Source organism: Talpa occidentalis, unplaced genomic scaffold, assembly GCF_014898055.3.
Source record: "Talpa occidentalis isolate TD23 unplaced genomic scaffold, MPIMG_talOcc4v2.1 talOcc4.2, whole genome shotgun sequence".
In the NCBI taxonomy this organism is placed as follows: Eukaryota; Metazoa; Chordata; class Mammalia; order Eulipotyphla; family Talpidae; genus Talpa; species Talpa occidentalis.
Genome location: NW_023602073.1, coordinates 47187246 through 47391237, shown reverse-complemented (window position 1 = coordinate 47391237; position 203992 = coordinate 47187246). Strand labels below are relative to the sequence as shown.

The 203992-nt window shown below is 46.2% G+C and overlaps 2 protein-coding genes and 4 pseudogenes across 10 annotated transcripts; 5 read left to right on the top strand and 1 right to left on the bottom strand.

Annotated features, from left to right (window-relative positions):
- The first annotated feature begins 18033 nt into the window (after positions 1 to 18033).
- Positions 18034 to 137966, top strand: LOC119252189 (uncharacterized). Of its 9 annotated transcripts, none has more exons than XM_054698641.1 (19): positions 18034 to 18515; positions 25689 to 26485; positions 32028 to 32137; positions 36466 to 36678; positions 38753 to 38898; positions 39208 to 39522; positions 39761 to 40036; positions 40573 to 40848; positions 40965 to 41102; positions 41506 to 41538; positions 46450 to 46554; positions 127180 to 127329; positions 127640 to 127945; positions 128177 to 128452; positions 129018 to 129293; positions 129407 to 129517; positions 129920 to 129952; positions 130088 to 130221; positions 134861 to 135607. In XM_054698641.1, the coding sequence occupies exons 4-19, from the start codon at positions 36575 to 36577 to the stop codon at positions 134978 to 134980; spliced, it is 2799 nt and encodes a 932-aa protein (XP_054554616.1). In that variant the 5' UTR covers positions 18034 to 18515; positions 25689 to 26485; positions 32028 to 32137; positions 36466 to 36574; the 3' UTR covers positions 134981 to 135607. The 9 variants fall into 9 exon arrangements, with proteins under 9 accessions (XP_054554616.1, XP_054554615.1, XP_054554620.1 ...); XM_054698640.1 differs by lacking the exon at positions 134861 to 135607 and having other exon boundaries at positions 25689 to 25860; positions 26389 to 26485; positions 130088 to 131345; XM_054698645.1 differs by lacking the exons at positions 130088 to 130221; positions 134861 to 135607 and adding an exon at positions 135626 to 137966.
- A 564-nt stretch (positions 137967 to 138530) lies between these two features.
- Positions 138531 to 140431, top strand: LOC129144636 (lathosterol oxidase-like; annotated as a pseudogene).
- Positions 140432 to 168063: 27632 nt separating this feature from the next.
- Positions 168064 to 172455, top strand: LOC119251334 (popy Class I histocompatibility antigen, A-1 alpha chain-like; annotated as a pseudogene).
- A 130-nt stretch (positions 172456 to 172585) lies between these two features.
- Positions 172586 to 173219, top strand: LOC119251333 (lathosterol oxidase-like; annotated as a pseudogene).
- Positions 173220 to 175026: 1807 nt separating this feature from the next.
- Positions 175027 to 176640, bottom strand: LOC119253226 (transmembrane 9 superfamily member 3-like). The gene has a single exon (XM_037520827.2). It carries the CDS (start codon positions 176508 to 176510, stop codon positions 175311 to 175313), a length of 1200 nt encoding a protein of 399 aa, XP_037376724.1. The 5' UTR covers positions 176511 to 176640; the 3' UTR covers positions 175027 to 175310.
- Positions 176641 to 195575: 18935 nt separating this feature from the next.
- LOC119253225 (ATPase inhibitor, mitochondrial-like) lies at positions 195576 to 195909 on the top strand (annotated as a pseudogene).
- The last annotated feature ends 8083 nt before the right edge of the window (positions 195910 to 203992 follow it).

Below are 203992 nucleotides of genomic sequence, written 5' to 3'. Positions count from 1 at the left end.
CTGCTGGCGTCCCTGTGACACCACCTTTAAAAGTCCAGTCGTAGCCCAGGTGAATCCCATCTACCTATGCCCACACCCCACTCCAGGTGCCTGCCATCAGGCATGCATTCAGGACCACAGAATTCCGTCATCTATCCTAATGGTGGGAGGGCAGAAAAGCCTGATACCTTTTTCCTTACCCTACAGTAGCACTCATGTAAAGGAATTGATGTGATTTGGGTGACTGCATACAGGTTAATTATAAGTGAAATCATTTCCTTGTCTTTCTTTTTTATTAAAGATGTATTTTTATTTATTTATACATACAAGAACTGGGGTGTAGGTCAGAGGTGTGGGGGGTGACAAGATTCACCAGAGGCAGAGTGAGGAGCAGAAGAGGTGCATCTATTGAAATACACTGCTGAGGGGAGCAGCAGGAGAGGTCTGCTGTGCCTTGTGGGTTTGCTCCCTGGCTGTGGATCCAATTCATGCCGCAGTGGCTGGTGATAGCTTGATAGTGCTGAGACTTTAACCCCTGGGCCACCAGAGGTGCCCTATTTCCTTGTCTTTCATCTAACTTCAGACATTCGTTATCTAGAAGAAATGACCATCTCTTGCTCTGATGAGCTGATGCTACAGGCACCATTAAACTTGTAAACACAAGTTTGTCTAATAAAACTGATAATACAAATATTTATCATAACTGTATATGGTTTACTACAGTGATATATGTTAATATTTTGCTGTGAAGATATGAAAACAGTTAAACTGTCTTATGATTGACTAAGTCTTTTGGATGAAAGGAAAAAGGAGAAATAGATTAACTTATTTGCTGAAAGATTAAAGATGAATAACATATCATGTATTGATATATCATATTTATATGGGGTGATAACATATATTTTGGAGAAAAGAATAATATATCATAATGTTCTTGACAAGGGTCAAAACTCCTCTAAAAGTATACTTAAGATTTGCGCATTTCTCCAAATAAAGTTTTATCTCAAAGAAAAATCTTAATCCAATTGAACTCTAATTAGAATGCTCAGTTGTTGAGAAATGAAAGGTGCTGACATGTGCAACCAACTTTGAAATGCATCAGAAAAATAAGATGGATGAACAGAGAGACGGATCCGTGGATAAAGATAAGTGATAAAGCAAATGTGGCAAATGCTAATGCTGGGATCTAGAGGGTATGTTCTGCACTGTTATTTCAACTCTTTTGTATGCTTGAAAATATTCATAAAATACCTGTAAAGCAACCAACCCATTCCGAGCAGGTTTATGAACGGTCCTAGCAGCCACATGCTCTTCGCCGTTGTTTGTAGTTGCTGCACTCCTCCGTACACTCCACTCCTCCACCCTTAACACCGCACTACCACCACACCACACTCTGCTGCACCACCCTTATAAATCAGTCTCTTAGCTCAGGTGGACCCACTTCAGGTGCCCGCCATCAGGCATGCACCCAGGATCACAGGGCTCCCTCATCTATCCTGATGGTGGGAGGGCAGAAAAGCTTGATACCTTTTACCTTACCCTACAGTCCACCCCCTCAGGGTTTTCTGCCATATAGTCTACATATATACAATTTTTTAAGCAAACATAAACAGTGCAGCCATGGACCACAAAAGCAAATACATCACAAAATGACTAAACTCAATTTTCCTAGGGGCGGAAAGACAGAGAAGTTACCGGTACCAGCAATGGGAGATCCCTCCCATCGGGCAATATACATGCCAATTTGGCATCTGAGGACAATATTGTCGCTGGCATCAGTGGCCTCTCAGGTCTTGAGTACCACACTCGCTTTGCCGGTGAAGAGGCATCAGTGGGTTCTACATGCAGCAGGAGTGGAGAGCTCATAATGGGCCACAGAGTTCTTACAAATGTCCCCTTGAGGATTGCCCGCTGATCTGCCACTCTAGGGTGGGTAACACGCACCTGTGGCGGCCACTGCTCAGTCACCCATGGTTTAATCTGTAAATCGGCCTCCAGGCCACGACCCCAAGGGGCTATCAGAGCCACCCACCGCATGTGGGGAGCCTTCACTGTCCAGGGCCATTCCCAGTCCACAGTCTGCCCTGGGTCCACTCCAGTTGGGGCTGGCAATAGGATGTTGCCCTGCTGTCCAAGTCCCAGTTTTAGTAAGACGTCTGAAGTCTTTATTTGTAATTGGATGGGAGCAGCGGCATGATGCAGCAATGCCTCCACTGGAGCCAGGCCTCCTCTCCTGCTCCTCTCATTCAATGTCTGCAACACCTCCAATAGACGTCGGCTCCACCCGGCCAGCGTCTGAGTGGGGGCAGTGGCTCTTAGTCCTTGCTTCAGTAGGCCATTATACCTCTCTATAATCCCTGCAGCTTTGGGATTATAGGGAGTGTGAAACTTCATTCAACACCCATGTTCTTGGCCCACTGCTGCACCTGGGCTCCTGTAAAATGAGTCCCTTGATCGCTCTCCACTACCAGCAGATGTCCATATGCAGCACATAGGCGTGCCAGTGCTGCCAACACTGCCTTTTGGTCCGCATGTGGAGCAGGGTAAGCTGCCAATAACCTGGTAGCAGTGTCCACACAGGTGACAGCATATTGTTGTCCATCAGAGCGAGGTAGTGGTCCAATGATGTCAATCTGCCAGCGTTTCAGGGGTACCTGCCCCCGCAACACCTGGCCTGTAGATGCAAAAGGTCTCCGGGGGTAAGTCCTGGAACATACTACACATGTTTCACATGCAGTCTGAATTTCTTTTAAAGTTACAGGTAGACCCCAGGCACGCACAGTGGCCCACATTGTCTTCTGCCCTGCGTGGAGCAAGCGTCTGTGTAGCCACTGTGCAACATCCCGCCCTGGAGCAGTTTCAAGCCATCGAACCCAATGATGAGGGTATCCGCCTCATCATTGCCTGGTGAGGCTAATGGGGGATGTCCTGTGACATGATAAACAGTCACCTGCTTCTGATGCCCCAGATCCCATAGATCTTTCCATAGGGCCTGGCCCCACAATAGCCGATGCATAACTGTCCAGTCATTTAGATTCCACGTGGAAATCCACAGTGTCAGACCCCTGTACACAGCCCAACTGTCAGTACAGATTACTAGAGGGGAAGGCTCATGGGCCACCACCATCCATACTGCTTGCAGTTCAGCCCATTGGCTGCTCTGTCCCGTCCCGGTTTCAAACCAAATAGTGTCTGTTTCTGGGTGTACAGCCACCGCTGTCCAAGAGGCTGGCTGGCCCCAGCTGGAGCCGTCTGTATACCAGGCCTCTGCTGGAATCGGTGCTCGACCCTCCTTGTAGGGACTAGCTTCAGGTTCGGCTTCTATACAGGCTTCTGAAGTTGGTTCCATACTAATATATGTCACAGGACCAAGAACCTCCTGCAACTCCACCCTTAAGGGGCTAGTTGACAGGGTGCAGCGCTGTTCTAAGTATGCCCCCCACTTCGCCAAAGTGGGCATTTGAGCAGTGCCACTATGGGGCTTTGTTGTCCAGTCCTGTACCCATCCAGCTATTGGGTAAGTGGTTCTCACTGAGACAGGGGCTGTGGCAGTTACACTTTCTGTGGCTAGTAAGGCTGCATATACCGCAGCTAACTGTTGTTCAATTAAGGAATACCTAACCTCAGCCCCCTTCCAGAGTTGGGACCAGAACCCAATAGGCTGTCGTAGCCTCTCTGATTTCTGCCAGAGTCCCCACCCGAACCCTTCCTGAGTCACATGCACATCGAGCTCACAGGGTCGGGCTGGGTCAAAAACCTGCAAGGCCTGAGCAGTCTTTATAGTTCGTTTGGCCGTGGCAAATGCTGTGTCTGCCTCAGCTGACCAATCCCACCTGGCTCCCTTACGTATTAACATGTACAAGGGTCGTAAGAGCTGGGCCATGTGAGGTATAAATGCCCTCCAGTAACCCAGCAGACCCAGAAAGGCTTGCAGCTGCTTCAGTGTGGTTGGAGTGGGGTAAGCTTGAACTTTATCTATCACAGCTTCAGGGATAACCTTTGTCTTACCCGACCAAACAACTGCCAGGAACTTAACTGACAGTCCAGGCCCCTGCAGTTTGCTTTCGTTGATTGCCCAGCCGCGTATTTTCAGGTGTGTTAATAAGAGAGGTAATGCCTTTTCCAGATCTGTAAGAGAGTCACTTGTCAATAAAATATCATCAATATAATGGTATAAACGCACTGAAGATGGCCTTTCCCACCGGGCCAAATCTGCTGCCACCAGCCCATGATAGAGTAGGGCTGTGCAGGTATCCCTGTGGCAGCACAGTGAATGTCCACTGCTGGCCTTCCCAGGTGAAGGCGAACTGGTCTTGACTTCCTGGGGCTATATCTATCGGAAAAAAAACATTTTCCAGATCGGCTACAAAATGGTACATTCCCAGCTCGTGGCTCAGACGATCCATCAAGTCTGCCACTGAAGGCACTGCAGCATGCAAGGGGGGAACTACCTTATTCAACTCACAATAATCTACTGTCATGAGCCAAGAGCCATCGGGCTTCTTCACTGGCCACACTGGCGAATTGTAGGGCCTGTGGGCAGTATGCACAATGCCCACTTTCTCCAGCTCTGATATTGTGCCTGTAATTTCTTTGTAGCCTCCGGGAAACCGATATTGCTTGGTATTAGTCACTCGCCTAGGGACTGGCAGTTGTAGGGGCGGATGCTTAGCGTGTCCTCTCACCACTGCCTTTACCACTCGCACCCTAAGGCGAAACTCTCCGACTGTGGTTTCTAGCCATAAGCCACGTAGTACATCCACCCCCAGGATGTACTCCGGGATGGGCGATACATATACTTTATACTCTTTCGGGGTAATCGCCCAATCCCCAGAGACAGTCTTACTGCTGTCACCTTGACACTCTGGCCTCCATAGGCATCAATATAACAAGAAGACCCATGAAATCTTCCTGGATTTCCATAGAGCAGAGTACATTCTGCTCCTGTGTCTACTAGAGCTAAAACCCTTTGTACGTTAGTCGGGGACCAGGGGATGGCAAGCTCCACATGTGGCCTCCGGTCCCCGCCCATCCCCTGTGGACGGGTTCCTTGGCCCTCACCCTATTCAAAGGATATCAGGCCATCACCCGAGGACGGGGCTGGCAGCAAGTGGTCTTCCAGGCGCAGGGCGTGCGCCTGAGGCCTGGGGCTTCCAGGCTCCCCTTGAGCAGCAGTCCTTCTCATGGGTGTGAACCTCTGGGCTTCTCGCAGCTGCTGCCATAATTCCAATAAATATGCATTGGGCTGCGCGTCTATTTTAGTGCCATCTACCCCTGCTCTTATTAAATCCATCCACATTTGTTTATGGGTGACTTTTATAGGTTCTGTGATGCCAAGAGGCCTCCTTGCCCTCCTTGGCATTCCTTTTGACCTTTCAGAAACTACCCGTATTCCTTTCTGAGAGCGCCGGCTCTCAACTTCTCCCAAGCTGGCTATCATTGTGGTGACGTCATGTATCTGATGTCCCACATAGGGTGCTAGAACTGCCATGAGAGATACAAAAGTAGATGAGGGGGCACTCTTTAATACCAAGTCTCTCATTCCTGCTGTGAAAAGCTCATCGTCAGGACCACGCGTATTCACATTAAACATGGCCTGCCGCATCCCCGATTCCCGAAGTACCTGTACCAGCTCGGCGTACGTCTGCCATCTGCTTACTGTCTCCGGCACGTCTCCTGCATCAGCCCATACTGTCCGTACGGCAGCCATTATCCACTCCAGGAAGGTGTGGTCGCTCTGGCCATATCGCCGGCTGTTCTGCAGCCTCTGTCTCAAGGATGGGTGTGAAGTCACAGAAGCCAGTCTCTCCATCTCTTGAGCCGTGCAAATAATCCCATCCACCCCCAGGTCCCATAAGCGTAGCAGCCAGGTTGCCAAGGGTTCCCCTGGTTTCTGGTGGAACTGTTTGCCCAAGTCCACCAGTTCCGCCTGGGTGTATGGTCGATAGGTAGTAAATTCCGTCATCTGTGGTGGTCCCGCAGCCAGACCCCCTGGGGCCATGGGTCGCTGCCGCTTCATTTTCTGAGTCACCACCAGGCGGGCCCGGAGCACGGGACCAGCCTCCTCCTCCTCTCCAGAGGAGTCCGGCATCTCCGGGGTGGCAGGCTGGTTTGCCACCACCGGCTGCGATTCGGGCAAAGGGCCAGCCTCCCTCTCCTTCCTTCCTGAGACGGAGTCTGGCATCTCCGGAAGGGTGGGCCAGTTTCTCCGAACTTCTTCCTCCAGAATCCTCAAATGTTGTTGCTGTATCCGCATCTCTTCTCACATCTCTTTTTGCATCTCTTCTCGCATCTCACCCAGTACTTGCTGGATCCTAGATTGCTCTTTCTGCCTGGACTCTCGCAGAGCTGTGAGAAACACCCATCCCATGGCTCCTTCTGCTTCATGGGCACTGCATCCATTCAGGGTTTCTTCTATTTCATACAGGGCCTGTTCCAACTGCCCCGGGGATCCATCTACCTCTGGCCATTCCTGGGGAGGTGCCCACTGGGCGAGGAGGACGGCCACCGGGTACCATCTGCTCGTGGTCGGCCATCCGGGGATCCCTCTCCAGATTTCAAAGGGTTTCGTCTGCGTAGAGCTGTCCTGCCTCGAACCGTCCTGCCGTCTACGCCAGTTGTAAAGCAACCAACCCATTCCGAGCAGGTTTATGAACGGTTCTAGCAGCCACATGCTCTTTGCCATGGTTTGTAGTCGCCCCAACACTCCTTCGTACACTCCACTCCTCCACCCTTAACACCGCACTACCACCACACCACACTCTGCTGCACCACCCTTATAAATCAGTCTCTTAGCTCAGGTGGACCCACTTCAGGTGCCCGCCATCAGGCATGCACCCAGGATCACAGGGCTCCCTCATCTATCCTGAGGAGGGGAGGGCAGAAAAGCCTGATACCTTTTACCTTACCCTACAAATACCACAGACTGAGCAGTGAATGCTGCCATGTGGCGGCGGGATGAAAAAGGATTACTCAGAGTCCATGTGCAGAACAATGAGAAGCCTAGAGGGACCACACCATGAAGGTGCAGCCCATCTCCAAGGGCAGTCTCGTTTTTATTTAAAATCAAAGAGAAAAATAAAAAATATCAAAGAAGCAAGTAGGCAAATGGGGAATGCCCAAGTGTGTGGGGGACTGGTAACCAGCTGGCCCAGCCAAGGCTGGGAAATCAGGAGAGTCAGTGGTTTGCTACTCTAGGCATAAATCTATTGCTGTTTTCAGCACATGCTGAGACAGGACTCTCAGCACTTTTGCCCTGAGAGGTTCCTTATCTCAAACTCTCCCTGTTCATACTCTGAGAGGCACAAAATAGTCAAGGCAAAGAATAATCCAAGTTCCCATTTTTCCTCCTTTTTTGTTTTATGGCGGGTCAGAATCAGGAGAGGAGTCAGCAGGAGGCACAAGAAAGGGTTGATATTGTGATGGTTGTAGAAAGGCCAGCATGGCCTTGGCTTGTCCGGTTCCCGGAACAAAGAACAGTGGGCTTTGAGCACTAAAAGAAAAAACGAAATACATAATATACTCAATCTGGTCATAACCCATATTCTGATATTGAGACCTGAAAACCAATTTGTTGGATTTAGCCAGTGGGCTAGATCATTTAGATGGCTGAAGGTGGCATTTTTTGCCTCTTGTTGGAGTTGAGCCATTTGTTAGTAACATTTATTTCTGAGATCTAGAATATCTTGTCTCAGATGATTGTGGAAGGCACTGTGAAGGTGCCATTGGACGTCTTCCCAAGAGGAAGTGGTGGTAAAATGAATGGGAGTAACGCACATTGAGTGGTACTCAGCATCACCACTAAGTCTGGTGCGTGTCCTGAGAGCTTGTTGATGTTCTCCAAGCCAGGACACTGTGGCCTCGAGGGCATGTAACTGCTGTAAGATTTCCTGATCAGTGATGGTTTGAGTCAGGAGTTCAGAAGTAATGTTTTGAAAATATCGATTCATTTGCTGTGCAGTGTGACTGGAGTGAGGTAGGGTGACTGTAGCAGTAGCAGCAGTCGCGGCCATAGCAGTGGCAGCAATAACAGCAGCTATGAGGACACCCGAAAAGAGTATGTTCTAAAGCATTGGTAATTTGTTCAAGAGCAGATTCTCCAGTCCACTCAGGGTAAGATTAGCTGGCAGCCAGACCTTAGCTCTTTGTTTCAGAATGAGCACATGAGTAATGTTAAGGCTAGTGATGTCATGGTGAGTGATGGGAGGGGTTAACCCTGTGGCATTGGCATGAAAGGTGGTGTTAACACCTTTAACCTTTTGCTGGCTAGAAGCAGAATAAATAGTCACAGTAATGTTAGGTGTCTGGAGGTCATAATAAAAATCTAGGGTCTAGAAGTATAGCTCATGACCTGAGCTGTAGTGTCATTACTGGTCCACACAACGCGTCTAGCCTTAATAAGATCCTTAATGAATCACTCGGGGAAAAATGTTAAGGTGATGCACCAAAAATGCTTTTTTAAGGGACACTTTGGAGAGTGATGTCTGATTCTTAATAAGGGCCCAGCTAAACCTGGATTCCAGTGTCCAGGATAGCCATAAGAATTTTAAGGAAGGGCCCAGTTCCAGGTTGTGTTAGTTTCCTGGACCAATAAATTTCGAGGTCACCAGTTTCTAGGGACTGGTTAGCAAACAAAGAATTTACTGTAAAATTAGTTGATCTACAGATGACCCAAGTTAGGTCCAGCCCTTCTCCAAGCAGTACCCAGGGATGAGAACAGATGGGGTGTAATGAACGCATAAAGCTTACAAGCAATATAAAGGGACCAGTTAGCAAACAAAGAATTTATTGTAAGATTAGTTGATTTACAGATGACCCAAATTAGGTACAGCCCTTCTCCAAGCGGTATCCAGGGATGAGAACAGATGGGGTGTAATGAATACATAAAGCTTACAAGCAATATAAAGGGACCAGTTAGCAAACAAAGAATTTATTTTAAGATTAGTTGATCTACAGATGACCCAAGTTAGGTCCAGCCCTTCTCCAAGCGGTACCCAAGGATGAGAACAGATGGGGTGTAATGAACATATAAAGCTTACAAGCAATATAAATACATTGGCTAAAAGTGAAATTAAAAATATATTAAGGTGCCTGCAATTGCCGTGAGTGAAAGTGGCTGCATCCACATCTTGAGTGGTAAAGGCTAATAAAAACAGATGGTGCCTGAGCCTAAGCCTGATAAGGATGTGTAAAAGGAGCAGACTCATGAAGCAGACTCGGAGCAGTCCCCAAACTGGCTTTGAGCAAAGGACTTGCCTGAGGCTACTCTTCTGGAGTCCAACTCACTGTCCCCCTTTGGACTCAGACTGCTCTCCAGCCAGCACCTCTCCTGGCTCCTTGGTGAGGCACCCCGCCAACAGAGTCCCACTCCTGGGTTCTTCCTCCCATGAACCGGCGGCTGCTCTCTGACAGCAGTTGCAGACTGGCTCAACATCCTGTGTGACCATCCTGACTGCGGGACCTCAAGCCTAGAGACTCCCACGGCCAGAGGACTCCACCTGGGGGCAGGCCCAGCTAAGACAGGTCGCAGCTGCTGTCTCCAGGCAGAGTGTAGGGTAAATAAACTGCCAGGCTTTTCTGCCCTCCTGCCATTAGGACTGATGATGGATGCCTGATGATGGCACCTGGAGTAGGGTGTGGGCATACGTAAGTGGGTATACCTGGGCTGAGATTCGTTGCTCATAAGGGTGGCATCACGAGGATGCTGGCAGAGCAAAGAACAGAACAGCAGAGTGAAAGAACAACAAGAAGAGGAGAGTGCTGGAGAGCCCAGAAAGAGTGAAGACTCGCCGGGGGCTGGAAGGCCTGCCAGCCTCCTGGCCCATCGGCACCCCTGCCTGCCGTGTACTTGGTAAACTCAATAAAAGGCTGAAAAAGCCACTGAGCATCCAGGACTCCTCCTTCACCTAGAAATCCTGCCCTGTGCCCCTCCTGCCACTACACAGGGGTTCTCTGGGAATTTGGGGTTGGCTGCCTACATGAACGTGTGTGTGTGTGTGTGTGTGTATAAGGTCAGGAATGGCCACTGAGCATGTTTTCTAGGATCCAGCAGACCGGGTGAAGGAGGAATCAGAGTCCTTAGTGGCTTTTTGCAGGTCATTTTATTGGGATTTACCCTGTACACAGCAGGCAGGGGTGCTGGGGGGCCGGGAGGCTGGTAGGCCTCCCAGCCCCCAGCAAGTTCTCCGACCTTCTCTCAGCTTCTGCTACTTCTTTCTCAGCTTCTCTTTGGGCTTCTGCTGGCGTCCCTGTGACACCGTCCTTAAAAAACCCAGTCTCGGCCCAGGTGAATCCCATCTACCTATGCCCACACCCTATTCCAGGTGTCCGCCATCAGGCATGCATTCAGGACCGCAAGGATCCATCATCTATCCTGATGGCAGGAGGGCAGAAAAGCCTGACATTTTTTCCTTACCCTACAGTGTGTAAGGGCAGGAAGGCCACTGAGCAGGTTTTCTGATCCAGCAGACCAGGTAAAGGAGGAGAGCCCTGGAGTCCTTGGTGGCTTTTGCAGGCTTTTATTGGGATTCACCAGGTACACGGCAGGCAGGGGTGCCAGCAAGTCTTCTATCTCGGCTCTCTGGCGTTCTCTCTTCTTCTCTCTGCTTCATCTGCCTCTCTCTCAGCTTCTCGTTCTACTCTCTTGGCTTCTACTGGCGTCCCCGTGATGCCTCCCTTAAAAGCCCACTCTTAGCCCAGGTGAGTCCCATCTACATATGCCCACACCCTACGCCAGGTGCCTGCCATCAGGCCTGCATTCAGGACCACAGGGCTCCCTCATCTATCCTAATGGCAGGAGGGCAGAAAAGCCTGATACCCTTTATCTACCCTACATGGATGTACCTCTTTCTCCTGTGTTTGAAAGAAAATTTGATGTTTCATTATTTTATTGTGATTTTCGCCATCCATACCTAGTGTAAGGGCAGGAAAGGACACAGTGCAGGTTTTCTAGGATCCAGCAGACCAGGTAAAGGAGGAGTCAGAGTCCTCAGGGGTTTTGCAGGTCTTTTATTGGGGTTCACCAGGCATATGGCAGGCAGAGGTGCTGGGGGGCCGGGAGGCTGGCAGGCCTTCCAGCCCCCAGCAAATCTTCACTCTATCTGGGCAATCCGGCATTCTCTACTTCTGCTTCGGGCTTCTTCTCTTTCAGCTTCTCCTGGCGTCCCCGTGACACCGCCCATAAAAGCACAGTCTTAGCACAGGTGTACCCACTCCAGGGGTACCTGCCATCAGGCATGCATTCAGGATCACAGGGTTCCCTCATCTATCCTGATGGCGGGAGGGCAGAAAAGCCTGATATTTTTTCCTTACCCTACAGTGGTGTTACAATGAAGCGAAAATATATTATTGGGTGAATGAATGTAATAAAGATTCCAGCCCACGTGCAATGAACACTCCAATGCAGCATAATTAACAAGTTTGCTTACTCACAGCTCTTTCCCTTTCAAGATTCATGGCTGGGGCCTCAGCACTCTTATCTACAAGGTCAGGCAGCCAACCAGCTAATCTCTCTCTCCAAGGTCATCCCCGAATGCCTGCATCTTTCCCCCCTTGCCTTGCCCCCCTTGTCTGGGGACTTTGCCGCAAATGGCTGTGCCTGCTGAAAAACGATGCTATCGATGTAACAGATATGGAGACAGTTGTATATAAAAGGAGCCCTTGGTCTTCATTTATTTTTAATTCTTTTTTTTAAAGATTTTTTTTTTTAAATTTATACAAGAACCGGGGTACAGGCCAGATGTGCAGGAGGTAAGAGGAGTCACCAAAGACAGTGCGGGGAACAGAACAGGCAGACTGATGAAAGACACTGTTGATCTTTGCCTTCACTACTGCTTTGGGTGATGTGTCTGTAAAGATGTCTTTGATGTGCATATCAAGTAGTGTTTCACCTATTTTTCCTTCTATGTATTTTATGGTTTCAGGTCTTATGTCTAGTTCTTTAATCCATTTTGAGTTGATTTTTGTGTATGGTGTGAGGTAGTGGTCAAGCTTCATTCTTTTGCATGTAGCGACCCAGTTTTCCCAGCACCATTTATTGAACAAACTTTCTTTGCTCCAATGCATAGTCTTTGCTCCTTTGTCAAAGATTAGTTGACCATAAATCTGTGAGTTTATTTCTGGATTTTCTATTCAGTTCCATTGGTCTGTGTGTCTGTTCTTGTTCCAATACCATGCAGTTTTGATGATTATGGCTTTGTAGTATACTTTGAAGTCTGGGAGTGTGATGCCTCCATTCCCTTCTTTTTTTTTCAGGAGAGCTTTGGCTGTTAGGGGTTTTGGTGATACCATATGAATTTCATCAATAATTGTTCTATTTCTTTGAAGAATAACATTGAAATTTTGATTGGAATAGCATTGAATCTGTATATTGCTTTTGGTAGGATGGCCATTTTGATAATGTTAATTCTTTCAATCCATGAGCAGGGGATGTCTTTCCATCTCTTTGTGTCTTCTTCTATTTCTTTTAACAATGTTTTATAGTTTTCTTTTATAGGTCCTTTATCTCTTTTGTTAGATTTATTCCCAAGTATTTGATTTTTTTTTTGTTTCGATAATAAAAGGGATTTTTTTTATTTCTTTTTATTCAGATTTATTGTTTGTGTATAGGAAGACTACTGATTTTTGTGTGGTGATTTTGTATCCTGCCACTTTACTGAACTGATTGATGAGTTGAATGAGTTTTTCTGTGGAGTTTTTGGGGTTCTCTATGCATGTTATCATATCATCTGCAAATAGTGATAGTTTGACTTCTTCTTTTCCTATTTGGATTCCTTGTATGTCTTTCTCTTGTCTTATTGCTCTGGCTAGGACTTCCAGTATTATATTGAAAAGCAGTGGTGAGAGTGGACATCCTTGTCTTGTTCCAGATCTTAATGGCAATGCTTTCAGCTATTTACCATTGAGAATGATACTGGCTGTTGGCTTGTCATATATGGCCTTTATGATGTTGAGGTATGTTCCTTGTATCCTGAGAATATCAAGGGCTTTTATCATGAATGGGTGTTGCACTTTGTCGAAAGTTTTCTCAGCATCTATTGATATTATCATATGGTTTTTATATTTCTTTTTGTTGATGTGTTGGATAACATTGATTGATTTTAGGTTGTTGAACCATCCTTGTGTCCCTGGAATGAATCCTACTTGGTTGTGGTGAATTATCTTATGGATACATTGTTGGATTCTGATAGCTAAAATTTTATTGAGGATTTTTGCATCAGTGTTCATTAGTGAGATTGGCCTGTTGTTTTCTTTTTTTGTGTTGTCCTTGTTCGGTTTTGGTATTAGTGTAATGTTGGCTTCATAGAACATGTTTGGTATTGTCCCTTCCTTCTCAATTTTTTGGAAGAGTTTGTGAAGGATAGGCACTAATTCGTCTCTGAATGTTTGGTAGAATTCATTTGTAAATCCATCAGGTCCTGGGTTTTTTTTTTTGCGGAGGTTTTTGATTACCATTTCAATTTCACTGCTTGTAATTGGTTTGTTTATGTGTTCTGTTTCTTCTTTATCTCGCTTTGGGTAATTGTAGAGTTGTAGGAATTTGTCCATCTCCTCTATATTGTTGAACTTGTTTCCATATAACTGTTCATAGTAGTTTCTGGTTGTTCTTTTGATTTCTGCTGTGTCTGTTGTGGTTTCTCCTCTTTCATTCGTAATCCTGTTTATTTGTGCTTTCTCCATTTTTCCTTTGTGAGTCTGGCTAGGGCTTTGTCTATTTTATTTATTTTTTCGAACAACCAGCTCTTGGTTTCGTTGATTTTTTGGACTGTTTTTTTAGTTTTGATTTCATTTATTTCTGCTTTGGTTTTTATTATTTCTTTTCTTCTACTGGTTTTGGGGTTTTTTTTGTTGTTCTTTTTCTAGATCTCTGAGCTTCGAGATTAGGTTGGTTCTTTGAGTTCTTTCTTGTTTCTTGATGTGAGCCTCTATTGCTATGTATTTTCCTCCTATTACTGCTTTTGCTGCATCCCATACATTTAGGAAATTGGCGTCCTCTTTGTCATTCAATCCAAAGAATTCTTTAATTTCTTCTTTGATCTCCTCATTAGTCCAGTGATCTCCAGTAGTGTGGGTCTCAATCTCCATGAGGTAGGAGAGTTCCTTGCCTTCTTTTTGTGGTTTATTTCTAGTTTGAAGCCTTCATGATCAGAAAAGATGGTTGGTATGATTTCAATCTTGTTGAATCTGTTGATGTTTGTCTTGGGTCGCAGTATGTGATCAAATCTGGAGAATGATCCGTGTGCACTTGAGAAAAATATGTGCTCAGATTTTTTTGGGTTTAGTGTTCTATAGATGTCTGTTAAGCCCAAGTGCTCTAGATCCTTATTTAGAGCTTTAGTGTCTTTACTTATTTTTTGTCTCGTTGATCTATCCTTTGTTGATAGTGGTGTGCTGAAGTCTCTTACTTAGTATGTGTTTTCTCTGATGTCTGTTTTCAAATATGACAATAGTTGATATATTTTGGTGCTCCTTTGTTTGATGAGTATATGTTAATGAGTGTTATTTCTTCTTGAAGTATTGTCTCCTTGATCATAATGTAGTGACTGTTGGGGTCTCTTTTTACCTTTTTGAGTTTGAAATCTGTTTTATCTTATATAAGTATAGCTGTTCCTACTTTCTTTTTTGGTCATTTGCTTGTAGGATTGTTTTCCATCCTTTAACTTTGAGTCTATTTTTATCCTTTGTAGCTAAATGTGTTTCCTGGAGACAGCAAAAGGTTGGGTTTTGTTTCTTAATCCAGCCTGTGACTCTGTGTCTTTTTATTGAAGAGTTTAGTCCATTTACATTCAGAGTTAATATTGATTTGTTAGCATCTGTATTTGCCATTGTGTTTGTCTTTCCTTTGATTTTATTTATTTATTCTTTTAATAGCTTTTTTTTTTTTTGGCCTTCTTTCTTTGTTATTTGTCCCCCTGAGGTTCTGGCTTTAGGACTCCTTGTAGTATTTTTTGGAGTGGTGGTTTAGTCATAATGAAATTCCAGAGTTTCTGTTTGTATGGGAAGGTCCTTCTTCTTTCTCATAGAGGAAGGAGAGCTTTGCGGGATAGAGTATTCTTGGCTGGCATCTGTTTTCTTGGAGTCTGTTGACTATGTCCCCCCACTCTCTCCTTGCCTGTAGTGTTTCTTTGGAGAAGTCTGATGTCAGTCTGACTGGTTTTCCTTTGTACGTTACCTGTTTCTTCTCTCCTGTCAGCTTCATTATTTTTTCCTTGTCTTGGATTCTTGGGAGCTTTAGTATTATGTGTTTTGCTGTATTTTTCCTTTCATCATGGAAGTTTGGTGTTCTTCTTGCTTCTTGTATGTCAATTTTCAGCTCCTTCTTCACGTTTGGGAAGTTCTCTTCAATTATTTCCTTGAATATTTTCTCTGTTCCTAGGTCTCTCTCCTCTCCTTCTGGGATTCCTATAACTCTTATATTTCCTTTCCTCATGGAGTCAGATATTTCCCAAAGTCTTTCTTCAGTCTTTTTCCTTCATACTTTTCTTTTCTGTTTTGGTTCTTTTTATTTCTGTGTCTTTGAGAGTGCTTATTCATTCTTCCATTTCCTCTATTCTGTTATCACTGCTTTTCCCGGCATCCTTTAGCTCTTCTGTTAATCCTTTGATCTCCTGCATTTCCTTCATTTCCCTCTTTAGGGACTCAATTTCATTCTTCTGAGCATTGTTTTCCTTAATGACTTCCATCAGTTTTTTCATCACGGCAATTTTAAATTATTTTTCTGGAAGGCTCAGAAGTTCTTCCAAGTCACCGTTGTTGCAAGCTCGTGGGTGGTTTTCTTTTTGTGGTGTGTCTTTTTCCTGAGGAGTTGCTACGTTGCTTATAGTTTTTCTTTTCCCTGCTGCCTGTCTTCTAATTTGCCTTATGTGTTGGGACACTGTGCTGCTGGTACTGGCCGGCCTCTTTTTGTTGTGTTCTTTCGGGAGTTTCAGAAACTGGCAATCGAAACAAGTCAAATACTGTTATGCCAGAAGTCTAGTGAGGCAGTGGTACTTTGATTATGTTAATGGTCACTGTCACAGAATATCTCCTCCTTCTGTGCTTAATTCCAAAGGTGTGTCTTGAAGCCCCACAGACTTCCCTGGAGATGGGGCAGCTGGATTGCACTCTGGATTCCAAATCTCTAGATCCCCCTCTGGGCTATGATTTCCTGCCAGGTGGGAACGGGCTTGTTGGGGCCTTCAGCTCACCTCTGACTACGCAGGGAACCTTCTCCCTCTGGCTCCATGGGGAGCCTTCTGCCAGTTTCAAGCAGTCTTTATTGGAGAAAGTTCCCTGTTCTAAAATGGCGCTTTGGAGACAGATGCACTCTACGGCATGCCTGGTCTGCCCTGGCCGTGGTTGCCCGCTCCCCCTCTGGGTTCAGACTGCTGGCCAGGAGAGGCCTGGTGTGGATGAACTTCCCACCTCACCTCTGGGTCCTCTGGGAGCCTTCTGCAGCTTTCAAGCAGTCTTTACTGAAGAAAGGTCCCTATTCTAAAATGGTGATTCGGAGACAGGCACACTCTCTAGCACTCTGGGTCTGCCCCGGCCCTGGATGCCAGTTCCCACTCTGGGCTGGGACTGTTGGCCAGAAGGGGCCTGTCATGGGCGAACTTCCCCACTCACCTTCGACTCCTCCAGGAGCCTTCTGCAGCTTTCAAGCAGTCTTAGTGAAGAAAGGTCCCTATTCTCGACGTCTGATTCTTAATGAAGGCCCAGCTAAACCTGGATTCCAGCGTCCAGGATAGCCATAATAATTAAATGGAAGAACCCAGTTCCAGGTTGTTAGTTTTCTGGACCAATACATTTCAAGGTCCCCAATTTCTAGGGACCAGCTAGAAAACATAATTTACTGTCGATGAGTTGATCTGCAGATGACCCAATTTGGGTCCAGGCCTTCTCCAAGTGGTACCCGGGGATGAGAACAGATGGGGACATTAGGTTTAGGCAAGTTTTTACTCAATATTGTTATACCACATACTCCTGGTATTTGAATGAAAATTTGATGTTTCATTATTTTACTGTGATTTTTGACATCTGTACCTAGATAAATGTGATTCATATACCATTGAGTTTGAAAAGGGATGCAATAATGACCAAAGCTGTGGGTAGCAAGGGCACACATGGGCAGATCTTCTGTGACGAAAAACGAATCATGAACAAGGAAATGCCATCCACCCTGATAACCTTGGTTACATTTAGTACTACAATTTCTTAGTGGACCTGAAGGGGGAAGCCCATTTCCTCCAGTAAATTAATGAATGCAGAATAGGTGCCATTACTTCTCTCAGACCTTCAACATGGGAGTAAATTAAATACAGGTGGGTTTACTATAGGTGTACAATAGGTGATATTGTTGCACAGCAACTCCAATATAAATGGGTTGCCTGACGGTGGGTCCTCACCCGGGCACCTAAAGGGGACTTATTAATGCTAAACTGCAGACATACACAAGAAGGTTGATGAAAGGTTTATTTACAAGGGAAGGAGAAATGAATAACTCAGGGAGATAAAGAGGGAGCTAAGTTTGTAAATGTGTCCTACCCGTTCCACTGACCTGGAATCCCAATGACCTGCTGAGCTGGTGAAAAACTGAGTGCATCATGTGGCCAAAAGAGTGACCCCTGGCCACTTGGCCAGTTAAATACTCAAACAGAGAACATAGTTGTTTAACTCTGCCCTCAGGTCCTCATAACCCTCCCTTTGGTGATCATGGGATTTGTAGTTTCCAGTGTCTTGATGGAGTGGGGGTGGAGGCCACAAAGCCTGTATGGAGTTTGCTCATGACATTCTTTCCCGTAATAGTATTACTTACAATAATAATGGAATGGAACCTAATAGTACTAAGAGCAAGAGCATCAATGTTACGTGTGCTAGCATTGAGAGGAACAGCTTTTCTGGGGTCTCAGGCGTCCCGTGACCTTTAAAGTCTTTCCTGCTTCACGCCTTAACTTTTTTGGATCAGCCCAGGTTGGTGGAGCTGATGCTCCATTGAACCACAGGATCCATGTCCTCCTTTTCTGTCCCTCCCGGGAGGCTGGTGTGACGCAAGCATTCCAGTCTCGGGAAGTCAGCTGATCCTCAGGGCCGAGAGGAAAGGCAAGGAGTGAGCTCTCCCATCAAAACAATTAATAAGGAAAAAAAGCGGCAGGTCCCTGCGAGAACCGGGACAGGTAAGATAAACCGGTGAAGCGGGAAACTGCCCGGAGAGGGAAGTTGCGGTAACAGAGGAGAAGCGGAAGCAGCAGAACCTGCGCCCCTGCCCCACCCACGAAGCCGGGAAACCCCGCCCTGCGGAGGGGAAATAAACAAGAGCAAACCAGAGACCAGCCGACAGTGAGCACAAGTGACCCGCAGGCTCCGCAGTCCTCAGCCAGGAACTGGGAAAACGTGCGGGCTCCTGTGGGAACCGCCAAGGCCGTGAGCGAATGGCGGGGACCCCGCGGAGACCCGCCAACAGCCAAGGGCAGCCGGGAGCGCGGGAAGCACCGGCGGGTGCGGCTGCCCAGGTCCCCGCCCGCGACCCGGGGCTGTGGGAAGACGCGGGAGCCGGCGCTGGGGTGAGTCTCCGAGCGGGGTTCACCCCTGTTGGACGCTGTAAGGGGCAGGAATGGGCATGGAGCAGGTTCTCTGTGACCCGAGCAGACGGGGTAAGGGAGGAGAGAGAGTCCTGGAGCCCTGGGTGGCTTTTGCGGGCTTTTATTGGGATTTACCAGGCATAAGGCAGGCAGAGGTGCTGGGAGGCCGGGAGGCTGGCAGGTCTCCCAGCTACTCTTCATTCTTTCTGGGCTCTCTGGCGTTCTCTGGTGGTCTCCGCCTCTGTGCTCTCTCGTGGTTCTGCTTCTGCTTCTTTTCTTCTGTTTGTTCTGCTTCTCTCTGCTGGCATTGCGGTGACGCCGCCCTTAAAAGCCCAGTCTTAGCCCAGGTGAATACCATCTACCTATGCCCACAACCTACTCCTGGTGCCTGCCATCAGGCATGCATTCAGGAAGGCAGAAAAGCCCGATACTTTTACCTTACCCTACAGACGCCAACTCCTGGTCAGGGAGCACAGCCTGTGTCTTGGGGGGGACAGACAGAAGTCCCCCCTCTCCCAGGTCATTGATGGGACAGACCCGGGCCAGTCTGGTCATGGCAGCGGGGTCAGTACAAACCGCAGGTCTTGTGCAGAGTCAGGAGGAGTGAGATGCCCTCAACAGCTGTTAGGGCGGAGAAATTGCAATTTCGGAAGTTTAAGCAAATAGGGCTTTATATATTTATACCCATGGGGCAACTTGCTCTCTAGAGTCCCCTTTTTTGTATTATAAGTTGTTTTAAGGATCCTGTTTGCTCTTTTAACTGTAGTTTGTTCTGTAGGGCTATAAGGGCGCCAGGTGCATGTTGAAAGAGTTAAAGGCTTTGGAGCAGGTCCATGATTAGTTGGTGTGTTGTTGTTGTAAGATTTATTTATTTTTGCATACAAGAATTGGGTCCAGGCCAGAGGACTCACCAGAGACAGAGTGGGGAAATGAACAGGCAGAATGACTTGAAATATACTGCTGAGGGGAGAAGCGGGCGAGACAGGAGAGGTCTGCTGCACCCTGTGGGTAGCACCCTGGCCAGGGATTGAACTCACACTGCAGTGGCTGCAGACAGCTTCATAGGTTGTGTCTTAACCCCTTGTGCCACCAGGGAGGCGCTCCATTACCACTTAAAAAATACCTTTTATCTGCCATTGCAGCGATGGGAATCCCATCACAAATGAAAACTGATAATGGATCATGTTTTTTTGGACATGTTTACCAGTTTACCCTGTTTGGGCTGAGGCTTGAATTAATGCAGAATAGGTGTCTTTAGAGACATGAATGTAAAGTCTATTTGTCAAATATCATTAAATTTGAGACCTGAGTCTTCTGTTTTATTTCTACCTTTTGTAGCAGTGGCTAGAAGAGCCAATGGACTGTTAGTTTGGAATTTGGTTATGATGTTCTGTCCCCATAGAGGAAATACTCGGGAAGACTAAAAAAAATTTTTTTTAATTAGTTATTCTATTTTTTTAAAAAGATTTATTTATTTATTTATGCAAGCACTGGGTACAGTCAGAAGCATGTGAAGGTGAGAGAATTCACCAGAGCCAGAGCAGGGAACAGAATAGGCAGACCGACAAAATACATTGCTGAGGGGAGCAGCGGTTGCGGCAGGAGAGGTCTGGCTCGCCACGTGGGATTCTCGCCCACTGGCCGGGGATTAAACCCGTGCTGCAGAGGCTGTGGGCAGCTTCGCAGCCACAGCGCTCAACCACTGTGCCACCAGAGGAGACCCAAAGACTAAAATTTAATGTGTTATGTATTTTTATCAATATACCCAGATTGACCCAATTTGTTTTTACAAGTAAAACACTTTTATTGGCTGTCTTAGTGTTATAGGGCAACCCTGATATAAAACAGGTTGCCTGACTGGGTCCTCACCCACGTGCTTAAAAGTGACTTATTAAGGGCCTCCCCTGGTGGCCCAGGTGGTTGAGCGCTGCGCTGTGAAGCTGTCCACAGTCGCTGCAGCATGGGTTCGATCACCGGCCACCGGCGAGGGTCCAACATGGCGCGACAGACCTCTCCTGTCTCACCTGCTGCTCTCCTCAGCAGTGTATTTTGCCAGTCTGCCTGTTCTGTTCCCTGCTCTGTCTCTGGTGAATCCTCTCACCCTCCAGTGCATCTGGCCTGTACCCTGGTTCTTGTATAAATAAATAAATCTTTTTTAAAAAGTGACTTATTAATATTTAACTGCAGGCACATACAAAAGGTTAATAAAGGGTTTATTTGCAAAGGAACGGAAAATGAAGAAATGAATAACTCAGGGAGAAAAAGAGGGAGATAAACTCATGAATGTGTCCTACCCATTCGGCTGACCTGGAATCCCAATGGAATCCCAGTGGCACACTGAGAGCTGGCGAAGAGCCAAGAGCCCTGAAGCCAAGAGAGAGCCCCAAGGCCCACATGTCTGGTTTTATACCAAACCTGGCAGCTTAACTCCGCCCTCAGGTCCCAGCAACCCTCCCTTTGGTGATGATGAGATTTGTCTTTCCCAATGTCCTGGTGACTTTGGTTTGGAGTGGGGGTGGAGTCCACAAAGCCTGTATGGAATTTATTCAGGACATGCTTTCGCCCTAACATTAGGAGTCTTTTTAGGACAAAGACTTTAATATTTTTTTATTGAATATATTTTTAAAATTTTTTCATATATATATATATATTATTTTTTACATCATTGTTCATTTTTAAACAATGTTTGCTTTCCCTCCACCCCAAGTGTAGTCCCCATAGAGTTTCCTTCACCAATGCACCTGTGCACCATCACCTCAGTCTCCTGTGCTCCTCCCTCCCTCCCTCTGATCCTTCTCCCCCCCTGCAGGATGTCTAAAGACTTTAATATTTTAGAATTTTTGGTCTCAAGGAAGTTGTCATAGGATTAACAAGCTTACAGATTTTTATAAAATAGTTAATTACTCAGAGTGATAAGGATTTTAAAGAATAGAGCTATTTCTTTGATGAGGCTCAGCAATGCTGATGGGAAGATTTTGAGCACCTAACATTTTTTCAGATACCTCTCTCAGACCTTCAACACTTTCTTTTGCTTTCCTATTTTTATACCATTTCTTTTTAAAGAACCATTTTATTTTAACACTCAATGTTTCCCAATACCTTCGCCATATCCATTTCAAATACATTCCTTAGCACAACTCACTTTATTTACATTTAGAGTTCTGACATCCCAGTTTTTAATTTTTAGATTGGAAGACATTGTAAGAGCTGTTATACTATTATTCCTTTGTACTGGTGTTACAGTGCAGGGAAAGGGACCCCCAGAACCTCCAAACCTGCTTGCACTATATAGGTTCTGCCATCCATTGCATCAGGGCAAAACATAGAAACCTTTAATGGAAGGAACTTTAATACAATTAGAGAAAAATACAGAAAAGACAAAGAATATAGTTTCTAAGTCAAGCACCCAGAGTTACCCATCACCTCGTGGTAAAAGTCTATCCAAACAGGATTGGCCCAAAGCAAGGCCCGGAAGCTGCCACAAGTCTAAAGCAACTTCCAGTGGGGATCTGCAGAAAAAGGTCAGAAACAACCAGACAAGTCTGGGAGGAAAAGAGCAAAATCAAAACCAAGGTAAAAGCTGCCATTGTCACCTCCCCCCGGGCCTCTCACCCATATCTTTGTCACCCAGTCCATGACCAAAAGGCAAGCGCAGTTTGTTCATGTTTCTCTTGGCTCCATGTGCCTCCTCCAGGTCTCCTTCTGGCTCCATCCTGCTTCCTTCCTTCCTCAGTCTCTTCTGCAGCTGCTTCTCTCCTGCTCAGCTCCACCCTCCCTTGAGTGGGGGCAGGGAAACTGGAACCTCCCCTTTTCCTGGGGACCACCCTGTTACCCTTGATAACTCATACATAAACACATTTTAATTGTTTTAATTTTTTTTATGTGAGATGACATTAAATTTTAGTTTTCTTATAATTTGCAAAAAGCAACCTGAAAGCTCAATGGTTTTAGAGAAAGTGATTTTAATTATTTAACAAATTCTCATTGTTAAACTTAGGAAAACCTTAGTTTTATATGAAATTTGGCCAACATTTAAATAAAGAGAAAAGAAGAAATTTAAAAGAGACATACAAATTGTAGCTGCTAGTTTTTCTTAGGACTGGAATTTTAAATTAATTCCAGAGTTGATAATTATAATAATCCCATAAACCAAGTTTCTTTCTTAGGCAAGCACTAGATAGATTGATGAAAAACAAAAAAATCAGAGAGACTTAATATCATGTACATTTCCTACATACCTGTGAGGAACTAAGTACTGCTAAGTAACTTGCCCATGAGGCTATAGATGTCATCTTGAAATTTTTGCTAGGACGAGGGGAGAGAAGTCAATTGGGGCTTTTTCTGGAAAATAATTATATTAAGAGAAGTTTAGGTATAATCATCAAAATGCAAACTTATCTTCTTTGATGTAGACTAGATCAATTACTCTTTTTTTCTGAATACTGTGAGCTTCCTGTTTAAAATAAAGACATTGAAACATAAAATATTAATACCCAATATTAAAACCATAAGGTGCATGCTTCAAATTCAACCATTAAGTTTTGAACTAGTTTTTGATTTGCCAAAATTTTAGATTGTGATCTCAAAATTGGGGACTTTTTATTAGAATTTATATAGATGCTATTTATAGTTAACCCTCTGGAGGCATAAGACAGTGATAGAGATTTTTCGATTCTCATGTTATTGTATTATTTTTAAAAAAGATTTATTTATGCACACGAGAACTGGGGTACAGGCCAGAAGTGTGTGGGGGCGGTGAGAGGATACACCAGCGACAGAGTGGAGAGCAGAACAGGCAGACTGACTGAAATACACTGCTGGGGGGAGTAGTGGGCAAGTCAAGGTCTGCTGTGCCATGTGGGTAGCTCCCTGGATGGGTATTGAACTCGTGCTGCAGTGGCTGTGGTTAGCCTCTTAGTGCTGAGTCTTAACCCCTTGCGCCACCAGGGAGGAACCTAACTACTGCTTTTTAAAGTAAACTGAGGCACCGCAGTTTTGAGCTGTTTCGAAGTTACAAATCTATAACTGTCTATGAAGGGAGACAATGGCCAAATGTTTCCCCTGTCACTGAAGATTAGCTTTGACATTGTCATCTTCCCCTCACTTTTCCCACCACCTCTGCCAAAAATTTAATAAATACTTCCATATGTTTTAACAAATATGTATTGGAAAAACATGGTTTGCAAAGGCAAACTATTAGCTATTCATGTGAAACCAATAAAAGTTGATCATGACTGTTAACAACACACGCTCACACAGACTGACCCTTGGAGTCTGCATGCAGGGCGGGGGCTGGCAGAGGGGCAGGGGGAGGGTGACCCCAGAGCGGAGGCCCGTGGGCTCGGGGATGGGTGTGCTGCAGTGACCACACCGGGGACCTGCCCTTCTACAGTGTAAGCAGTGATGTAACCAGTGCCCCCTCAGTAAGAACCTTTGGTTCCTCTGTCTGCAAAGTGTGTCCTCATGTGTCTGGGGTCACATTAGCATAACGTGAGGAGGTGGGGAGACTGGCCCAACCCTGCCCATCAGGGCCCTCCCCACACTGACCTGTGTCTCTCCCTGATGACTTTCCTGCTCCAGTAGAGGTGGGGCTGACTCCATCCCTGCCTGGACTTTGTGTTTTCCTGAGGAATGATGTCCACTTCCCTACTGAAAATAGACACCCAGACATGAAACTGTTTTTTTTCTGGGTGTTTTTTTTTGATGTGTTAATTGAAAAGATTCCTAATATTTTACTGGAAATAAGGAGGAGCCCTGAGGACCAGCCAGAACTGCAGCTTGCCGTGCTGAGTCTGTGCAGGTGGGGGCGGGAGAGGCTGTGAGGAGCTGAGGGGACAGGGCCTGTGTCCAGTCGGTGCTCATTGTATCGTGGGCTTTGATGTGGTCACTCCTCAGGGGTCATCTCTCTCTCTGCTCCTTTGTCCTTGTCCTTCAGGAGCACCTGTCCCAGCAGGGCCTGTGGTCACAGGGACTCAGACCCCACATGGGCCTCTCCTGTCTCCAGGATGTGGGTGGAGACTAAGTGTGGCTGGATCAGGCTATGCTCAGACAGGGCTGGGTCCTCAGGCCTCAGTGTGTTTATATTTTGCTTCTTTGGGTTTTTTGGGGCACACCTGTTCTTTTTCATGTTCAGGGATCAGGCTTAGGCACTGCTATTGTCCCCACAAGGCCCAGGGCTGCCCCTGCTCACGGACATCTGGTGTTAGAGATGAATTTTCAGACGCATCCTGGTGTGGGTAAGAATTGTGGGGAAGGTGACCCAGAGAAATTGTGTGAGGGCAAGGAAGAGGCTCCTCTCCTAGCATGGACAGGTGGGCCTCACCAGGACAGCGCCTTTGAGAGAAGACCTAATGGACACTCTATGCTCACAGGGTGTCTGGGAAGCTCTGTCCAGGCACGGCGACCTCAGCCCAGATGCCCCAGGACGGGGATGTCTGTGTGTCAGAGGCTGCGGCTGGGGTAGGGGTCACTGAGACGGGGTCTGTGCACCCTCATCATGCAGACATTGAGGATGTTGGAAGGGTTTTGCCTTTTCTCTGAATAAGACGTGGGGTCACACGACCTCTCTGGACAGAGACCCCCTGTGTCAGGGCCCTTTAGGAGCATCCACCGTGAGACACAGGCGTGTGGGGGAGAGAGCACCTGGAGAGAGACGCGGGGACGACACAGGAGAGGGATGTGTGGAGAAGCCCCCTTTGCTTCTCAGCGCTGGGCTCGCCCCAGGGACAGGAGGACGTGGGAGGAGACACTTGGGAGAGGCCCGTGGGGACACTGGCCTTGACCGTGGTTTGTGCTTTTATTTTGCTCCTTTTGCCCCAGACTGTCCTGACCCCTTTCATTGGCTTCTGTGGGTCCCTGCCAGAAGGTGCCTGAGACTTGTGGCAAGATTTCAGGCTGCAGTGGCCCCACTTTGGGCAACCTGGTTTGGTTGGGCGTTTACCCACAAAGGGACAGTAACTGGGTGTTTTGTTGGGAAACTCTTCTCCCTTCCCTTCCTCTCTGTGCACACCACTCTCCTGTGTTGGTTCCCACTCAGAGTGTGCTCTGCCTTTGTGCGGCAGATGGCAGAAGCCATTTAGAGTATTCAGGTTATGGGGGTCCTGGGGTGCCCCTCATTCTGCATGTTAACAGACTGGGGGTGTTTTCTCTCCTCAGGACTCATTTCACTTCTCTGCTGCTCTGTCCCACTGGGCCCCTCACCCCGAGGCAGGTCAGAGAGGACGAGGACGAAGCCCTCAGTGGGGATCTGACCAACTCCTGCTGTGTTTGGGGCAGGACCTTGTCCTTGGCCCTGGCCGGTCAAGACTAGGGAGGGACTGACCTTCAGGTGAGCTGAACAAGCAGACAGAGCAGGACAGGGGCCTGTGGGGGGACCCTGACTCCTTGGGGACAGTGTTGTGTGCCCTGAGGCTTTTCAGGGACACCTGAGGGGGGTAGAACCACAAGTCGGCGCCTTTTCTCTGGCCTGTCCTTCACAGGGTACCTGGGTCTGGGCCTCTGTTCTAGGGAGTCACTGGGTGATGATGGGGAGGGGAGGGCAGTTTGCACTCTGTGGCCCAGTTGCTGGGCCCAAGTTTTCTGAGCAGAAAAGGTCTGTGGTTTGGGTTCAATGGTGTGGGAGGGGAAGGGAGGATGTTTTTCTCCAATAAACCTCATGGTCTAGCAGCACAGAGGCTCAGATGCCCTGAGAGGAGCCAGGTCTATCCTCCTTGGTCTCAGGGCCTAAGGGCTCACATGGAAAGGTCCTGCTCCTGCTGTTGGGGGTCCCTGAGCCCTGCTCCCCCTGAACCCAGAGCTCCTGGCTGCCCTGCTCCTCTGTGTGGGCCTGGCTGCCTCCTGCCCTGTCTCTCCCCAGCCCTGAGGAGATGGCACCTGCTCCTGCCCCAGCTCTGTGCTCTGCCTCCTCCCCTCCCTGCTGTTCCTCCTCCAGCTGCCCCCCTGGGGGTCCCCAGGTGAGTGTGTCCCTCTCTGTTCCTGTGTCTCCCTTGGGTGGGTGGGGCCCAGGGGTTCTGGGAGCTCTTCCTTCAGGAAGGATGGCTGTGTGGGGGCCCTGGCTCTAGAAAGATGGGGGTGCTCCCCAACCACTCATGTGATTGCAGTTAAGAGCAGCAGTCACTGAGTGGGAGGGATGACGATTGCTCAGTCAGGGGTTTATGGATTTTAAAAAGTCAACTGTCCAAAATGAAAACACCTTTCTCCTCATTTTTGGCTTTTGATTTATCTGTATCAGAAACACTTGTCAGCTGTTAATTCATTTCACTCCACTAATATTTATATATTATATGCTATGTGCTGTGTACAAAAAAGAGAGATTCCCCATCCTCAGAGAGCTGCTTTCATGCAGGAGACAGTGACTAATAAAGACAAGAAACTCGGGACTCCCTGGTGGCGCAGCGGTTGAGCGCTGCGCTATGAAGCTGTCCGAAGCCTCTGCCATGCTGATTCAATCATCGGCTCCTGGGGAGGGTCCCACCAAAAAAAAAAAAAAAAAAAAAAAAGACAAGAAACCCACCCACCTCCACCTGCAGAGGGGCTGAGAGGAGGGACAGGCAGGGAGCAGGTCGGGCAGCAGGGGATGGAGGGTTGTGTTGGGGCAGCTGCGTCCATCAAGGGGTCAGTGTAGATGATGGCATGGGAGCAAAGCCCTGGGGTGGGGGTTGGGGGTGAGGGCCCCATGGAGGGAACAGCCTCTAGGGGGCTGGCTGGTGCCTATGTGCATGGACAGAGGGGGTGAAGATCAACTGGAGCAGAGGGAGAGGGAGGGACACAGGAGTGGGAGTCAGAGGCCTGGGAAGGGGTCACCCTGTGGGGCTGGGGATGACTGTGGGGCTGGGAAGCCCCTGCCAGGCTGTGAGCAGAGCAGGACCTGGTTCAGCTCCCAGGTGAAAGGGGCCCAGACTGGGGGTGGCAGGAGAGACTAGTCTGTGTGTGTCCAGGTGAGAGGGGAGGGGCTCAGGCCAAGCTGGGGCAGCACAGGTGAGAAGTGGCTCTTTGGAGGTGCAGGGGGCTCCTGAGGACAGCACAGTCCTGTCCTGTCCTTCCCAGGCCTCCTCAGGTCAAGGGCGCTGACTGAGGAGCAGACTGGGGGAAACTTTTTGTTCTTTTTTTAAATTGAAGTAACAATTCACACACGGCATAGATGTTAGGTGTACAGCTTCTCCCCTGATAACTGTAAATTTCTCACACACCCACTACTAAAATTCCAGTCATAATCCTCCACCAAGCTATTCTCTCCACCCATTTCTCCTCTGGTGACTGCCATTTTGTTCCTTTTTGATTGCTTTTTTCCCCCTTCATATTCCACAAATGAGTACAATTCTTTGGTATCTGTCTTTCTCAGTTTGACTTAGCATAGTTCCCTCAAATTCTATCCATAGTGTTGAAAATGGCAGAATTTAATCTTTTAAATATCTGAATAGTATTCCATTGTATGTATCATATATATCTCTATCTATCTATCTATCTATCTATCTATCTATCTATCTATCTATCTATCTATCTAATCTATCTCACATTTTGTTAATCCATTCATCTGTTCCAGACTTGGGTTGTTTCAATTGTTGACTATTGTAAATAGTCCTGCAGTGAAAACAGGGGCCATGTCTTGTTTTGAATAAGTGTTTTCATATTCTTCAGGTAAATATCCAGAAGTGGAAATACTGGATCATTTTGTAATTCTATTTGATATTTTTTGCAAACCCACCATATTGTTTTCCAAATGGCCCCACCAGTTACTCAATACGTTGCACAAGGGTTCTATATTCCCTATTCCTCACCAAAATTTATTATTTCTTGACTTTTTGATAATAGACACTCTAATTGGTGTGAGCTGAAATCTCGCTCATTGATTTTCAAATGTTGAACCATCCTTGTGTAGCTGAGATAAATCCCACTCAGTCATGATGTGTGATCCTTTTTTTTTAAAGATTATTTATACATACAATAATTGGGATACAAGCCAGAGGTGTGGGGGAAGAGTGGATTTACCAGAGACAGAGCAGGAAGCAGAACAGGCAGATGACCTGAAACACACAGCTGAGGGGAGCAGCAGGTAAGGCAGGAGAGGTCTGTTGCGCCACGTGTGTCACCTCCCTGGCCGAGCATGGAACTCATGTTGCGGTGTCTGCAGATTGCTTCATAGTGCTGCGCTTTAACACCAGGGAGGCACCTTTGTGATCCTTTTTAATGTATATTTGATTTTGGTTTGCTAAGGTCTTGTTGAGGATTTTTGCATCTATGTTCATCAGGGATGTTGGTCTTTCGCTTTCTTTTTTTGTGTGATGTCCTCTGCTTTTGGTATCAAGGGAATGTTGGCCTCATGAGATGTATTTGGCATCGTTCCCTCTTCCTCTGTTTTTCTGAAGCATTGAGAAGTCAGGTATTAGTTCATCTTTAACGATGTTGTAGAAGTCACTGAAAATGTCTGTTCCTTGGCTTTGTTTTTTGGGAAACTTTTGATTCGTGTTTCAATGTCTTTGCTTGTAGTTGTTTTGTTCTGAATTTTCCTGATTCAGTCTCGGAAGGTTGTACTTCTAAGCATGTGTCAGTTTCTTCTGGGTTGTTTGAGGTTTTTCAGTTTATTAACATATATTTAGTGTTCTTATGATCTCTCTATTCCCGAAATGTCTCTTGTGACGTCTACCCTTCATTTCTAATTCTATTTATTACAGTTATTTTTTCCTTTTTTCCTCCTTGAAAGCCTAGGAAAAGATTTGTCTATTTTTTTTCAAGAACCAGTTTTTGGTTTCATTGATTTTTCAGTCTGTCCTTTTTCTGTGTCTTTGATTTCTGCTTTCATTTTATTCCTTCTCTGTCTCTTGGTTTCATTTGTTCTTTTTAGCTGTTTTAAGTGTAAGGTTAGATTCTTTACTTGAACTCTGTATTGCTCTATAATCCCTTCTTAGTGCTGCGTGTGCTGTGCCCCACTGATAGGTTGTCATTGTCTCAAGGTATTTTTAATTTTTTTCTTTGATTTCCCGCTTAACCCAATAGTCATTTGGTATTGTGTTCAGTCATTATGAATTTATTGACACTTGTTCTGTGACCCAACAAGTGGTTTATTCTGGAGACTCTTCCAAGTGCCCTTGAGAAGACTGTGGAGTGCAGTGCCCTGTAGGTGTCTATTTAGCCCTTGTGGTCTAATACCTCACTTAGAGCAACAGTTTCCTTGTTGATTTTCTGTCAGGTGATGTGTCCTTGATGAAAGTTGGGTGTTGAATTCCTTTACCACTATTATGTTGCTGCCAGTATCTTTTTTTTTTATATTTGTTAATAGTTGTCTTATATATTTTGATGCTCCTGTGTTTGGTGCATATATTGATGAGTGCTGTGTCTTCCTGATGTAGGATTCCTTAATCATATGATGTTCATCCCTGTCTTTTGTTGCTTTTTTTAGCTGGAAATTTATTTTATCTTTTATGGCATTTGGGGGTGCCCCACTTTCTTGTGTTTTTCCCCAAGAACTTTTATGATCCTGTCTCCTGGAGACAACATAAAATTGGGTTTTGTTTTTTGGTACAACCAGTCACTTTGTGTCTTCTTCTTTGGTGAGTTCAATTCATTTACATAAAGGGTGATTATGTGATGATTTATTACTGTCCTTTTGTCTTTAGTTAAATCCAGCCAAGAAATGTGTGGCATCTGGGGAGGTTGTTGACGTCTCCAGGGTCAAAGCCTCACAGGTCTCCTGGTCACTTTGCAGGATGGTGTAAGGCAGGAGGCCCAGACATTAGCCAGGTGGTTGGAGTTCAGACCTAAGCACTGCTATAACCACCCAGTCTCCATGTCCTTGTTTCTGAAGGGGAATGTGAGGGTGGGCATATCAGGACAGTATCCATATCCAATTCTCAGAGTCACTGGGAGGCATCTCCGAGGTCACACAGAGAAAGTAACTGAAGTCACATAGTCGGCCTGCCATCAGCTCCCTGAGCCAATTCTGTTCCTCTGCCCTAATCTGGCTTTCAAGACCCAGCTCTCATGTCCCCTTCCTGCTGATGGAGGAACCTCCCAGCTCTGCGTTAGCCCCCTTTAAGGCAGACTACTGCAGCCCTTCTCTCCTCACACACCCCAGGCTGCAGGTCCTCCTGGGTCAGGTGGTTCTCTGTGACCTTAGCACCCTGTGGAGTATGTTTCTGGGCAACAGCATGTGTCAGGCTAGGGAACCCAAAATGCCCACTGCAGGTCTGTGTTAGCAGAGTTATCTGGAATGTTTTAGAGAGAAGTTCCCTGGCGTGTCCCGAGATGCAGAGAGTGGACTCCAGCTGCCCAGGGATGGGGAGGGGAAGGTGGGGGTGGTGCCCATGGGCCCAGGCCCAGGAAATAAGGTTATTGTGGTGATGGAGATGTTCTCAAGTTACATTACGGCATGGTTGCCCTGCTCTGTACTTACCAAAAGGACATGAGAGGTGAGCCTTCAACAAGTGAATTAATGGTCATAAGTTATATCTCAATAAATACGCTTTAAAAATACATTAAAAATTGGGTCTACAAGTTGCCCTGTGTCTGTCCTCCACTGTATCCACATGAAGGGCTTGTGGGGCAGGAAACTGCCCCAGCCCATGAGGAGCTGAGCACAGATGGCTTCACTCCACAGATGCTCTCAAGGCGCCTCCTCTGTGTGGTCCTGAATTAAGGGACCTTGGGTGGGAGGCAATTTAATTTTCATGTGGACAGAATGGGAATTATTAGTGTCCACACGGTCTTCTGTGTTGGTTTTCAATTTTCCACCAATTGAGGGGATACACAGGAGGGGACACAATTCCCCCCGTGAGTGTGTCTGACTCTCTGGCTCTTCCTTGTGAGGAGAATGAAGCAGAAGGGACGCGCCACGTCACAGAGTCAGGCTCACAGGGGCTGAGACTTCCCGCCCGGGCTATCCCCTGGTCACTCTCTGGGGTGACTCCCTGCACACAGTGGACACTCAGCTAAGAGGACGCCCACAGGACAAGGAACTGAGGGCTTTCTCCAGGAGCCACATGCATGAGCTCTGAGGCAGGTCCTTCCACACTGATCACAGCCATTCGGATCCGTCAACATCTCGTCCCCATCGCAGCCATGTGGGACCCAGAGCTGAAGCCTCTGAGTGAGGCCCCTCCTGCTGCCCCCCGCCCCCAGAGACTGTGCCAGATGCCAGATCTTTGTGGTTTAGCTGCTAAGTTTAGAATGATTTGTTACAAACCGTTACTGGAACCAGCATCTCAGCGGTGGGAGCAGCAGGACAGTGATGTTTCCACCTGCTGCTCCACCACAGGCAGTTGTGGCAGTTGCTCCTCAGAGCCCAGTAACTGCCATTTGTAATGGACCAATCTACTGTCACCTGATTGGTGCCAAATGGTACCCTCAGCTCATTTCCTCTATGTTAATGTGGAGATTCTCCCCCCTCTCCCCACCGGACAATTCTTCATGTGTATTTCAGTCACAAAAAAAACAGATACCTACTTAGACCACAGTGTCAGTGGGAATCATTCATGCATTTTAATATTGTCCTCTGCTTAGCTCAAGGAGGCAAATTGCCCCAAAACAAGCTGGACACAATCTGAGCACTTTTGAAGGTCATTTCAGCTGAAACCTGGGAAATAATTTGACTGTCCCACCACTTTACAAAGGTATGGAATTTTCATGCTGTTATATGAAATGATTTTTATTTTTATGTCTTCAAAAATTAAGAAAAGTTGATGGTTGATGTGATGTTTAAGACTAAGTTTCTGGCTTGTGTATTTTCTGTGAATAACTTGTTATATAATGTTAAGACAGTACTCATATAAAGGAATTGATGTGATTTGGGTGACTGCATCCAGGATAATTATAAAGTGAAATCATTATTTCCTTGTTTTTCTTTTTTTATTGAAGATTTATTTTTATTTACTTATGCATACAAAAACTGGGGTATAGGCCAGAAGTGTGGGGGTGACAAGAATCACTGGATGCAGAGTGGAGGAGCAGAACAGGCATATCTACTGAAATGCACTGCTGAGGGGAGCAGCAGGCGAAACAGGAGAGGTCTGCTGTGCCTTGTGGACCAGTTCCCTCATTGGGGATCCAATTCATGCCATTGTGGCTTGTGATAGCTTGATAGTGCTGCGACTTAAACCCTGTGCTACCAGGTGTGCCCTATTTCCTTGTCTTTCATCTAACTTCAGACATTTGTTTTTCTAGAAGAAATGCTCATCTATTGCTTTAATGAAATTTTGCTTCAGACATTGCCTGTAAATACAAGTTTGTCTAATAAAACTGATAATTGAAATATTTACCATAGTTATAAATGGTAATATGTGGCTGTGAAGGTATGAAAACAGCTAAGCTGCTCCTTATGATTGACTAATAGTCTTGTGGATGAAAGGAAAAGGGTGAGTTCTTTTCAACTTATTTGTTGAAAGGTTAAAGATGAAAAACATATTATATATTGATATATCACATTTACATGGGACAATAAGATATATTTTGGAGTTTTGCACCTATAACCCCTCCAAGAAATATGGTTGAAATATCAAAGTTATCCAAATAAATATAATAAATATAAATAACTATCAAGACGACTCAGGCCTGGGCTCTGTTCCAAGGAGAGTGTGGTCACAGGAATGCGCTGAGAATGGAGGGGCCAGGGAGGCTTCAGATTGGACTGTGGTAGTTACTCGAAAGGAGGGAGGGTGTATAAATTGTATTGTTAAGTGAGACACATCATTAAATTATTTAAATGTTCATTGTTTCCAAGAGAAAAAAAGCACAATATACATAATGTTCTTGACAAGGGTCATAACTCCTCTGGTAGTATACTCAAGATTTGTGCATTTCTCCAGATAGAGTTTTATCTCAAAAAAATATTCTTTTTTTTTTTTTTAAGATTTATTTATACAAGAACTGGGGTACAGGTCAGAGGTGGGGAGGGTGAGAGAATTCACCAGAAACAGAGCAGGGAGCAGAACAGGCAGACGGACCTAAGACACTACTGAGGGGAGCAGCGGGCAAGGCAGGAGAGGTCTACCACACCATTGGGTTTCTCACTGGCTGGCTGGGAATTGAGGCTGCGGACAGTTTCACAGCTCGGTGCTCAAACCGCTATGCCACCGGGGAGGCCCTCAAAAAAATATTCTTATCCCAAGTGTTGAAAATTAAATGTGGGAGTCTTTAGTGACATAAGGGGTTAAGTCTCAGCACTGTGAAGCTATTGGCAGCCATTGCGATGAGTTTTAACCCAGGCCAGGGAGCTGACCCACATGGCACAGCAGACCTCTCCTGTTTCGCCCGCTGCTCCCCTCAACAGTGTATTTTGGTAGAACCACTTGCTCTGCTCCCTACTCTGCCTCTGCTGAATCCTCTCACCCCCACACCTCTGGCCTGCACCCCAGCTCTTGTATACATAAATAAATAAATCTTTAAAAAAAATAAAAAGATGGGTACTGACATTTGCAACTAGCTTTGAAATTCATCAGAAAAATAAGATGGATGAACAGAGAGACGGATCCATGAATAGATGAGTGATAAAGCAAATGTGGCAAATGCTAATGCTGGGATCGAGGTGGTGTGCTCTGCACTATTATTTCAATTATTCTGTGTGCTTGAAAATGTTCATAAAATACCACAGACTGAGTGGTTAATGAGGCCACACTCTGGGGGCAGGGCAAGGCCTCCAGCCTGTCCTTCAAAACTTTGAATTGCACCCATTTTTCTGAATTGACTGAAGGATGGATGAGCACTACTAATCTGTTTAGCGAGGCTGTCAGCCCGGCAGAAATCTTGGCTCTGTCTGAGTTTTCTATGTCTCCTCAGTGTCAGCTCCCAACATGCTCACGTGTCTGCTTCTAGGAGGTTCTGCAGCAGCTGCTCTCTGGACTTGGCCTGGTCCATCTCTACTGACACCTGCATCGATTGAGATGTGTCCTGTTAGAAATTTTTAATGTCCTCCTTGATCAGAATCATGTTTTCTTTCAGAAAAGTTGTCTCCTGTGTCAGGGCTTGGGCACCACAGAGCATGGGGGCATGTTCTGAAGGGTCTGGTGACTTGCTTCCTCCTTTGTGCTTTAGCTCTTGGGTGAACAGATGCAGCCTCTTCCCCAGGGAGGCTTGTCACTGCCTTCCCTGCAGCCTTTCTAGGGCCCCTGATGTTTCTCTGCTCTCTGCTCCTTCACATTGAAGTTTTCAGCAAGCATCTTGGGAAGCCCACAGCACTGAGCCCTCTTGCCCAGGCTGTGAGAACTGGCTCTGAGTGGCAAGGAGGCCTCAAGGTGATCCCTGAGATCCACAGCACAGGCATTTGCCCCTGGCGGCCCCTCTGGCAGGTTGTTGAGATACACCCCAGGATCCAGAGTTTGTATCATTATGACCTGGTGAGAGCCAGTAACAGCTGAGCATTGAGTAGACCAGGATGCTTTTCTTTCTTGGAATGATCTTTTTTCATTGGCCCTGGAGTTATAATTATCTTGTTCCCTCACTAGCTTAGTTCCTGTTGTGCTCATTCCTAATCACCCCCAAGACCACCCAGAGTCAGAATCTCCAGGGACATCTCACACACACCAGCTATTCTGCCTGCTTCATCCTGGGCAGACCCCTGCCCCCCAGCCTCAGTCCTGCCTCCCAGGCCTGGGTCCTGCTCACCTGGGCAGGGCTGAAGACCCGGATCCCTCACCTCACCCTTGGCCTCTCTCCTGTCCCCGCTCCCCTGTGGTTAATTTTCCCGCGTCCTGTTTTCTGTGTCCATCATCTTTGTCTCCCCTTTGCCCACTAGTGTCCTTTGCCCTCTAGAGGAGGGACGTGGACAGTAAACCCTGAGACCACGCACAGCTGTAGTGAATGTCTGTGCCCCCAGGGCCTCCCTTCACCTGGGCCTGACGTGGGGTCTGGGCTGTATTCCCCTGAGGATTGGGCAGGCCTGGCTCCAGGGTCTTCTGGCCTCCAGGCCTGAGTTGTGTCTTGAGGCCCCATGGTCTGTCCTTCTCCAGCCTCTTGTTGAAAGCCCCTGGGGCGGGTCATGGTGTGGGGCTGCTCATCCTCTGTAGGAGGAACCCGGTAGGACACTCAGCGTGCACATTTTATCTGTGAATGCTCAGGGATTTTATTCAAATTTTTTTCATCATTTTCACTCTCCATTCTTTTTTATTTTTATTTTTTTAACTATATTTTTATTTTCCCCATACAATTGCAACCCCATTATTTTGACCCCAATCCCTGCTTTCCTTGCCCTCCCCCCCATATTGTGTCTCCAGTTCATAGTTGTTTTTTGATTTTGATTTTTTCTTTCTTACAATTATTATTTTTCCTGGTCCCTTATTTAGGTTTTCTAGATTCCTGCTATGAGTGAGACCATCCGATATTTTCCTTTTTCTTTTTGGCTTATTTCGCTGAGCATGATACCTTCCAGCGCCATCCATGTTGCTGCAAATTGCATGTGTTTATCTTTTTTGAATGCTGAGTAATATTCCATGGTGTATATGTACCACATCTTCTTGATCCAGTCATCTATTTTTGGGCATTTGGGTTGTTTCCAAAGATTAGCTATTGTAAACAGTGCTGCTATAAACATAGGGGTGCAGGTGCTCTTTGGAATTGCTGTTTCTGTGTCCTTTGGGTAAATACCTAGGAGTGGAATTGCTGGATCATATGGAAGCTCTATGTTTAGTAGATCAAGAAATCTCCACACAGCTTTCCATAGTGGTTGGACCAGTTTGCATTCCCACCAGCAGTGCAGGAGAATTCTTTTAGACACTTGTGTTATTAACTTGTTGGAATCTCCTGGTCGATAGACTCAGTTTCTTGTAGGTCTTCTCTCTGCTTGTCATTTCTAGTCCATTCACATTATTAGTGGGAGTGAGACTTTAATATTCCAGTTCATCTACTGATTTATTCATTTCTGTGATTAAATCTCTAATTTTCAAGACCTCTTATTCTTAGCACATGAAATTTTATAACATCTTTTTTTTCTTTTTCCTTTTTTTTTCAGTACTAAAGTATAACCAACTTTTCCTATATATGCATAGGGAATCTACATCTCAATGAATGTCTGGAATCTGTGCGGGAAATGAGGGTGTGTCTCCTGAGCTAAGAGTGAGATGGGGCCTGGGACCCCAGGAGAGAGGAGGGGTCACATGGCAAGGACAGGGTGGCTCATGACAAAGACCAGATGTTCTACAATGATGTTTGCCCTGACATATAGGTAGGTTTCTTGGATACAAATCTCATTTCTGGTAATAACCCTAATTTTTGGTAAGACCACCCATTTTCATACCAGGTAGTTATAGAAGTGGTAAACGTTTCTTAAGATGAACCCCTGATGAGCCTCAGATGGAAATAATTCAAAGGCCAGAGTGGCCTCTCTTGGGCCTTGTGTCTTTGTCATCTTTACTCAGTAACCATCTCCTGACAGTGCAAACTCCACATCTCCAAGGTCTTCTCTCTGCTCCCCATTATATTTGCAAGGGAGGCAGCTTGGGGAGGCAGGAGCCAGCCAGGGAGAGGGATTCTGGGAAGTGAAGAGGAGGCAAAGGCAGAGAACACTTGGGAGATGCTCCCTGGTTCACTGAGAAAAGCATTTCTCAAAGTGTGGTCTGTGGAGCCCTTGAAGTCACCCAGAGCCTTTCATGGGGTCATGAGGTAAAACTCTTTTCAAAACATCACTTAGACACCATTTGTCTTTTCACTATTTGGCATTTGCTGGTAAAATTTAGTAAGAGCGGAGCTTATAGTACCACTGCAGAGGTAGTGATTCTTCACTAGCACTCACCTGCAGGAACAAACACTAAAGCCAGTTTTGCTTGAAAATGTCCTGGGAAAAGCATTAAAAGTTATCTTCATTATTGCGTCATCCTCAACTCCACATTTTAAAATATCTGGTGTGCTGACCTGGAAGGATACACAGAGCACTTCTGTGGCATCCCCAAGCCCTGTGTCCTGAGGGAAATATTTGTATGAGATGAAATAGACTCTTTTTATTTGTGGGCAACACCATCTTACCTGAGGGATGAATGACAAAAACTAAGGTCATTTAAATTTGGTAAATTAGCAGACTCTTTCCTCAAAAGGATTGTTTCTTTTTTTTTTTTTAAGATATTTAAAAATCATTTATACAATAGCTGGGGTACAGGGCAGAGGCACAGGAGGGTGAGAGGCTTCACCAGAGACAGAGTGGGGAGCAGAACATACAGTCAGACTGAAAGCACTGCTGAGGGGAGCAGCCGGCATGACAGGAGAGGTCTGCAGCGCCATGTTGGAATCTCCCTGGCCCAATAACCGGCGCTGCAGAGGCTGGGGACGGCTTCAGAGCTGTGCTCAACCTACTGTGCCACTGGAGAGGCTGAATGTCTGTTTCTTGTGAAACTCAACAATTGGCAACTGAGAGTAATTTTGCCTCATAAAATATAAGCTCTCAGATAAAACCAGAATTATGAAAAAATGAGTGCATCACTACTTGACAATTTACAGTACAAATTTTTCTTTTGGGGTTTGTGATTAAAAAATAAAACATTTTTTTAATCATTAGATTCCAGTGTAATTAACACTAAAAATCTGTGTAACTTGGGGCCTCCCCGGTGGCACAGTGGTTGAGCGCTGGGCTGCGAAGCTTCCCACAGCCTCTGCAGCGCTGGTTCGATCCCTGGCCACAGGTGAGGGTCCCACATGGTGCACAGACCTCTCTTGTGGCACCCGCTGCTTCCCTCAGCAGTGTACCTCGGTCCTTCTGCCTGTTCTGTTCCTCGCTCTGACTCTGGTGAATTCTCTCACCATCCTGCGCTTCTGACTGTACCCAGTGCTTGTATAAATAAATAAATAAAAATATTTAAAAAAAAAAGAATAGTTTTTTTAAAAAGAAATCTATGTAACTTAGTGAAAAAATATATCACCTTTAAAAATCATACATTAACACAAGTTTCAACCAATATGCAAGAGAGGCCTATGGAAAATTAACAGAATAGGAAATATTCCTTGATATTATTTCAGGTTTCACTTAACAAATAACCGAGAAACTAGCACCTGTACAGTTTTAATTTAGCATCAATATTCACAATTATCTGAAAATACTACTAGTTTCTTCATTCCTCCAGGCTGCTGCTTCTCCCAGCCCAAATCCACTCCTCCCTAAGGTGGGGAAGGGAATTTGGAGCCTCCCCTTTCTGTGGATGTCACCCTGTTAGAGCATCATGTCTCCCTCTCACAGGCTCTGTGGGGTGGTGCAGCCTTGATGACCCCACACTCACCCCCATTCTCTCTCCCCATTTCCTGGGGGTGTCCAGGGAAGACAATCAGCATCATCCTGCTCCAGTTACAAAGTCTCCAAGGACCTGGACTCCTTCTCCCCAGACCCCTGGACGGGGTGTGATGCCCCTCACCCTCCTGCTGCTGCTCTGGGGGCCCCTGGCCCTGATGGAGACCCGGGCAGGTGAGTGCGTGTCCAGCTGGACACTGTTGCTCCAGGAGGGAGGAGCAAGAAGCCCCCTGCGGGTGCAGGACCTCAGGAAAGCTCATCTCCCCCCAACCTCTTGTACCCCTTCAGGCCCGTTGTGTTCTGGCCCCTTCTGTCCCTCCCGCCTCCCTGAGTGCTCTGGTCCCCTGAGTCTGGGCCCTTCTTGGCCCACCCCCCTTTTCACTCTCCCGGCCCCGCCCCTTTCTCCCCTCCAGGCCCATCTCCCTGGGACCTGGGCCAGCGCTGAGAGGAGGGTCAGCCCGGGTCTCCCCCTCCCGCCTCCAGGTTCCCACTCCCTGAGGCTATTGCACACCGCTATGTTCAATGGCAACAACAACGGCAACAACGGCAACAAAGGCAGCAACGGCAACTGCAACGTCAATGAGACCTGCTACATCGCCGTGGGCTACGTGGACGACACGCAGTTCCTGTGGTTCGACATCAGCTCTCCGAACCGGAGTGTGGAGCCGCGGGCGCCCTGGGCGGGGCAGGTGGGGCAGGAGGAGCGGGACGAGGAGACGAGGAAGCAACTGGAGAACGTTCAGTGGTTCGAAGCGCTCCTGAGGGACCTGCGCAGCCGCTACAACCACAGCGAGGACGGTGAGCTTCGCGGAGCGGGGCCAGGGTCAGGTCACACCCCATTCCCACCCTAAGGCCGGGGTGTCCCGAGTCTCAGGGTCCACTGACCCCTCGAGGCTGGTGGGTCTGCCAGGCCCCTCCCCCGGGAAGGGACTGTCCTGCCGGCCCTTTCATTTCAGTTTAGGTTTATTCAGGGTGCGGGCGGGGGGGGGGGGTGAATTGCGGGTGACCTCCAGACTGACCGCTGGGCGGGGTGCAGTGTTTCACACCCTCCAGAGCATGTGTGGCTGTGAAGTGGGGCCAGACCTGAGTCTCCTCGGCGGGTATGAAAAGTTCGCCTACGAGGGCGCGGATTTCATCTCCCTGAGCGAGGACCTGCGCTCCTGGACCCCCGCGGACCCGGTGGCTCAGATCACCCAGAGCGAGTGGGAGGCGCAGGGGAGGGCCGAGCGCGTCAGGAACAGTATACAGGGCAGGTGCTTCCAGTGGCTCCTCAGATTCCTGGAGTTGGGGAAGGAGGTGCTGCAGCGCACAGGTAAGAGGGGCCACAAGGCCTCGGGCCTCCCCTCACCTGGTGCCCCACAGGGAAAATGGAATAATGGGCAGAACAGCACCTGCTTTCTGGGCAGAGGGAGGAGCCCCCTGGGTTTCACGGTCTGTGCTAGAGAGAGACTCGCCCAGAAGACACCACTTTTCTGGACAGTTAAGGAATCCAGTCTCTCCTGAGGGAGGGGAGGCCATCCTGAAATAACTCTTCCCTGGATCCATGAGTTTCTCTTTCAAGGTCTTGTTTTTGGTCTGAGAACAGTTTTGGATCTGACTCCTGCCTTTCTGTGTCATTCACCCTCCACCCAGTCAGGAGCAAAAGTCTTTGTTCTCCTTAGAGACCTGCGTCCTCCTACCCTGGGCTCTCACCTGATTATCCCATATTCTCCAGAGTAGGCTGGTTTCTGGGGTTTGTGCTTCCTCCCTCCAAACCAATTGTCATGTCCATTCTGAGGATGGTCAGTGAGGCTGCTTCAGTATCCACAGAGGAAACCCAAAGTGTGAATTTTTGACCATTCTGTTCAGATCCCCCCAAAACACAAGTGACCCACCACACCACCTCTGACCAGAAGGTTACCCTGAGGTGCTGGGCCCTGGACTTCTACCCTGCGAACATTTTCCTGATCTGGCAGCGAGATGGGAAGAACCTGACCCAGGACACAGAGCTGGTGGAGACCAGGCCTGGGGGGAATGGAACCTTCCAGAAGTGGGCGGCTGTGGTGGTGCCTTCTGGAGAGGAGCAGAGATACACGTGCCATGTGCAGCATGAGGGGCTGCTGGAGCCCCAAGTCCTGAGATGGGGTGAGGAGGGAACGTGGGCACAGAGCTTCTCAGAGGCATCATGAGCCCTTCTGGAGCCCTTCAGAGGGTCAGGATGAGGCCTGGGGCTCATGATCTCCCATTCCCATCCCTTCCAGTGCACCCTCCTCAGCCCACCATCCCTACCAACTCCACCGCCTCCTCCGTGGGCCTCATTGTTGGCCTGGTTCTCCTTGGAGCTGTGCTCGCTGGAGCTGTGGTGGCTGCAGCTGTAATGTGGAGGAAGAAGCGCTCAGGTAGGGAAGGGAGTGGGGGATCTTGTCCATTGGGGACTTTAATGTCCCAGGGAGAACTTGCCCTTCCTGGTTAGTAGGGAGTCTGATCCACACACATGTGTTGCCCAGTCTGGAGCTGATTGAGAACACTCATTCTTTTGTAAAGCACTTAAGAAAATGAATCACCAATTGTTCACCTTATAGCTGTGGTGATGGGGATCTATCTCCCAGTAAATGTCATAGGGGAAGGACCCTGCTAAGAAAAGACTCCAATTTCCTTTCATATCCATTCTTCATATATCCCAGTCCTGACCTGGGTCTTCAGTCACAGTTCTAGAAACTTCCCTGTGACCCAGACTTGGGGATTCCTTTAGGACTTGTCACCTGACTCCTCCCTTGTCTCACATGATGTTTCTTTCCACAGGGGGACAAGCAATCAGCTACAGTCAGGCTGCAGGTAAGCGTGGATCAGGGGTTGGATCCTGAGCCCCTGAGGACAGCATAGAGGGAACTCTAGGGAGAGTCACCCTCATCAGTTCCTCTGAGGGTCTCATCTCTGGGCTCTGACCAGGTCTCTTTTGTGCTTCCTCAGGCAGCAACAGTCCCCAGGACTCTGGGATGTCTCTCACCCCCTGGGACACCCCAGACGACGGGGCCAGGTTGTGGGGAGCTGTGCATGGGACAGTCTTAGGATGCAGTGGACTATTGAGAATGTTATCACTTAATGTAACTCTCCCGAATTTCTTCAATATTATTTTCCTTCATAGAATGAGCGCTCTACCTTGTGTGGGACTAAATGTTATTGGATTTTTCCCCCCCCCCCATTTTGTAACTTCAAGATCCTCTGCTTTATTTAATTTGTTTGTTTTCTAGCTAACAGTGATTGATATAAAAATTTTTATTAAATCCATTTATTCTCTTACATCATTATTAATTTTTGTATAATATTTGATTTCTCTCTCAGGTGTAGTCCTTGTCATTCTCTCATCACCATAGCACCCATGATCCATCACTACAGTCCCTTGTGCTCTTCCCTCTCCTGCTGTGTGCCTCAGATCTATGATCAGGCTGCAAGTTTTGTCTTTATTCTGATCCCTTGTTTGATTTCTGTATATCCCATATATAAGGGAAACCATCTGATATTTATTTTTTCCTTCTTACTTATCAAGCTTATTATCCCTTCCTACCCCATCCATATTTCCTAAATGGCATGAGTTTTTGTTTTTGATCACTGTGTAATATTCCACTGCATATGTGGACCACACCTTCTCGATCCATTGAAGACCCCCTGATTTAAAACACAATGATAAACTGAAGCATGACGTTTCCCAAGCCTGTTGCTTGGGGGAGTCTGATGCTTAGTTTCTGTTGCCTTCCCAAATCTGCTGCTCGGGGGAGTCTACCACTTTGATTCTGCTGCTTGCTGAAGCAAAGAACTTGCTGGGTGTACCGCACGGCTTGTCCGTGGTGGTAGCCATGACTCCCTTGAACCGCCTTCCTAACAATAAAGAATGCTTATGCTATGATGGATGGTATAGCAAGTTTCTCTTACAAACTGTAGAAAGCCTTGCCATTCTTGTTCAGGGTGCTCAGCCCTTTGGGGAGCGATCCCACTGAGCCCACTGGTGTGACAATTAAATATCTCTCTTTCCACCTCTCTGAGTGCCATGTAATTTCTCTGGGAAGCTGCCATAACATTGTTGGTTCCCTGGTTCTAGTTCAGCCCATCCTAAGGGACTGAAGGAGAGCCTGGTCAACTCTTACTCCCCCTCGCGGGGCCAGGCAGAGTTGTCTGGTGGGTGGAATGCATAACCAGATGCCAGATCTTTGTTTTAGGTACAAAGTAGGAAAGTGATTTTGTACAAGCCATTAAGAAATTAAGGCAATAAATTCATCAGTGGCTGTTTTCTCACAATAAACAGGTGCGCCAGTGTAACTCCGTGACAGTCAAGAGCGTGATAACAATGAGCTGTCAGACAAGGATTCCATGTCCCTTGAAGTGTCTGTAAAAATAAACATGATTTTAAAATTTTTTCTATCTTTTTTAGATTCCACTTAATTTTGCTGTTCATTTCTTTTTCTTCATGCTATCCTGAGTGGTGTCTGCAGGGTCATGGCACAGAGGTGCTGTCAGCAGCCTGGAGATGTGAGGGGGGCCGACTCTGACCTGCCTGCAGGGATTGGGGCCATGGAGCCCCAGAATCAGCCCCCGGGGCTGGTCCTGCAGGGTGGCTCAGTCCTTGCTCTGCCCTCCTCTTGGCCCCCTGAATCTCCTTGACATCCCAGCATTGGGGAAATGAGGGGGATGTCCTGGTAAGGAGGGGTTAAGGACTCCCCTTAACCATCTAACTCTCCCATACTCTGCCATCTGCTGCACCAAGACAAAACATGTAAGACCTTTAATGGAAAGGAATTTTATTTTATTTTTTTATTTAAATTTTATTTTTATATTCCCCATACAATTACAACCCCCCCATTTTGACCCCCAAGCCCTACTTTCCCTACACCCCAACTCCCATAGAATGTCTCTGGTTCATAGTTGTTTGTTGATTTGCATATTTTCTTTCTTATACTTATTCTTTTTCCTGGTCCCTTAAGTTTTCTCGATTCCTGCTATGAGTGAGACCATCTGGTATTTTTCTTTTTCTTTCTGGCTTATTTCGCTGAGCATGATCCCTTCCAGCTCCATCCATGTTGCTGCAAATTGCATGTGTTTATCTTTTTTGAATGTTGAGTAATATTCAATGGCGTTTATGTACCACATCTTCTTGATCCAGTCATCTATTTTTGGCATTTGGGTTGTTTCCAAAGCTTAGCTATTGTAAATAGTGCTGCTATAAACATAGGGGTGCAGGTGCTCTTTGGAATTGATGTTTCTGTGTCATTTGGTAAATACCTAGGAGTGGAATTGCTGGATCATATGGAAGCTCTATGTTTAGTAGGTCCAGAAATCTCCATACAGCTCTCCATAGTGGTTGGACCAGTTTGCACTCCCACCAGCAGTGCAGGACAGTTCCTTTTTCTCCACAACTTTGCTAACATTTGTTGTTGCTAGTTTTTTTAATATGTGCCATTCTCTATGGTGTAAGATGGTATCTCATTGCACTTTTGATCTACATTTCCCTGATTACAAGTTATGTTGAACATTTTTTCATATGCTTGTTGGCCATTTGCATTTCCTCTTCAGAGAATTTTCTTTTTAGCTCTTCTGTCCATTTTTTGACAGGATTATTTTCTTTGTTGTTGTTGAGTCTCATCAGCTCTTTGCATATTTTTGTGATCAGTCCTTTATCATTAGTGTTGTGTGCAAAAATGTTCTCCCAGTCGGTGGGGTTTCTCTTTGTTTTTGTTATTGTGTCTTTTGCTGTGAAGAAGCTCTTTAATTTGATGTAGTCCCAGCTGTTTATCTCTGCCTTCACTATCACTGCTTTGGGTGATGTGTCTGTAAAGATGTCTTTGATGTGCATATCACGTAGTGTTTCGCCTACATTTCCTTCTATGTAGTTTATGGTTTCAGGTCTTATGTCCAGTTCTTTAATCCATTTTGAGTTGATTTTTGTGCATGGTGTGAGGTAGTAGTTGAGCTTCATTCTTTTGCATGTAGCAACCCAGTTTTCCCAGCACCATTTATTGAACAAACTTTCTTTGCTCCAATGCATAGTCTTTGCTCCATTGTCAAAGATTAGTTGACCATAAATCTGTGGGTTTATTTCTGGATTTTCTATTCGATTCCATTGGTCTGTGTGTCTGTTCTTGGTCCAATACCATGCAGTTTTGATGATTATGGCTTTGTAGTATAGTGTGAAGTCTGGAAGTGTGATGCCTCCATTCCCTTCTTTTTTTTTCAGGAGAGCTTTGGCTATTCGGGGGTTTTGGTGATTCCATATGAATTTCATCAATAATTGTTCTATTTCTTTGAAGAATGACATTGAAATTTTGATTGGAATAGCATTGAATCTGTATATTGCTTTTGGTAGGATGGCCATTTTAATAATGTTTATTCTTCCAATCCATGAGCAGGGGATGTCTTTCCATCTCTTTGTGTCTTCTTCTATTTCTTTTAACAGTGTTTTATAGTTTTCTTTGTATAGGTCCTTTACCTCTTTTGTTAGATTTATTCCCAAGTATTTGATTTATTTTTTGTTTTGATAATAAAAGAGATGGTTTTTTTGATTTCTTCTTCTTCAGATTTATTATTGGTGTATACAGGAAGGCTGCTGATTTTTGCATGTTGATTTTGTATCCTGCCACTTTACTGAACTGATTGATGAGTTGAATTAGTTTTTCTGTGGAGTTTTTGGGGTTCTCTATGTATATTATCATATCGTCTGCAAATAGTGAGAGTTTGACTTCTTCTTTTCCTATTTGGATTCCTTGTATGTCTTTCTCTTGTCTAATTGCTCTGCCTAGGACTTCCATTATTATATTGAAAAGCAATGGTGAGAGTGGACATCCTTGTCTTGTTCTAGATCTTAATGGGAATGCTTTCAGCTTTTCACCATTGAGAATGATACTGGCTGTTGGCTTGTCATATATGGCCTTTATGATGTTGAGGTATGTTCCTTGTATCCCAAGAATTTCAAGGGCTTTTATCATGAATGGGTGTTGCACTTTGTCGAAAGCTTTGTCAGCATCTATTGATATTATCATATGGTTTTTATATTTCTTTTTGTTGATGTGTTGGATAACGTTGATTGATTTTTGGATGTTGAACCATCCTTGTGTCCCTGGAATGAATCCTACTTGGTCGTGATGAATTATCTTATGAATACATTGTTGGATTCTGATAGCTAAAATTTTATTGAGATTTTTTGCATCAGTGTTCATTAGGGACATTGGCCTGTAGTTTTCCTTTTTTGTGTTGTCCTTGTTTTTTCCTCCTTTCTGTTGGTCAGAGAGTGCCGACTTTGTGGATGGGGGAGGGTAGCAGGGTTCTGAGCTTTCCTCCCTTCTAGTCCTCTTTTATGGCAACTTTCTTCTTCGGGTAGTTTGCTGGAGTCGTCAGTTTATCTTCCATGTCTCAGTTCTCACTGGGACCTGCCGCTTTTCCTCCCTATTAACTTTTTTTTAATGGGAGATCTTACTCACAGCGTTTCCTTGCTGCCATGTTGATCCGCCTCTAGATTGTCCAACAACTAATTTCTAAACAGACAATTCTCCTTGCCATTACTTACAGTATGCTGATACATATAATTTATTGCCGAATATACTTTCTGATAAATTTTTCTCTATGTCCAAGAACAAAAAGCAAAGGGATGCCAGATATTCAGCCCCACGGTGTGAGGCCCTTTCTCTTTGCTGCTTGTCAGTATCCTATCTGGCTGGGGCAACAAGACCCCCTGCAGCATCTCCCCCTTTTTTGTTTTAGGCCATCATTTCCATGGTGATGAAGATCGAATATATGGATGTTGGAATGCAGTCTCAGATGAAAATTTTACCAGGTTTCAGTGTGAAAGAAAACCAGTCACTCCAGGTATTGTCCGTTGTGGAAAGCAAAAGTCCTCCATTTCTGGAAAAACAGTTCATCAGTCCAAGTCAAAAAAAATCTGGAGGCATTAGCCAAAACAAGACAGCACATATGTCAAAATCTCAGAAAAAAAAAAAACCTTAAAAGGGTTTAATTTATGTAAAACACAAGTTCTCCCAACCTTGATCCCAAACTTTAACAGCATAGCAAAAGTTTGTAAACTAAATTAACTTTTAAACCATACTACCTATTTTGCATACAATCACAGGACAGAATAACTAAACAGCAATTTTAGCTGGCTTTGTTGGAATACTCCATATAGGATCCGAGTGAACCGTTGGCATTGGTCTATGTAGGCTTCAGGAACAAAGTTGGTATCATCAGACTCCACCTGGGCTTTCTTCTTCTTGAGGGTACCAGGACTTTTTTGTTGGCCAGTTTGTCCAGTCCTGCCAATAGAGGCAGCTTCCTCACCTTTTTTGGAGGTTTCTGGAACCCTACAAACAAAGCAAACAGGTTCTCCTCTTCTTGGTTTAGCTCTGTTATAACTTTTTGGAAGAACTCCACACAAAGCCACACAATTAAACTCATGTCCAAATTTGTTTGTTTAAACAGACAAAATCCTGATGGAAGTTATGTAAAAACAGACTCTGAGCTAAGTAGTAAAAGATTACTACCACTATTTTTATGCTGTGTTGGTATCAAGGGGAGAGAAAATGCAAACACAAGTTAGCTTTTCTGGGAAAAAATTGCAATCTTGCTGCAGATCCTGGTCACCAAAACAAGAAAGCTTTGTGGATTCAGAACAAAATACAAAAAAAAAAAATTACCAGTATTATGTCAAAAAAAACTTAGAAAATATCAGGTGTATTCAGTCTTATGTAGGAAATTTGTACTCTCAACAGTTTCATCAAAAGGAATCTGTTGAGGTCTTTTTTTCCCCCCTATTTTTTCAGAAACAATGTCTGGAATAACAATTAATAAACAATAAACAATAAACAATTGAAGTATACAATATCACAAGGTGACGATTACCAATGACAATTTACATACATACCATGTACTGAGAGGTTTTATACACATTTTAGAAAACCAGTGTTAACATTTCTGTACATGCCAAAGTTTTACCATTTTCCCAAGTGACAATGCTTCCCTTCCAGTTTTACTTCACTGGGTAAGCCAAAGCCAAATAGAACAAATTCATCTAACGCCTTTCCCCAGAGGAAAGGGAGAAACTTTGTGGAGTGTCTCAGGAGCTCTACTGAGGTTCCACAAAATTTCCTTGCATCAGCCAAATGACAGGCTAACAAATTTGTACTTGAATTTAGATTTCTGGGAAGCTTTGCCATAAATATCAGAAAAACAACAGAAACAACAATATTAAATCTCTATGAAGGTACTGGCTTAGTTCAGCATTACAATGTTGACAATTTTACTGAAATGGCCTATGTGGCCACATGAAAGCAAGCTTTAATATTAATTAGTCTTTTTTCCATCAAATGAATAAATTAATCAATGCAATACAGTCAAATTTCCAACATATTATTTTTTAAACCCATTATTTGCAGGTTTTATAAACCAAGGCAAATAAAATTCACTTTCCCTCAAACCTACAACTTACTACATACCCTCAATTTTAGCTTTTTTTCTATTCTTCCACATTTTTGCACAACCAGACATTTTAATTTTTAGACAAAACTACTCTCCCTTTTCTTCTTTTTTTAATTTACCATCAGTCATCAATTGCTCTTCCTCTTTTTTTCAGACATTACTGAAACTTTCAACAAATCATAATGGTGTTTTTCTTTCAGTAGTCCAGAACATAAGGAGGTGCTTTGTGTGTTCACCACCCCAAAATGCTACTTTAAATATTGCAGATTTTTAAAATTGCCTTAAAAACAGTATAGCTTAGTTGCACTTGGTAAAGTTAATATGACAAAAAAATTTACATATATAAGTATATTTACGTTTTTAGTTAAGGAAAGAAAAATACTTTAAAGATACATTTACACAGAGTAGATTATTAATATTTAGCACTATAACTTTAAGGCATATATGCTTTGAATTATATCATAAAATTTGAACTAGTTTTTGTATATTAAAAATTTTGGATCATGATATCAAAATTTTTTTTTATGAGAACTTATATAGGGGCCGTTTATGATTAGTCCTCCAGAGGTATAAAACAAAACAAAACAAAAACACAAAGACAGACACAAACAGAGACAGAGATCTCTTGATGTACGTTTAAAATTTTGGCCATGTATGTATATTTTGAGAGATAGTTATTTTATCAATATGCGTGAATATACTGAAGTTTAGAATTTAGCTCAAAAATGTCTGTATTACCACTTTATATTTTACCAGGTTAGTTAGTTTTAACAAGAAACTTAACCTTTTACAGGTCCAATAAGTAAATTTAAAAGCTTTTATTGAACCAATAAGTATTCTGTATAGCTTGTTAGCAAGTCAAAAGTAACTCAACAGTTTTGCCTAAGACAATTTAGACTTTAAAATCAGAGAAACACAGGGAAATAGAACTTTTTTTGTAGAATGAACCAAAATAGTTTTTTAAGGTGGACAATAGAAAAGTTCAGTCCCCCACAGCAGGAAGGCAGTAGAGACCTGCCAGTGATCCCAACACTGGAGAAAAAGTCCAGGCAGCTGCTTGTTGAGACCAAGGGCAGTGCCCACCCGCCCACTGCAGTGGGTTTATACTATTTTTTTTTTTTTTAAGATTTATTTATTTATTTATACATGCACTGGGTACAGTCAGAAGCGCGGGAGGGTGAGAGAATTCACCAGAGTCAGAGCGGGGAGCAGAGCAGGCAGAGGGACCGAAGTACACTGCTGAGGGGAGCAGCGGGCGGCAGGAGAGGTCTGCGTGCCATGTGGGACCCTCCTCTGGTGGCTGGGGAGCAGCCGGGGATCGAACCGGCACTGCAGAGGCTGCAGGCAGCTTCGCAACCTAGCGCTCAATCACTGCGCCACTGGGGAGGCCCGGTTTATACTATTTTAATAAAAACTTTTTAGTCATATTATAGTCATATAGTCTCATATAGTCACATTTAACCACTTTTTATCACTTTACCAATTGTGAATGAATTTTGAATACTATTATTTAGAAATACCTTATTTATTTATTTATTTTAAAAGAAACAAATGGCAAAACTCCACTGGGGGGAACCTAGCCTCCTCCCCAAATAATTAACAGGAAAAGATTGGAGCATTTTTTTTTTTTTTTCATTTAGGATCATGACACATTATCTCTTACTTGTTTTTGAGTTTTTATTTTTATCTCTTAACAATTTTAGCCAAGTCTGGGCTGGAAATTTGGGCTGGATTTTGGAATGGTCTCATAATTGGTTGCCGATGCCTCTGCAAAGAGGTCAGTATTGGCTCTAGAATCAACTTTTGGCTTTTGAAAAATAATTTCATTATCCCAAGAATCCTGATGACTTTCTCTAATACTGCAGGCTATTTTTTCTTTTACCTTTTGTTTTGCATCTTTTATTTTGCCTCCAGCCAGGCAAAAACAACCTATCTGTTCAGGCAATTGTTTTATTAATACAGGGCTGTCAGCTGAGTCCTCTTTGAAGTTCTTTAGGAATACAGACAGCCATAATTTTTTGAGTTTTTTATTTATTTTCTTTAATTCAGACCCTTGATCTAGCATATCCTGTAGCAGACCCCATAGTGAAAAGGCATCTATGGGGACCTTTTCGGGTCCATGGAGAGTATAATAGGTTGTCATTTCCTCTCCTACTCTGGCCCACGTTTTTACATCCAGAGTACTGTCCCTTGGAAACCAAGGACAACACATTTCAACAAAATTTAGGAAGCTAGCTAATTGTGTATGAGAGGTCTTAAGGCGTCTTTTTGCAAATATATACTTAACTATATCAATAAAGGGTCCTCTTTTCCTAGACTCAATATGACCTATAACATCTCAATACTAATAAGACACCCACTCGCCTTATTAGGTTCTGAATTACTGCTTTTCTTAACCCTGCTTAGTCTCTCCAGGGGGGTATGCGAATTACCCAGGAGCAGATCCTAGCCATTCCAGAAAAGGAAAGAAGGATTACCTTTCAAGTCCCTGTTCAGGCGTCACTTGCCGGGGACCAGCCCCCAGCAAAATGTCGTGTCAGGGGTTCCTGAAAGGATGAGACGGCCTCGGTGACCTGTAAGGGGCTGAAGCTTAAGGGCTGAGGGGAATGGGATGAGGTAGTGAGGAGACACTGACCCTGGATGAGGTGCAAGTATCTTCTACTGAGGGGCTCAGCAGGTTCTTTATTTATACATTTTTAGCAAGCAGTGAGATGACATTATCATGTGCATAGAAACAAAGCAGAAACAATCAGTGCATCCCTCTTTCCATAGACTTTTGGCCTCTACGTGCTCTCAGCAAGAAGGCAACCTTCAAGGTTAATAAAAAAAAACTAAGTCTTACACTAAAACTCATTGTTTCAGTTAATAACCTAAGACAGTAGAGAGCCGCCAGTACATGCCTATCAGCCAAAGCCTAAGCATGAAAAGACTTTTCTTTTTTTTTTTTTTAATTTTTTTAAAAAGATTTATTTATTTATTTATACAAGCAATGGGTACAGTCAGAAGCACGGGAGGGTGAGAGAATTCACCAGAGCCAGAGCGGGGAGCAGAGCAGGCAGAAGGACCGAAGCACACTGCTGAGGGGAGCAACGGGCGGCAGGAGAGGTCTGCGCGCCATGTGGGACCCTCCTCCTGTGGCCAGGGAGCAGCCGGGGATCGAACCGGTGCTGCAGAGGCTGCGGGCAGCTTCGCAACCCAGTGCTCAACCGCTGCTCCACCAGGGAGGCCCATGAAAAGACTTTTCTTATTTGCATGGCCTTCAGCCGGGGACCGGCTGCTACTCAGCTATCAGAACTTTTTCTACCTAGAAACTTCTAACTCAAATAGCTTCATTTAAAAACTTTCCCAAGAAACTTCAAAAGAAGGCAAAAGAAGGACCCACTAAAACTGTTGTGCTGGATTGCTTGTCAGGCATGCACAACAAACCGCCACCCATTGTCAAGTGGGCCAAACTGCCCAACAACTAATTTCTAAACAGACAATTCTCCTTGCCATTTACTTACAGTATGCTGATACATATAATTTATTGCCGAATATACGTCCTGATAAATTTTTCTCTCTCTATGTCCAAGAACAAAAAGTAAAGGGATGCCAGATCTTCAGCCCCACGGTGTGAGGCCCTTTCTCTTTGCTGCTTGTCAGTATCCTATCTGGCTGGGGCAACAAGACCCCCTACAGCACAAAAGGTTGGGTTTTGTTTCTTAATCCAGCCTGTGACTCTGTGTCTTTTTATTGAAGAGTTTAGTCCATTTACATTTAGAGTTAATATTGATATGTTAGCATCTGTATTTGCCATTGTGTTTGTCTTTCGTTTGATTTTATTTACTTATTCTTTTAATAGCTTTTTTTTTTTTGGCCTTCTTTCTTTGTTATTCGTCCCCCTGAGGTTCTGGCTTTAGGACTCCTTGTAGTATTTTTTGGAGTGGTGGTTTAGTCATAATGAAATTCCAGAGTTTCTCTTTGGGAAGGTCCTTATTCTTTCTTCATAGAGGAAGGAGAGCTTTGTGGGATAGAGTATTCTTGGCTGGCATCTGTTTTCTTGGAGTCCATTGACTATGTCCCCCTACTCTTTCCTTGCCCATAGTGTTTCTTCGGAGAAGTCTGATGTCAGTCTGATTGGTTTTCCTTTGAATGTTATCTTTTTCTTTCCTCTTGTCAGCTTCATTATTTTTTGCTTGTCTTGGATTCTTGGGAGCTTTAGTATTATGTCTCTTGCTGTATTTTTCCTTTCGTCATGGAATTTTGGTGTTCTTCTTGCTTCTTGTATATCAATTTTCAGCTCCTTCTTCACATTTGGGAAGTTCTCTTTAATTATTTCCTTGAATCTTTTCTCTGTTTCTACATATCTCTCCTCTCCTTCTGGGATTCCTATAACTCTTATATTTCCTTTCCTCATGGAGTCAGATAGTTCCCGACGTCTTTCTTCAGGCTTTTTCCTTCGTACTTCTCTTTCCTTTTCTGTTTTTGTTCTTTTTATTTCTGTGTCTTTGAGAGTACTTATTCATTCTTCCATTTCATCTATTCTGCTTTTATTGCTTTTCCCAGAGTTCTTTAGCACCTCCATTAATTCTGTGATCTCCTGCATTTCTTTTACTTCCCTTTTCAGGGACTCAATTTCATTCTTCTGAGCATTGTTTTCCTTAATGACTTCCATCAGTTTTTTCATCATGGCAATTTTAAGTTCTTTTTCTAGGAAGGCTCAGAATTTCTTCCAAGTCACTGTTGTTGCAAGCTGGTGGGTGTTTTATTTATTTATTTATTTTTTTGTGATGTGTCTTTTTTCTGAGGCATTGCTACTTTGCTTGTAGTTTTTCTTTTCCCTGCTGCCTGTCTTCTAATTTGCCTTATGCATTGGGACACTGTGCCGCCGGTACTGGCTGGCATCTTTTTGATGTGTTCATTCGGGAGTTTCAGAAACTGGCAATCCAAACGAGCCAAAAACTGTTATGCCAGAAGTCTAGTGAGGCAGTGGTACTTTGATTATGTTAATGGTCACTGTCACAGAATATCTCCTCCTTCTGTGTTTAATTCCAAAGGTGTGTCTTGAAGCCCCACAGACTTCCCTGGAGGTAGAGCATCTGTATTGCACTCTGGGTTCCAAATATCTGGATCCTCCTCTGGGCTCCGACTTCCTGCCTGGTGGGAATGGGCTTCTGGGGGCCTTCAGCTAACCTCTGACTGCGCAGGGAATCTTCTCCCTCTGGCTCCACGGGGAGCCTTCTGCCGGATTCAAGCAGTCTTTATTGAAGAAAGGTCCCTGTTCTAAAATGGCTCTTTGGAGACAGGCACACTCTAATGGAAAGGAACTTTAATACAATTAGTGTGCAACAAAGAAAAAGGAAAGAATAAAGTTTCCAAATCAAACATTCAAAGTCACCCATCCCCTTTTGGGTAAATGTTCAACCAAATAGGATTGGCCCAAGTAGGGGCTGAATACCTGCCACCTAACGCACTTCCTGGCAGGGACCCATGGAAAAGGGATGGACGGGGCTGACAAGTCTAGAAGGAAAAGAGCAAAATCAAGATAGAAGCTGCCATTGTAACCTCCCCATGGGTCTCTCACCCACATCTGTGCCACCCAGCCCAAGGCCAAGAAGTAAGTGCAAGTTCTTTACATGTCTCTTGGCTCCATGTGCCTCCTCCAGGTCTCCTGGATCATCCTGCTTCCTTCCTTCTCCAGTCTCCTCTCCAGCTGCTTCTTCCTGCTCAGCTCCACTCTCCTTGGGTGGGACAGGGAACCTAGATCCTCCCCTTGGGACCACCCTGTTACTTGTCCTCTCCTTCAGGCCCCAATATATGTAGTTCCCTGGGCAGTTACAGACCAACCCTGCTGCATCCCACCAGGTGAGACAGAGACATTCCCAGCCTCCCAGTGAAAGCCCCATGTCACCCACACAGACCTTCCCCCCACAGTGTCCCCTATGCTGTCCCTTCCCTTCCTGGTCCTCTCTGGCTCCCCTCTGCACCCCTTTCCACCTCTGTCCCCTGAAGTCCCCATTTCCATCCTCTGATTTCTTTATCAGGAGTCTCCCCATTTTCCTAGCCTGTGCCCTGGGGCTCTCCTAGGCCCCTCCCCTCCTCCAAAGGATGGAGAATGTAAGTTGATTCCCAGAAGGAGGGGCTTTCCTCCTTGGAAGCAGAAGCAGAAACAAATTACAGGGACCCTGGGATCTCAGTTTCCATCCCAATAGATTGAGGCAATCTATATATTTGTGGATTTGCCCAGAACCTAGAAACCAGTTGTTTTGTCCTGGAGACCACTGGAGACTAAAAATAAGGATAAACTGACACATACTTGAGCAACCCCTTGTGTGCAAACCCCTGTCCTGCCGCTGGGAGCCCAGGGAGCCTGGGGAGGGCCTGGCTGAGCAGGAGAACAGGCAGCTCTGGTCTCCTGTGCTCAGCCCTGTGGCCACATGGGGGCGCTGCCACACTGTTCTGGAGTCTGGAAAAGACCTAATGCACACAAAGAATTCTAAAGAATTCTCAGAGTTGGGGGCCTCCTGGTGGTGCAGGGGCTAAGACACACCTATGAAGTAGTCTGCAGCCACTGCAGCACAAGTTCGATCCCCAGCCAGGGAGCTACCCACATGGCGCAGCAGACCTCCCTTGACTCACCTGCTGCTCCCCTCAGCAGTGTACTTCAGTCAGTCTGCCTGTTTTGCTCCCTACAGTGTCTCTGGTGAATCTTCTCACCCCCCCACACCCTTCTGGTCTGTACCCTGGTTCTTGTATGCATAAATAAATAAATATTTTTAAAAAGTAACTTTTAAAGACTACTGTGAGACTGACAGAAAAGTGGCAAAGGTAGTACAGGTCTTCTTTATCCCACAGCATTTCTATTTTGTTAACATCCGACATGAGTAAAGTTTTTTTTTTTTTTACAACTAATGAAGCAACGTTGACATAATTACTAAACGCCATACTTTCATTAGTTTTTGCTAATGTCCATTTTATGCTCCATAATCCCATCAAGTTTGCCTGGGTGACAGTTTCTCAGACTTTCGCCATTTTTGAAACATTGACTTTGGTGAGGAGTGATGTTTTGGGGAGGTCGTGGGTTCACAGATGGGTGTTCTTGGGTCACCTCTTAGAAGAAAAGTTTCACCAAAGTCCTCCTTTCAGTGGTGTGCGTGTCTGCACCCCACACTCTGCCCCCAACCCCCACACACAAAAGGAAAGAAGGAGATGCTTGTGCAGACACCAGCAGGCAGGAGGAGATGCCCCTGGAGAGGGCAGGTGTGTTAGGAGAAGCCTGCAGGCCCAGGCGGCAGCCTTGGGAGCAGAGCTGTCTCTTCCCAGGGCAGAAAGGGCACAGAGGTTGTGTTCTTGTTGGGAGGGCTCATTCCTTTGTGCAATTGTTATCTGTCCTTAAATGAATGACTTCTATAGTGTGACTAGGCTGATTTGTCAGGACCAGTGATTCTCTGCAGTGACTCCATCTGTGTACCCCAGCTCTGGTCTGTATATGTCCTGTAGCTTCTGATACTTGCTATAGCAGTTGTCCCAAAGCATTTTTCATTTCTATAGTTAGTTTAATAACTATGTTAATCACTTCTACCCCCACCTCCAGTTTCTGGTCATGTGACCCCTCCACCCTAATTTTTCTACTCTTTTTTTTTTTTAAAGATTTATTTATTTATGCATATTAGAACTGGGGCACAGACTAGAGGTGTGTGTGGGGGAGAGAGGATCCACCAGAGACAGAGTGGGGTGCAGAACACGCAGATTAACTGAAATACACTGCTGAGGGGAGCAGCAGGGAGTCAGGAGAGGTCTGCTGTGCCATGTGGGTAGCTCTCTGGCCAGGGATCGAACTTGTGCTGCAGAGGCTGAGTATAGCTTCATAGGTGGCGTCTTAACCCCTGGAGTCACCAGGGAACCTAATTTTTTATTCTTAGCCTCCATCAAGGAGCACTGCTCAGGAACATAGTACCTCAATTTAGGTTTTTTGTTTTGTTTTGTTTTTGTTTTTTTGAGTGGGACTGTGGGTTTGGGGAGGCAGACCCCAGGGGTGCAGGGCCATTGTCCATTCAATACGTCAGTGCTCATCATATCCACCTGACTGATCACTGATGGTGTTAACCTTTAACACCAGGCTAGGCAGTGTTTCCCAGATTTCTTCCTGCCAAACTTCTTTTTGTTCCATTTATTTAAATGCTGTTGTCTTTGGAAGGAAGCACTATGTGCAGCTCACACTTACGGGTGTTCTGCTGTAAACATTTGCATGCATGCAGAGTTGGTAACTAGCTGGGGCAGTGATCACTGGGCTGTATGTCAGGTTTTCTGGTTTTCAAAGAAAACCAGATCTTCCACAGTGACCGCGCCATTTCACACTCTTGCTGGCAGTGATGAGGCCCCTGTGTCCACATCCTGGGCAGCACCTATGCAGGGTTTGCATTTTTCAGCCTCTCCTAGGTGTGATGGCGTCACTGTTGTTCTTTTTGTCTTTCCCTAATGCCCTGTGATGCTGAGCATCTGTTCATGTTCTTCCTTGTTATCTGTGTCTCTTCTTGGTGACGTGTCTGTTAAAGTCTCTTGTAAAGTTTTCAAATGAAGCACCATTCATTTGCAACACTGTTTTTGTCCTTTTTAAAATTTGGTTGTTTCTTTTTTGCTCATTGAGTTTTAAGCATTATTTTGTAAATTCTAGATACAGTCCTTTATCGGATTCATGATATGCAAATGTTTCTCCCACTCTGTGTCCTGTACTGACAGGAAAACAAACACTAGTGTCCACACAGAAGCACAGATGTACATTTTTTTTTAAGATTTATTTATTCATTTATACAGGAAACGGGGTACAGGTGAGATTCTCAGGAGGGTGAGAGGATTCACCAGAGACAGAGTGGGAAACAGAACAGGCAGACTGACGAAATGCACTGCTGAGGGGAGCATCAGGTGCAACAGGAGAAGTCTGCCTGCTATGTGGGACCCTCTCCGGCCGGCCAGGATCGAACTGGTGCTGCAGAGGCTGTGGACAAATCCACAGTGCAGCGCTCAACCGCCTGCACCGCCAGGGGAGGCCCAGCATAGATACACATTTTTTTGGAAAAGAGAAATGATAAATCACTAACTGGTTTTGAGCAGATACTGGCTGCCTGGGGTGTTGGGGGATGCAGAGGAAAGTCTGACTTAACTTATGTGTATCCTTGAGTGTGATGTAAATGTCCTGGTATGTGCATGAAATATGCTTTGAAAAGTCAGTTATACTACACTGCTCAACTTATAAAACTCTTCATACGTCACGTCCAAATCACGTGTTAAGACCAGACTGGCACGTGCATTACCGGTGATGGACCCTCCCATCATGGGTGTTGGACAAATGTATATTGACCTGTGTCCATCATGAGAATATCATGCAGAGTATTTTCACTGCCCATAATGTCTTCTGTGCTCCAATGAAACAAAAGCAAAAAGAAACCAATGGAATTGCATCAGACTAAAAAGCTTCTACATAGTAAAGGAAAATATCATTAAAATGAAAAGACAATATCGAGTCGGAGAAAATATTTGCACATCATATATCCAACAAGGAGTTAATAGTTAAAGAACTCCAAAACAAGAAAACAACCAAATCACAACAGGGGCAGAGGAGCTAAATAGGCACTTTTCTAAAGAAGACACACATGTGGCCAAAAGGTACATGGATAAAAGTTTATCATCATGTGCTGTCAGGAAAATGCCAATTAAAACCACAATGAGTTACCACCTTAGATCTGTGACAATGACCCATTGAAGGGTGAGGAGGAAAAGGAACTCTGGTACATGCTGGGTGGGAATGGAGACTGGTCCTGTTAGCGGGCAGAAGGAGAGGTTCACTGGACCCCCAAACCTGCACACTCTACATAGTTTCTGTCATCAGCTGCATAAAGACAAAACATACTCTAATGTGTAAGACATTCAATAGAAAAGAACTTTAATACAATTAGTGTGCAATAGAGAATTAGTGTGCAATAGCAAAAGAGAAGAGAAAGAGTATAGTTAAAATAGTCCCCACATGAATCAATTAAAGTTACCCGTGCCGATGACCAGCCTCTGCAAAATGTTGTGTCAGGTGTCCCTGAAAGGATAAGATGGCGTCAGCGAAAACTTAAGGGCTGAGGGGAAGGGGATGAGGTAGTGAGGAGACACTGACACTGGATGAGGCGCAAGTATCTTCTACTGAGGGGCTCAGCAGGTCTTTATTCATTTTTTGCAAGAAGTGAGGTGACATCATCATGTGCATGGAAGCAAAGCAGAAACAATCAGTGCATTCTTTTCCCATAGACTTTTGGCTGCTAGGTGCTCTCAGCACATAGCAACTAAGCCTTAGGGCCTCTCCGGTGGCACAGCTGTTGAGTGCTGTGTTGGAAAGCTGCCTGCAGCCTCTGCAGCGCCGGCTCCATCCCCCACCACCCGGTGAGGGTCCCACATGGTGCACAGACCTCTCCTGCCACCCGCTGCTCCCCTCAGCAGTGTACTTCGTCAGTCTGCCTGCTCTGCTCTCCGCTCTGACTCTGGTGAATTCTCTCACCCTCCCGAGCTTCTGACTGTACCCAGTGCTTGTATAAATAAATAAATCTTAAAAACAAACAAACAAACTAAGCATTACACTAAAACTCATAATTTCAGCTAGACAATTACCTAAGACAGTGGATAGCCACCACTACACCCCTGTCAGCTAAAGCGTAAGCATCCAAAGACTATTCATATGGCCTATTCATATGGCCTTCAGCTGGAGACCAGCTGCTTTTTGGTTATCAGCTAACAGGGATTTTTACCTCGAAACGTCTTAACACAATTAACTTCATTTAAAAACTTTCCTAAGAAACTTTTCAAAAAAGGCAAAAGAAGGACTTACTATAACTGTTGTCCTTCATTGCTTGTCAGGCATGTTTATGTATAACAAACTCTTTCCCATTGTCAGGCAGGCCAAATTTAGTGTTTAATAGGTAATTGTCCGTGCCATGTGCTTATAATATTCTTATACATATACTTTATTGCCCAATGTATTTTCTGAGAGGTTTTGCTCTTTTTATGACCAAGAACAAAAAACAAAGGGATGCTTATAGGTTATAGATTAATCTTCAGCCCCACGGTGTGAGGCCCTTTATCTTCAGCCCCACGGTGTGAGGCCATTTTTCTTAGCTGCTTGCCAGTGTCTTCCCTGGCTGGGGCAGCAAGGCCCCCTGCAGCAACCTGCCCCCTAATGGATAAATTCCCAGCCAAACAGGCTTGGCCCAAAGCAGGCCCACTGAGGCCCGAAAGCCTGCCACAAGGGTAAGGCACCTACTGGTAGAGAACCATGGGGAAGGGGCAGGAGGGGCCAGGCAAGTCTGGAAGGACAAGAGCAAAATCAAAATCCACATCAATATAACAGCTGCCATTGTCAGCCTCCCCATGGGTCCCTCGCCCAGGTCTTTGTCTCTTTCAAATGTCTCTTTCCATGTCCCCAACTCCCTGGCACAAGGCCAAGCCTGAGGAGCAAGCCTGGCTTCTTCGTCACGTCTTTCTGTTCCCTGAGCCTCCTCAAGTCTTCTTTCCCCATCTTGCTCCATGTCTTCCTCTCCTCTTCCTCAGCTTCTCACCCCTGCTCAGCCCTACCTTTCCTTGGGTGGGGCAGCACACCTGAAACTTCCCTTTTCTATGAATATCACATGGGTACAGTCCTGCCCCTGTGGAGAACAAATGAAGGTTCCTCAAAGTATCAAAATAGACCTGTCCCATGGTCAAGCATTCCGTTCCTTGGTATTTATCCAAAGAAGATAAAACACTAATTCTGAGGAATAGGCACCTCCTATGGTCACTGCAGCACTGTCTACCATAACCAAGCGATGGAGACAACCTAAGTGCCCAACAGCAGATGAGGGGATAAAGGACACAAGTGCAATACTACTTATGGAATATAAGTATATTCCACCTTGGAATATACACAGTGGAATACTACTGAGCTGTGAAAAAGACGAAATATTGAATTTGCAACAACATGGATAGATATGGATGGGATGATGCTAAGTGAAATAAATTTGAAGGAGAATGTTAAATACTGGATGATTTCATTCATATGTGGAATATAAGGAAACACAGCAGGGACAGATGAAACTAAACCAAAACAATCTAGAAATATGACTGCAGAATTGAAGCTATGGGGTGGGGGTGAGAGCAGGAAACAAGGTAGGAAGAGGACCCAATGGGCTATGGTGAAGGACTATGGGCACCCTTACGTGGGTGGGAAGTGATAATGAACATCTGAAGAGGTGTGACCCTGTGCCTCTAACACATACAGTGTGTAAACCAGTGTTGCCTCAACTGAATAATACAATGAGGGGAAAAAAAAAAGTTCTTAAGCAAAAGGAAAAAAGTAAATTATCTTTTCCATCAATCACTGACCTCAGGACTTTGCCTTCGCCTCCTCACTGTCATGCAGGGTGAGGGGCTGGTTTCCCACAAGGGCAGAGGCAGGAGGTGCAGGGACTCCTGGGGCTGCTCAGACACCGCTGATTAGAGACACTGCAGAGAGGGCGGCTCTGAGGGGACCAGAGACAGGGTCAGAGTGACCCCCAGTGCTGAGTGAGGGTCTGCTTCCCAAGGAGAGCGGAGTGTGTGTGTGTGTGTGTGTGTGTGTGTGTGTGTGTAACAGGAGAGACGGGATACACAACATAAGATGATGGGAAGTCAATTAACATCAAGCCCCAGAATAAATGAAATCAAATTGCACAGAGAGTAAAGAGAGTCAGAACAATACCTCAGGAAATACAGTTCCACGGAGAAGCAGTTTTTGAGCAGGACTGAAAAAACATTGGACCTGAAGAAGAGGAGGAGGTTTAGAAATACCTCATGGTTGGCTTGAGGTGTTAAGGAGTTGGCAGGATGACCCCTCCAGGGCCCTGCTAGGATGTGGTGGCACTTTCACCCCTGACAGCTCCCTCCCCCAACCCCAACGTTCTTCTCCTTTGGAGTCACTGTAGAAAACCCACAGGCCTCAGGATCAGGGAGCACCATGGGCTGCAACTTCTTTCTCTCTAAAGCAGAGCTGGAGGGAGTCCCACAGGGGAGGGAGGAGTGTGTGCCCTGCTAGTCTGGCCCAGGGGCAGGATTAGCCCAGGTCACACCAGTTACTGGGTGAGCTTTTGTCTAAGGTTTAGGAAGGGAGCGGGACATGGAGCAGGTTCCACCTCAGCTCCTGGAGGAAGGTGTAACATTCGAGGGGGTGAATTGTTTCTCATTCTGGGGCTCTCCCATCTCCCAAGGGTAACCCTCCATGTGCAGCAGGGAGAGGATCTCAGGTCAAACACAGCTTGGTTCCCCCAAGTCTCTCCCCACTATAGTGTTCAGGATGAATCTCCTTGTAGTCATGGCCACACTGAGGAGAGCACAGAAAGGTAAGTATCATTACGGTATTTGCTACTGGGATTGGAGGTAAGATTTTTACTTATAAAAGTTATTTTATTTTTGTTGTTGCTGTAACAATGCTGTGCAATCACACACACATACCAAAAAAAAAAAAAAACTGGGAGAGAGAGAAATTGAGATTTAATGATGTAAACAAACAAAAAAAAAAAAATGGAGAAAAAGCCAACAATGAAAATAAGACAAACATTTGCATGGATTTTTCAGTTTAACCCATGACACCCTGTGAGTTGTTGGATACCATGATCCCAGAGTAACTAATGACTGTGGGAGTGAGACTCAGAAACACAGCCCAGTTCACAGTTCGGGGACCCAGGGCTCTGACCTGTCCAGGGTCCCCCTGCTGTGGCAGCTTCAGTGAGGAAGGGTCTCTGAGCTGAGGAGGCTGAGGTCTCAATGTGGTCAAATCCACTGGAAACGTCCAGAATGGGTCTTCTTAGTGACGGGCACCTCACTATCTGCCCAGGCCATCTTAATATTGATAAGTTGAATTTTAAAAATTCCTCCTGATGTTGCTCTGGTGATAGAGGCAGGTGACGTGGGAGAGAAAGTGGAGGTGATGCCAGGCCCTGTGAGCCTTCCCTGCCTGGTGTGGGGAGCAGAGAAGGCAGGTGAAGGTCCGTGTTGAGAAAGGCCTGGGGCGCTGTGGGGAGCAGAGACTGGAGAGGGTGAGAGTGTGCGGGGCAGGGAGGAGGCTCCTGCAGCCTGACCAGGGCAGGTGTGGTCACCTCCTTCCTGACTGTCTTTTCTGCCCTCCATTTGTTCCCCTTCCTCACCCACCTTGAGGGACAGTCGTGACCTCGGGGCCACGACTTGACCCTCCTGGCAGAGGGGACCTGCAGCGTCTGCCTGGAGACAGGGGCCCAGGGAGCACCTCCTGTGGCCACAGCTTCTTTCAGGCCTGTCAAAGCTGAGTCACTCTCAGACCCATCAAGAGGCCACGTGCTGTCCACACTGCCAGGAGCCATCCAAGAGGGAACAGCAGCCCCAGTGGGCTTGTCCTCTGGTGACAGATTGTCCTCTGGGGGTAGAATTGTCCAGTGGTCATTTTCCAGTAGCTACATTAAATGAGGATCCCTGCAACCTGGTGCAATCAGTGGGGTGTGACGGGCTTTGCTGAGGCCCACTCGGCAGCAAGGTTTGACACAAGCCATGAGGAGAGAGGCCCATGATGTTCCAGGCCCAAACTCAGCATGCAGCCTGTGGGCATCCCCGAGCCCTGGCAGCATTGACCTGGGCTGTGCTGTGGCAGGTGGGAGACCGGCCTGGTGGGCTGTGATAGAGGGGTGCCTGAGTGCTCAGGAGAGTATCTGGTCCTGCTGAAGCCCACTCCCACTGTGATCCATGATGCTGTGGGGAGAGGGGACCTTACTGTGTGCAGCCTGTGGACCCACCTAATGTGCTCTGAGTGACAGCAGCCTGCACTCCAGGGTGAGACTACCTGACCTCAGGCATCTGGACACACTGGAGGTGTTTCATTTATGGACACAGTGCCAGAATTTTAAATGGACCAATCAGATTCAAGCTCTCACAGATACCATTAAAGGTTTATGAGACCATTCAGGGCTCTAAATGGACCAATCTGAGTGGAGCTCAACTGACACCAACCAAGCAGCTGAAATTATAAAGGGACCGATCAAGCTTGAAGAGTTTATAAACCAGAGCAGCAGCCAGCTTGAGCCACGTGACAGATGGCTGCAGGTCAGATTTGTAAGTACTCCTAGAAAGATCTTTGTAAAGACCTCCGCAGACTTCGAGGCCTCAACATACCTTTGAGACCTTTCCGGAGACCTGATCACTACAACTCCCTCTGGCCCTGCCTCTAACACCGCCTGCAGAGAGCACCGTCAGGCTGTCCCTGGTGTTTTTAAAGGTGCTGTTTGCTGGTGGCTTATGCCCAGCCTCTCGAAGGCTGCTTGCTGTTGGTACAAATGGCATCTCCACGAGCTGTGACACTGGCATCTCTGGCATCATTGTCTGCTGACCATCACTGCTGACTTGTATCCGGCCTCCTCTGAGAGCTGTGCACCACGTCTGATCCTCCGGCACCATCTCCTGGCGCTGTTGCGTCTGGCACAAGCTTTGTTGAAGCAGCGAGCTCTCCCTTCAGCTCTGGTGCTAGACCCAAAGCCCCGTCTGCACCCGCATGTGTGAGCCTGTGCACAGGGCAGGCTTCTGCAGCGTGTCCTGCAGGGGCTGGAGTGCACTATCACACCGTTGCGGGCAGGGGTGGTGCAGAGGGGGTGGGGGGCTCCAGCTTTGATGGTCAGGGGAAAGGGGGTCATCAGAAAAGCGGGCCTCAGAAGGCAGGATTGCTGGGGCGGGGCAGCTGCTAACCAGCTGGCTGCCTGGGACACGTGCTACAGAATGGGAAGATGGCTCCTGCCATGGGGGGTGTGTGGGGAGGGGGATCCAGGAACTCAGAGGGTGACCCTCCTGGAGGTCAGTCAGTGCTTCTGTAACTGGGGGAGGGGGCTGTTTGAAGCTTGTTGAGGTGAGGCCAAGACCTTGTGTTCTCCCACTACCTCATAGGTTCCTACTTTGCAGAGGAAAAATAAGACCCTGTAACATTTTTTTAAAATGTTTCTTTTCTTTTTCAAGATTTATTTTATTTATACAATAGCTATGGTATAGGCCAGAGTTGCGGGAGGGTGAGAGGATTCACCAGAGACACAGCAGGGAGCAGAACAGGCCGACAGACTAAAAGCACTGCTGAGGGGAGCAGTGGGTGAGACAGGAGATATCTGCAGTGCCATGTGGGAATCTCTCTGGCAGGCCGGGAATCGAACCTGCACTTCAGAGGCTGCAGACAGCTTCAGAGTGCTGCGCTCAACCCACTGTGCCACTGGGAGGCCCTAACATTTTTTAAAATTTTATTTATTTTGTAGAAGAACTGGAGTATAGGCCAGAGGTGCTGGGCTTGGTGGGTGAGAGGACCCACGAGAGACAGAGTGGGGAGCAGAACAGGAAGATCCACTGCTGAGGGGAGAAGCAGGGGAGACAGGAAAGGTCTGTTGTGCCATGTGGGTAGCTCCCTGGCTGGGGATTAAACTCGTGCTGCCATGGCAGCCCATAGCTTCACAGTGCTGAGACTTAAACCTTGCGCCACCAGGGAGGCCCTCATTTCACTTTTTGAAGTTTTTTTTTTTTAATTTTTTTTTTTATAGAGAGGCATGTTTTTTATTTGTTTGTTTGTTTGTTTTGTTTATACATGCACTGGGTACAGTCAGAAGCGCGGGAGGGTGAGAGAATTCACCAGAGCCAGAGCGGGGAGCAGAGCAGGCAGAAGGACCGAAGTACACTGCTGAGGGGAGCAGCGGGCGGCAGGAGAGGTCTGTGCGCCATGTGGGACCCTCCTCTGGTGGCTGGGGAGCAGCCGGGGATCGAACATGCACCGCAGAGGCCGCGGGCAGCTTCGCAACCCAGCGCTCAACCGCTGCGCCACTGGGGAGGCCCTTGAAGTTTTTTTTTAATCACATTTGATTTACAGGAATTTGCTGTGAAGCTAGCACAGAGGTCACTTACACCTTTCACCCAGTTCCTCTTCATGTTAATATCTAACAAAGCTATGCTAAGACCGAGAAGCTGACATGTATAACACCATTAGCTGAACTACAGACCTGTTTTGGATTTCACCTGTTTTTCTTCTCATGCCCTTTTTCCATTCCAGGATCCAGTCCAGCCACCTCCAGTTGTGTCCCTCTTGTCTCTGTCTCTATGGAAACCAGTCTTCTGAGTTTCTAAGTTCTTACCTGTTTCCATGACCTTGAAAGTTGTGAAGAGTACTGGGCAGATACTTTGTACGTCACTCTTTCCAGTGTGTCTGAAATCTTCTCATGATTAGATGGTGGTTGTGAGGTGTGGAGGAGACAACCAGAGGGAAAGCTCCCTCATCCCATGCCCAACCCCCTGCAGCATGACAGCCCCAGGGTCCTCATGGCAGTCACCACCACCCTGGCCACTTGAGAGATAACTGGAGACTGAGGGAGCTGCCCACCGCAGCTCTCTTCCCCTCCCCCTCATCTTCCTCCCACAGCAATGGCTTCTCCTCCCCACCTCAGGGCTTCTGAGGGCCAGAGCAGGAAGGGGGTCCCCACAGCTCCCTGCAGGAGTCTGGCTAACTGAGCCCCTCCATTCCCACTGCAGGCTTAGTGCCTGCCCCGCCCAGCCTTGTACACGCAGAGGCAACCCAGGAAGGCGTCCCTGCAAGCCCCTGTGCCTCAGTCTCTCCTGCCTCAATTTCCCTCAACTGTCACCCACTGAGGCCCGCCCTGACCACCCTATTTGCAAGTGCGTCTCCCATTGCTTGCCTTGGGCGTCCACCCTGCAGGAGTTTTCCTCTATCTCCTGTCACTTTCTGACACACTGTACAGGGGCCTTTTCCTAAGACCGGCTCAACAATACCCACCCCACATCCCCTTCCGCAGTGTGATGTCGCCACCGCCTACCTAGGGGTGTGACCACCTCCCTCCCCTTGATCTTTGAAGAGCTTTGGGACAGTGACACTTCTTGAATTCTGAGGTTCTGACACCAGGTCCCCTGTGGGGTCTGACCTGTCCATAGGAGACACCCCCTCCTGGAGACCAGGAGCCAAGCTGGGAACAGCCGAACCACGCAGTTAGCCCCAGTGAGCCCCAGCCCACAGCCTGCACCCCCTGTCATCCTGGGAGGCACCCTCCTGGGTGTTCTGGGGCACTGCACCCCCAGCCCGTGTATATGGAGCAGAGAAGCTGCCCATTGACCCCATCACCCCGCAGAAGGGGGAGAATGAAAGATACGGTTTGGGGGGGGGGCATTGTTTGTTACCCAGTGATGGACAAGAACACATATCACACACTTTACTCCTCTTGCGATGCTCTCATTGGTTGTCTGTCTTCCTGTCAGATGGAATCATCAGGAAAGAATTTTTTTCTCTGATTTCATGAAATGATCACCAGGCCCAGAACCATGCCTGGCACAGAACAGTCACTGAACATCATGGATGAGAACATAAATATACGCTGTGACCAGCCCCGTAAAGCTGGTACGTCTGAGACCGAAAGGGAGAGTTGCCTGGATTTTGGTTTGGAAGTTGCCTTGGTTTGCCCGGGCTGCCGTCACCAAATCCCACACACCAGGGGGTTGAACAGAAATATATTTTCTAACAGTTGGAGGCCAGAAGTCCAAGATCAAAATGCTAGGAAGTTGGTTTCTGATGAGGGTTCTCTTTCTGACTTGTGGCTGGGACTTTACAACATGGTGGTGTTACCTGTGTGTGTGTGTGTGTGTGTGCATGCACACAAGTTGGGGGGAAAGAGATTTCTGATAATTCTCCTCATTACCAGTCCTGTCAGATTAGGGCCCCAGTCTTATGACCTCATTTAACCTTAATTCTCTTTTCAAAGGCTGTATCTCTAAGTACAATCATATTGAGGGATTCAATATATGAATTTTGGGGGACACAACTGTTCAACATAGGCATTTCCTGCGATTTGTGTGTGTTTGCTACAATCATTCCCTCTCAATTTCCTTAGCCTCTCACCGCATAGCAGGGAAGACAGGTGGTGCCAGCCACCAACTGCCTCTGATGTCTCTTGGGCCAGGAAGTATGTCCATCAGGTTGGGGGTCGCTGTCACTCACCCAGATGGCAGCTTAGGGGACCCCGCAGCACATGGGACTCGGGAAAAATCTCCTGGCTTTCGAACACCTTGTCCGTTTGGGCTATGATAACAGAATGTCATAAACTGACATATGCACAACAGAAATATATTTCTCTCAGTCCTAGAGTCTGAGAAGTCCAATATCAATGTGTCAGCAAATTTCAGAGCTCTCTTCCCTATTCATAGCCGGCTGCCCTCCCACTGCACCTTCACATGGTGGATGTGGTGAGGAGCTCTCTGGAGTGTCTCACAGGGACATAATCCCTACCTCATCACCTAATTATCCCCAAGGACCCAAATACCATCACATTGGGGGCTAGAATTCAGCATGTGGATTTGATGGAACACATTTACTCTCTAGCACCCCAAGTCCTGGGTCATTCATCAAGGTAGAAAAGACATTGAGGTGGGGCAGTGGAGCTCCTAAGCTCAGGGGTTGGGTGTGGCAAAGAGTCGGGCCTGAGCCACCCAGCCTGCGGGTCTGGGTGCAGGCCCACAGTGGAGAGGGAACCCTTTGAGCCACAGCTGTGGAGGATGTCGGAGCTGCTGCTGGGAAGCGGCTGTGGGGCGCCTGCCGGCATCTGTCGCTGATGCCTATAGCCTCAGTGGGGTCAGCGGCTGCTGCAGGTCAGCACAGGCCCTCGGGTCCCTGGCCTGGTTTTCACAAGGGAGGAAGGGACAACTGAGACTATGACAACTAGTTACTGCGGAGGTCGTCCACAGGGTGTGGGAGCCTGGAGACCCCAGGAATTTGGGGCTAGAGCTGGTCCCCACAGGGGTGGCACAGCCTCTCCCCTTTGCTCTCTAGGGCCCAGAACCTGAAGACCCTCTCCAGTCTGCCCACAGCTCTCTCCCAGGCCGGGCAGTTCTCTTCCCTGGCTCCTCCTCTCCCCTCCTGTGACCTCTGCTCCTTTCAAGTCCTTATCTCTGTTCTATCCTTACTTTCCCAGAGTGTCCCCAGGTCACCCCAGGACCTAACACCCCAGGCAGCTCCTCCCCTCCCCATCCCATGTTTAGAGACACACTAGACTGAGTCCAACTCCAAAGGAACAGCAGGAACAAGGAACAGGGACTCAGGTGTCTCATGTTCCATCCCGGGTGACTGACGGCACCCCGTTTGCTTGTGGGGTTCTCCACCTGGACCCAGCTGTAATGACAGGAGATCTTACTGCTCTGAGGCAGTCCATCGTGACTCAGCAGGGAGGAAACACTGATGTAAGTGTGGGGTTTTGGGAAACACTTTCTACTTGATACCTGCCATGGAGTGGGGGCTCCTCTTGTGTTCAAGCCCTTTTTGTGCTGTTGGGAGCCCAGGGAGCCTGGGGAGGGCCTGGCTGAGCAGGAGAAAGGGCAGCTCTGGTCTCCTGTGCTCAGCCCTGTGGCCACACGGGGGCGCTGCTGCACTGCTCTGGGATTCTGGTTGAGCAGGTGGGAGGGTCTGGGCTGTGCTTGGTGGGAGGGGGCTGACCTGGAGGATGGGCACTAAATGGGGGCAGATGAGGGTCTTGGGGAGTCTTGCTGCTTGTGTCAAGGTGAGGGCTGGGACAGAGACTGCAGGAGAAGAGTGCCAGAAGCCCTTGTGCCATCTCTGCGGGTTCCATGTGCTCCCAGCCCCACTTCTCTCTAGTTCTTTAATGGCAACACCCCAGAAAATTAAAAACATTTCTTCTACTTCCTATTTGTTTTTTGAAACTCAGTTTTTGAATAAAATCACCTGAAGATGGAAAGAACATCTCACTGTTTACACAGTACTCCAAGGTGTGGATCTGCACACAGACTACTGGGACTAAGAGCACAGGTCCCCCCAGGCCCACCCCAGGCTTTTCTGTTCCCTCAGCAGGGAGAAAGAGGGCCCCCTGTACCAGGGCTCACTCCTGGTGCCCCAAGGAACCTCTAACAGCAGGGGCAGGCTGACCTGAGAGCAGGTGTGAGCGTCTCCCCGTCCCCAGGGCTGGAGTGGACTCATGCCCGTCTCTGAGACCTTGTCCTCTGTCAGGCACTCTGCCCACGATTGGGATCAAGAAAGGGTCCACACCTTAGACCTGACACCTGGTCACCCCAAACCTCCTCATCTCCATTAATAGAGACTCCCAGTCTCTTTCCTCTGACCTTCATCTCTCAGACTCACCGCCATCACCTGCCTGACTAATCTCACCATGTCCTTTTCTGTGTTTGTGTCTGTCACCAAGTAGCCTTCACTCTTATCTCCACAAGGGATGAGTGTGTCTGCACACCTCTATTCTTTCTCCTCTTACTCACTTCCTGGAACCCTGAAGCCTTCCCACCGTGATCCCTGGTGTTCTCAGCCCAGGATCAGCAAAACTACCAAAGTCCTCCCTCAGGATGTCCCTTCACTTCCAGCAAAGCTCAGACAGAATCCTGGTCTCCTGAGGACACGGCTCCCAGCGAGGTCCTATCCCCCAGGGTGCTTCCACCCCCACCAACCTTGTACCTGGGGGCTGGCAGGTGGGTGGGGTCTTTGCTCATCACTGTCTTCAGACCTTTCTTCCTCACACCCCTAAGGTGTCCTCAGATCAGGCCCTGGCGCCCTGGCTGCTGCTGTTCTCTGGACCCCCAGCCATTCCCTGCTTTCCCCCACATTTCCAGCTTGTGGTGCACCTCACTGATCCCAGCATGAGTTGGATCCCAGGCCAGGGACCTACCCACATAGTGTAGACCTCTCCTGTCTCGCCTGCTGCTCAACACTTTATTTCAGTGGATCTGCCTGTTTTCCTCCCAACTCTATTTCTGGTGAACCCTCTCACCCTCAACACCTCTGGCCTACACCACAATTCTTGTATGCATAAATAAAATAAACCTTAAAAAAAGCAAAACATGTCATTTGGTTTTAAGATATAAGAAGAATTTCCAAGGCTAATAGGCAGGACACACTTTCTTGACACTCACAATAATACTTGAACTTCAATTTCCAGCTGTGACTGAATCAAACACAAAGGACCAACTGGACCATTGTAGGCTGATTCAGCAATGGTCCATGATATCACCCAGTTATTACCTTCCTCCCATTTATTTAATTAAACACCAATGTGGACGCTGTGAGGGGATTTTTGCAGTATAAACAGATCCCCCTGCCCCAGGATTCAGGTATTTATTTATTTATTTTTTAAAGATTTATTTATTGATCCATACAAGCACTGGGGTACAGTCAGAAGTGTGGGAGAGTGAGAGAATTCACCAGAGCCAGAGCGGAGAGCAGAACAGGCAGACTGATGAAATACACTGCTGAGGGGAGCAGTGGGCGGCAGGAGAGAGGTCTGCGCGCCATGTGGGACCCTCGCGCGGCAGCCGGGGGATCGAACCGACACTGCAGAGGCTGCGGGCAGCTTCGCAACCCAGCGCTCAACCGCTGCGCCACCGGAGAGGCCCAGATTCAGGTATTTATTAAGCAATAGAAAATACCAGCATGATTTTGTTCACTGCAAGGGAAGTATCTCCTGGTTAAGTGAAAAATTGTGCAGCTGGCTTCTGGACAATCTTCCTCTTACGTAGAAAACCTTTCTCTTAAGTAGCTTTACAGTGAAATATTCATTTAGAAGTCTGGGCCTTCTTTCTTCAGGGTGCTGTCATCTATGCTCTTGGGTAGAACTTGTGTGGATCACTGGAACTCCACTTGTTCCAGGGTCTAGGTTATTTTTTTCTGACCTACCTGAGGTCTGGATTGACCAAAGGCAGACACATGGCACGCAGCACTGCTCCAGCACCTCCGGCCCCAGTAAACACAGACAGTGGGTTTAAGCCAGGATGCTTCCTGGCCAGACTGACGGTCTGATAGAGCGTGGTTTCGGGAGCGGCCTTGGGCAGGAAGATGAGAACAAACCGGCAAGGCCCTGGACGAAGTCACTATCAAAGATTTTTGTTGTTGCAGAATTTTATAGACAGTAACAGGGGATTAACCTGGGTTGGACTGTCCTAGTCAGGCTGTAACTGGGGGTTGAAGCCAAAAGACTGCTTTTTTCTTTTAAAAATTTTTTATTATTATATGTATTTATATTGTGACATATATTTTACATCATTCCTCCTTTTTTGTACAATGCATGATTTCTCCTCTCAGGTGTAGTCCTCATAAAATTCTAATTCACCCATGCACGATCACCCTAGTCCCTTGTTTTCTTCCCTCCTATTTTGATCCCTTCCCCCACTTCCCTGCAGAGTATCTTTGATTAATAGTTGCCTATTAATTTTGTTTTTTAATTTATTGTAATTTTTTCCTGATCCTTTATTTGGTTCCCCTACATTCCTCTTATAAGTAAAACCATGAAATATTTTTCTTTTTTTACTTTAATTTTTATAACATTATTCATTTTATTTATTTATTTTTTAAAAAGATTTATTTACTTATGCATACAAGAACTGGGGTATAAGCCAGAGGTGCAGGGGGTGAGAGGATTTACCAGAGACAGAGTGGGGAGCAGAACAGGAACATTATTCATTTTTAAACAATATTTGCTTCCCCTCCGCCCAACCTATGTAGTCCCCATACAATTTCCTCCACCAATGCACCCGTGCACCATCACCTCAGTCCCCTGTGCTCCTCCCTCCCTCCTTCTGATCTCTCTCCCTCCTCCTCCCCTGAGCATGTCTCTGATTTATAATTGCCTGTTTTTGTTTTGCTGTGAAAAATAATCTTTTTTTAAAGATTTATTTATTTATGCATACAAGAGCTGGAGTGCAGGCCAGAGATGTGGGGGGTGAGAGAATTCACCAGAGACAGAGTGGGGAGCAGAACAGGCAGACCTACTGATATACACTGTATTTCAGTGTGTTTCCTTGTATATTTTCAGTGTATTTCCCAGTGTATTTGCATACAGTGATATACCCTGTATTCAGCGTATTCCCCTCTGCTGAGAGGGGCAGCAGGCAAGATGGGAGAGGTCTGCTGCACCATGTGGGTAGCTCCCTGGCCGGGGATAGAACTCATGCTGCAGTGGCTGCAGTGGCTGTGGATTGCTTCGTAGTGCTGATGCTTAACCCCTTGCGCCACCAGAGGTCCTATTTAACCTTCTTTATAAAGGGGTTCACTTTACAATATGTCCATCAAAATCCAGCATCCAGAGTCCAACGACCCGTCCATCAGCAGGTGCATCACGAGGCCTGAGTCTGAGCTCTGTCAGGGTCAGTGTGTGCTCCAGGCCCAGCCCTGCTCCCCTGCCAGCGCCGTCTCAGCACCACAGGCTGTGGGCAGGTTCCCGTCAGGTCAGGGGGGCTGCCGTGCCCCTTGGATGTGCCAGGAAGGAGCCAGTGAGCTGTCCCAACATAACTCAGCAGCATTATTAGGTGGCACATCTGTCTTCAGGCTGAGAGCAAATATGGTTTGAGAAAGAGCAGACGAACACACCTTACGGCACCGTCTCTTCCTGCAGTTGCGAGGCCCTGACCTGGCCCTCAAGCGCAAGCGCCATTTCCATTTCAGGTGGGAGGGTTTTTGCACTTTCCCCCTATCAGATTTTGACTCACAGAGACCCCTATGGTATGAGAACTCACATCTTTTTCTTTGGCATGATGTTGGTTTTGTCGGGTAAATGGGAGTGCTCAGGTTTTTCCACCCTCCCGCCATTAGCATCCATGATCCACAACTGTGGGTTTACACGTGTGCCTGATGGTGGCACTTGAAGCGTGGTGTGGGCGTGTGTGAGCAGGCGCACCTGAGCCAGAGACGGAGCATGTAAGGGCAACGGTAGAGGACGGGGCTGCAGAGGATCCCCTGTAGCGCATGCAGTAGGGACTGGCGAGAAGACCACAAGGGAACACCAGAGAGCCCACAGAGAGCAAAGACTGGGGATGCCTGCCAGCCTCCTGGCCCCCGGGCCTCCCTGCCTGCTCTGCACCTGGTTGCCTCACTACAAATGGTGTAGAAAGATCATTAAAAGCTTGCAAAAGCCACCGAGGGCTCCAGGACTCCCCCTTTTCTTCCTGTCTGCCTGGATCCTAGAAAACCTGCTCTGTAACTTGCTGGCGCTACAATGGTGTAGTCAGCAGGATGATTAGATACAGACAGGTATGCCGCCCTCTGAAGACCTTGGAGGGACTGAGGGGTGCATACGTGAGCCTGTGACAACACTGGAGGCGCCGGTGCAGCACAGGTGGTGACCAAAGTGCAGGAGCTGCAGGAAGAGCTAAAGATACTACAGGAGCACAGGAGGTGCAGGACAAGACCTCGAGTGGAGGAGAAGATGGCCAACCCACAAGGAACAGCCCACGATCCCTGAGGCAGCAGCCTTGTCAGGGAAGAAAGAGAACCAGGATTAGTCATCCGGAGCTCGCCCTGTGCTGAAGCAAGGAAAAAAAAAAAACCCGATGGACTTGGATAACAACCCCTGCCAGATGGCTGGGGGACACTGGCAGGTGGATGTTATGGTTATGGGCCCTGGGGTGGGTGGGGTTATGTGAACATCCCAGGAGATGAAAATCAAGGCATGGTATAGGGTAAGGAAAAATGTCAGACTTTTCTGCCCTCCCGCCATCAGGATAGATGATGGATCCCTGCAGTCCTGAATGCATGCCTGATGGCGGGCACCTGGAGTAGGGTGTGGGCATAGGTACATAGGAATCATCTGGGATAAGACTCTGCTTTTAAGGGTGGCATCATGGAGACACCAGTAGAAGCCAAGAACGAACAGAAGCTGAAAGAGAAGCAGAAAGAGAAGCCGAAAAAGAAGTAGCAGAAGCCGAGAGAGAAGCAGAGAATGCCGGAGAGCTCAGACAGAGTGAAGACTTGCCGGGGGCTGGGAGGCCTGCCAGCCTCCCGGCCCCCCCAGCACCCCTGCCTGCCGTGTACCTGGTGAACCCCAATAAAAGACCTGCAAAAAACCACTGAGGACTCTGACTCCTCCTTTACCGGGTCTGCTGGATCTTAGAAAACCTGCTGTGTGGTCCCTTCCTGCCCCTTACACATGGCCAGTGGGCCTTGGTGGCCCAAAGCAGCCTTGTGTGAGGTTCTCTGCAGCCAGGCAGAGGAGATGGATCCAAAAGCCAACTTGCACAAGGCAAAAGCTGATGCTAAGGTTGGGAAGCCCTGAACGGTTGTTAAGCAGCTGAAAGGACGCTAAAGAAGGCAGGGGAGCCTCTTAAAATCACCTGTGGGTGATGTCCTGTTCACTTTGAAAGGGAGAGGAGCTGAGGACCTGTCCTTGTGGGGTGGGCCGGGAATGTGGCTGTGGTGGAGCTCACGGTTGAGAACTGTGGCTCTAAGTGAGCCCGCATGTAGAGCTTGTGTCCATAGATCCCCGACCCATGTGCATGTGCCAAGGGCTGGCCTGAGTGCAGGGTCTGCATGTCACACTGGTGGGTGTGAAGGCAGAGTGTTGGGGTGACAACAGTGAGTACCCTGGGGATTGGGGGGTTACCCCCAAAAGAGTATAGATTGTTTCACCAGTCTCAGAATGAGCGCGTTCTGGGGTGGATGCGGTGTGTGGGCTTGTGGCTGAGACCTGCAATGAACACATAAAGCTTACAAGCAATATAAATACATTGACTAAAAGTGTAACTGAAAATATATTAAGATGCCTGCAAGCGCTGTGAGTGAAAGTGGCCGCGTCTACATCCTGAGTGTTAAAGTCTGATAAAAAATGATGGTGCCTGAGCCTAAACCTGATAAGGATGGATAAAAGGAGCAGGTTCATGAAGTAGACTCGGAGCAGTCCCCAAACTGGCTCTGAGGAAGGCCTTGCCGGAGGCTACTCTACTGGAGTCCGACTCGCTGGCTCCTTTTGCACTCGACTGCTCTCCAGCCAGCACCTCTCCTCGCCGCACACCGCCAACCAAGCCCCACTCCCCAGTTCTTCCTCCCGCAAACCGGCGGCTGCTCTCTGACAGCAGCACATGCTGCAGACCGGCTCAGCATCCTGTGTGACCATCCGGACTTCAGGCCCTCATTCCTAGAGACTCCCATGGCCAGAGGACTCCACCTGGGGCAGGCCCGGCTAAGACACATCACGGCTGCTGTCTTCAGGCAGAGGTCCTCTGGGAACTTGGGGTTGGCTGCCTACATGAATGTAAGTGTGAGTAACTAATACCATAATAAAATTCTCTTTGAGAGCCAACTTCTGACTGAAGCTAATTAATCACGCCTGCCACAAGACCATAGCTGGAGAAGGCCAGGAAGCCTGGCTATTACATCCACCTGCCAGCGTCCCCCAACCTTCTGGCAGGATTGTTAGTCCAAGTCCATTGGTTTTTTTTCCCTTGCTTTGGCACAGGATGAGCTCCGGATGACTAATCCTGGTTCTCTTTCTTCCCCGGCAAGTCTGCTGCCTGAAGTTGCCTTGAGTGAAGAGCTTATGCCCTTGCATAAGCAGAGCCTTTGGGAGCAGAATTGGTGGATCATCTGCTGGCAACAATAATCTGGTCTTTTTACCCCTAGGTTGGTGCCCTCCCTGGCCTTAGTTGCATTCTGTTGTATTTTGGTGCATTGCTATATTCAGTTGTACTGTTTACTTTTGTGGGTCATGGCTGCAGGGTGCATGTATTTGCCAAGGGAAACTATTGTGTAGATTTTATGGCCAAAAACCCTGAGGGGGTGGATTGTAGGGTGAATGTAAGTGATCAGGTTTTTCTGCCCTCTGGCCTTTAGCATCCATGATCAACACTTGTGGGCTTACACAGGTGCCTGAGCCACGACTGGGCATATAAGGGTGGTGTCACAGAGGTCCATATAGCAGAGACCAGTAGAGAGACCATGAGAGGACACCAGAGAGCCCAGAAAGAGTAATGATTAACCAGAGGCTGGGACGCCTGCCAGCCTCCTGACCCCTGGGATCTCTTGCATGCCCTGCACCTGGTCACCTCACTACAAGTGGTGTAGAAAGATGAGTAAAAGCCTGAGAAAGGCACTGAGGGCTCCAGACTCCAGCTCTATCCGTCTGCCTAGGTCATAGAAAAACTGCTCGTACCTTCCTGGTGCTACAGTATTCATTAGGATCCTGACCCATGTGACTATGCCAGAGAGCCCAGAAAGAGTGAAGACTTGAAGGCCCCCTGGCCCCCCAGCCCCCCTGCCTGCCATGTACCTGGTAACGCACAATAAATTCCTGAAAAAGCCACTGAGGACTCCAGGACTCTCCTTTACCCGTCTGCTAGGATCATAGAGATCCTGCTCCATCCCTTCCTGTCACTACACTGGGTCTTTCTTCCTCTTCTCTTTAAGTCTGGCTGGTCTCCCTGTCACTGTTGACCCTGAAGGTCATACCCAAAAGTGTGAGAAAGGGGTTTGAGGCTCTTGATCCAGGGCAAGGCTGGCTAATGAAGGGGCTGCTAGAAGGGCTTCATTTTTTACAGTCCCTGGGTCCAGATTAGTATATACTTTTTATGGCCTCAGCAAGTCTAGCCTGAAATAATGCAGGATTTTTATCAGGCGCCTGAGTAACCGTCCAGTGTGTTATAGTTGAAGGGCTTAACAATTGTTTTTGTGAGCCCTGAAGGAGGCAGGTGATCACATGGGCGCTGCTGTAAGGCCAGTTCTAGGGTCCACCTACCAGAATATATGACATTGTAAGAACTCGTAAATTTGAGAACACTCCTATTAGTTTATTTTTATGCTGAAAAGGTGTAACCATTTTTTTAATGGCAAAAAAAAATGTTTCTTGACTGGTTTTAATACACTCAAATTGACCCAACTTGCTTTTCACAAGAAAAACAACTAACTTTATCAGATGTCTTAGGATTCCTTTCAAGACTTTCAAAGTAAAATCTTTACTATTGTAGAATATTTGGTGTCATGGAAGTTTGCATAAGATTAAGAAATGTACAGATTTTTGGGGCCTCCCTGGTGGCGCAAAGGGTTAAGACGCAGCACTATGAAGGTATCCACAGCCTCTGAAGCATGAGTTCGATCCCTGGACAGGGAGGTGACCCACTTGGTGCAGCAGACCTCTCCTGTCTTGCCCGCTGCTCCCCTCAGCAGTGTATTTCAGTCAGTCTGCCTGTTCTGCTCCCCACTCTGTCTCTGGTGAATCCTCTTACCGCCTGCATCTCTGGCCCGGACCCCAGCTCTTGCATGCATGCATAAATAAATGTTTACAAAAAAAAAAAAAAGAAATGTACAGATTTTAATAAAATAATTAATTACCCAGAGTGACAAAGATTTTTCAGAGCAGATCTTATTTTTCTGGCAAGGCTTAGCAATGCTGACAGGATTATTAAAAATTAGTAAAGATAGTTCAAGAATACTTTAGTTCTTCTTGAAAATCAAAAATTTAAGTTTGGTATCATATAAGCACACTAGAAATACTAAAGTTTAATTTAAATGCTGTTATAATCAGTTAGAAGACCACATAAAATTTTTCTTTCTTTTAAATGTTCTGGATTCTTTTTTTTTTTTTTTTTAAGATTTTATTTATCCAAGAATTGGGGTACAGGTCAGAGGCGCGGGAGGGTGAGAGACTTCACTAGAGACAGAGCGGGGAGCAGAACAGGCAGACAGACTGAAGACCCTGCTGAGGGGAACAGTGGACGAGACAGGAGAGGTCTGCCTCAACATGTGGGATTCTTCCTCGCCGGCCAGGAATCAAACCCCCTCTGCAGAGGCTGCGGACAGCTTCACAGCGCAGCGCTCAACCTGCTGCGCCACCAGGGAGGCCCCACGTAAAATTATTTTAAGATGCCCTTAACTTTAAATATTTTATTTTGCTTTTCTGTTTTATTGCACTTTATTCCAAAGATAACCAGCTTTATTTTGATATTAAACCCTTTTTTAAAAAAACGCATTTTACTTTACCTTTATTCAGATTTATAACACCCGAGTTTTTTTTTTTCTAGACTGTAAAACATTGAGGCAATTATTGTACTATCATCTCTTTGGACTGAAGTCTTACACTTAAACACATGTTTTAAATTTTTCCTTTCAGTTACATGACATCAAAACTTCAGCTTCCTTAAAATAAGGAGCAAAAAGTAAACATGAATGTTCACTAATTTTAAATAAAATAATTTTAGATATTTAACAAATTTTTATAATTAAACTCAATAAAACTAAGGAATGGTAAGTGGATTTGTGTTTTGGAATATAATTTCATACAGGGAAGTTTTGGTATTAACATCAAGAAGCAAATTTATCTTTGTTGACATAGAGCAGGTTAATTACTCTTTTTGCAGAATACCATGAGCTTTTATTTTGTTTTAAGTAATCACATTTAAACACAAATCAAGTACTAATTCTCAACAGCATAATTTTAAGGCAAATATGTTTTAAATTAAACTACTAAATTTTGAATTGGTTTTTACTTGTGAAGACATGGAGAACTTTTATTAAACTATAAGCAGTTTTTACTGACTTGAGGACTTTTCTTAGGTCTAGGATACGGGCTGGCCTCCAGATGATGAGTGAGGTCAGGAGTAGTAGAGCCCTGGGCCTATGGTTGAGATGAACAGTCAGTGTAAATAGGAAGTGGTTCAAGAGAGGACAACTTCCCTTCCTCAAAAGAGAACGGGGAGTCTCTACTCTACACCACACAGCCTACCCTGAGGCTTTTCTGCCGACAGTCACCGTAGTGGGTTATTTTTTAAAAAATTTTATTCATGCATAACATACAAGAACTGGGGTATAGGCTAGAGGTGTGGGGGGTGAGTGGGGAGCAGAACAGGTGGATCTACTGAAATACACTGCTGAGGGACGCAGCGGGCGAGACAGGAGAGGTCTGCTGTGCCATGTGGGTAGCTCCCTGGCTGGGGATTGAACTCATGCCACAGTGGCTTGTGATAGATTGATAGTGCTGAGACTTTAACCCTTTTGCCACCAGGTCAGCCCCCACCCTACTGTTTTTTAAATAATTTATTTATATATATTTTACATCATTGTTCATTTTTGTACAATGTTTACTTTCTTCTCAGGTGTGGTCCCATAGAATTCCCACTACCAATTCACCTGTGCAACATCATCATAGGCCCTTGTGCCCTTCCCACCCTAGTTTTGATCCCTCTCGCTCCCCCTCCCCCTCCCCTGCAGAATGTTTGATTTATAGTTGCCTGTTTTTTGTTTTGTTTTTTATCTTTACAATTTTTTCCCCGATCCCTTATTTGGTTCCCCAATATTCTTTCTATAAGTGAAACCATGCGATATTTTTCTTCTTTTTTTGACTTATTTCTTTGAGCGTAACCCTTTCTAGTTCCATCCATGTTACTGCAAATGGCATGAGTTTATCTTTTTTGATTGCTGAATAGTATTCTATTGTGTATATATTCCACATCTTCTTGATCGAGTCATCTATTTTTGGGCATTTGGGTTGTTTCCAAATCTTACCTATTGTAAATAGTGCAGTAATAAACATAGGGGTGTGGATATACTCACCAAATGAAGGCGCACCAACTTATTGTAGGGTAAAGAAAATATCAGGCTTTTCTGCCCTTCCGCCATTAGGATAGATGATGGATCCTTGTCCTGAATGCATGCCTGATGGCGGGCACCTGGAATAGGGTGTGGGCATAGGTAGATGGGATTCAGCTGAGCTAAGACTGTGCTTTTAAGGGCGGCGTCACGGGGGGACGCCAGCAGCACCAGCACCAGCAGCAGCAGCAGCAGCCGCAGCCGAAGCCGAGAAGCAGCAGAACGAACGCTAGAGAGCCCAGATAGAGTGAGGACTTGCTGGGGGCTGGGAGGCTGGCAGCCTCCCAGCCCCCCAGCCAGCACCCCTGCCTGCCATATGCCTGGTGAACCCCAAATAAAAAACCTGCAAAACTACTGAGGACTCTGACTCCTCCTTTACCCGATCTGCATGGGATCAGAAAACCTGCCTTGTGCCCTGTCCTGCCCCTTACAATTGGCGTATGTCGGCAAGATCCATGCAGACGGGTATTGGAGCCCTCCGAAGACCTGGAGGGACTAAGGAGAACAGACTTTGCCTGTGACGACGCTGGAGGCACCATGGCGGTATAGAAGATGGATACGTCCACGAGCTACAGGATGAGACCTGGCGTGAAGGAGACGCCCGAAAGGACCAGCCAACGACACCGGAAAGGACCAGCCAACGACACCGGATAGGACCAGCCAACGACACCGGAAAGGACCAGCCAATGACCCCTGAGGCAGCAGGCCATTGCTGAAGCAGGGAGAGGCCAATGGACTGATAGACTGATGAACTGATGATTTTGGACTGACAATCCCGCCAGAAGGCGGAGGACCTTAGCAGGTTATGTTTATTTTTTGAGAATCTGGGGGTGGCCAGTGGGCCTAGATGGCCAAAAGCAGCCTGTGTATGCCCAGTGGCCAGGTGGAGGAGAAAAGCCAACTAAGGTGGCAAAAGCTGGTACTGATGCTAAGTTGAGAAGCCCTAAAGCGGCTGTTAAGCAGCCTGGGTATGCTGAAGAACTGTGAGTCTCGTAAAATCACCTGTGGGTGATGCCCTGCTCATTCTTGAGTGAGGGTGAGGAGCTGAGGAGCCCGTCCTTGGGGGACGGGTGGGGAATGTGGCTTGGGGTGGAGCCCAAGCCAAATGCAAAGTTTGGATCCCCAACCCATGTGCTTGTGCAGTGGGTTGGCTTGAGAGCAGGGGTCTGTGAGTCGCATGGGTGGCCATGAAGGCCGAGTGTTGGAGCGACTGCAGACAGAAACCCTGAGGGTTGGCGATTACCCCCAACAGAATAAAATTGCCAATCCCAGAGCTAGTGCATCCTGGGGGTGGATGCTGTGTGTGCCTTGTAGCCGAGACTACAGCCAGAGAAGGCCAGGAAGCCTGACGGCTCCTGGTATGTTATAGTAGATGCCGTGAGTGATTCCCCTCCCTCGTATGAGCAGTGCCTTCAGCAGCAGATTTGGGGGCTCATCTGCTGGTACCAATAATTGTCTTTTGCACTTGGTTGGTGCCCTGCCTGGACTTATTTGTGTTCTGTTGTATTTTGTTGTATTTTGTTATATTTGATGTATTTGCTTTTGTGGGCCATGGCTGCATTGTTTGTTTGCTTAGAAAATTGTGTATATATATGTATAGACTGTATGGCAGAAAACCCTGAGGGGGTGGACTGTAGGGTAAAGAAAATATCAGGCTTTTCTGCCCTTCCGCCATTAGGATAGATGATGGATCCTTGTCCTGAATGCATGCCTGATGGCGGGCACCTGGAATAGGGTGTGGGCATAGGTAGATGGGATTCAGCTGAGCTAAGACTGTGCTTTTAAGGGCGGCGTCACGGGGGGACGCCAGCAGCACCAGCACCAGCAGCAGCAGCAGCAGCCGCAGCCGAAGCCGAGAAGCAGCAGAACGAACGCTAGAGAGCCCAGATAGAGTGAGGACTTGCTGGGGGCTGGGAGGCTGGCAGCCTCCCAGCCCCCCAGCCAGCACCCCTGCCTGCCATATGCCTGGTGAACCCCAAATAAAAAACCTGCAAAACTACTGAGGACTCTGACTCCTCCTTTACCCGATCTGCATGGGATCAGAAAACCTGCCTTGTGCCCTGTCCTGCCCCTTACACTTATATAAGACAATTATCAACTCTGAAAACAGACATTAGAGAAAATGCATATATAGTAGGAGACTTCAACACCCCACTCTCACCAATGGACAGATCAACAGGACCAAAAATGAGCAAGGACACTAGAGACCTAAATAAAGACCTAGACCCCATGGGTTTAATAGACATCTATGGGACAGTGCACCCCCAAAAATCCAAGTACACATTTTTCTCAAGTGTGCACAAATCATTCTCCAGAATCAATCACATATTGGGTCACAAGACAAAGATCAACAGATACGTTAAGATCAAAATCATTCCAACTATCTTCTCTGATCACAAAGGCATCAAGCTAGAAATAAACCATGAAAAGAAAGCAAGGAAACTCCCATTTCATGGAGATTGAAATCCACACTATGGGAAGACCATTGGATTAAAGAGGAAATGAAAGAAGAAATTAAAAAATACTTTGAGTTGAACGACAATAAGCACACAACTTTCCAGAATACATGGGACACACTAATGGTTTTTAACTGGCCCACAGAGCCTGGTAATTTTGGGGTCCTGATAAATTTATTTAATAAGAAAACATTTGTTTCAAATTTGCATTTATAAGAAATAATTGTTTTGGGGCTTTAAACAGAAACAGAAGGTTTACATTAGTTACCCAAAGTCCTTGTGTTTCACTTGGTCTCATGAGAGCAAAGGCAGCTTCCCCATCAGCTGCTGTGAGTCTCTCACTTGAGTCTCCAGTATTTTCCCTCCTGTCTCAGTTGTGGCATAAGAACTAAAATTTCTATTCCCAACTTCCCCCAGGATTTCTTTGTTCTCTAGTTTAGGAGCTGGCCAGGCAGTTCAGAAGAAGATCTGAGGACACAATCCAGGGATAAGCAGGCAGTGGAGGCCTCATTACCCACCTGGATGAGAATGACAGGAAAAGCACCCCCTTTTTTGTCATCTCTGACCTGCAGCCAAAAGACACCCCTTTTGGGTCTTGGAATTATGAGGGGAAAGTGCCCTGCGACCACAAGTTGGTGGGGAGAGATCCCGGGGCCTAGTCACTGTAGTGGCTGGAAGGTATGGTGCAAGATTTCTATGACCTGAGCAGACGGGGAAAGGAGGAGTCCTGGAGCCCTCGGTGGCTTTTTCAGGCTTTTATTGTGATTTACCAGGTTCACGGCAGGCAGGAGTGCCAGGGAGTCTGAAGGCTGGCAGGCCTCCCGGCCCCTGGTAATCTTCACTCTTCCTGGGCTCTCCAGTGTTCTCTCGTGGCCTTTGCTTCCCTTTTGTTCTTTCACTCTGCTGGTCTGCTGGCATCCCTGTGATGCCGCTTTTATAAGCCTGGTCTCTCAGCCCAGGTGTGCCCACTTACGTAGGCCCACACACTACTCCAGGTGCCCGCCATCAGGCAAGCATTCAGGACTGCAGGGATCCATCATCTATCCTGATGGCGGGAGGGCAGAAAAGCCTGATAATTATTTACCCTACGGTCACCCTCACTGTAAGGTCAGGAACTGGTCACGGTGCAGGTTCTCTGATCCCATGCAGACCGGGTAAAGGAGGAGTCAGAGTCCTCAGTGGTTTTGCAGGTTTTTTATTGGGGTTCACCAGGCATATGGCAGGCAGGGGTGCTGGCTAGGGGGCTGGGAGGCTGGCAGGCCTCCCAGCCCCCAGCAAGTCTTCACTCTATCTGGGCTCTCTAGCATTCGTTCTGCTGCTTCTCGGCTTCTCTTTCGGCTTCTGCTTCGGCTTCGGCTTCTACTGCTGCTTCTACTGCTGCTCCTGGCGTCCCCGTGACGCCGCCCTTAAAAGCACAGTCTTAGCTCAGCTGAATCCCATCTCCCTATGCCCACACCCTATTCCAGGTGCCCGCCATCAGGCATGCATTCAGGACAAGGATCCATCATCTATCCTGATGGCGGAAGGGCAGAAAAGCCTGACATTTTCTTTACCCTACACTCACCTATGCCCAGTAGTCTCTCGTCCTGTCCCTACAGTCGGGCGCCTGCCTGGAGGGCGGGTCTCAGGGACTGGTGAGATGCCAGGACACGGACGAGGAGCCTTTCCCAGCTTCCAGGACAATATCTGTGGTGACAGAATGGAGGAGCAGGGAAACCAAGGAGGGGATCCAGGGGCCAGTCCAGATGGGGAACAGGACAGGTTTTCTGTGATCCAGCAGACCGGGTAAAGGAGGAGTCAGAGTCCTAAGTGGCTCTTGCAGGTTTTTTATTGGGATTACCAGGTACACAGCAGGCAGGGGTGTGTGCTGGGGGGCCAGGAGGCTGGCAGGCCTCCCAGCCCCCAGGAAGTCTTCACTCTTTCTGGGCTCTCTGGCGTTCTCTCGGCTTCTCTGCTCTCTCTTGGCTTCTCTGCTTCTACTTCTCTGCTTCTTTCTCGGCTTCTGCTGGTGTCCCTGTGACACCGCCTTTAAAAGTCCAGTCTTAACTCAGGTGAATCCCATCTACTTATGCCTACACCCCACTCCAGGAGCCTGCCATTGGGCATGCATTCAGGACCACAGAATTCTGTCATCTATCCTAATGGCAGGAGGGCAGAAAAGCCTGATACCTTTTTCCTTACCCTACAGTAGCACTCATGTAAAGGAATTTGGGTGACTGCATACAGGTTAATTATAAGTGAAATCATTTCCTTGTCTTTCTTTTTTATTAAAGATGTATTTTTATTTATTTATACATACAAGTACTGGGGTGTAGGCCAGAGGTGTGGGGGGTGACAAAATTCACCAGAGGCAGAGTGAGGAGCAGAAGAGGTGCATCTATTGAAATACACTGCTGAGGGGAGCAGCAGGAGAGGTCTGCTGTGCCTTGTGGGTTTGCTCCCTGGCTGTGGATCCAATTCATGCTGCAGTGGCTGGTGATAGCTTGATAGTGCTGAGACTTTAACCCCTGGGCCACCAGAGGTGCCCTATTTCCTTGTCTTTCATCTAACTTCAGACATTCGTTATCTAGAAGAAATGACCATCTCTTGCTCTGATGAGCTGATGCTACAGGCATCATTAAACTTGTAAACACAAGTTTGTCTAATAAAACTGATAATACAAATATTTATCATAACTGTATATGGTTTACTACAGTGATATATGGTAATATTTTGCTGTGAAGATATGAAAACAGTTAAACTGTCTTATGATTGACTAAGTCTTTTGGATGAAAGGAAAAAGGAGAAATAGATTAACTTATTTGCTGAAAGATTAAAGATGAATAACATATCATGTATTGATATATCATATTTATATGGGGTGATAACATATATTTTGGAGAAAAGAATAATATATCATAATGTTCTTGACAAGGGTCAAAACTCCTCTAAAAGTATACTTAAGATTTGTGCATTTCTCCAAATAAAGTTTTATCTCAAAGAAAAATCTTAATCCAGTTGAACTCTAGTTGCTAATTGGAATGCTCAGTTGTTGAGAAATGAAAGGTGCTGACATGTGCAACTAACTTTGAAATGCATCAGAAAAATAAGATGGATGAACAGAGAGCGGATCCGTGGATAAAGATAAGTGATAAAGCAAATGTGGCAAATGCTAATGCTGGGATCGAGGTGGTGTGTTGTGCACTGTTATTTCAACTCTTTTGTATGCTTGAAAATATTCATAAAATACCAGACTGAGCAGTGAATGATGCCATGTGGCGGCGGGATGAAAAAGTATTACTCAGAGTCCATGTGCAGAACAATGAGAAGCCTAGAGGGACCACACCACGAAGGTGCAGCCCATCTCCAAGGGCAGTCTCGTTTTTATTTAAAATCAAAGAGAAAAATAAAAAAATATCAAAGCAGCAGCAGGCAAATGGGGAATGCCCAAGTGTATGGGGGACTGGTAACCAGCTGGCCCAGCCAAGACTGGGAAATCAGGGAGAGTCAGTGGTTTGCTACTCTAGGCATAAATCTATTGCTGTTTTCAACACGTGCTGAGACAGGACTCTCAGCACTTTTGCCCTGAGAGGTTCCTTATCTCAAACTCTCCCTGTTCATACTCTGAGAGGCACAAAATAGTCAAGGCAAAGAATAATCCAAGTTCCCATTTTTCCTCCTTTTTTGTTTTATGGCGGGTCAGAATCAGGAGAGGAGTCAGCAGGAGGCACAAGAAAGGGTTGATATTGTGATGGTTGTAGAAAGGCCAGCCTGGCCTCGGCTTGTCCGGTTCCCGGAACAAAGAACAGTGGGCTTTGAGCACTAAAAGAAAAAACGAAATACATAATATACTCAATCTGGTCATAACCCATATTCTGATAGTGAGACCTGAAAAACAATTTGTTGGATTTAGCCAGTGGGCTAGATCATTTAGATGGCTGAAGGTGGCATTTTTTGCCTCTTGTTGGAGTTGAGCCATTTGTTGGTAACATTTATTTCTGAGATCTAGAATATCTCGTCTCAGATGATTGTGGAAGGCACTGTGAAGGTGCCATTGGACGTCTTCCCAGGAGGAAGTGGTGGTAAAAGGAATGGGAGTACGGCACATTGAGTGGTACTCAGCATCACCACTAAGTCTGGTGCGTGTCCTGAGAGCTTGTTGATGTTCTCCAAGCCAGGACACTGTGGCCTCGAGGGCATGTAACTGCTGTAAGATTTCCTGATCAGTGATGGTTTGAGTCAGGAGTTCAGAAGTAACATTTTGAAAATACCGATTCATTTGCTGGGCAGTGTGACTGCAGTGAGGTAGGGTGACTGTAGCAGTAGCAGCAGTCGTGGCCATAGCAGTGGAAGCAATAATAGCAGCTATGAGGACACCCAAAAAGAACATGTTCTAAAGCATTGGTAATTTGTTCAAGAGCAGATTCTCCAGTCCACTCAGGGTAAGATTAGCTGGCAGCCAGACATCAGCTCTTTGTTTCAGAATGAGCACATGAGTAATGTTAAGGCTAGTGATGTCATGGTGAGTGATGGGAGGGGTTAACCCTGTGGCACTGGCATGAAAGGTGGTGTTAACACCTTTAACCTTTAGCTGGCTAGAAGCAGAATAAATAGTCACAGTATGTTTGGTGTCTGGAGGTCATAATAAAAATCTAGGGTCTGGAAGTATAGCTCATGACCTGAGCTGTAGTGTCATTACAGGTCCACACAACACGTCTAGCCTTAATGAGATCCTTAAAGGATCACTGGGGAGGAAATGTTAAGGCATGCACCAAAAATGATATTTTAAGGGAGCCATTTGAGAGTGACATCTGATTCTTTTTTATAATTTTATTTTTATATTCCCCATACAATTGCAACCCCCTTATTTTGACCCCAATCCCTCCTTTCCCCGCCCCCACCCCCCATAGAGTGTCTGTGGTTCGTAGTTGTTTGTTGATTTTGATATTTTCTTTCTTATAGTTATTCTTTTTCCTGCTCCCTTATTTAAGTTTTCTAGATTCCTGCTATGAGTGAGACCATCCGGTATTTTTCTTTTTCTTTCTGACTTATTTCGCTGAGCATGATCCCTTCCAGCGCCATCTATGTTGCTGCAAATTGCATGTGTTTATCTTTTTTGAATGCTGAGTAATATTCCATGGTGTATATGTACCACATCTTCTTGATCCAGTCATCTATTTTTGGGCATTTGGGTTGTTTCCAAAGCTTAGCTATTGTAAACAGTGCTGCTATAAACATAGGGGTGCAGGTGCACTTTGGAATTGATATTTCTGTGTCCTTTGGGTAAATACCTAGGAATGCAATTGCTGGATCATGTGGAAGCTCTATGTTTAGTAGGTCCAGAAATCTCCACACAGCTCTCCATAGTGGTTGGACCAGTTTGCACTCCCACCAACAGTGCAGGAGAGTTCCTTTTTCACCACACCCTCGCCAACATTTGTTGTTGCTAGTTTTTTTAATATGTGCCATTCTCACTGGTGTAAGATGGTATCTCATGGTAGTTTTGATTTGCATTTCCCTGATTGCAAGTGACATTGAACATTTTTTCATATGCCTGTTGGCCATTTGCATTTCCTCTTCAGAGAAGTTTGTTTTTAGCTCTTCTGCCCATTTTTGACTGGATGATTTTCTTTGTTTTTCTTGAGTCTCATCAGCTCTTTGTAGATTTTTGTGATCAGTCCTTTATCATTAGTGTTGTGTGACAAAATGTTCTCCCAGTCGGTGGGGTTTCTTTTTATTTTTGTTATTGTCTCTTTTGCTGTGCAGAAGCTCTTTAATTTGATGTAGTCCCAGCTGTTGATCTTTGCCTTCACTATAACTGCTTTGGGTGATATGTCTGTAAAGATGTGTTTGAGGTGCATGTCTTGTAGTGTTTCACCTATATTTCCTTCTATATATTTTATGGTTTCAGGTATTTTGTCTAGTTCTTTAATCCATTTTGAGTTGGTTTTTGTGCATGGTGTGAGGTAGTAGTCAAGCTTCATTCTTTTGCATGTAGTGACCCAGTTTTCCCAGGACCATTTATTGAACAAACTCTTTGCTCCAGTCATATTCTTTGCTCCTTTGTCAAAGATTACTTGACCATAAAACTGTGGGTTTATTTCTGGATTTTCTATTTGATTCCATTGGTCTGTGTGTCTGTTCTTGTTCCAATACCAGGCAGTTTTGATGTTTATGGCTTTGTAGTATAGTTTGAGGTCTGGGAGTGTGATGCCTCCATTCTCTTTTTTTTTCAGGAGAGTTTTGGCTATTCAAAAGGGCTTTTGGTGATTCCATATGAATTTCACCAATAATTATTCTATTTCTTTGAAGAGTGACATTGAAATTTTTATTGGACTAGCATTGAATCTGTATATTGCTTTTGGTAGGATGGCCATTTTAATAATGTTTATTCTTCCAATCCATGAGCAGGGGATGTCTTTCCATTTCTTTGTGTCTTCTATTTCTTTTAACAGTGTTTTGTAGTTTTCTTTGTATAGGTCCTTTACCTCTTTTGTTAGATTTATTCCCAAGTATTTGATTTTTTTTTTTTGTTTGGATAATAAAAGGGATGGTTTTTTTATTTCTTCTTCAGATTTATTGTTTGTGTATAGGAAGGCTACTGACTTTTGTGTGTTGATTTTGTATCCTGCCACTTTACTGAACTGATTGATGAGTTGAATTAGTTTTTCTGTGGAGTTTTTGGGGTTCTCTATGTATATTATCGTATCATCTGCAAATAGTGATAGTTTGACTTCTTCTTTTCCTATTTGGATTCCTTGTATGTCTTTCTCTTGTCTTATTGCTCTGGCTAGGACTTCCAGTATTATATTGAAAAGCAGTGGTGAGAGTGGACATCCTTGTCTTGTTCCAGATCTCAGTGGAAATGCTTTCAGCTTTTCGCCATTGAGAATGATACTGGTTGTTAGCTTGTCATATATGGCCTTTGTGATGTTGGGGTATGTTCCTTGTAGCCCAAGAATTTCAAGGGCTTTTATCATGAATGGGTGTTGTACTTTGTCGAAAGCTTTCTTGGCATCTATTGATATTATCATATGGTTTTTATATTTCTTTTTGTTGATGTGTTGGATAATGTTGATTGATTTTCAGATGTTGAACCATCCTTGTGTCCCTGGAATGAATCCTACTTGGTTGTGGTGAATTATCTTATGGATACATTGTTGGATTCTGATAGCTAAAATTTTATTGAGGATTTTTGCATCAGTGTTCATTAGCGAGATTGGCCTGTTGTTTTCTTTTTTTGTGTTGTCCTTGTTTGGTTTTGGTGTTAGTGTAATGTTGGCTTCATAGAACATGTTTGGTATTATCCCTTCCTTCTCAATTTTTGGGAAGAATTTGTGAAGGATAGGCACCAATTCATTTCTGAATGTTTGGTAGAATTCATATGTAAATCCATCAGGTCCCGGGCTTTTGTTTTTGGGGAGGTTTTTGGTTACCATTTCAATTTCGCTGCTTGTAATTGGTCTGTTTAGGTGTTCTATTTCTTCTTTATCTAGCTTTGGGTGATTGTAGAGTTGTAGGAATTTGTCCATCTCCTCTAGATTGTTGAACTTGTTTCCATGTAAGTCTTCATAGTAGGTTCTGGTTGTTCTTTTGATTTCTGCTGTGTCCATTGTGATTTCTCCTCTTTCATTTGTGATCCTGTTTATTTGTGCTTTCTCCCTTTTTTCCTTTGTGAGCCTGGCTAGGGGTTTGTCTATTTTATTGATTTTTTCAAAGAACCAGCTCTTGGTTTCATTGATCTTTTGGATTGTTTTTTTTAGTTTCAATTTCATTTATTTCTGCTTTGGTTTTTATTATTTCTTTTCTCCTACTGGTTTTGGGTTTTTTTTTTTTGTTGTTGTTCTTTTTCTAGTTCTTTGAGCTTTGAGATTAGATTGTTTCTTTGAGTTATTTCTTGCTTCTTGATGTGAGCCTCTATTGCTATATATTTTCCTCTTATTACTGCTTTTGCTGAATCCCATACATTTATGAAATTGGTGTCCTCCTTGTCATTCAATTCAAAGAATTTTTTAATTTCTTCTTTGATTGCCTCATTAGTCCAGTGGTCTTCCAGTAGTGTGGGTTTCAATCTCCATCAGGTAGGAGAGTTCCTTGCCTTCTTTTTGTGGTTTATTTCTAGTTTGATGCCTTCATGGTCAGAAAAGATGGTTGGTATGATTTCAATCTTGGTGTATCTGTTGATGTTTGTGTTGTGTCCCAGTATGTGATCAATCCTGGAGAGTGATCCGTGTGTGCTTGAGAAAAATGTGTACTCAGATGTTTTGGGGTTTAGTGTTCTATAGATGTCTGTTAAGCCCAAGCACTCCTGATCCTTATTTAGAGCTTTAGTGTCTTTTCTTTACTTATTTTTTGTCTTGTTGATCTATCCATTGTTGATAGTGGTGTGTTGAAGTCTCCTACTACATATGTGTTTTCTCTGATATCTTTTTTCAGAGATGACAATAGTTGTCTGATATTTTTTGGTGCTCCTTCGTTTGATATGTATATGTTAATGAGTGTTATTTCTTCTTGAAGTATTGTCCACTTGATCATAATGTAGTGACCGTTGGGGTCTCTTTTTACGTTTTTGAGTTTGAAATATGTATTATCTGATATAAGTATGCTGTTCCTGCTTTCTTTTTTGGTCCATTTGCTTGTAGGATTGTTTTCCATCCTTTATCTTTGAGTCTATTTTTATCTTTTGTAGCTAAATGTGTTTCCTGGAGACAGCAAAAGGTTGGGCTTTGTTTCTTAATCCAGGCTGCTACTCTGTGTCTTTTTATTGAAGAGTTTAGTCCATTTACATTTAGAGTTAATATTGATATGTTAGCACCTGTATTTGCCATTGTGTTTGTCTTTCCTTTGATTTTATTTATTTATTCTTTTAATAACTTTTTTTTTTCCTTCTTTTGTTGTTATTCGTCCTTCTGAGGTTCTGGCTTTTGGACTCCTTGTAGTATTTTTTGGAGTGGGGGTTTAGTCATAATGAAATTCCAGAGTTTCTGTTTGTCTCAGAAGGTCCTTATTCTTTCTTCCTAGAGGAAGGAAAGCTTTGCAGGATAGAGTATTCTTGGTTGGCATCTGTTGTATTGAAGTCTGTTGACTATGTCCCTCTACTGTCTCCTTGCCCGTAGTGTTTCTTCGGAGAAGTCTGATGTCAGTCTGATTGGTTTTCCTTTGAATGTTATCTGTTTCTTCTCTCTTGTCAGCTTCATTATTTTTTCCTTGTCTTGGATTCTTGGGAGCTTTACTGTTACGTGTCTTACTGTATTTTTCCTTTCGTCATGGAAGTTTGGTGTTTTTCTTGCTTCTTGTATCAATTTTCATCTCCTTCTTCACTTTTGGGAAGTTCTCTTCAATTATTTCCTTGAATATTTTCTCTGTTACTAGGTCTCTCTCCTCTCCTTCTGGTATTCCTATAGCTCTTATATTTCCTTTCCTCATGGGGTCCGATAGTACCTGAAGTCTTTCTTCAGTCTTTTTCCTTCATACTTCTCTTTCCTTTTCTGTTTTGGTTCTTTTTATTTCTGTGTCTTTGAGAGCGCTTATTCGTTCTTCCATTTCCTCTATTCTGTTATCACTGCTTTTCCCAGCATTCGTTAGCTCTTCTGTTAATCCTTTGATCTCCTGCATTTCCTTCACTTCCCTCTTTAGGAACTCAATTTCATTCTTCTGAGAGTTGTTTTCCTTAATGACTTCCATCAGTTTTTTCATCATGGCAATTTTAAATTCTTTTTCTGGAAGGCTCAGAAGTTCTTCCAAGTCACCATTGTTGCAAGCTGGTGGGTGGCTTTCTTTTTGTGGTGTGTCTTTTTCCTGAGGAGTTGCTACATTGCTTGTAGTTTTTCTTTTCCCTGCTGCTTGTCTTCTAATTTGCCTTATGTGTTGGGACACTGTGCCGCTGGTACTGGCCGGCCACCTTTTGGTGTGTTCTTTCGGGAGTTTCAGAAACTGGCAATCCAAATGAGTCAAATACTATTATGCCAGAAGTCTAGTGAGGCAGTGGTAATTTGAGGATGTTAATGGTCGCTGTCACAGAATATCTCCTCCTTCTGTATTTAATTCCAAAGGTGTGTCTTGAAGTCCCACAGACTTCCCTGGAGGTGGGGCAGCTGGATTGCACTCTGGGTTCCAAATCTCTGGATCCCCTTCTGGGCTCCAACTTCTTGCCAGGTGGGACTAGGCTTGTGGGGGCCTTCAGCTCACTTCTGACTGTGAAGGGAACCTTCTTCCTCTGGCTCCACGGAGAGCCTTCTGCCAGTTTCAAGCAGTCTTTATTGTTGAAAGGTCCCTGCTCTAAAATGGCGCTTTGGAGACAGATGCACTCTCCAGCATGCCTGGTCTGCCCTGGCCTTGGGTGCCCGCTCCCACTCTGGGCTTGGACTGCTGCCAGAAGGGACCTGGCATGGGCGAACTAATCCACTCACCTCTGACTCCTCCGGGAGCCTTCTGTAGGTTTCAAGCAGTCTTTACTGAAGAAAGGTCCCTATTCTCGACGTCTGATTCTTAATGAAGGCCCAGCTACACCTGGATTCCAATGTCCAGGATAGCCATAATAATTAAATGGAAGAACCCAGTTCCAGGTTGTGTTAGTTTTCTGGACCAATACATTTCAAGGTCCCCAATTTCTAGGGACCAGTTAGAAAACAGAATTTACTGTAAGATTAGTTGATCTACGGATGACCCAATTTAGGTCCAGGCCTTCTCCAAGCAGTACCTGGGGATGAGAACAGATGGGGACATTAGGTTTAGGCAAGTTTTTACTCAATATTGTTTTACCATCTACTAGTGTTTGAATGAAAATTTAATGTTTCATTATTTTACTGTGATTTTTGCCATCCGTACCTAGATAAATGTGATTCATATTCATTGAGGTTGAAAGGAATGCAATAATGACCAGAGCTGTGGGCAGCAAGGGCACACATGGGCAGATCTTCTGTGAGGAAAAACGAATCATGAGCAAGGAAATGCCATCCTCCCTGATAACCTTGGTTACATTTAGTACTACAATTTCTTAGTGGACCTGAAGGAGGAAGCCCATTTCCTCCAGTAAACTAACGAATGCAGAATAGGTGCCATTACCTCTCTCAGACCTTCAACATGGGAGTAAATTAAACACACGTGGGTTTACTGTATGTGTACAATAGGTGATATTGTTGACAGCAACCCCAATATAAATGGGTTGCCTGACTGTGGGTCCTCACCCATATGCTTAAAGGGGACTTATTAATGCTAAACTGAAGATATACACAAGAGGTTGATAAAATGTTTATTTACAAGGGAAGGGGAAATGAATAACTCAGGGAGAAAAAGAGGGAGATAAGTTCGTAAATGTGTCCTACCCGTTCCACTGACCTGGAATCCCAATGACCTGCTGAGCTGGTGAAAAACTGAGCACATCATGTGGTCAAGAGAGTGACCCCTGGCCACTTGGCCAGTTAAATACTCAAACAGAGAACATAGTTGCTTAACTCTGCCCTCGGGTCCTCATAACCCTCCCTTTGGTGACCATGGGATTTGTAGTTTCCAGTGTCTTGATGGAGTGGGGGTGGAGTCCTCAAAGCCTGCATGGAGTTTGCTCAGGACATCTTTTCCCCCTAACAGTATTACTTACAATAGATGGAATGGAACCTAATGGTACTAAGAGCAAGAGCAGCCTTGTTACTGAGTCCCAGGGCAAGTTAGGGATAATTAGGCAGCCTCAAGGACAGTGCAGGGACTTCAGGAGGGTTAAGGAAGGTTCCAGAGATAAGGGCAATAGCTTCCAAAGGGCATCATCAAACATCCCAGGACTAAGGGCAACAGGACATTCCTGGACAAAAACAATAAAGAAAAAAGACAAGGGCTGGGACACAGACACATTCAGGCAGTGAGTGAGACATCAAGAACTAACTAATCACAAAAAGACTGGTGGGGCTTTAGAGTAATCAGGACAAGGAGGTCTCTATTCCCTGAGGCAAGACCCACTGGGCTCCCTTGTCCCTCCCTGGCCTGGTTTCACAGCCTGGGGGTCCCACTTTATTTCTCTTCCTTTTCTCAATAAACTTTTTCTTTCTCTGAAAAAATCTGCCTCTTCTTGTTTGCTTGCCTGAGCGTCTGTGAAGTTCCTGCTGCGGCTTCCGGAGACCCCAGCCAGTGGGGGTCTAGTGGCTGGGGCTCAGCACTGCCCCTGCAGCCTGGGATCATTCCTGGTGGGAGACGGGGCCTGAGAACCTGAGATTTCAGTATCATTACCTTAAGGCCTTTAGATTTTATGGGGACATGAGCTAACATTGAGAGGAATAGATTTTCTGGGGTCTCAGGCGTCCCGTGACCTTTAAAGTCTTTTCTGCTTCTCTCCTTAACTTTTTTAGATGAGCCCAGGTCGGTGTAGCTGATGTTCCATTGAACCACAGGATCCATGTCCTCCTTTTCTGTCCCTCCAGAGAGGCTAGTGTGACTCAAGCATTCCAGTCTCGGGAACAATCAGCTGATCATCGTGGCCGAGAAGAAGGCTAGGAATGAGCTCGCGCATAAAAACAATTAATACGGGAAAAAAAGCGGCAGGTCCCTGTGAGAACTGGGACAGGTAAGATAAACTGGTGATCTAGCAAACTGCCGGGAGAGGGAAGTTGCAGTAACAGGGGAATCGGGAAGCAGCAGATCCCTGCGGCTCTGCCCCGCCCACAAAGCCTCCTCACCCCGCCCTGCAGAGGGGAAATAAACAAGAGCAAACACAAGGGAGCACAAGGGACCCGCAGGCACCCCAATCCGCGCCCAGGGACCGGGGAACGTGCGGGTTCGTGCGGGGACCGCCAAGGCCCTGAGCCAAGGGCGCCGGGAATCCCAGACTCGGCGCCCCGGGAGCAAGGCGGGGACCCCGCGGAGACCCGCCAACAGCCAAGGGCAGCCGGGAGCGCGGGAAGCACCGGCGGGTGCGGCTGCCCAGGTCCCCGCCCGCGCCCTGGGGCTGTGGGGAGAAGCGGGTGCCGGCGCTGGGGTGAGTCTCCGAGCGGGGTTCACTCTTGTTGGACGCTGTAAGGGGCAGGAATGGGCATGGAGCAGGTTCTCTGTGACCCGAGCAGACGGGGTAAAGGAGGAGAGAGTCCTGCCCTCGGTGGGTTTTGCAGGCTTTTATTGGGATTTACCAGGCATACTGCAGGCAGAGGTGCTGGGAGGTTGGCAGGCCTCCCGCAAGCCTTCACTCTTTCTGGGCTCTCTGGCGTTCTCTGGTGGTCTCTACTGCTCTGCTCTCTCGTGGTTCTGCTTCTGCTTCTCTGCTTCTTTTCTTCTGTTTGTTCTGCTTCTCTCTGCTGGCGTCCTGGTGATGCGGCCCTTAAAAGCCCAGTCTTAGCCCACGTGAATCCCATCTACGCATGCCCACACCCTATTCCTCTTGCCTGCTGTCAGGCATGCATTCAGGCCCTCAGGGTTCCATCATCTATCCTGATGGCGAGAGGGCAGAAAAGCCTGATAACTTTTACCTCACCCTACAGACGCCAACTCCTGGTCAGGGAGCACAGCCTGTGTCTGGGGGGGCAGACAGAAGTCTCCCCTCTCCCACGTCAGTGATGGGACAGACCCCCCGGCCAGTCTGGTCCTGGCAGTGGGGGTCAGTACAAGCCGCAGGCTTTGTGCACACTCAGCAGGAGTGAGATGCCCTCCACAGCTGTTAGGGCAGAGGAATTGCAGTTTAGGAAGTTCAAGCAAATAGGGCTTTATATATATGTACCTGTGGGGCAACCTGCTCTCTAGAGTCCCCTTTTTTTGTATTATAAGTTGTGTTTTAAGGAGCCTGTTGGCTCTTTTAACTGTAGTTTGTTCTGTAGGGCTACAAAGGTGCCAGGTGCATGTTGAAAGAGTTAAAGGCTTTCGAGCAGGTCCATTATTAGTTGGTGTGGTTTTTTTTAATGATTTATTTATTTATGCATACATGAACTGGGTCGAGGCCAGAGGACTCACTAGAGACAGAGTGGGGAAATGAACAGGCAGAATGACTTGAAATACACTGCTGAGGGGAGAAGCGGGGAGACAGGAGAGGTCTGCTGCACCCTGTGGGTAGCACCTGGCCAGGGATCGAACTCACACTGCAGTGGCTGCAGACAGCTTCATAGGTTGTGTCTTAACCCCTTGTGCCACCAGGGAGGCCCTCCATTATCATTTAAAAAATACCTTTTATCTGCCATTGCAGCAATGGGAATCCCATCACAAATGAAAACTGATAATGGATCATGTTCTTTTGACATGTTTAACAGTTTACCCTGTTTGGGCCAAGGCTTGAATTAATGCAGAATAGGTGTCTTTAGAGACATGAATGTAAGGTCTATTTGTCAAATATCATTAAATTTGAGACCTGAGGCTTCTGTTTTATTTCTACCTTTTGTAGCAGTGGCTAGAAGAGCCAATGGACTGTTAGTTTGGAATTTGGTTATGATGTCCTGTCCCCATAGAGGAAATACTCAGGAAGACTAAATTTTTTTTTTAATTAGGTATTCTATTTTTTAAAAAAGATTTATTTATTTATTTATGCAAGCACTGGGTGCAGTCAGAAGTATGTGAGGGTGAGAGAATTCACCAGAGCCAGAGCAGGGAACAGAATAGGCAGACCGATGAAATACACTGCTGAGGGGAGCAGCGGTTGCGGCAGGAGAGGTCTGGCTCGCCACGTGGGTTTCTCGCCCACTGGCCGGGGATCGAACCGGCGCTGCAGAGGCTGTGGGCAGCTTCCCAGACCAGCACTCAACCACTGTGCCACCAGGGGAGGCCTGAAGACTAAAATTTAATGTGTTATGTATTTTTGTCAATATACCCATATTGACCCAGTTTGTTTTTACAAGTAAAACACTTTTATTGGCTGTCTTAGTGTTATAGGGCAATCCTGATATAAAACAGGTTGCCTGACTGGGTCCTCACCCACGTGCTTAAAAGTAACTTATTAAGGGCCTCCCATGGTGGCCTAGGCGGTTGAGTGCTGCTCTGTGAAGCTGTCCACAGTCTCTGCAGCGCAGGTTCGATCACTGGCCACCGGCGAGGGTCCCACATGGCGTGACAGACCTCTCCTGTCTCGCCCGCTGCTCTCCTCAGCAGTGTATTTTGTCAGTCTGCCTGTTCTGTTCCCTGCTCTGTCTCTAGTGAATCCTCTCAACCTCCCGCACATCTGGCCTGTACCCCGGTTCTTGTATAAATAAATGAATAAATCTTTAAAAAAAAAGTGACTTATTAATACTCAACTTCAGGCACATACAAAAGGTTAATAAAAGGTTTATTTATAAAAGAAAGGGAAAATGAAGAATAATTCAGGGAGAAAAAGAGGGAGATAAACTCATGAATGTGTCCTGCCCATTCCACTGACCTGGAATCCCAATGGAATCCCAGTGGCACGCTGAGAGCTGGCAAAGAGCCAAGAGCCCTGAAGCCAAGAGAGAGCCCCAAGGCCCACATGTCTGATTTTATACCAAACCTGGCTGCTTAACTCCACCCTCAGGTCCCAGCAACCCTCCCTTTGGTGATGATGGGATTTGTCTTTCCCAATGTCTTGATGGCTTTGGTCTGGAGTGGGGGTGGGGTCCACAAAGCCTGTATGGAATTTATTCAGGACATACTTTCTTCCCCCTAACATTAGGAGTCCTTTTAGGACAAAGACTTCAATATTTGTTTTATTGAATTTATTTTTAAATTTTTTTTATATATATATTTTATTTTTTACATCATTGTTCATTTTTAAACAATGTTTGCTTTCCCTCCACCCCAGGTGTAGTCCCTATACAGTTTCCTTCCCCAGTGCACCCGTGCACCATCACCTCAGTCCCCTGTACTCCTGCCTCTCTCCCTCTGATCCCTCTCCCTCCTCCTCCCTGCAGGATGTCTAAAGACTTTAATATTTTAGAATTTTTGGTCTCAAGGAAGTTGTCATAGGTGTAACAAGCTTAACAGATTTTTATAAAATAGTTAATTATTCAGAGTGATAAGGATTTTTAAGAATAGAGCTATTTCTTTTTTTTTTTTATATATAGAGGCATGTTTTCTTTCTTTCTTTCTTTATTTGTTTGTTTTTGTTTATACATGCACTGGGTACAGTCAGAAGCGCGGGAGGGTGAGAGAATTCACCAGAGCCAGAGCGGGGAGCAGAGCAGGCAGAAGGACCGAAGTACACTGCTGAGGGGAGCAGCGGGCGGCAGGAGAGGTCTGTGCGCCATGTGGGACCCTCCTCTGGTGGCCGGGGAGCAGCCGGGGATCGAACCGGCGCCGCAGAGGCCGCGGGCACCTTCGCAACCCAGCGCTCAACCGCTGCGCCACCGGGGAGGCCCAAATAGAGCTATTTCTTTGATGAGGCTCAGCAATGCTGATGGGAAAAGATTTTGAGCACCTAACATTTTTTCAGATACCTCTCTCAGACCTTCAACACTTTCTTTTACCTTCCTATTTTTATAACATTTCTTTTTAAAGAACCATTTTATTTTAACACTCAATGTTTCCCAATACCTTCACCATATCCATTTCAAATACATTCCTCAACACAACTCACTTTATTTACATTTAGAGTTATGACATCCCAGTTTTTAATTTTTAGATTGAGACATTGTAAGAGCTGTTATACTATCATTCCTTTGTATTGGTGTTAGAGGGCAGGGAGAGGGGCCCACAGAACCTCCAAACATGCCACCAAATAGGTTCTGCCATCCATTACATCAGGGGAAAACATAGAAACCTTTAATGGAAGGAACTTTAATACAATTAGAGAAAAATACAGAAAAGACAAAGAGTATAGTTTCTAAATCAAGCACCCAGAGTTACCCATCCCCTCGTGGGTAAAAGTCCACCCAAATGGGATTGGCTCAGAACAAGGCCTGGAAGTTGCCGCAAGTCTAAATCAACTTCCAGTGGGGCCCACAGAAAAGGGTCAGAAACAACCAGACAAGTCTGGGAGGAAAAGAGCAAAATCAAAACCAAGGTAAAAGCTGCCATTGTCACCTCCCCACAGGCCTCTCACCCACATCTGTGTCACCCAGTCCACGACCAAAAGGCAAGCACAGTTTCTCTACGTGTCTCTCTGCTCCATGTGCTTCCTCCAGGTCTCCTTCTGGCTCCATCCTGTTGCCTTCCTTCTTCAGTCTCCTCTGCAGCTTCTTCTCTCCTGCTCAGCTCTACCCTCCCTTGAGTGGGGTCAGGGAACCTGGAACCTCCCCTTTTTCTGGGGACTATCTGTTATACTGGATAACTCATACATAAACACATGTTTTAATTGGTTTAATTTTTTTATGTGAGATGACATTAAATTTTAGTTTTCTTATAATGTGGAAAAAGCAACCTGAAAGCTCAATGGTTTTAGAGAAAGTGATTTTAATTATTTAACAAATTCTCATTGTTAAACTTAGGAAAACCTTAGTTTTATATGAAATTTGGCCACCATTTAAATAATGAGAAAGAAGAAATTTAAGAGAGACATACCAATTGTAGCTGCTAGTTTTTCTTATGACTGGAATTTTAAATTAATTCCAGAGTTGATAATTGTAATAATCACATAAACCAAGTTTCTTTCTTAGGCATGCACTAGATAGATTGATGAAAAACAAGAAAAATCAGAGAGACTTAATATCATGTTCATTTCCTACATACCTGTGAGGAACTAAGTACTGCTAAGTAACTTGCCCATGAGGCTATAGACGTCATCTTGAAATTTTTGCTAGGATGAGGGGAGAGAAGTCATTTGGGGCTTTTTCTGGAAAAGAAGTGTGTTGAGAGAAGTTTAGGTATAATCATCAAAATGCAAACTTACCTTCTTTGATGTAGACTAGGTCAATTACTCTTTTTTTTCCTGAATACTGTGAGCTTCCTTTTGAAATAAAGACATTGAAACATAAAGTATTGATACCCAATATTAAAACCATAAGGTGCATGCTTCAAATTCAACCATTAAGTTTTGAACTAGTTTTTGATTGCCAAAATTTTAGATTGTGATCTCAAAATTGGGGACTTTTTTATTAAAATTTATATAGATGCTATTTATAGTTAACCCTCTGAAGGCATAAGACAGTGATAGAGATTTTTTGATTCTCATGTTATTGTATTATTTTTTAAAAAGATTTATTTATGCACACAAGAACTGGGGTACAGGCCAGAGGTGTGTGGGGGATGAGAGGATTCACCAGAGACAGAGTGGGGAGCAGAACAGGCAGACTGACTGAGATACACTGCTGAGGGGAGCAGCGGGCGAGTCAGGAGAGGTCTGCTGCGCCATGTGGGTAGCTCCCTGGCTGGGGATTGAACTCATGCTGCAGTGGCTGTGGTTAGCCTCTTAGTGCTGAGTCTTAACCCCTTGTGCCACCAGGGAGGAACCTCACTACTGCTTTTTAAAGTAAACTGAGGCACCGCAGTTTTGAGCTGTTTTGAAGTTATAAATCTGTAACTGTCTATGAAGGGAGATGACGGCCAAGTGTTTCCCCTGTCACTGAAGATTAGCTTTGACATTGTCATCTTCCCCTCACTTTTTACCACCACCTCTGCCAAAAATTTAATAAATACTTCCATATGTTTTAACAAATATGCATTAGAAAAACAGGGTTTGCAAAGGCAAACTATTAGCTATTCATGTGAAACCAATAAAAGTTGATCATGACTGTTAACAACACACGCTCACACACACTGACCCTTGGAATCTGCATGCAGGGCGGGGGCTGGCAGAGGGGCAGGGGGAGGGTGACCCCAGAGCGGGGGGCACAGTGGACTCTGCTGGAGGCCTGTGGGCTCGGGGGTGGGTGTGCTTCAGTGACCACACTGGGAACCTGCTCTTCTACAGTGTAAGCAGTGATGTGACCAGCGCCCCCTCATTAAGACCCCTTGGTTCCTCTGGCTGCAAAGTGTGTCCTCATGTATCTGGGGTCACATTAGCATAACGTGAAGAAGTGGGGAGACTGGCCCAGCCCTGCCAGTGTCTCTCCCTGATGACTTTTCTGCTCCAGCAGAGGCGGGGCTGACTCCATCCCTGCCTGGACTTTGTGTTTTCCTGAGGAATGAAGTCCACTTCCCTACTGAAAATAGATACCCTGACATGAAACTGTTTTTTTTTTCTGGGTGTTTTTTTTGATGTGTTAATTGAAAAGATTCCTAAAATTTGACTGGAAATAAGTAGGAGCCCTGAGGACCAGCCAGAACTGCAGCTTGCTATACTGAGTCTGTGCAGGTGGGGGCTGGAGAGGCTGTGAGGAGCCGAGGGGGCAGGGCCTGTGTCCAGTCGGTGCTCAGTGTGTCGTGGGTTTTCATATGGTCACTCCTCAGGGGTCATCTCTCTCTCTGCTCCTTTGTCCTTGTGATTCAGGAGCACCTGTCCCAGCAGGGCCTGTGGTCACAGGGACTCAGACCCCACATGGGCCTGTCCTGTCTCCAGGATGTGGGTGGAGACTAAGTGTGGCTGGATCAGGCTTTGCTTAGACAGGGCTGGGCCCTCAGGCCTCAGTGTGTTTATATTTTGCTTCTTTGGGTTTTTTGGAGCACACCTGTTCTTTTTCATGTTCAGGGATCAGGCTTAGGCACCGCTATTGTCCCCACAAGGCCCAGGGCTGCCCCTGCTCACAGGCATCTGGTATTAGAGATGAATTTTCAGACGCATCCTGGTGTGGGTAAGAATTGTGACCCAGAAGGTGACCCAGAAGTGTGTGGGGACAAGGAAGAGGCTACTCTCCTAGCATGGACAGGTGGGCCTCACCAGGACAGCGCCTTTGAGAGAAGACCTGATGGACACTCTGTGCCCACAGGGTGTCTGCGGGAGCTATGTCCAGGCAGGGCAACCTCCAGTCCAGACGTCCCAGGACGGGGATGTCTGTGTGTCAGAAGCTGCAGCTGGAGGAGGGGTCACTGAGATGGGGTCTGGGCACCCACATCATGCAGACGTTGAGGATGTTGGAAGGGTTTTGCCTTTTCTCTGAGTAAGACGTGGGGTCACACGGCCTCTCTGGACAGAGACCCCCTATGTCAGGGACCTTTGGGAGCATCCGCCGTGAGACACAGGCGTGTGGGGGAGAGAGCACCTGGAGAGAGATGCGGGGATGAAACAGGAGAGAGGTGTGTGGAGAAGCCCCCTTGCTTCTCAGCGCTGGACTCGCCCCAGGGACAGGAGGACGTGGAAGGAGACACTTGGGAGAGGCCCGTGGGGACACCGGCCTTGACCATGGTTTGTGCTTTCATTTTGCTCCTTTTGCCCCAGACTGGCCTGGCCCCTTCATCGGCTTCTGTGGGTCCCCACTAGAAGGTGCCAGAGACTTGTGGCAAGATTTCAGGTTGCAGTGGCCCCACTTCGGGGCAACCCTGTGTGGTTGGGCGTTTACCCACGAGGGGACGGGAAACTGTGTGTTTTGTTGGGAAACTCTTCTCCTCCCTTCCCTTCCTCTCTGTGCGCGCAGCTCTCCTGTGTTGGTTCCCACTCAGAGTGTGCTCTGCCTTTGTGGGGCAGATGGGCAGAAGCCATTTAGAGTATTCAGGTTTTGGGGGTTTTGTGGTGCCCCTCATTCTGGGTGCCCCTCATTCTGTTAACAGACTGAGGGTGTTTTCTCTGATCAGGACTCATTTCACTTCTCCGCTGCTCTGTCCCAATGGGCCCCTCACCCCAAGGCAGGTCAGAGAGGACGAGGATGAAGCCCTTAGTGGGGATCTGACCCGACTCCTGCTATGTTTGGGGCAGAATCTTGTCCTTGGCCCTGGCAGGTCAGGGCTGGGGAGGGACTGAACTTCAGATGAGCTGAAAAAACAGACAGAGCAGGACAGGGGCCTTTGGGGGGACCCTGACTCCTTGCGGACAGTGTTGTGTGTCCTGAGGCGTCTCAGGGACACCTGAGGGGGGTAAACCACAAGTAGGCGCCTTTTCTCTGGCCTGTCCTTCATGGAGTACCTGGGTCTGGGCCTCTGTTCTGGGGAGTCACTGGGTGATGATGGGGAGGGGAGGGCAATTTGCTCTCTGGGCCCAGATGCTGGGCCCAAGTTCTCTGAGCAGAAAAGTTCTGGGATTTGGGTTCCATGGGGTGGGAGCGAAGGGAGGATGTTTTTCTCCAAGAAACCTCATGGTCTAGCAGCACAGAGGCTCAGAAGCCCTGAGAGGAGCCAGGTCTGTCCTTGGTCTCAGGGCCTAAGGGGTCATCAGAAAGGGCCCTGCTCCTGCTGGTGGGAGGTACCTGGGCCCTGCTTCCTTCTGAGCCCAGAGCTCCTGGCTGCCCTGCTCCTCTGTGTGGGCCTGGCTGCCTCCTGCCCTGTCTCTCCCCAGCCCTGAGGAGATGGCGCCCTGCTCCTGCCCCAGCTCTGTGCTCCGCCTCCTCCCCTCCCTGCTGCTCCTCCTCCAGCTGCCCCCTGGGGGTCCCCAAGTGAGTATGTCCCTCTCTGTCCCTGTGTCTCCCTCGGGTGAGTGGGGCCCAGGAGTTCTGGGAGATCTTCCTTCAGGAAGGATGGTTGTGTGTGTGCCCTGGCTCTAGAAAGATGGGGGTGTTCTCCAACCACTCATGTGATGACACAGTTAAGAGCAGTCACTGAGGGGGAGGGATGACAATTGCTCAATCAGGGGCTTATGGATTTTAAAAAGTCAACTGTCCAAAATGTGAAAACACCTTTCTCCTCATTTTTGGCTTTTGATTTATTTGTATCAGAAACACTTGTCAGTAATTAATTCATTTCACTCCACTAATGTTTTTGTATTATGTGCTACGTGCTGTGTACAAAAAAGAGAGATTCCCCATCCTCAGAGAGTTGCTTTCATGCAGGAGACAGTGACTAATAAAGAGACAAGAAACCTGGGCCTCCCCTGGTGGTGCAGTGGTTGAGTGCTGCGCTGTGAAGCTGTCCGAAGCCTCTGCCGCACTGGTTTGATCCATGGCCGCTGGGGAGGGTCCCATAAAAAAAAAAAAAAGAAAAGAAAAAAGACAAGAAACCTACCCACCCCCACCTGCAGAGGGGCTGAGAGGAGGGACAGGCAGGGAGCATGTTGGGCAGTAAGGGAGGGGTGTGTCCGGGCAGCTGCGTCTATCAAGGGATCAGTGTAGATGGTGGCATGGGAGCAAAGCCCTGGGGAGGGGATGTTTGGGGTGAGGACCCCATGGAGGGAACAGCCTGTGGGGGGCTGGCTGGTACCGATGTGCATGGACAGAGGGGGTGAAGATCAGCTGGAGCAGAGGGAGATGGAGGGACACAGGAATGGGTGTCAGAGGTCTGGGAAGGGTCACCCTGTGGGGCTGAGGGTGACTATGGGGCTGCGGAGCCCCTCTCAGGCTGTGAGCAGAGCAGGACCTGGTTCAGCTCCCAGGTGAAAGGGGCCCAGACTGGGGGTGGCAGGAGAGACTAGTCTGTGTGTGTCCAGGTGAGAGGGGAGGGGCCTCAGGCCAAGCAGGGGCAGCACAGGTGAGAAGTGGCTCTTTGGAGGTGCAGGGGGCTCCTGAGGACAGCATAGTCCTGTCCTGTCCTTCCCAGGCCTCATCAGGTCAAGGGCGCTGACTGAGAGCAGACTGGGGGAACCTTTTTATTCTTTTTTTTTTTTTAAATTGAAGTAACAATTTATACACTGCATGGATGTTGGGTGTACAGGTTCTCCCCTGATAACTGTAAATTTCTCACACATCCACTACTAGAAGTCCAATCATAATCCTCCACCAAGCTATTCTCTCCACCCATTTTCCCCCTGGTGACTGCCATTTTGTTCCTTTTTGATTGCGTTTTTTTCCCCTTCATATTCCACAAATGAGTACAATTCTTTGGTATCTGTCTTTCTCAGTTTGACTTAGCATAATCCCCTCAAATTCTATCCATAGTGTTGAAAATGGCAGAATTTCATCTTTTTAAATATCTGAATAGTATTCCATTGTGTGTATCTCATATATATATATATATATATATATATATATACCTATATCTGTCTATCTATCTATCTATCTATCTATCTATCTATCTATCTATCTATCTAATCTATCTATCTAATCTATCTCACATTTTGTTAATCCATTCATCTGTTCCAGACTTGGGTTTTTTCAAATAGTAAATAGTCCTGCAGTGAAAACAGGGGCCATGTCTTGTTTTGAAGAAGTGTTTTCATATTCTTCAGGTAAATATCCAGAAGTGGAAATACTGGATCATTTTGTAAGTCTATTTGATATTTTTTGCAAACCCACCATATTGTTTTCCAAAATGGCCCCACCAGTTATTCAATACACTGCACAAGGGTTCTATATTCCCTATTCCTCACCAAAATTTATTATTTCTGGACTTTTTGATAATAGACATTCTAATGGGTGTGAGCTGAAATCTCACTCATTGATTTTCAAATGTTGAACCATCCTTGTGTTGCTGAGATAAATCCCACTCAGTCATGATGTGTGATCCTTTTTTTTGTTTTTAAGATTTATTATTGATACATACAAGAATTGGGGTATAAGTCAGAGGTGTTGGGAGTGAGAGGATTTACCAGAGACAAAGTGGGAAGCAGAACAGCAGATGGCCTGAAGCACACAACTGAGGGGAGCAGCAGGCAAGGCAGGAGAGGTCTGCTGTGCCATATGGGTGACCTCCCTGGCCGAGCATGGAACTCGTGTTGCAGTGTCTGCAGATTGCTTCATAGTGCTGCGCTTTAACACCAGGGAGGCACCTGTGTGATCCTTTTTAATGTATATTCGATTTTGGTTTGCTAAGGTCTTGTTGAGGATTTTTGCATCTATGTTCATCAGGGATGTTGGACTGTAGCTTTCTTTTTTTGTGCGATGTCCTCTGTTTTTGGTATCAAGGGAATGTTGGCCTCATGAGATGTGTTTGACAGCATTCCCTCTTCTTCTGTTTTTCTGAAGCATTGAGAAGTCAGGTATTAGTTCATCTTTAAAGATGTTGTAGAAGTCACTGAAAATGTCTGTTCCTTGGCTTTGTTTTTTGGGAAACTTTTGATTCGTGTTTCAATGTCTTTGCTTGTAGTTGTTTTGTTCTGAATCTTCCTGATTCAGTCTTGGAAGGTTGTACTTCTAAGCATGTGTCAGTTTCTTCTAGGTTATTTGAGGTTTTTCAGTTTATTGACATATATTTAGTGTTGTCTTATGATCCTCTCTATTCCCGAAATGCCTCTTGTGACGTCTACCCTTCATTTCTTATTCTATTTATTAGAGTTATTTTTTCCTTTTTTTCCTCCTTGAATGCCTAGGAAAAGATTTGTCTATTTTTTTTTTCAAGAACCAGTTTTTGGTTTCATTGATTTTTCAGTCTGTCTTTGATTTCTGTATCTTTTATTTCTGCTTTCGTTTTATTCCTTCTCTGTCTCTTGGTTTCATTTGTTCTTTTTAGCTGTTTTAAGTGTAAGGTTAGATTCTTTACTTGAACTCTGTATTGCTCTTAGTGCTGCTTATCTGTGCCCACTGATAGGTTGTCATTGTCTCAAGATATTTTTAACTTTTTCTTTGATTTCCTACTTAACCCAATAGTCATTCAGTCATTATGAATTTATTGACACTTGTTCTGTGACCCAACAAGTGGTTTATTCTGGAGACTCTTCCAAGTGCACTTGAGAAGACTGTGGAGTGCAGTGCCCTGTAGCTATCTAGCCCTTGTGGTCTAATGCCTCACTTAGAGCAACAGTTTCCTTGTCGATTTTCTGTCAGGTGATGTGTCTTTGATGAAAGTAGGGTGTTGAATTCCTTTACCACTATTATGTTGTTGCCAGCATCTGTTTTCAGATTTGTTAATAGTTGTCTTATATATTTTGATACTCCTTTGTTTGGTGCATGTGTATTGATGAGTGCTATGTCTTCCTGATGTAGGATTCCTTAATCATATGATGTTCATCCCTGTCTTTTGTTGCCTTTTTTAGCTGAAAGTTTATTTTATCTTTTATGGCATTTGGGGGTGCCCCATTTTCTTGTGTTTTTTCCCAAGAACTTTTATGACCTGTCTCCTGGAGACAGCATAAAGTTGGGTTTTGTTTTGTGGTACAACCAGTCACTCTGTGTCTTCTTCTTTGTTGAACCAATTCATTTACATAAAGGGTGATTATGTGATGATTTATTACTGTCCTTTTGTCTTTAGTTAAATCCAGCCAAGAAATGTGTGGCATCTGGGGAGGGTGGTGACGTCTCCAGGGTCAAAGCCTCATAAGTCCCTTGGTCATTTTGCAGGATGGTGTAAGGCAGGAGGCCCAGACATTAGCCAGGTGGTTGGGGTTCAGACCTGAGCACTGCTATAACCACCCGGTCTCCATGTCCTTGTTTCTGAAGGGGAATGTGAGGGTGGACGTATCAGGACGGTATCCATACCCAATTCTCAGAATAATGGGAAGGCATCTCCAAGGTCACACAGAGAAAGTAACTGCTGAAGTCATGTAGTTGGCCTTCCATCAGCTCCCTAAGCCAATTCTGTTCCTGTGCCCTAATCTGGCTTTCAAGACCCAGCTCCCATGTCCCCTTCCTGCTGATGGAGGAACCTCCCAGCTCTGTGTTGGCCCCCTTTAAGGCAGGCTTCTGTAGCCCTTCTCTCCTCACACACCCCAGGCTGCAGGTCCTCCTGGGTGGGGTCAGGTGGTTGTCTGTGACCTTAGCACCCTGTGGAGTATGTTTCTGGGCAACAGCATGCAATAGGCTAGGGAACCCAAAATGCCCACTGTAGGTCTGTTTTAGCAGAGTCACCTGGAATGTGTTTAGAGAGAAGTTCCCTGGCCTGTCCCCAGATGCAGACAGTGGACTCTAGCTGCCCAGGCTGGGGAAGCTGGTGGTGGTGACCATGGGCCCAGGCCCAGGAAATAAGGTTGTGGTGGTGATGGAGGCGTTCTCAAGTTAGATCATGGGATGGTTGCCCTGCTCTGTGCTTACCAAAAGGACATGAGAGGTAAGCCTTCAACAAGTGACCTAATGGTCATAAGTTATATCTCAATAAATATGCTTTAAAAACATTTAAAAATGAGTCTACGAGTTACCCTGTGTCTGTCCTCCACTGTATCCAAATGAAGGACTTGTCTGGCAGGAAACTGCCTCAGCCTAGGAGGAGCCGAGTACAGACGGCTTCACTACACAGATGCTCTGAAGGAGCCTCCTCTGTGTGGTCCTGAGTTAAGGGGCCTTGGGTGGGAGACAATTTACTTTTCATGTGGACAGAATGGGAATAATTAGTGTCCACACGGTCATCTGTGTTGGTTTTCAATTTTCCACCAATTCTGTGATACACAGAAGGGGAGACAGTGCCCGTGAGTGTGTCTGACTTACTGGCTCTTCCTCATGAAGAAAATAAAGCAGAAGGGATGCGCCACATCACAGAGTTAGGCTCTGAGGGGCTGAGACTTCCCTTCCAGGCTCCCCCTGGTCACTCTCTGGGGTGACACTCAGCTAAGGGAACATCCATAGGACAAGGAACTGAGGGTGTTCTCCTGGAGCCACATGCATGAGCTCTGAGGCAGGTCCTTCCACGCTGATCATGGCCCTTCAGATCCGCCAACATCTTGTCCTCATCTCAGCCTTGTGGGACCCAGAGCTGGAGCCTCTGAGTGAGGCCCCTCCTACTGCCTCCCCCCAGAGACTGTGCCAGATGGCAGATCTTTGTGGTTTAGCTGCTAAGTTTAGAGTAATTTTTTACAAACTGTTACTGAATGCAGCCATCTCAGCAGTCAGAGCGGCAGGACAGTGGTGTTTTCCACCTGCTGCTCCACCACAAGGCAGTTGTGGCAGTTGCTCCTCAGAGCTCAGTCACTGCCATTTGTAATGGGCCATCAGGTGTCACCTGATTGGTGCTAAATGGTCCCATCAGACTTGTGGGTAAAAGAGGATTAAAACCAGGGTTGGAGGAGCTGAGGAGCCCTCCGAAAGAAAGGAGAACACGACCCCATCCTGACCGAAGCTCCCAGAGAAGGAGAGACAACACCAATCCCTGGAGAAAAGACGGTTTCAGCTTCTGAAGAAAGAAGAAAAGAAGCACCAGCAGCCGTCCTCCGAGGAGGGAGAGATGCCGAAGGACTCTGTCACGGGCTGGGCCTCGGTCCTGTCCCTGACATCGCCTGAGAGGAGCCCAAAGGCCCTGGGCCTGGCGTCTCAAAGAGCTGTGTGTTGCTGGTGTAACCCAACCACTCACAAAGAGCCTTTAACACTGGGCGTCTCTGACACCGCCTCTGTGGGACCTGTCGTGGCCGTCACTAGTGGCCGGTGCTGTCCAGCACCCCTGGTGACCGGTGGCGACCATCACTGATGCGCCCTGGGTGAGGGAGCAGCCACTTGTGGGTACAGTGAGTGCTTTGTTTCCCCTGTTTGTAAATAAACCCCACGGTGGTTGATCCTGGACCCTAAGGTCTCCAGCAATTGTGTGCGTGGGTGAGACCCACAGACAGTGGCCTGTCCTCTCACCGGGCACTGTCCTTTGTTGGTCTGAAGCTCTTGGTTTTTTTTTTTTGGCCTTTTAGTGGATCTCTGGTCTCAGATCCTGGGCAGGGGGTGGCCCTTCATTCCATCCGGCCTCCTGCCCTGTGGCCTCTTTCGTGGCCCTCACCGCCCCTGCTTCAAACCACTAGAAAATTCAGGCAATAAAGTAGTCAGTGGCTGTTTTCTCAAAAGAAACAGTGGAGGCCAGAGCAGCTGGAGTGACTGTCAAGGTCCTGATAGAAATAAGGTGTCAGCTAGAATTTTATGTCTCCTGGAATTTTCCTTCAAAATAAAGTTGATTTAAAAAATTATTTTTACAGTTTTTAGAATTCCATTTAATGTTGCTGTTCATTTCTTTTTCTTCACATGATCTCCAGAGCAGTGTCTGCAGGGTCACGACACAGAGGGACTGTCAGCAGCCTGGAGCTGTGAGCAGGGCTGGCTCTGGCCTGCCTGCAGGGAATGGGGCCCTGGAGCCCCAGAATCAACACACAGGGCTGGTCCTCCAGGGCAGCCCAGGCTTTGCTCTGCCCTCCTCTTGGCTCCCTGAATCTCCCTGTCACCCCAGCATTGGGGAGCTGAGGGGGGATGTTCTGTAACAGGAGGGGGACTCCCCTTAACCATGTGTTCCCTCCTGCCTCCCGCCGCATCAAGACCTTTAATGGAAAGGAACTTTAATACAATTAGTGTGCAAAAAAGAAAAGGGAAAAAATAAATTTCCAAACCAAGCACCCAAAGTTACTCATCCCCTCGTGGGTAAATGTTCAGCCAAACAGGGTTTTCCCAAAGCAGGGCCCGAAAGCCTGTCACAGTTTAGAATACCTTCCCGTGGGGACTCATAGAAAAGGGTCAGAGACAGGCAGGTCTGGAAGGAAAAGAGAAAAACCAAGATAAAAGTGAAGCCATCCATTATTTTTCTTTTTCCTTCTGGCTTATTTCACTGAGCATAATCCCTTCTAGCTCTATCCAGGTTGCTGCAAATGGCATGAGTTTATCTTTTTTGATTGCTGAATAACATTCCATTGTGCATATATACCACATCTTCTTGATCCACTCATCTATTTTTGGGCATTTGGGTTGTTTCCAGGTTTTACCTATTGTAAATAGTGCTGGAATAAACATAGGGGTACAGGTGTTCTTTGGAATCAATGTGTCTGTGTCCTTTGGATAGATCCCTAGGAGTGGAATTGCTGGGTTGTATGGTAGCTCCATTTTTAGTAGACTGAGGAACCTCCAGACAGCTTTCCATAGTGGTTGGACCAGTTTTCACTCCCACCAGCAGTGCAGGAGAGTTCCTTTTTCTCCACATCCTCGCCAACATTTGTTGTTGCTTGTTTTTATGTACCATTCTTACTGGTATAAGGTGGTATCTCATTGTGGTTTTGATTTGCATTTCCCTGATTATAAGGGATGTTGAACATTTTTTCATATGCCTGTTGGCCATTTGCATTTCCTCTTTGGAGAAATGTCTTTTAAGTTCTTCTGCCCATTTCTTGACTGGATTGTTTATTTCATTTTTGTTGAGTCCTGTGAGTTCTTTGTAAATCTTTGTGATCAGTCCCTTATCAGTTTAATGAGTGCCAAGATTTTTTCCCAGTCAGTGGGGTGTCTCTCTGTTTTGGTTAATGTCTTTTTGTTGTACAGAAGCTTTTCAGTTTCATGTAATCCCAGGTGTTTATCTTTGCCTTCACTATCACTGCTTTGGGTGATGAGTCTTTAAAGATGTTTCTGAGATGTATGTCTTGTAGTGTTCTACCTATATCTTCTTCTATATATTTTATGGTTTCAGATCTTATGTCCAGTTCTTTTCTCCATTTTCAGTTGATTTTTGTGCACTGTGAGGGGTACTGATCTAGTTTCATTTTTTTGCATGTGGAGGTCCAGTTTTCCCAGCACCATTCATTGAGCAAACTGCCCTTGTTCCTTTGCATATTCTTTGCTCCTTTCTCAAAGATTAGTTGTTCATATAAGTGTGGCTTTATTTCTGGGCTCTCTATTCAGTTCCATTGGTCTGTGTGTCTGTTTTTGTTTCAATACAAAACTGTTTTAATTATTATGGCTTTATAGTATAGCTTGAAGTTTCGAAGTGTGATAGCTCCTTTCTCCTTTGTTTTCATCAGCAGGGCTTTGGCTATTTGTGTATTTTTTTTGTGGTTCCATATGAATTTCATCCGTATTTGTTCTATTTCTTTGAAGAATGTCATTGGGATTTTGATTGGAATAGCATTGAACCTGTATATTGCTTTTGGTAGGATGGTCATTTTAATAATGTTGATTCTTCCAGTCCATGAGCAGGGGATGTCTTTCCATTTCTTTATATCTTCTTCAAATTCTTTTAACAGTGTTTTACAATTTTCTTTGTATAGGTCTTTCACCTCTTTTGTTAGGTTTATCCCCAAGTATTTGATTTTTTTGGTTTCAATTATAAAAAGGATGGTTTTCTTGATTTCTTCTTCTTCCGATTGATTGTGTATAGGAAGGCTACTGATTTTTGGGCGTTGATTTTTGTATCCTGCTACTTTATTGAACTGATTGATTATTTTGAGTAGATTTTCTGTGGAGTTTTTAGGGTTCTCTATGTATATTATTATATTGTCTGCAAATAGTGATAATTTTACTTCTTTTTTCCATGTTTGGATTCCCTGTATGTCTTTTTCTTGTCTTATTGCCCTGGCTAGGACCTCCAGTATTATATTGAAGAGCAGTGGTGAGAGAGGACAACCTTGTCTTGTTCCTGATCTCAAAGGAAAGGCCTTCAGCCTTTCGCCATTGAGAATAATGTTGGCAGTGGGTTTGTTGTAAATGGCTTTTTTCATTTTAAGTCTTGTTCCTTCTATCCTGAGAATTTCAAGGGCCTTCATCATAAATGGATGTTGGACTTTTTCAAAAGCTTTCTCAGCATCTATTGATTTGATCATATGGTTTTTATTTTTCTTTTTGTTGATCTGTTGGATTACACTGATTGATTTTTGTATGTTGAACCATCCTTGTACCCCTGGGATGAATCCCACTTGATCATGGTGTATTATCCCTTTGATGCATTGTTGGATTCTGTTGGCAAGGATTTTGTTGAGGATTTTTGCATCAGTGTTCATTAGGGAGATTGGCCTGTAATTTTCTTTTTGTGCTGTCTTTGTTTGGTTTTGGTATTAGTGTCATGTTGGCTTCGTAGAACATATTTGGTAGTATTCCTTCTTTTTCAATTTTTTGAAAGAGTTTGTGTAGGATAGATCCCAATTCACTGCTGAACGTTTGGTTGAATTCATTTGTGAAGCCATCTGGGCCTGGACTTTTGTTTTTGGGGAGTGCTTTGATTACTGCCTCAATTTCACTGCTTGTTATTGGTGTGTTTAGCTGTTGTATTTTTTCTTTGTCCGTCTTTGGATGATTGTATCGTTCCAGGCATTTGTCCATTTCTTCTAGGTTGTTGAATTTGTTTGCATACAAGTGTGCATAGTAATCTCTGGTTATTCTTTTGATTTCTACTGAGTCTGCTGTGATTTCTCCTCTTTCATTTATAATCCTATTTATGTGTGTTTTCTCCTGTTTTTTCTTTGTGTGCCTGGCTAGAGGTTTGTTTATTTTGTTTATTTTTCCAAAGAACCCACTTTTTGTTTTATTGTTCTTTTGAATTTTTTTTCAATTTCCATTTTGTTTATTTCTGCTTTGATTTTTAATATTTCCTTTCTCCTACTGGCTTTAGGGTTTTTTTGTTGTTCTTTTTCTAGCTGTGAGATTAGGTTCTTTTTCTAGATGTGAGATTAGGTTGTTTCTTTGAGTTCTTTCTTGTTTGTTGATGTGAGCCTGTATTGCTATATATTTTCCTCTTATTACTGCTTTTGCTGCATCCCATACATTCTGGAAAGTGGTGTCCTTCTTGTTGTTCAACTCAAAGCGTTTTTTAATTTCTTCGATCTCCTTATTAGTCCAGTTGTCTTCCAGCAATGTGGATTTCAATCTCCATGAAGTGGGAGGGTTCCTGTTTTCTTTTCATAATTTATCTCTAGCTTGATGCCTTTATGATTGGAGAAGATAGTTGGAATGATTTTGATCTTCATGTATCTGTCAATGTTTGTCTTGTGGCCCAGTATGTGATCAATTCTGGAGAATGATCCATGTGCTCTTGAGAAAAATGTGTACTCGGATTTTTTGGGGTGCATTGTCCTATAGATAGATGTCTGTTAAGTCCATGAGTTCTATGTCTTTATTTAGGGCTCTAGTGTCTTTGTTTATTTTTTGTCCTGTTGATCTGTACATTGATGAGAGAGGGGTATTGAAGTCTCCCACTGTATATGTATTTTCTTTAATGTCTGTTTTCAGAGCATTGTCTAATATATTTTGGTGCCCCTTCACTTGGTGAGTATATGTTGATGAGTGTTATGTCTTCCTGATCTATTGTCGCCTTGATCATAATGTAGTGTCCGGGTATGTCTCTTTTTTCCTTTTTTAATTTGAAGTCTATTTCATCTGATATAAGTATGGCTGTTCCTGCCTTCTTTTTTGGTCCATTTGCTTGTAGGATTGTTTTCCAAGCTTTTACTTTCAGTCTGTGGTTATCTTTTGTGGTTAAATGTGTTTCCTGGAGATAGCAGAAGGTTGGGTTTTGTTTTTCAATCCAGCCTACTACTCTCTGTCTTTTTATTGATGAGTTTAATCCATTTACATTTAGAGTTAATATTGATATGTTGGCATCTGTATTTGCCATTTTTTAAATCTTTTTTTTGGTGTGGTTTTATTCCTTGCTTTATTCTGTTCTTCTTGTTCATTCCTCTGTTGGTTTTGGCTTTAGGACTTCTTGTAGAATTTTTTGGAGTGGGGGTTTAGTTGTAATGAATTTCTGGAGTTTCTGTTTGTCTGAGAAGGTCCATATTTTTTCTTCATAGAGGAAGGTGAGCTTTGCAGGTTAAAGTATTCTTGGTTGGCATTTGCTGTCTTGAAGTTTGCTGAATATGTTACTCCATTCTCTTCTTGCCCTTAATGTTTCTTTGGAGAAGTCTGAAGCTGACCTGATTGGTTTTCCCTTATAAGTTATCTGTTTCTTCCCTTTCCAGTTTCATTATTTTTTCCTTGTCTTGGACTCTTGCAAGCTTTACTATTAGGTGTCTTGCTGTAGTTTTCTTTTCATTTTGGTAATTGGGAGTTCTCACTTCTTGTATGTCTATGTTCGTCTCCTTTTTCATGCTCGGGAAGTTTTCTTCAGTTATCTCCTTGAATAATTTCGCTGTTCCTTTGTCTGTCTCCTCACCTTCTGGAATACCTATAACTTACATTTCCTCTCTTCATGGAGTTTGATAATTGTCTAAGAGTGTCCTCAGACTGCTTCATTTGCCTTCTCTCTCCTTTTCTCTTTTGGCTCTTTTTATTTCTGTATCTTCAATAATAATGATCCTTTCTCGATTTCATCCATTCTGTTTTCATTGCTTTTCCCAGAGTTCTTTATGTCCTCTAGAAATCTTTAAATCTGTGTTTCTTTTCTTTCCTTTCTTAAGGTATCAATTTGATTCTTCAGTTCAGTGATTATATGTCTCAAATAATTTTTTTCCATTTCGTTTTCTTTCTGTTTTCTAATCATGATGATCATTAATTCTCTATCTGATAGGCTGAGAAGTTCTTCCATATCATTCTTGAACTCTGGTGACTGTATTTTCTTTTTGTGGTGTGTCCTTCTCCTGCGGGCTTGCTTGGCTATTTATATTTTTTCTTTTCCCTCTTGTTCGCTTTCTAATCAGTTCTATGTGTTGGGACATTGTGTCACTGGTGTTGGTGGGCATCTCTTTGGAGTGTTCCTTTAGGGGTGTCAGAAACTGTTTACCAGACTGAGACCGGCATTGGTAGACTGATACTCCACCAGGGTGTTGATGCTGTGTTGCTGGGCTCTGTCCCTTACTGTTCTCTCCCTCTGTATTTACTCAGTTCCATCAGGAAATCAGCTAGTTGGTGATTTTGTTCTGGTCATGAGGTGGTGCCAGAGACCCCTACTTGCTGACCTGTACTTTTTCCCAGTGGTTCTCTGAGAAATGGATGGGGGGCAAGGAGAGCATCTCAACACAGGGCCTCTTATTCAAACTGGGTGCTGTGTCTGCCCTGTGTTCACCTGATGCTGTGCCCGCAGTTGTATGGATCCCACACCCTGAATTTTGCGCTCTAGGTCTCAGTTCCAGGGGTATCAGGTTGTAAACTGCCGGGGACCAGCCTCCGGCAAAATGTCATGTCAGGGGTTCCTGAAAGGATGAGACGGCCTCAGCGACTTATAAGGGGCTGAAACTTAAGGGCTGAGGGGAAGGGGATGAGGTAGTGAGGAGACACTGACACTTGGTGAGGTGTTAGTATCTTTTCCCGAGAGGCTCAGCAGGTTCTTTATTTATTCATTTTTTGCAAGCAGTGAGATGACATTATCATGTGCATAGAAACAAAGCAGAAACAATCAGTGCATTTCTTTTTCCATAGGTTTTTGGCCACTACGTGCTCTCAGTAAGAAGGCGACCTTCAAGGTTAATGAAAAACTAAGCCTTACACTAAAACTCATTGTTTCAGCTAAACAATAACCTAACACAGTGGATAACCGCCAGTACATCCCTATCAGCTAAAGCCTAAGCAAGAAAAGACTTTTCTTATTCTCATGGCCTTCACAGCAGGGGCTGGCTGCTACTCAGCTATCAGAACTTTTTCTACCTAGAAACTCCTTAACTCAAATAGCTTCATTTAAAAACTTTCCTAAGAAACTTCAAGAGAAGGCAAAAGAAGGACCTACTATAATTGTTGTGTTGTAATGCTTGTCAGGCATGTTCAATAAATTGTCCCCCATTGTCAAGTGGGCCAAATTGTTTAATAACTAATTTCTAAACAGATAATTTTCCACGCCATCCACCCACAGTCTCCTGACACCTACAATCCACTGCCCAATATACGCTCTAATAAAATTTTCTCTCTCTATGACCAAGAACAAAAAGCAAAGGGATGCCAGATCTTCAGCCCCACAGTGTGAGGCCTTTTCTCTTAGCTGCTTGTCAGTATCCTATCTGGCTGGGGCAACAAGGCCTCCTGCAGCAGTAAACGTTGGCTGTCACCCTGTGTGGTGCCTGTTGCTATGGCGAGTCCCGCACCCCAGATCCTGCGCCTGGCTCTCAGTTCCAGAATGGTGTCATGCTCCACGCCTTATTTCCCTTCTTACCCCAGTTTGCATGTCCCACCCTCCTCAGAGCCTGAGGGTATTTCTGGGATCCCTGGTTTCCAACTATCAGGATGTTGGTGATTTTGTTCTGGTCACTAGGTGGCACCAGAGATCTTTCTTAGTGTCCTTGCAAAACTGTTTTTTTCCCCGTGGGTCTGGGGAACAGAGTCTGGGTGGCGTGGAGCGCCTCAGTGGCATGGGGTGCTGTGTATGCTCTGTGCCCGGCTGTTGGGGGGGATCCCATGCCCCGAATTTTGTGCCCTGGGTCTCAGTTCCAAAGCCCTCAGATACAGGATGTGGGCGGTAGCCCAGTTCAGTGTCTGCAGAAATGGCGCCTTTTGTACCCCGCTCCCATGTCTGGGTGCCTGGTTTCTGATTACTCGGTGAGGGACATTCACCTCAATGAGGGCTCCCGCGTGCCTCCCTGCAAGCCTAGGTTGCGGGCACGGGGACCTGGGCAGCGGCTATCCGCCTATGCTTTTCGAGTATGCCACTTTTCCGCACAAGCTTACCAGCTGGCCTTGGGCTATTTGTAGGTCTCGGTGGAGTCCTTGTTTTCCTCTAATGGCATAAGGAGCCGTTTGCTCACCTTCGCGGCTATTCCCCCACAGTTCTCCAGTTTCCATTCGTGGGGTGCGGTGACTGCAATAGTTCCTTTCCACTCACAGTCCCGCTTGATGTGTAGTTTGTTCTCATTGTTGTTTTTTTTTTTCTTTCTGTTGGGCAGAGTGGACCAGAGCTATGGGTGTGGGAGAGTAGCAGAATTCTGAGCTTTCCTCTCTTCTCCATCCTCTTTTATGGCAACTTTCCTCTTCGGGCAGTTTGGCAGAGTCGCCCTTTATCTCCTGTGTCCCAGTTCTCAGGGGACCTGCCGCTTTTCCTCCCTATTAACTTTTTTTTTTTAATGGGAGCACTTACGGTGTTTCCCTGTCGCCATGTTGGCCCCAACTCTTACTATTTTTTTTTTTAGAGTCTTAATTTTTTTTTAAAGATTTACTTATTTATTTATATAAGCACAGGGTACAGTCAGAAGCGTGGGAGGTGAGAGAATTCACCAGAGCCAGAGTGGGAAACAGAACAGACAGAGTGATGAAACACACTGCTGAGGGGAGCAGTGGGTGAGGCAGGAGAGGTCTGCAGGCCATATGGGACCCCCACCAGCAGCCAGGGATTGAACCAGTGCTGCAGAGCTGCGGGCAGGTTTACAACCTAGCGCTCAACAGCTGCGCCACCAGGGGAGGCCCAACTCTTACTATTTTTAAAGATTTATTTTTATTTATTTATGCATACAAGAACTGGGTACAGTCCAGAGATGTAGAGGGTGAGATGATTCACCAGAGACAGAGTGGGGAGCAGAACAGGCAGATCTGTTGAAATACACTGCTGAGGGGAGCAGCGGATGAGACAGGAGAGGTAGCTGCGCCATGTGGGTCAGCTCCCTGGCCAGGCATTGATCCTGTTGCAGTGGCTGGCAAGAGCTTGATAGCACTGAGAGGGGAACTCCTGCCCCACCAGGGAGGCCCATGCCATTATCATTCATAAGTATTATTGAAACAATTTATCACTATAGGGTAAATGGTTTTCAGGCTTTTCTGCCCTCCTGGGATTAGGATTGCCCTGCCTGATGGGGCACCTGCATTTGTTACATTGTTATAGTTGTCTTGTTTACTTCTGTGGGCCTTGACTGCAGTATTGAGGTAGCTCCCCAGGAGAAGCTGAAGCAGGAGAGGGGCAGGAGAGAGAAGGCGAGAAAGATCGCCAGAGAAGCCCAGCGTGGAGGCTTGCTGGGGGCTTGGAGGCCTGCCCGCCTCCTGGTCTCCTGGCACCACTGCCTGCCATGTGCCTGGTTGCTGCACTACAAGTAAAGCTCAATAAAAGCCTGAGAAAGCCACCGTGGGCTCCAGGACTCCTCCTTTATCCCAGGCTGCTCGGATCATAGATGAACCAGCACTGTGGCCATCCTGCCACCACAATCACCATCTTACAATGCACACAGACACCTTTACTGCTCATGGCGACTCTGGAGGCAAAGAGGAAAGTGTGACTTCTCCTCCCCAGGAAGACATCCCAGTGGATGTCAGGAGGGGATTGTCTGTGGGTCACTTGCCCCTCGGGTAAAAGAGCAGCCCTAATGGGGCCCTGGAGGTGACCTTATCCCTGTGTCTGCAGCGTCCACGTGGGAGAGGGGTCTCTAGGCATCTCTGCCCTTATTTATTGTCCATTCTCACTGTGGCTGCAGAGGCTGTGTCTGCCTGATGTGGACGAGACTGTGGGGACGACTGATTGGAGGCTGTCTTGGAATGTGGTTATGTGATCTTGCCCCAGTGAGTGGGACAGGAAGGCAAGACCAGCTCTCAGTGTATCACATTGGCCTTGCAGTGAGCAGGGCAGGGCACTATGAAGCAGCCTGCCTTGGGTTGGCATTGATGCCAGTGAGAGGACAGCTGACCAGTAGGTTGGGGTGGGAAATCAGAGCAAGGCTGAGCAAGTGGCCCCTATATTCCCCAGGAAGGTGTCTCTCTGTTATATATGGGGTCACCGAGGCTTGTTCTTAGAGATAGTACATGGGGGAGCCTGTCTCACCTCTGGTCTCCTTTAGAGAAGGTCTTTTCCTCCTGCACTGGGGTCTTCCCAGTCAGAGGCAGCTTATGGTCTGTTTGTCCTGCAGTCTGGCCTGTTGTTTGGGCTGCACCTCCCTCTATAGAGAGTGGAACAGTCCCTCTTCCAGCGCCCTGTGTGATGGCACAGAGGGCATGGCCCTGGGCGGTCTCTTTGGACACTTGTGGCTGAAATGTCCTGGTTGCTTCAGGCCCTTTTAGAGAGACAGAAGATTTACATTAGTTTCCCAAAGTCCTTGTGTTTCACTTGGTCTCATGAGAACAAAGGCAGCTTCCCCATCAGCTGCTGTGAGTCTCTCACTTTAGTCTCCAGCATTTTCCCTCCTGCCTCAGTTGTGGTGTAAGAATTGAAATTTATACTCCCAACTTTGGCCAGGATTTCTTTGTTCTCTAGTTTATGAGCTGGCCAGGCAGGAGCTCAGAAGATCTGAGGACACAGTCCAGGGATGAGCAGGCAGTGGAGGGCTCATTACCCACCTGCAAGAGAATGACAGAAAAAGCACCCCCTTTTTTGGCATCTGACCTGTAGCCAAAAAGCACCCCTTTTGGGTCTTGGAATTGTGGGGGGAAGGTGACCTGCACCCACATGTTGGAGGGGAGAGATCCCGTGGATTAGTCACCCTTACCCACCCTCATCCTGCCCCTACTCTTTTCCAGGAGTCTGAACACGCAGTCGGGCACCTGCCTGGAGGGCGGGTCTCAGGGGCAGGTGAGACGCCAGGGCATGGAGGAGGAGCCTTTCCCAGCTTCCAGGACAATATCTGTGGTGACTGAATGGGGGAGCAGGGAAACCAAGGAGGGGATCCAGGGGCCAGTCCAGGGGGGTCAGGAAAGCTGTGAGGACAGACTCTGAGGTGCACTGGTATAACACAGCAGTTTCAATCATATTCTCAGTTGTGTGGGGAAATGTGACCACAGACAGACATTTTGTGCAAAGCTGTGGTAACAATAACAATACACAACTGAAATTTTCTATTAAGTTCATTTCCTCAGTGTTCATGGGGAGATTCTCCCCGCTCCCCCCACGGGAAGATTCTTCATCTCTATTTGAGTCACAAAAAACCAGATACCTACTTACACCACAGTGTCAGTGGGGATCATTAATGTATTTTAATATTGTCCTCTGCTTAGGATCAAGGAGGCAAATTGCCCAAAAACAAGCTGGATACAATCTGAGCACTTTTGAAGGTCATTTCAGCTAAAACCTGGGAAATAATTTGAATGTTCCACCACTTTACAAAGATATGGAATTTTCATGCTGTTATATGAAATGATTTTTATGTCTTCAAAAATTAAGAAAAGTTGATGGTTGATGTTATGTTTAAGGCTATAAGGTTTTTGGCCTGTGTATTTTCTTTTTCTTTTTTTTTTAAATATTTTATTTTATATAATTCTTACATCTTTTTTCATCTTTGTACAATGTATGCATTTTCATTTTGGTTATATTCCCCTTACAATTGCACACCTCCCACCCCTTATTTTGACTCTAGTCCTTCCTTCCCCCCCCCCCTTACCCCCGTAGTGTGTGTCTGGTTTATAGTTGCTTGTTGATTTTGATTATTACTTTGTATTGATTAGTCTTTTTCCTGGTCTCTTATTTATTTAGGTTTTCTAAATTCCTGCTATGAGTGAGACCATCAGGTATTTTTCTTTTTCTTTCTGACTTATTTCGCTGAGCATGATCCCTTCCAGCTCCATCCATGTTGCTGCAAACTGCATGTGTTTATCTTTTTTGATTGCTGAGTAATATTCCATGGTGTATATGTACCACATCTTCTTGATCCAGTCATCTATTTTTGGGCATTTGGGTTGTTTCCAAAGCTTAGCTATTGTAAACAGTGCTGCTATAAACATAGGGGTGCAGGTGCTCTTTGCAATTGATGTTTCTGTGTCCTTTGGGTAAATACCTAGGAGTGGAATTGCTGGATCATATGGAAGCTCTATGTTTAGTAGGTCAAGAAATCTCCACACAGCTCTCCATAGTGATTGGACCAGTTTGCACTCATACCAGCAGTGCAGGAGAGTTCCTTTTTCTCCACAACCTTGCCAATATTTGTTGTTGCTAGTTTTTTTTAATATGTGCCATTCTCACTGGTGTAAGATGGTATCTCATGGTAGTTTTGATTTGCATTTCCCTGATTACCAGTGATGTTGAACATTTTTTCATATGCCTGTTGGTCTGGCCTGTGTATTTTCTGTTAATAACTTGTTATATAATAAGATAGTACTCATATAAAGGAATTAATGTGATTTGGGTGACTGCATACAGGATAATTATAAAGTGAAATCATTATTTCCTTGTCTTTTTTTTATTAAAGATTTATTTTTATTTATTTATGCATACAAAAACTGGGGTATAGGCCAGAAGTGTGGGGGTGACAAGAATCACTGGATACAGAGTGGGGAGCAGAACAGGCAGAACTACTGAAATGCACTGCTGAGGCTAGCAGCAGGCGAGACAGGAGAGGTCTGCTGTGCCTTGTGGACCAGCTCCCTGTTTGGGGATCAAATTCATGCCATTGTGGCCGGTGATAGCTTGATAGTGCTGCAACTGAAACCCTGAACTACAAGGTGTGCCCTATTTCCTTGTCTTTCATCTAACTTCAGACATTTGTTTTTCTAGAGGAAATGATCATCTATTGCTCTAATGAAATGATGCTTCAGACATTTCCTGTAAATACAAGTTGGTCTAATAAAACTGATAATTAGAATATTTACCATAGATATAAATGGTGATATATGGCTGTGAAGGTATGAAAACAGCTAAGCTGCTGCTTATGGTTGACTAATGGTCTTGTGGATGAAAGGAAAAGGGAGAGTTAGATAAACTTATTTGTTGAAAGGTCAAAGATGAATAACCTATTACATATTGATGATCACATTTACATGGGGGAATAACATATATTTTGGAGTTTTGCACCTATAACCCCCCCCCAATATGGTTGAAAAGATCAAATTGATCAGAATAAATATAATAAAATAAATAACTATGAAGATGACTCAGGCCTGGGCTCTGTCCCAAGGAGAGTGTGGTCACAGGAACATGCTGAGAATGGAGGGGCCAGGGAGGCTTCAGATTGGACTGTGGTAGTTACTCAAAAGGAGGGAGGGCGGGTAAATTCTATTGTTAAGTGAGACACATCATTAAATTATATAAATGTTTATTGTTTCCAAGAGAAGAAAAGAACAATATACATAATGTTCTTGACAAGGGTCACAGCTCCTCCAGTGTGTACTTTAGATTTGTGCATTTCTCCAGATAGAGTTTTATCTCAAAAATATTCTTTTTTTTTTTTAAAGATTTTATTTATTTATACAAGAACTGGGGTCCTAGGAGGTGAGAGAATTCACCAGAGACTGAGCAGGGAGCAGAACAGGCAAATGGACCTAAGACACTGCTGAGGGGAGCAGTGGGCAAGGTAGGAGAGGTCCGCCATACCATATAGGTTTCTCCCTGGCTGGCTGGGAATTGAAATTGTGCTGCAGAGGCTGCAGACAGCTTCACAGCTCGGTGCTCAAACCATTGTGCCACCGGGGAAGCCCTCAAAAAAATATTCTTATCCCAAGTGTTGAAAATAAAATGTGGGGAGTCCCTAGTAACATAAGGGGTTAAGTCTCAGCACTGTGAAGCTATTGACAGCCATTGTGGTAAGAGATGCAACCTAGGCCAGGCTGACCACATGGCACAGCAGACCTCTCCTGTTTCGCCCGCTGCTCCCCTTAGCAGTGTATTTTGGTAGATCCACTTGTTCTGCTCCCTACTCTGTCTCTGCTGAATCCTCTCACCCACACACCTCTGGCCTGCACCCCAGCTCTTGTATACATAAATAAATAAAACAAATCTTTAAAAAAATAAAAGAAAGATGGGTACTGACATTTGCAACTAACTTTGAAATGCATCAGAAAAATAAGATGGATGAATAGAGAGATGGATCGTAGATAAACTTTAGATGAGTGATAAAGCAAATGCTGGGATCTAGGTGGTGTGCTTTGCACTATTATTTCAATTATTCTGTGTGCTTGAAAATGTTCATAAAATACCACAGACTGAGGGGTGAATGTGCCCACACTCTGGGGGCAGGGCAAGGCCTCCAGCCTGTCCTTCAAAGCCTTTGAGGCACCCATTTTTCTTAGTAGCCTGGAGGATGGAGACCATCACTAATCTGTTCCGCGAGGCTGTCAGCCCGGCAGAAATCTCACCTCTGTCTGAGTTTTCAGTGTCTTCTCAATGTCAGCTCCCAACATGCTCACGGGTCTGCTTCTAGGAGGTTCTGCAGCAGCTGCTCTCTGGACTTGGCCTGGTCCATCTCTACCGACACCTGCATCGATTGAGATGTGTCCTGTTAGAATTTTTTAATGTGCTCCTTGAACAGAATCACGTCTTCTTTCAGAAAAGTTGTCTCCTGTGTCAGGGCCTGGGCACCATAGAGCATGGGGGCATGTTCTGAAGGTCCTGGTGACTTGCTTCCTTCTTTGTGCTTTAGCTCTTGGGTGAATAGCTGCAGCCTCCTCCCCAGGGAGGCTTGTCACTGCCTTCCTGGCAGCCTTTCTAGGGCCCCTGATGTTGCCCTGCTCTCTGCTCCTTCACATTGAAGTTTTCAGCAAGCATCTTGGGAAGTCCCTGCCCACACAACTCAGGCCTCTTGCCCATGCTGTGAGAGCTGGCTCTAAGTGGCAAGGAGGCCTCAAGGTGATCCTTGAGATCCACAGCTCAGGCATTGTTGCTGGCGGCCCCTCTGGCAGGTTGTTGAGATACACCCCAGGATCCAGAGTTTGCATTGTTATGACCTCGTGAGAGCCAGTAACAGCTTAGCAGTGAGTAGACCAGGATGCTTTTCTTTCTTGGATTGATTTTTTTTTTACTGGCCCTGGAGTTATAATTATCTTGTTCCCTTACTAGCTTAGTTCCTGTTGTGCTCATTCCTAATCACCCCCAAGACCACCCTAGGGTCAGAATCTCCATGGACATATCACAGACACCAGCTATTCTGCCCGCTTCCTCCTGGGCAGACCCCTGTCCCACAGCCTCAGTCCTGCTCACGGGGCCTGGGTCCTTCTCACCTGGGCAAGGCTGAAGGCCCGAATCTCTCACCTCACCCATGGCCTCTCTCCTGTTCCCGCTCCCCTGTGGTTGATTTTCCCATGTCCTGTTCTCTGTGTCCTTCATCTTTGTCTCCCCTTTGCCCACTAGTGTCCTTTGCTCACTAGAGGAGGGACGTGGAAAGTCACCCCTGAGACCATGAACAGCTGATCGAATGTCTGTGCCCCGAGCGCCTCCCTCACCTGGGCCTGACATGAGTCTGGGCTGGATTCCCCTGAGGACTGGGCAGGCCTGGCTTAGGACCTTCTGGCCTCCAGGCCTGAGTTGTCTCTTGAGGGTCCCAAGGTCTGTCCTTCTTCAGCCTCTTTCTGAAAGTCCCTGGGGCAGGTCATGGTGTGGGGCTGCTCATCCTGTGTAGGAGGAACCCGGGTAGGACACTCAGCGTGCACATTTTATCTGTGAGTGCTCAGGGATTTTCTTGAATTTTTTCCATCATTTTCACTCTCCATTCTTTTAGACACTTGTCTTATTAACTTGTTGGAATCTCCTGGTTGATAGACTCAGTTTCTTATAGGTCTTCTCGCTGCTTGTCATTTCTTTTCCATTCACATTATTTAGTGGGAGTGAGACTTTAATATTCCAGTTCATCTACTCATTTATTCATTTCTGTGATTAAATCTCTAATTTTCAAGATCTCTTATTCTGAGCACATGAAATTTTATAACATCTTTGTTTTCTTTTTCCTTTTTTTTAGTGCTAGAATATAACCAACTTTCCCTATATATGCATTGGGAATCTACCTCTCAATGAGTGTTTGAAATCTGTGCAGGAAATGGGGATGTGTCTCCTGAGCTAAGGAGTATGATGGGACATGGGGCCCCAGGAGAGAGGAGGGGGTCACATGGCAAGGAAAGGGTGGCTCATATGACGAAGACCGGATGTTCTATGATTATGTTTGCCCTGACATATATGTAGGTTTCTAGGATACAAAGTTCGTTTCTGGTAATAACCCTAATTTTGGGTAAGACCACCCATTTTCATACCAGGTAGTTATAGAAGTATAAACGTTTCTTAAGATGAACCCCTGATGACCCTCAGATGGAAATAATTCAAAGGCCAAAGCGGCCTGTCTTGGGGACACCTTTCTGAAAATTTGGGGAGGCCTGTCCTTCAGCACGTAATAAATGAGGGAAGAGAAAATGAGGGTGAGGACGGGGCCAGGCTACAGGCCTTTTCAATATGATTGTGTCCTAGGGCAGGACATGGAGGGGGGCTGAGGGAAGAGGGGACAGGCTGGTCTATGGGGCCAGCGCACGTGTGTCAGGGGCAGGAAGATAAAAAATCAAATTATGCCTAATTTGTTTTTAATATATTTTTTTCAGCTCTTGATACTATTGATAATAGAGTTAGGGCTCCTGCTTCTCTGCTTTCACAACAAACCCGCTCCTTCCTCCCAGCACGGGTCTCAGGTCAGGTTTACACGTGTCTTTGTCACCTTTACTCAGTGTCCATCTCTCCTGACAGCGCAAGCTCCATGTCTGCAGGGGCCTCTCTCTGCTCCCCATTGTATCTGCAGGGGAGGCAGCTTGGGAGAGAGGAGCCAGCCAGGGAGAGGGATGCTGGGAAGTGAAGAGGAGGCAAAGGCAGAGAACACTTGGGAGATGCTCCCTGGTTCACTGGGAAAAGCATTTGTTAAAGTGTGGTCTGTGGAGCCCTTAAGTCACCCAGAACCTTTCATGGGGTCCATGAGGTAAAACTATGTTCAAAACATCACTTAGATACCATTTGTCTTTTCGCTATTTGGCATTTGCTGAGGTAAAATTTAGTAAGAGTGGAGCTTATAGCACCACTGCAGAAGTAGTGATTCTTCACCAGCACTTACCTGCAGGAACAAAAATCAAAGCCAGTTTCACTTGAAAATGTCCTGGGAAAAGCATTAAAAGTTATCTTCATTATTGGGTCATCCTCAAATCCACATTTTAAAATATCTGGTGTGCTGACCTGGAAGGACACACGGAGCACTTCTGCGGCATCCCCAAGCCCTGAGTCCAGAGGAAAATATTTGTATGAGATGAATTAGACTCTTTATTTGTTGGCAGCACCAATCTTACCTGAGGGATGAATGACAAAAACTAAGGTCTTTTGAATTTGGTTAATTAGCAGATACTTTCCTCAAAATGATTGTTTCTTTTTTTTTTTTTTAAAGATTTTTAAAAATCATTTATACAATAGCTGGGGTACAGGCCAGAGGCACAGGAGGGTGAGAGGCTTCACAGAGACAGAGTGGGGAGCAGAACAGGCAGACAGTCTGAAAGCACTGCTGAGGGGAGCAGGTAGTGGGACAGGAGAGGTCTGCAGCGCCATGTGGGAATCTCCCTGGCCCAGTAACCAGTACTGCAGAGGCTGGGGACAGCTTCACAGCGCTGTGCTTAACCTGCTGTGCCACCAGAGAGGCTGATGTCTGTTTCTTGTAGAAAATCAACAATTGGCAACTGACAGTAATTTTGCCTGATAAAATATAAGCTCTCAGAGAAAACCAGAATTATGAAAAAAATGACTGCATCACTACTTGACAATTTATGGTACAAATTTTTCTTTTGGTATTTGTGATTAAAAAATAAAACTTTTTTTAATCATTTGATTCCAGTGTAATTAACACTAAAGATCTATGTAATTTAGTGAAACAATGTATCACCTTAAAAAAATCATACATTAGCACAAGTTCCAACCAATATGCAAGAGAAGCCTATGGAAATGTAACAGAATCAATTATTCCTTGATATTATTTCAGGTTTCACCCACTTAGCAAATAACCTTGGAGAAACTACCACCTGTACAGTTTTAATTTACTATCAATATTCACAATTATCTGAAAATACTACTAGTTTCTTCATTCCTCCAGGCTGCTGCTTCTCCCAAATCCACTCCTCCCTAATGTGGGGAAGGGAATTTGGAGCCTCCCCTTTCTGTGGATGTCACACTGTTACAGCATCATGTCTCCCTCTCACAGGCTCTGTGGGGTGGTGCAGCCTTGATGACCCCACACTCACCCCCATTCTCTCCCCATTTCCTGGGGGTTTCCAGGGAAGACAATCAGCATCATCCTGCTCCAGTTACACAGTCTCCAAGGACCCTCCTGGACTCCTTCTCCCCAGACCCCTGGATGGGGTGTGATGCCCCTCCCCCTCCTGCTGCTGCTCTGGGGGCCCCTGGCCCTGCTGGAGACCCGGGCGGGTGAGTGCGTGTCCAGCTGGACACTGTTGCTCCAGGAGGGAGGAGCAAGGAGCCCCCTGCGGGTGCAGGACCCCAGGAAAGGCTCATCTCCCCCCAACCTCTTGTTCCCCTTCAGGCCCTTTGTGTTCTGGCCCCTTCTGTCCCTCCCGCCTCCCCTGAGTGCTCTGGGCCACAGAGTCTGGGCCCTTCTTGGCCCACCCCCCTTTTCACTCTCCCGGCCCCGCCCCTTTCTCCCCTCCAGGCCCATCTCCCTGGGCCCTGGGCATGTGCTGAGAGGAGGGTCAGCCCGGGTCTCCCCTCCCATCCCCAGCCTCCCACTCCCTGACGCTTTTCTACACCGCGATGTCCTGGCCCGGCAATGGCAACTGCAATGACAACGGCCACGGCAATGGCAACGGGGAGCCCTGCTACATCGCCGTGGGTTACGTGGACGACACGCAGTTCGGGCGGTTCAACATCAGCTCTCCAGGCCAGAGTGTGGAGCCGCGGGCGACCTGGGCGGGGCAGGTGGGGCAGAAGGAGCGGGATGAGGAGACGCGGATCCAACGCAACAGCGCTCAGTGGTTCCAAGCGCTCCTGAAGGACCTGCGCGGCCGCTACAGCCAGAGCGAGGACGGTGAGCTTTGCGGAGCGGGGCCAGGGTCAGGTCACCCCCCATTCCCACCCTAAGGCCGGGGTGTCCCGAGTCTCAGGGTCCACTGACTCCTTGAGGCTGGTGGATCTGCCAGGCCCCTCCCCCGGGAAGGGACTGTCCTGCCGGCCCTTTCATTTTCAGTTTAGGTTTATTCAGGGTGGGTGGGGGTGACCGCGGGGTGACCTCCGGGCTGACCACAGGGGTGGGTGTCAGAGTCTCACACCCTCCAGAGGATGTTTGGCTGTGAAGTGGGCCCAGACCTGAACCTCCTCGGCGGGTTTGATCAGTACGCCTACGACGGCGTGGATTTCATCTCCCTGAGCGAGGACCTGCGCTCCTGGACCCCCGCGGACTCGGTGGCTCAGATCACCCAGCGCGAGTGGGAGGCGCAGGGGAGGGCCGAGCGCGTCAGGAACAGTATACAGGGCAGGTGCTTCCAGTGGCTTCTCAGATTCCTGGAGTTGGGGAAGGAGGTGCTGCAGCGCACAGGTAAGAGGGGCCACAAGGCCTCGGACCTCCCCTCTCCTGGCGCCCCACAGGGAAACTGGAATAATGGGCAGAACAGCACCTGCTTTCTGGGCAGAGAGGGAGAGTCCCCCTGGGTTTCACGGTCTGTGCTAGAGAGAGACTCGCCCAGAAGACACCACTTTTCTAGACGGTTAAGGAATCCAGTCTCTCCTGAGGGAGGGAGGCCATCCTGAAATAACTCTCCCTGGATCCTTGTGACCCGGCAGCCATCCTGGGAACCATGAGTTTCACTTTCAAGGTCTTGTTTTTGGTCTGAGAACATTTCTGGATCTGACTCCTGCCTTTCTGTGTCATTCACCCTCCAGCCAGCTCAGGAGCAAAAGTCTGTGTTCTCCTTAGAGACCTGCGTCCTCCTACCCTGGGCTCTCACCCGATTATCCCAGATTCCCCAGACTAGGCTGGTTTTTGGGTTTTGTGCTTCCTCCCTCCAAACCAATTGTCATGTCCATTCTGAGGATGGTCACTGAGGCTGCTTCAGTGTCCATAGAGGAAACCCAAAGTGTGAATTTTTGACCATTCTCTTCAGATCCCCCCAAAACACAAGTGACCCCCCACCCCACCTCTGAGCATAAGGTCACCCTGAAGTGCTGGGCCCTGGGCTTCTACCCTGAGGACATCACCCTGACCTGGCAGCGAGATGGGGAGAACCTGACCCAGGACACAGAGCTGGTGGAGACCAGGCCTGGGGGGAATGGAACCTTCCAGAAGTGGGCAGCTGTGGTGGTGCCTTCCGGAGAGGAGCAGAGATACACGTGCCATGTGCAGCATGAGGGGCTGTTGGTGCCTACAGTCCTGACTTGGGGTAAGGAGGGGGATGTGGGCACTGAGCTTCTGCTCAGAGGAATCAGGAGCCCTTTTGGAGACCTTCAGAGAGTCAGGATGAGGCTCAGGGTCTCACCTTCCCTTCACTTTCAGTGCCCCCTCCTCAGTCCTCCGCGGGCATCATTGCTGGCCTGGTTCTCCTTGGAGCTGTGCTCACTGGAGCTGTGGTGGCTGCAGCTGTGATGTGGAGGAAGAAGCGCTCAGGTAAGGAAGGGAGTGGAGGGTCTTGTCCATTGGGGGCTTTCATGTCCCAGGGAGAACTTGCCCTTCCTGATTAGGAGGGAGTCTGATCCACACACATGTGTTGCCCAGTCTGGAGCTGATTGCTAATAGTCACTCTTTTGTAAAGCACTTATTAAAATGAATCACCAACTGTTCACCTTATAACTGTGGTGATGGGGATCTGTTTCCCAGTAAATGTCACAGGGGAAGGACCTTGCTGAGGAAAGACTCCAATTCCCTCTTATATCCATTCTTCATATATCTCAGTCCTGACCTGGGTCTTCAGTCACAGTTCTAGAAACTTCCCTCTGACCAAGAGTGGGGATTCCTTTAGGACTTGTCACCTGACTCCTCCCTTGTCTCACATGATGTTTCTTCCCACAGAGGGACCCGCAATCAGCTATACTCAGGATACAGGTAAGTGTGGATCAGAGGTTGGGTCCTGAGCCCCTGAGGATGGTGTAGAGGGAACTCTAGGGAGAGTCACCCTCATCAGTTCCTCTGAGGGTCTCATCTCTGGGCTCTGACCAGGTCTCTTCTGTGCTTCCTCAGGCAGCAACAGCACCCAGGACTCTGGGATGTCTCTCACCCCCTGGGACACACCAGAGGATGGGGCCAGGCTGTGGGGAGCTGTGAGTGGGACAGTCTTAGGATGCAGTGGACTATTGAGAATGTTATCACTTAATGTAATTCATCTGAATTTCTTCAATATTATTTTCCTTCATAAAATGAGCGCTCTGCCTTGTGTGGGACTGAATGTTATAGAATTTCTCTCCCCCCCATTTTGTAACTTCTGCTTTATTTAATTTTATTTGTTTTCTAGCTGTCAGTGAGTGATATAAAAATTTTTATTAAATCTATTTATTTGTTCTCTTACAGTATTGTTAATTTTTATATAATATTTGATTTCTCTCTCAGGTGTAGTCCTTGTAGTTCTCTTACCACCATAGCACCATGATCCATCACTACAGTCCCTTGTGCTCTTCCCTCCCGTTTGGAACCATCTCTCTCCCTTCCCCCTGCTGTAGGCCTCAGATCTAGGATCGGGCTGCAAGTTTGTCTTTATTCTGACCCTTTGTTTGATTTCTGTATATCCCACATATAAAGGAAACCGTCTGATATTTATTTTTTCCTTCTGACTTATCAAGCTCAGTATCCCTTCCTGCCCCATCCATATTTCCCAAATGGCATGAGTTTATGTTTTTGATCACTGAGTATTATTCCACTGTATATATGGACCACACCTTGATCCATTCACGATCCCCTGATTTAAAACACAATTATAACCTGAAGCAGGACATTACCTAAGCCCTCTGCTTGGGGGAGTCTGATACTTAGTTTCTGTTGCTTTCCCAAGCCTGCTGCTTGGGGGAGTCTATCGCTTTGATTCTGCTGCTTGCTGAAGCGAAGACGTTGCTGGCTGTACTGCACTGCTTGTCTTAGGTGGTAGCCATGACTCCTTTGAACCAATTCCTGAACAATGAAGAATGTTTATGTGATGATGGATGGGAGAGCAAGTTTCCTCATACAAACTGAATAAAACCTTGCCATTCTAGTTCCTGGGTGCTGAGTCCTTTGGGGAGTGATCCCACTGAGCCTGCCAGTGTGACAATTAAATCTCTGACTTTCTACTTCTTTGAGTGCCCTCTGATTTCTCTCAGGAAATTGCTGTGAGGTTTTTGTTCCCTGACCAGGAAACCAGCTGTGCTGGCCGCTTTGGCCACTGGTCTGGTGTTGGGGCTGTGCTCAGTGATTCTCCCTTGTGAAAAGAGGTGGTGTCACCCACTTTTTGTCGGGTTCTCCTCCCCGATTTGAGCAGAGCTGGGATACCACCTTCATACCTTACCTGGACTCACAGAGAGAAGTAGACAGACAGACCCATCAGGACTTCTGGATAAGGTAAGGCCCCTGGGCCCTGGTTCTAGCTCAGCCTGTCCCATGGGTCGGAAGGAGCGCCTGAGCACCTCTCGCCCCCTTGTGGGCCAGGTAGAGTTGTCTGGTGGGTGGCTTGCATAGCCTCTGTGTGCATATGTAAGTGTATGTAACAGCCCCACGACTTCGGTTCCGGGATCTGAGTGGTCTTGTCCTGTGGTTCCGTGACGACGTCATAAGGCCTATAGGTGACCTTTTCAAGGCTCCGGCCCAGGGGTTATTTGGGCTCACCGGAAGCCAAGATGTGTCTTAAAACTTCAAGAGAAGTGCGGCCAGGCAACAACGTGCGTGTTCCCCTCTCCTTTTGTTGCGACATTGAACACAGTGGGCGGGGCGACTCATAGGAAACCCACTTTCCTTGACTGCATGATCAAAAATTTTAAGAAGGGGTTCCATGAAGATTATGGTGGGATTATCTTGACCCCTAAGAAATTTTTGATCCTGTGTCAGGTAGAATGGCCTCGTTTCCAGGTGAAATGGCCTCCAGAAGGAACTCTTGACATCCCCACAGTCCCGGCAGTGTGGAAAGTTGTGAGAGGCTCCACAGGCCTCCCTTGCCAGTTTCCTTACATTGATTCATGGTTGACAGTCACTCAGCTCTGACCCACTGGGGTCCATACTTGTAGTTTAGGCCAGCAGAGTGTCAGGTCCTCGTTGTACATGGCCACCGCAGCTTTCAGCCGACCAACATGTCTAAGACTGCTTCTGTCATTCAGCAACCTCAGTTACTGGAGGTTGCCAATAAAGTCTTTGTCAGCTGTGACCGTGAGAATGCCATGATGCGGATCACCACCTTGAAAGAATGGTCTCTCTCTCAGCTGCTGTCTGAACAAGCCCAATCTGACTCGTAAGAAGGGCCCTTCTTAGCAGGGCCAACAGCATGTTCCCCTGAAGCCAGACGAGTGTGCCAATTGCAAACAGATGAGCCACTGGAAACATAAATGTTCTGAAATAGAGGCTCAGGAGAGCCGTGTGGCACCGCCAAAAGTGGGGGGGGTGGGTGGGGGGGGCGTGGAGGCATATCAATAGGAACCTTTCAAGGATAAAAACTCCCTCATTGGATTGGCGGTCTTGGACTCAGAATAGGACAGAATGGGCTCAGTCACTCAAACCTGGCACAGTCCCTCTTTGCCTGCAACAGTATCCGATCCCTCAAAGGCTGGACTGGCATTCAGGAGCATATCAACAGGCTTAAGGATGCAGGCATCCTGATGGAGTGTCAGTCTTCCTGGAACACTCCACTCCTGCTAGTCCTAAAGCAAGGACAGGCCAGATACCATGCTGTACTCTCCACCTGCCCCCCATGTCCTCCTGCCTCCCCCATGTCTTTTGTCTCTGCATCACAGTCATGAGTCAGCCTCTTTTTGCCTCCAAAGGGAGAGCCCCGGACACATCTAAAGACTCAGTTAAGCTTGACAAGGCTTCCTCGGGTTTAAAAAAAAAAAAACAAAAAAAACAACTCTCTGTTCAGTTAGCCCTTACTGCAAAACTCTAGGCCTTCACCTGCACCTTTCAACTGGCAAAAGATCTATCAGTGACAGATTCTCACTATGTGTTTGCCACCATCCACATGCATGGGGCATTTTAGATGCAGTGGGGGAAAGAGCTGAAACTGGATAATCCTCCAGTTGCTAGAAGCAGCCTGGTGTCCAGCCAAAGCAGTGGTCATTCACTGCCAGGGACATCAAAAAGGAAATCCGTCAACTGCTAGAGAGAGTCTGGAGTCTGGTTAAAGTGGTGGTTATTCATTAGCTGGCTGGCTGACTTGAAAGCCAGGCTGGCAGCTGACCAGCAGGACAGGACTCTCCAAAGCCAGCAGCCCCTGGACTGGGGCGGCTTCCACATCACAGGCCTACCACAATCCTGGTGTTTGGGGAACAATTCAGGCGGTGTCAATACAAAGAAAACTATGTCCTTAGTCCAGGTCTTGGAGCCCGCACAGGGGCAAGACAAACTCAGATGCCAGCCTGGTGCTAGATGTCGCCACCCCCACAACCCCACGCCACAGGGACTGCTGTGGGCCCCCGACTCTTCACCCAATGCCAGGCAGAGCTCCTCTTCCTGGCAGCCCTCCTGCTCAGCCAGCTTCTGCCAGCAACTGCCCAGATCCTTACTGCCTGGAATGCTGGGGTCCCTGAGAGCGGCCCCCAGCACACAGTATGATGCCTACACAAAAAGGCAGCAGAGGTCACGCAGCCTGGGGTTCTCAGCCTGCAGGTGCCAGTTAAATTGCGTGAGTTGCAGATCTCACCTGGGTGGCCCTGCAACTGCCGACTCACTTAGACGAGGTGGCCTTGCTGCTCCAGAGTGGCCAGGAGTGGCGCCTCCTCCTGCTGCAGGCACTATACCCGCTCCTCCTTGCCCAGTACTGCCATCCCCTTGTCCGTCAGCTCCTCCACAGTGCCCGCCTTGGGCACCCATGGTGGCTCAGCTGAGACATCACCTGCTGCCACTGTGGCCTGGAGCCCCCAGTGCTCAGGCTCTGGGCCTGCAGTGGCAGCTACACCCAAGTTGAGATGAAGAGGGCTTCCGTCAAAAATAAAGAATATTCCATTGTGTATATATGCCACATCTTCTTGATCCAGTCATCTATTTTTGGGCATTTGGGTTGTTCCCAGGTTTTACCTATTGCAAATAGTGCTGCAATAAACATAGGGTTACAGGTGTTCTTTTGAATCAATGTTTCTGTGTCCTTTGGGTAGATCCCTAGGAGTGGAATTGCTGGGTCATATGGTAGCTACATTTTTAGTAGACTGAGGAATCTCCAGACAGCTTTCCATAGTGGTTGGACCAGTTTGCACTCCCACCAGCAATATAGGAGAGTTCCTTTTTCACCACATCCTCACCAACATTTGTTGTTGCTAATTTTTTTTATATGTGCCATTCTTAATGTTATTCAACCATCAAAAAGATAAACTCATGCCATTTGCAGCAACATGGATGGAGCTAGAAGGAATTATGCTCAGTAAAATAAGTGAGAAGGAAAAAGAAAAATACTGGATGGTTTCACTTATAACAGGAATTAAGGGGAACCAAATAAGACATCAGTGTAAAAGAAATAGCAATACAAAACACAACAAAACAAAAACAGACAATTATAAATCAGAGACATCCTGCGGGGGAGGAGGAGGGAGAGGGATCAGAGGGAGGGAGGTGGGAGCACAGGAGACTGTGGTGATGGTGCACGGGTGCATTGGGGAAGGAAATTCTATGGGGACTACACCTGGGGGGAGCGGGGAAGCAAATATTGTTTAAAAATGAACAATGATGTAAAAATAAATAATTTAAAAATAATAAAAAATATAAATAAATAAAATAACAAATTAAAAAAAAAGGTGAAAATACCAGAGGAGCGATGGCTCCTACCAGATGGATAAACTTTTGTCCCTTCAGTTTGCTTCTTCAGGTGCCAGATTTGTATACAGCCCATGGACTTCCCCCCTTTTAAGGACCTGTAGTTGGACTTCACAAAAATCAAGGCTTGCAGAGGCTATAGATATTTGCTTGTTCTGATCTGCATCTCCTCTGGGTGGGTAGAGGCGTCCCCTCCAGAACGGAGAAGGCCCAAGAAGTCACCAAAGCTCTTGTAAGAGAAATAATTCCTAGATATGGGGTCCCCGTGACTATTGGCAGTGATACTGGCCCAGCCTTTGCTGCTGAAATCACCAATCACCTGACTTGCTTACTTCACATTACATGGAATCTACCCATCTATTGGCCACAGAATTCAGGGACAGTAGAGCGTGTCACCCAAGCCATTAAAACGACTCTGGGAAAGTTTTGGCAGGAAACAGGTTAGCCCTGGGTGGACCTTCTCCCCTTAGTGCTTCTCAGAATTCGGTGCACTCCCCGGGCCAGTGGCTACACCCCCTTTCAGATTTTGTTTGGCCGGACTCCCCTGTGTGTGTGTGGTGAGGGGAGACCTCAGACACACTGGCGAACGGGGACTAAATCGGCAGCTGCAGCTCCATAGTAAAGTCCTACACAAGATTAATGAAACTGTCATCCAGAGGGCCCCGTTCCTCTGGGATACCAAGTTCATCCCCACAAACCTGGGGACTGAGTCTGGATAAAGGACTGGAAAAAGAGCCACTCAAACCTGTCTGGGTGGGGCCCTGTACTGTCATCCTTACCACCCTACTGCTGTCAAAGTTGCAGGTGTTACTCTGAGGGAACATGACTCCCCAGATCCGTAAGCTCGCACGAGACATTGAAACGGCAGATGGCCTGTCCGGATCCTGCAAACCAGCTCAGACTGACCCTGCGGAGAGACTCAGACCAAACACCGTGACCTGCTGCAGCCCTGCTCCAACCACAGCCCTGAAGCTGGTTGGCCTGCACATGGCGGAAGCTCGAGGAGCATCATGGGGAATGCTTATGGGCCGCTGGGTTGGACCTCAGTGGTGGCTGCTTCTCTTGTTTCTCTTTTGTGGGACATCACACTGTGCCTTGCTCATGCCTGTCCTGGGTCCACTGGTTTCCATTCTTGTGATGCTTACCCTTGGGCTGTCTTTTAATCTGGCCACACAGTTTATCCAGTTGTGTTTGGAGGCTACTAAACTCCACATGTTAGTTAGACAATATGAGCTCTTAGGCTCCTTTCCTGCTGCTTGCTCTGAGTCCAGACCTTGAAACTTCCTAGCACATCAGTAGGGGCATCAAAAGGGGGCAAATGAAACAAAGTTACCCAAGTCTGCTGCTTGGGGGAGTCTACCGCTTTGATTCTGCTGCTTGCTTAAGCGAAGACGTTGCTGTTGTACTGCACTGCTTGTCTGTGGTGGTAGCCATGACTACCTTGAACCCCTTCCCTAACAATAAAGAATGCTTATACTATGATGGGTGGGATAGCAAGTTTCCTCATACAAACTGTATAAAACTTTGCCATTCTTGTTTTGGGTGCTCAGCTCTTTGGTAAGCATTCCCACTGAGCCCGCTGGTGTGACAATTAAATCTCTCTCTCTCCACCTCTCTGAGTGCCATCTGATTTCTCTGGGAAATTGCTGTAACAAAACCACTTCATGTCTGTGAGAATGGCCTATATCAGAAAGCCCAGACATTAACAAGTACTGGTGGGGACTTGTGGAACAGGAAACAGTTCTACATTGTTTTGGTAATGTAGACTGGTTGGGTTTTGATGGAAACAGTATCAAGGTTTCCGCAAATAGCCAAAGCTCTCTTGACTAAAAAGAAGAATGGAGGCATCACACTCCCAGACTTCAAACTATACCACAAAAACCTTAATAATTAAAACAGTATGATACTAGAACGAAAACACACAGACCAATGGTATTGAATAGAAAACCCAGTAATAAACCCACATATTTATGGACAACTAGTCCTTGATCAAGGAGCAAAGTATATGCAATGGAACACGGACAGTTTGTTCAATAAATGGTGCTGGGAAAACTGAACTGCTACAAACAAAAAATGAAACTAGACTACTACCTCACACCATGCACAAAAACCAACTGAAAATGGATATAAGAATTCAACGTAAGACCTGAAACCATAAAATACATAGAAGAAAATATAAGCAAAACACTACATGATATAAACATCCATAACATCTTTAAAGACACAACCCCAAAAGCAAAGAAAGTGAAGGAAAAGATAAACAGCTGGGACTACATCAAACTATAAAGCTTTTGTACAGCAAAAGAGACATTAACCAAAACAAGAGACACTCTTCTGATTGGGAGAAAATTTTTGCACATAATGCAACTGGTAAGGGACTGATTACAAAGATTGTACAAAGATCTCACAGGACTCAACAAAAATAAACAATCCAGTCAAAAAATGGGAGGAAGAGCTAAAAAGACTTCTCCAAAGAGGAAATGCAAATGGCCAACAGGTATATGAAAAAATGTTCAACATCACTTAAATCAGGGAAATGCAAATCAAAACCACAATAAGATACAACCTTTTACCAGTGAGAATGGCACATGTTAAAAAAATAGGCAACAACAAATTTTGGCAAGCATGTGGAGAAAAAGGAACTCTCCTAACCTGCTGGTGGGAATGCAAACTGGTCCAACCACTATGGAGAGCTGTGTGGAGATTCCTCAACCTGATAAAGATGGAGCTTCCATATGATTCAGCAATTTCACTCCTCAGACTCTACCCAAAGGATACCAAAGCATTAATTAAAAAGGATACCTGCCCCCTATGTTTATTGCAGCACTATTTACGATAGGCAAGTTGTATAAACAACCCAAATGCTCAAAAATAGACGACTGTATCCAGAGATGTGGTATATACACAATAAAATACTATTCAGCGTTCAAAAAATATCAGCGCATGCCATTCTCAACATGCATGGAGCTAGAAGGGATCATGTTCAGTGAAATAAACCAGAGAGATGAAGAAAAATATCTATTGGTTTCACTTACAGGAGGAATATAGGGGAATAAAATAAGTGATCATGAAAATAAATAACAGTAATAATAAATAAAAAACCAAAATTAGCAAGCAACAATAAATCAGAGACATTTTGGGCCTCCCGGTGGCGCAGCGGTTGAGTGCTGGGTTGCGAAGCTGCCCGCAGCCTTTGCAGCCTCTGCAGCATCGGTTTGATCCCCGGCTGCTCCCCGGCCACCGGAGGAGGGTCCCACATGGTGTGCAGACCTCTCCTGCCGCCTGCTGCTCCCCTCAGCAGTGTACTTCGGTCCTCCTGCCTGCTCTGCTCCCTGCTCTGGCTTTGGTGAATTTTCTCACCCTCCCACATTTCTGTCTGTACCCAGTGTTTGCATTAAAAAAAAAAAAAATCAGAGACATTTTGCAAGGGACTGGGAGGTAGAAGGAACAAAACAGGAGAAAAGAGCACAAGGGTCTATGGTGATGGTTCATGGGTGAATTGGTGCTGGGAATTTTATGAGGAATACACCTGAAAGGAGAAAGCATACAAGCATACATTGTACAAAAAAAAATGACATTATATATATATATATATTATATATATATATATATAATGACATTGTACCAAACAAATGACATTATATATATATAATGTAATATATATATGACATTATTGAGATTTCTTAGAAAATTCAAAGTGTATCTGCCATAGGGCCCAGTAGTCCCACTCCTAGGTATCTACTCATAGAACACAAATACACTACTATGAAGGGCAACTTGCACATCTATGATCACTGCAGCACTATTTACAATATCCAAGCTATGGAAACAACGAAAATGCCTAAAAACAGATCATAATTCAAGAAGTGGTATATACATAATAGAATACTACTTATCAGAAAAACATAAACTCATGCCATCTGGGGCAACATGGATGGAGCTAACGGAAATAAGTCCAAAGGAGAAAGACAAATATGTCACCCATATATGGATATAGAAAGTCTAACAAAGGGCTATATTAAGGAAAACTTAAAAACTAACCCTTGAACCCCCCAGGCTGTGCCTATTGCTGACCAGGGCTGCAGACCAGCCCAGGTTTCCTTGCCCGGCAGCACTGCATGGTGGACTGACTCTAGTTTGGCATCAGACTCATTTGATGAAAAAGCCTGACTCCTGCTGACTGAGTCCCCCATTGTGTCTTGTTGCACCTACACTATCCCTGGATCCTCCAGTCTCCCCTATTTGCTAGAGCTAAGATGGATCTTGTACTAGATGCTGTAGATAATTATTTTTTTTATACCATTTCCATATCCAACCACTGGGCTAGAGTAAGAGTATGACATCTCCCAACAAACTGTCATTCTCCTGGTTATAAATCTTGGTGCTTTTATCCTTTATTTCCCCTTTGCGACAATGTGCTATTACTTTGTCTATAGTCATTCCCTAATGAACCACCCACAATATTTATAGAATCAAGTCTACTGAGAATCATGTTAACTGTTAGGTCATTACCATGGAGTAAATATTCCCACCATCTCACTGTTTCTGTGGAGCTGAGAGGATACAGCAAATTACATGACAACATAGGAGAGTTTCCAAACAACTGGATTCAACTCATTTTACCTGTTCTCATCAACATGCTGATCTACTGGCTTCACAGAGACGTTCACCATAGACTTATAGATAAGCGAATCCATGAACCTCATCTCTGGAAGATCCCTTCTTCACCTGCAAGTCATGTGGATGGCTTTCCCCCTGTGGATGGCTTTCTTCAGAGTCTACCTTATCATCTCTACCTTTAATCTTTCCATTAATCAGCTGGTTTATTTAGGTTGTACATCTCTGTCAATGTCTGCACAATTTCCATTTGTGACAATGATTTCTGTCTCCTCAAATCTTTTTTTTTAATATATTTTTTTAAAGAGTTATTTTATTTATAAAAGAGCTGGGGTACAGGCCACAGGTGCGGGAGGGTGAGAGGATTCACCAGAGAGAGAGTGGGGAGCAGAACAGGCAGATTGACTGAAAACACTGCTGAGGGGAGCAGCGGGCGAGACAGGAGAGGTCCGCTGCGCCATGTGGGTATCTCCCTGCCTGGCCAGGACTCGAACTCATGCTGCAGAGGCTGCAGACAGCTTCATAGCGCTGCGCTCAACCCACTGCGCCACTGGGGAGGTCCTGTCTCCTCAAATCTTAAGGCTATTTATTAATGACTCAGCTCATCATACAGACAATCACCTCTTCTCTAACTACAACTGTGGACAATATTTTACATTGTGGGGTAGAATTGGAGGCCCATTCAAAACCCTTCCTCCTTTGAAGGGAAGAAGGTGACAGAAAAAAAGCACAGCAGCCAGGAGGAAGTTGTAAGAAATAAGAAATTGAGTGCAGAGGTTACAAAGATTATTGCCCAATTATTAAATATTTTTAATGAGGGAAAATAATCTACATCCAGCCAGGAGACATAGCAATGGTAGTATTTGAAACTCCGCATCGAGGGCCCTGCTGAGGGATGGGTCATGCTGAGAGACCAAGAGAAACCAACCTCCTGTGTAAACACCAGCGGTGACCTAAGAAGTGACTGTGTCTTTCCAGTCAGTGAACCTGTAAATTATTGTTGGGTAAGGGGGGGGGAGGGGAGCGTCAGGCTTTTCTGCACTCCCACTGCGCATGCGCACTTGGCCAACCTGCGTGGCGCCTTGTGGCGTGCGTGGCGTGGCACAGCGCAGTGTGATACGGAGCTGGGGCCAGAGGTGAGCGGCGGAGACCGGCAGAGTGCGACGGAGTGCGGCCGCGAACAGCGGAGAGCATCAAGACACCAACACATCTGCTAGAACCGGTAATGGACCTACCCAGTGTGGGTTGTTTGCGCTACACTTACATAGTCTCAACAATAATTTTTAAAAAGGTGGAGAGCTCCCCTGGTGGCGCAGCGGTTGAGCGCTGGGTTGCGAAGCTGCCCGCGGCCTCTGCGGCGCCGGTTCGATCCCCAGCTGCTCCCCGGCCACCGGAGGAGGTTCCCTCATGGCGCGCAGACCTCTCCTGCCGCCCGCTGCTCCCTTCAGCAGTGTACTTCGGTCCTTCTGCCTGCTCTGCTCCCCGCTCTGGCTCTGGTGGATTCTCTCACCCTCCCGCGCTTCTGACTGTACCCAGTGTTTGTATGAATAAATACATAAATTAAAACAAAACAAAACAACCTCATTGTGCTAATCGCACCAAGGCCCAGCGCCATGACAAGGAGCAGGAATACAGTGACAGGTAGTGCCTGGTGTCAGGAGTGAGCTCCGTCTTCCCTGATGGCCCGGCAATGACCACCTGTAGTACTTTGTTCAAGGGGGAGCCCCAATGTGACAGCAGGTCTGACAGAATCTGTAGTGACTATGCAAATGACCTTTTCATATTTCATATGTCCCCCTATTCTCTGGGGACATTGTCAAATGTTACATTTTACTGATGAATAAATAAATAAACTGGAATAAAAAATATTGATACTACCATGATTTATCAGATGTGGGATTATTTAGTTTAACATTTTGATGTTTATTTTAAAAAAACATTATGTAATAAGTGCAAAATTATGTGAATGTAAATACATTTAGAAAGGGAAATGTGATGTCCAAGTAATATATTTCACTATTTTTTTTTTAAGATTTATTTATTTGGTGCAAGGGATTAAGCACCGTACTAGGAAGCAATCTGCAGCCTCGGCAGTACAATTTCAATCCCTGGCCAGCCAGGGAGCAACCCACATGGTGAAGCAGACCTCTCCTGTCTCACCCACTGCTCCCCTCAGCAGTGTATTTCAGTCAATCCACCTATTCTGTTCCCCACTCTGTCTCTGGTGAATCCTCTCACCCCCCATCCCTCACATCTCTGGCCTGTACCCCAGCTCCTGTATGCATAAGTAAATAAATCTAAAAGATTTAAGCATAGAAGAGCTGGGGTGTGGTGGGGTTGAGAGGATTCACCAGAGACAGAGTGGGAAACAGAACAGGCAGACTGACTGAAATACGCTACTGAGGGGAGCAACATGCGAGACAGGAGAGGTCTGCGGTACCATGTGGGTCACCTCCCTGGCTGGGGATTGAACTCATGCTGCAGTGGCAGCAGTTAGCTTCATAGTGCTGCATCTTAACTCCTTGCACTACCAGGGACAGTCCTCACTGTTGTTTTTTAAAGTAAACTGAGGCACTGCAGTTTTGATATGTTTCAAGGTTATAAATCCATAACTCTCTATGAAGAGAAACGATGGCCAAGTATTCAGCTCTGTCACTGAAGATTAGTTTTGACATTATCATCTTCCCCTCACTTTTCCCACATCCTCTGCCAAAAATCTAATACATAGATTCATATGTTTTAACATCAATATGTTGGAAAAACATGCTTTGCAAACTATTAGCTATTTATGTGAAACCAATAAAAGGTGATTATGACTATTAAAAACATGTGCTCACGCACACTGACCCTTAAAGTCTGCATGTAGAGCAGCGGCTACCTGAGGGGCAGTGGGAAGGGTGACCACAGAGAGAGGGAGCACAGTGGACTCTGCTGGAGGCCCATGGGCTCAGGGGTGGGTGTGCTACAGTCACAGCATCTGAGGGACACCCTGTCCTTCTACAGTGTAAACAGTGATGTGACCAATAAAGATCCTCAATAAAGATCCTCTTGTTTTTCTTGCTGCAAAGGGCATCCTCATGTGTCTGGGATCACATTAGCATAACATGAGGACGTGGGGAGACTGGCCCAGCCCTGCCCACCAGGACCCTCCCCACACTGACCTGTGTCTCTCCCTGATGACTTTCCTGCTCCAGCAGAGGTGGGGCTGGCTTCACCCCTGCCTGGACTTTGTGTTTTCCTGAGGAATAATGTCCACTTCCCTACTGAAAATAGACACCCAGACGTGAAACTGTTTTTGTTCTGCATTGGTTTTTTTGATGGGTTCATTGAAAAGATTCTTAAAATTTGACAGGATTTAAGTAGGAGCCCTGAGGCCCAGCCAGAACTGCAGGTTTGCTGTGCTGAATCTGTGCAGGTGGGGCCAGGAGAGGCTGTAGGAGCCAAGGGGGACAAGCCCATGTCCAGTCGGTGCTCAGTGCATCGTGGGCTTTGATGTGGTCACTCCTCAGGGGTCATCTCTCTGCTCCTTTGTCCTTGTCCTTCAGGAGCACATGTCCCAGCAGGGACTCAGAACCCACCTGGGCCTGTCCTGTCTCCAGGATGTGGGTGGAGGCTGCGTGTGGCAAGATCAGGCTACGCTCAGACAGGGCTGGGTCCTCAGGCATCCGTGTTTTTATATTTTACTTCTTTGGGTTTTTTTGGAGCACACTTGTTCTTTTTCAGTGATCAGGCTTAGGCATCCAACACTGTCCCCACAAAGCCCAGGGCTGCCCCTGCCCACAGGAGTCTGGTGTTAGACATGAATTTTCAGACGCATCCTGGTGTGGGTAAGAATTGGGGGAAGGTGACCCAGAGAAGGTGTGTGGGGACAGGAACAGGGCTACTCTCCTAGCATGGGCAGGTGGGCCTCACTAGGACAGCGCCTTTGAGAGAAGACCTGACAGACACTCCATGCCCACAGGGTGTCTGCGGAAGCTCTGTCCAGGCAGGGCGACCTCAGCCCAGACGCCCCAGGACGGGGATGTCTGTGTGTCAGAGGCTGCAGCTGGAGCAGGGGTCACTGAGACGGGGGCTGTGCACCCACATCATGCAGACGTTGAGGATGTTGGAAGGGTTTTGCCTTTTCTCTGAGTAAGACGTGGGGTCACACGACCTCTCTGGACAGAGACCCCCTATGTCAGGGCCCTTTAGGCACATCTGCCGTGAGACACAGGCGTGTGGGGGAGAGAGCACCTGGAGAGAGATGCGGGGACGACACAGGAGAGGGGTGTGTGGAGAAGCCCCCCTTGCTTCTCAGCGCTGGGCTCGCCCCAGGGACAGGAGGACGTGGAAGGAGACACTTGGGGGAGGCCCGTGGGGACACTGGCCTTGACCATGGTTTGTGCTTTCATTTTGCTCCTTTTGCCCCAGACTGGCCTGGCCCCTTCCATCGGCTTCTGTGGATCCCCACTAGAAGGTGCCTGAGACTTGTGGCCAATTTCAGGCTGCAGTGGCCCCACTTTGGGCAACCCTGTGTGGTTGGGCGTTTACCCACGAAGGGACGGTAACTGGGTGTTTTGTTGGGAAACTCTTATCCTCCCTTCCCTTCCTCTCTGTGTGCGGCTCTCCTGTGTTAGTTCCCACTCAGAGTGTGCTCTGCCTCTATGCGGCAGATGGGCAGAAACCATTTAGAGTATTCAGATTTTGGGGGTGCTGGGGTTCCCCTCATTCTGCCTGTTAACAGACTGGGGGTGTTTTCTCTGATCAGGACTCATTTCACTTCTCTGCTGCTCTGTCCCACAGGGGCCCTCACCCCGAGGCAGTTCAGAGAGGAGGAGGACAAAGCCCTCAGTGGGGATCTGACCCGGCTCCTGCTGTTTTTGGGTCAGGACCTTATCCTTGGCCCTGGCAGGTCAGCGCTAGGGAGGGACTGTCCTTTGGGTGAGCTGAAAAAGCGGACAGGGCAAAACAGGGGCCTGTGGTGGGACCCTGACTCCTTGGGGGCAGTGTTGTGTGTCCTGAGGCTTCTCAGGGATACCTGAGGGGGGTAGAACCCAAGCAGGCACTGGTCTGGCCTTCATGGGGTACCTGGGTCTGGGCCTCTGTTCTGGGTAGTCACTGGGTGATGATGGGGAGGGGAGGGCAATTTGTACTGGGCCCAAGTTCTCTGAGCAGAAAAGGTCTGGTGTGTGGTTCCATGGGTTGGGAAGGGAAGGGAGAATGTTTTCCTTCAATCAACCTCATGGTCTCCAGTAGCACAGAGGCTGAGCAGCCCTGAGAGGAGCCAGGTCTGTCCTCCCTGGTCTCAGGGCCTAATGGGTCACCAGGAAGGGTCCTGCTCCTGCTGGTGGGGGCCCTGAGCCCACTGCTCTCCCCACTGCCCTGCTCCCATGTGTGGGCCTGGCTGCCTCCTGCCTTGTCTCTCCCCAGCGCTGAGGAGATGGCGCCTGCTCCTGCCCCAGCTCTGTGCTTTGCCTCCTCCCCACCCTGCTGCTCCTCCTCCAGCTGCCCCCCTGGGGGTCCCAAAGTGAGTGTGTCCCTCTCTGTTCCTGTGTCTCCCTTGGGTGGGTAGGGCCCAGGGGTTCTGGGATCTCTTCCTTCAGGAAGGATGGCTGTGTGGGGGGCCCTGGCTCTAGAACGATAGGGGTGCTCCCCAACCACTCATGCGATTGCACAGTTAAGAGCAGTCACTGAGGGGGAGGGATGACAATTGTTCAGTCAGGGGTTTATGGATTTTAAAAAGTCAGCTGTCTAAAATGTGAAAATACCTTTCTCCTCATTGTTGGCTTTTGATTTATTTGTATCAGAAACACTTGTCAGTTATTAATTCATTTCACTCCACTAATGTTTTTATATTATGTGCTATGTGCTGTGTACAAAAAAGAGAGATTCCTCATCCTCAGAGAGCTGCTTTCATGCAGGAGACAGTGACTAAAAAAGACAAGAAACCCACCCCACTCCCACCTGCAGAGGGGCTGAGAGGAGGGACAGGCATGAGCAGGTTAGGCAGCAGGGGAGGGAGGGGTGTGTGGGGGCAGCTGCGTCCATCAAGGGGTCAGTGTAGATGGTGGGATGGGAGCAAAGCCCTGGGGAGGGGGTGTTGAGGGTGAGGGTCCCATGGGGGGAACAGCCTGTGGGGCGCTGGCTGGTGCTGATGTGCAAGGACAGAGGGGGTGAGGATCAGCTGGAGCAGAGGGAGAGGGAGGGACACGGGAGTGGGTGTCAGAGGCCTGGGAAGGGGTCACTCTGTGGGGCTGCAGTGACTGTGGGGCTGGGGAGCCCCTGCCAGGCTGTGAGCAGAGCAGGACCTGGTTCAGCTCCCAGGTGAAAGGGGCCCAGGCTGGGGGTGGCAGGAGAGACTAGTCTGTGTGTGTCCAGGTGAGAGGAGGGGCTCAGGTGAAGCTGGGGCAGCACAGGTGAGAAGTGGCTCTTTGGAGGTGCAGGGGGTTCCTGAGGACAGCACAGTCCTGTCCTGTCCTTCCCAGGCCTCATCAGGTCAAGGGCACTGACTGAGGAGCAGACTAGGGGAAACTTTTTATTCTTTTTTCTTTTTAAATTGAAGTAACAATTTACTCACTGCATGGATGTTGGGTGTACAGCTTCTCCCCTGATAACTGTAAATTTCTCACACATCCACTACTAAAAGTCCAATCATAATCCTCCACCAAGCTATTCTCTCCACCCATTTTCCCCCTGGTGACTGCCATTTTGTTCCTTTTTGATTTCTTTTTTCCCCCTTCATATTCCACAAATGAGTACAATTCTTTGGTATCTGTCTTTCTCAGTTTGACTTAGCATAATTCCCTCAAATTCTATCCATAGTGTTGAAAATGGCAGAATTTCATCTTTTTAAATATCTGAATAGTATTCCACAGTGTGTCATTCATATAGATATATATATCTATCTCACATTTTGTCATATATATATATATATATATGTATATATATATATATATCTCACGTTTTGTTAATCCAGTCATCTGTTCCAGGGTTGGGTTGTTTCAATCGTTGGCTATTGTAAATAGCCCTGCAGTGAAAATAGGGGCCATGTCTTGTTTTGAATAAGTGTTTTCATATTCTTCAGGTAAATATCCAGAAATGGAAATACTGGATTATTTTGTAATTCTATTTGATATTTTTTGCAAACCCGCCATATTGTTTTCCAAAATGGCCACACCAGTTATTCAATACATTGCACAAGGGTTGTTTATTCCCTATTCCTCACCAAAATTTATTATTTCTTGACTTTTTGATAATAGACACTCTAATTGGTGTGAGCTGAAATCTCGCTCATTGATTTTCAAATGTTGAACCATCCTTGTGTAGCTGAGATAAATCCCACTCAGTCATGATGTGTGATCCTTTTTTTTTTTTAAGATTTATTTATTTATTTATGCATACAGGAATTGGGGTACAATCCAGAGGTGTGGGGGGTGAGAGGATTTACCAGAGACAGAGCGGGGAGCAGAACAGGCAGATGGACTGAAACACACAGCTGAGGCTCCAGCAGGAAACAAGGTTGTTGTGGTGATGGAGATGTTCTCAAGTCAGATTATGGGATGGTTGCCCTGCTCTGTGCTTACTGAAAGGACATGAGAGGTGAGCCTTCAACAAGTGACTTAATGGTCATAAGTTATATCTCAATTAAGTGGCTTTAGAACCATATTAAAAAATGGGTCTACAAGTTGCCCTGTGTCTGTCCTCCACTGTATCCACATCCAGGGCTTGTGGGGCAGGAAACTTCCTCAGCCCACGAGAAGCTGAGCACAGACGGCTTCACTGCACAGATGCTCTCAAGGAGCCTCCTCTGCGTGGTCCTGAGTCACATGATGAGATGCTGACGTCCTGCTGCTTCTGTGATGGAAGAGACTTTTAGGGGCCTTGGGTGGGAGCAGAATGGGAATAATTAGTGTCCACACTTTCTTTGGTGTTGGTTTTCAATTTTTTGCCAATTCCGTGATACACAGGAGGGGAGACAGTCCCCCCCGTGAGTGTGTCTGACTTGCTGGCTCTTCCTCGTGAGGAGAATGAAGCAGAAGGGACGCGCCACGTCACAGTCAGGCTCACAGGGGCTGAGACTTCCTGCCCAGGTTCCCCTCCTGGTCATTCTCCAGGGTCACTCCCTGCACACGGTGGGCCCTCTGCTAAGGGACGCCCACAGGACAAGGAACTGAGGGTTTTCTCCAAAAGAATGAGCTCTGAGGCAGGTCCTTCCATGCTGATCACAGCCGTTCAGATCCACCAACATCTCGTCCCTATCTCAACCTCCTGGGACCCAGAGCTGGAGCCTCTGAGTGAGGCCCCTCCTGCTGCCTGCCCTCCAGAGACTGTGCCAGATGGCCAGATCTTTGTGGTTTAGCTGCCACTTTTGGAGTGATTTGTTACAAACTGTTACTGGAATGCAGCTATCTCACCTGCTGCTCCACCACAGGCAGTTTTGGCAGTTGCGGCAGTTGCTGCTCAGAGCTCGGTAACTGCCTTTTATAATGGGCAAATCAGACTTGTGGGCGAAAGAGGATAAAAACAAGGGTTGGGGGGAGCTGAGGACCCCTCCGAAAGAAAGGAGACCATGACCCAAGCCCTGACAGATAAGGACAAGGGAGCCCCCAAAGATGGAGAGATAACGCCAACCCCCCAGAGAAAACACTGTTCCAGTCTCTAAAGAAAGAAGAAAAGAAGCATCCAGCAGCCGCCCTCTGAAGAGGGGAGAGAAGCTGATGGTCTCTGTCACAGACTGGGCCTCAGTCCTGTCCCTGACATGGCCTGACACGAGCACCAAAGGCCCTGGGCTTGGTGTCTCAAAGAGCTGTGTGTTGCTGGTGTAACTCAACCACTCACAAAGAGCCTTTAACACTGGGGGTCTCTGACATCGCCTCTGCGGGACCCGTTGTGGCCATCACTACTGGCCGGTGCTGTCCAACACCCCTGGTGACCGGTGGCGACCATCACTGATGCTCCCTGGGTAAGCAGCTGCCACTTGTGGGCACAGTGAGCTCTTTGTTTCCCCTGTTTGTAAATAAACCCCACAGTGGTTGATCCTGGAGCCTGAGGTCTCTTGCAATCGTGCGCATGGGTGAGAACCTGCAGACAGTGACCTGTCCTCTTACTGGGCACTGTCCTTTGTTGGTCTGTAGCTCTTGGTTTTGGTTTTTGACCTTTTGGCCTTTGGGGGCCTTTTGGCAGCACCCTGGTCTCAGAGATGGCCAGGGGGTGGCCGTTCCTTCCATCCGGCCTCCTGCCCTGTGGCCTCTTTCATGGCCCTCACCGCCCCTGCTTCAAAACCACTGGAAAATTCAGGCAATAAATTGATCAGTGGCTGTTTCTCACAAGAAACAGTGGAGGCCAGAGCAGCTGGAGTGACACAGTCAAGGTCCTGATAGAAATAGGTGTCAACAAGAATTTTATGTCTCATGGAAGTGTCCTTCAAAATAAAGTTAATTAAAAAAATTATTTTTATTGTTTTTAGAATTCCATTTAATTTTGCTGTTCATTTCTTTTTCTTCACATGATCTCCACAGCAGTGTCTGCAGGATCACGGCACAGAGGGGCTGTCCGCAGCCTGGAGCTGTGAGCAGGGCTGGCTCTGACCCGCCTGCAGGGAGTGGGGCCCTGGAGCCCCAAAATTAATCCCCAGGGCTGGTTCTCCAGGGTGGCCCTGGCCTTGCTATGACCTCTTCTTAGCTCCCTGAATCTCCCTGACACCCAGCATTGGGGAACTGAGGAGGGGATGTTCAGTAACAGGAGAGGGACTCCCCTTAACCTTAACCATCTGTCCCCCCCCTTCCTGCTGCATCAAGACCTTTAATGGAAAGGAACTTAAATACAATTAGTGTGCAACACAGAAAAGGGAAAAAATAAAATTCCAAACCAAGCACCCAAAGTCACCATCCCCTCGTGGGTAAATATTCAGCCAAACGGGGTTGGCCCAGAGCAGGGCCTGAGGCCTGTCACAGTCTAAAGCAGCTTCCTGTGGGACCCATAGAAAAGGTTCAGAGACAGGCAAGTCTGGAAGGAAAAAGAAAAATCATGATAAAAGCGCCATTGTCACCTCCCTGTGGTCTCTCACCCACATCTGTGTCACCCAGTCCAGGATCAAGAAGCAGGTGCAGCTTTTTCACGTCTCTCTGCTCCACGTGCCTCCCCCAGTGCCTTGATGCCCCAGCCAGATAAGACACTGGCAAGCAGCAAAGGTAAAGGGCCTCACACCGTGGGGCCGAAGATTCCTTGTTACTCACACGTGGGGCTGAAGATCTAACATTCCTTCATTTTTTGTTCTTGGTCATAAAAAGAAAAGTTTATTAAAAAAGTACATTAGGCAATAAATTATATGTATCAGTAGTCTGCAAGCAATTGGCATGGAAAATTACCTGTTTAGAAATTAGTTACTACACAATTTGGCCCACTTGACAATGGGAGACAATTTATTGTACATATCTGACAAGCAAACCAGCAAAACTATACTGCTAGGCTATAAGTCGTCCTTTTGCTCTTTTAGAAGTTTCCTTTTTATTTAGAAGTTTCTTAGGAAAGTTTTTAAATGAAGTTAACTGTGTTAAGAAGTTTGTAGGTAGAAAAATTTCTGATAGCTGAGTAGCAGCTGTTCTCCGGCTGAAGGCCATATGAAAAGAAGTCTTTTGATGCTGAGGCTTTAGCTGATAGGGATGCACTGGCGGCAATCCACTGTCTTAGGTAATTGTCTAGCTGAAATAATAAGTTAGTGTTAGGTTTGGTTTTTTATCTATTAACCTTGAAGGCTACCGTCCAGCTGAGACCTGTAGGAGCCAGTAGTCCATGGGAATAGAATATACTAATTGTTTCTGCTTTACACATGATAATGTATTTTCTTTTGATTACTAATAATAAATAAAGACCTGCTGAGTCTCTTGGCAGAAGATACTTGCACCTCATCCAGTGTTAGTGTCTCCTCACTACCTCATCCCCTTCCCCTTAGCCCTTAAGTTTCAGCACCTTACAGGTAGCCGATGCCATCTCAACCTTTCAGGAACCCCTGACACGACATTTTGCCAGAGGCTGGTCCCTGGCAAGTGGCGCCCTGGAGCAGGGACTTGAAAGGTAATCCTTCTTTCCTTTTCAGGTCGGCTAGGATCTGCTCATGGGTAATGCGCATATGCCCCTGGAGAGACTAAGCAGGGTTAAGAAGAGCAGTAATTCAGAACCTAATAAGGCGAGTGGGTGTCTTATTAGTATTGAGAAGTTGTAGGCCATATTGAGTCTAGGGAAGAGGACTCTTTATTGATAGAGTTAAGTATACATTTGCAAAAAGAGGCCTTAAGACCTCTCATGCACAATTAGCTAGCTTCCTAAATTTTGTTGAAATGTGTTGTCCTTGGTTTCCAAGGGACAGTACTCTGGATGTAAAAACTTGGGCCAGAGTAGGAGAGGAAATGACAACCTATTATACTCTCCATGGACCCGAAAAGGTCCCCATAGATGCCTTTTCAGTGTGGGGTCTTCTACAGGATATGCTAGATCAAGGGTCTGAATTAGAGAAAATAAATAAAAAACTCAAAAAATTATGGCTGTCTGTCTCCCTAAAGAACTTCAAAGAGGACTCAGCTGACAGGCCCGTATTAATAAAACAATTGCCTGAACAGACAGGTCGTTTTTTGCCTGGCTGGAGGCAAAATAAAAGATGCAAAACAAAAGGCAAAAGAAAAACTAGCCTGCAGTATTAGAGAAAGTGATCAGGATTCTTGGGATAATGAAATTGTTTTTCAAGCCAAAAGTTGATTCTAGAGCCAATACTGACCTCTTTGCAGAGGCATCGGCTCCCAATTACGAGACCATCCCAAAATCCAGCCCAAATATCCAGCCCAGACTGGGCTAAAATTGTTAAGAGATAAAAATAAAAACTCAAAAACAAGTAAGAGATAATGTGTCATGATCCTAAATGAAAGAAAAAATGCTCCAATCTTTTCCTGTTAATTATTTGGGGAGGAGGCTAGGTTCCCCCTGGTGGAGTTTTGCCATTTGTTTCTTTTAAAATAAATAAGGCATTTCTAAATAACAGTATTCAAAGTTCATTCACAATTGGTAAAGTAATAGAAAATGGTTAAATATGACTATATAAGACCATATGACTATAATATGACTATAAGGTTTTTATTAAAATAGTATAAACCCACTGCAGTGGGCGGGTGGGCACTGCCCTTGGTCTCAACAAGCAGCTGCCTGGACTTTTTCTCCAGTGTTGGGATCACTGGCAGGTCTTTACTGCCATCCTGCTGTGGGGGACTGAATTTTTCTATTGTCCACCTTAAAAAAAAACTATTTTGGTTCATTCTACAAAAAAAGTTCTATTTCCCTGTGTTCTCTGATTTTATTTTTTTTTGGGGGGGGTCATTATTTTATTTTTTTATTTTTTATTTTTTTTAAATAATAAATTTTATTTTTATATTCCCCATACAATTGCAACCCCCCATTTTGACCCCAATCCCTCCCCTCCCGCCCCCCCACCCCCCAAAAAGTGTCTCTGGTTCAGAGTTTTTTGTTGATTTTGATTTTCACTTTCTTATAGTTATTCATTTTCCTGGTCCCTTATTTAAGTTTTCTAGATTCCTGCTATGAGTGAGACCATCTGGTATTTTTCTTTTTCTTTCTGGCTTATTTCGCTGAGCATGATCCCTTCCAGCGCCATCCATGTTGCTGCAAATTGCATGAGTTTATCTTTTTTGAATGCTGAGTAACATTCCATGGTGTATATGTACCACATCTTCTTGATCCAGTCATCTATTTTTGGGCATTTGGGTTGTTTCCAAAGCTTAGCTATTGTAAATAGTGCTGCTATAAACATAGGTGTGCAGGTGCTCTTTGGAATTGATGTTTCTGTGTCCTTTGGGTAAATACCTAGGAGTGGAATTGCTGGATCATATGGAAGCTCTATGTTTAGTAGGTCCAGAAATCTCCACACAGCTCTCCATAGTGGTTGGACCAGTTTGCACTCCCACCAGCAGTGCAGGAGAGTTCCTTTTTCTCCACACCCTCGCCAACATTTGTTGTTGCTAGTTTTTTTTAATATGTGCCATTCTCACTGGTGTAAGATGGTATCTCATGGTAGTTTTGATTTGCATTTCCCTGATTACAAGTGATGTTGAACATTTTTTCATATGCCTGTTGGCCATTTGCATTTCCTCTTCAGAGAAGTTTCTTTTTAGCTCTTCTGCCCATTTTTTGACTGGATTATTTTCTTTGTTGTTGTTGAGCCTCATCAGCTCTTTGCAGATTTTTGTGATCAGTCCTTTATCATTAGTGTTGTGTGCAAAAATGTTCTCTCAGTTGGTGGGGTTTCTCTTTGTTTTTGTTATTGTCTCTTTTGCTGTGCAGAAGCTCTTTAATTTAATGTAGTCCCAGCTGTTTATCTTTGCCTTCACTATCACTGCTTTGGGTGATGTGTCTGTAAAGATGTCTTTGATGTGAATATCACATAGTGTTTCGCCTATATTTCCTTCTACGTATTTTATGGTTTCAGGTCTTATGTCTAGTTCTTTAATCCATTTTGAGTTGATTTTTGTGTATGGTGTGAGGTAGTGGTCAAGCTTCATTCTTTTGCATGTAGCGACCCAGTTTTCCCAGCACCATTTATTGAACAAACTTTCTTTGCTCCAATGCATAGTCTTTGCTCCTTTGTCAAGGATTAGTTGACCATAAATCTGTGGGTTTATTTCTGGATTTTCTATTTGATTCCATTGGTCTGTGTGTCTGTTCTTGTTCCAATACCATGCAGTTTTGATGATTATGGCTTTGTAGTACAGTTTGAAGTCTGGGAGTGTGATGCCTCCATTCCCTTCTTTTTTGTTCAGGAGAGCTTTGGCTATTCGAGTTTTTTTGTGATTCCATATGAATTTCATCAATAATTGTTCTATTTCTTTGAAGAATGCCATTGAGATTTTGATTGGAATAGCATTGAATCTGTATATTGCTTTTGGTAGGATGGCCATTTTAATAATGTTTATTCTTCCAATCCATGAGCAGGGGATGTCTTTCCATTTCTTTGTGTCTTCTTCTATTTCTTTTAACAGTGTTTTATAGTTTTCTTTGTATAGGTCTTTTACCTCTTTCATTAGATTTATTCCCAAATATTTGATTTTTGTTGTTTCGATAATAAAAGGGATGGTTTTTTTAATTTCTTCTTCTTCAGATTTATTGATTGTGTATAGGAAGGCTACTGACTTTTGCGTGTTGATTTTGTATCCTGCCACTTTGCCGAACTGATTGATGAGTTGAATTAGTTTTTCTGTGGAGTTTTTGGGGTTCTCTATGTATATTATCATATCATCTGCAAATAGTGATAGTTTGACTTCTTCTTTTCCTATTTGGATTCCTTGTATGTCTTTCTCTTGTCTTATTGCTCTGGCTAGGACTTCCAGTATTATATTGAAAAGCAATGGTGAGAGTGGACATATTTGTCTTGTTCCAGTTCTTAATGAAATTGCTTTCAGCTTTTCACCATTGAGAATGATACTGGCTGTTGGCTTGTCATACATGGCCTTTATGATGTTGAGGTATGTTCCTTGTATCCCAAGAATTTCAAGGGCTTTTATCATGAATGGGTGTTGCACTTTGTTGAAAGCTTTCTCAGCATCTATTGATATTATCATATGGTTTTTATATTTCTTTTTGTTGATGTGTTGGATAACGTTGATTGATTTTCGGATGTTAAACCATCCTTGTGTCCCTGGAATGAATCCTGCTTGGTCGTGGTGAATTATCTTATGGATACATTGTTGGATTCTGATAGCTAAAATTTTATTGAGGATTTTTGCATCAGCGTTCATTAGGGAGATTGGCCTGTAGTTTTCCTTTTTTGTGTTGTCCTTCTTCGGTTTTGGTATTAGTGTAATGTTGGCTTCATAGAACATGTTTGGTATTGTCCCTTCCTTCTCAATTTTTGGGAAGAGTTTGTGAAGGATAGGCACTAATTCGTCTCTGAATGTTTGGTAGAATTCATTTGTAAATCCATCAGGTCCTGGGCTTTTGTTTTTGGGAAAGTTTTTGATTACCATTTCAATTTTGCTGCTTGTAATTGGTCTGTTAAGGTGTTCTATTTCTTCTTTATCTAGCTTTGGGTGATTGTAGAGTTGTAGGAATTTGTCCATCTCCTCCGGATTGTTGTACTTGTTTCCATATAACTGTTTATAGTAGTTTCTGATTATTCTTTTGATTTCTGCTGTGTCCGTTGTCATTTCTCCTCTTTCATGTATGATCTTGTTTGTTGGTGTGCTTTCTCCCTTTTTTCCTTCGTGAGCTTGGCTAAGAGTTTGTCTATTTCATTTATTTTTTCGAAGAACCAGCTCTTGGTTTCATTGATCTTTTGGATTTTTTTTTTTAGTTTCGATTTCATTTATTTCTGCTTTGGTTTTTATTATTTCTTTTCTTCTACTGGTTTTGGGGTTTTTTTGTTGTTCTTTTTCTAGATCTTTGAGCTTCGAGATTAAGTTGTTTCTTTGAGTTCTTTCTTGTTTCTTGATGTGAGCTTCTATTGCTATATATTTTCCTCTTATTACTGCTTTTGCTGCATCCCATGCATTTAGGATATTGGTGTCCTCCTTGTCATTCAATTCAAGGAATTTTTTAATTTCTTCTTTCATCTCCTCATTAGTCCAGTGGTCTTCCAGTAGTGTGGTTTTTAATCTCCATGAGGTACGAAAGTTCCTTGTCTTCTTTTTATGGTTTATTTCTAGTTTGATGCCTTCATGGTCAAAAAAGATGGTTGGTATGATTTCAATCTTGGTGTATCTGTTGATGTTTGTCTTGTGCCCCAGTATGTTATCGATCCTGGAGAATGATCCGTGTGCGCTTGAGAAAAATGTGTACTCCGTTTTTTTTGGGGTTTAGTGTTCTATAGATGTCTGTTAAGCCCAAATGCTCTAGGTCCTTATTTAGAGCTTTGGTTTCTTTACTTATTTTTTGTCTTGTTGATCTATCCATTGTTGATAGTGGTGTGTTGAAGTCTCCCACTACGTATGTGTTTTCTCTGATGTCTGTTTTCAGAGATGACAACAGTTGTCTGATATATTTTGGTGCTCCTTCGTTTGGTGAGTATATGTTAATGAGTATTATTTCTTCTTGAAGTATTGTCCCCTTGATCATAATGTAGTGACCTTTGGGGTCTCTTTTTATTTTTTGAGTTTGAAATGTTTTATCTGATATAAATATAGCTGTTCCTGCTTTCTTTTTTGGTCCATTTGCTTGTAGGATTGTTTTCCAACCTTTAACTTTGAGTCTATTTTTATCTTTTGTAGCTAAATGTGTTTCCTGGAGACAGCAAAAGGTTGGGTTTTGTTTCTTAATCCAGGCTGCAACTCTGTGTCTTTTTATTGAAGAGTTTAGTCCATTTACATTTAGAGTTAATATTGATATGTTAGCATCTGTATTTGCCATTGTGTTTGTCTTTCCTTTGATTTTATTTATTCTTTTAATAACTTTTTTTTTTTTGCCCTTCTTTCGTTGTTATTCTTCCCTCTGAGGTTCTGGCTTTAGGATTCCTTGTAGTATTTTTTGGAGTGGGGGTTTAGTCGTAATGAAATTCCAGAGTTTCTGTTTGTCTGGAAAGGTCCTTATTCTTTCTTCATAGAGGAAGGAGTGCTTTGTGGGATAGAGTATTCTTGGTTGGCATCTGTTTTCTTGGAGTCTGTTGACTATGTCCCTCCACTCTCTCCTTGCCTGTAGTGTTTCTTCAGAGAAGTCTGATGTCAGCCTGATTGGTTTTCCTTTGAATGTTATCTGTTTCTTCCCTCTTGTCAGCTTCATTATTTTTACCTTGTCCTGGATTCTTGGGAGCTTTACTATTATGTGTCTTGCTGTATTTTTCTTTCGTCGTGGGGTTTGGTGTTCTTCTTGCTTCTTGTATATCAATTTTCAGCTCCTTCTTCACATTTGGGAAGTTCTCTTCAATTATCTCTTTGAATGTTTTCTCTGCTCCTAGGTCTCTCTCCTCTCCTTCTGGTATTCCTATAACTCTTATATTTCCTTTCCTCATATAGTCAGATAATTCCCGAAGTCTTTCTTCGTTCTTTTTCCTTCGTACTTCTCTTTCCTTTTCCGTTTTGGCTCTTTTTATTTCTGTGTCTTCAAGAGTATTTATTCATTCTTCCATTTCATCTATTCTGCTTTCATTGCTTTTCCCAGAGTTCTTTAGTTCCTCCATTAATTTTTTGACCTCCTGCGTTTCTTTTGCTTCCCTCTTTAGGCACTCAATTTCATTCTTCTGACCATTGTTTTCCCTCTTTAGGGACTCAATTTCCTTCTTCTGATCATTGTTTTCCTTTATGAGTTCTGTCATTTTTTTAATCATGGCAATTTTAAATTCTCTTTCTGGAAGGCTCAGAAGTTCTTCCAAGTTACTGTCGTTGCAATCTGGGGGATGGTTTTCTTTTTGTGGTGTGCTTTTTTCCTGAGGAGTTGTTAGGTTGCGTGTGGTTCTTCTACTCCCTACTGTCTGTTTTCTAATTTGTCGTATGCATTAGGACACTGTGTTGCTGGGACTGGCTGGCATCTTGGGTGAGCTTCTCTGCTCCCCTCTGCTCCTCCAGGGGCCATCTGTCTGTTTCAAGCAGTCTTTACTGAAGAAAGGTCCCTGTTCTAAAATGCCGATGTGGGGACACACTCCCCTGTGCTCTTCTTCTGCCCTGGCGGTGGGTTCCCGCTCCCCCTCTGGGTTTGGACTGCAGGCCAGAAGGGGCCTGGTGTGGGCGAGCTTCCTTGCTCACCTCTGGCTCCTGAGGGAGCCTTCTGTAGGCAGTCTTTACTGAAGAAATGTCCCTGTTCTAAAATGGCAATGCGGGGCGTATTCCCTGTGCGTCCGGTCTCAGGCACACTCTTCTGCACGCCCGGTCTGCCCTGGCCGTGGGTACCCGCTCCCCCTGTGGGCTCAGACTACTGGTCGGAAGGGGCCTGGCGTGGGCTAACTTCCCAGCTGGCCACTGGCTCCTCCAGAAGCCTTCTGCTGGTTTCAAGTCACTAGGTGGCACCAGAGATTTCTTCTAGAGCCCTTGGGGAGCTGATTTTTCCACCCCGTGGGACAGGGAACAGAGCAGGAATGGAAGGGTAAACCTCAACGGCTTTGGGGTGCTGCGTCTGCCTTGTGCCCCACCGTCGTGGAGAACCCACGCCCTGAATTTCGTGCCCCGGGTCTCAGTTCCAAAGCCCTCAGGTCCAGGACGCGGGCTGTAGCCCAGTTCAGTGTCCGCAAAAATGGAGTCTTTTGCACCCAGCTCCCGTGCCTGGGTGCCTGGTTCCTGATTACTCAGTGAGGGGCTTTCACCTCAGTGAGGTCCCCGCGTGTCTCCCCGCAAGCCTAGGTCACAGGCGCAGGGACCTGGGTAGCCGCGATCCAGATCCGCGTTTGCTTTTCAAGCACGCCGCTTTTTCACGCAAGCTTACCGTCAGGCCCGGGGCTGTGTGCAGGTCTCCTCCGGGGGTCTCTGTTGTTCTCTAATGGCGCCCGGAGACGTTCGCTCACCGCTGCGGCGAATCCTGCAGAGTTCTCCACAGCTCCCGTTCATGGGGTGTGGTGGCTTGATGCGTAGTTTGTTCTTGTTGGTCGTTTTAGTTTGTTGTTTTCCTCCTCTCTGTTGGTCGGAGAGTGCCAACTCTGTCGGTGGGGGAGGGTAGCAGGGTTCTGCGCTTTCCTCCCTTCTAGTCCTCTTTTATGGCAAATTTCTTCTTCGGGTAGTTTGCTGGAGTCGTCCGTTTATCTTCCGTGTCCCAGTTCTTACTGGGACCTGCCGCTTTTCCTCCCTATTAACTTTTTTTTTAATGGGAGATCTTACTCGCAGCGTCTCCTCGCCGCCATGTTGCTCCACCTCCTGTTTCTCTGATTTTAAAGTCTAAATTTTCTTAGGCAAAAACTGTTGAGTTACTTTTGACTTGCTAACAAGCTATACAGAATACTTATTGCTTAAATAAAAGCTTTTGAATTTACTTATTGGACCTGTAAAAGGTTAAGTTTCTTGTTAAAACTAATTAACCTGGTAAAATATAAAGCGCTAATGCAGACATTTTTGAGCTGAATTCAAAACCTCAGTATATTCACACATATTAGTAAAATAACTATCTCTTAAAATGTACATACATGGCCAAAATTTTATATGTATATCAAGAGATCTCTGTGTCTGTTTATGTCTGATTTTGTGTTTTTGTTTTGTTTTGTTTTTTACCTCCGGAGGACTAATCATAAAAGCCGCCTATATAAGTTCTCATAAAAACAAATTTTGAGATCATGATCCAAAATTTTTGATATACAAAAACTAGTTCAAATTTTATAATATAATTCAAAGCATATATGCATTAAAGTTATGTTAAATATTAATAATTTACTGTTTAAATGTATCTTTGAAGTGTTTTTTCTTTTTTTTTTTTTTAAAGATTTATTTATTTGTTTATTTATTTATTTATACAAGCACTGGGTACAGTCAGAAGCGCGGGAGGGTGAGAGAGCCAGAGCGGGGAGCAGAGCAGGCAGAAGGACCGAAGTACACTGCTGAGGGGAGCAGCGGGCGGCAGGAGAGGTCTGCGCGCCATGTGGGACCCTCCTCCAGTGGCCGGGGAGCAGCTGGGGTTTGAACCGGCGCTGCAGAGGCTGCAGTCAGCTTCGAAACCCAGTGCTCAACTGCTGCGCCACCGGTAAGGCCCTGAAGTGTTTTTTCTTGACTAAAAAAGTGTGTGTGTGTGTATATATATACTTACATATGCAAATTTTTTGTCATATTAACTTTACCAAGTGAAACTAAGCTATCCTGTTTTTAAGTCAATTTAAAAAAACTGCAATGTTTAAAGTAGCATTTTGGGGTGGCGAACACACAAAGCCATTCCTTGTGTTCTGGATTACTGAAAAGAAACCACTGTCATGATTTGTTAAAAGTTTTAGTGATGTCTATAGAAAAAAAAGCAATTGAGAGATTGTTAGAGACAGGTGCTGATGTTACTTGCATAGCAGGGCATAATTAGCCTAACACCTGGCCCACAAAAGCCATGCCCTTTACTTTGGTCAGACTGGGATTGTTATAGGACAGGGAGAGGGGCAGCCCAAACCCCGCAAACCTGCCTATTCTAAATGGGTTCTGCCATCCGCCGCATTAACACAAAACATATGAGACTTTAATGGGAAGGAACTTTAATAAAACTAGGAAACAATACAAGTAAGGCAAAGAGTCTAGTTTCTAAATGAAGCACCCAAAGTTACCCGTCCCCTTGTGGGTAAAAGTCCATCCAAATGGGAATAGCGCAGAACAAGGCCCCAAAGCCTGCTACAAGTCTAAAGCATCTTCCAGTGGGGACCCACAGAAAAGGGTCACAAACAACCGGACAAGCCCGGAAGGAAAAGAGCAAAATCAACATCAAGATAAAAGCTGCCATGGTCACCTCCCCACGGGTCTCACCCACATCTGTGTCACCCAGTCCACGACCAAAAGACAAGCGCAGTTTCTTCACGTGTCTCTAGGCTCCATGAGCCTCCTCCAGGTCTCCTGGCTCCATCCTGCTTCCTTCCTTCCTCAGTCTCTTCTGCAGCTTTTCCTCTTCCTGCTCAGCTCCACCCTCTCTTGGGTGGGGCAGGGGACCTCCCCCTTTCCCGGGGACCACCCTGTTACAGGATCAGCACAAAATGTGGCAAAAAGTTTTCAAATTTTAAATTAAAATAATGGACATGTGTCCAGGACTTCGCAACCTTATGTTATTCCTTCCCTTTCTATGACATTATGGGGAAGAGCTGTGTTATCGCAAATAGAAACATTAATTTTCAGCCCTAATGATATAGTTACATCACAAATGTTGCAAATGGGCTTTCACCCTGACCAAGGGTTAGAAAAAAATCTTCATGGGAGAACAGCTCCAATTGAGCCAGTTCCCAGAAGCTCTAAGGCTGGCTTGGGGTACGGTCAAAATTTAACCTAGGGGCCATTGCTCGAGTTGCAGCCGACCCAATCACCTGGAAAAATAATAAACCAGTGTGGGTTGAGCAGTGGCCTCTTACAGAAGAAAAAAATACAGGCTATAACAAACCTAATACAGGATCAATTCCATCTGACTCAATACAGGATCAATTAATACAAATCAATTAATTTCAGGATCATGAAATACCCCAATTTTTGTTGTTACGAAAAAATCTAAAAAATGAAGACTGTTATAGAATTTAAGGGCAATAAATGTTACTATGCAAGATATGGGATGCTTGCAACCAGGTTTGCCATCACCTGTGGCCATCCCTAAAGATGAACATGTTATTGTTACTGATTTACAAGATTGCTTTTTTACCATCCCTTTACATCCCTGTAGGGTAAGGAAGGATATCAGGCTTTTCTGCCCTCCCACCATCAGGATAGATGAGGGAACCCTGTGATCCTGAATGCATGCCTGATGGCGGGCACCTGGAGTGGGTACACCTGGGCTAAGACTGTGCTTTTTAAGGGCGGCGTCACAGGGATGCCAGCAGCAGCAGAAGCCGAAAGAGAAGCCAAGAGAGAAGCCGAGAAGCAGCAGCAGAAGAAGCAGCAGAAGCAGAGAACGCCAGAGAGCCCAGATAGAGTGAGGATTTGCTGGGGGCTGGGAGGCCTGCCAGCCTCCCGGCCCCCCAGCACCCCTGCCTGCCATATACCTGGTGAACCCCAATAAAAGACCTGCAAAAAACCACTGAGGACTCTGACTCCTCCTTTACCCAGTGTGCATGGGATCAGAAAACCTGCTCAGTGGCCAGTCCTGTCCCTACAATCCCCAAGACTGCAAAAGATTTGCATTTAATGTCCCATCGGTAAATTTGAAAAGGCCATTTCAATGGTATGAATGGAAAGTTCTCCCTCAGGGCATGAAAAACTGTCCGACTTTATGTCAAAAATTTGTAGATATGGTTTTGTCATCCTTTAGGGATGAGTACCCTTCCATTTACTGTGTTCATTATATGGATGACATTTTAATAAGTAATGCGCAAGTGGACTTGTTGAATCAGGCCTTGGCCCGTCTAGCTTTGCTACAAAGTTATGGACTTGTGGTGGCACTAGAAAAAATTCAAACTTCTCCTCCAATTAATTATTTGGGAAGAATTGTTTGTTCTTTAACTGTGTCACCACAAAAACTGCAACTACGAACAGACTCTTTACAGACATTACATGATTTTCAAAAACTACTTGGAGACATAAATTGGATAAGAGCTCATCTGCAGCTAACCACTGCTGATTTATGTCCACTGTTTGATGTGTTAAAAGGTGATTCTAATCCTAACTCCCCTAGGCAATTAACACCTGAGGCTACACTAGCCTTACAAAAGGTCAATGATGCACTCAACAATCAACAACTGTTGGGGCTAGATTATACTAAGCCTTGGGAGTTCATAATTTTGGCCACCCCGCACAGGCCAACTGGTGTTTTGTGGCAAAAGGGGCCACTGGAATGGTTACATTTACCAGTTACTGCAAAGAAGGTTGTTTGTCCCTATGCTTGCCAAGTGGCTGTATTAATTGTTAAAGGAAGGCATAGGAGCTTTGAGCTCTTTGGCCAAGAATTTTCTGTTCTTGTTTTACCTTACAAAAAAGAACAACTTAATGACTTGCTTAGTTCAAGTGATGATTGGCAATAGCCCTACAATCTTTTTCGGATAAAATAAAGTTTCATTTGCCTCCTGACCCTGTGCTTCATTTCATTAAGAAACAGGCCTTTATTTTTCCAACCATTGTTAGTGCTGTGCCTTTGCCAGAACCTGCTGCACTTGTGTTTACGGATGGCTCCTCTAATGGTAGAGCTGCTTTCATTATTAATGACAAACCAGAGTCCATCCAAACAACTGAAACCTCAGCCCAAAAAACTGAATTTATTTGCAGTTCTCACAGTATTTAAAATTTTGCAAAATCAGCCATTTAACCTTTTTACTGATTCCCAATATGTAACCAGATTATTTCCTGATATTGAGACTGCTGTAATTACTGATGCTAAAACTACCATTGCTCCACAGCTATTGGAGCTGCAGACTTTGATAAGATCTAGGATATACAGGGTGTATGTTGGCCATATTTGTGGTCATTCTAAATTACCAGGTCCTCTAGCTCATGGGAATGAGCTGGCTGATTTGTTGACTCGAGCAGCGGCATTCACAGTACAGGAGGCAATTAATGATCATGCCCTTCATCACCAAAATGCCGCTTCACTGTGGAAGCAATTCCATTTGACTCAAGAAACAGCCCGAGAAATTGTTCGCAAATTGTTCACTCGGTTTACCCCACCGCTCGCCCTTCGCTTCCGATGGGGGTGAACCCACGAGGCCTTAGACCAACTGACCTCTGGCAAATGGATGTCACTCATGTTACTAGCTTTGGGAAGCTCAGTTTTGTCCATGTCTCCATATACACATTTTCTCATGTTATTATGGCTACTGCCCAAACTGGAGAGGCTTTTAAAGACACTTCTCAACACTTAATGTTTTGTTTTGCTTATGCTGGCAAACCTCGTGCTATTAAAACTGACAATGCTCCTGCATATACATCCTCTGCCTTTAAAAAATTTTGTGCCTCGTTTCAAATTGCTCATTCTACAAGAATTCCTTATAATCTACAAGGGCAAGCTATTGTTGAAAGAGCCCACCAGACTTTAAAGTCTCAGATAAATAAACTACAACAATCTGATTTTAAACATAGTTCGGCTCATCATATTTTAACTCATGCTATGTTTGTCATCAATTATTTAAATTGTGATTCTCAAGGAATGTCACCAATTAATAGACATTGGGATCCTGACCAACTGGACCCTAAACCTCAAGTTATGTGGAAAGATCTCCTCTCCGGAACATGGAAAGGCCCTGATGTGTTATTAGCAAATGGGAGAGGCTATGCTTGTATCTTTCCACAGAATTCAGACGGCCCGATTTGGATTCCTGATAGACTGATCCGACATCATGTCTCAAATACCTTCACCGACACGCCCCCCCGTCAACCAACCGACGCCCCAAGATGCGTAGGTGCAGCCCTCTGGGACACCACCCACCTCCTCCAAGATGCCATCACTCCAGATCCCCTGCTGGAAGATCATCATCTTCCCTGCACCACCTTCGCGTTCGTGAGACGTCTCATCATGACAATTGAAATCTGCTCAGAAACCTGGCCTCCAATGTTCGACAGCTACTTGTACAGCAAAATGCACGCATCACCCTGGAGACTATGTTCCTTGCCATGCTAGCAATCTTATCTTGCTGAGTATCACCTGCTTCTCCTGCTTCTCTCATGCCTTCTGTTTCCTATTGGGCTTACATCCCAGATCCGCCTTTTCTCCACCACACTCCTTGGGGATTTCCCTCACCCCGTGTGTTCACTAATTATTCTGATTTACTAGGTGGCGATTCAGACTCTTTCGTTTTGTTTAAAAGCACTAATCACTTTTCTTTTCAGGGACTTGTGGATTCACCTCCTATGTGTTTTACATCTAATCCTCACTGTATGAAGTCTCAACTGCCTGGCTGCCTACCTTAACGACAAATATTTCTTGACAGGATCTCCAAAGCCTTCCTCCTCTGGACCTAACCGTGATTTATGGGTACTGCTTTTATCTTTCCTTGGTCCTCGAAGCACTAGTGAAAACATAGTTCGAGTTTCAGTGTCCTCCACTCTCCCAGCCTGTTCGATTTACAACTCAGATGACTCCCGGAATACTATTGACGGAGATCATGGATTTCCCACTTGGCATGCTTGTACGTTTCCCTCTGCAGGACTTCGCTACCAGCCTTACCAAACTAATCTTTCTGTTTATGATTTTTCAGTGCTTGGAGCAGGTACATCCGCCATTAATATCTCCAAGGATTATAGGTTTCTCCTTCAGGACGCTCTCATCTACAACCGGTCGAATGGCCACATTCCACCTCTGTAACCTGTCACTCGGTGGTATTCAGCTGGATGGATCATTCCCACCTACATCATCAACACTTCAAATGGTTCCCGTGCATACCCAGACTTGTTTCGCCTCCTTGCCGCCACTTCACCTGTGATTTTTCGCCAACCTGGACATTCTGTTAATGCTTCTACCATACGGGCTTGTGTGGGCCCCCCTCATGCCCTCCTCATTGAGGGCCCCGGACATTTAACCATTACTTATCATCACCATACTTTTCATGTTAATTGTACTGGCTGCGTCCTCACCAACTGTATTACCTCTGTTAGCTCATTGTCTAAAGTGACTTTTGTTATCTTACATCAACCTCCTTATGTCATGCTCCCTATAAACTTACAACAGCTGTGGTATGATGACATTGGACTGTATGCTCTTCAGATTGTGGAACAGGGTCTGCGTCGCTCCAAAAGATTTGTAGCGGTGCTTATACTGGGTATTATGGCACTTATTGCTGTTATTAGTTCTGTTGTTCTTTCTAGTACTGCTCTCGTGCAACAAGTTCACACTGCCTCCCATGTTAATGATTTGTCTCGTAACATCACACATGCTTTGATTATCCAAGACCGTATTGATAACAAGTTTGAAGCTCACTTAAATGTTCTCGAGGAATCACTTTTACATATTGGTAATCAAATTCAACACATCAAAACTCACTTGACTACCAAATGTCATTCTAATTACAAATGGATTTGTGTCACTCCACATGTTTATAACTCCTCTTCTGTTTCTTGGAATGATGTCAAAAATCATTTACTGGGTGTTTGGGATAACACAAATGTTTCCCTGGACCTTACTGCTCTACAGAAAAATATTAAGGCAATTAGTTTAGCTCATGTCCCCTCCTCCACCCCTACAGAAGTTGCTGCTTCCTTCCTGGCTTCCTTGCAATGTTATGCCACTAAGGCCTCGTGGTTCCCATCATTTATTACCTTAGGTATTATTTTGCTTGTCACCATGATTATTTTGATCCTCTTCCCATTGTTTACCAAATTGCTTTTCCATGCTATCAATCAGACACGTGTTGAGTTGCAAATTATGCAAATGATGGCCATAAACAAAAAAGGGGGAGATTCTGCAGGGGGCCTTGATGCTCCAGCCAGATATGACCCTGGCAAGCAGCTAAGCTAAAGGGCGTCACACCGTGGGGCCTAAGGTAAAGGGCCTCTGTAGGGGGCAGGACTGGGCACAGTGCAGGTTTTCTGATCCCATGCAGACCGGGTAAAGGAGGAGTCAGAGTCCTCAGTAGTTTTGCAGGTTTTTTATTTGGGGTTCACCAGGCATATGGCAGGCAGGGGTGCTGGCTGGGGGGCTGGGAGGCTGGCAGACCTCCCAGCCCCCAGCAAGTCTTCACTCTATCTGGGCTCTCTGGCGTTCGTTCTGCTTCTCAGCTTCTCTTTCGGCTTCTGCTTCGGCTTCTTTCTTGGCTTCTTGGCCTCTACTGCTGCTGCTGGCGTCCCCGTGACGCCGCCCTTAAAAGCACAGTCTTAGCTCAACTGAATCCCATCTACCTATGCCCACACCCTATTCCAGGTGCCCGCCATCAGGCATGCATTCAGGACAAGGATTCATCATCTATCCTGATGGCGGAAGGGCAGAAAAGCCTGACATTTTCTTTACCCTACAGCCTCACACTGTGGGGCCGAAGCTAAAGAGCCTCACACCGTGGGGCTGAAGATTCCTTGTGCCTCACACCGTGGGGCTGAAGATCTAACATCTCTTTATTTTTTGTTCTTGGTCATAAAGAGAGACAAAATTTCCCAAAAAGTACATTAGGCTATAAATTATATGTATCAGCAGACTGCAAGCAATTGGCATGGAAAATTACCTGTTTAGAAATTAGTTACTACACAATTCGGCCCACTTGACAATGGGAGACAATTTATTGTATATATCTGACAAGCAATCCAGCATAACGATTATAGTAAGTCCTTCTTTTGTTTTTTAGAAGTTTCCTTTTTATTTAGAAGTTTCTTAGGAAAGTTTTTAAATGAAGTTAACTGTGTTAAGAAGTTTATAGGTAGAAAAAGTTCTGATAGCTGAGCAGCAGCTGGTCTCTGGCTGAAGGCCATGTGAATAGAAGAGTCTTTTGATGCTTAGACTTTAGCTGATAGGGATGCACTGGCGGCTATCCACTGTCTTAGGTAATTGTCTAGCTGAAATAAGTTTTAGTGTTAGGTTTGGTTTTTTATCTATTAACCTTGAAGGCTACTGTCTATCTGGGACCCATAGGAGCCAGTAGTCCATGGGAATAAAATACACTAATTGTTTCTGCTTTACACATGACAATGTATTTTTTTCTGCTTACTAAAAATGTATAAATAAAGAACCTGCTGAGCCTCTCGGCAGAAGATACTAGCACCTCACCAAGTGTCAGTGTATCCTCATTCTACCTCATCCCCTTCCCCTCAGTCCTTTCGTTTTCACCGACGCCGTCTCATCCTTTCAGGAACCCCTGACACGACATTTTGCCGGAGGCTGGTCCCCGGCAATGGACATATCACACACACCAGCTATTCTGCCTGCTTCATCCTGGGCAGACCCCTGACCCACAGCCTCAGTCCTGCCTCCCAGGCCTGGGTCCTGCTTACCTGGGCAAAGCTGAAGGCCACGATCCCTCACCTCATCCTTGGCCTCTCTCCTGTCCCCGCTCCCCTGTGGTTGATTTTCCTGTGTCCTGTTCTCTCTGTTCATCATCTTTGTTTCCTTTTTTGTCCACTAATATCCTTTGCCCACTAGAGGAGGGACGTGGACAGTAACCCCTGATACCACCCACAGCTGAAGTGAATGTCTGTGCCCCCAGCGTCTTCCCTCACCTGGGCCTGATGTGTACTTGGGCTGGAGTCCCCTGAGAGCTGGGCAGGCCTGGCTCCAGGGTCTTCTGGCCTCCAGGCCTGAGTTGTCTCTTGAGGTCCCCAAGGTCTGTCCTTCTCCAGCCTCTTTCTGAAAGTTCCTGGCAGCGGGTCATGGTGTGGGGCTGCTCAACCTGTGTAGGAGGAACCTGGTAGGACACTCAGTATACACATTTTATCTGTGAGTGCTCAGGAATTTTCTTGAATTTGTTCATCATTTCCACTCTGACACTTGTATTATTAACTAGTTGGAATCTCCTGGTTGATAGACTCAGTTTCTTGTACGTCTTCTCTCTACTTGTCATTTCTTCCCATTTACATTATTTAGTGGGAGTGAGACTTTAATATTCCAGTTCATCTACTCATTTATTCATTTCTATGAAAATCTCTAATTTTCAAGAACTCTTATTCTGAGCACCTGATATTTTATAACGTATTTTTTTTTCTTTTTCCTTTTTTTTTTTTTTAGTACTAGAAAGTAACCAACTTTCCCTATATATGCATAGGGAATCTACATCTAAATGAGTGTCTGAAATCCATGCGGGAAACAGGGGTGTACTCCTGAGCTAAGGAGTGAGATCGGGGCCTGGCACCCTAGGAGAGAGGAGGGGCAAGGGCATGGTGACTCATGACAAAGATCAGATGTTCTATAATTATGTTTGCCCTGACATATAGGTAGGTTTCTCGAGTACAAAACTCGTTTCTGGTAATAACCCTAATTTTGGGTAAGACCACCAATTTTCATACCAGGTAGTTATAGAAGTGGTAGACGTTTCTTAAGATGAACCCCTGATGACCCTCAGATGGAAATAATTCACATGCCAAAGTGGTCTGTCTTGGGGACACCTTTCTGAACATCTTGGGGAGGCCTGTCCTTCAGCACATAATAAATGAGGGAAGCAGATGAGGGTGAGGATGGGGCTGGGACCAGGAGGTAGATTAGGCTACAGGCCTCCTCAGTATGGTTGGGTCCTGGGGCAGGACGTGGAGGGGGGCTGAGGAAGAGGGCGCAGGCTGGTTCTATGGGGCCAGAGCATGGATGTCAGCGGCAGAAGTGACAGTTATGGGAAGAGGTTTTCCTTATGCTTAATTTGTTTTTAATATATATATATATTCACATTTTTTTGATACTATCTATAGTATCAAAGAGTGATACTATTGATAGTAGTGGTCAGGACCTGTTAGGGGTCCTGCTTCTCTGCTTTTGTTATAGGACAGGGAGAGGGTCAGCCCAAGCCCCGCAAACCTGCCTATTCTAAATGGGTTCTGCCATCCGCCGCATCAACACAAAACATAGGAGACTTTAATGGGAAGGAACTTTAATAAAACTAGGAAACAATACAGGTAAGGCAAAGAGTCTAGTTTCTAAATGAAGCACCCAAAGTTACCCGTCCCCTCGTGGGTAAAAGTCCATCCATATGGGGTTGGCCCAGAGCAAAGCCCCAAAGCCTGCCACAAGTCTAAAGCATCTTCCAGTGGGGACCCACAGCAAAGGGTCAGAAATAACCAGACAAGCCCGGAAGGAAAAGAGCAAAATCAACATTAAGATAAAAGCTGCCATTGTCACCTCCCCATGGGTCTCACCCACATCTGTGTCACCCCGTCCACGACCAAAAGACAAGCTCAGTTTCTTCACGTGTCTCTAGGCTCCATGCGCCTCCTCCAGGTCTCCTTCTGGCTCCATCCTGCTTCCTTCCTCAGTCTCTTCTTCAGCTTCTTCTCTTCCTGCTCAGCTCCACCCTCCCTTGGGTGGGGCAGGGAACCTCCCCCTTTCCTGGGGACCACCCTGTTGCATTTTCACAATAAACACTCTTCTTCCTCCCAGCACCGGGTTCGGATGGGGTTTACACGTGTCTTTGTCACCTTTACTCAGTGTCCATCTCTCCTGACAATGCAAGCTCCACGTCTCCAGGGTCCTCTCTCTGCTCCCCATTGTATCTGCAGGGGAGGCAGCTTGGGGAGGCAGGAGCCAGCCAGGGAGAGGGATTCTGGGAAGTGAAGAGGAGGCAAAGGCAGAGAACACTTGGGAGATGCTCCCTGGTTTCCTGAGAAAAGCATTTTTCAAAGTGTGGTCTATGGAGCCCTTGAAGTCACCCAGAACCTTTCATGGGGTCCATGAGGTAAAACTATTTTCAAAACATCACTTAGACACCATTGTCGTTTCACTATTTTGGTATTTGCTGAGGTAAAAATGAGTAAGAGTGGAGATTATAGCGCCACTGCAGAAGTGGTGATTCTTCACCAGCACTTACCTGCAGGAACAAAAATCAAAGCCAGTTTCATTTGAAAATGTCCTGAAAAAAGCATTAAAAGTTATCTTCATTATTGCGTCACCTTCAAATCCACATTTTAAAATATCTGGTGTGCTGACCTGGAAGAACACACAGAGCATTTATGTGACATAAAATATCTGGTGTGCTGACCTGGAAGGACACACAGAGCATTTATGTGACGTCCCCAAGCCCTGGGTCCCGAGGAAAATATTTGGATGAGATGAATTAGAATCTTTTTATTTGTGGGCAACACCAATCTTACCTGAAGGATGAATGACAAAAACTAAGGTGAATTAAATTTGGTTAATTAGCAGATACTTTCCTCAAAATGAATGTCTGTTTCTTGAAGAAAATCAAGAATTGGCAAATGACAGTAATTTTGCCTGATAAAATATAAGCTCTCAGAAAAAAATCAGACTTATGAAAAATTGAGTGCATCACTACTTGACAATTTACAGTACAAATTTTTCTTTTGGGATTTGTGATTAAAGAATAAAACATTTTTTATAATTTGATTCCAGAGTAATTAACACTGAAGATCTATATTATTTAGTGAAACACTGTATCACCTTAAAAAATCATACATTAGCACAAGTTCCAACCAATACGCAAGAGAGTTCCTGTGGAAATGTAACAGAATAGGAAATATTCCATGATATTGTTTCAGGTTTCATTTAGCAAATAACCTTCCAGAAACTGCTTCCTGTGCAGATTTAATTTAGTATCAATATTCACAATTATCTGAAAACACTATTAGTTTCTTCACTCCTCCAGGCTGCTGCTTCTCCCAGCCCAAATCCCCTCCTCCCGATGGTGGGGAAGGGAATTTGGAGCCTCCCCTGTCTGTGGATGTCACACTGTCACAGCATCATGTCTCCCTCTCACAGGCTCTGTGGGGTGGTGCAGCCTTGATGACCCCACACTCACCCCCATTCTCTCTCCCCATTTCCTGGGGGTTTCCAGGGAAGACAATCAGCATCATCCTGCTCCAGTGACAAAGTCTCCAAGGACCCTCCTGGACTCCTTCTCCCCAGGCCCCTGGATGGGGTGTGATGCCCCTCCCCCTCCTGCTGCTGTTCTGGGCGCCCCTGGCCCTGATGGAGACCCGGGCGGGTGAGTGCGTGTCCAGCTGGACACTGTTGCTCCAGGAGGGAGGAGCAAGGAGCCCCCTGCGGGTGCAGGACCCCAGGAAAGGCTCATCTGCCCCACAACCTCTTGATCCCCTTCAGACCCATTGTGTTCTTGCCCCTCGAGGCTGGTGGATCTGCCAGGCCCCTCCCCTGGGAAGGGACTGTCCTGCCGGCCCTTTCATTTTCAGTTTAGGTTTATTCAGGTTGAAGGGGGGGTGACCGCGGGGTGACCTCTGGGTGACCCAGGTGTGGGTGTCAGGGTCTCATATGCTCCAGAGCATGTGTGGCTGTGAAGTGGGGCCAGACCTGAGTCTCCTCAGCGGGTATGAAAAGTTCGCCTACGACGGCGCGGATTTCATCTCCCTGAGCGAGGACCTGCGCTCCTGGACCCCCGCGGACTCGGGGGCTCAGATCACCCAGAGCATGTGGGAGGCGGCGGGGAGGGCCGAGCGCGTCCGGCACAGTGTGCAGAGCAGGTGCTTCCCGCGGCTCCGCAGACTCCTGGAGTTGGGGAAGGAGGTGCTGCAGCGCACAGGTAAGAGGGGCCACGAGGCCTCGGACCTCCCCTCTCCTGGCCCCCACAGGGAAAATGGAATAATGGGCAGAACAGCAGCTGCTTTCTGGGCAGAGAGGGAGGAGCCCCCTGGGTTTCATGTTCTGTGCTAGAGAGAGACTCGCCCAGAAGACACCACTTTTCTGGACAGTTAAGGAATCCAGTCTCTCCTGAGGGAGGGAGGCCATCCTGAAATAACTCTCCCTGGATCCTTGTGACCCGGCAGCCATCCTGGGAACCATGAGTTTCTCTTTCAAGGTCTTGTTTTTGGTCTGAGAACATTTCCGGGTCTGACTCCTGCCTTTCTGTGTCATTCACCCTCCAGCCAGCTCAGGAGCAAAAGTCTGTGTTCTCCTTAGAGACCTGCATCCTCCTACCCTGGGATCTCACCCAATTATCCCAGATTCCCCAGACTAGTCTGGTTTCTGGGTTTTGTGCTTCCTCCCTCCAAACCAATTGTCATGTCCATTCTAAGGATGGTCAGTGAGGCTGCCTCAGTGTCCTGGAAGGAAAAAAAAAGTGTGAATTTTTGACCCTCCAAAACACATGTGACCCTCTACCTCACCTCTGACCATGAGGTCACCCTGAAGTTCTGGGGCCTGGGCTTCTACCCTGCAGACATCACCCTGACCTGGCAGCAAGATGGGGAGGACCTGACCCAGGACACAGAGCTGGTGGAGACCAGGTTGGGGGGGACATAACCTTCCATAAATGGGCGGCTATGGTAGTGCCTTCTGGAGAGGAGCAGAGATACACGTGCCACTTGCAGCATGAGGGACTTTTAGAGCCCCAAGTCCTGAGATGGGGTAAGGAGGGGGATGTGTGTGTATATAGATATACACACACACATACATACATACACATATATATACACATAAATACATATAACAGTATTGAGATTTCTTAGTAAATTAAAACTGAATCTGCCATAGGACTCAGCCGTCCCCACTCCTATGAATGTACCCACAGAACACAAATACACTGCTATGAAGGGCACCTTGCACATCTGTGTTCACTGCAGCACTATTTATAATATCCCAGCTATGGAAACAAGCAAAATGCCTGAAAACAGATGAGAATTCAAGAAGTGGTATATAGATAATAGAATACTACTTATCAGAAAAACATAAACTCATGCCATCTGGGGCAACACGGACAGAGCTAACGGAAATAAGTCCAAAGGAGAAAGATAAATATGTCTCCCATATATGGATATAGAAAGTCTAACAAAGGGCTATATTAAGGAAAACTTAAAAACTAACCCTTGAATCCCCCAGGCTGCACCTATTGCTGACCAGGACTTCAGACCAGCCCAGGCTTCCTGGCCCAGCAGCGCTGGGTGGTGGACTGACCATCTCTTGTTTGGAATAAGACTCATTTGATGACAAAGCCTGACTCCTGCTGACTGAGTCCTCCATTGTGTCTTGTTGCATGTACAACACCCCTGGATCCTCTAGCCTCCCCTATTTGCTAGAGCTCAGATGGATCTTGTACTCGATGTTGCAGATAACTATGTTTCACACCATTTCCATATCCAACCACAGGGCCAGAGAATGTCTTTCTCCTGGTTATAAATCTTGGTGCTTTTATCCTTTATTTCCTCTTTGGGACAATGAGCTGTTGTTTTATCTATAGTCATTCCCGAATGAACAACCCACAATATTTATAGAATCAAGTCTACTGAGAATCATGTTTACTGTTACATCATTGCCATGGAGTAAGTATTCCCACCATTTCACTGCTTCTGTAGAGATTAGAGGATACAGCAAATTACATGACAACATAGGAGAGTTTCCAAACAGCTGGATTCAACTCATTGTTCCTGTATGGTCCTTCCTCTTTCTCACCAACATGCTGATCTACTGGATTCACAGAGGCCTTCACCATAGACTTATAGATAAGCAAATCCATGAAGCTCATCTCTGGAAGATCCTTCTTCACCTGCTAGTCATGGTTTTCCCCCTGTGGCTGGCTTTCTTCAGAGTCTACCTTATCATCTCTACCCTTTCACTTTCCGTTACACCACCTGGTTTATTTAGGTTGTACATCTCGGTCAATATCTGACCAATTTCCATTCGTGACAATGATTTCTGTCTCCTCAAGTCTTTTTTTTAATATTTGTTTTATGATTTATTTTATTTATACAAGAGCTGGGGTACAGGCCAGAGGCGCAGGAGGGTGAGAGGATTCACCAGAGACAGAGCAGTTTGCAGAACAGGGAGAATGACCGAAAACACTGCTGAGGGGAGCAGTGGGCAAGACAGGGGAGATCTGTCATGCCATGTGGGTATCTTCCTGGCTGGCCGGAAATTGAACCCCCGCTGCAGAGGCTGTGGACAGCTTCAAAGTGCTGCACTCAACCTGCTGCACCACAGGGGAGGTCCTGTCTCCTCAAATCTCAGGAGGAGATGATTCAGCTCATCATACAGACCGTTACCTGTTCTCTAATTACAACTGTGGACAATATTTTACATTGCGGGGTAGAATTGGAGGCTCATTCAAAACCCTCCTTTGAAGGGAAGAAGGTGACAGAAAAAAGCACATCAGCCAGGAGGAAGTTGTAAAAAATAAGAAATTATTCAGTGGAGAGGTTACAAAGATTATTGCCCAATTATTAAATGTTTTTAATAAGGGAAAATAATCTACATCCAGCCAGGAGACATAGCAATGGTAGCATTTGACACTCTGCATTGAGGGCCCTGCTGAGGGATGGTCCTGCTGAGAGACCAAGAGAAACCAACCTCATGCTTAAATACCAGGGGTAATCTAAGAGGTGACTGTCTTTCCAGCCAGTGAATCTGTAACTTATATTGTGTCAACAATAATTTTTTAAAAGGTGGAGAGAGGGCCTCCCCTGGTGGCGCAGCGGTTGAGCGCTGGGCTGCAAAGCTGCCTGCAGCCACTGCAGTGCCAGTTCGATCCCCAGCCACTGGGCGAGGGTCCCACAGGCGCGCAGACCTCTCCTGCCACCCGCTGCTCCCCTCAGCAGGTCCTTCTGCCTGTTCTGCTCCCCACTCTGGCTCTGGTGAATTCTCTCACCCTCCCGAGCTTCTGACTGTACCCAGTACTTGTATAAATAAATAAATACATCTTCAAAAAAACAATTGTCTTAAAAAAAAGAAAAGGTGGAGAGAAAGTAAATGATTGAGGGGACCAGGTTATGTCCTTTTGCCTTAATCCACCACATTCATTAAGAAAAACTCATTGTGCTAATGGCACCAAGGCCCAGCACCATGACAAGGAACAGGAATACAGTGACAGGTGGTGCCTGGTGTCAGGAGTGAGCTCCGTCTTCCCTGCTGGCCCAGGATGACCACTGGTAGTACTTTGTTCAAGGGAAAGCCCCAATGTGACAGCAGGTCTGACAGAATCTGTAGTGACTATGCAAATGACCTTTTCATATTTCATATGTCCTCCTATTCTTTGGGACATTGTCAAATGATACATTTTACTGATGAATAAAGAAACTGGAATTTAAAAAATTGATACTAGCATGATTTATCAGATGTGGGATTATTTAGTATAACATTTTGATGTTTATTTTTAAAAACCATGATGTAACAAGTATAAAATTATGTGTACATAAAAATACATGTAGAAAGGGAAATGTGATGCCTAAATAATGTATTTCGCTATTGCTTTTTAAAGTAAACTGAGGCACTGCAGTTTTGATATATTTCAAGGTTATAAATCTGTAACTGTCTGTGAAGGGAGACGATGGCCAAGTGTTTGCCCGTCACTGAAGATTAGCTTTGACATTGTCATCTTCCCCTCATTTTTCCCACCTCCTCTGCCAAAAAATCTAATAAATATGTTCATATGTGTTAACATAAATATATTGGAAAAACATGGTTTGCAAAATATTAGCTATTCATGTGAAACCAATAAAAGTTGGTTATGACTATTTTTTTTTTTTTTCACTGAAGAGAGCTGGTCTATTTCATTTTTAATGAGCTAGTTTTTGGGAAGATTAGCCATGTACTGTAGTAATGCCTACTGCATAAAATCCAAGCATTTGCTGTGAACAGTTGGAGAAAGCAGTCACTAAGAACCTAGGATCAATGAAAATAGATGTTACTTTAAGTCATCCACGAAAGAGAGACCCACAGAATACCCAGTGTTAAAGCCCAAATCTCTTCTTGCTCTTTTTATGCTGTGCAAGTTCCACCCCTATTTTGATCCGAAGTTCCAGATTTTCTTGGGTCTCTAGTCAATTTTCACATTAGTATAGATTTTTCGGACAAAGGCACTTGTTCCCATGTAACCAATTGCTCCACACATTATCCCCAAGGCTGTGCTAAATACTGCCATGTATCCGAAGTAAAATGATGTTTGAAATAAGCCATACATCTTTGTTTTGAAAAAATAGCAGTAAAAGGAATACATGTAAACATAGATTGCAGTTGATGCAGCAGAGAGAAAACCTGTCCATTGCCATCTATAATCCTCTGCATTTAGTAGAAAGTATGTGCACACAATGGTCACACAGACGGTCACTATGCACAGGATGACCAGCACCAGCATCATGAAGCCATAGACATAGTAGATCTTATATGCCCAGAAAGACGTGAAGATGAAATACATTTCAATAAAGATTGAGCCGAAGGGTAAAATTCCTCCCAGGCAAACAATAACTGCAGGCTCCATGAACCATTTTTTCTCTGGTATGGGACGAGGCACTGCATTGACACGACAAGGAAAGTTGGGCTGACCTGACAAATTTCGGCCAAGTATTGTACCAACAAGATTTAGAGGAAGAATAACAAAAAAACAGATGCAACAAACGGCCACCATTGTTCCAAAAGAAATGGCTCTAGAAGCATGGTAATAGATGGCTATAAAGTTGATGAAGAATGCTGTACCACACACCATAGCTGGGATAAGAAATGCCCCAATAAACATCTGTTTTATCCATCTCCTTCCTCCTTGTCTAGCATACAGACTTCCTCCAAAATAACCATTCACTGGAGATGTAGCAGCATAGACAAATATGGCTGTACTGAGCATTGATCCCCTCTCTGTATATAAGTCTTCTATCATTGCAACAATAATAACAATGAGAGACACAGCAAATATCTGACATCCAGAACCAATGAGAGAGGAAAATATCAGTGGGTGACTTGACGGTCTGAATACATCTCCATGCACCTGCTTCCATCCATACTCATCTCCTGGGTCTCTATCCATGTCATCCATTTCTTCTTCTTTACTGTAACGTGCATAATCCTTCCTTAAAGTTCTCATTAAAATAATTGAAACTAAGCCAACCAAGAATATCACCATCATGAAGGAGTTGAAGATTGAAAACCAATGAATCCTGTGTTGAAAAAAGGATGGATCAAGATATTTGTCAAATCGATCTTCAAATTTTACATCTGACCTTTTCCATTTTACTGAATATGACATTTGGATTTTAGTATTGGGAACCAGTTTCACCTTCCCTTCACTAGTTAGATTAACATCAACAATTCGATTTCCATTAAAACCTATTTCAAGTTTTTGTAGGTCCACAGATAGTAATCTTCTCCATTTTCATCTGCTTCACCAACAATACCCCATATTGGTAAGTCATCTATGTAATCTGGTACCAGTAATGATTTTTTATAGCATATACAAATGCATCTCTTTTCTTTATCTAAGTCAACTTCACAGTAAGTAGCTGGCATCACATCATCTTTGAATTTAATATCTAGGCCACTAAACTCCAATTCAACTCCTTGAAGTGCTTCTCCCAGAGTTTCATGGTAATGACTGATACTTTTTTTTGACCCCACACAGAATGGAAGTGAAAAGTATTTATATGTCTCTTGGCGATTATGATAGGGCCCAACAGTATTCATCCATAAGACAACTTCTTCTTTTTTTTTTTTTAAGACTTTTTTTTTTAGAGGCATGTTTTATTTATTTATTTGTTTGTTTGTTTATACATGCACTGGGTACAGTCAGAAGCACGGGAGGGTGAGAGAATTCACCAGAGCCAGAGCGGGGAACAGAACAGGCAGACCAACAAAACACACTGCTGAGGGGAGCAGCGGGCGGCAGGAGAGGTCTGCGCGCCATGAGGGAACCTCCTCCGGTGGCCGGGGAGCAGCCGGGGATCGAACCGGCGCCGCAGAGGCCGCGGGCAGCTTCGCAACCCAGCGCTCAACCGCTGCGCCAACGGGGAGGCCACAACTTCTTCTTTATCTTGATACGTGTGCTCGTGCTCGTCCGCCCGGGCCCGGGGCAGCAGCAGCAGCAACAGCGGGGCGGCCGCTGCCACGCCGGGAGCGCCCACCGGCCCGGCGCCGGCCCACCAGCTCCTCCTCCGCCGCCGCCGCCGCGTCCGCCGCGGCCGATTCGCATCCACGGAGCGCGGACAGACGCACCGGGCCCGGGCCCAGCCGCTGGCTCCTCCGCGCCGCCGCCGCCGTCACCGCCCGCTCCCGAGCCTCCCCCGCCCCCCGGCGCCTCGGTTATGACTATTAACAACACACGCTCACACACACTGACACTTGGAGTCTGCATGTAGAGCAGGGGCTGGCAGAGGGACAGGGGGAGGGTGACCCCAGAGTGGGGAGTGGCACAGTGGACTCTGCTGGAGGCCCGTGGGCTCAGGGGTGTGTGTGGTACAATGACAGCACCTGAGGAGGGACCCTGCCCTTCTACAGTGTAAACAGTGATGTAACCAGCGCCCCCTCAATAAAGAGTTTATTTTATCTGTGGGCCAAATGGAAATAATAAGTGTCCAGAAGGTCTACTGTGTTGGTTTTCAATTTTCCACAAATTCTGTGATACACAGGAGGGGAGACAGTTCCCCCTCCATGAGTGTGTGTGACTGGCTGGCTCTTCCTCGTGAGGAGAATGAAGCAGAAGGGACGCGCCACGTCACAGAGTCAGGCTCACAGGGGCTGAGACTTCCCGCCCGGGCTCCCCTCCTGGTCACTCTCTGGGGCGACTCCCTGCACACGGTGGACACTCAGCTAAGGGGACACCCACAGGACAAGGAACTGAGGGCTTTCTCCAGGAGCCACATGCATGAGCTCTGAGGCGGGTCCTTCCACGCTGATCACGACCATTCAGATCTGCCAACATCTCATCCCCATCGCAGCCTCGTGGGACCCAGAGCTGGAGCCTCTTAGTGAGGACCCTCTTGATGCCTCCTCCTCAGAGAATGTGAGAAACGCCAGATCTTTGTTTTAGGTGCAAAGTATGAAGTGATTTAGTACAAAACATTCGATAATTAAGGTGATAAAAGTGATCAATGGCTGTTTTCTCACAAGAAACAAGTGCACCAAGGTAACTCACATGACAGTCAAGGTCCTTATAGCAATGAATTGTCAGACAAGAATTCCATGTCCCCTGAAAGTGTCCTTCAAAATAAACGTGATTTTATTTTTTTAAAAAAAGATTTATTTATTTATGCATACATGAACTGGGGTACAGGCCAGAGGTGTGGGGGGTGGTGGTGAGAGGATTCACCAGAGACAGAACAGGCAGACTGACGAAATACACTGCTAAGGGGATCAGCAGGTGAGACAGGAGAGGTCTGCTGCACCATATGGGTAGCTCCCTGGCCACCTGGAGCTTCGAACTTGCGCTGCAGTCGCTGAGGATAGCTTCATAGGTTGTGTCTTAACCCCTTGCGCACCAAGATGGAAAATTTAAAGTTGATTCCCAGGAGGGGGTGCTTTCATCCTTGGAAGCAGAAGCAGAAACAAATTACAGGAACCCTGGAATCCAGTTTTTATCCCAACACACTGAGGCAAGCTATATATTTGGGGATTTGGCAGAACCTAGGAACCAGTTATGTCCTGGAGACCACCAGGGACTAAAAATGAGGACACCTAAACTGACACAGGGCTTGGGCGCCCCCTTGTGAGCAGATCCCTGTCCTGCCGCTGGGAGCCCAGGGAGCCTGGGGAGGGCCTGGCTGAGCAGGAGAAAGGGCGGCTCTGGTCTCCTGTGCTCAGCCCTGTGGCCACACGGGGGCGCTGCCGCGCTGCTCCGGATTCTGGTGGAGCCGCCAGGACGGGGCGGGGGCTGAGGTGGGCAGAGTTGGGGGTGCTGGAGGGCGGCGTCCTGGGGTGATATGCTCTGTGAGGAGTCAGAGAAGCAGGGCTCAGAGGAGAGGAGACTCCGGAGCCTGCCCTGTGTGTGAGGTTTCCAGCTTCCCCCCCCTGGACCTCCCACTCCGGGCCCTGGGTAACAAAACCTGGGAAAACATGAAAGTTGATCATTTTTTCCTTTTACAAACTATTTAGTATTGAGGACATTTAAAAAAAAAAATTAAGGAATACTGTTAAATGTATAGAAAAGTTGCAAAGGTAGTACAGTTCTTGTTTATCCCACACCATTTCCACTTTGTTAACATCTTATATGACTAAAGTTGTCATTTTTTTTACAGCTAATAAAGTAATGTTGACACAATAACCAAGCCCATAATTAATTTCATTAGTTTTCCTAATGTCCATTTTATTTTATACCATAATCGCATCTAGTTTGCCTCATTCAATTCCAACCCGGTCTCCTTGATATGCCTCTGGCTGAAAGTTTCTCTGACTTTCCTTGTTTTTGTAACATTGACATTGGTGAGGAGTGATGTTCTGGAGAGTCGTTGGGGTCACAGATGGAGGTTCTTGGGTCACTTCTGAGAAAAGCTTCACCAAAGTCCTCCTTTCACATGAACAGTGAGTTTCCACACAAGACACTTTTAGTCTCTGCCAAAGAGAAGGTATATATATATATATATATATATATATATATATATATATACACACACATATTTTTTTTTTTTTTAAGGGAAAGAAGGAGCTTCTTGTGCAGACACAATTGGCAGGAAGAGCTGCTCTTGGAGAGGGTGGGTGTGTTAGGAGAAGCCTGCAAGCCCCAGGCAGAGCCTTGGGAGCAGAGCTGCGTCTTCCCAGGGCAGAAAGGGCACTGAGGTGGTGTTCTAGTTGGGAGGGTTTCATTCATCTGTGGAATTGTCATCTGTCATTAAATTAATTACTTCCAGGGAGTGACTAGGTTCATTTGGAAGGACTGGTGATCCTCTGCAATGGCTCCGTCCCCACATCCCACCTCTGCTCTGTGCCTCGGGGTCCTTTCCAGTTGGTGCTCCCTAGAGCAGCTGCCCTAAGCATTGTTCATTTCCATAGTGGGTTTAATAACTATGTTAATCACTTCTACCCCCACCTCCACTTTCTGGTCATGTGACCCCTCCGTCCTCAATTTTCTACTCTTAGCCTCTATCAAGGAGCACTGCTCAGGAATATTGGTCCCTCAATTTATTGTTTTTTTTTTTTTTTTTCCTTTGACTGGGACTGAGGCTCGGGAAAGGAGACCACAGAAGTGCAGGCTATTGTCCACTCAACACGTCAGTCATGTCAGTCACCACTCAGTCACGCCCCCTGACTGATCACTGAGGGTGTTAACCTTCAGCACCAGGCTAAGGTAGAGTTTTGTATCTTTCTTCCTGAAAAGCTTCTTCTTGTTTCATTTCTTCAATTACTGTTGTCTTTTGAAATTAGTCACTGTGGGCAGCTCACACTTATGGGTGTTCCGCTATAAACATTTACATAAATACAGGTTTTTTTTTTGCAAATATTGTTTAAAATTAGTTGGGTAACTAGTGGGGCAGTGATCACTGGGCTATATAATCAGAGTTTTTTGGTTTTCAAATTAACTTTCAAGTATCTACCATTGTGATGGGCCACTTTGCATCCTGTGGGCAGCAATGAGGCTCCTCTTGTCCACATCCTGGGCAGCACCTGTGCAGTATTTGCGTTTTTCAGCCTCTACTAAGCGTGACGGTGTCACTGTTGTTCTTTTTTCTTTTTCGCTTTTGTTTTTTTGTTTTTATTTTTTACTTTTAATTTTCTATATGTTTTTACATCATTTTTCATTTTTGCACAATGTATGCATTTTCATCTTGGTTATAGTCCCCATACAATTCCCATCCCCCTTATTTTGACCCTAATCTTTCCTTTCACCCCTCCCCCTCACCTGCTGCATGTCTCTTGTTTATAGTTGCGTGTTGATTTTGATTTATCTTTCCCTAGTGCCCTGTGATGCTGGGTATCTGTTCATGTTCTTCCTTGTCGTCTGTGTCTCTTCTGGGTGAAATGTCTGTTAAGGTCTTTTGTCCACATTTTTACTGAAGTACTACTGATTGACTACACTGTTTTTTCCCTTTTTAAAATTCGGTTATTTCTTTCTGATATTGAATTTTAAGGGCTATTTTGTAAATTCTAGATATAGTCCTTTATCAAATTCATGATTTGCAATGTTTTCTCCCATTTTTTGTAGTTCAGAGGGAGTTCAGGAACTCCGGTAGTGAAAGGAAAACAAACACTATTGTCTAGACAGAAGCATGGATATATTTTTTTGAGAAGAAAAATGATGAATTGTGAACTAGTTTTGAGCAGATACTGGCTGATTGGGGTGCTGGGGAGTGAATCCTTGAGTGTTATTTAAATGTTCTTGCATGCGCTAGAAATAATGTTTTCAAAAGTAAATGACACTAAAGTCCTCAACTTATACAACACTTCACAGATCACGTCCAAACCATGTGTTAACACCAGAGTGGCCCGTGTGTTACAAGTGAGGGACCTGCACGTCATCCCCTCTCAGAGTCTGTGGTTTCCCTTTGGGTTCACTCTGGTGGTGTCCGTTCTCGGGGTGTTGGACCAACATATAATGACTGGTGTCCATCATGAGAATATCATGCAGAGTATTTTCACTGCCCATAATGTCTTCTGTGCTCCAAGGAATCAAAAGAAAAAAAAATCATCTACTGTATCACATCAGACTAAAAAGCTTCTACATAGTGAGTGAAACTATCAATAAAATCAAAAGGCAGTAACGAGTGGGAGACAATATTTGTGCATCCTATATCCAATAAGGGGTTAATATCCAAGATCTACAAATGACTCCAAAACAAGAAAACAAGGTGGGTGAGAGCAGGACACAAAGAGGGAAGAGGGCCTTATGGACTATGGTGGAGGACTGTGGTACCCTTAGGTGGGTGTGATGTGGTAACAAACATCTGAGGAGGGTGACCCTGTGCCTCTGGACACATGCAGTGTGTAACTGATGTTGCCTCAATAGAAATAATACAGTAATGAGGGAAAAAAGAAAATGCAAAAAAAAGTAAATTGTCTCCTCCATCCATCACTGACCTCAGGACTTCGCCTTCGCCTCCTCACTGTCAGGCAGGCTGAGGGGCTGGTTTCCCACAAGGTCAGAGGCAGGAGGTGCAGGGACTCCTGGGGCTGCTCAGACACCACTGAGTAGAGACACTGCAGAGAGGGTGGCTCTGAGGGGACCAGAGACAGAGGGTCAGAGTTACCCCCAGTGCTGAGTGAGGGTCTGGTTCCCAAGGAGAGGGGAGTGTGTGTGTGTGTGTGACAGGAGAGACAAGGCACACAGCATAGACAGTGGGAGGACAATTACACAATTACAGCCCAGCACAAATGAATTCAAATCCCACAAAGAGCAAAGAATGTCAGGATAACACCTTGATGGCGAAAGTTCCATCAAGAAGCTATTTTGAGCAGGTCTTGAGAAAGCAATTGGCATGAACAAGAGGAGGAAGTTTAGAAATATGTCTTGGTTGGGCTGAGCTGGAAGGAGCTGGGGAGGACCCCCTTTCAGGCCCCCTGCTAGAATGCGGTGGCACCCCCATCCCTGACAGCTCCCTTCCCCCATGTCCCAACATTCACTTCAAACAAATCTCCTTTGGGGTCACTATAGAAAACCTACAGGAAAGCACAAAGGCCTGGAGAAGCTGGAATGGGACATCTGGGCAGAGTGCTCAGAGGCTGAGCCTGAGGGAATCTGCCCTGATGGTGGGAGCTCACGTGAAGGAGCAGAGCTGATCTTGGGAGGAGACAGGGACACTGCATTGGGGTTACCTTGTGACAGGATAATCCCCAGGGTTCCTACACGCCCACCACCCCTCCCCTCCAAGGAAAGGTGGGGTTGAGCAGGGAGGAGAAGCTAGAGAAGACCAGGGAAGGCAGGAAGGGCATCTTGGGTGAGGAACTGGGCCAGAGACATGAAGAAGCTGCACTTGCTCCTTGGCCTTGGCTTGTACCAGGGATGAGGGACATGGAAGGAGACACTTGAGACAGAAACGTGTGTGAGAGGCCGTGGGGAGGCTGATGATGGCAGCTTTTACTTTATTTCATTTTTGATTTTTTCTCCTTCCCTTGAAGACTTGCCTGGCCCCTTCCACCCCCTTCCCATGGTTCCACACCAGAAAGTGCCAGAGACTTGTGGCAAGATTTTGGGCCTCAGCAGTCCTGCTTTCGGCCAACCTTGTTTGGGCATTTACCCATGAGGGGATGGGTAATTTTGGTTGTTTGATTTGGAAACGTCTTTCCTTCTCTCTATTGCACACTAATTGTATTAAAGTTCCTCTGCGGGGAAGGTCTCATGCACTAGATCATGTTTGTGTTGATGAGTCAGATGGCAGGAGGCATTTAGCAGGCAGGTTTGGGGGTTTCTGGGGTACCCCACCCCTGCCCTGTAACAGCCCACACCACGCAGAACAGGGGCCAGTCCGCTGGGATGAAGTGGCTTCCGGGCGGGTGTAGACTGTTGAGGAGAGAAGTGAACACGGATGTGGATGAGCACACACAACCCCAGCATCTCCCCCCAAGTTCTGTGAGATTTCTGTAAGAGGGAAATTTCTGCAAGGGAGATGAAGGGTTCCCCATCTGAGGACATTGATCCTCACTTGGGAGGGCACACCGACTGTTGGTACTCTTCTTGGTCAGGAATGACTAACACCTACCAGGTTAAACACTGATGACAGCACTGGGGTGGGGGTTTGCACCACCCACAACCTAACATTTGAGGGGAGCCCAGTGGGCAGCAAGACCTGCCTGGAAGGAAGAGGAGGGTGAGGGTCCTGTTCTCACCTAGGTTCACAGCATGAACAGTAAGGAAATTGGAAAAGAGAATTCACTGATACATCTTTTCAGATTGTGTGTGTTGACATATTTCGTGTTTTTATTCAGGGTTGATGTCATGCAGCATTCAGGCTTGCATTTGGGTATTTCTGCATTTCAGCTAGCTGCAAGTGTCATTTGCACTCAGTTGTCATTAAGTAAACTTCATACTCAAGCAACTTTTTGCTTTTATTTGAATCAGTCACAACTGTAAGATGCAAATATTTGTGCAAGATTTCTCTTGAAATTGACACCCTTGTAGTCCTCTTCTCAGCTTTTGCCTTCCTCCAGGTAACTATTTTCAATATTTTTAGATGATTCTATTGGCTTTTTACTTTCATATGTCTAAATTCTGTGTCTTTAGTACTGCTGCTTGATGTTCTGGTTGTCATCCATCAGTGACTGATGTGATTGTTAATAGAGAAATTTTCTTTTTCTTTTATTCTTCCCACTCCTTCACAAAATGATTGCTTCCCATAGAGTGATTATATTTAGTGAGTCATTCAGTATTTTCTTTTCCATAACTAGTGGTCTTATATGTAAATATTAGTCCTTGTAGCTGCTGCACAACTTTCTATTCTCCCTGGAGTTCATAATTGCCTTTGGTTTTTTCTGTCATTTTCTTTCTTTTTTTTTTTAAGATTTATTTATCTATTTACACAAGCACTGGGTACAGTCAGAAGCGCGGGAGGGTAAGAGAATTCGCCAGAGCCAGAGAGGAGAGCAGAGCAGGTAGACTGACGAAGTACACTGCTGAGGGGAGCAGCAGGAGAGACAGGAGAGGTCTGTTGTGCCATATAGGATCCTCTCCAGTGGCCGGCGATCGAACCGGTGCTGCAGAGGCTGCGGCAGCTTCACAACCCAGCACTCAACCGCTGCGCCACCGGGGAGGCCCTTTTCTGTCATTTTCTATGTACTTTCACAATTTGACTTAGGTATTTATTCTATTGTATGACTTCTTTTTAAAGATTGGTTTATTATTTATGCGTACCAGAACTGGGGTACAAGGCACAAGTGTGTGGGGGATTCACATAGACAATGTGGGGAACAGAACAGGCAGACTGACTGAAATACACTGCCGAGGGGAGCACCGGGTGATACAGGAGAGGTCTACTGTGCCATGTGGGTTGTTCCCTGGCCGGGAATCAAATTCGTGCTTCAGTGGCTGCAGACAGCTTCATAAGTTGCGTCTTAACCCCTTGCGCCATCAGGGAGGCCCCTCTATTGTATGACTTTGAAGAAGTGAGGATACTGTAGGTGTTTTACCTATTTTACCTTCATTTCTCCTGGACCCCTCTTACATGTGCCCATCTGGATTGGATTCTTTTATGCACCCACTCTGTAGAGACTCTGGTCCCTCCCTGGCCCTGCCCCTGCCCTTGACGCAGACAGAGGGCGTGGCTCCCGCTGTATCCTCTCTGAGAGGAGAAAACCTAGATGGTGTGACTCCTTTAGGAGCCTTTGCTATTTACTGGTTATTTTATCTCTCTATATTATTTAATGTAATGTTTGGTGGGTTCCAGTTTGCTGGCAATGTTAGTGAGAGTAGAAAGCTCAATAACTTTTTTGCCCAGTGGGGTAAGGATACAGAACTGGGAACCCAGAGCGTTGGGCAGGAGGATGTTGACTTTGAGCTCCAGGCTCAGGGACAACATCCTCCAGGCAAAAGTCAGTCAGCCCTGGCATCCTATGGGAGCAGGCACGGCCCAATATCATCCCCTTGTGGTCACAGTCTTCCTGTGCCCAGGTCAAGCAGCAGGACCTGAGCTCAGCCTGCCCTTGATGTTCTTCACTGATCCCCAGGCCTGAGTCCAACTTCCCACAGAGCAGTAAAGCCTGAGGGGGACTATATGGGTTGGAAGGATGTCAAACCTGGGGAGATCCCTGTCACCGTGCTCAGGGGAGAGCTAAGCCTCCCTCCCCATTCTGAGGGAGTTTTGGGCCCTGATGGGTCTACAGAGAGGAAGATCCTGTTCCTCACCCTGCAGGAGAAGCCGAGCGCCTGCTGGTGGGGAGGGAGGCTTCTCCTCACCTGTGTGCTGGTCAGGGCCACCCAGGGTTAAGGACTAAACCGCGGACATCACCTCAGCTGTTGGAAGCCAGAGGCTCACCCGGGGTGCTGTTCACCCAGGGGGTCCTTGGGCTTCCAATTCCTCCATGTGCTCAGATGTCTGACAAGATGGTAGCAGGTTCTGTGTAAATTAGACATTTTAATATTTTCTTTTTTTTAATTTATTTTTATTTATTTGTACAAGCATTGGGTACAGTCAGAAGCGTGGGAGGGTGAGAGAATTCACCAGAGCCAGAGCAGGGAGCAGAGAAGGCAGAAGGACCGAAGCACACTGGTGAGGGGAGCAGCGGGCGGCAGGAGAGGTCTGCGCGCCATGTGGGACCCTCCTCTGGTGGCCGGGGAGCAGCCGGGGATTGAACCGGTGCCGCAGAGGCTGCGGGCAGCTTTGCAACCCAGTGCTCAACTGCTGCGCCACTGGGGAGGCCCTTAATATTTTCTTACTAGTCATAGGCTTTTAAAAAAATACTGATTTTTTGAAGATTTTATATATTTAGACAACAAGAACTGGAGCACAGGCCAGAGGAGCGGGAGGTGAGAGGATTCAGCAGAGACAGAGTCGGGGGCAGAAGAGGCAGATCAACTGAAATACACTGCTTGGGGAGCAGTGGGTGAGACAGGAGAGGTCTGCTGCGCCATGTGGGTCACCCCCCTGGCCGACAGTGGATGGAACTCGTGCTGCAGTGGCTGCAGATAGCTTCATAGTGCTGCGACTTAACCCATAGTCCACCAGGGAGGCTCCAGATCTTAATTACTTGTGAGTAACATCTAGGAATGTAAATGCTGGTTCTAGATTTCTAGTTTAGTAACTTTATGAAAAGACACAAAACTGTTTCAGTGTGGGTGTCTTATATGTTTAGAGGAATGGATGAGATTCAGCTTGTTCCAGCCCTTGCCAACCTTGATTGTTACTCATCTTTTCACTTTTAGCCATTCTAATGGGAGCACAGTGACTTCTCACGGTGGTTCCATCTTGGCATTGCCTCCTCATTCCCATGACTACTGATGTTGAGAATTTTTTCATATACACATTGACCATTTATGGATCTTCCGTTGTAAAATGCCTATTTTAAATCTTTATTTTTAAAGATTTAAAGAAAATAAAAATCTTTATTTTTAAAGATTTTATTAAATCTTTATTTTTTGCTGTTTGTTATTTGTCTTATTATGAAGTCATGGGAGTTTTGTATACACTCTGGATAGAAATCCTTTGTCAGATAAACGTATGACAAACATTCTGACAAAGAGCGTCAGTCTGTCCCGGTCAAGGTCACTAACATGCTCTGTGTCATCACCTGAGACGGAAATGTCTGTGTCATCTCTCTCCACCTCTCAGCAGCTTCCCCACACGCCAGGCTGCTCTCTCCTGTTATTTATTTTTACTTAATCCCTTGGCTTTCCTTCACAAATTTCACTGGATCTACTAGAAGAAAAAAAACTAGATGTAGATCTACTAGAAGGAAAAAAAACTGACCTGCTAGGAAAAAAAGCAAAACAGAAATCTTGATGGGGTCAGCACCAGGTTTGATACTTGGCACATGTGATAGTGTTTGTTGCATGTAGGGGACAGAGCAGACCCCAGACCATGCTCAGGTTCATTTCTGATGTGTGTGTTTCAGCCAACACTGCACAGGCAGGGGCTGCCGGGGAGGGGTCTAGAATTTGGTGCTTCCCTTTATACTTTTCTAAGTCTCTCCTTTGGGTGGGACTTAAATTGTATAAATTATTTCTTTTCTTTGTACTCAGTTATGTATTTTAATAGCTTTATATGTAATATTTTATTAGTTTATACAAATAAAAAAACTAAGTGCTTTTCTTTAATTTAAAATCTAAAGAATTCAAAAATAAGTCATTCAATATTTGAAAAAAGTACAGATTTACAAAGTGTATATATCCTGTCATGAAAATGCAACATTATACACATGGGAAAAAAATACAAACAGGATCCATCCCACATTTATGTAAGCAGTCACTTAGTTCACACCATGGGAGAAAAAACACATAATCAACATGTCATTCTCTGGGCCTCCTTGGTGGCGCAAGTGGTTGAGGCGCAACCTATGAGACTATTCACAGCTAATGCTGCGCGAGTTCGATCCCCGGCTAGGGAACTGCCCACGTGCCACAGCAGACCTCTCCTGACTCACCCGCCGCTCCCCTCAGCAGTGTACTTCGGTCAATCTGCCTGTTCTGCCCCCCACTCTGTCTCTGGTGAATCCTCTCATCCCCCTCCCCACACCTCTGGCCCTACCCCAGTTCTTGCATGCATGCATAAATAAATAAATCTTTAACAAAACAAAAAAACCATGTCATTGCCCAGCTTGCTTTTCCAGCTAACAGTGTGTATGAGATGAATACTTGTTTACACAAATAGTTCGTTGTTTTTCACTGCACAACAGTATCCCGTGTAGGATGGGCTAGGATTTATCTCCTCTTCTGTGACCTTTAGCTTGTTTCTGTCACAGACATTGCTGCAGTGAAAGTACTGAGGTTCCCCCTACCCCCATCTCCTTTAGGGTGTGCATACTGGAATGGGATTATGCATATCTTGACCACGTGATGCACCTGATGCCAATGGAGGTGATCATTTCCTTACCTCCTTTGCCCCCTTAAAAGCTATGGTGACAATCTACAGGTCTGGTTTCCTTCCTGCCACACTGACTGCTCCTTCTTACTCTCCTTTTGCTCTAAATGTCCGTGGGGTTCGGGCCCCACCTGGGCTGCGTGCTCTGCTCTCACCGCCTCTTCCAGGCTGTAGTTTCATTCAGTGCCGGGATTTAAGATTGTTTCCTCTGAACAGAACGAGTCCCTCTGTGTATTTTCATATCCCTCTGTGTATTTTCATATCTGCATATCCCTCTGTGTATTTTCATAGTTTGAAAAATAGCCGCACCCAGACAAATACTCAGATACGTTGCACTCTGGCCATTTCTGTTCAAATTAAAAAATGCACACACCTGGCAGCCCCACTGTGCCACTGGGGAGGCCCTCTTAACATTTTGAAAGCTATATTTTTCTTGTGTTGATTTTTAAATAATTCGTGTCTATTAATTACATCGTGCACGTGGTCAGTCACCTCAAGTCACTATGGAATTAAGGCAAGTATAGAAATGTGTGGTTCTGCATCAGGCCCTGCCAGCACAGGCCAATGTTGAATCCACTCACCTCCCTCACCTCTACTGCTCCATCCTAGGGTGCCCACTGCAGCCAGGAAGGTGGGCCTTTGCAGGGGCTCCCTGTGGTCCCTCACATCCAGCTGCCCTCAGCACACAAGTGTGCGATGTATTCACTTTACCTTGTGAATAAGAATACATCCTCCCCCACATCCCAGAGAACTCACCAGTTCTCCTTTATGAGCAGATTGAAAGCCCAGCCCCTCCCCACTGCCTGCAAGTCCCTCTCATGGGGCCCCTCTAACTCCAGCCTCCCCACCACTCTCAGCTGTGCTCACTCCTGTCTCTACTCACACCAACCTCTGTGCCAGGGCTGTCTCAGGGCACTCACCCCGCTAGGACCCCTGCTGCAGCCCCTCCCAGGGGCCCACCTGACTGTCCTCACAGTTCAGGTCACTACCCAAGTGGCCTGTGATCACAACCATATCTACATCCAACTGCCATGCCCTCTCCACTCTGTAGCCCCGAATATGCCCCCCACAGAATCAGTGGTCACTGATGTCAGAATGATGGGTCTTGGTGTTGAAAGTCTGTCTCCTTGAAATACACGCTCTTTACAGCAGGAGCCTTGTTCTCCTGGTCACCCCTTGTTTCCCCAGCACCCAGCACAGACCCAGTAATGCGCGGCTGCTCAGTCAATATGGTGGAATGAATGAGTGTAAGTCATACATGCTTTGGAAAAACCATTTGACAACACGCGTGACAAGATCTTTACAAGTTCAAGCAATGTTCAAAATGTTCTAGTAATTTCTATTCAAGGAATCTGTGATTTTAAACAAGATATAGAAGGATACTTAGACAAAAGGATGTTAATTACTCATTAATTATAATGATAGAAAATATACAGAGGAACAGTTATTATGCCTGTTAAAAAATAAAAGACGGCTGGTAAAACTGCATTTAAGAAGTGGATCTTCCATGGATCCAGCGATTCTGTTCCTAGGAATTGTCCCAGAGGACACAGAAACACTAAATCAAAAGGAAACCTGCACCCCTAAGTTTATTGTGCACTATTTCCAATAGCTAAGATATGGAAACAACCCAAATGTCCCAAAACGATGAATGGATCGGGAGAGTGTGGTCTATAAACACAACGGAATACTACTCAGTGATCAAAAAAGATAAACTCATGCCATTTACAGCAACATGGATGGAGTTGGAAGGGATCATGCTCAATGAAATAAGGCAGCTGACAAATATATGCCACTAACATGCGGCATATAGAGATTCTTCAGGAAAATGGTCAGGAAAAAGACAAAACTAGCAAGCTAACCTTAGATCTGAGGCTGCAGCAGGGAAGTGGAGGGAGAAGGTATCAAAACAGGAGAGGGATGTGCACAGGGGACTGTGTGATGGATCAGGGGGCTGCTGTGGGAAAACCACAGGGACTAGACCTGAGGGGAGAAATCAAATACTATAGAAAAGTTAACAAAGGTGTAAGAAAATAAATAAATGCATTTATAAAATAAAATAAAATAAAATAAAATAAAATGATATAGGCCTCCCTGGTGGTGCAAGGGGTTAAGTCGCAACCTATGAAGCAATCCACAACCACTGCAGCAATGGTTAGCTCCTTGGCCAGGGAGCTACCCACATGGTACAGCAGACCCCTCCTGACTCTCCCACTGCTGCCCTCAGCAGTGTGTTTCAGTCTGCTCTGTCTCTAGTGAATCCTCTCACCCCCCACACCTCTGGTCTGTACCCCCAGTTCTTGTATGCATAAATAAATATCTTTACAATATATAAATAGAATGAGTGTTCAAAAAAAAAGGGTTTAAGAAGAGGTGGGAAGAGGTGGCGCAGCGGTTGAGCACTGGGCTGCAAATCTGCCCACAGCCTCTACAGCGCCGGTTCGATCCCTGGCCGCTGGCTAGGGTCCCACATGGTGCGCAGACCTCTCCTTCCGCCCGCTGCTCCCCTCAGCAGTGTATTTCGTCAGTCTGCCTGTTCTGCTCCCCGCTCTGGCTCTGGTGAATTCTCTCACCCTCCCATGCTTCTGACTGTACCCAGTGCTTGTATAAATAAATAAATCTTTAAAAAGAAAAGAAAAGATAGCATCATTTAAAAAAAAAAAAGAGGTGGGAATATTCCATATGGTTGTTTATTGCTAATCATATATTTTCTTATTTATTTATTTATTTATTTATTTATTTATTTATTTATTTATTTATACAAGCACTGGGTATAGTCAGAAGCGTGGGAGGGTGAGAGAATTCACCAGAGTTCAGAGCGGAGAGCAGAGCAGGCAGACTGATGAAGTACACTGCTGAGGGGAGCAGTGGGTGTGGCAGGAGAGGTCTTCACGCCATGCGGGACCCTCGCCGGCAGCCGGGGATCGAACCGGCGCTGCAGAGGCTGCGGGCAGCTTCGCAGCCCAGTGCTCAACTGCTGCGCCACCAAGGGAGGCCCTAATCATATATTTTCAAAAGAGGATTCAAAGGAGTTCACAGTGTATCCTCGGCTGTGTAGACCACACAGACTTACGGCCATAGAACACACCGACGGGATGAGGGCTGCGAAGCACAGCTGCAGGGGCCCCATCACATGGGCAAGAGCCTCTGAACCCATCACAGGGCTCCCCCACGGTTGCCTGGGTTGGAGACAACAGGTGTTTTTTTACCTGTGACAGAGGGATACCCTGGGACCCCAAACTTAAACCCTCTAAAGTGTTCAGCCACCCATGCTCAAAGGCAAAATAGACTTTCAGTGTAAAAGAACTTTAATAGGAGTAGTGTCATAGACAGGGGAGAAAGGAGAAGAGTTTTCTAATAAAACACCCCAAATGATCACTCCTCTCAAGGGTAAATGCTCAAATTGGGTCAGACCAAACTGGGGGTGCAGAGGCCTGAAATCTTGCCACAACTTCTGGCAGGGAAGCCCAGCCAAAGGGTCCTAAAGCAGGTCCCAGAAAGCTGAGACAAAAGGAGCTGCCACATGAGATAAGGGCTGCCAGTGTCCTCCCTACACTTCTCCCACTCACGTGTCATTTGCACCTGCAGCAGGACAAGAGCAGCTTCTTCTTCCTCATCCTCCTCCCAGCTCACCTGCCTGCCCTGCAATAGAGCCTCACCTGGGGGCTCATCTCCCCCCGGTTCCAGTGGCCAGTCCAAGGCTGCTGCACATATGGGGACAGGGAACATGGTGCCTCTGCCTTTATGGAGATGCCGCCCCTACAGGCTCCAGCTTTCTGCTTCTATACAGTCTAGAATTGTCTGAGATTGAGCAGCTTTTACCCTCTTTCTAGGAGAAGAAATGAATTTTTTTTTTAAGATCTATGTATTTGTGCATACAAGAACTGAGGTGAAGGCCAGAGGTGCGGGGGGTGAGAGGATTTACCAGAGACAGCAGGGAACAGAACAGGCAGATCGAGGGAAATACACTGCTGAGGAGAGCAGCGGGCGTGACAGAGAAGTATGTTGTGCCATGTGGGCCAGCTCCCGGCCCAGGGATCAAATTCATGCCACAGGGGCTGATAATAGATAGCACTGTGTCTAACCCCTGTGCTACCAGGGAGGCCAAGAAATGAATTCTTAATCATCCTTCTTGTAGCAATAAAGGCAACACTAAGAAAATCATCCACCTATAGATTATTGATTATCATCTAATTGTGACCCCACCAACCCAGAAAGAGTGGGGAGCATTCGTTCAGTTTCACACCCTGAGAGGCAGTCCCTGGGATTCTGAGTGCCTGGCCTGGATTCTCTAAAAATGTTGGCCTTGACACTTAAAGGACACTCCACCTCTGGGAAGCCCACCCGCAATTTTTACACCTCCCCCCAAAAAAAAATCTCCATAGCAGCGACCAGAGCCTCTCAGATTTGGACCATGGGGCCACCCACACCCAGTACAGCAGAGGGCCAATGTGACCCCTTTGGGTGACAGCCAGGTGGGTCAGTGAGCCCTAAGAATGGTCCTCGCATTCCCAAGCTACCTGTAGGTCTTCTCCTAAGACCCTGAACCGACCAAGTCTATTCTTGGGTCTGGGGCTGATGGACCCATCTCTCCTCACCCTCGAGGAGGGCAGGGCCTGAGTCAGGCACAGATGCCGAAGGATGTGAACACACGTGAAGTGGGCATGCTCCAGGCTTTGTGGGCTGTGTATGGACTTACAGGGAGACCATCCACGCTGACCAAAAAGCCACCAAAATCTCATGAAAGAGACAACATTGGGGCTACATTCTGAGGTAGAAGTTGTTGCATGAAAATGACCTGAGGACGGCAAGGGAAGGGCTGACTGAAAGGTTTGAGAAAACTCAAGTGCACCGGGGGGAAAACCGCTCAGGAGGGATGCCCCAAACTTGCTTTGTCCTTGGAAGTCTCCTTGGTCGTTACCTAGCAACAGAGGCCCACTGGGGCAGACATGTCCCATAAGCTCAAGGCCTCACAGCTCAAGGCTTCACATATGCGGGGTGTGTGTGTGTGTATGAGCTCACGCACACGGCAAGCGAGGCAAGGTTGTTTAGGTTTTTTCTGACTTATGAAAAAACGCAGATGTCTCTGTTCCTATTCCTATATAACCATGCTGAGAAAAATAGAGAATCACTGCTTCTTGCTCATAGCAGTCCCCTGTCTGGTTCATACTTTACGATATGTGTCCCAGGTCACCGAGTCTACTTAGAGGCTCATAGAAGTAGGTGCCGCTGGGCACCCAGGACAAGAGAACATGGCCAGAATCCAAGACATGAATTTCTTTGCCTGCGCCAGGCCAGGGCTCAGACTGAGCTGACTGAGAAGCCAGGTGCCTCCTAACAAAAAGTGTGTCCCAGCATCTGACCATTCAGAATCACAGATGCTACATGCCCATGAGAGAGACAGACAGACAGACAGACAAAGAGAGAGAGAGAGACAGAGAGAATGAGACAGAGAGAGAGCGCTTGCACTGATTTGAGAAACAAAATTCTGCTGAAGGGCTTCTGAAAATATGGAGTCCTGGGGCTCACCCTGGAGTTTCTCACCCAGTAAGTAGGGCAGGGCTGGGGTCTGGAAATTATATAACTAACATGTTCCCTGGTGGTGCCAGTGCAGCATTTGAGACCCACCAGCCTGAGTCTGCCTGGTTTGGTTTCTGATATCAGCAGAGGGCTGTGAGGGAGAGAGGGGGCAGGATAAGGCAGACCACACCTGGCCCTTCCTAGATCTCACTCCCCGGTAAGCCAGTGTTTGATTCCCTTGGGGTCCGAGGAATGCCAGCAGGAGCCAGGGGAGGGTGAGCGGGTGACCCAGACAGAGCCTTCACAGTTCCTGGGTGGCCTGCAGGCCCACAGGCTGTTCCTATACCGTCATGTGCTCCCCACCCCTCTACATTCACCTCTGGGCCTTGCTCTACTGCATCTTGGCTTTTGGCCACTCATGTGGCCTGCAGAGCTCTGGGTGTGCGTCTCATGCAAAGATGGGGCAACATAGTCTGACAAGCACGAGCAAACATAGGAATAAAACAACAGGTGCATATGAGGGCCCTGAAGTTTGACTAATGGCTTCATTCAAATGCCCCCCATACCAGACCTACCCAGGTGATTTATTTTCTGTTGTTGGGACCTGTGTCCACCTGGACACTAGAGGGCACGCTCAGCTGCTGGCGCTGCAGGCAATGGGTCCCTCCCCGCAAAATATCTTAGACTTTGGGCTTTCCTATTACCTAGATTTGGCTGATTTCCTTCACTAAACAAAATGGCAATTGTTCATTTATCTTATCTCATGTTACTTTTTAATGATGAGAGACAAATATGTAATGCTGTTAAAAGAGAGCATACTGAGGGCCTCCCCAGTGGATCAAGGAGTTAAGAGGCAACCTATGTAGCTGTTTGCAGCCACCTCAGCACAAGTCGGATCCCCCGCCAGGGAGGTGTCCCACATAGTGCCGCAGACCTCTCCTGTCTTGCCTGCTGCTCCTCTCAGTAGTGTATTTCAGAAGATCTATTCTGTTCCCCACTCTGCCACTGATGAATCCTCTCCCCCCCACATCTCTGTCCTGTACCCCAATTCTTGTATGCATAAATAAATAAATCTTTAAAAAAGAATATGCAACCTATGAAGTTATCCACAGCCACGGCAGCAGAAGTTCAATCCCTGGCCATGGAGCTACCCACATGGCACAGCAGACCTCTCCTTTCTCACCCGCTGCTCCCCTCAGCAGTGTTTCAGTAGATCTGCCTGTTCTGCTCCCAGCCCTCTCTGGTGAATCCTCTCACCCACCCCCAACTCTGGCCTACTCCCCAGTTTTTGTATGCATAAATAAATAAGTCTTGAGAGATGCTGCGCCACCCGCGCCAGTGACGAGAAGGTGCTGCGGGGACCCATGGCCGTTGCCGCTCTGGCCACACGGATGCGGCTGGGCGTGTGGGGCGCGCGGACCATGCAAGCCCGAGGCTTCGTCTCCGAAGGGGCCGATGATGCCAACCAGTGCGGGCTCCGTCTGGGAGGCCGGTGGGGCCTTTGCAAAGAGAGGGAAGGCCAAAGAGGAGCGATACTTCCGACAGAAGACAAAAGAACAGCTGGCAGCCTTGAAGGAGCACCATGAAGATGAGATCGTTCATCATAAGAAGGAGATTGAGCGTCTGCAGAAAGAAACTGCACGTCATAAGCACAGAATCAAGAAACTAAAAGACCATGAGGATTATTAAATGCATACAGTTCCCCACAGAATGACGACATATTATTGCCCCCTGCTATGTAGAAGTTCTGGTTTAATTGACATATATCTGCGTGCAGCCAACACATTAAAATAAATTGTCATCAGTGAAAAATAAATAAATAAATAAGTCTTTAAAAAATAAAAGAAAAAACTGTAAGAAGCTGTAGGAGGTTTATTAGAAGACACAGGCCAGCATCTCTGATGTAAAGGCACAGGGTTAAAAAAAACAGGCACTAGCCTGAGATTTATGCAAGGACAGACAAAACGCAAAAACAGCTCCCTCACACAAAAACAGGATAGGTTGCAGATGGTGAACCTAACTTCGGGGTTTTTATAGTAAAGCTCATGTTTTGGGTCAGGGCATGAGCTGTGTGATGGTGCAGTGTCTGACAGCCCAGCTTTGGCCAATGTCCTAACGTGGATTAACTGATGACAGTGTCGTGGGCTTTTTTCTTGTTATTTCTCTCTTGTTATGTCTCCCAGGGGTCCCGCGTCTCCAGGGGTCCCAGCCCTTATCCCTCCTACTACACCTCCCAGGGCCCCCGTCCCCTACCTGCCTGTCAAGATCTAGCCCCTCATCATGCTTTGCTGCACCTGGTGTTCCTATCCTTAACATGTACCATGGAGACCACCCATGAGAGACACCAGGAACTATCCATGTCTTTTTTTTTTTTAATTTTCTTGTTACTTCATTGTATAGATGCAATGCTTTTTAAACAAGAGTCCCCGACTGAGAGACATTTGGGTTCTTCATTTTCACTTCTTTTCTTCTCTCGCTTTTACACACTATTGCAGTGTACTTTTGAATGTAGTTCTTTTGCAGGTAGACAAGTGTCTTTGGAGACACCGTCCCAGAATTGAGGCTGCTAAGTGTGTGCATTTTTTAATTTGAACAGAAATGGCCAGAGTACAACGTATCTGAGTATTTGTCTTGTTGTGGCTATTTTTCAAACTATGAAAATACACAGAGGTATGTGCTGTCACCTCTGTCCTGTTCAGAGGAGACAATCTTAAATCCCGGCACTGAATGAAACTACAGCCTGGAAGAGGCGGTGAGAGCAGAGCACAAAGCCCAGGTGGGGCCCTGACCCCACGGACATTTGGAGCAAAAGGAGAGTAAGAAGGAGCAGTCAGTGTGGCAGGAAGAACACCAGACCTGTAGATTGTCACCGAAGCTTTTAAGGGGGCAAAGGAGGTAAGGAAATTATCACCTTCATTGGTCAAGATGTGCATAATCCCACTCCTGTATGCACACCCTAAATGAGCTCTGTACAGGGGGGACCCCAGTACACTCACTGCTGCAATGTCTGTGACATAACAAGCTAAAAAGAAGAGATAAATCATCGCCCACCCTGCACAGAATACTGTTCTGCAATGAAAAACAATGAACTGTCTGTATAAACAAGGATCAGCTCATACACGCCGTGAGCTGGAAAGGCAAGCTGCGGAATGACATGATGATGATGTGCTTTTCATGCATGGTGTGAGCTAAGTGACTGCTACATACATGTGGGGTGGATCCTGTTTGTAATTTTATTCCAAGTGTATACATAATGTTGTGTTTTCATGACAGGATTTACACATTTTATAAATCTGCACTTTTTTCAAATATTGAATGGCTTATTTTTTAATTCTTGAGATTTTAAATTAAAGAAAGTCACTTTAAGACTCATCTAGGAAGTGAACCTGAGTTACTGACTCGGGTATGGGTCACAAAATAAATGAGCATATATCACAAAATGCTGCATATTAAATGTGAGTGTGAATATTCAAAATATGGACTGAAGAAATTTCAGAAGCTTTGTGGTGTAAATTACCTGAAAATTCATTGTTTAATTGTTGCTGTTTATATATATATATAAACAATACCCAAAGGAAAAAAAATAAAATAAAGAAAGTCACTTTATTTATATGATATTACATATAAGCCTATTAAAATACATAACTGCAGTTCACAGAAAAGAAGTAAATTATGTAATTTGAAAACATGAGAAAGGAGGGATTTAGGAAAGTATACAGGGAAGCACCAAATTCTAGACCCTCCCCCGGCAGCCCCTGCCTGTGCAGTGTTGGCTGAAGCACACACATCAGAACTGAACCTGAGCACGGTCTGGGGTCTGCTCTGTCCCTACATGCAGCAAACACTATCACAAGTGCCAAGTATCAACCTGGGTGGTGACCCCAGCAAGTTTTCTGTTCAGTTTTCCTTTCTTCCAGTAGATCTGCTTCTAGTGAAATGTGTGAAGGAAATCCAAGGGTTGGTGCAAAAATGAGTAATAGGCGAGAGGAGCCTGGCGTGTGGGGAAGCTGCTGAGAGGTGGAGAGAGATGACACAGACGTTTCCGTCTCGGGTTATGACACAGAGCATGTTAGTGGCCTTGACCGGGACAGACTGACAGCTCTTTGTCAGAATGTTTGCCATACGTTTATCTGACAAAGGATTTCTATCCAGAGTACATACACAACTCCCATGACTTCATAATAAGAAGACAAATAACAAACAGCAAAAAATAGAAAAACATTTAAATAGCCATTTTACAATGGAAGATCCATAAATGGTCAATGTGTATATGAAAAAATTCTCGGGCCTCCCCGGTGGCGCAGCGGTTGAGCGCTGGGTTACGAAGCTGCCCGCAGCCTCTGCAGCACCGGTTCGATCCCCGGCTGCTCCCCGGCCACCGGAGGAGGGTCCCACATGGCGCGCAGACCTCTCCTGCCGCCCGCTGCTCCCCTCAGCAGTGTACTTCGGTCCTTCTGCCTGCTCTGCTCCCCGCTCTGGCTCTGGTGAATTCTCTCACCCTCCAGCGCTTCTGACTGTACCCAGTGCTTGTATCAATCAATCAATCAATCAATCTTGTATAAATAAATAAATAAATCTTTAAAAAAAAAAAAAAAAGAAAAAATTCTCAACATCAATAGTCACAGGGGGGAGGGGGCAATGCAAGTTGGAACCACAGGGAGAAGTCACTGTGCTCCCATTAGAATGGCTAAAAGTGAAAAGATGAGTAACAATGAAGGTTGGCGAGGGCTTGGAACAGCTGAATTCTCATCCAGTCCCCTAACCATATAAGACACCCACCTTGAAACAGAGTTTTATGTCTTTTCGTAACGTTACTAAACTAGAAATCTAGAACCAGCATTTACATTCCTTAGATGTTACTCAAAAGAAATTAAGATCTCGGGCCTCCCCTGTGGCGCAGCGGTTGAGCACTGGGTTGCGAAGCTGCCTGTGGCCTCTGCAGCGCCGGTTCGATCCCCGGCTGCTCCCCGGCCACCGGAGGAGGGTCCCACATGGCGCACAGACCTCTCCTGCCGCCCGCTGCTCCCCTCAGCAGTGTACTTTGGTCCTTCTGCCTGCTCTGCTCCCCGCTCTGGCTCTGGTGAATTCTCTCAACCTCCCGCGCTTCTGACTGTACCCAGTGCTTGTATAAACAAAACAAACAAACAAACAAATAAATAAATAAATAAAACATGCCTCTATAAAAAAAAAAAGAAATTAAGATCTGGAGCCTCCTGGTGGACTATGGGTAAGTCGCAGCACTATGAAGCTATCTGCAGTCATTGCAGCATGAATTCCATCCACTGCCAGCCAGGGAGGTGACCCACATGGCGCAGCAGACACCTCTCCTGTCTCACCCACTGCTTCCCAAGCAGTGTATTTCAGTTGATCTGCCTCTTCTGCCCCCCACTCTATCTCTATTTTATTTTAAAGCCTATGACTAGTAAGAAAATATTAAAATGGGCCTTCCCTGGTGGCGCAGTGGTTGAGCTCTGGGCTTCGATGCTGCCTCTGCAGCGCCGGTTCAATCCCCGGCCACCAGCAAGGGTCCCACATGGCGCGCAGACCTCTACTGCCCCGCCCACTGCTCCCCTCAGCAGTGTATTTCGTCAGTCTGCCTGTTCTGCTACCCACTCTGTCTCTGGTGAATTCTCTCACACTCCTGCGCTTCTGACTGTACCTAGTGCTTGTATAAATAAATAAAATTTTTTTAAAGAAAATTTTAAAATGTCTAATTTACACAGAACCTGCTACCATCTTGTCAGACATCTGCGCACTTGGAGGAACTGGAAGCCCAAGGACCCCCTGGAGAGACAGTACCCTCCCCCCACACCCCGGTGAGCCTCTAGCTCACAACAGCTGAGGTGATGTCCGGGATTCAGTCCTTGACCCTGGGTAGCCCTGACCAGCACACAGCTGAGGAGAAGCCTCCCTCCCCGCCAGCAGGGGCTGAGCTTCTCCTGCAGAGTGAAGAACAGGAGCTCCCTCTCTGCAGGCCCATTAGGGCCCAGGTCTCCCTCAGCATGGGGAGGGAGGCTTAGCTTTCCTGAGCACGGTGACAGGGATCTGACACCCTTCCATCCCACATAGTGCCCCTCAGGCTTTTCTGCTCTGTGGAAAGGTGGACTCAGGCCTGGGGAGCAGCAAAGAACATCAAGGTCAGGCTGAGCTCAGGTCCTGCTTGACCTGGGCACAGGAAGACTGTGGCCACAAGGGGGCGACATTGGGCCGCATCTGTTCCCATAGGATGCCTGGGCTGACTGACTCTTGCCTGGAGGATGTTGTCCCTGAGCTTGGAGCTCCAAGTCAAAATCCTCCTGCCCAGGGCCTCCCCGGTGGCACAGCGGTTGAGCGCTGGGTTGTGAAGCTGCCCGCAGCCTCTGAAGCGCCGGTTCAATCCCCGGCTGCTCCCCGGCCACCGGAGGAGGGTCCCACATGGCGCGCAGACCTCTCCTGCCACGCGCTGCTCCCCTCAGCAGTGTACTTCGCTCCTTCTGCCTGCTCTGCTCCCCACTCTGGCTCTGGTGAATTCTCTCACCCTCCTGCACTTCTGACTGTACCCAGTGCTTGTATAAATAAATAAATAAATCTTTAAAAAAAAATAAAATCCTCCTGCCCAGCGCTCTGGTTCCCAGCTCCGTGTCCTTATTAAGTTAATGAGCTTTCTACTCTCACTAACACTGCCAGCAAACTGGAACCCACCTAACATTACATTAAATAATATAGAGAGATCAAATAACCAGTAATTAGCAAAGGCTTCTAATGGAGTCACACCATCTAAGTTTTCTCCTCCCAGAGAGGACACAGCAGGAGCCACGCCCTCTGTCTGAGTCAGGAGCAGGGGCAGGGCCAGGGAGGAACCAAAATCTCTACAGAGTGGGCGCATCACAGGGCTCAGCGCAGATGGGAGGGTGAGAGCAGGGACACAAGTAGAAGGTCCCCGCAAACTGGGCTCTGGGTGAACAAAGAGACACCCGCTGTACCACAACCTCGCCTTCCCCCCACTCCATTGCTTCTGGTCTCTATTGCTCAGAGGAGCCCAGAAAGGCATCGTTTTCTTGATGACCAAAAGGAGGCCCAGGGCAGGTCCCCTCTGGGTCACAAATCAAGGGCCATCGTCTAAAAGGACATCAGGTCAGAGTCTGTGGAGGTGAGGATGACTCACTCACCACACTCAGCTACTGCTCTTTGCTTTGCCATGCAGGAGGAATATGGAACAGCATCTGTGCACCAAGAGCCCAGTGTCCTGATATGGCTTTGGGGCTGAGCTGATGGGAGGAGGGGCAGGGGGAGAAAATAAAAAGTCCCTGCGCCCTCACCGAGAACATCTGAATCCTACCATCTTGTGTCTTGGTTTCAGGTTCTTTCTTCTCCTCTCTCACTCCCTCTCTCCTTTCCTTCTTACATAGTTGTTAATAACTGATTTCTCCCCTCAGGTATAGTCCCCACAAATCTCCTACCACCGCTATCACCCATGAGCCGTCACCATCATCCCTTGTGCTCTTCCCTCCTCTGTTTTGATTCCTTTTTTCCCCCTCCCCTCACCAGCTGTATGCATCAATCTATAGTTTGCAGCATGTTTTGGGTTTTTTTTTTACCCCATTGTGGGTTTCCCTATATTCGTGAGACCATCCAATATTTTTCTTTTTCCTTCTGACTTATTTCACTGAGCATAATCCCTTCTAGCTCCATCCATGTTGCTGGGAATGGCATACATGTATCTTTTTTGATGGCTGCGTACTATACCATTGTGTATGTATACACATCTTCTTGATCCAGGCATCTGTTTGGGGGCATTTAGATTGTTTCCTTATCTTAGCTATTGTAAATAGTGCTGCAGTACACAGGAGGGCAAGTTTCCTTTGAACTAAAGTTTTTGTGTCCTTTCAGTAGATCCCTAGGAGTGGAATTTCTGGGTCAAATGGTAGATCCATTTTTAGTTATTTGAGGAACCCTCACACAGCTTTCATAGCGCTTGGGCCATTTTACATCCCACCAATAGTGTAAGAGTGTTCATTTTCCTCCACATCCTCACCAGCATTGGTTGTTGCCAGTTTTTTGTTTTGTTTTGTTTTTTACTATGGGCCATTCTCACTGTTTGGAGATGTTATCTCATTGTGCTTTGATTTGCATTTCCCTATTATAAAAAATGTTGAGTGTTTTCTCATATACCTGTTGCCCATTTGCATTTTCTTCAAGACGTGTCTTTTTAGTTCTTCTGCCCATTTTTTGACTGGGTTCTTTGCTTGGTTTTGTTGACCTGTGTCAGTTCCTTGTAGATCTTTGAAATCACTCCCTTATCTGTTTTATGGAGTGAAAATTTTCTCCCAGTCTGTGGGCTGTCTCTTCATTTTGGTTATTGTTTCTTTGGCTATATAGACCTTTAGATTTTTTTCTAAAGATTTATTTTTATTTATTTCTATGTACATGAAATTGGATGTAGGCCAGTGGTGTGGGGTGTGAGAGGATTCACCAGAGACAGAATAGGGAGCAAAACAGGCTGATCTACTTAAATACACTGCTGAGGGGAGCAGCGGGCAAGACAGGAGAGGTCTGCTGCACCATGTGGGTATCTTCCTAGCCGGGGATCATACTCATGCTGCAGTGGTTGCCAATAGCTTGATAGTGCTGAGACTTAACCCCTGCACCACCAGCAAGGCCCTACTTCAAATTTTCTTATATAATAAACCGGCCCTTTAGGATATGAAAAATAAAAATGAGCAAAACTAAAAATTGCCATATTTTTCACTTGAAATGGTTATGTTGGCAAATTTTGTTATATATCATTTACCACAATAAAATTGTTAATTTTATTAATCCCATTAATTAACATTAATTAATTTAAAGTGTATTAGTAAGAGCTTAGCATTTCTTAAGAGAGAGAAAGATGTCAGGTATAGAAAAGTGAAGGTGACACATGAGAAAAAAACAGAAAGATCCTTGTTATGTCAACTATTGTCCATGGAACAGCAACATCAGTGTCACATGAAACTAGAGAGAAAATCAGGCTCACTGGCCCAAACCTTGACATCTTTAATGTGTCTTGCATTTTAGCAGGTTATCCAGGTAATTGTGCTGCACAGAATACTCTGCCCAGAAGGGGGTGAAGGGAGATCTCAGAGAGGAGATGCAAAAGAATCCAATGTAAAAGAATCCATCCAGATGGGTGCATGTCAGAGGGGTCCAGGAGGAATGAAGGTAAAATGGATAAAATACCTACAGTGTCCTCATTTCTTCAAAGTCATAAAATAGAGGGGCCTCCCTGGTGGTGAAAGGGGTTAAGACCCAATGTATGAAGCTGTCTGCAGCCGCTGCAGTGAGTTCGATCCCCGGCCAGGGAACAACCCACATGGCGCAGCAGACCTCTCCTGTCTCGCCCGCTGCTCCCCTCTGCACTGTATTTCAGTTAGTCTGCCTGTTCTGCTCCCCAGTCTGTCTTTGGTGAATCCTCTTACCCCCTGCATCTCTGGCCTGTACCCTGCTCTTGTATGCATAAGTAAATGAATCTTTAAAAAAATAGAATTAAAAAAAAGGCAAAAGATATCAGATGGTTTTGTTCTAGGCTAACCCCGATATAAAATGGGTTGCCTGACAGTAGGTCCTCACCCTCATGTTTTAAAAGGACTTAAACTGCTGGCACACACAAAAGGTTACTTTACAAGGTTTATTTACAAGGAAAGGGGAAATGTGGAAATGAATAACTCTGGGAGAAAAAGAGTGAGATAAATTCTTAAACAGGTCCTACTCATTCCATTGACCTTGAATCCCAAATGACCTGCCTATACCACATGCTGCCTGGCCA

Excerpts from the sequence above, each read along its gene's own strand:
- LOC119252189 (XM_054698641.1), top strand. The coding sequence starts at position 36,575 with ATGGGGCCTGGGACCCCAGGAGAGAGGAGGGGTCACATGGCAAGGACA. Across the intron at positions 127,946-128,176 it reads CTACAGCCAGAGCGAGGACG|AGTCTCACACCCTCCAGAGG; the intron begins GTGAGCTTTGCG and ends GGTGGGTGTCAG. Across the intron at positions 128,453-129,017 it reads GGAGGTGCTGCAGCGCACAG|ATCCCCCCAAAACACAAGTG; the intron begins GTAAGAGGGGCC and ends CATTCTCTTCAG.
- LOC119253226 (XM_037520827.2), bottom strand. The coding sequence starts at position 176,510 with ATGTCATATTCAGTAAAATGGAAAAGGTCAGATGTAAAATTTGAAGAT.